The sequence below is a fragment of the Plenodomus lingam genome, assembly GCF_022343315.1.
Source record: "Plenodomus lingam strain CAN1 chromosome Unknown contig_22, whole genome shotgun sequence".
Lineage (NCBI taxonomy): Eukaryota > Fungi > Ascomycota > Dothideomycetes > Pleosporales > Leptosphaeriaceae > Plenodomus > Plenodomus lingam.
Genome location: NW_027093939.1, coordinates 881,505 through 1,138,250, shown reverse-complemented (window position 1 = coordinate 1,138,250; position 256,746 = coordinate 881,505). Strand labels below are relative to the sequence as shown.

General features: G+C 45.6%; 62 protein-coding genes across 62 annotated transcripts; 33 read left to right on the top strand and 29 right to left on the bottom strand.

The window, feature by feature from the left end:
• Positions 1–46: 46 nt before the first annotated feature.
• Positions 47–1,129, top strand: IAQ61_005723 (uncharacterized protein). Its single transcript, XM_066096908.1, has 2 exons — positions 47–638; positions 689–1,129. The coding sequence occupies exons 1-2, from the start codon at positions 288–290 to the stop codon at positions 1,022–1,024; spliced, it is 687 nt and encodes a 228-aa protein (XP_065953259.1). The 5' UTR covers positions 47–287; the 3' UTR covers positions 1,025–1,129.
• A 27,228-nt stretch (positions 1,130–28,357) lies between these two features.
• IAQ61_005722 (uncharacterized protein) lies at positions 28,358–30,714 on the top strand. Its single transcript, XM_003839827.2, has 4 exons — positions 28,358–28,688; positions 28,737–29,239; positions 29,290–29,485; positions 29,544–30,714. The coding sequence occupies exons 1-4, from the start codon at positions 28,572–28,574 to the stop codon at positions 30,474–30,476; spliced, it is 1,749 nt and encodes a 582-aa protein (XP_003839875.1). The 5' UTR covers positions 28,358–28,571; the 3' UTR covers positions 30,477–30,714.
• A 4,411-nt stretch (positions 30,715–35,125) lies between these two features.
• On the top strand, positions 35,126–37,664 carry IAQ61_005721 (uncharacterized protein). The gene is made up of 3 exons (XM_003839828.2): positions 35,126–35,445; positions 35,506–36,774; positions 36,833–37,664. The coding sequence occupies exons 1-3, from the start codon at positions 35,243–35,245 to the stop codon at positions 37,008–37,010; spliced, it is 1,650 nt and encodes a 549-aa protein (XP_003839876.1). The 5' UTR covers positions 35,126–35,242; the 3' UTR covers positions 37,011–37,664.
• A 372-nt stretch (positions 37,665–38,036) lies between these two features.
• IAQ61_005720 (uncharacterized protein) lies at positions 38,037–38,885 on the bottom strand (the record flags this gene model as incomplete). Its single annotated transcript, XM_003839829.2, has 1 exon — positions 38,037–38,885. One exon carries the CDS (start codon positions 38,883–38,885, stop codon positions 38,037–38,039), a length of 849 nt encoding a protein of 282 aa, XP_003839877.2.
• A 1,208-nt stretch (positions 38,886–40,093) lies between these two features.
• Positions 40,094–41,798, bottom strand: IAQ61_005719 (uncharacterized protein; the record flags this gene model as incomplete). Its single annotated transcript, XM_066096907.1, has 5 exons — positions 40,094–40,876; positions 40,936–41,080; positions 41,129–41,565; positions 41,629–41,688; positions 41,745–41,798. 5 exons carry the CDS (start codon positions 41,796–41,798, stop codon positions 40,094–40,096), a joined length of 1,479 nt encoding a protein of 492 aa, XP_065953258.1.
• A 322-nt stretch (positions 41,799–42,120) lies between these two features.
• On the bottom strand, positions 42,121–43,477 carry IAQ61_005718 (uncharacterized protein; the record flags this gene model as incomplete). The annotated part of the gene is made up of 6 exons (XM_003839831.2): positions 42,121–42,340; positions 42,392–42,546; positions 42,594–42,767; positions 42,818–42,928; positions 42,979–43,275; positions 43,325–43,477. 6 exons carry the CDS (start codon positions 43,475–43,477, stop codon positions 42,121–42,123), a joined length of 1,110 nt encoding a protein of 369 aa, XP_003839879.2.
• A 488-nt stretch (positions 43,478–43,965) lies between these two features.
• IAQ61_005717 (uncharacterized protein) lies at positions 43,966–45,045 on the top strand (the record flags this gene model as incomplete). Its single annotated transcript, XM_003839832.1, has 1 exon — positions 43,966–45,045. The coding sequence occupies one exon, from the start codon at positions 43,966–43,968 to the stop codon at positions 45,043–45,045; it is 1,080 nt and encodes a 359-aa protein (XP_003839880.1).
• Positions 45,046–45,755: 710 nt separating this feature from the next.
• IAQ61_005716 (uncharacterized protein) lies at positions 45,756–48,619 on the bottom strand (the record flags this gene model as incomplete). Its single annotated transcript, XM_003839834.2, has 2 exons — positions 45,756–46,656; positions 46,744–48,619. The coding sequence occupies 2 exons, from the start codon at positions 48,617–48,619 to the stop codon at positions 45,866–45,868; spliced, it is 2,667 nt and encodes an 888-aa protein (XP_003839882.1). The 3' UTR covers positions 45,756–45,865.
• A 1,580-nt stretch (positions 48,620–50,199) lies between these two features.
• YPT7 (Rab GTPase ypt7) lies at positions 50,200–51,640 on the top strand. The gene is made up of 7 exons (XM_003839837.2): positions 50,200–50,500; positions 50,553–50,606; positions 50,666–50,761; positions 50,813–50,992; positions 51,041–51,085; positions 51,141–51,243; positions 51,294–51,640. The coding sequence occupies exons 1-7, from the start codon at positions 50,471–50,473 to the stop codon at positions 51,401–51,403; spliced, it is 618 nt and encodes a 205-aa protein (XP_003839885.1). The 5' UTR covers positions 50,200–50,470; the 3' UTR covers positions 51,404–51,640.
• A 977-nt stretch (positions 51,641–52,617) lies between these two features.
• IAQ61_005714 (uncharacterized protein) lies at positions 52,618–53,796 on the top strand (the record flags this gene model as incomplete). The annotated part of the gene is made up of 1 exon (XM_003839838.2): positions 52,618–53,796. One exon carries the CDS (start codon positions 52,618–52,620, stop codon positions 53,794–53,796), a length of 1,179 nt encoding a protein of 392 aa, XP_003839886.2.
• Positions 53,797–54,802: 1,006 nt separating this feature from the next.
• Positions 54,803–56,623, bottom strand: IAQ61_005713 (uncharacterized protein). Its single transcript, XM_003839839.2, has 2 exons — positions 56,450–56,623; positions 54,803–56,362 (listed from the first exon to the last, which is right to left on the bottom strand). The coding sequence occupies exons 1-2, from the start codon at positions 56,532–56,534 to the stop codon at positions 55,023–55,025; spliced, it is 1,425 nt and encodes a 474-aa protein (XP_003839887.2). The 5' UTR covers positions 56,535–56,623; the 3' UTR covers positions 54,803–55,022.
• A 308-nt stretch (positions 56,624–56,931) lies between these two features.
• Positions 56,932–58,107, top strand: IAQ61_005712 (uncharacterized protein; the record flags this gene model as incomplete). Its single annotated transcript, XM_003839840.2, has 1 exon — positions 56,932–58,107. The coding sequence occupies one exon, from the start codon at positions 56,932–56,934 to the stop codon at positions 58,105–58,107; it is 1,176 nt and encodes a 391-aa protein (XP_003839888.2).
• Positions 58,108–58,487: 380 nt separating this feature from the next.
• On the bottom strand, positions 58,488–59,988 carry IAQ61_005711 (uncharacterized protein; the record flags this gene model as incomplete). The annotated part of the gene is made up of 3 exons (XM_003839841.2): positions 58,488–58,806; positions 58,860–59,500; positions 59,608–59,988. 3 exons carry the CDS (start codon positions 59,986–59,988, stop codon positions 58,488–58,490), a joined length of 1,341 nt encoding a protein of 446 aa, XP_003839889.2.
• A 1,896-nt stretch (positions 59,989–61,884) lies between these two features.
• IAQ61_005710 (uncharacterized protein) lies at positions 61,885–64,467 on the top strand (the record flags this gene model as incomplete). The annotated part of the gene is made up of 2 exons (XM_003839843.1): positions 61,885–62,336; positions 62,388–64,467. The coding sequence occupies 2 exons, from the start codon at positions 61,885–61,887 to the stop codon at positions 64,465–64,467; spliced, it is 2,532 nt and encodes an 843-aa protein (XP_003839891.1).
• A 1,484-nt stretch (positions 64,468–65,951) lies between these two features.
• IAQ61_005709 (uncharacterized protein) lies at positions 65,952–69,434 on the top strand (the record flags this gene model as incomplete). The annotated part of the gene is made up of 4 exons (XM_066096906.1): positions 65,952–65,979; positions 66,115–66,525; positions 67,258–67,410; positions 67,462–69,434. The coding sequence occupies 4 exons, from the start codon at positions 65,952–65,954 to the stop codon at positions 69,432–69,434; spliced, it is 2,565 nt and encodes an 854-aa protein (XP_065953257.1).
• Positions 69,435–71,024: 1,590 nt separating this feature from the next.
• IAQ61_005708 (uncharacterized protein) lies at positions 71,025–72,872 on the bottom strand (the record flags this gene model as incomplete). Its single annotated transcript, XM_003839845.2, has 1 exon — positions 71,025–72,872. One exon carries the CDS (start codon positions 72,870–72,872, stop codon positions 71,025–71,027), a length of 1,848 nt encoding a protein of 615 aa, XP_003839893.2.
• Positions 72,873–73,811: 939 nt separating this feature from the next.
• On the bottom strand, positions 73,812–74,959 carry IAQ61_005707 (uncharacterized protein; the record flags this gene model as incomplete). The annotated part of the gene is made up of 3 exons (XM_066096905.1): positions 73,812–73,922; positions 74,393–74,545; positions 74,663–74,959. Coding segments are annotated over 3 exons (561 nt in total), but the record flags the coding sequence as incomplete, so codon positions are not given.
• Positions 74,960–77,033: 2,074 nt separating this feature from the next.
• On the bottom strand, positions 77,034–78,877 carry IAQ61_005706 (uncharacterized protein). The gene is made up of 3 exons (XM_003839847.2): positions 78,538–78,877; positions 78,053–78,484; positions 77,034–78,001 (listed from the first exon to the last, which is right to left on the bottom strand). Exons 1-3 carry the CDS (start codon positions 78,676–78,678, stop codon positions 77,204–77,206), a joined length of 1,371 nt encoding a protein of 456 aa, XP_003839895.1. The 5' UTR covers positions 78,679–78,877; the 3' UTR covers positions 77,034–77,203.
• Positions 78,878–79,554: 677 nt separating this feature from the next.
• On the bottom strand, positions 79,555–81,153 carry IAQ61_005705 (uncharacterized protein; the record flags this gene model as incomplete). The annotated part of the gene is made up of 5 exons (XM_066096904.1): positions 79,555–79,611; positions 79,675–80,187; positions 80,238–80,801; positions 80,918–81,054; positions 81,111–81,153. 5 exons carry the CDS (start codon positions 81,151–81,153, stop codon positions 79,555–79,557), a joined length of 1,314 nt encoding a protein of 437 aa, XP_065953255.1.
• A 1,937-nt stretch (positions 81,154–83,090) lies between these two features.
• On the top strand, positions 83,091–84,004 carry IAQ61_005704 (uncharacterized protein; the record flags this gene model as incomplete). The annotated part of the gene is made up of 3 exons (XM_066096903.1): positions 83,091–83,180; positions 83,258–83,438; positions 83,577–84,004. The coding sequence occupies 3 exons, from the start codon at positions 83,091–83,093 to the stop codon at positions 84,002–84,004; spliced, it is 699 nt and encodes a 232-aa protein (XP_065953254.1).
• A 130-nt stretch (positions 84,005–84,134) lies between these two features.
• Positions 84,135–84,893, bottom strand: IAQ61_005703 (uncharacterized protein; the record flags this gene model as incomplete). Its single annotated transcript, XM_003839852.2, has 1 exon — positions 84,135–84,893. The coding sequence occupies one exon, from the start codon at positions 84,891–84,893 to the stop codon at positions 84,135–84,137; it is 759 nt and encodes a 252-aa protein (XP_003839900.2).
• Positions 84,894–86,097: 1,204 nt separating this feature from the next.
• On the top strand, positions 86,098–87,696 carry IAQ61_005702 (uncharacterized protein). Its single transcript, XM_003839853.2, has 2 exons — positions 86,098–87,203; positions 87,264–87,696. The coding sequence occupies exons 1-2, from the start codon at positions 86,321–86,323 to the stop codon at positions 87,473–87,475; spliced, it is 1,095 nt and encodes a 364-aa protein (XP_003839901.1). The 5' UTR covers positions 86,098–86,320; the 3' UTR covers positions 87,476–87,696.
• A 223-nt stretch (positions 87,697–87,919) lies between these two features.
• Positions 87,920–89,134, top strand: PHB1 (Prohibitin-1, subunit of the prohibitin complex (Phb1p-Phb2p)). Its single transcript, XM_003839854.2, has 2 exons — positions 87,920–88,292; positions 88,409–89,134. Exons 1-2 carry the CDS (start codon positions 87,972–87,974, stop codon positions 88,931–88,933), a joined length of 846 nt encoding a protein of 281 aa, XP_003839902.1. The 5' UTR covers positions 87,920–87,971; the 3' UTR covers positions 88,934–89,134.
• A 1,343-nt stretch (positions 89,135–90,477) lies between these two features.
• Positions 90,478–93,418, top strand: IAQ61_005700 (uncharacterized protein; the record flags this gene model as incomplete). Its single annotated transcript, XM_066096902.1, has 5 exons — positions 90,478–90,842; positions 90,894–91,510; positions 91,599–91,847; positions 91,990–92,791; positions 92,860–93,418. 5 exons carry the CDS (start codon positions 90,478–90,480, stop codon positions 93,416–93,418), a joined length of 2,592 nt encoding a protein of 863 aa, XP_065953253.1.
• Positions 93,419–97,368: 3,950 nt separating this feature from the next.
• Positions 97,369–98,048, top strand: IAQ61_005698 (uncharacterized protein; the record flags this gene model as incomplete). Its single annotated transcript, XM_066096901.1, has 3 exons — positions 97,369–97,522; positions 97,655–97,756; positions 97,917–98,048. Exons 1-3 carry the CDS (start codon positions 97,418–97,420, stop codon positions 98,046–98,048), a joined length of 339 nt encoding a protein of 112 aa, XP_065953252.1. The 5' UTR covers positions 97,369–97,417.
• A 4,273-nt stretch (positions 98,049–102,321) lies between these two features.
• CGA1 (Glucoamylase 1 precursor (Glucan 1,4-alpha-glucosidase) (1,4-alpha-D-glucan glucohydrolase)) lies at positions 102,322–103,271 on the bottom strand (the record flags this gene model as incomplete). Its single annotated transcript, XM_066096900.1, has 2 exons — positions 102,322–102,916; positions 102,994–103,271. 2 exons carry the CDS (start codon positions 103,269–103,271, stop codon positions 102,322–102,324), a joined length of 873 nt encoding a protein of 290 aa, XP_065953251.1.
• Positions 103,272–108,279: 5,008 nt separating this feature from the next.
• IAQ61_005696 (uncharacterized protein) lies at positions 108,280–110,613 on the top strand (the record flags this gene model as incomplete). The annotated part of the gene is made up of 1 exon (XM_066096899.1): positions 108,280–110,613. One exon carries the CDS (start codon positions 108,280–108,282, stop codon positions 110,611–110,613), a length of 2,334 nt encoding a protein of 777 aa, XP_065953250.1.
• Positions 110,614–111,951: 1,338 nt separating this feature from the next.
• Positions 111,952–114,733, top strand: IAQ61_005695 (uncharacterized protein; the record flags this gene model as incomplete). The annotated part of the gene is made up of 6 exons (XM_003839865.2): positions 111,952–112,005; positions 112,280–112,422; positions 112,698–112,782; positions 112,844–113,138; positions 113,192–114,552; positions 114,617–114,733. The coding sequence occupies 6 exons, from the start codon at positions 111,952–111,954 to the stop codon at positions 114,731–114,733; spliced, it is 2,055 nt and encodes a 684-aa protein (XP_003839913.1).
• Positions 114,734–115,662: 929 nt separating this feature from the next.
• On the top strand, positions 115,663–117,077 carry IAQ61_005694 (uncharacterized protein; the record flags this gene model as incomplete). Its single annotated transcript, XM_003839866.2, has 4 exons — positions 115,663–115,950; positions 116,027–116,278; positions 116,329–116,555; positions 117,071–117,077. The coding sequence occupies 4 exons, from the start codon at positions 115,663–115,665 to the stop codon at positions 117,075–117,077; spliced, it is 774 nt and encodes a 257-aa protein (XP_003839914.2).
• A 295-nt stretch (positions 117,078–117,372) lies between these two features.
• On the bottom strand, positions 117,373–118,086 carry IAQ61_005693 (uncharacterized protein; the record flags this gene model as incomplete). Its single annotated transcript, XM_003839867.2, has 1 exon — positions 117,373–118,086. One exon carries the CDS (start codon positions 118,084–118,086, stop codon positions 117,373–117,375), a length of 714 nt encoding a protein of 237 aa, XP_003839915.2.
• Positions 118,087–119,304: 1,218 nt separating this feature from the next.
• On the bottom strand, positions 119,305–121,549 carry IAQ61_005692 (uncharacterized protein; the record flags this gene model as incomplete). Its single annotated transcript, XM_066096898.1, has 3 exons — positions 119,305–121,169; positions 121,221–121,397; positions 121,444–121,549. The coding sequence occupies 3 exons, from the start codon at positions 121,547–121,549 to the stop codon at positions 119,305–119,307; spliced, it is 2,148 nt and encodes a 715-aa protein (XP_065953249.1).
• Positions 121,550–122,679: 1,130 nt separating this feature from the next.
• Positions 122,680–123,048, top strand: IAQ61_005691 (uncharacterized protein; the record flags this gene model as incomplete). The annotated part of the gene is made up of 1 exon (XM_066096897.1): positions 122,680–123,048. The coding sequence occupies one exon, from the start codon at positions 122,680–122,682 to the stop codon at positions 123,046–123,048; it is 369 nt and encodes a 122-aa protein (XP_065953248.1).
• A 256-nt stretch (positions 123,049–123,304) lies between these two features.
• On the top strand, positions 123,305–123,772 carry IAQ61_005690 (uncharacterized protein; the record flags this gene model as incomplete). Its single annotated transcript, XM_066096896.1, has 1 exon — positions 123,305–123,772. The coding sequence occupies one exon, from the start codon at positions 123,305–123,307 to the stop codon at positions 123,770–123,772; it is 468 nt and encodes a 155-aa protein (XP_065953247.1).
• Positions 123,773–124,258: 486 nt separating this feature from the next.
• Positions 124,259–128,185, top strand: IAQ61_005689 (uncharacterized protein; the record flags this gene model as incomplete). Its single annotated transcript, XM_066096895.1, is given in 8 exon segments — positions 124,259–124,981; positions 125,033–125,807; positions 125,860–125,993; positions 126,278–126,332; positions 126,346–126,585; positions 126,626–127,154; positions 127,274–127,851; positions 127,952–128,185. 8 exon segments carry the CDS (start codon positions 124,278–124,280, stop codon positions 128,183–128,185), a joined length of 3,249 nt encoding a protein of 1,082 aa, XP_065953246.1. The 5' UTR covers positions 124,259–124,277.
• Positions 128,186–128,618: 433 nt separating this feature from the next.
• Positions 128,619–130,824, bottom strand: IAQ61_005688 (uncharacterized protein; the record flags this gene model as incomplete). The annotated part of the gene is made up of 5 exons (XM_003839873.2): positions 129,751–130,824; positions 129,493–129,654; positions 129,368–129,438; positions 129,218–129,312; positions 128,619–129,162 (listed from the first exon to the last, which is right to left on the bottom strand). Exons 1-5 carry the CDS (start codon positions 130,556–130,558, stop codon positions 128,619–128,621), a joined length of 1,680 nt encoding a protein of 559 aa, XP_003839921.2. The 5' UTR covers positions 130,559–130,824.
• Positions 130,825–130,941: 117 nt separating this feature from the next.
• IAQ61_005687 (uncharacterized protein) lies at positions 130,942–135,589 on the bottom strand. Its single transcript, XM_003839874.2, has 6 exons — positions 134,760–135,589; positions 134,655–134,699; positions 133,831–134,482; positions 132,300–133,778; positions 131,492–132,243; positions 130,942–131,439 (listed from the first exon to the last, which is right to left on the bottom strand). Exons 1-6 carry the CDS (start codon positions 134,988–134,990, stop codon positions 131,272–131,274), a joined length of 3,327 nt encoding a protein of 1,108 aa, XP_003839922.1. The 5' UTR covers positions 134,991–135,589; the 3' UTR covers positions 130,942–131,271.
• Positions 135,590–136,290: 701 nt separating this feature from the next.
• Positions 136,291–136,626, bottom strand: IAQ61_005686 (uncharacterized protein; the record flags this gene model as incomplete). Its single annotated transcript, XM_066096894.1, has 1 exon — positions 136,291–136,626. The coding sequence occupies one exon, from the start codon at positions 136,624–136,626 to the stop codon at positions 136,291–136,293; it is 336 nt and encodes a 111-aa protein (XP_065953245.1).
• Positions 136,627–139,460: 2,834 nt separating this feature from the next.
• IAQ61_005685 (uncharacterized protein) lies at positions 139,461–140,364 on the top strand (the record flags this gene model as incomplete). Its single annotated transcript, XM_066096893.1, has 2 exons — positions 139,461–139,524; positions 139,670–140,364. 2 exons carry the CDS (start codon positions 139,461–139,463, stop codon positions 140,362–140,364), a joined length of 759 nt encoding a protein of 252 aa, XP_065953244.1.
• A 37-nt stretch (positions 140,365–140,401) lies between these two features.
• Positions 140,402–141,094, bottom strand: IAQ61_005684 (uncharacterized protein; the record flags this gene model as incomplete). Its single annotated transcript, XM_003839877.1, has 1 exon — positions 140,402–141,094. One exon carries the CDS (start codon positions 141,092–141,094, stop codon positions 140,402–140,404), a length of 693 nt encoding a protein of 230 aa, XP_003839925.1.
• A 1,433-nt stretch (positions 141,095–142,527) lies between these two features.
• IAQ61_005683 (uncharacterized protein) lies at positions 142,528–144,863 on the top strand (the record flags this gene model as incomplete). Its single annotated transcript, XM_066096892.1, has 8 exons — positions 142,528–142,702; positions 143,086–143,180; positions 143,206–143,298; positions 143,349–143,557; positions 143,656–143,736; positions 143,926–143,994; positions 144,306–144,514; positions 144,558–144,863. The coding sequence occupies exons 1-8, from the start codon at positions 142,538–142,540 to the stop codon at positions 144,861–144,863; spliced, it is 1,227 nt and encodes a 408-aa protein (XP_065953243.1). The 5' UTR covers positions 142,528–142,537.
• Positions 144,864–147,225: 2,362 nt separating this feature from the next.
• Positions 147,226–147,522, top strand: IAQ61_005682 (uncharacterized protein; the record flags this gene model as incomplete). Its single annotated transcript, XM_066096891.1, has 1 exon — positions 147,226–147,522. The coding sequence occupies one exon, from the start codon at positions 147,226–147,228 to the stop codon at positions 147,520–147,522; it is 297 nt and encodes a 98-aa protein (XP_065953242.1).
• Positions 147,523–149,089: 1,567 nt separating this feature from the next.
• IAQ61_005681 (uncharacterized protein) lies at positions 149,090–149,278 on the bottom strand (the record flags this gene model as incomplete). The annotated part of the gene is made up of 1 exon (XM_066096890.1): positions 149,090–149,278. One exon carries the CDS (start codon positions 149,276–149,278, stop codon positions 149,090–149,092), a length of 189 nt encoding a protein of 62 aa, XP_065953241.1.
• Positions 149,279–150,163: 885 nt separating this feature from the next.
• Positions 150,164–151,291, top strand: IAQ61_005680 (uncharacterized protein; the record flags this gene model as incomplete). Its single annotated transcript, XM_003839880.2, has 1 exon — positions 150,164–151,291. The coding sequence occupies one exon, from the start codon at positions 150,164–150,166 to the stop codon at positions 151,289–151,291; it is 1,128 nt and encodes a 375-aa protein (XP_003839928.2).
• A 1,797-nt stretch (positions 151,292–153,088) lies between these two features.
• IAQ61_005679 (uncharacterized protein) lies at positions 153,089–154,964 on the top strand (the record flags this gene model as incomplete). Its single annotated transcript, XM_066096889.1, has 3 exons — positions 153,089–153,205; positions 153,370–153,515; positions 153,845–154,964. 3 exons carry the CDS (start codon positions 153,089–153,091, stop codon positions 154,962–154,964), a joined length of 1,383 nt encoding a protein of 460 aa, XP_065953240.1.
• Positions 154,965–155,744: 780 nt separating this feature from the next.
• Positions 155,745–156,938, bottom strand: IAQ61_005678 (uncharacterized protein; the record flags this gene model as incomplete). The annotated part of the gene is made up of 5 exons (XM_066096888.1): positions 155,745–155,837; positions 155,894–156,511; positions 156,596–156,725; positions 156,784–156,858; positions 156,922–156,938. The coding sequence occupies 5 exons, from the start codon at positions 156,936–156,938 to the stop codon at positions 155,745–155,747; spliced, it is 933 nt and encodes a 310-aa protein (XP_065953239.1).
• A 621-nt stretch (positions 156,939–157,559) lies between these two features.
• On the top strand, positions 157,560–158,757 carry IAQ61_005677 (uncharacterized protein; the record flags this gene model as incomplete). Its single annotated transcript, XM_003839883.2, has 2 exons — positions 157,560–157,658; positions 157,744–158,757. The coding sequence occupies 2 exons, from the start codon at positions 157,560–157,562 to the stop codon at positions 158,755–158,757; spliced, it is 1,113 nt and encodes a 370-aa protein (XP_003839931.1).
• Positions 158,758–160,144: 1,387 nt separating this feature from the next.
• Positions 160,145–160,812, bottom strand: IAQ61_005676 (uncharacterized protein; the record flags this gene model as incomplete). The annotated part of the gene is made up of 2 exons (XM_066096887.1): positions 160,145–160,576; positions 160,663–160,812. 2 exons carry the CDS (start codon positions 160,810–160,812, stop codon positions 160,145–160,147), a joined length of 582 nt encoding a protein of 193 aa, XP_065953238.1.
• Positions 160,813–161,576: 764 nt separating this feature from the next.
• On the top strand, positions 161,577–163,142 carry IAQ61_005675 (uncharacterized protein; the record flags this gene model as incomplete). Its single annotated transcript, XM_066096886.1, has 1 exon — positions 161,577–163,142. One exon carries the CDS (start codon positions 161,577–161,579, stop codon positions 163,140–163,142), a length of 1,566 nt encoding a protein of 521 aa, XP_065953237.1.
• An 878-nt stretch (positions 163,143–164,020) lies between these two features.
• IAQ61_005674 (uncharacterized protein) lies at positions 164,021–164,698 on the bottom strand (the record flags this gene model as incomplete). Its single annotated transcript, XM_066096885.1, has 2 exons — positions 164,021–164,180; positions 164,325–164,698. 2 exons carry the CDS (start codon positions 164,696–164,698, stop codon positions 164,021–164,023), a joined length of 534 nt encoding a protein of 177 aa, XP_065953236.1.
• Positions 164,699–165,427: 729 nt separating this feature from the next.
• Positions 165,428–165,658, top strand: IAQ61_005673 (uncharacterized protein; the record flags this gene model as incomplete). Its single annotated transcript, XM_066096884.1, has 1 exon — positions 165,428–165,658. One exon carries the CDS (start codon positions 165,428–165,430, stop codon positions 165,656–165,658), a length of 231 nt encoding a protein of 76 aa, XP_065953235.1.
• A 735-nt stretch (positions 165,659–166,393) lies between these two features.
• Positions 166,394–170,167, top strand: IAQ61_005672 (uncharacterized protein; the record flags this gene model as incomplete). Its single annotated transcript, XM_003839887.2, has 5 exons — positions 166,394–166,467; positions 166,545–166,732; positions 166,822–169,757; positions 169,814–170,048; positions 170,118–170,167. 5 exons carry the CDS (start codon positions 166,394–166,396, stop codon positions 170,165–170,167), a joined length of 3,483 nt encoding a protein of 1,160 aa, XP_003839935.2.
• A 955-nt stretch (positions 170,168–171,122) lies between these two features.
• Positions 171,123–173,787, top strand: IAQ61_005671 (uncharacterized protein; the record flags this gene model as incomplete). Its single annotated transcript, XM_003839888.2, has 4 exons — positions 171,123–172,247; positions 172,302–172,402; positions 172,459–173,502; positions 173,562–173,787. The coding sequence occupies exons 1-4, from the start codon at positions 171,879–171,881 to the stop codon at positions 173,785–173,787; spliced, it is 1,740 nt and encodes a 579-aa protein (XP_003839936.1). The 5' UTR covers positions 171,123–171,878.
• A 618-nt stretch (positions 173,788–174,405) lies between these two features.
• On the bottom strand, positions 174,406–175,273 carry IAQ61_005670 (uncharacterized protein; the record flags this gene model as incomplete). Its single annotated transcript, XM_066096883.1, has 2 exons — positions 174,406–174,607; positions 175,140–175,273. 2 exons carry the CDS (start codon positions 175,271–175,273, stop codon positions 174,406–174,408), a joined length of 336 nt encoding a protein of 111 aa, XP_065953234.1.
• Positions 175,274–175,380: 107 nt separating this feature from the next.
• Positions 175,381–175,620, bottom strand: IAQ61_005669 (uncharacterized protein; the record flags this gene model as incomplete). Its single annotated transcript, XM_066096882.1, has 1 exon — positions 175,381–175,620. One exon carries the CDS (start codon positions 175,618–175,620, stop codon positions 175,381–175,383), a length of 240 nt encoding a protein of 79 aa, XP_065953233.1.
• Positions 175,621–175,806: 186 nt separating this feature from the next.
• Positions 175,807–177,387, bottom strand: IAQ61_005668 (uncharacterized protein; the record flags this gene model as incomplete). The annotated part of the gene is made up of 1 exon (XM_003839890.2): positions 175,807–177,387. The coding sequence occupies one exon, from the start codon at positions 177,385–177,387 to the stop codon at positions 175,807–175,809; it is 1,581 nt and encodes a 526-aa protein (XP_003839938.2).
• A 2,380-nt stretch (positions 177,388–179,767) lies between these two features.
• On the top strand, positions 179,768–180,382 carry IAQ61_005667 (uncharacterized protein; the record flags this gene model as incomplete). The annotated part of the gene is made up of 1 exon (XM_066096881.1): positions 179,768–180,382. The coding sequence occupies one exon, from the start codon at positions 179,768–179,770 to the stop codon at positions 180,380–180,382; it is 615 nt and encodes a 204-aa protein (XP_065953232.1).
• Positions 180,383–181,347: 965 nt separating this feature from the next.
• On the bottom strand, positions 181,348–182,244 carry IAQ61_005666 (uncharacterized protein; the record flags this gene model as incomplete). The annotated part of the gene is made up of 1 exon (XM_003839894.2): positions 181,348–182,244. The coding sequence occupies one exon, from the start codon at positions 182,242–182,244 to the stop codon at positions 181,348–181,350; it is 897 nt and encodes a 298-aa protein (XP_003839942.2).
• A 106-nt stretch (positions 182,245–182,350) lies between these two features.
• Positions 182,351–183,499, bottom strand: IAQ61_005665 (uncharacterized protein; the record flags this gene model as incomplete). Its single annotated transcript, XM_066096880.1, has 1 exon — positions 182,351–183,499. The coding sequence occupies one exon, from the start codon at positions 183,497–183,499 to the stop codon at positions 182,351–182,353; it is 1,149 nt and encodes a 382-aa protein (XP_065953231.1).
• Positions 183,500–184,957: 1,458 nt separating this feature from the next.
• On the bottom strand, positions 184,958–194,168 carry IAQ61_005664 (uncharacterized protein; the record flags this gene model as incomplete). Its single annotated transcript, XM_003839895.2, has 7 exons — positions 184,958–186,025; positions 186,075–187,169; positions 187,217–187,607; positions 187,658–192,179; positions 192,226–192,566; positions 192,615–194,088; positions 194,138–194,168. The coding sequence occupies 7 exons, from the start codon at positions 194,166–194,168 to the stop codon at positions 184,958–184,960; spliced, it is 8,922 nt and encodes a 2,973-aa protein (XP_003839943.2).
• Positions 194,169–194,585: 417 nt separating this feature from the next.
• Positions 194,586–199,723, top strand: IAQ61_005663 (uncharacterized protein; the record flags this gene model as incomplete). Its single annotated transcript, XM_003839896.2, has 3 exons — positions 194,586–194,769; positions 194,823–199,618; positions 199,673–199,723. The coding sequence occupies 3 exons, from the start codon at positions 194,586–194,588 to the stop codon at positions 199,721–199,723; spliced, it is 5,031 nt and encodes a 1,676-aa protein (XP_003839944.2).
• Positions 199,724–200,041: 318 nt separating this feature from the next.
• IAQ61_005662 (uncharacterized protein) lies at positions 200,042–200,764 on the bottom strand (the record flags this gene model as incomplete). The annotated part of the gene is made up of 3 exons (XM_003839897.2): positions 200,042–200,355; positions 200,510–200,572; positions 200,626–200,764. 3 exons carry the CDS (start codon positions 200,762–200,764, stop codon positions 200,042–200,044), a joined length of 516 nt encoding a protein of 171 aa, XP_003839945.2.
• A 77-nt stretch (positions 200,765–200,841) lies between these two features.
• On the top strand, positions 200,842–201,804 carry IAQ61_005661 (mitochondrial 37S ribosomal protein bS6m). Its single transcript, XM_003839898.2, has 3 exons — positions 200,842–201,007; positions 201,091–201,122; positions 201,196–201,804. The coding sequence occupies exons 1-3, from the start codon at positions 200,984–200,986 to the stop codon at positions 201,476–201,478; spliced, it is 339 nt and encodes a 112-aa protein (XP_003839946.1). The 5' UTR covers positions 200,842–200,983; the 3' UTR covers positions 201,479–201,804.
• The last annotated feature ends 54,942 nt before the right edge of the window (positions 201,805–256,746 follow it).

The following is a 256,746-nucleotide window of genomic DNA, read 5'->3' as shown; positions in this document are numbered from 1 at the left end:
CAGGCCCTCCTCTCGTGTCTTCCTCCCCCCATCCTCCATCTTCCCTCGTCACACTACGCCTAGCACTTTACTATCCTCAGTCCCCTACAATCTCCCTACATTCTCACGCACACGTCAATTCGTTCCTATTTGCCTAGACTGGCTTTCCTCCTGTACCAGATATCCTGATCCTACTAGCACTCTCCTCTTTGGCGTCCACCTTGTCTCGTCAAACACTTGTCTTACCTGCAACCGTCTATAGCCACCTCGACACTTTCCACGGTTAGAACAGCTGAAGAGCCGCAGTTATGAACGTCACACGGCCTTCCTGCCACCAAACAGAGAGCTTCAAGGCGGCACCAGGCATGAACCCAGTCTATACCGAGGATCCAAAACGTCATGGCGAGACGCGCCTACCTGGCTTCGCATGGCTACCCAATAGGGCCCGTCATCTCTTGATCGCATGTCTGGGTGAATTTGTCGGCACTTTTCTGTTCCTCTTCTTTGCCTTCACAGCGACACAAGTTGCCAACAATCTCCTGGGTGGGGGGCCCATGGACATCGAGTCGCTCATGTACATCTCCCTGGCTTTTGGCTTCTCACTCGCAGTCAATGTTTGGATTTTCTTTCGCGTCAGTGGAGGCTTATTCAACCCGGCTGTAGGTGATACGTCGCTATGACAATAGTCTCCAAGACTGACAAGGAACAGGTCACGGTTGCCATGACCCTCATCGGAGCAGTCCCGTGGATGAAAGCTCTACTGCTTATCGTCGCCCAACTGCTAGCAGGCATCGCCGCCGCTGGCATGGTCTCAACCCTCTTCCCTGGCCCACTGTCAGTGCGAACCACACTGAGCGCCGAGACGTCGATTGTTCGAGGTCTCTTCATTGAAATGTTCTTGACCGCTCAACTCGTCTTCTGTATCTTCATGTTGGCTGCGGAGAAGCATCGATCGACCTTCATGGCTCCTATTGGCATTGGACTCGCACTCTTCATTGCTGAGATGGCTGGCGAGTACATGTTAAGCATGGAAAAAGTATATTGATGTACTGACGCTACCAGGTGTCTACTTCACGGGAGGTTCTCTGAACCCTGCGCGGACCTTCGGCCCTGCCGTTGTTTTGTGCAACTTCGATAGCTATCACTGGATCTACTATTTACAACCTAACTAACCCTAACCCTAACCCTAACCCTAACCCTAACCCTAACCCTAACCCTAACCCTAACCCTAACCCTAACCCTAACCCTAACCCTAACCCTAACCCTAACCCTAACCCTAACCCTAACCCTAACCCTTGCTAGAGGCTAGTAGCCCCTAAAACCCTAGTACTTAGTTATCTACTAGAGTATCCTTAAATCTATAAAAGTGCTTAAGCTCTAAGAAGGACACACTAGGAACTAAAGTAAGGTCTTTACTATTAGTATGCACTATGCATATTAGGGCGGCGATTGTAAAGAGGGCGTTCTTTAGCATAGTAGAGAACTGCTAGATATTGTACGTTTTTAGTATAATGTAAGTAAAAACTATGTAGTTATATAGCTAGCTAAAATATATAATCTAGCTAATAGTTTAGATCTAAATTAAGTATAAAGGGGTAGGAGAGGGCGTATAGAGGTTATAATAGGTTACCTGCAAGTTTAGACTACTATTTATATAGTAAGATAACACTAGGACTTCTAGATCTTGGTCCTTCACACTATTAAAGCTAGCGTTAGACTAGCAGGAAAGCAGTTTCTAGAATAATAAAATTATCTCCTCCTTTATATCGCCCTTTATAGTAGATAGATATGCCTAACTCTTATATCCTATAATATTTAATAGCACGCTGTAGAATATTTGCTTAAAAGGATTAAGGTAGAAGATAATTGCCTTTTTATTAGTATTATTAACTTAGTTAGATATATTAGCAAATAGGGCGCCTAAACGCAGAGATAAATAGATAAGGATTTAAACTAGCTATTTGTTAGAAATTTCTTTAACTTCTTAGTTACTAAAGATATCCTTGTACACCTTCTTGTGTAGCAGACGCGTGTTATAGGTAATATCTTCTATAAGCTTACAAAGCTATAATAAGTAATCCTTTGCTATATAGAACTCGCGATACTGTGCTAGATATAGGCTCTCTATCTTCTTAACCTTAGGGCTGTTATTTAGAAGAACGCCTAGTAGGGAATCTTTATTATTAGTGTTATAATTGTTAAGCGTCTCTAGATTATCCTCTGCTACTAACTTAGTCTTGTCCTTATAAGTGCCTAACTCCTTAAGATTCTAATAATAGCGAACTTTAGATATAATAGGGTTCTAAATAGAGTTACCTTAGATATTAACCTTAACTATGTGTGTGTTGTAGGCAAGCAAGAGGAGTGGACTAATAGCACTAAGACCTATAATCCTAGCGGCTAACTAATTCTAGTATATAGCGTCTAAGGTACTATCTAATATATACTTGCCTATCTATTTACTAATAAGGCTATTATAAAGATGCTAGTAGTAGTTATTATTTATTAAAGTTAGGTTAACGCAGTTAACCTTATATATTAACTAGCTAATAGTGTAACGTGTACTAATATTATCTATAATATAAGAAGAAGAATAATTATAATAAATTATATAGCGCTAAAATAATTTCGCAAGAATAGGCCTAGTAGTAATAGTATTAAGACAACGCTTAATAACAAACTTCTTAAATGCGGCAGCGGTAAAGCAATAGTTATAGTCCTTAGGGCGCTTTAGATAATTCTGCAAGTTTATTTTATAAGGGTTATTAAGGATAGCAGCGCATAACTTGTTAAACTTAGCTCTATTACTATAAATACAATGCCTAGTAACTATAGCGTCCTATAGTAACTAGAGGAAAGCTAGAAGGCTAGTAAAGTTATAATAGTGCTAGGGAAGTAGGGTAGCTATAAGTATAACATGCTATAGAGCGCGCAGACTGCGTATAGCGTATAAGGAATAAGACTAGATACCTATTAAAGTATTAGTTAAATAGCTAAGGGGTAGATAAAAGAGAGGTTCCTATAAGGGCAACGAGCGGGGGGCTTTTCACGAGGGCAACTAACAGGGCTAGAGGGGGGCTTTTTATAAGGGTAATGGTTGCCCTTGTAAAAAGACCCCCTAAGACCCTACCTATTACTCCTATAGAATAATATAGAGAAATATACCTTTTATATTTTGCGCTTTATCTAAACAAATCTTAGAAAATAACTTATTAAGTTTAAACAAGGGCCGCTACACTAAGTCTCCCTTCTGCCTTACTAACTTAAACTAATTTAGGTAGGCCTTTTGCTTTATTAAGCTAGTTTTACGTAAATATCTAGTAATAGCAGCAGGACTATAATAAATATAGAATATTAGATATACGTATATAATAAAGACCTAGCTATTTAATTTATTTTTTAGGTTAAAGAATAGACTGTCCTATGTAAGTTGTTTAATAATACGTGTAATACTAGCTAGATCTAAGTTAGAACGCGCACTATAAATGTAGACCTTAAAGATGCTAGAAAAGTTAGCTAAGGCGCTTGCTATCTAGGTAACAAGATATGGTTAGGTAAGTATTAAATATAGCTTAGGCGCTAGGTAACTCTCTAACGCCTTAATATTGCTAGCCTATATTATAGTTAAGAGGTTAAGTTTGCGTTAGTTAATTTACTATCTTACTATTAGCTATAGGTAATAGGGATAAGGCCTAGGTTTCCTTATAGGTAACAAGAATACTTATAATAAGGCACTGTGCGGCATATATGTTAGTTTTCCTAATACTAACTTTATTAGTATAGATAATACCCTAAGGTACTCCCTTTTTAGACTTTGCAAGCGCGTTTAGGTTATTAGCTTTAATTAGCTTTATTAATTATAATGCGCGCAAGGCATCTACTGCCTCTCTCCTCTTTACACCCTTAGTAGCACTAGTAGTCTGCCACTACAGTATTAAGTGCCTATTAGGGTTCTATCTAGGGATCCTTAGTACTTTGTAATGCGTGATTTAATAGATATTTAATACCTTTTTATAGTCTTTAGGCTAGTAGGTAGAGTTATCTATTAAGTAGATAGCAGTTTTAATATTAAGTTGCAGGCTAGGATTGTTAATATTAGAAGAATAGACGTTAGCACTATCTTTAGCTTTATCTAACTACTTATTACCCTACGCACTTAGCTTAATTCCCTTATAAGCCTTGTCTATTAGAAGCTGTGTTAAAAATAATAGTTCCTCTACTACTTTAACGCTTACACGTGCCTTTACCTTATCCTAGCTAGTTACTTTGCGTATATTAATAAGATAGGACATGCGCTAGGCTATAGTTAATTTACTAAGTTCTGTAGCTGCCTAGTTAGCCTTTGTAATATCTAGCAATAGCTATTCTTTATCCTTGTCTTCCTTGCTAGTGTTCTTATTAAGGGAAGCGGCGCTAAGGCCTTTAGTAATTTTAGTAGTACTTAGCCTACTAGTAATAATTAGAGCTTTATATTAGGTATTATAACTACTAATAGTAAATATAGGATTACTAAGGTACAAATACTAATAGGTGTTATAGGAAAAGCATATTAATTTAAAATCTAGAAGTTTGTCTATATAGTGCTTAGTAACTCTAATTAGCAATCCTTAGAAGAACTATAATGCACGTAGGTTACTATTGTCCTTTGTGTACTTAGAGGTTATATAGTTAATTTAAGTTAAACCTTTAGACTTAGCTGTTATATTAGTAAGACTAGTATTAGGAGGGTGTACAAGCTTAATTATATCTAGATCTAAATTGCTATAAGGACTTAACTATTTTATATTAGTAAGGCTACTAGTAGTAGTATTGTGTTATAGTTTTAACTCTGTTAAGAGCCTCTTCTTTTCTATAGTATTAATATTATCTCTTTCTTTTAAGTCTATATACTTGCCCTCTATATCCTATGCTTCTATAGCTAATAACGTCTCTAGTTATATCTTCTTAAGTTTAGCATGCTTACGTTAAAGACGTTAGGTTTTGTGATTGCACTTTGCTACTACTGTAAGGTAAGCCTTGTTATAGCTAGACTGTTTTTATAAGGGTAACAAGGGCGTACTAGTAGTATTAGTATCTTTAGCTAACTATTAGGCAGCTTTAATAGTCCTACTCTGCCTAGTAACATGCTTTAACTTGCGTTTAGTATTAATAGTAAATAGCCTAGTCTTCTTTTAGTTATATAGTTTAAGCAGGGCATTAATATAGTCTATATATAGGGCTAGAGGGATTAGATAGCTACTAAAGGGAGCGTTGCTAGCCTAGAACTAAATATTAGCAAAGCAATTATATATAATTACGTAGATATTGTTAATATTAGATAGTAGATTACTACGTATATCCTATAAAGATATATTAAAGAGGTCTCTACTAGCAGTATTAAGATAAGTAATAGCTGTAAGTATATGTAGTAGTTTAGGGCGTAGTTGTTTCTCTAGCTTATACCTCTTGTAAAATTTATAATAGGTCTTATTAAAGTTAAGAATATCTATTACAACACGCGTAGTTTTAATAAAATAGTAGAAGTCCTTAGGCTTTAAATAGCTAAAACTTTAACTAATATCTTTAGTAGAGCAGACGCAAGTAATATATATAGTTTTAAGTTTAGGGAAGATAGTATTAATATTAGGGATTTCCTTATATTAATCTTTATAAGGTTATGCTTCTATAATAAGGGCAGCCTTGTGCTCTTATACCTAAGTAGCTAAGGCGTTATTATCCTTAAAGGTCTTATTATCTATGTTGCTTAGAGGGTCTATTGCAATATTGTAGGGTAGTATAGTAGCTATAGCTAAGCTAATCTGTAAGTATTATTAGTAACGTGTGTAGTATAATAGCATAGGGCTGTTTTTATAAGGGTAACTAGGTATAGAGACTAGGGTTATTTTTATAAGGGTAACTAGGTACAGGGAAGGGGGTTGTTTTTATAAGGGTAACTAGGTCCCTATAGGTAAGGGGGTTATTTTTATAAGGGCAACTGTTACCCTTATAGAAAGGCCCCTACTAGACCCTGTGGTGTTGCCCTTAGGAAAAGACCTATCCTTATAAGTGTTTTTGCTGCCCTTATAAAAAGTATTATTAGCAATTAATTCGTGCTAGCTAGTTTGAGTTTTGGTTATTGCCCTAAAACTAAAGCGTTCTTCCTAATTCCTGCTTAAGAGTAGTAGTAATAGGTAAGTAGGTTACTTACATCTAATAGGTCCTATATAAGGGAATTGCTAGGGGGGGGGGCTTTTACTAAGGGTAACAAATATCTAATATTAGGGCAGTAGGTAGGTAGTAGGTAGCGGCTAGGTTAAGTCTGCTACTAGCTTAAAGGACTACTAACTAATTAGCTTTACGCGCGCAATTAACGCGCCAATAGACTTGCCTATTACTAGTATTAGTATCTAACTACTAGTATTAAGGATTAGTAGCAACAGGTAGGGCGGTAATAGGGTATAAGTAGCAGCTTAGCTAAGTTTGCTACTAGCTATAAACACTACTAAACTATTAGCTTTGCGCGCGTAATTAACGCGTAAATAGACTTACCTATTGCTTGTACTAATTGCTAATATAGTGTTTGTGGTGGGTAGTAGTGGTAGGTAGGTAGGTAGGTAGTAGTGGGTGGGTAGGTGGTTGGCGTGGTTAGGTTATTAGTATAGTAGAGGAGAAGGTTTTTAAAAAAGATTTAGATTAAATATTTTTACTAAGATCGCGACTAGCGCCGTTCACTAGCGCTAGCGTTAGGTGACGTTGTTGCCCACGCGAAAACACCACCCCCCCCCCTCCTCCCCCCTTTAATTTCTATTAACTAACGCTCCTATACTCTAGGGTAAAGGATATAGACTTAATAAATTAAGTGCCTAGTAGTAATCTAGACACTAATTAGCTTTCACGCGATAGTTAGTCTTTAATAACACGAATAACTTTTAATACTTAAATTAAGACTTTAGGTTATAAAAAATATAGGTTATAGATTTTAGATATTAACGCCTAAGGATATTACTTACAAAGACACTCTCCTTAGCTAAGGGGGTAATTACACAAGGGCAACTAGTTGCCCTTATAGAAATAGCCCCCCCTATGCCTTTTACCTACGTTCTAACGTAGTTACTTCCCTACCTACCTTTATAGTTAATAGGTATGTCTATATAATCTAATTTACGTCTATAATAATATATAAGATAGGTTATATAAAGCCTGCGCTTATAGATTGTTAAAAGTACGCTATAAAGTTAGCTTCCTCTTCCCTATTAAGAAGTCTATTACTCTGCTCCCTAATCTAGTCTAACTATTATAATTTTATCTTACTAGAGAACTCCTATAGATAGGCCTATATATTAAGGAACGCTTATAGATACGTGTAGGGTTTGTTACGCTTAGGCTAAGTAAGTGTCTTCCCTATCTCTTAATTTAACTACTTTGTACACATAGCAAATAGCAAAGCATAATAAAAGTAGGACCCTATAGAAAGCTTGCCCTTTATCTACTACTTTTAGTATTCTTCTACTAGGTTACTAAGATATAGTGTGCACTTGCTTTGTAGATAGTTAAAATCTTCTCTATCTGCAAAGCACTTCACGTAATTGTCTATCTACTACTATCTAGTTTCCTTAAGCTCCTCTTATTTAATCCTAGCGCCTTCTTTATTCTATACTATAATACTTTACTAGTTCCACTTTAATATCTAATTAACTCTTGCCTTCTTAATTATTACTGTTGTTGTTAAGTCTATAGTCTCTAGGGTAGTAGGAGATAACTAGGCCTACTTGCTTATAGTTCTCTTATATCCTCTTAAACCTAAAAGTAATAATTATAGTAGAGTAGGCTATAACGCTAGAGACCTGCGCTTAACACTACTAGGTTCTACTATATTAAGCGCTGCAAATGGCGTAACAGGAACGCAATAGCCTCCTACTACCTTAGAACTTTCTACTTATTATTAGGTTAAGATAGTAGTTATAAATTATAAGCCTAGTAGGGATAATAAAAGATTAGAGTCTAATACCACAGCTATAGCCTAGGAGTGTTACTTTAATTGTTATGTGTTACAGCTTGCTTCCCTTATTAGTGTGGCTATAATAGCTAAATATTTTTGCGCTATAGTATTTTAACTTTCTATCTAATATCTATATAGCCTCTAGTAGGCACTATACTAAGCCTTATTCTCCTAGTAACATGTTTAGCTTTATAGTCTATTAAAGTAATTATTAAGTAGAATCCTTATATATCTTGTGTCCTTTTCTCCTTAGCAAATATACTCTTCTATTATAATTTTTTCTATACCTTGCAGCTTATGCGCAAAAGATAGGATATTCTTCCTAAGAATAATTCTTATAATACATTTTCTCCTATTGCGTCCTACTTGCCCTACTTCTTAATAGTAGGTAATAGGATAGTTAGGTATCCTAAATTAAATTATAATATTAATATTAGCTATATTAACTCCTGCGTTAAATACTATTATTATAATTAAGACTCTATTAGTTTATATTAAAAAGGTTTGTTAAATCTTGTCGCGTTTAGCCTCCTCTAGTTTTCTATAGTAATATGCATATCCTAATACCTTGCTAAGGTCTTAGGCATCGCGGGCTATAGTAATATAGACAATTACCTTATTAGCCTCTAGCTCTAATTATTCTATATACTTTGCTATATATTCTATTATAACTAGTTCCTTATATAGAAACCTTTCTACCTTATACTAGATATTAGACTAGCTAGTAGGTTCCTAGAAGGACTAGACACTACGCTTAATTCCTAGTAGTTAAAATGCTTCCTTTTCTCGCCGTTTTAGTATTGTTGCTAATAGTAGAGTAATTCTAATACTATAGATAGTAATGTCGTGCATATCTAGTAAACTAGGCTAATATTTATAGTCTGGTAGTAGGATATAGTAATATTTATTAATTACTATCCTGTCTAGGCTACTAGTGTCGCGTAATTAGTTAACTAAGTCTACAAACTTCTTATTACTAAGGTGTTCTAGTATAGTAAAGATAATTTAAGTAGTGTTAGTAAAGCTCTTGCTACTAAAGACTAAAGTAGTAACCCCTAATATATAGTATTGTTATATTTAATTAGAGCGTAGGGCTACTAATAGTGTAATAATAATAGCTTAGCTATAACCCTTATAAAGTGCGGGCAGTAGGAATATAAGACTCTTCCTACTACCTATGCTAGTAATATAGGATACTGCTAGCTTACCTGCTATAATACTTTTAAGTATAACCCTTTACTAACTATAGAAGGTTACTAACTAAGATATATTAGCTCTTAGGACTTGCTTAAGGTTACTATCTATCCTTTTTATAAACTGCTACACTTAATTATCCTCTATATACTACTTGCTTGCTCTTAGTAGCTTAAAGGCAAGCGCACTATGCTATTTAGCTAATATAGAGAAGAATACCTAGGTATCCCTATCTACTAATTAAAACTATAGGGCTATTATTTAGCTATAAATTTAGAGGCTAGTGTTAGGTTTATACGCTACTTAACGCTCTACAACCTTATCTTCTTAGCTATCTAAGGCCTCCCTAACTTCTTCTAGTAAGAGCGTAACTAGCTTTCCTTACTTAGTCTAGTCTTAATTACGCCTAAATGTAATAAGTAGATACCGCATAATACTAGGGCTAATCTCTTATCTAAGGTGTAACAAGGTAGCGTCTTTTATTCTAGATCTAAACCTAGTAGAGGACTAGTAGTGTTTACCTTTCTTATTAGGCTAAAGAAAGGCGCTTCTTGCCTAGTACTATACAGGTGTCTTATCTCCTTTAGCCTAGTTTATAGTAATAGTAATACAAAATAGCTTTATAAGCTAAAGATACTATATAAGTAATAATCTAATCTTCTAAGGGAGGAAGTAATACACCACCTTTAAAGACTTATCCCTATTATATCCCTTATAGTATTAAGGAACTAGAGCTACTAATCTATTAAATATAAATAGGTTTTAGCTCCTATTACTAATAGTATTCTAGGTTTAAATGCTAAGAACCTTAGTTAAACGTCTAGGCTGTCCACTAGTGAAATGCACAAGCAGGAAAAGAAGATCTAGGAACTCTTGTACCTAGGCGCAATATTGCTTTACTTAGTTAAAATCTTATAGGTCTATAATAAGAACCTTAGAGGGATAGATAGCCTATATTACTTAGAGTATTTATTAGCTAGTAAAACTAGAGTAGCAAGTAAGAGCTAAACTTTTCACTAAAAATAGGGTGTAGCTAGGTTAATTATTAGAGGGATTGCAAGATAGGTCCTCCTATAGAATTACTAGTAGTAAAGATTCCTCTACTATAAAGGTAATATCTAGTAGAGTATCTATAGCCTAGTTATATATAGCCTATACTATGCTATAGTATTACTTAAATAAGGTAGTAACATATTAAATAGTTATAGTTAAGCTATTCTATTAAGTAAAGGAGTCTACTATTTATCTATATCTAAATTTAGCAATATAATATGTAGTAGTAATAACCTAGCTAATAGAGGTTAAAAATTCACTAGTAAGGTAATAGTAAACCTAAGCTTTAAAGTTAGTGTTTTTTACTTAGGCGTTCTCCTTATCCTAGGTATATTCTAGCTTTATAGCATCTTGTTATTAGATAAGAAAGGTAGCTTCTACTTAACTTATAGGGGGCTCCTTGCTACTAAGTAGGCTATCTACCTTTATATAGGTAGAAGTATCCTTATTATTATCTGCTCTATAGAATTTGTAGCACCCTACTATGCGTGTATATTTCTTAATAGCTAAGTAGTCTATAGCAAAGTTATATACCTCTTAAAATTAGTCTTACTAGATATCCACAGCTATAAAAGCTAAGGGTGTAATAAGGGTAAGGTTAAAGTTGCTATATACGCTAGTTTGCTTAGTAAGAGATATCTAGAAGTTATAATAGAGCTCTTTAAATAGTGTAAATGCTTATTACTTATAGTAGGTATTAATAGTAGGGTATTTATTATTTAGGCTATCTAAGTGTGTCTAAATAGCAGTCTAAGCTACTACTTATCTTTTAGTAAGGGAAAAGGTTATTAGGGAGGGAAGCTATTAAGAGAGAACCTAGTAAAAGAATATAAATATATAGATAAGTGTATTGCTATACTTATTATTAAAAGCTAAGTATAGGATAAGGGGTGCTATAGGAATATATTAGAGATGCTCTTGCATAACCTAGATACGTGCCTAACGTGGTGTAGATACTATTATATACTAGTACACAAGCGTAGTGCTCTAAATAGACTTTTTAAGGTAATTAAGGGCTAGGGTAGTAGTAGGGATAATATATTCCTAAATTTCTGCCTAGTCTAGCCCCCCTAGGTAGAGCTAAAATTTTGTGTGCTTAAGGTATAGGTTAGTCTAGCGTAGTAGGGCTAGTAGGATAATAGTAGTAGCTATTGCCTCTTCTATATCTACCTAAGTTTGTGCAGCCTCTAGCTATACCTTTAAGTTATTAATTCTATTATATTATATTAGTTTAGTAGGCAGGGTTATAGGTCTAGAGTCTAGAGCAAGTAGAGCTAGGTTAATTAGCGTATAGAGCGTAGGCTCTAGGGTTAGGATTATAGTAGGGGTAACTAGGTTATATACCTTAAAATGCTTAGTAGCTTAGGTAGGCAGGCTATATCTCTAGAATATTTATTAGGTAGTAATAATAGTCTAGTAGGTAGCCTATATTTTCCTAGCTAGAGTCCTAATATTAGATACAAAGATACTATAGGAGCGTAGATAGGTTTTTATATTTCCCTCTACACTCTACTCTATTATAATATAGCCGCAATTGTTGCATTTAAGGGAATTATAATAAAGTTAGAGGGACTTAATAATAGTATATAGCTAAGGAGGTAGCAGGATATTAGTAATATCTTTATAAAGATTGTCTATCTAGCTATTAACAAATTCCTAAAGCATTTTGCGCTTAAGGTAATCTGTGTAATTAGTATACTTGCTAGAAAAGTGCTAAAAGATATAAGATAGGATAAGGTAATAATAATAATATTTGTATACTATAATCCTAAATCCTAGTTTAGGATAAATAGTAATATAATTAGTAATACTTATAATAGAGGAAGAGATAGAAGCTAATAGGTAGTAGTATGCAAGTAAGGTAAAAAGATTTTAAAAAGGAGGGTAAAGATAGGACACTACTTATTTTAACTAAGAATTAGACCCTAAATTGCTATAAAACGTCTAACTTGGCTAATCTAACTATTTTAGCGTTAGGGCAGTAGTAGAACACTTGCACCTTGTAACTTTAAACCTTTCTCCTTCCTTACACACTATAACCTTCTACTTAGTATACAATACTATACTCTCTTTATAATAAGCAAACTACTATTTATACTAGTTAACCTATTAAATAATATTAAGCAGGTAAACGCAATCTTAGGCGTAGATAGTATGCTATTACGTGCTAGTCTAGTTATATATAGCTAGGTTGCTAATAATTTTAATCTTACTAAGGCTTTAATTACTAGAGATCTATACTACGCCTTAGTTTAGATATATTGCAACATAAACCACTAGAAGTTAATTAAGGTAATTAATAATATCTATAATAACCTAGTAACTAAAGCTAAAGAAAGAGATAATAATAGTTAAGGCACACAGGGTTGTAGCTAGTTAGTTATTCTAGTAATAGTACCTAAGGAGAGCAAGGTAGTAAATATAGGTAGGCGCAAAAGGAAATATAGTATAAAAGAAAAAAGTATAAAGTAAGTAAATAAGGCCCTAGTTAAAAAGATAAACCTTGTATTAGTCTAAACTATTGCTAGCAAACAGGATTAGGAGTCTATAAAGGCGGAGGTAACCCTTACAAATAAGTAGTAACGTTATTAGAATTTTGCAAGGACCCTCCTAGGTGTAGGGGTTAATATTGTGGCCTAGATAATATTAAATATAGAGGTAGTTAGGTCTAGAGAGGCCTTTCTAGATTAGTAGGCAATTATTATTAGGTAGAAGAGGCAGCATTATAAGGCAAAGAAGCAGTTTAAATAAGTAATAATAGCCTACACAACCCTAGTAGCACACGTATTTTAGATAGATAATTTAGGTCCTAATCTAATAAACTTACAACTTATCTACTCTTAGTAGGAGGGACATAACGTGGTAGATAAAATAGGGCTTACTATACTATAGCAGGAGATATTCTAGTACTAACTTATAGACGCATAAAAGAGCAGGATTAAGAGCTTTGTAGAGGAGATGCAGCAAAGATAGAAGCTAGATATCCTCTATAAGAAATATCTTTCTCTTAAGAAGACAATTTATAGTATAGCCTATAGCATAGGTGCAAGGGGTATAGAATATAGATCTATAGTAAAGGACTACCTCTTTAAGGTTATATGCGCGTCTAATAATAGTTATATACCTAATAAGAGAGATAACCTAGAACTATATAAGCTATTTAGGGGTTTACTAGATTAGGGTAAGAAGTAGAATACTATAAAGAAACGCTTTAGTATAGTTAGGATCTTTAGGCTTCTTCTAAAGAGTATTAGAGCAAACGTCTAGTTTAAATAGGTAACCTAGACACAAGTTATATAGTAGTTAGAGATAGTAGTAGAGTATAATAAGGATATAATATCCCTAGCGTAACGTATTAAGCTACTTTTTATAGCATTTATTAAGGAGCGTCTACTACTATAAGAGTTTCTCTTCTTAGAGTAGGTTAATTAGTATCTAGGGGAGTAACTACTACTAATGCTTAATAGGTATATATATATTAAGATAATTTACTCTAAAGCTAATAGTTATATAGTTACTAGGGCACCCCCCCTATAATAAGGAGAGTAGAGGAGGTGCAAGTTAATAAAGACAAGGCCCTTAAATTAACTATTAAGGGGGCGTTTAGGGCTAAGACTGCCTTAGAGATAGGCACTACGTATAGTAGCATTACTATCCTATAGTTAAGTATATAGATAGTAGTTATTATTAACACATATAATTAGTTGTGTAAGTGCAGGTGTAGTAAGATGTAGGAGGGGGACATTTTAGTAAGGGTAATAGGGTGTATTTATAACGCAGCTACTAACCCTATTACCCTTAAGTAAACCCTCTATCTATATTAAGACCTCTGCATTACTCTATTAGTAATAGAAATAATTTTAATAAATGCTGTACCCTTAAATAATAGTCTGTGCAAGAAGAATTCTTTACTAAAGGTAGGACTTTTATAAGGAAATAGGTAGTAGGGGTTACAGGAGATAGGTTTTAGGTCTAGGTTTACAGGAAATAGGTTTTAGGTAGTAGGGGTTATAGGAAATAGGTTTTAGGTAGGGGTTACAGGAAACAGGTTTTAGGTCTAGGTTTGTAGGAAACAGGTTTTAGGTAGTAGGGGTTGCAGGAAACAGGTTTTAAATCTAGGTTTGCAGGAAACAGGTTTTAGGTCTAGGTTTGCAGGAAACAGGTTTTAGGTCTAGGTTTGCAGGAAACAGGTTTTAGGTCTAGGTTTGCAGGAAACAGGTTTTAGGTCTAGGTTTGCAGGAAATAGGTTTTAGGCAGGGGTTGCAGGAAACAGGTTTTAGGTAGTAGGGGTTGCAGGAAACAGGTTTTAGGTTTTGATTTTCCTCGCACGGTCATTTCCTGCAAGACGCTAGTAGCGCACAGTCCTCTTTGGAGTCGTTTCCTAGCAGGAAATAACTTTCCCATAATATGTAGCTAACTAGTCTATTCTAGGTTACCTTAGAGCGTAGAAATACCTAGTAGGTTGTTAGTCCTCTTATGCCTAGTATTTTAGGCGCGGTGTAGGTAGAAAATTCCTAAGGATCCCTATAATTGCTAGCTTTACCTATTGTAGTTGCTAGCACTTACTATACTACTATTGTCCCCTATTAAAACTATTGTAGTGTTTGTATATCTATAATTTCGCGCCTCTTCTATAATTTCTAGCTACTTAAGGGATTAAATAGACATTACTAAATTGCTATAAGTGTAGGAAACTATAGTGTTAATAGCTGCTATATAGCTTTCCCTAGTTTTAATAACTAAGTTTGCGTCTAGGTTTTAGTATTCCTTGCTAAGCTAGCTTTTGCTATCTAGCGTACTTTTACTATCTAGCGTCCTTTTACTAGTTTTAGTAGCAAAGTTTGTGTAAAAGTTTTAATATTCCTTACTAAGCTAGCTTTTGCTATCTAGCGTACTTTTACTATCTAGCGTCCTTTTGCTAGTTTTAGCAGTAAAGTTTGTTTAAAAGTTTTAATATTCCTTGCTAAGCTAGCTTTTGCTATCTAGCGTACTTTTGCTATCTAGCGTCCTTTTGCTAGTTTTGGCGGCAAAGTTCGTTTAAAAGTTTTGATGTTCCTTACCAAGCTAGCTTTTGCTGTCTAGCGTCCTAACGCACAAGCCAATTTTTTGGTACTTTAATAGCAAAAGTTCGCAAACTAATATCCTTAGCTTATAATACTTTTAGGTTACTAGTAAACTACTCTCTAAACTTTTAGATGCTAGCTAGGTAAATTATCTTCTTTAGAGTAGTAATATTAGTTACAAAGTTATATCCTTCCTAGAAATGCTTAGCTTATAGAGAGATTATTATAAAAGCTATAGCTACTATAAGGGTAAGCTTAAAGTTATCCTTTATACTAGTCTACTTAATAAGGGAGAGAAAGAAGGTGTAGCAAAGCTATTTAAGTAGCTCTAGGTAGGTCTAGTTATAGAATACGTTTACCTCTAAGGGATAGGTGTCCTAATCTAAGTAATGCACAACTTAATTCTAAGCATCTTATTAGGGTAGAGATAGTTATAGTTAGGTAGGTGCCTCTAGTTTCTATATATACACCTAGTAGAAGAAGATAAAGATCTTTTATAATAGTAGTGCATGCTAAAGGTAGAGGGCTTAATAGGTCTTAAGAGGATATAATAGGATATTATATATATCCTCTTATATTACCTAGATCTAGGTATATTAAGAAGTTTTTACTATTAAATTTTGCTATATACATACTATACTTTTAATAGTAGAGTAGAGATAGTATAGGGCAGGGTCTTATAGTGCTATTAGGGTTTATATATATTAGAGACCTTTATCCTAAGTTATAGGTAAAACCTCTAGGAACTAGGTGTAGGCAAGCTATAGGTTAGTCTATATAGCATCCCCTTAAGGTATAGTGTTAATATAATCCTTCTACTCCTTCTAGGCCTAATAGGTTGCGCTTTCTAGTTACGCTTAGAGCTGCTCTAACAGGCCTAGAGATGCATTTCTAGATATATAGGTAGTGTCTTCCTCTAGGGTGTCTTATAGCTAGTGCGTAGTAGGTAATAGTTATATTTATAAAGGGCTTAGGCTTATACCTAAGCCTAGGTCTAACACAAGACGGACCAAGTCTAACACCACTACTAAGCGAACACACTAGACACCTATAAAAAAGGCGTAGAGGGCTTACCTCTCCTTTAAGATACTAAATACTATTATTAACGCTTATTACATTCTTCCCTTAAGGCTAGTCTATAATATTTTAGTATCTTCTTCTAAATATACTATAATAGTAATAAGAGATAGACGCGCTAGATATTTAGAATAACTAGGTGCAACCTAATATAGTAGAAAGGCTAATATAATAGGTCTATAGTTTAATAGAATAATAGGCTTAAGACTCCGCTATAATAGCTATACTACGTTAATAGAACAAGGAAATACGTAATTAGATTCTATCCTAACCCTCCTCTAAACCCGCTAGGTTTAATAATATACTACCTCTGCCCTCTCCTACCTTATGTTATAAACCCTTCCTAGTTAGCTTGCTATATAATAGCACTAAGGTAAACTTCTCCTCCTAGCAAATAACTATAGAGTTTAAACTGCGTGCAGACAAGGTCTTTATTAGGGATAAGGAGGTAAGGTTTATATATATTTAGTCCTAGTTATCGCCTATAGTCTAGCGCGCTATAGCACTATACTTTAAGGATAGTACACGCAAGTATTAGGATATAAGTAGGTTTCTTAACTACCTAGCGTTCTATTATAGCAACTATTATAGGTAGGAGTGCGCCTAAGTTATATTAGAACACTTATATTAGGGCTAAAATTAGCCTTTTATAAAGTTCTTTGTAAATTTTATATAGCTTCTTATATAGTTAGGAGGTTTATACTAGGATAATAAATAGAAGCTTTTATAACTTTAGCAATCTCTTAATAGCTATATACGCTTAGTTTCCCTTAATAGGGGAGTCTCTAGGACAAACTATAATATAGCTATAGAGGAATACAAGACAATTATAGTAGATATTAAAATAGCCTCCCTAGAACTAGGTTTTCTTTAGGCTAGTAAGTCTAAGGAACCCTATTAGAAGTCTACCTTAGATTAGGATAGCGATATAAATATAGTAGAAGTAGTAGCCTTATTAAGTGCACCTACTAAACTACTAATATTACGTCCTAACTAGATCCTACAGGACCTGTTTAATATATAGAAACTAGCAAAGGTCTACACCTAGTGTAGATAGGGTGGTTATTTTGTGCGTGCATGTCCTAATACCCTATTACTATAACTAGTAGGTGTTAAGATAGTTGTAGTATTAGCAAGCAGCCCTAATTTAGGAAACTAGCTGCCCCTAACCCTAGGCTAAGTTAGGGGTATAAGGAGGACACTATAATAGAGGAATTATTAATAGTAGAGGCTATTAAGTATCCCTTAGATATTAAGGCAGGGTTAAATAATCCCCCCTTCTTTATTCCCCTCCTCCTAGGTAGAGTAGAGAACGTGCAAGCGATAGTTAATTTAGGGTGCTAGTATTTTAGTGCAGTTAAGGAAAAGTTAGCAAGATAGATTAGTAGGAACTTTATTAATATTCCCCCACAACCCTTGTAATATACTTAGGGAATTACTAGGGGTATAAGAATTTTATAGTTAGTAGTATTAGACTATAATTTAGATAGATAGCGGTCTTAGCTTTTAGCTTATATAGTACCTAGTCTCTCCTATTAACTAATACTAGGTAGACTATAGCTATGTAGAGAGGGCGTTATTATAGATATTCTACAAGGCAAGTTAATAATTAGGAAGGTAGGAAATATAGTAGTATAAGAGAGCAGGAGACGCCTGTATCCTACCTATATCTCTACTATCTTAGGTTTAGTTATAGCAGGGTTGCTAAATTAAGGATCCTAATAGGAAGATATATAGGTACAAATTTTTATAATAAATATACTAGATATTTTATAGGTAATATATAACTTACGCCTAATAAAATATCTAGGAAGTGTTAATAAGGGAGGTCCTATTAATATACACACTATCTATATTACTAGTAATATAGTTCCCTATAAACCTAAGTATAAAACTAGAAAGATAAAGTTGCTACTAGAACTACAAGAATTTAAGGACCTGTTTAATAAAGAGTTAGTAAATAGTTTGCTACCTTATTAAGGTAGTATAGATTACTATATTTAGTTAATAACTCTCCTAGATAGAACCTAGCCTAACCCCCTATAGGGTCCCCTATACCCTATGTCGCGTGACTAATTACTAGAACTAAGAACATAACTTACTAGATTAATAGACAAGGGCTAGATTTAAGCAAGCTCTTCTATAGCTAGAGCTCTAGTGTTGCTAGTAAAGAAGCTATTAGGTAGTTAGCGCCTTTATATAGATTACTAGATACTTAATAGCATAATAATATTAGACTAATACCTACTACTACTTATTAAGGAAACTTTGCGCACACTATCTAGCATAAATTAGTTTATAAAAGTAGATATTTACGCTACCTTTTATAAAGTTAGAATAGTAGAAGGCTATAAGTCCTTAATAGCTTTCTACACCTAGTTTAGGTTGTATAAATAGTTAGTATATCTATTTAGTCTTAGTAGGGCGCTATCTACTTTCTAATAATATATTAATACTACGCTTATAGAGTTACTTAGATTATATATAATAGCCTACCTTAATAATATCCTAATTTATTTAGGAAGAGACTAGTTTAACTATATAGAAAAAGTAAAGCGTGTACTTACACTATTAAAAGAAGCAGGACTACACCTAGACTTAGAGAAATATACTTTTAGTATTAAGGAGGTACGCTACCTAGGCTATATTATTAAGGCAGGCAAATTACTTAGACCTAACCCTAAAAAGCTTAGGGTAGTATAGGAATAGGAATCCCCTAGGAATATAAGAGAGGTAAGGAGTTTTCTAGGTTTTACTAACTTCTACTATAATTTTATCGCAAAGTTTTCTAAAGTAGTAGCACCTTTAAACTAACTAACTAGGAAGAACACCTTATTCTAATAGGGAGAGGAAGAATAGAGTGTATTTAATATATTAAAAAAGGCATTTATATCTAGACTAGTACTAATATAATAGGACCTAGCTAAAGAAATGTTATTAGAAGTAGACTATTTAGGATGCGCTCTTAGGGGTTGCTTATTATAAAAAGTTAGGGGCGTCTAGCGCCTAGTTACTTACTACTCTATAGTACTAATACTAGAGAGACAAAACTACACTATATACAACAAGGAATTGCTAGCTATTATTAAGTGTCTTAAAAGCTAGTTAGTAGAGTTATAAAGTATTTATAAACTATTTATAATATTTATAGACTATAAAAACCTAGAGTACTTTACTAGCCTTTAAAGCCTAAGTAAGTAATAGTGCTGCTAGGTAGAGGAACTTTTAAAATATTAGTACATCCTATAGTATAGACCTAGCTATCTTGCAGGATAACCTAATACCTTAAGTAGGTAACTATAAGATTTAAACTCTACTAAAGCAATACTATAGTTAGTAATGCGCCCTAAATTAATTTAGGTTGTAGTATTAGAAGCAGAGGAGGCGTCTAAGTTACTAAAGGGCGTTAGCCTTTTTGCTAACCTATATATATAGATACTATAGGACAAAGTAGTATTAGAAGATAAGATATACTAAGTGCGTCTTAATACAGTTTAGACAGGCGCTAGGTCTTTCCTAGTTCTAGCTAACACAAAGCAATAGATTAGGGACTATATAATTAGCGCATATAGCACTTTGCTTTAGAGGGGCGTTATTTAGTTGCTAATATAGGAACCCCTTATAACTACTATTATATAGTAAGTATATAAATTAGGTTTAGTAGGATATCTAGGAAAGAATATAATATTTTAAATACTACGCTGTAACTATTATTAGGATAGAATATTAGGAGATATTACATAGTATATTTAAAACTACTATTATTATAGTGCTTATATCTCCTAGAAGCGCTAATAGGGTCTATTACAACCTATACTAGTTGCGTTATAATACTAGTCCTAAATATTTATAGATTTTATAGTTAACCTACCTATAAAAGATAATAGCAAACCTTAGTACCTATTAGTTATTACTAATAGATTATCTAAATATATTTAGCTTAAAGCAACAGTCTCTATAGTAGCTGATTATTGTGCAAGGATCTTCTAGGATAACTAGTAGTAGTTCTAGGGCTTCCTATCCTCTATTATTACTAACTAAGGCTTAGACTAGTTAGGATCTTTCTAGATAACGTTATACTAAATAATAAAGATAAACTAGTTACTATCTACTATATACTACCCTTAGATAGACAGCAGGATAGAGTAGGTAAACTAAGAAGTACAAGTAGTGCTACGCATAATAGTATGCTTTAAGCAGACTAACTAGCCTAACTACCTGCTAGCCTGCTAACTTGCACTTAATAATAGGGACTCTAGTATAACTAGTATTAGCCTAAATCTACTTTTAAATAGGTATACTATAGACACGCTATAAAAGTTAATATTACTACTAGTAAAGCCTAAGAATCCTTATAGAGAGGCTATAGCGTTCTTATTACACCTATAGAGGGGTGTAGAGCTAGCGTAAGCTACTATTACGTTCTAATAGTAATAGTAATAGGAAGTAATAAACTAGTCCTAACGCCTAGCTAAAAAGTTCCTAAAAGGTAATATAGTTTAGTTTATAATATATAATATAAAGATAAACTAACTAAGTAAAAAGTTTAACTAGCTATAAGTAAAGTATAAAGTAATAGAAGTCCCTACTCTACTTATAGTAGTATTAGACTTACTAGGGAACTTATATAAGACTATATATATAGATCTGCTAGAGAGAGCTACTAATAACCTACTACTAAGCTAGAAGCTTTAGGACTTATAACTAGGCCTAATAGTTACTCTAGAAAATAAAGATATAATACTAGATAAATAGGAAGTAGAAGAGATCCTTTATATAAAGAATGCAAGAGGAAAAGGGAAGCGTTAAGTCCTAGTAAAATAGAAGGGGTATATTAATCTAATATAGCACCTACTAGAGGTAGTGTAGGATACTAAGGCTCTAGATAGGTTTAAGGAATAGTATAGGGATACTACGCATAATAATAGCCTAATACGCACAAAAACTAGGAAGTAAGGGTAAAGGGAAACTAGAATAATAACTTAGACCTTTATTATAATTAAGAAATAGAAAGGTATTAGAGATATCTTTTATTTATCCTAATAATACTCTAAGTAAGTGCCCTACTACTAAAGTTTTATAATATAGCTAATAATTAGGTAGTAGTATCTATACTATTACTATCTATAACTAACCCCCCTCTAGCCCCCCCTAAACTATTATTTATATTATCCTAACGCCTCTACGTCTCTTAGTAATAGCAGTGACGCTTACGCGCGGCGTAGGTAGGGGAGGACTTAGTTAACAAGTATAAGCAATAGCGGTAGTAGTAGCAGGAGGAGGGTAGTGCTTTAATAGTTTACTAACGCGTAGCACCCTAGGCCTAAAGAAAGCAAATATTAGAATATAAAAAAGGGAATAAAGGGGAAATTAATACTAATAATAAGAGTCTTAATACTATAGGTAGTACGCTTAGCAGCGCTCTTAAGCCTATTAATATAAAGGTTAGTTTAGGTCTAGGTCTTGTTTATACGCTAGTTAATACGCTAGAAGGTAATACTAGTAGTAGTAGTAAGCTATATAATATTATTATTGCTATAACTACTATATAAAGGCGTAATAGTAGACTAAAGTAGAAATACTAGAGCACTAGTAGTAGATAGAATAATAGCACTAAGCTAATACTAATTATAGGCGCGCGAGTAGGTAGTAGGGGCAAGTAGGGCAATAGTATTATTAGTTTAAGCCCTTAATATAAGATCCTTAAAATAATAGTAGAGCTAGTAGAACTATAGCATAAACTAGTAATAGGTGCCTTTAGTAGGTTTCCCTATAAAGGTGCTAAGGGTCCCCTTCTTTGTAATATAGAGGTAATCCTCCTAATAACTATAATAAAACTAAAGCTAGTTATAAAGGGCTTAGCGAACGTTAGGATTATTAGCAAGGATAGCTTCTAATTAAGTACACGTCTTATAGCTGCAGTAGTAGGACTTGCACAAGCGCCCTAGATATAGTTAGAACTTACTATAAAAGAAAATAAAATTAAGGGGAACTTACTACTACCTTCCTAATAGTTATACTTGCTAAAAAGATAAAGCTAGTTAATACACTAATTATAGGGAAGTAGCTTTATAAAACTACTATTATATTCCTTATTATCTAAGTTACTAGAAATAATAAAGCTACTAAGTAACTATATTTAGGGAGGTGTGTGCTAAGCAAAAAGTTAGTGTAGGAAATATAGGGAGAACATTAAAAGTACGCACCTTATCTTAGTAGGCCTAGCGTAGGGTCTAACCGCCTTATAGTAGATTACTACTACTAGCACTAGCAGTGGTAGATAGGGATATAATAAGGGCTAGATAGGCAGGACTTAATAGAGAAAGAGTAGAGAGAAGGGCTAATTAGTAGGGAAAATCTGCTGTGTAATAAAGTAAGTTTAGGAAATTTATAGTAGGGTAGGATAGCTATATTAGAACTTTTATAGTAGGGTGCTAAAATAAGCGCATAGACGCTACGCGCGTGTACTACTTAATATACAGGCCTATTACAAATTAGGAAGGAATATAAAGATATAATAATAAAACTAAAAAATATAGTAATAAAGCCTAATATAGATTATAGAGGATAAAGATATAACCCTAGACCCCTAGGAAGACGATTTTACAATAGTTTATAGGGGAAGGTTAGGGGTATGTAAAGGGCTTAGGCTTATGCCTAAGCCTAGGTCTAACACAAGATAGACCAAGTCTAACACTACTACTAAGCGAACACACTAGACACCTATAAAAAAGGCGTGGAGGGCTTACCTCTCCTTTAAGATACTAAATACTATTATTAACGCTTATTGCATTCTTCCCTTAAGGCCAGTCCATAACAATATTTGCTTATTAGTAGGTATAGAGGGAGCTAGGGTACTAGTTATCTAGGAAGGGATTACTTTAAAAAAGTAGTTTATATTTAGGCTACTAGCCTTGCCTAAAGTCCTAGTAAAGTATTGCTAGCTAAAACCTAACTGTATAAGGTTAGTAATATCCTCTAGAGTGTTAGAATACTTAGCTTTAGGTAGATTATATGCTTTACGTATATACTCCCTTATAGTCTTATAGGTACTTTTCTTAGTATAGATATACCTATAAGATTTGTAGATTATACATGCATATAATTTAAGAAAGGCAATTTTATTAAGAGGGCTACTATCTAGTTTAGAGAACTAGAAGTTAGTATAGGCTAACTTAAGTTAGGTAGTCTTGCATAGCTTATCTACTTCTACTTAAAGCTAGATATAGTCCTTAGGTATAATATCTTAACTATAATATTTGTTAAAGTATTTTTTAATATAGCTAGGTAGGATAATAGTTCTATATAAAGCGTAGATAAGGATCCTATAGACTTTGTTTAGGTTAAGATAGTAGGAGAGTAAGGATATAGTAGAGGATATTTTAGAATATAGAAATAATAGAGATATAATAGGTAGTATTAAGGGAGATAATATTACAAAACTATAGCTAGAATAAGGAGTGTATAGTATAAGGATTCCCCTTGCTAGGTAGATTTCTATATACCTGCGTTAGCAAATTATTAGCACTAACTAACCTTAGTGTAATAATTTAGCTACGCGTTATACTAGTAACCCTACTAGCTACTCCTAACTACTTAACCTATATATAAAATAGCTTTATAGCACTTTTCCTAGATACTACTACCTATACTATAACCTAAGGGACTCTAGGATTATCTCTAGTAGAGATTAAGGGTAATACTAACCTTTCTTACCTAGTCTATAGTATATTTAATAAGGTAGACTAGGATAAACTAGAATTCTACTTTATTACTTATATAGTAGAGCCTATCTAAGCATTTATTATATATAACCTAGACGCTATAATAAAATAGATATATTAATATATTAGTAAGGACTAGCTTTTATAACTTATTAATAATATCTATAAGAAAGCTATTAGCGTAGTGCTAGATTCCTTTAATAAAAACGCTATAAAATATAGCTATACCTATAAAGAACTTATAACTTACTAAGTTAATAAGTAACTTAAGGAGAAGTTTAATATTACTATATTAGAGGCTATTATAAATATATAGGACTTTATTAAAGCTAAGCAAGAATATATTATATATAATTCTACTAAGTAATAATACTAAGCGTTTATAAAGTTATTACGTAGTATTAGTATAAAGGAAGTTACTAAAATAATACACTAGGCAAGTATAGTAGCTATAGTTAGCTATTTGCAGGATTAGCGCGTTATCTTAGATACCTAGCAAGAACTTTATTAAGAGGGTAAGAGGCTCTTTATAAATATAGGGGTATAGGTACTAGGGCTAATAGACGCTAGTATAATAGAATGTGCTATAGGTAATAAAAGTATACTAGCAACCTAGCTTACCTAAATATATAGTGTAGGGTAGGGAATAAGCCTTATACTTATAGGAATTAAGGTTACAAGCTTTTATTAGCTATTAGCTATAGTAAAGTAGAGTAAAATAGCTAATATCTTAGGAGATATATAGTACTAGTAGGTAATAGTAGCACTATATAAGGAGTATAAACGTTTAGAAGGCCTCTTATACTAGAGAGTAAAGTTAATAGGTTAGTAAGGGAGGGGCCTTGCTATAGTAGCAAGAGAGTAGTTATTTAGTAAGGTCTATTAGGACAAGAATAGTAACACTATATTAGTGTAGGACAATCTAATAAGCTATTAATCCTAGTCCTAGTACCTAGAATATAGTAAATAATAGAAAATGTTAAAGGATAGGTTTAGGGTTAGGATTTTTACCTTTCTACTAAGAGGTAGCGTACTAAACTCTTTTATAGAAAGAAGACCCCTATAGGTCTTGTAAGAATAGATTAAAATAATTGCGTAATATAACAAGAGGGTTAAAGACATAGCTAAGGTAATTAAACTATTATTACTAAGCTATCTGTAAGAAGAATAGCTACTAAGGGAGCTATTATTAGAAATAGTAGATAGTAGAGAACTTAGAGAGTACAACTTGCTAGATTTGCTTCTGCCTATAGTAGACACGTAGAGAAACTTTAAGGTAGTATTAGATAATATAGATATTCCTAACTCTTAGTTAGTAGCCTCCTAGCTATTAATATAATATAGGGATATAGCAAAGCACCTATTAGTAAACTATACTATTCTATATAACTAATACTTAATTTTATTATAAAGTAAGCTTAGCTAGCTAATAGTAGGAAATTACTTAGCTAGAAAGTCCTTAGTTTACCTAATATAATAGCGCAAGTAGCAAATACCCTATAGCTAACTAGTCTATTCTAGGTTACCTTAGAGCGTAGAAATACCTAGTAGGTTATTAGTCCTCTTATGCCTAGCATTTTGGGCGCAGTGTAGGTAGAAAATTCCTAAGGATCCCTACAATTACTAGCTTTACCTATTATAGTTGCTAGCACTTCCTATACTACTATTATCCCCTATTAACACTATTATAGTATTTATATATCTATAATTTTACACCTCTTCTATAATTTCTAGCTACTTAAGGGATTAAATAGATATTACTAAATTACTCTAAGTATAGGAAACTATAGTATTAATAGCTACTATATAGCTTTCCCTAGTTTTAATAACTAAGCTTGCGTCTAGGTTTTAGTATTCCTTACTAAGCTAGCTTTTGCTATCTAGCGTACTTTTGCTAGTTTTAGTAGCAAAGTTTGTTTAAAAGTTTTAATATTCCTTACTAAGCTAGCTTTTACTATCTAGCGTACTTTTGCTATCTAGCGTACTTTTGCTATCTAGCGTAGTTTTGCTAGTTTTAGCGGCAAAGTTCGTTTAAAAGTTTTAATATTCCTTGCTAAGCTAGCTTTTGCTATCTAGCGTCCTAACGCACAAGCCAATTTTTTAGTACTTTAATAGCAAAAGTTCGCAAACTAATATCCTTAGGTGGTATAGATAGGTATAGGCAATAGGTATAGTAGGTAGTATAGGTAGGGTAGGGGTTACAGGAAATAGGTTTTGGGTTTTAGGTAGGGGTCGCAGGAAACGGGTTTTAGGTAGCAGGGGTCGCAGGAAACAGGTTTTAGGTAGTAGGGGTTAGGGTAGAGGTCGCAGGAAACAGGTTTTAGGTAGCAGGGGTCGCAGGAAACAGGTTTTAGGTAGTAGGGGTTAGGGTTTTAGGTTTTAATTTTCCTCGCACAGTTATTTCCTGCAAGACGCTAGTAGCGTACAGTCCTCTTTAGAGTCGTTTCCTAGTAGGAAACGACTTTCCTATAATATGTAGGGAATCTAGTAGGTAAAAATTAGGTGTAGCGCTTTATTAACTACTATAATATTAATCTTATCTCCTATTAGGCTACTAGGCTTAATTATAACTACTTTAAAGCTAATTCTTCCTTTAAGTATAGCTTATACTTTAAGCTTTTACACTAAAAAATAGAGTAATATAATATTAAGAGTTAATATATCTATAATATAGATAAGAAGGGTTTTCTTATTAGAGTACTATTAAAAACTAAACGTATATTTAATAAGAGCGCCTATAAGCAGAGAATAATTAGAGCTATACTCTAGGATAGTAATAGGGAGTGTATTACTACTATAGCTTGCATATACGCTAATAGTACTACTCTTACCTCTACCCTTATTTATTAGTCCTAATCTAGAGCTCTATAGGATACCTAGTTATAAGATTTTAACCTATTATAATACTAAGGTTTCTTTATAGGATTACTAAGTAGGTAGATAAGCTATACCCTAGGGGTATCCTAGCTTAAGGAGGTGTTTAATTATAAGATAAAAGCTAAAGCTTATACTTTATACTAGCTTCTTATCCTTAATAGCTATAGATCTTATATAATAATAGAGTTTATTAAGTACTATAATAAATATAAGATCCTACTTATAATATATCCCCCTTATAGCACTTATACCCTTTAGCTACTTAATATTATAGTATTTGCTCCCTTAATAGCTTTATATAAAGCTTAACTATCTAGTTTTCTAGATAGCTCCTAAGGGCTTATAAGCATTACTAAGAGGGATTTATACTAGTTATTTAATGCTATATAGAGCAATACCTTTAAGGAAAAGCTAATATTAATAGCTTTTAAAGCGACAGGCATCTTACTACTTAACCCTAATATTATCCTTTTAAGGTTTAAAGCACCTATAAATAATAGTAACTAGCCTTCTTTAAGTAATAGTACAACCTTAATATTAAGTGCAAGCAATTAGAGAAAGATAGAGCAGTTACTCTATAATACTATAATTAATATCTATAATAAATAGTTAAAGAAGCTTAGCTAGACAATCTATACTATATTAGTAAGAAATACTCTACTTAACCACAAAAATAAACACCTAAGGGCTACCCTAGCTAATAAGAAGAAGCGTAGGAAGCGTGGTAAACCTCTATTATTACCCCCTAATAATAATTATAGTAGTAGTGCCTAATTTATTTTACTATTAAAGGTAAAGCAAGTATTTAAGCTTTAGAAGTAAAAGAACCTTAAAGAATAAGAGCTATAATACTAAAAAAGCAAGGTAATTAAGCTTTATAAGTAATAGAAGCTTACTAAAGCTTAATTTATAAAGGAGTGTTACCTAAATTAAGTAATTACTAAGAAAGAGTAGAAGGAGAAAGCTACTTAAAAAGCTACTATATATAAGAAGTAGAAAACTACTAAGTAACTAGAAAAGTAACTCTAAAATAATATTAAAATATCCTAAATAGGTAAGAGGTAAATCCTTAAGCCTCCTACTATTATACTAGCTAAGGTGGTTAACAAGGAGCTAGTAGAAGAGGATATAGTAGTAGAGGCAACTTTATAGCATAGGCGCCTAATTAGACCCCCTAAAAAGCTACTTATATAATCTAAAATATTTAATCTACTCTAATAGATCTAATAATTACAACTCTAAAAAATCTTGTAATAATAGCTATTATAGGTGGCGCAATATCCTTATTTAGTGGGTGGTGGATTTTGGTGTTGGTGGGCGCTCGGTGGGGGTGGGCGCTCGGTGGTGGATCACGTTATCGATCCGGTTGCCGTGCCGTCTTACCCTGCTGGCTTCCTCTCATCTGCTGTTCTCCTCAATCAACAAAACACCATGAATTAGGTGTCGCATGCAAATTTGGTCTTGGTATCATATGAGCGAACACGTTCTTTCTGACCTTCTGCGTTTGCCTACTTAATTCGACCATCTTCCGCATCGTTCCGTGGCCATTTCTTATCTACACGACACTGCTGTTAACACTCCTTTTCGCTCGCTTCGCAACAGCGAGGCGCAAATAATTAGCTCACAATGTCTTTGCATACCTACCAGCGCGTATCTGATGGGGAACATGTATTCGAGGGCGAGAACAATGATCCCCCAAGGCTAGATTCACCAACCTCTAAGTCCTGGCTCAAGAGGCCTTCCGTGAGTCCATGTAATGCACACGTGACTCACACTTGCTGACGTGCCCAGATATTCTGGTTACTACCTGTCTTTCTATTGTTCAACTTAGCCATGGGGGCAACTGCAATGCCTAGAATGAACGTTATCACGTCACTTATCTGTCGTAATATCCTGACAGAAGGCATGGAAACAAAATTGCAGAGTAACGACACGCTGCAGCCACGACACGGTGGCGGTATGCCGAGTGGCTCAGGCAATACGAGTATCGCTGCTGGAAACTACTCTGCGTCTGCTATTATCATTGGAGATTACAATCCTCAGTGTGCGTTGAAGGAAATTGAGTCCGCCACGGCGATGTTCAATCTTTTGGGCAACCTGGTTGCCGGTGTGATTGCTGCGGTGACGACGCCGTTTTGGGGTAAGCTGAGCGATCACTTTGGGCGCGTGAAGCCATTGGCGGCCGCAACTACTATCATGTTGGCTTCAGAATCTGTCATGGTCCTTGTGGCCAAGTTTCCAGATGTCCTGCCGCTTGGATGGGTTTATCTAACCTTCGTGCTAGAGGGCGTCAGGTAGGATCTTTGGTCTAGCTGTGTCTACGCTTGCACTGACGACGATGTAGCGGTTCTTTCATTTCTATCATGGCTCTAGCGTCATCTTATGCAGCAGATTGCACTAAATCTGACGACAGGAATGTTGCACTCGGCTGGTTCCATGGGAGCATGTTTTTCGGCATGGCCGTGGGCCCTGCCTTTGGTGGATTCCTTGGGATGAGTGCGGGCAAAAGTAACCCTATGCTTGTATTCTATACCGGCCTGGTATGTTTTTATATCTTTCATTTCGACAATTTTACTTATAGCGCTAATCAACTTTAAGGCCATGAGAGTATTGGGTATCTTGCTGTTGGCGATTGTACCCGAAAGTCTGCATGTTCAGTTTGAAGATCGTCGTTCATTGTGGGTGCAAGCATCACAGTACCTCCACAAACATTCGCAAGGCTCGTGGTCGGAGAAATTGGGGCGTGTGAATCCCATTCATCTCCTCGCCATCCTGTCACCGTGGAACAACAACGATGACAAATCAGCCCAAAGCAATCTACTTGCTCTTGCAATCATCAACACTATTGTCTTCGGTGCAATGATGGGCGCCATGAATGTCATGATGGTATACTCGGAGTTTCGGTTTGACTGGGGAAACAAGGAATCTGGTGTTTTCCTCTCCATCGTGAACGTGTGTCGTACTCTTGCCACTGTGGTTGTTCTTCCATTAGTCATAATGGTTTCACGCCGCTTGTCGGGGTCCAAGAGCTCGTCTATTAGGCACATCAATGCTGCCGCTTCTATAAATAACACAGTCGGCCAGATTGACAGATTGGATATCTTCCTACTTCGCATTTCTATCCTCTCCGACACCATTGGCTACATCGGCTACGCACTGTCTCCCACGGGCGCTCTGTTCACACTATCTGGCGCCATTGCCTCCTTTGGCGCCATAGGACTTGCCACATCGGAAGCAAGCATGACAAAACTCTTACCACCTTCACGGACAGGTGAGTTGTTGGGAGCTCTGGGTTTTTTGCAAGCGATGGCGCGAATTATAGCACCAACCGTGGTTGGTTTGACTTACAGTTGGACGACTGAAAGCATGCCGCAACTTGTGTTTTGGGGCATCGCGGTCTGCTTTGGTATAGCAGGTTTGTTGACTGTGGCTCTCAAGGCTGGCAAAGCATATCTTGTCAGCAGAGGCGAAGAAGAAGGAGAGAGCATGGAACCGCTACAGGCTGGTAAACGATACGACGATACTGACTGATTAGTGAATGCTGTCATGACTAAACCCAAATTTGTCCATGACTTCCTAGATCCTGAAAGCCATGGATCATGGTTGGTTCATGTCTAAGTCTATCAGAATCCTTCGGACTATAAGGAGTGTCATTTCAACCTTGTTTAGTGTTAGGGTGCTGTACCTCAGCGCATTAGCGATGCGAGTAGATAGAAATTAAGTTTGTCTAATCTCACAGACTAACAGTGAGGAACTTCTCGTAAAATTTAAGCATAAAGATAATATCATAGATGTCAATTGCTTCAACTATCCTTCAGTCGCGGTGGGTATTGATGTCTTCGTGACACCACCAGGACTAGAGTCGCCACCAAACGACTTCGTTATTTCTATCAGGACGAATACGGATAAAACAAGCGGCGTGTGCTATTCACTCGGTTATTATTCTTCAGGGACTTGGACAGCATGCAAGTGTGATGAAGGCATTGCGGTGATGACCTTGTAGCAAATTGGTATCAGTTAGGTATGGTATGGCGTCGCGATGTGTTCGTGCAAAGTGCCAACTTGCTTACCAGTCTTCAATTATACAGGCTGCTTACACGGTCGATTTTCTGATTCCCAAACTGGTACCGCATCTTCTTTTTTGCTTCGTTGGTTCAGCTTTTACAAACGTCGCCGCCATTTCTTTTGGGGGAGCGCCTGATTCATTCTTCATGAGACAACTTGGCTCCAGGATTCATAGTACTGGCATGTGTATCTGGGATATATGTGCATCCATTGTCTCAGACCGAGATTGTACGTATTGCTCACCGCCCCCGTGCGCGTCGCTATCTTGGGATTGCTCTGGCCGCTTTATTGACAAGATGACTTATTTATAGTACATGTACTCAAGAGGATAGCGCCAGCGCATTTTCGGAATCACCATATCTGTCGTATGGTCTAAACAGCTTTTGGTAGAGACTAGCAAAAAAGACTAGTGTAGATTGCCAGGCTTGAAAATTGATTGTTCCATAGTAACCAGGAACAAGGGGGGGAATTCGAGCGAAGGATAAGCATCTGCTCGCGACACCTAGAGCTTATCTCCTCACAAGCCTTTGTCTCGAGGCTTATCCAATCTTCGAGACCAACCGTTGTACCTTGGATCTTTCTCTATTACTATGAACTCCTGGCGGCGTTCAGTACTTCAGAGTCTTCCACGCTAAACGCAGTACATCCGGTAGGTAGGCGAACTTGCGAGTTTTTCTGTAGGAAGATGGAGATTCTCTGCTTCTTCTTGGATAGGCTATACTTAACTAAATTTTGTAATGATTCCGCTGTAACCACTTACTCCAAAAAATCCATCAATAAGAGCCTAGGCCATTAATCAAAGCTTTCCCAGGCTTCTTCAATCCTCTCAACTGATTGGAGGGGGGAATAGTTCTGCGATTTAAATGGAAATTGTAGTTTTGTTTTAAGGGGATAGGAGAAATCTTGTCGCATGGTGCTCTAAAGCACTTCGATCCGTATGTCGAGGCCTCTAAGGACACTACTAGATTTTTGTACGCAACATAGGAAGTTGTCAAAAAAATTAACTCTAGCCGTTGCATCTTTGGATATGTAACTGTACTATTACCTCCTGTTCCTGGTTCCTTCCTTGTGGCGTAAGCTACAGCTCTATAAACTATCTTAGTAGTAGAGCAAGAATAAATATAAAGATCATAACTTCAAGGTAAAGTTTAGGTAGCCCTTACTCTTCTAGAATTAAATAATTCAGGATAATACACATACTATAGGCACTAGCACGGATACATTGAGCGCCAAACCCTCGTTGCAATTTGCAAAGCCATTAGCTGCACGTCCTGCATAGTTGCTTTGCGACTTAACGTGATCCACCACCGAGCGCCCACCCCCACCGAGCGCCCACCAACACCAAAATCACCAAATTTTCAACACCAAATTTCTTAACAACTATGGCACCTATTAACGACGCGCTTGCAGTAATTAAATCCTTAACTCTTAGAGAAGATTTTATATACTTAGAAATAGTAGAAAAGTATAGTTACTTGTAGTTAACCTTATCTAGATACTACTAGAAAATTTAGTAGGTATATACTACTACTCTACTAAATAGTTAAATACTTAATACTATATAAAAAAGCAAGCTTATAGAGTATATTAAAGAGCTTTATAGGTAAGGATTACCCCTTATATAGACTATTATTTAAAATTTTATAACTAAAATAATAGGGAATCTAATAGGTAAAAATTAGGTGTAGCGCTTTATTAACTGCTATAATATTAATCTTATCTCTTATTAGGCTACTAGGCCTAATTATTACTACTTTAAAGCTAATTCTACCTTTAAGTATAGCTTATACTTTAAGCTTTTATACTAAAAAATAGAGTAATATAATATTAAGAGTTAGTATATCTATAATATAGATAAGAAGGGTTTTCTTATTAGAGTACTATTAAAAACTAAATATATATTTAATAAGAGCGCCTATAAGCAGAGAAAGATTAGAGCTATACTCTAGGATAGTAATAGGGAGTAGATTACTACTATAGCTTGTATATACGCTAATAGTACTACTCTTACCTTTACCCTTATTTATTAGTCCTAATCTAGAGCTTTATAAGATACCTAGTTATAAGATTTTAACCTATTATAATACTAAGCTTTCTTTATAGGATTACTAAGTAGGTAGATAAGCTACACCCTAGGGGTATCCTAGCTTAAGGAGGTGTTTAATTATAAGATAAAAGCTAAAGCTTATACTTTATACTAGCTCCTTATCCTTAATAGCTATAAATCTTATATAATAATAGAGTTTATTAAGTACTATAATAAATATAAGATCCTACTTATAATATATCCCCCTTATAGCACTTATACCCTTTAGCTACTTAATATTATAGTATTTACTCCCTTTATAGCTTTATATAAAGCTTAACTATCTAGTTTTCTAGATAGCTCCTAAGGGCTTACAAGCATTACTAAAAGGGATTTCTACTAGTTATTTAATACTATATAGAGTAATACCTTTAAGAAAAAGCTAATATTAATAGCTTTTAAAGTAATAGGTATCTTACTACTTAACCCTAATATTATCCTTTTAAGGTTTAAAGCACCTATAAATAATAGTAACTAGCCTTCTTTAAGTAATAGTATAACCTTAATATTAAGTGCAAGTAATTAGAGAAAGATAGAGTAGTTACTCTATAATACTATAATTAATATCTATAATAAATAGTTAAAGAAGCTTAGCTAGATAATCTATACTATATTAGTAAGAAATACTCTACTTAACTATAAAAATAAATACCTAAGGGCTGCCCTAGCTAATAAGAAGAAGCGTAGAAAGTATAGTAAACCTCTATTATTACCCCCTAATAATAATTATAGTAGTAGTACCTAATTTATTTTACTATTAAAGGTAGAGCAAGTGTTTAAGCTCTAGGAGTAAAAGAACCTTAAAGAATAGGAGCTATAATACTAAAAAAGTAAGGTAATTAAGCTTTATAAGTAATAGAAGCTTGCTAAAGCTTAACTTATAGAGGAGTGTTGCCTAAATTAAATAATTACTAAGAAGGAGTAGGAGGAGAAAGCTACCTAAAAAGCTACTACACGTAATAAGTAGAAAACTACTAAGTAACTAGAAAAGTAACTCTAAAATAATATTAAAATATCCTAAATAGGTAAGAGGCAAATCCTTAAGCCTCCTACTATTATACTAGCTAAGGTGGTTAATAAGGAGCTAGTAGAAGAGGATATAGTAGTAGAGGTAACTTTATAGCGTGGGCGCCTAATTAGACCCCCTAAAAAGCTGCTTATATAATCTAAAATATTTAATCTACTCTAATAGATCTAATAATCGCGACTCTAAGAAATCTTGTAATAATAGCTATTATAGGTGGCGCAATATCCTTATTTAGTGGGTGGTGGATTTTGGTGTTAGTGGGCGCTCGGTGGGGGTGGGCGCTCGGTGGTGGATCACGTTAATACAGAGACTAGCGGTTTTACATGCTTAGTAAGCTTGCTACTTGTTAAATTAAAACTTGTAATCTCTTTATAGAGAGTGTACAATGCGAGCAATACTATAGTATAGACGCATGCTATTTTCGCTATAATATTCTAGTATGTACCGTACGCATTGTAACCCCGCAAACACGCAATCTGCGCCTGAAGCCATGTATTATATAAAGACGTCATAAACTATTTAGAGATGTAATAGGTCTTGTTTATAAGAGGCTTAGTCATAGTGTTATAATAGCACTGTCACGGTCTAAGATCTTAAGATGAATCTTAGGAATCTCCTTGCTCTAGTCTTTTAGTGCTAGTATTTCTTCGGTGTCTAACAAGAATAGGGTGGCGGTTCTTATTTAGAGAGGCAAGCACAGCAGAAAAAATGAATTGGAAAATTGATATTCTTCGCCTACACCAAAGATTCGAGCTCTCGAGTAAAGGCATTTCTCATACCGAAATAAAAAGGTGGGCTAGGTAGAACGGCGCCGAAATCTAGAGTTCTCGAACGCAAACACTGTGTGCGAAGGTCTCGAAGGAACGTATCGCGAACAAGCGCGGATCTGATGCTTGTTGTGGTGCCGCACTAACCTTTCTTGTCGCACTCGCGCGCCTCTGCTAGAATTTGCTTGTGGATCTAGAGCACGCAATCTTTCGCCTAGACTTGCAGAGCAGCGGTCTTAGCTAGTAACAGCAAACCTTTGGGGCTCTCTCTATCTCTTTCACTTATCTGGTTGTTCTTTACTTTTTCGTAAAGCAGCTGGTGCTTCGCAAGAGCAAACAGAAAGCAGTGAAGATGGGTAGCAAGAACGTTGATGTCGGGGTCTTGCCCACCGATGGAGAGTCACACAGGGACGTAGAGGCGTCGTTGGGAGACCAGATCAATCACGATGGCGACTTCGTTACGAACCTGGAAAACAACAATCTTCAGCGTGGTCTTCGTCAGCGTCACATCCAGATGATAGCTATTGCTGGCGCCATTGGAACCGGGTTGTTTCTGTGAGTCTGAGGAACACAGTCTATGTGCAATGACGAATGCATGGACTAATCATCAACTAGTGGACTGGGAGGCTCAATTCAAACAGGCGGACCACTTGGAGCCCTGTTGGGGTATGCAACAGTTGGACTTGTCGTTTGCGCTGTGCAATTCGCCTTGGGGGAAGTCGCAGCTCTTCTTCCTGTCACTGGATCATTTGTTCGTCACGGTGAATTCCTTGTCGATCCTGCCTTTGGATTTGCAATCGGTCTCAACATTGTCTATGGCAATCTACTATCGGTTCCAGCCGAGATCTCGGCCATTTGCGTGCTGTTCCAGTTCTGGACGGATCTGACTCCAGCGGTCTGGATATGCATCTTTATCTTCCTCACAGTTGCTGTTGGCATTTCCTTTGTCGGCATCTACGGAGAGGTTGAATTCTTCTTCGCATGCTTGAAGATCCTCCTAGTCATTTTTCTCATCATCCTGGGTCTCGTGATCGATCTTGGGGGGATTCCTGGGCAACAAAGAATTGGTTTCCGGTACTGGAAGTCCCCTGGTCCATTTGTCGAGTACATTGCTACTGGTCCGTGGGGTAAATTCCTCGGCTACTGGGCCGTCATGACCAATGCAGTCTTTAGTTTCGCTGGTGTCGAAAGTCTGGCAATGGCTGCAGCTGAAACACAAAACCCACGAAAGAACATTCCCAAAGCTTGTAAGAAGGTCTTCGCCCGAGTGGTCATCTTCTACATCCTCGCAGTTCTCATCGTGGGAATGATCGTTGCAAGCGACGATCCTAGGCTCAACGACTACAGCGGTGACGCAACGACAAGTCCCTTTGTCATCGTTGCTTCTGCAGCTGGACTTAAGGCCATCCCATCTATCGTCAATGCAGTGGTGATAACTTCGGCTTGGTCCTCATCTAATCAAGCACTACTCTCGGGTACACGTGTGCTCTTCGGACTTGCAATCAAAGGCCAAGCTCCAAAGATCTTCTTGAGAACGACGTCATGGGGCGTACCGTACGTCTGCGTGTTGTTCAATACATCTTTCATGTTCCTTGCTTTCATGGCGCTATCAAGTAATGCCATGACGGTGTTTTGGTGGTTGGTTGATCTCACGGCTGCTGGTGTGCTCGTGTCGTGGTCGGCTATCCTCTTCAATCACATTCGCCTGTGCATGGCGATGAGGAAGCAAGGCATTTCGCTCAACGAACTGCCTTTCCACAGTCATTGGACTACATACTCCTCGCCGGCCGCCCTCGTCATGTGCCTGACTATACTATTCACTGGTGGCTTCTCCACCTTTACGAAAGGTAACTGGTCAGCGAGCAGCTTTGTCTCTGCGTACCTGTGAGCCAATTCTCCAGTCTTTGAATTGTATTATCCCATTAATACTAACACTCGATAGCGATATACCACTCGTCCTTGCGGCCTTTCTGCTTTGGAAGTTCATCAAAGGTACAAGTTTTGTATCATTAGCCGAGATACCAATTCGCGAAGCACTCGAGGAGATTCTCAAGAACCCAGAGCCAGTTGAAGCAAAAGCAACAGGTTGGAGAAAGATCCCAGCTTTTCTCTTCGATTGAAAAGCGGGAAGTGACATGGAAAGATATAAGCTCATTATATGTTGCCATTGTTATCCGCTTTACAGTCTCTGTGAATTTGCTCACCTTGACATCCAAGACGTCGCATTCTGGTTTCTTAACTTAATCGCCGTTCCTATGATATAGATCTTCAACGCCTGGTCTTATGCACAGCATCAAGCGGCCGTAGGCTCGAGCGACTACTTAACCGAAGCTCTCGCTAATAAATATACCCTTCATCTCCCAAATTTTTCGCAGCACAAGGTTGCGAAACTGCATGGTCGTCGCCGCCTTGTAATGCTTCTCAGTAGCCAGGACACGAGGAGCATTTACAGATATGTGCGCAATAGATTTGGCAACATTGCATGCTCGTCAAATGTCCGAGGGACTTTATGCGAATGCCTTTGAAGACGTGTCAAAAGTCACAATGTAGCGCGATCTCGCGTCGCCTGAGACCAGCAGCGTTCAACAGCTAGACTGCATCAGTATCATAGTACTGAGTTGCAAAGTTCATGAAAAGATTCATCCTAATAGCAGCATACTGTAATTTAGATAAACAAAGGTTGAGATAATACTGCGAGTAGAGAGGAATGCCAGATGTTAGGACATCGGTCAGTTTGATTGGTTCAAAGACATCGTGCTAATGTAAGATTGGAGATGCCATCGCCGTGATGGCAACGATCGTAATGGTGCAATACATCGAGTTACAGCTTGCATCATGTTTACCATGGGTATTCGTATTATCCATCATGGCAATCAAAAGATACATCCCTGCTGGATAAGATTGTGGCAGGTATATACCACATTCATATCGAATTCTCCTAATAAAGCTTCCACCATGGAACTTGACACAGTGTGGGAGTATTAATGCAATCTTCTATTACATTACTAATAATTAATCTAAAAAGCAAGACGCAGTTATGCAGTCGTGGTCCTCATGTTCAGGTCCTCTTATCTATATACAATCGTCTCTCTCCAGCACAACTCTTCCATGCGTCACCAAGTCCCCAAGGTGGAAAGAACACAAACTTAGTTGTAAGTGTAAACCGGGCTGGAAGGCAGGGTACCAAAGTCACCGCTTCCGAATGGCGCACCAGGAGCAACAGGCTTGCCGTTGACATCGGGGATACCGAACCACGCGAGCTCCTTGCCCTGGTTGACGGTGATAATGGCGAATGGTGGTGCAGGCTCAGTGACGAAGCCCCAGCTGATGTAAGTCTCGGAGTTATATGTGCATCGCTGGCGGTCCCAGCTCTCAGTGGCACCGTTGGGAACTGACATGCGACTGACGGTGCAGCGCTCAGTCTTACCGTTGGCGGTGATGGCGAAGTTGTATTCGCAGCCGGTGTTGTCTTCTGAGCAGTAGCGGGTGAAGTTGGAAATGGTCCAGGTCTTGCCATCGACCTTAACGGGGTTGGAACCAGGGGCAGGGGCGGGAGCAGGAGCGGGAGCGGGAGCGGGAGCGGGAGTTGGAGCAGGAGCGGGAGCGGGAGCTGGAGCTGGAGAATGTTCGTCGACGCAGTCCTCGTCGGCTGGGGGAGTAGGAGTGGGAGAAGGTTCGTCGACGCAGTCGTCGTCGGCTGGGGGAGTAGGGGCAGGGGTGGGTGTGGGCTGACTGGGAAGGCTGAGGGAGGCGGTAGCAGAGGCGCAGTATTCACGCGCTCGGGCATTGTCCTCTCCCATGCAGGCGTTGAGGTCGCAGTTGCATGCTACTTCCGGGATTCCTTTTCTGAGGCAGTTGTAGTAGGTCTTCCAGCAAGGTTCGTTTGCGTTGACATTGGTTGCTTCGGTCTCTAATCCTCGAGCTTGGGGCTGGATAGCGGCGGCAGAGACCATGCCAGACAAGGCCAAAGCCAAGGCGAGGGTGTTGTAGATCATAGTGGCTTGGCAATTAAGGTTAAAGATCAATATTATGTTGATTGGTGTTGATATTAGATCAAAGTAGAGAAGATGTGGTGGAGGAGATGAGAGTGTGTGTGGATGAGATGGTAGAGGTCTTCCCACGGTTATCTTATATACTTTGCCTACAGGCCACACTACTACTGTGTAAACCTATCCCACTCGGGACCGATGAGTGCTGTTCGGACCATGGTCCGGAGAACCAGCCACCAAGCTTCGTACCCAACCTTGCCAAGCCAGCTCTCCACACTCCCATCTCATGAGGCTCTATGGGATCGGCTGAAGCTCAAACAACATCATTGGCGAGAAAAGCGGTAGCCGACATCATCCGGCCAGTGTATGCGATTTACACAACGAGTCGGTCGTATGATCTACTCATATGACGATGTTGCTGTGTGCCTATACGAGGTTGCGCTGGCTATTTACGAGGATCTTCCATTGATTGCGGCGATGGCTCGGTGCATCTAGTCCGAGTCGGGCCTCCAGCACCATGACTTTTGCCCAAACTGACACCGCCTTACTGTGCTTTGTATGCCTCTGGTGTGGATCAGGGTACAACATGAAAGCTATAACATGCAATTAGTTCGGTGCCAGTACAAAAAGTGACAAGCGTGCAGTCTATCGTGACAGTACCACAGCACTATACTTTTGGAGATCCTCTACCCATCGAACTTTGCCGGCCTCTTCATTAGCCCGCCACCATGATTTTCTATTTTTAGTAAGGATTCGGTGAAGGGTTTCTCTGCCCAACCCCCATCAGTGATCAAGCGAAGCTTATTCTTACGGTGCTACCGATAGCTAGTACGTCGTAGTTCGATTGCGGGGCAGACGGAAGTCCACGGCCAGAAATGAGTGTAGCTCTCGTAGGCTGGCGTTGGTAGGGTAACACTGCGCTTGATGAGGTACCCAAGGCATACTTCCCAAAAAGCTCCCTTTCACATTCTTTCACGGGACGACAGGAATATCCAAATCGATCGTCACAAGGGTCAGAAGGGATTAGAATATGAAGATCTGTTAGGCAATGTCTTGAATTGCCCGAAGCCAAGATGGCAGTATTTCGACTCGGTCTTACTGTGTACAGTCTGACGGGCCCGATGGCTGCGTTGAGCCTGCCTGCCGGTACTCAACACGAGAAACTAGGGCTCACACGTCGACTCTAAATCGGCATTGCAAGGTTTTCTTTGCAATCACGAGTCCCACTCTTTGAAAGCTTTTTGTTTCTGCCTCGAATTCCACTGCAGAGTCCTACTAATGCTATCGATCCAGTCTGTTCTTCTCCTCTCCAGAGGTAATACATTCGGGTACGGAAACCTCGAAGCGCTGATTGTGACATAATCGCCGGGTTTGAGCTCGACACGCTCACGACCGTCAAAGCTCGCCCACGAGCTCGTTCTCGCGTCGTACGGCACACCGGTGCGTAAGACCATCGTGTCAGGCAAAATAATGGGTCGAAATGATAAGGTGTGTGCACAAATGGCTGTCACAAGGATGACGGGGTTGTCTGGATGACAGAGCGAACCACCAGCTGCCAGGTTGTATGCTGTAGAACCGGTAGGCGTAGCGATACAAATGCCATCCGCTTGAACTGTGGTGAAATGCTCATCATCCCCGAAGAGCTCTATGCTCGACATGGTCGGGTTTGGACCTCGGTCTACCACCACCTCATTCAGAATATTGTATGTTCCATCTGGCCTATGCGTATGGTGGTCTTCGCATTCTTCGCCGATCAGCTCTTCGACCAAGTCACGGCCTGTGTGATCTCGTTCCTGGGAGCGCATGAGGGTCGCTTCGAAGCGGAGGCGCAAATTTACGGTGATGCCTTCTTCGAAAGCTCGTGATAGTGTCTGGGGGTATTTTTCGTAGTCGAACTTGGTTAAAAAGCCCAAGGAGCCAAGCGAGAAGGCAAGTGTAGGAGGCACGATGCGCTGGAACAGCCATGATGCGTACAGCACCGTGCCATCACCGCCCAACTGTATCAAGGTCAGCAGATATCGCCCATTGTCATTACCCTGAGAGGGCCATGACTCACTGCAAGTACAACGTCGAAAGTCTCGGGATTCTGAAAACATAGTTCGTTCGTCCAGTACTTCAGTCGCCCGTTGAAGGAAGGGTTCTGTTTGAGAAGAGTTGTGGCATCGAAAATCTTGTTGTCTTCCAGCGTCTGTTCCACGTAGCTGTATACTGTCAGCCCTATCCAAACATTACCACATGCATCAGCATACACGGTGTAGTTGGGATCCTTCATCAAAAGCCACTCAGTGGTCTCGCGCGACTTCTTGATCAAGCTTTCGTCATGCGCCTTGCCGAGTATGAAAATGTTCCGGACGTTCAGCTTCAGTCTGATCTGCGACAGCTTCTTGGACAACTCGCGTATGCCAAATGCCATATCCGAGATCTCCTTCTTGGTCAGCAGTCGCGAATAGTGTGTCTCATCGGCCTGTGCATGCGGGTCCTTGTCGACTCTCCGCTCCTGCGACAGGCCCTCGTACGATGCTGAATGGTCTTTGACGGGCATGCCATCGTGCTTTTCAAGCAGCGAGTGAACGATGCATGACGTTGGCCGCCGACCATTTTCGGGCCGTGTGGTCATATTGACAGAAACTGGTGGTGCGAGGGAGGCTTTGCGACGACGACCACCGTTACCGCCTTCGAAGATGACCTGCAATTGAAGACGATTGAGCGGTTGTCCCGGGCGGGTGAATGTAATGGCCAGGAGACGTACCTCGAGTGTATCATCGTGGCCGCTGGGGTTACTTATGCCTTTGGTGCTTTGAGTTGCGCTCTCAGAAGGGAAAGTTAGCTTGCACGCGTCGCGATGACGTCGAGAGACCAAGCTACCTCTTCCCTCTTGATTGCAGCCCCAAGCAGGTCGTCTAAATAATCCGTAGCCATATTTCCCAAGCGCGTGAATTGACCAAGAAGATAAGAACAGAAAAGAAAAAAAAAGAAAATCGAGATTTCGCACCCAAGACGGAGCTTGCGCCGTTTAGTATTTCGAAAAGTGTGCACAGGTCGATGAAGCAACAACAAGACGTGGTGGATGGGCGCCGCCTCACTACCCCGCATCGTGCCAATCACGACCATTGTTTGCCGATGAGATCAGCAAGCAGCATACTTACTCATCATCTGAGGCCGCCCATAGTCTGCATGAATACTCTACGCTTAAGAGGCAAGACAGCTCTTTCTGTATGAGTCCTGCGACGGGTAATACTACTCATAATGGCACTTCCACGGACTGGAGCACTTCCTCGACAATGTCCTCGACAGTGACATCTTCAAGCACAGCCTTGACGGCTTCCAGCGAACTGCCCCATTGCATGCTTCGCTCATCCTCCGGCGTCGTGATGGCAATGCGATGGGCGTATACTTTACGGGCTGCAAGAGCCACAAGGGACGGATGGACGTATTCGAGACTGTGGAGTGGGGCCAACACACTGCCTAGTGTCAGTTGGGCAATTGGGAGTACTCAATGCAGACTAACTGACTGGGCCAAGGTGTTGAAGTGTCTGGTAGCCATGGCAGAAATACCCCCAGCAACAGCGCGGTGCAGTCTCATGAAGACAACGATATTGTGAAGGTAAGCTCGAACTTCCGAGCTGATCCTGACGCTCGCGGTAAGCTTCGTCAGCTGCGCAAGATCCTTCCAGAGTCAGTATTAGTAGATATCTTGTAGTGCAACTCAAGTACCTCGAGGCTGAACAGTACAGACTGCACTTTCGAAACGGCAGTGTACGTCGACCTGCGCACCACCGACGACGTGGATGCATCGTCTTCAGAAACAAAGCGCTGGTCCTGAAGCTCTTCTAGGTCCGGTAGTCCATCTTGCGCCTGGTGCTTGTGAGAGATGAAGAACGCATCATTCTAAATTCCTCCCATCAGTTATTTTCGCAGATTCTCGTCATTCATCATACCAAATGCTCGGTCAAGCGCTGTGTTCTGCTAACACTCAACGAGACAAGTAAAAACGGCCGAGGTGCAGCGTGGACAGCTGTCCTGGTAAAATTACGCTTTCCCCGGATCAGCTTTATCGCAATTAGCATAAAGTCCAGATAATTGGGAATAGGTTGGGTACCTCCAGGGCTTGTACTTGGACTTCAGGGCTTGCTTGGTTCAGGTTCTTGCAAATGACAACATTCGCAATTCGTCGGCTGTCTAATGGACGAAGCATGGCAGGAGATTTAGACAGTCGTCGATCAGACATTTCTGGTGTTCCCGGTGGAGACGAAAAGTGGTTGTTGTTCCTGTTTCGATCCTTGTAGTGCGTGTCGCCCTCATCCTTGACCAAGATACCGCTGCCAAAATCATCAAGCGATGTATGATAATCACAGCTCAATGTGGCCCACGTGAGCCCAAATGCATTTGACGCAACCTATGCATATCAATCGAGATGTTTAAAAGAAATCCTCTCCTTGACTCACCAACTTCAGTTCTTCTTCAACGTCATCAATTAGCTCCTGCTCCGCCTCGATGATACAGTGTTGTTCAGCGATTAGACAAATCAACGTGGCGAGCTCGAGATCGCCAAGCAGTTCCACCTTATCTTCAATCGCCGTGTGTTCCTGTGAGGACATGATTTCGGAAAGGTCGTTGTATTAGTCTCACAACATGTTGCTGTTCAACGTTTGCTGGCTCTGTTGCAGAGTGAACCGTGAGAACGCGTCTGAACAAGGCTAGTGACGATCAACCAGCGTGCGCACGAGCCATGAACGCGACTCCTTCACAGTAACAGTCACTCTTGTCTGATCAGACAAACCTGATGTCCATATTTGCACACTTCATACTCGCCGTAAACAGGATCACGAGATTAGCATGGATGAAGTTTCAATATGTCTCCCCAAACTCAATTACACTATGTGCCTAATTCCAGCTACCTACTCCGTGTGGGGATCCGGCCTGCGACACCATTGACGTTGGCATACCAAACTACGACTACGCAGTACATACCTACATGACGCCAACTAAACGATGGATCAATTCCGCTCCATCATGTCCACTTCCCCACGTTCAGTGAATCCCACAATCGAATCGAATTTCTCCCAAGAAAATCCTCCCATCCAAAATGTCAACCCAAAACCCAGCAACAACAACAACAACAACGACAACAACAATCCCCCAAACCATGAAAGCATGGCAATGGACAATCTGCCCCACAACCCTCGAGGCTGCCCTCCATCTCAACACTTCAACCCCTTTACCAACATCCGCCCGCGCCCTCGCACCAGGAGAATCCCTCATACGCATCCACTTTGCCACCCTAAACCCCATCGACTACAAAATCGCCGAACTGCCGATTGTAGGCCGCCTGGCGCTCCCCAAGCCCGCAACCCCCGGTTTGGACTTTTCAGGCGAAGTCGTCGACGTTGGGCCCGACAGCAGTGTCGAGATTGGGCAGCGCGTGTTTGGCAAATTGGAGCCGAAGCAGCAGTTTGGCACGCTGGGCGAGTATGTGGTTGGGTCGAGGGAGGGCACTGTGCCTATGCCTAAGGGTGTTTCCATGGTGGATGCGGCGACGTTGGGTGTGTGCGGGTTGGTGACGTATCAGAGTCTTGTGCCGCGGGTGAAGGCTGGTGATCGCGTGTTGATCAATGGTGGTTCGGGGGGAACAGGCACGTTCGCGATACAGATTGCAAAGGCATTGGGGTGTTGGGTCACGACGACTTGCTCGGGGGCAAACGTGCAGCTGTGTAGGGATTTAGGGGCGGATGAGGTTGTGGACTATCGCAAAGAGGATATATCTTCAGTGTTAGGAAGAAAGGAGTACAAGTTCGATTTGACACTAGACAATGTGGGCCTGCCGCTAGATTTGTATTGGAATTCTCCAGACTTCACCAAGCCTGGTGCGAAGTACACTCAGATTGGATCTCAGGTCAGCGTGCCGTTTCTATATGATCTCGCCTTTCGTTTCTTAGTCCCGGCCTGGTTGGGCGGAGGACAGAGGCCGTTTACGTTTGGATTAGCATCCACCAATCGCGAGGACTTGGCCAATCTGGGGGGTTTCATTCGGACTGGCGAGGTCAAGCCAGTGATTGGCGAGGTCATGGAGTTTGGAGAGGTGAAGAGAGGGTACGAGAAGTTAAGGACTGGGCGATCAAAAGGGAAGATCGTTGTAAGGGTGTATGGTGGAGAACGACATGTCTAGAGCTAGAGCTTTTCACGAAACTATGCAGAGCGTCGAGATGCCATCTCCCGACTTTTGTAGTTGTTAGTTTGGACCTTCTGGGAGACGCCAATTACCCATGTTCAACCACAACAGCATTCTAATAACATCCTTATTTTCCGACTATCCGACATCTGCATGTTAATCCAATGCGCAGGAATTTTTCCCATTCCAAGCCGAGCATCTCCGAAAGCAACTGGAATGCAGCAGATTCCTGACTACTCGCAACCTCAGTCATCTATTGCAAGTCTGCCTTGTCGCCTAGCCTAGGAAATTCTACAGCAAGCCAGGAAGTGAGAACAAAGTATACAATGTCACGTTCGCATTTAGATCAAACCTCGCAACTTCGCACAATTCTCACAGCACCTCATGAAGCAACTACCTACCAGCTCCAGCCGCTCAACACAAGATGGTAACCGCAAAGCAGCAGATGCCAGCTGTAGCTTCAATGCTGGAGTACTGCAAATTTACCTGTTTCGGGAATGGGTTTGCTCACGTCCTTGGGTTTGGGGCGGCAGCATGGCAGAAGGCTGACTACATCTTGGGTCCAGTTCACAAGGTAAAGTTACAAGATCAGCACGATCGTTAGAACAACGAGATCGACTAAAATGGCAAGTTCTTTATTGTGAAAGCAGGAAAAGTGTGTTGCATGAATACAATTTCATCTTGAATTTCGGTCATAATCTCTATCCGCCAAGGGTAAAAGCTCGTAATGAGGAGACTCAAACTCTACTTCAATCTTCATACAAAAGTAACTGGTTGTTCAGCCACTCGTTCGCATCAACTAATGGATAACCGTAACTCATTCGTCATCAACCACATCCAACAAGCCGGGCACACTAATCGGCAACTGGATGCCCGCCAAGAGACTCAAGAATCCAATTGGGTAAGGCACAATATGGCGCCCAATATGCAATCCATCCGCCAACAGGGCCGCAAAGGTCCTGTTATCGAGGAACCCGGACAGCGTGCCTTGCTTAGGCGAAAGGAAGGCGTTGTTGATTTGCACAATGCCGGAGCTGTAGAAGGAGTAGGTGTAGACGTTGTCGGCAACGGTTCCTGTGGCTAGCACGCTTGCGCGTAGGGTTATTAGAGGTTTCGATGTGGTCGTGGGGAAGACTGGCGTCGGGGGTCTGATTGTGGTTGTTGGGGGTTTGATTGTGGTTGTGGGGACGGTGAGTCCAGGGAGTCCTGGAAGGCCTGGAAGAATTGGCGCTGTGGGTAGAATATTTGGGAGTCCCGAAATGACTGGCGCTGTTGGGAGAGGTAGAATCGGCGCTGTGGGTAGAATGTTGGGGAGGCCTGGGAGTATTGGGCCAGTTGGGAGGGGTAGAATCGGCGCAGTAGGGAGAATGTTCGTGAGAGCTGAAATGACCGGCGCAGTTGGGAGGGGTAGAATCGGCGCTGTGGGTAGAATGTTGGGGAGGCCTGGGAGTATTGGGCCAGTTGGGAGGGGTAGAATCGGCGCTGTGGGTAGAATGTTGGGGAGGCCTGGGAGTATTGGGCCAGTTGGGAGGGGTAGATTCGGCGCAGTAGGTAGAATGTTGGGGAGACCTGGGAGAATTGGCGCAGTGGGAAGAATACTAGGGATGCCTATGAGAGTCGGTTGGTCAGTACATTATTTTCAGATTGAAAGACACGGAGAGCAAAGCAAAGTGTATTGGGAAGGGTTAAATGTACCTGTGGGAAGAGCGCTGGGAAGCAAGCCCGTGAGACCGAGGCCACTGACTAAAGAGGGGATAACGCCAGGCAGGGCCGAGAGGATTCCCTCGACCGGGTTCAAATCAGGAGGCGGTAGTATGTTAGGTAGACTAGGAAGGTTGCTGGGAAACGCTGTAGGTAAAGTGATTGGAGGACCGGTCGGTACACCAGAGAGGATGCCAGGCAAGAGATCTGTAGGAATGGCTGAGATAACTCCTGGAAGTAAGTCTGTGGGGAGCTGCGAAGGTAGTGCTGATATCACACCAGGCAGCAGATTCGTAGGCAATGCGGACAGGACCCCAGGTACCAGGTCTGTAGGCAATGCGGAAAGTATCTCGGGCACTATATTAGTGGGGAGGGCTGTAGGTAATGCAGAGAGAATTTCAGGCACCAGATCAGTTGGTATAGCTGAAAGAATTTCGGGAATCAAGTCCGTGGGTAGAGCAGATAGTATCTCGGTAGGTAGGGCGGTTGGCAGACCAGAGAGAATCTCAGGAATCAAATCAGTGGGTAGCGCAGATAGGATTTCTGTAGGGAGAGCTGTTGGTAGACCTGAGAGAATCTCAGGAATCAAGTCTGTGGGTAGAGCTGTGGCTAGACCAGACAGGACTTCAGGAATCAAGTCCGTCGGTAGAGCAGATAGTATCTCGGTAGGTAGGGCGGTTGGCAGACCAGAGAGAATCTCGGGAATCAAATCAGTGGGTAGAGCTGTGGCTAGACCAGACAGGACTTCAGGAATCAAGTCCGTCGGTAGAGCAGATAGTATCTCGGTAGGTAGGGCGGTTGGCAGACCAGAGAGAATCTCAGGAATCAAATCAGTGGGTAGCGCAGATAGGATTTCTGTAGGGAGAGCTGTTGGTAGACCTGAGAGAATCTCAGGAATCAAGTCCGTGGGTAGAGCTGTGGCTAGACCAGACAGGACTTCAGGAATCAAGTCCGTCGGTAGAGCAGATAGTATCTCGGTAGGTAGGGCGGTTGGCAGACCAGAGAGAATCTCGGGAATCAAATCAGTGGGTAGCGCAGATAGGATTTCTGTAGGGAGAGCTGTTGGTAGACCTGAGAGAATTTCCGGCACTAGATCAGTTGGTAGAGCAGAAAGGACTCCAGGCAGCAGATCTGTAGGTATCGCCGAAAGAATCTCGGGCACGATGTTGGTAGGGAGGGGGACATCCGTGGGTAGACCAGAGAGAATTCCAGGTATCAGGTCTGTGGGTAACGCTGACAGGAGCTCTGTGGGGAGAGCCGTTGGTAGACCTGAAAGGATTTCAGGGATAAGATCCGTTGGGAGAGCGGAAAGAATTTCCGTTGGGAGAGCTGTTGGTAGACCAGAGAGGATTTCAGGGATCAGATCCGTGGGTAAAACGGATAGAATTTCAGTGGGGAGGGCTGTTGGCAGAGCGGAAAGGATTCCAGGCACTAGATCGGTTGGTAGACCGGAGAGGATCTCAGGCACCAAATTTGTAGGCAGAGGGAAAGCAGTGGGCAATGGCAGCTGAGACAAAATATTCGTTGGTAGGGGTATAGGTATCCCACTGACCAGATCCACTGTGGGAAGACCAGTAGGTAGTCCGCCAGGGATCTGAGGTCCTAGAGATTGTATCAAGTCCCTAAGCTGGTTGTTTACGGCGTCGGCTTGTTGTTGAACTTCAGGTGGGATGAAGTTGGCAAGTCTGCGGATCGCAGGGCACAGATTACAGGTGTCGACCAGGCCGCTGCCAGGGTCTTGACGTTCGACTAACCGGGCGGCGGGTGCGATGGGTTCGTGTTGGAAGCCATGCTTCTGTGCAGGGAAGGCATGGGTAGAGGGGAGGGCGAGGAGGAAGAGGAGGGCGGGGGAGAGGGGAGAAGACAGCATGGTGACGGTAGGGGAGGTTAGACACAGTCGGCAGCCTCGTGAGAGAAAGGCTAGCGATGGCGGTTATAGCTGCGTTGCTGTTGCTGCGTCAGCACTGATTAGGTTGCAGGATTCATATACGAGAGCTGATGGCTGCAAAGAGATGTTTACCATTTCTCATCTCGGAGGAAGCCGCTGGAGGAAGACGAGAGGGCATTCTTGCGGTTGTGATCTCAATGTACGGAGGAGTATCCACTGAGCTCCTGCTCATTTGGTTTTGGTATGTTGTAGTGAGCTTGTTAGACTGCCAGGACCTCATTCCGGTGGTACCACCAAGATTCCACACACATGGTAAGCAGTGAGGGTGCCACTCCTTCGGCTCCTTGTGCTGCAATGTTCTGTACTCAATCTGTCTTTGATAGATCGTAGGGAGGAAGCCTATGTTCAGACTTAGTCATGCGCAACAAGCAATTCCATCCTCAGTAACCTCGAGGTTGAACCTGAACATTGCGCAGAACCCCCACTCGTTCCTTCTGTGCTGCACGAGCACAATCTCGACCTGGACCAGACCGAGCGTCTGACCAAGTGAGGCAAAGCGTCCTGAAACCAAAAGCTGGAGCATTTATTGTTCCGGCGGCGAGTGTCATACTGCTGGTCGGATAGGTATTTCCGAACAAGGCCGTTAGTCGCTGCAATGTAGTGCAGCAAACGGGATTATGCAGGGGCAAAATGATGAGGTACTGCACATTTCTGTCAGGTCTTCCGCCGGATTACACTGTGAAGATAGCAGAGATTGCAAATAAGTTGCCCAATAATATGTTACAGGCAGACAATACGATTCTTGAGGCTCAAATATTGGACACGACGCAACGCAAAAGGAATCTTATGCTGATGTTTGGCGAGAGGTTGCAGGAGATATGTGGATGTCGTCGCGGAGGCTGTCATGGAGACTAGAGCGAAGATGGCATGAATGAAAAGGCAATCAAGAGATGACAAAGAGAACAAAGTCTGATTGTGTGCCATGGAAGAGAATGGAACGAAGACAGTAGTGAGTGTGTGGGATGGAGGTTGCGATGACAGAACATTGGAGTTACGGCCTCTTGCTGAGATTTGACGCCCATGAAACGGATATTGAGAATAGACGTCAGTGAAAGAAACAAGCACCGTTGTGAGCGGACATGAGGAGTACTTGACCGTCTTGGGTCGAGAGTTGCCATCTGCATGCTGAAGCACGGGAAGGGTCCAATGTAGGTCCCGAGAAGTGTATTCACAGGTATTCACCACCCCGTACCTGTTCCATCTAGGAAACGGATGGAGCCTTATCAGCCAGCGTTGTTTTGGCCATGTTGGCTCGCGTAAAGGATGAGATGGAGGACATGGTGTTGGTTGTCTTGTGTCTTGGTGTTGGCTTGGCCATGGCAGGTCGAAAGAGAGTTGTGCTCCCCTCTATCAATGTCAGTTGACTGGAACTGGAGTCGGGTCAGGTGGTCAGGTGACCAAGGTGGACGCGAATGGTCCAAGCTCCAGAGACCATTCCAGGTCGAGGTTAGCGGCGAGGCGAGGCTGGCATGGGTGACAAGCTCTCGTCGACATCATGGACAATGCAAGCTGTGGACTTGCCAACAGCACATCTCCACCAGCTCACTACACCGTCTACGCCGTCCCCCGATTCCCAGACCAGAGCAGCCTACATAGACGCTCGTTGAGAAATTCGACGTGTGATCTTCGGCGCATCGCAACCCAGAATTCTGCTGTCCTAACGTTGCCTTGAACAACCACGCTGGACACTCATCCGAGCCATTGCTTGAGCTTGGCTAGCTACAGCGCATAGGTGCCTCGCCCCACGCCTCACAGATAAAATCGATACAAAATATGGCGTCAAGGAAGAAGGTCCTCCTCAAGGTACATGTTCTTTGTATAAGAGGTCCAGCTACACGTATCTAACGGTGGGCAGGTCATCATCCTTGGGGACAGTGGGGTAGGCAAGACGAGCTTGATGAACCAATATGTACGCTGCACCATGCATGCGCAACCCTTTTGGAAACTCCGCTCATAGCCATTCACTAGGTCAACAAAAAGTTCAGCGCCAGTTACAAGGCTACCATCGGCGCCGACTTCCTGACCAAAGAGGTCCTCGTCGATGACAGGCTGGTGACGATGCAGGTCAGTCACGACCAATTTATCCTACTAGCCCCGCCAGCTCACATAGGATAGCTCTGGGACACGGCCGGCCAAGAACGCTTCCAATCACTCGGTGTGGCCTTCTACCGCGGCGCCGACTGTTGCGTGCTCGTCTATGATGTCAACAACTCCAAAAGCTTCGATACACTGGACAGTTGGAGGGACGAATTCCTGGTGCAGGCTAGCCCCATGGATCCCGAGAGTTTTCCATTTGTATGTGGATCTTCGGTGACCGGTGAGGGCAATCGCTGACGAGAACAGGTCGTGATTGGCAACAAGATCGATGTCGAAGAGAGCAAACGAATGGTGAGCGCTAGAAGCACATGGTTCGACGGTCGACCAAAACTAATACAGTGACAAGATCTCATCAAAGCGCGCAATGACATTTTGCCAATCAAAAGGCGGTATTCCGTACTTTGAGACGAGCGCAAAGGAGGCAATCAACGTCGAGGACGCTTTCGAGGGTATTGACTACATGCCTGCCCTTCAACAACGCACGCTAATCATGATGCAGTCATCGCAAGACAAGCGCTCGCACAAGAAGATGTCGGCGACTTTGGCAACGACTTCCCCGAGACAATCCCCATCGACCTGAAGGGCAACGAGGGCGGTTGCGCATGCTAGTGTATACCATGCCACATTACAAGCGTTGGCTATACGCGCTTCTCGGGTTGTGGGCCTTTGACGTATCTTGGAAGTTTGGCATGGAGTTACTGGTGTTTTATCTTCTTGCTCGATTGTAGTAACTGGTCGTCGAGGGGTGTTCATGGGCTGTAATCCATTACATTACATTACATACGGGCAAGACATATCGCTGTCGGTTTCATCGAGCTGGCTGCCAATAGAAACAGAATACACGAAATAAATACTTGTTGGTTTACAAGATGGCGGATGTAAAATGCAGGAGGCACTGTGTATATGTGTACCTATTGGTACCTACCAGACGATGCGCGCCTCTTGAACGGTTATCCGGTAGCCGTGCATGCATGCCATCATGACGAGGGCGGGCAACGGAGATGGTGTAAGTGGCGGGTGCACGCAGCTCGGCAAGACTGCTGACATGCCGACTCAGTTGTCTTGGAAGTTAGATATTCGGCCGCCATTGCGCCACTGTGAGACGTGCAACGAAACAAAACCCTGGTCCTAATAAACACACACATTCTCTCGCCCTCTCTCCTCCACCCGACCTCACTTCTCATCTTTGCGACCTTGCTCTCGTTGCGCCTCGTCGCTTCATCCCATCCATCCGCGGACCGCCCATCTGGTTTCATGGGCGCATTCTCCCACCCATCTCATGCCTCCACCATCCGCCCTGCGCCTCTAACTCCGTGTACCCCCGACCACTGCGTATATCCACCTTGATCACTGGCCTGGAATAGTAATCACCCACTCTCTCACACGCGCGCGCAAATAAGCACAAGGCCCTGCACGCCCTGCACACATTTCCTCGCTCCCACATCCACGGCTAAACGAATCACCATGATCCCCCACCGCGAAGAAGAGATAGCGCCGCTCTCTCCCCGCCTCAGCAACGTCACGGATGATAGCGAATTCATGCGCGAAGACGACTACTTGGCGAGTCCAAGTTCTAGTGGGGGGACTAGTGTGTGGGAGGATGGCAAGGAGAGGGGCTTTCTCGAGAGATTGGGATGGGGTGGAAGGGCGGGGAGGGAGGGCGGACGGTTTGGCTTGGGAGGCAGAAGAGGAGACGGAGACGGCGGAATGGCCGGAATAGGGGGCATAGGGGGAGTAAAAGGAGGACTGAGACATGCAATCGGCATTGCCCTCTTACTCGTCACGGTGTTTTTGTGGACGGCAAGTAACTTCTTGGCCAGTGTATGTCTCTCCTCCCCAAGCATTCCCTACCTACTCCAGTGCAAGTGACTGAAGAACCTGACCTCCTGACCGCTAACGAACAACACCATGAGCAGACCATCTTCGCAGACGACTCGTACTCGAAACCGTACTTTGTGACCTACATCAACACCACATTCTTCATCTTCCCCATCTTCCCCATGATCGCACACTATCTCTGGGCCGACCGGCACAAAACCTCAGACACACCCCGCCCCCTCGCCCTCCGCCTCCGCGACCTGCTGGACCAACGCGCAGGCAAATGGGCTCTACTCCGCGACCACGAAGCGCCCTCGTCCACCTCGGACGACGATGCCCTCACCATCCGCGAAACCGGTACGCTCGCCCTCGAATTCTGCACCCTCTGGTTCCTCGCAAACTACTTTTCCTCGGCCTGCCTCTCCCACACCACCGTCGCATCCAGCACCATCCTCTCCTCCACCTCCTCCATCTGGACCCTGCTACTCGGCTCCCTCTTTCACGTCGAACGCATCACGCTGCGCAAATGTCTCGGTGTCCTCGCCTCCCTCTCCGGCGTCGCCCTCATCTCCCTACTCGACATGTCCACCGACTCCCCCGTCGACAACAACTCGGCAACCCCACAACGCAGCGCCTTTCCCGACAAATCCCCACGCGAACTCGCCACGGGCGACGCAATGGCCCTCATCTCCGCCCTCGCCTACGGCTTCTACACTGTTTTCATCAAACGTCGCATCTCGCACGAATCCCGCACCAACATGCCCCTCTTCTTCTTCTTCGTCGGCCTCTTCAACACCCTGCTCCTCTGGCCGGGCCTCATTCTCCTGCACGTCCTCGACATCGAGCCCTTTGCCCTACCCCCGACATCCCGCATCTTCACCATCGTCATGGTCAATAGCGCCAGTTCGCTCGTGAGCGACTTCTGCTGGGCCTACAGCATGCTGTTGACGAGTCCGCTCGTGGTCACGGTAGGTCTCAGTCTGACGATCCCCTTGAGTTTGGTCGGCCAGATGGTGGTGCAGGGCGTGTATGCGCAGTGGGGGTATTGGGTTGGCGCTGCGGTGGTGGTCGGCAGCTTTTTGTTCATCAACAGGGAAGAGAAGAAGGAGGAGGAAGAAGGGGGTGGGCTAGCAGGCGGAGGGTTCGAGAGGCTGAGCGGGGGGGACCGCGACGAGGGAGCGTAGTTTGTGCTACGTTTTGTGTCTGTGTGCTTTGAGATGGAATGGTCTCCTATGGCGTTTTTCTTTTACATGGAAATCTCCCTTTTACCGCTTTCACGCGTATTCGCGTACCTAGGTCAAGCATGGACAACGGCGTTTTTCCTCCCTCTGTTTATTTTCTTCGGGTTCACATACTCTGAGATCTAGAAATGAATTATAATCACCAATCCAAGCAAAGTCAAGATGGGATCTGTTAGCCTGCCTCTTGTCTATCCAAACCCTCTTGTAACTCTTTATACATCTATACATTTATACATCAATAAAATCGCTCTGACTAAGCCCACATGGCTATATGATACAACATGCCTTGCTCTACTTAACTAATCACATTTCACCAAAACAACAGACAATACGCCCAACAAGACAAAAACTATAAAACTCAACCAGCAGATCATACAAAACTATGGTAGAAAAAATAGCAATATCCACAATCCCCTAAGCTCGTATCACTTCATATTCTCCCATGACAGAAGTTATCTCAACTTACACACCACACCAAATAGGAATATACCATACTCATCTACTAACGACAAAGTTCCGGTTTCAAAGTGCCGCGAGAACAACAACTCCATCTCCATTTCCCGGCCAGATAATTGGGAGAAATCTGGGGATTTTGTGTGTGGGCAGAGAAAGTCTTTTTTCAGGCTTGTCCTACTTCTTCTCCAGCGTGTCTTTGTGGTGTGTGGTGTGTGGTGTATATTATTTCTTCGCAGTGAGAATTTGAGTCTGAAATCAGAAATCCGGCGTAATTGCAGTTTTGAATCTCATTCTAAATCTGACAACGATCACAATCACTATTACACCCTCCCTACTACACGAGAAAAACGCGATGTCGTGTCTAGTCATGTCTAGTCATGTCTAGAGATATTATATTGCATGTGCTGGTTTCTAATAAATTTGTTCTTTGCGATAGATTCCTTTTTTATAATTTCTCTGACCGGGTTTGTGTACGAGGAGCATTGAAACAGGGTTTGGACTTGGTTTTTGATTCAGGTTTTATATTTAGTGCTTGGATATATATATATATAAATAAATATTTGATTTGGTTTCGTGGTTGAGGCTTTCGGTTTGATGGCTTTTTTTCATCGCATTTCAGCATGATTGAGGCTTGTTTTCATTTCTCATGATTCCTCCTACCTCTCACTGAGAGTGCAAGATTCTCGACATGACCTTTGAATAACCTCAGGTGACTATCCCCCCCCGCCATCCATTTTCTTACTATACCCATTTCCCTTTGCATTCCAGCCCCCGTTTCCCTTTCCCTTGCCCTTCCATCCTCCTCCTCCACCACCACCACCCCTATAACTCCTCTCCCTATCCCTATCCTTCCTCTCCTCCCAACTCTCCTCGCCCTCTAATTCGTCTACCTCCCACCCCTCGCTCTGCATAAACCCCTCCAACATATCCCTAACCTTGGGCTCCCAGACATGCTCCCCAGCATCTAGGTCCGCGTATTCGAGGACTGGGAGTGGTGGGGTGGTTGAGGGGTCAGGGGGAGTAATGCCAGGGAGACAATAGGCGCCTTGGCGGGTGCGGATGAGAGAGGACATTAGGGCGAGGGAGTTGCAGGCTAGACCGAGGTCGTGGCAGAGAGAGCGGACGTAGAAGCCCGAGGTTACGGTCATGCGGAGGCGGGCGGCGGGGGCTTGTGGTTGGGAGGGTGGAGCTTGTGGGGTGTCGGATGTTGCTGACTCTGTTGCTGTTGTTGTGGCCGTGATGTCGGTGTTGGTGTTGGTATCTTGGGCTTCGGGCAGCGCGCCGCTCATGGCGGGTTCGCTGTCTGTTCGTGGCCGTTTGGGCTGCTCGCCTGCATTCTCGACGTGGTCACTCTCCGTCTGGGGACTGCGCGAGCGCTTGCGACTTCGTCTTGCCGCAATATCTGTATATGTGTCCATGTCTTGCTTTCTGATTCCCAGTAATTTCTTTGCGCCCGCCATTTGTTCACCGTCAACCTCTTCCTCGGGCCACTTGAAGTCGTGACTGCCCGGCTCCAGCCACTCAACCAACTCCATCTCCAAGACCTCGACCGGCCGTGCAGCAACTTCGGGTATGGCGCCGCCTTCTCGTGCATACTCGTACATCTTCTTGCCATCCACCTTGAGTGCGGAGAAGACGCTCGGCTTCTGCATGATCTTGCCCCGAAACTGGCCCAACTTGTCTTCCACCAATTGCCTTGTCACATGCGCATATTCTGCCTTTCCAACAACCTTCCCAACGGCATCATACGTGTCCGTCGCTGCGCCAAACAAGACGGTGCATTCATACGTCTTGGTGCATTCGAGGAATCGCTGTAGACACTTTGTGCCCTTGCCTACGCCGACGATCAAGACTCCCGTGGCCATGGGATCAAGGGTGCCGCCGTGACCGAGCTTTACTTTGAGGTTGGAAATGTGTCTGGGGCGGGCGTTGGAGAGGTACATGGCCCGACGCTGGGATTCGAGCCATGGGTGGAAGAGAGGGGAGGTTGAGAAGTGGGTTTGGAGATCGCGAAGGACGCCAGCCGAGGAGGCCAGAGGAGGTTTATTTATCGCTGGCAAAAGTCAATGGTTGGGACAAGGGTGAAAGTGCATGGCAACTGGAATTAGGATATCATATGGGAAGGCAGAGAAGCGCGTACCGAAGATACCCTCGACTATTTTCTTGTTTTGCGGGGCAGCAGAAGAGGCCATGATGGATCGTTTTAGGGCCGAAACGACTGACATGGGGTGGGCGGGTGAAGGTGTAGGTACGGTAGCTATACCTACATAGTGGTTGCCTATGTAAACAGTAGCCAGGTATGGCTATAGCTCGGTGAAGTGAAGGATTGATTTCGTTTGCCGACGCCCGTTCCGAGAGAATACGCCATGCCAAGGCGGGAGCTAAGATTGTGCCTGCCAAGCAAGCCCCCCGCCACGCTTGCACGTGTTCGCTGTAGCCTGTAAACTATCTTTTGTCCTCTACTTTCGACATTTCATAAACACAGACACAAAACACGCTCACCAAGTTTGTCTCCTCGCACGCGCATCCTTCACCCTCACCAGCTACACATCTCCAGACGAACTACTCGGATCGTCTACGCGACAACACTATCAGCGCCACGCGCGCCCCCCACTCACCATCATGTCAAATAGCGACAAAGACCTGGTCGACCTGGCAAAGTCCACGACCGACGACTTGTACGAATTACTCGGCGTAACCCACGACTCCTCAGAACAAGATATCAAAAAAGCCTACCGCAAAGCCTCGATCAAATACCATCCCGACAAAAATCCCGACAACAAAGATGCTGCCGACCGTTTCATCTACCTCGGCTGGGCGCGCGACATCCTCATGACGCCAGAGCTCAAGGGCGAATATGACCGGGCACGAACACGGCGGCGAGAGAAGACGCTGCAGGATGAGTTACTCGATGGGCGGAGGAGGAAAATGAAGGACGATCTGGAGAGGAGGGAAAGGGAGGGTAGGGAGTGGATGGGGGGGTTGAAGAGGAAGAGGGCTGAGGAGATGAGCGAGAATGAGAAGAGGGAAGAGGAAGTCAGACGGTTGGCCGAGGATGGGAAGAGGAGGAGAAAGGAGGCCCAGGAGCGGATTTTACGGCGAAGGAGAGAGGAGGAAGAGGCGAGTGTCGTTGACCTAGAAGACACGACCACACCAGCGCAGCCCGTCAGACCTGGCCAGTCTCCTGAAATCCATCGCACAATCAAAGTTCGCTTCCAAAGAGAGGGGGACGCGCTAAACTGGGACAAGGATATACTGCGAACCACATTCAGTCAATACGGCAAGATCGACAGTGTAGTCATGGGCAAAGACAAGAAGATTCGACTGTCAGGGTCGAAACACAGATCTCTCATCGCAACCGCCTTCATCATATACACCCGCATCGACCACGCCCACGCCGCCGTCCTCGATGCAAAATCAAATCATCCACTCCTCGAATCCGTAGCCTGGGCAAATGGCGAACCAGATTTATCGTCTTCCACCACTTCCTACCCGCCCTCCGCCACCGCACAACAACCCCAACAACCCCCAAAATCCACTACCACAACACCACACGAAACGCCCCTCTCGACACCAAACCGCCCTTCCTTTCGCTCCTCAATCAATCTAGGTGGTGCGGGAAAACCGCCAGCCTTTGCACCCAGCTCAACAACGCCCCTCGGTACACCCAAATTCTCTTTCAGTCCCAAGACGCCTAGTCTAGAGGAAGTGACTATGATGCGGCTCAAACAGGCAGAGAAGAAGAGGTTAGAAGAGCAGATTAGAAGAGAGGAGGCCGTGCAGGGCGGGGGCTTATAGGGGACAGGGTATTGGCTGGTAATACGTCGGTATGAACGAGGAATGTGTCTTTTTGCCCAGGCGGTTCCTTGCTAGGATTGTAATTACATACTAATACTTCAGGCTGCTTTATTTGCAGTGTGTCGATACCTTTGAGAGAGCGTGGATATTCCTTCTGACACGGAATGGTCAGCCAATGACATCACTCTTATTATCGCGACGCGTCTTCGCCTGCGTACTGGTATCTTGAACACACTCATGTCTCGCATCAACGCGTTATCATAACAACCATCCTCTTTTTCCGTACCACCCAATCCAAGCTCATGGTCTCGTAAAATCGTAAAACATCCCCACCATCACGGGACACTATCAAGGACTCGCATATAGACACTTGCTTACGTTCACCACCTCCTCAGCTCAGAGCCTTTGTCCAGCTCCTCATACGAGTTTCGAGGTCCCATGACATCCTCAATAACCTCATCGGTAAACTTCAAATCCTCCTCAGGAGGCACCGTGTCCTTAATCTTGAGCAACATGACCGGAAGCGCAATCAGTAAGCTACCCGCCAGCAGTATCCAGCACGAGGCAAACAAATTCATATACGAGATCTTGTAGTCGTCCAACCTCCACATTACGGCCGCACCGGCCGATTGGATGCCTTTGTAGAAGCCTGCAAAGTTGGCCAGCTTGCGACTGTTGTTGCTGATGGCGCCCATGAACCTGTTGACTTGTCAGCTGGATAATGGCCATGAATTGGAGAGCTGCTGACAGACCAGTACACACACGTCTGCCATGCTGCGTCGTAGAAGCCATAGGCAATGTACAAGAACATGGGGCCAGCATAGCCCTCGGAAGTCCAGTCGTAGAGCTCGGCGATGTTGTCGCGACTGTACGTTTTCTGAAACACGTAACCACCTCCCCAGACGGCAAAAGTCAGTACAAACATGGCAAGCCATGCAACCTTTGCCCGGTTCGTCCGCCTGATATTCGGAAAGTCGAGGGCAAAGCCAGACACAAACGCACCCAGGATCTGCGCGAGCCAGTACAGCGTGCCGTTAAGCGCGCGTGTCCGAATGTTGAAGCGCGCCTTGTTAACGTCCTGGAACTGGTAGGTGTAGAACCAATTCGAGGCGAAGAACATAGGGAAGAGCAGGATGATGTAGGAATCACTGCGCAGTGTCTCCCATAACCCCAGAATCTCCGATTTCCACGTCGGATGCTTCATGAGGATGATGCGGGATCCGTCGCGGCGCACAACCCGTCGAGCATCGACCAATGTCCAGGCCAGACAGGCGCCCAGTAACGTTAACACCAGAAAAGTGGCATATGTAGCATCGCTAATCGCCCCTTGGAACTTCGCATCGTTACTGCCCAAATCAACCTCCTTCTTATCGAAATTCAAGCCCAGGCCAATCTACCACACGAGAAAATGTCAGTCCTAGTTCTCATGTCCAGAAAAAGCCCCTGGCCCAATCATCCATCCAATCCAACCAACCCAGAGAGAAAAGAAAGAAAACGTACCAGACTCCCAATCACTGCGCCCATATTAAACACGACCCAAAACCCCGAAATATACCTCCCCTTCTCCTCCTCCCTCGGATACGCCATCACAATCGCCCCCTGCGCCGCCCACAACACCCCGGCACAGCAGCCCAGCAGCGTGCCCGCAAACACCACATACACGAGACTCTCTGTCTTGCTAAAGCACAAAAAAGCACTGACGTAGACGCAGTAGCCCACACCGCCAAAGGCCAGCGAGGCCCGGATGCCGAGCGTGTTGGTCACCGTGCCGGCGAAGAAGCCGACGAGGGAGAAGGTGGCGTAGAGGGCGGTGTTGGATGCGTTGCTGGCGCGGGGATCGAATTGGCCGGCGCCGCCGATGCCGTTGAGTGCGTTGAACATGCCTGTTGGGGTTATGTTAGGTGTTGCTCTGGCCTGGACAGTGTTCAACTAAACTCCACCAAACTCCAACAACCCCCCCCCCTCCCCCCCTTAGAAAAAACCCATACTCACCCGGACACAAAAAACATACACACGCCACCAACACCAATTGCGCCTCCGGCGAAGCATAATACCACGGCAACGTCACAGACCCCATCCGCATCGGCCTATACCGCCATCCCGACGGCCGCTCCACCGTCCGCGGGCCCAAGACGTGCATCTGCGCCTGCACTGTTGGATCCGTGTACATTGCGCACACTGTGATCTTTTTGCTTTTGTTCAAGCGGGGGAAGGGAAAGGGGGCGGGGGCGGGGGGAGATGGCGGGAGTGGACAGGAAGTAGGAGTAAGAGGAAGAGGCTACGAATTGGTCCAAGTCGAACGTGGATGGGTAGGTAGGTAGGTGTGTCTATGTCTCGGGATTCAGGACGTGTGCGACTGGTTCTATGACATATACCTACCTACCCTACCCTTCCCATCCATCCTCTGTCCTCTATCCATCCATCCTCTGTCCTCTATCCATCCATCCTCCCTCTTCTTCCCATACTTCCTCCTATCTCCTCGAGCCCCAGCGCCAGTCCCAGCACCAGCAATAGTCTAGCCAAGTCGCTACCACGCCTGTTGTACGCCCTTGTGCAACGTCTTCCATGCGGTTTGGCGGGTTGTACTACTACTTTACACCCACACCCTACCCTGCTTTCCAGGCTCGCCTTGCCTTGTGCTGTGCTGGTTTTCCATCCACACATACGCCCTGCTCCCCTTCTCCCTCCCTACCCCCGGAGATACCGCAACCCCAGCGCCGCGAGGGATGCAAGAGGGTGAGGTAAGGACGTAAAGGGACGGGATGGTCTTGAGTATGGATGATGGTGGGGCTGGTACTTGTTATTCCAGTCTGCGGTATTGTGGTTGTAATTTGTTGTTGTAATTTTCACCTGACACTGTATGCATAACAAAAGATTCATGCTTTTCTTTGTATCTTGTTGGATTCTTTTTGCATATATTTACAATGTATACTTGACCCATATCCATCTCTATTCTTCCCTCACCTCATCTCAATCTGATCAGACTCTAGGCCGAACCGCACACCAGCCGTGCCTGCCCTGCGTCATTGACCCAAGCAACGCTGGGATGCGTGGCGTGATGTGGCTGTAAGCGGTGTGCGGCTGTGATATCGTCGAGGGTGATGGGTGGGGATTTTGGGGGGCTTGGATTTGCGTGCCTTGCGTGAGTGCGGTACGTCCAAGGGGGAAAGGGAGACAGGAGAGGAGAAAAAAAGGAGAAGAGATGTACTCCTAAGAAGTTCGCTGATCAAGGTGTCATGCATATGCGACGTCCGACACCTAACCACAGATAATCGTAGAGCATCAAGATCTACTCCGGCAAACCGTGGGATATCAACTTGATTTCCACTTCACCAGATCAACATGTTTGAATCTAGAGTTTATTGCAATTTCTCACCATCCGCGAGCGTGATTCAAAACTTGGACTTCTTCTTCGCGTGCGGGCTCGAGAAAGTGCAGGCTGGGAGTTTTCCAGATGGGGGAGTGTGGATGCTGTCGTGTCACCAATGGATACGTTTCACCGCAGCCAAAACGCCTCATCAGCATATGGAAAAAGGAAGGAAAGAAAAAGAGACTACCATGCCTTGCAGTCGCATGAAATAGAATCGTCTCTTCTCCGTCAAAAAACTTCAACCCAGGTCCATGCAAGGTCCATTAATTCTCCTCAACAAAAAAAACCCCCCCTCGGACAGCGATAACCGCCACAACGAACGAGCGTGCGAAATCCATCCGTGTATGCTCGACATCCCGTGCGCAGCGTGCGACCTTCAGCCCTAACCAGCGACGACTTCGACAATCATGGACACGGGCAGCAGTTTGCTTTCGCTTTGTAAATCCATACTGAGCCTGGGCGTCTCACTGATAAAACTATCCCAACACGTCACGTTCGTGGACGGCATTCTCGCCAATCTAGCAGCAGACACGAAAGCGCTGGGTGAGACGTGCAACGGGCTCTGCAACAGGGTGTCCAGGCTAGCAGACGGCAACACAGCGAGATGCGAACGGCGGGAGATTGGGGGTCAGATATGGGATTGGGACGATTGTCTTGTGTCGCAGATTGAGGTCTTGCGCGGTACGATGCAGGAGTTGGAGCATTTTGTGAAGAATGATGGGATAGTGGATGCGCAGTCTGCTCACCGACTCAGAGGACTGAATTACCCTGGTCCACAGCGCGATTTTGTAATTCGCCTGCGAAGTAGGGTTTCGAGACATGTGGGTGGGCTTGGGATGACGCTTTTGCTGATGAATCAGTGAGTTGTGCATGCGAGAATTGGAGGTGGAGCTGATACGGTATTCCCTAGCTTTTTCGGCAGCAGTGGAGAAGCACGGCAGACGGCAGAGGATGTGGAGAGAATGCGAGGTATGATTGCGAAGCTGGAACGTGCTCGGACGGGAAAGCCAACAGGCCGCATGTCTCGCATCGAGGCGAAGCTGGTGAAGTGTGCACGTGCTGCCATTGTGGACGTGGACTGCAGTGCGGAAACAAGCAAAGAGAAATGGGATAATTGCATCGACTCGGCGCAAGCGTCGACTTGGCTTGGAGCACTGGAAGCCTTACGGCTCGATGAACAGAATTCAGTACATCCTAGCACGGCTATGTTGGCTCCGACTGCTGTCTCTGTGGTGGGAAAGCATACCCTGATGACCAGTCCGAGGGCTTCAACAACGGCCAAACCCAGTGTTGCTATACCAGAGCACACCCACTGCGAAGACGACTTCGACTTGGACCTCGCCCGGGCCGCACTAGAAACGGGCACCTCAGCTTTCAGCACGCAAGCGTGGGAAGAAGCCACCTCACTTCTCCAAGAAGCTTTACGCGCACTCTTACAGCTCAGCCCTGAACAACGTGCGTTTGCTGACATCTTCGCTTTACACTACAGACTCGCTGTCTGTGCCTATTACACCCACGAACCAGCGGATGCAGAACACGCGCTGTTGAGCCTTGACCAGCTGATGCCGAGTACGGATGAGCAGAGAAGCTGTGTATACCACTCGAAGCATCTACTAGCACAGTTGTATATTCGAACGCAGCAGATCGAACTCGCTCAAGTGCAGTGCGAGAAAGCGCTACAAGGACGGCGACGTGTATGCGGGAAGCTGAGCGTTGAAGCATTGGAATCGTTGGCGCTCATGGCGCATGTGTACGTTCTGCTTGGGAACCGGGCGCGTGCAAAATCGTGTCTTGCCATGATGCCGGAAGCACAGAGGAATGGGGTCCTTCAGAGTGTGGAAGCGGAACTGCAGGGAGTGGTGTCACATTTGGATTTTGCGTCCGTGTTGACGCAGGGAATTGGGAAGGATTCAAGCGAGGTTGTAGAGCGCGAATGGGAGAGGGTTTCATTGGGGTCCGATGGGGACAGTGTGGCCTCGAGAGGTGGGAATGGAAGAGGTCTGGCGTCGCCGCTTGGCGTGTATAGACAGGGTCGTGTGCGTGAAGCGGCTGATGGGACTGAGAAATTGCCATCTCGCAGTCAGAGTCCTTTCGAAACCGTGTCGAGTAGTCCCAAGACACCGCAGTCGAATCTCGTGCATCAAGCCGTCCTGGAGGACGACCCACCATCCTGGAGCATACCGACTCGGACATCGATTAGCAGCGATCCACTGCACGCCACTACACCCAGCATCAAACACTCTGACAACATTTGTCCCGAGCCTCAAACACGTCTTCCGCGCACAGAAATCCTCCGCAGAATCGGCTGCCAACCCCGCGACAAACTCGAACAAGCAGTCTGCACCAGCGACCATGCCCTACTCAACGTACACCTCCGCAAGCGCAAAAGTATATGGCGCGCCAGCCTCCGGCCCCGTGGTGCCCCAGAGCGCATCACAGCGCTGCACTACGCCGCGCTCTTTGGCGAAGTGAACATGGCACGGCGCCTCGTCGTCGAAGGCAACTTCAACGTTGATGAGATTCCGTTTGGCTACAGCACGCGCCTCACGCCGTTGCACTTTGCCATGGGTGCGCGGCAAGTGGGCATGGTGGAAATGCTACTTGCGCATGGCGCGAGGCCAGTTGAAGATGAGTCTTGGACTAGCCTTGCGAAGATGATGCTGAGTCGGGCGTGGATTGCTAAAACAATGTCTGAGGCGGAGCGGGGTGATGCACCGCAGTGTATTGCCGCTATCCTGGCGGTGCTGGTGCGGTTTGGATGGGATGTTGATTTGCCAGAGGGGAAGGATGGGGAGAGCATGTTACATGCGGCCGTGTCGTTTTATTCTGGCGATTACGAGTGGGATGCGCGACTTAAAGTCGCGATTTGTAAGGTTCTTTGCGTACATGGTGCGGATTCTCACGTGAGGAACAAGCACGGGAAGACAGCGTTTGACATTGCTGCGGCTTCGGGGCAGAAGGAGCTTATTGAGGTTTTGGTGAAGAAGTGAAGAGCAGTGAGGGAATGGGAGACGCATGTGTTGAATGAAAGGGTTGAGGAATCGCTAGACAAGGAGACGAAAGATGATCTCGTGCAATTGTTGTGTAGCCGCGATGTTGGGCGGTCCGAGACTAGGAGGCGGTGGGGTGAACAGCATAAGGATGATGTTGTTTGGAGGGAACCCCACCAGAGTAAAGCGGACCAAAGAGAAATGTATGCTTCTGTCTTTGTCTCTCTTTAAGTATTGATCTCGTAGCTACCTTTGAACGATCGCGAGTACTGATTGTGTTGGCATCGGTAGAAGATGATGGTTTTGGAGCCGAAACATGGACACCAGGACCTGTACGGTAACTCTATTCGCAACAGTGTTTCCTGCGCTATGTAATGCCAATTAGATTTGAATGTCGATGGGGTTTGGTGGAGTGGAGCGACTGAAAATGATGACCTCTTGTTCATGATGGCGTGGAGGTGAGAGCCAGGTAGGTGGGTAGGTAGGTGGGTAGGTAGGTGTACGGTAGGTAGATGGGTGTTGTAAGAGGAAGGAAGACGGGGAAATAGAAGGGCCGAGCCGCGTCCCCTTTCAGAGTGGCATGATCAGCAGGCTTAGACAGGAACAGGTTAGCGGGGGAATTGGATGGACATTGGTGCCAGCATGTGGAATCAATTGGGAACAAGACAAATGCGGTTAGTGTGTCCAACTTGTCTGGCTGGTGAGATGGATGGTTTCAGAAGGCCAGGGATGGAGAGTTTGGGAAGCGGCGACCAGAGGAAACGCCAGAAATCATTTCAACCAGCAAAAAGCCTCCCCAGCCCCACGACACGTCGCCCTCTCCCACGCCAACGACAACGACGATAGTGGCAACACAACAACAACCAACAACAACGACGACTACCGCACGATAGACATACGACCTCCTTGAACTCGCCCATTCTTATTCACATACACAACCTGCCGTCGCATTCTCACACATATCACCCCCCCCCCCCCCCTCCGTGACGACCCTGGATCCTGTATGCGCCTGTGCTTGAAACGCCCGCGCCTCCGCCCGACCTCCGCACCGCCGCCGATAGCTAGTCTAGTTCGAGGTACCCTACCTCCAGACTCCAGCCGCACCTCCTGGAAGACTGGCCAAAAGAAAAGACAACACGCATGCGGCGCCTGTAAACTACATTGAGTAGTCATTGTCTCTCTCGCTGGACGACATTCACGCTCCCTACCCATCTATCGCGCCTTTCCTTTCTCCCACGGGTCCCCCCATCGCGGCTTCTTGACGGCCGCCCTTGCGCCTGCCCACTTGCCTTGCCGCCTGCCTCCCCGCCTGCCTTTGTGCCTTCCCGCCGGCCTTTGTGCCTTCCTATCTGCCTTCGAGCCTGCCAGCCTGCCAGCCAGCCAGCCAGCCAGCCCGACTGCCCGACTTCCCAACGCGCGCTCATTGCGCCTTCCCTTTCTCCTTTCTTGGCAGCATAGAAGGCACGACTGGGACATGAGCTAACATGACGCGACCACACATCATCCGAGCTGGTAACACAACCCCCCCCCCTCCTCTCTCTCTCTCTCTCTCTCTCTTTCTCTCTTTTTCTCTTTGTTCGCGTGAATGCCACATCGTAGCACGTGCTCTTGTCATGGCTATCATGTACGGCTAACCGGCAATCCCAGACACGATCGACTTGCAGAACAAGACGTCGCCCACCGCCCAAGACCATTCACAACAGCCCGAGCACCCTGCGCCTCTGGGCATTGGCCCCGCCGCGCCTCACCAACAGGCTGCCATACGCAATGTCGAGCAAGAGCGCTCGTCCGAGGAGGCGCGTCTGCAGAACGCTTGGAGCAGTGCAGGCAGTGCAATGCACGACGACGCCGGCTCCGACGAGGAACGCACCCTAGTCAACCAGCCCGCTGACGGCCAAAGAAACACACCACAGGACGAACAGGCGAGCAAGGCGAACGGCCATGGCCATGCTGATGGCGAGGGCGATGACACAGACATGCACGACGCCGACGTCGACGAGGACATGGACGATGACGATATGATGGACAAAATATCGAGTTCGCCCTCGATAAGTGATGGTGGGTATTCTCTCCCTTCTTGTTCCCCCGTGTGGCCGGCAGGACACGAGTCTTTGACTCCGGAATCTTCGCCAATACACTCCACAATCGCCTCTTCTTCACCCTTCATCCACCCGCCTGTTCACTTTCCTATTCCCATGAGCGCCGCTCCAAGACCACAAAGTGTCCCAGCGCGCCATGGATCGTCAGGATTCGACTCTCAAGCCGATCCGCGCCCAATTTCCTATCATCCCTCTCCTTCTACCCACAACGAGTCTGCGGAGCATCATCCTGGTGAGTATGCCTGGACAAGAACCGCCACCAGACCACAACACCGTGCCATGTCCGAGGTGGAGCCTACTTCGAGCACAAAATCGAAGCATTTCGTCGCTGTCGAACATCGGCTACAGATGGCCACGGAAGAGGACTCGACGGGCCTGACCTCCAATGTGCATGAAAATAGGCTACATACCATGCTGTTGCCTATGCCTCGGCTGGCCAGCATGGAGGTCGAGGATTATCTTGTCGAGTCAACCGATACGACCGCAAGTCCACCTCGGACCGTTAATGGCACGCCCCCGCCCACAAAAGTCAGTGTTGCCGATGAGGACTCATGGACCACTGACAGTGAGGCTGACTCCTGGGACGAGAACTTGGACCACAACGACGATGATGCATCCAAAGACGTTTTCTTTTCCCATGACCCCAGATTTGTCGACTCAGGATGGGGAGGCGAATGCTTACGAGAAACAGAGGAAATCGATTTCGAATTCGTTTACGCACTGCACACGTTCGTTGCTACTGTCGAAGGTCAAGCGAATGCGACCAAGGGTGATACAATGGTACTGTTGGACGACAGCAACAGCTACTGGTGGCTTGTACGAGTAGTGAAAGACAGCAGTATCGGTAGGTCCAACTCGAGCTCACAGCCTGGTCACCTGCTAAACAGCAATATAGGTTACTTGCCCGCAGAACATATCGAAACACCTACAGAGCGCCTCGCACGTCTCAACAAACACAGAAACATCGATCTGTCGGCCACCATGCTCGGCGATACGGCTGAAAAATCGAAGAATCCCCTGAAAAAGGCTATGCGACGAAGAAATGCGAAGACTGTACAGTTCGCTCCGCCGACCTATGTAGAAGCATCAGATTACGACTACTCTTCGGATGAAGGCGAAGGTGAGCTGTTTGGTGGTCCGGAACCTAAGCAAGACCAGCAGCAGCAAGTACAGAAAACCGACGGCGAGCCTGAAGAAGGCCTGCAGGTGCAACCTCTGAAAGTCAACGGCGGCAAGAGGGATGGGGACGGTCAACCTGATGGTGAGCTGCGAGGCTCGAGCGAATCTGCCAAACGAGAGGACGGCAAAGCGAAGACGAGCGAAGACGACGTCGATCGGCCGCTGGACCCCAAGGTGTCACGGAATGGCACACTGCGCAATACCGACTCCTTCTTCAAGGACGAAAACACCGAAACGAGAAAAATCACGCTCACGCCCAATCTACTACGGGACGATTCAAGCACTTCGACAACAGGTTCCAAGGAACGCGGGCCTAGCCTTGAAAGTTTGGAGAAGATTGGCTTTGCCGACAAGGTCAAGAAGGACGATAAGAAGAAGGAAAAGAAGACGGGCATGCTGAGCGGGCTCTTCAAGCGCAAGGACAAGAAATCCAAGGGCTCACTTGATTCTGTCGATAGTGACATGGAGCGGGCAGACGAATCAGAAAGCAACGCACCACAGTCCAAAGGTTTGGAAGATTCACCAGAACGACCGTCGACTGCAGACGCAGCGGCAGCAACAGGGCCCGTCAGGCAATCAAGTATGAACAAGCTTCAGAAGAGTCAGCGCAGCCGCGATGATTCACCGCAGAAGACCAAAGGGATTTTGAAGATCAACAGCCGAGTGGAAAGCCCAGTGCAAATAGAAACACAATCAGAAGAGGCAGCCGACAAAAAGCCCACTGGACAGGAAACTGCGCCAACGATGCGCGTCGTTCCATCAGACCAAGACGACGAAAGCAATGCCATGACCAGCAAACCCACGTCGCCAGAAGGACTTACAGCTATGACTGTAGTGAACTCGTTAAATCCATTCAGCAATGGCCCAAGGACACATCTGAATGGAGAACCAAAACCAGAAAAAGTGAAGCAGTCAAAACAGCGCATGTTACTAGACGATTTCGATTCGTCTTCCGACGAGAGCACCGATCCCTTCGCCGATCCTTATGCGCAGTCAAAGTGTACACAGCCTCAGGAATCCGGAGCCACGGGTCGTCTGTCCGAATCCCCCGTCCACGTCTCAGCTGCGGATGCGCAACCTCCAAGCCAGGCTGATGCCTCCCAAACCCTCCCTCACGAAACCGATCCCCGCCAACCTCCCGCTCTCACCACCGACAATTCAAGTCAGGAAACCAGCTCTCCAGTTTCAACCCCCGATCACGACAGTCCCATGAAGACCATCCCGGAGAATAGCACTCTGACGAGCTTCCAACCGCACACTGAACCCGACCTTACGACCCAGACTTCTCAATCCGCCGGTCCACCGCCTCCATTACGCCCTGCGCCCGTTCCCGACACCAACCGGGAGCGCGAACCATCGCCTCCTGACTCCTCGTCTTCCTCAATCCTCCCCGAATGGTCTGACGCCTGTCTCCGCGCGTACCTCGAAGACGGAAGTGATATCCGCGATATGCTACTTGTTGTCAACGACACTACAGGAGTCATGCCCGTGAGCCGCGAACATCCGTTTATGAAGACGTTGTTTGTACAGGAGGAGCAAAGGATGAAGAGTTTGAGTAGTGAGTTGGATGGGCTGCTCAAGGGACTGATGGACAAGAGAATGAAGAGGGTTGGGAGCGGCAAGAGCACGAACAGTATGGAAAGAGTGAGGAGTCGGAGTGCGAGTGGGAGTTTGAGGGTAGGGAGGTAGTTTGACTGTGTTTTGGAGCTGTTCATTGTGGCAGGGAACGCAGGTCAAGGATGCGTATGGAGGAGGTTTATTTGTATACCCTAGGGATTATCTGGACTGGCGTTTTTTGTTTTTTTACTTCGTCTTTGGTCATCATGGGATCTATGTGGGACGGTATGGGGATGGGAATGGGGCATGAGGCATGTTTGTGCAATTTGCAGGTGGAGTTTAGAGTTTTCTTTTTCTTTTCTTTTTTCCCCTTGTTTTCGTCTTTTGGGCCATTTTTTCGGGCTCCTGCTTTTCGACTGTTTACTCCTTCCCGGGATTCGCCGTCCGTTTCTCTCTCTAGTTGTCTCTCTTTCTCTCCCTGTCTACCCAAATTCGTTTTTCTTTTTCAGTGTGCGGCACATCTGGCAGGTCCATGACTCACTTTTTTTTTTCTAACCGCTCGCCTTTCTATTGATTTTCTGGACTTCCATGGCTCGTTTTTTTTTCGGGTTTATCGAGTGTTGTTGATTTAGTTTAGTGGCGGGGTGAGTTTGGTTTGGACTGGTTTGACCCGACCTGACGTAACTTCCGGCCTGTTTTGTTGTGTAGTCTACATGGTTGGAGTGTAGGTCTGTGGGACTGTAGAGTTGTAGGGTTGAAATATAAGTGATAGTGCCTTGGGTGTTGATGATGTAGCATTTTGTGGTGATCGTCGCGGTGGTAGTGATTGTGATGTTGAGCCGTGCGGATTTTTGGGCTGGGGAATGTAGTGTGCTCACATAAGCTGTAGTGCAATTAGTGTATAGCACAGGCGGGGCGATTAGGTAGACCAAGTAGATGTTTGTGTAAAACTGCTTTGAAAAGTACAAGTTGTGTTGCTGCTCTTCTTGGCTGTGGTGGCAGTCGCGGTCCTGCTAATCCTATTGACATACTATTCCCCTTCTATCCTGGTATTTGCTTTATTATATACGATCTTACCTTCTATCCCCTCTCCTATCCTTTACCTCCCTTCTTCTATCCTTTATTTCCCTCCCACCTCATTATCCCAAGAAGAAGCCATGGGTTTTGGGTTTTCTGGAAGATATAAGGGAATCACGGTGAGGCATGTTTGGGTAAGTGCGGGAAAGGAAGGGTGGTTAGGTTTGGGGAATGGGGTTGTTGGTAGGATTAGGGTTGGGGTTAGATGACGATGGGATGGGTAGGGAGTGGATGGGGTGGATTTGTGGGAGAACGAGGATGCTGAATATGTACTTGGACACAAGTCTCAACAGGCACAAAAACTTGCAAGACGCATTTTAATTTTAAAGATCGAATTCAACTACCACAAGATCTGATTACAAGACAGCATTACCTTACACACATCCCAATCCAAAGAATCTACAAGACCTCAACAAAAGAAAGAAATCCCCTCGGGCAATTCAAAACCACCAAAACATTGACGAAAAGAGAAGTTTCCGTCTGGGAGCTAAACGTAATCGTCGTTGCTTGATCCGCTAGCTTGCGTAACTGCTTGTTATCCAGTCCCTCTCAACGTTGGGCTCGGAAGGGGTTTAAATCACCAGAGTCGCCTCTTTGTGAGAGCACGCCGTGTGCGCCCGTTGATGGTCGTCGCTGGTAGATGCTTTAGTATCCCTTTCCGTAGCCGCCGCTGCCGTAGTGGTCGCCGTAGCCACCGGTGGGAGTAGGTGTGGGAACACCCTTGTCACCTGGGCCAGTGGGGTAGGGAGGGACAGTGGTGGCCTCGGGGGTGCGGTAGATGGGAGTGTCTACGGCAACGGAGGGAGTGGCCTCGTGAGTATAGTACATGGGAGTGTCAACGTATACAGAGGGAGTGGCCTCGTGAGTATAGTACATGGGAGTGTCAACGTATACAGAGGGAGTGGCCTCGTGAGTATAGTACATGGGAGTGTCAACGTATACAGAGGGAGTGGCCTCGGCGGTGCGGTAGATGGGAGTGTCAACAGCAACGGAGGGAGTAGGGGCCTCGCTCTCGCATGGCTCGTCGTCGTCGTCACCGCCGGGAGGACCAGGAGGGCAAGAGCCGGGGACGTTGGGGTCGCAGCCACCGGGGGTGGTAGCAGGGCCGGAAGGCTTGCTTGGGGTAGCAGCTGGGTAGCCAGGAGGGCACGATCCGGGAACGTTGGGGTCGCATTTACCAGGAGTGTTGGGGGGACCGCCAGAGGTGCTCATGGTTGGGGCAGGAGGGCACGAGCCGGGAACGTTGGGGTCACAGCCATTACCGTGAACAGGAGTCGGGCCAGGGATATCAACGTAGACGGTGAGGGTCTTGGTGACAATGACAGGAGGAGGGCAGACCTCGTCCGCTGGGGGCTGGCCAGGGTGGTTCGGGGGAGGGTTGGGCTTGTTGCCAGAAGGTGGGTAGCCAGGGTAGTCTGGGGTAGGAGGCTTCTCGCCCGCTGGTGGCTGGCCAGGGTGGTTCGGGGGAGGGTTGGGCTTGTTGCCAGAAGGTGGGTAGCCTGGGTAGCCTGGAGCAGGAGGCTTCTCGCCAGGGGGAGTCTTCTGGCCAGAAGGTGGGTAGCCTGGGTAGCCTGGAGCAGGAGGCTTCTCGCCAGGGGGAGTCTTCTCGCCAGAAGGTGGGTAGCCTGGGTAGTCTGGGGTAGGAGGCTTCTCGCCAGAAGGTGGGTAGCCTGGGTAGTCTGGAGTAGGAGTTGGCTCGTGGCATCCACCCTTGCAAGAGGTGACGGTAATGATCTGAGTGGTCAACGTTGTGATGATCTCAGTGCCGTGTGTTTCGGTAGTAGGGCAGACAGTGGTGGTCTTGTAGGTCGTCATCTCCGTAGTCGCCGGTGCAGAAGACGAGGTGAAGTACAGAGGAGTACCCACAGTCCCGGATGGAGTAGGAGACGACATGGAGGCACTTGTAACTGTAGACTCGCAAGGCGTGCTCTCTGGCTGGGAAGGGGTGGGCGCACTGCTCTCACCAGGCATGGAGGGAGTAGGAGACGACATGGAGGCACTTGTAGCCGTAGACTCGCAAGGCGTGCTCTCAGGCTGAGAAGGAGTGGGCGCACTGCTCTCACCAGGCATGGAGGGCGTAGGTGAACTGCTCATGCCTGGCATGGAGGGCGTAGGTGAACTGCTCATGCCTGGCATGGAGGGCGTAGGTGAACTGCTCATGCCTGGCATGGAGGGCGTAGGTGAACTGTTCACGCCTGGCATGGAGGGCGTAGGTGAACTGCTCATGCCTGGCATGGAGGGCGTAGGTGAACTGTTCACGCCTGGCATGGAGGGCGTAGGTGAACTGTTCACGCCTGGCATGGAGGGCGTAGGTGTGCTTGTCTCATCCGGCATAGAGGGAGTAGGCATGGAGTTCACCGGGTAGCCAGGAGGAGCCGACATACCCGGCGGCGGTGGACCTCCTGGTCCAGGTGGTGTCTCCCCGTAGCCCCAGCCATATTCCGTGGCGGAGACCGCGCCAATGATGGCGGCAGCAACGAATGCGTAACGCATAATTGTAGTGTTCAAATAGTTGGATTAAGTGTATTAACGGTAATGGCTGAATCTGATAAAGCCGACAAGAAAGATAAAATTAAAAGCGAGTGGCTGCAGTGAAAACACTGTGTGGTGGGATGAAGGCAAGAAAGGATGAGGGAGAGAAGAAGTTAGTTATATACCTATCCATCGTCTAGGTACTCAGGAGGCTCTGCTTATGGACGTCGACATCGCTTTCGTAAACGCTCGGTCCTTTACGAAGTATGCTTTGGTCAGCGGTGGGACGCTATCAATGATACGATGGTCTATTCTTTTTTCGAAATAGTTCACGGCCACTTCATAGCCCCGATGTCGATTTGAGCACTGGCAGTTGCGGTCAGCAATAGAATTGTGCACCTTGGAAACGAATTGCTGCCCCTACATCGTAAACCTCTCCAAATGGCTTCTCTCACAACATCAAAATCACTTGTTGACCTGGATTCCCTGACAAATTGATTCTGTCAGTTGACATTTTGGGCTGGTTTAGGGGTCCACTTGTGCTGCTATAGTGCCTCTGCCGTGAACCTTAATGAAGCTTATTCAACAAGTCCACGTTGATAGCCTGCCCTGACGCAATCGTTACCTACCACTTTTGCTGACGGCGAGAGCGTATTTGAGCTTCTGGGAACGAAGCATGTCTTACCTGCTCAAATGATGTAGCAAGGCCATGGTAGATTCAAAGTATTGCACACTGTCAAAACGCCCCGAAGAATGGGCAACGTGGACGGAGCCCAGGAGTCGCCATCTGCCACTGTCCAACACGCATAATGGCAAGATGCGTTGTCCAGTCAAACATAATCCTTCTGATTGCGATATGCGAATATTGTGCTCATATTGGAACACCGGTCAATATTGCAATGCACACTGCTTGTACCAATAAGGACGCGCGTATCGTGTGGAAATTCCCCTCTAGCTCCCCTAGTGGTGCATGTTGTTGACCGAGATGCCCACCGATGCCCCATGCATGGATTGGTCGTTCCTGGACGATGGCAGGAAGACAACTGGGGAACCCAGCAGTGCATCGCCATGCTGTGTGGTACGGTAGCTTAACCTTCCCCTGACTGCTGTCCGCCTATCCAAACATAGCAACTAGGTCTCCATAAAAAAATCCGCCACCGTCATGTATGCAAACTTTGGCCGATGAATGGTGGTGACAGCGACCCTAGAGATTGTAGCACATGTCGTTGACAAAAGAGGGCACAATTTAACGTTGTTGTTATGATCAAGGAATTTGAGATGGGTAGACTGAGGTTGGTGGTGTGCCTGTTAGTTCCGGGGTTTCCGCGTCAATTCAAGGCCGAACATGCTTACTGTTATGCAAATCACAGCGTGGCCAGCCAGCTGATCATCACTGTTGCTGGCCAATGAAGGGTGTAAGCCCGATTTGTTAGTCCTTATCTACCTATACGAAGCTTCAGAACTGCAACACAGGAGACCTCACGCCCACAGATGAAACAGTTCCTCTGCCCTTCGACAATTGTTCATCAATCTAAACATACTGTGGTACACAGTACGTCCAGCTTCTCGGCACGACTCCGCCACACAGCCTCAACCGGCCGTTTTTGTGAACGGCTAAATTTAGGCGATCTCGCAGCTAGCGCAACTAAAAGGGGCTCCGATTGTTGATCCCCCTGAATAGGAGTGCGTAGGTCCTAGAGTGATACGTGCACTGGTGTAGGGCAGACCCACCTGCTGGGCGAGACTCAAATGGTTCGAGAGTGTTTCTTAATTAGGTAGGGGAAGTCGACGTAATTTCATTTGCAAGCTACATGCGGTACTCTGCAATGGCTCGATTGATGATCAAAAACTAGGGCATCTCGTTCTGCATACTTGTGAATAGAAACTGAGGTCGTGCCTAGAGGCAGCTTGAACTGGACGAAATCCGACAAGCGCAATCCTTCAACTTGGACCCAATGCGTGTGGAGCCTATTGATGCGATATAATATTGTCAAGTTACTAAAAATTGGTTGCCACTTTACGTACCTATACTTCATCGTGACGTGATCCATGGCCATTGCAAAGCTCAGGTGATATTGCTTTTTAGGGCTGCTAGACATTACCGACAGCTAGACAAAGCGGGGACGGTTTTCTAAAGAGTCTTCTAGTACATGAGATTCTCTGATCAGAGAAAGCCAAAGCATAATAATCAATATGCTGCTTCTGCCCCTTTGGCAGGTGGCACGCATGTCAGACCTAATAGTACTCTTTAACTCTATGGTTCTATCTGCGGTTGCCTCGTTGTCTCACTCGCATGCTCGTATGGATCTGGCATTTTCTCTGCAACGCTTATCTCATCTCACCGCCAGCTACTCAGTCCCTCGAGTCGCTTTTTCTTGTGACTAGTCCTTTGTCATGGTCAAGTAGTCCTGGTCTCGAACATACGCCATATCCAACAGTTGACCGCTGGTTGACTACATGTACACGCAGCTGTTATGCGTTGAACCGTGAGCAATACATATTCCACTCGCACCCATTGACGACATACTATCACTCGCAAGCGGTCCTCCATGGAGGCTTATCTGTGGTGGCTTCGCTATGACCGATAAATGTGTGCAAGTGGAAATTGCACACCTTCAGCTTATCTTGCTATCAACAATCTGAAGTTCATCTACATATATTCCTCTCTTCACATCGATCTCGAATCTGCCTTCGTTGACAGCTCTTTGCTACCAATCCCCAAGATAATCCAGCAACCTACAAGGCCTGTCTGTATCTCAAATCCAAAGCGGATGATTGTCAACAATCATCACGCTCATGAAGCCCACTGTTTTCCCCTACAATCTCGCCCCCTCTACTACTAGGAGGTTTTATAGTGCCTATTCCCCCATAACCCGAGTGAACCCCCTTTGTCATGTCTTTACATGCTAAAATTTCTACTTCTGACACTGAAAACTCTACCTCTGCTCCTTACGCTGCCGTTGGCAAGAAGTGTAATATCGTGCATGCCGTACATTTCTTCACGGACAGCAATCAAATTGATGCCGCACCTGCTTCGGCTGTTGGCTGCTGCAGTATCCGACGATGAGGAGGGCCTAAATGCAGTGTGTAATGTGATCCTATTGTCCTAGTCTAGGAGGATGGGAGCCATCTATGGGCAAGCACCGCCAAGGGGCTAAGCCCATTCAATAGTCACACGTGACCGAGATATCTATAACCACAGCAGCTGCTCTGTTACCACTTTCATCGACACCATCTCTAAACGTTCCTATGACAGGCTTCTAAGCGAACATTCGGTGGTCCTAGATGAGATCCGCGGCACATAATCCAGAACAGAGGTTACGGCACCGAACTCAGCGTAAGGCAAATATCCTTGCAAGATCTTGTTGAAGTGGATGTTGAAACCTGTCAAGCCTATTGATTGTACATTCTAGAGAATAGCCATAATATCTGACTATGCGGTCAACCGTACGTCATCGTGGCCACTGTGTCTTCATTTAGAGTTGTACCAAGGGGGCTTACTATGATGAATGGCTGCTAGGCTGTTGAGGACGCTAAACTTTAACTATATACGCAAATCCTAGATATTGCTCTTCAAAACTCACAATCAGCAGAACCGTCATCTACATAAACATTGTTCCATCTCGCCTTCTTATCAGGCCTGATCAGTGCGCCTGGGTCTCCTCATACCATATCTGCACAAGACCAACTTGATATTCGTAATCACATGTACAAACGTCTGAGAGCTGTTGATAAACACTTCCTATCTCATATGTTTTTCTTGAGGGGAAATCGTCGGTCCATTCAAATGAACCGACCGTGTAATATATGAGATACGAGCATATTCTACCAGCATTTTTAGGAATAAAGAGTTCGGGATTGGTATGGAGGGGCAAATGATACAACGACAATATACCCGCATAAAGTACAAAAGTTCATAGAAGTAAGCGCTTGTAATGTATGGCCGGAAAAATTTCTGCTGCTTAGTGATGATCCTGATAGATGTTGTCGCTCACAATGTGTTGTGAGCCAAGTTACCACACGCGGGTCTTTGTAAAAGAGGTCAAGTGCACTTGTCTAAACTTTTTCTTCGCGACACGTTGGATTATGTGGATGAGAAGTATAAGTGTAGTCACGCACGAGTGATGCAATGAGATTGAATATCAACTTCCACATATGCAAGTCTAATTGATGGTCGCTATCATTGAATCTAAATATCGCGAATGAAATATGCAGTCGCTTAATAACGCGAAGTTGGGTTGTATGGTGAAATATATCGTGATATTGCTAAAATATTGGTACAAAATGAAAAGCCTCGATTCCAGCAAGCGGATTCTAAACTTCAGCCACAGAAATTACTACTCTTAGCATACCTATCTCCTTGAAGCAAGAAGCATGGTAGAGTTGGCCGCATTGCGGATGTTGTAGTACTTAGAGCGGGGGTAGTAAAGGTTGTTCTGGTTGGCCTTCAAGTTCTGCTCACCACCGATAGCCTTGATAGCAGTCCTGATGAGACTCTTCTCGTGCGTGTAGGCGAAGTCACAAGAGGTTTCCCAGAACCAGAAACCACCAAGGTTCTGCTCCTGCATCCACTTGGTCTTCCAGGTGGCGATCTTGGGGGTGTCAAAGGAGACGAACTCCTTCTTCATGGGGTCCCAGGACCAGGAGGAGATGGTCTCTTTGTCGGTGTAGACCTTGCTGCCGTTGAGAGGGAGAACCTTGTAGTCGAGCGAACCGGCTTCCCAAGTACCAGTACCGGAGCCATTGAACATCTGTCCGAGACCGCGCTTTTGCTTGCTGAGGTCGACGACATTGCCGAAGGAGCGGCCGTAGAGCGGCATACCGAGCTGGATCCTGGAGGGGTCCGCAATGTTGGCCTTGTAGTAGTCGACGGCCTGCTTGGTGTTGAATGGGCGGTAACGGTTCTCCTCGACAACCCATCCGTCGGTGGTCTTGGGGTTAGAGCGGCTGGGGTAGATGTTGCTCTGGTGGCCGGTGAAGTTGGAGAAACCGCCACCCTGGTAGTCGAACGCCATCAAGTTCCAGTTATCAACGTATTGGTCAAGTTCGCGAACGGGCATGTTGATGAAGTGCTGGGGTCCGGCAGGCGCAGAGATACCGATCTCAATGTGGTAGTTGTTGGCGTACTGTGCAGCGTACTCGTCGTACATCTATGTATGCATTAGAATCTGGTATATGAACGAAGGGATAGCAGTTCTTACCTGGCGACAGAGCTTGACGGTAGCGAGAAGGTGTCCAGCCTGTTCGGCATTGCGGGGGTATTCCCAGTCGATGTCAATAGCATCGAGACCGAGATCAGCAACAAGCGCAAGAGTAGAGTTGCAAAACTTCTCGCGACCCTCCTCAGATTTGAGAGCGGGGGCAAAGTTCTCGCGGTAAGTCCAGCCTCCCACGGAAAGAGCAACCTTCAGGTTGCGGTTCTTCTGCTTGAGCTTGAACAGCTGGTTGAAGTTGCCCAGGAGTTGCGTGCCGTTGGTGGCAACATCGCCAGGGTACGAGTACTGGATGTCAGCCCACTCATCAGAGAGGAAAACCTCGCCAGTAACGTTGTTGACGTTGGCAAAGGCGTAGTTGATCTTGGTGAGCTTGTCGTATGGGAGATCGGTCACGAAGTGCTTGCGTCCGTAGATGGCCTTCCATAGAATTAGCGTGATGCTCAAAATTAATTCTTGAAAAATCATCATACCCAGTTGACATAGAAAGCGCCCGACTGGTAGAGACCGCCACGGCCGGGCGAAGCAGCAGTCACATGAGGCCGCTCCCGAGATGGAACGGCTTCAGCGATGGAAGCTGCAGTAACGAGTGTAGCGACGGTAGAGAAACGCATTATGAATGAATGAGAGGACGGCTGTCTAAGCCAAAAGATGTGTTAAACTAAAGAGAGAGGGTTAGGTTTGGGCTTTGTAAATGCCGGGCATCCACAAAGTCTTATATAAATGACCCCTCATATTGGAAGAGTCGCGAGAGGCTGCGCATTCCCCTGCCAAGCTTCATGTGGTCGGTACGAAAGTAGACATCGTCATTCAGTCTTTGATACACTTCCTAGTCGTGTGCATATTTGGCCGTGGTGATGCCTCGAGACCAGCGAATGATGCGTGACTTTGCGGAATAGACTACGACGCGCCCCCACAAGGTCGCGGCCGACTCGGCGCAACAGCCTTGGGCTATGTTAAAGCCATGAGTCCCAAGCATTGTTTTGAGGGGTTAGCGCACCATTTATCGGCCCTCAACCTTCGCTATGTTTCAATCAAATTGCTTTGTGAGTCCTGCATCGAACCAAGCAAGAGGCAATATCCAAGCCACCTGTAGTGATTAAAACGCTTTGAGCAATGCCTTCTATGTTTAGCTTTCTAATACCGAATCTCGTGAATGCAGGATTTGGCAACGGTTCCCGCCAATTCAATTCCTGAGACCCTTGAGGAGATCGTTCCGCCATGTCCAAATTGTTTCCAGCAGCCGGGAAGGTTCATCGGACAGCACGTGCTGATCAGATGAGACAGCTTAAAAGTTGCCGGGCGCATCAGCGTAGATTAATGGAGAAGGTTCCATTCTTTTAAGGAATGTTACAGCAAACAGAACCAAAAGTGCAAAGTACGTGGCTATGTTGAGATGCCCCCATTCGATGCCCAGGACTGTTGGAGTCAAGGACAGAGCAAGACCCAACCAACCTCAAACTCCACTCCACTTTAGAATACCCACCTTGTTAGTAATCGTCCCCACGAGAAATAATTTCTTTGCAATTTGGTCGAAGGAGCACGGTCTAATCAGAGAACCAAAATTAGCGAGCTGTAGAATACGCTCAAGTGCGCAATCTACCACTTACATGCTCAAATTGAGCGACATAGGAGCCCGGCGTGTCGACGAGTGGCGCATAGCATTCGACAACCCCACTGGCTATCAGTGATCGCATCCCAAGATGGTAATTCTTCACTCCGATTCGCTCGAGGTAATTTCGAGAAAAAGGCAATGTACCAAAGTTCTCGTCGATGGCCTTGAGCAGCGACTTCGCAGATGCGAGATGAACACCAGCCGTGCTGACATTCTCGTTGCGCGAATAACCGTAGACACCAACATCATCTCGGGTACGGCCTATACCAGTACTACCGAATGTTTCAATCGCGAATACGTCGCCTTCTTCCATACGTTGAGAAGTGCGAGTCTTGACAAAAGGAACCTGCTTGTCGCCATGGATCTTATAGCGCAGGATATTGTGGCTCGAAAGGCTTGAAAGAGCCTTGACGGGAAGGGGTTTGCCATTGATCATGACTTCATAGCTCTCCATCACTTCCTGGATCGTCTCGCTGATGTAGTCCATCCTGGCATCAATCCCGCTTTCCTAAAATGCATTGTCAGCTGAAATCGAACCGAGTATGCCGAAAAGTCTACCTTCAGCCCTGTATTGGTAGCCGCTTTGACGGCAGTAAGCAGTTTATCGTACATCGGATTAAAAGCCACCGTGAAGGCGCTATCGACAATACGGCCGTTCACATGCACACCGAAGTCGATGCTCAACACGTCATCGTGTTGTAACACAACTTCCCTGGCCCCGGGATTGGGAGTCCAATGTGCTGCTACGTTATTGATACATAGGCCAGTCGGAAATCCCATGCCGGCCTTCAAAGAGTCTCCAGTCTCTATGCCTTGATGGCCAACCAACGCACGAACGCCGTCCTCGATCTCCCGAGCGAGTTCAGTCATCGAAATGCCAGGTTTCGCGATGGTTTGAGCATACTGGCGAACCTGACGATGGACCTCAGCGGCTTTGCGATAGTCCCTGAGAAACTCGTCGTTCATGTTGTTTGCGACAGCCAGATGTCGAAATTCCTCGTCTGTAGTACGCACAAGGTTTTCGTCATTGATACCGTATTCTACAATTTCACCTTCAGGATAAGGACGATTGTGGAACAGAGTTGCAATTTCAACTCTCGGTGGGGCCGTTTGCTGCGCAGCCTGTGCACTCTTCTTCTTTTTATTGTTCCTTCTTCTCTTTTTCGTGCTTGGGAGAATGAGTTTGAGTCTGATTGTGCCTTCGCATAAATCTAACCATTTGCAGTTTTTTCGCTTACGTTCATGTCAGCCCCGATCTTTCCCTCGTCGTCATCTCCGTCTTCATCTTGATCCTCGAGTGCCCCTCTAAGAAGTCCACTCGCAGCAGCAGACTTGGGAGGATTAATGGAAGCAACGGCCTTTTTAGCAGATGGACCTGATAATGAATTAGGTTAATTTGAGTCCCAAACATGGCCTCGCGGACACACTCACCGTTGGGACCTCGATCTTCGCCGTTTGGTGACTTGGAACCCATGATGGCTTGATGATTTCGCACATGAAATGCTGAGAGCTAAATACACAAAACTTAGCAAAGTCGAGCAAGATGTTCAGAAGAGCGTCCAAGGTCACTGGGAATTCGATTGTTGTTAAATGCAAATCAATTCCGACATTCACGACGGAGTTGATGGTGGAGTTGGCGAACACCGCAATAGTATGTCGGGAGGTGGGGCGGGTTCGGTCTTAAGACACGCTATGCCTGATCTGTAAGTGAATCATGCGCCCTTTCACCATTACAACCGCGACTCGTCCTCTCATCTCAGATCGAAGTATTGTCCTATTTCCGAAAAACTATGGACATAAAAGTAGCATTTGGTATTAAACGAGCAATAAGCATCGCAGCGATCTGCAAATCTCACTAGCATCGCATGAAGACAACAAGAAGAAAGAACAGCTCAAAATTTGGCTCCCAGACATACCCGTCGGTTGGGAATGGGCGAGTACCTGGGAAGGGAAAGAAGGGGGGGAAAACACGGATCCGGGGTAGTGAAGAATGGGGATGATGAGGGGGTGAAAAGAACGGCAGGGCAGGGTCAAGGTCAAGGGGGTCAGATGTCGAGAGAGCTTGGTGATGGAAGTAGGATAGGTACTGATGTCCAAGATTATACCGCTCAAATCGGGACGGTACTGCGATTTCCCAGCGTGGATAGCGGGACGTTGTAACGCTTCAACCCTATCAAGTACCGCAGTCCGTATCTACTCCCCATTCAGACCGGCCTATGGACTCGAAGACGCAAACACAGACGCCAAATCATTATCCTAATGTACAACCGACACACCAAAGCCCCAGACCGCATTGCCCGCACACCAATGTCATATCTGTACGGTCGAGGAGACATCTACCTCACGCCTCAGCCAAAGTCTTGACATTGTAGAGAAACTTATTCAGATCCTGTTCGACCTATAAACGCATGTTCTAAACTTCATTCACAACAGCTGTCTCTTGGACCCCCTCAATCTTGACTTCGGCCGGAATACTCAGTTTTTCTCACAGTTCACAGTGTTCGCACCAGCAGTACACGCCATGATATCTTCACAGACATGGCGTTTACCGCCTCCATCCTGTGAGTTTTTTGTTGTGAGGAGCCGTATGAGATGTCTGAGCAACTGGTTGCAGCCGAAAACATAAGAGGTGGTCATGCCGTAATTCATTGCTCGACATTTGTTGGCAGTAGGGTAAGGAGGGCTGCGTGCATGCCAAGCTTATTCGGTTGATGGCTCAGTGTGAGGGTGAACAAGAGAAATGAGGCGATGGTGTTCCAAATACTCGACAGGTGTGCTCTTCAAGGCTAGTATTGCTTGTCATGAGACTGCGGTAATAATTGCGGTAAAAATAAAAACGTGCAGAGTTGGCGCCTTGAAGAGCACTTTTGTGTGATGCTATACCGTAACATGCGTATCAACTATCGCACTGCACATGATCAAACACCCAATTCCAAGCCCAACACTTACCAGCTTTTGCCTTGATGTGATAGCTACAATATCTCCTCGAGCATACTTAGCACAAGCCATGAAATAAGACAAATTTGAAGATGATATGCCCAACTACTCTATACGGGCGCAGCACAACACCCGCCAACCACCATCTTCACCTGTCGCTCCCCCCAAATCCAGCCACCTCAACATCCCAAGCCCCAACCTTTACCTCGCCATTCCTACCCACCCACCCCCACAATAACAACGACCAACTGACTACAAAATCTCATGACCAGATTAGGTATCACAATGACGTCAGACCTATCCAATACATGGGTAATAGCCCTACAAGCACCGCGAGCATTCTTATAGCCAGACAGATTCCTCCCTCCCCAATTCCCCTCATCCACAGGACAGAATAATCCAAATTGCTCAACTTCCAACAAACCACCCTCTTTCCAACTCAACACAGACAAGAAGAAGAAAATAGCAACGACAATGGACGCCCAGCCCATCACCAACAACACCGCCGGCGCGCCCGAAAGCACGCAGAATAAAATTCTCGAGACGGGCGCTGGGATGACGCAGGTATGCAAACCCCCAACCATCTCCCATTTCTCCAGCGGGATTGAAACCGACATCGTGTTGACGAGAAAATCTTGCAGAATTTCGCACCTACACAGCGCATCTGCGCCCACCTCAATGCGTTCCACGCGTACGCGCACGATCCCAAGCGTGCGCCCGTCGAGGCAAATCACTATTGTGCGCATTTGAATGAGGATGTGCGACAGTGTATCCTGTATGATTCGGCGGAGCCGGGGGCGCGGATTATTGGAATCGGTGAGGGTTTTTTTCTTGTTTGCTTTTCAAACCCTTACGTCTTGCTCTGTAAAGGGTTTGCATCGTCGCCCTATAACCATGGTGTGCAACGATGAAATCATCGATGATACCACAAGCGACCCATACTAACCCCAAAAACCACAGAATACATGATCACCCCAGCCCTCTTCTCCACGCTTCCCCCCTCGGAGCAGAAACTCTGGCACACACACGTCTTTGAAGTGAAATCCGGGATGCTCACGATGCCGCGGCCCGCGCACATTCCCGCCTCCGTATGGTCCGTGGCAGAGAACAAGGAGATGGAGCAAGTGATCCATTTATATGGCAAGATCTACCATTTGTGGCAGACGGATCGTGGGGATGCGTTGCCGTTGGGTGAGCCGCAGTTGATGACAAGTTATACGGCCGAGGACCAGATGCCGGGGTTTAAGGAGAGGTTGGGGGAGAGGGATGCGAGGTTTGGGGGAGATTGGAGGGAGAGGAAGGCGGCGAGGGAGTATATTGCGGTGCCGGAGTTAGGGGGCGAGGCGGATGCGACGTGGAAGGAGGGCGGGGCGGGCGGGGGAAAGTGAGGAGGTTGTGATTGTGATTGTGTGGGAGGGAAAGGTTGCAGCACTTGCGTTCTTTTCTTTCCCCCGTTTTCTTTCCCTATCTCTCCTGTTGATGTAGAAGCGCATGCGTTTGCGTGATTGGGCCGAGATTCTACTTTGGCGTGCTGTCCTCTGGTACAACTTCAATCCTAACGCTTTCTTTCCTCTGCTTCCCCAACAACTTGCCCAACAAATCCTTGTCCTTCTGCTTCTCCCCGCCCTCCCCTGCTTCCTCCATACTACTCTCCTCACTATCCGACGATATATCTGACCCTTTCGCCTCCAACACCCCCAAACCAAGATCCATCTCAATGTACGGTTCCCCCTCGTCCTCCGGTCCCTTATCCAAACTCGTCAACGTTCCCGCCCGCTTCTGCGCCTCGAGCTCCTCATTCGCCGCCTTAAGCCGCGGTAAGAAATCCTTGAGGAAGTCGCGGATATCCGGGCCGAAATCTTCGTGTGCGGAGAGTTTGAAGGCGGGTTTAGGGCCGCGGTTTGCGCGGAGGTTTGTTATGGAGGGTGTGGTGGTGGGTTTTTCGTCAATATCCATTTCTGTGTTGGTTTCGCCGACGTCGCTGTCTGCTTCTTCGTCATCATCATCATCATTTTCTTCTTCTTCTTCTTCGTCGTCGTCGTCGTCCGAGGAAGAATCATCGCTGGGTTCGGGACTCGAGGAGGATAGCACTGAACTATCGCTATCGCCCTCGGAGAGTTCGCTCGCGTCTATGAATGTGCATGTTGTGCTTGTGCTTGTGGGTACGAGGGCGGGTTCGTCAGAGTTGGTGCTTGGGTCCGAGGAGGATGTGAAGCGGACGCGTTTGCGGCGGTTGGGGAGGGGGGTTGTTGGTTCGGTTGTATAGGGTCCCGACATTTGTGTATTGTTTGTCAAGTTGCGAAATTTGCGTAGCAGTTTTACATGTGTCGGATATGGCTGGATATGGGCGGGATGTTCTGCGGATGATATTGGGTGTGGGGAGAGACATGGAAGATTATCAGAAGTTTTGTCCGACGCGCAGGGAAAAAGCCAAAAGCGGAATAGTGCAGAGACGAGTGCCTCGAGTCAGGCTCTACGTCATGAGCAGATAGCACGTGACCGATGATTCCCCATGCTACTCCTTGCTGTGTACTTACTACGTCCTATGTACAGACAAACAACAATTGGGTTATTTCCTAGCGCGACGTCCACTATGACTTTCTCTCAAACAAATATATGATATATCTGATTCGCCGGCTCGCTTTCATCCGCCAACTGCACCCTTATTCTATTCAGCACAGGAGATCGGGTCTAGAGACTAGACTGCACACATGCACGGGTATGATAGGTACTAAATACCTATCCAGGTACCGGTACATACTGAGACTTCCAGTCATGTGGGGGCCTCAGGCGTGCGATGCAGTTGGCGCCTCCCAGTGGTGTCGGACCGGGGGTGAGATGAAACGGCGTCTTGAAACGGTAGAGCGGGCGGGCGGCTGCATCGCTGACTTGTGAGCCCCCATCCTATCTGGGCTTCTGTAGCCGCATCTCCCTTTAAAGACCACCCAGACAGACAGACTGGGGCTTCTGACTGCACTTTTACCTTTGGCTATCTTGTAGCGTTTTTCTTCTTCTCTTCATCCATACTTGCCCGTGGATTTTGCTGGTCGCGCGTGCTGAGCGAATTTTCTGCTGCTGCATACACAAACACACAATTCTGCCCCTCATTTCAGGCCATACTACCGTGTACGCAGTACGCCGAGAAAGGCTTGAAGGAGCAGCATCAGAAAGTAGGTAAATCCATGTCTACGGTCTTGTTTTGGTTCTCTTCGTCTGCGTTTTCTCCTTTTCTCCTTTTTTTTCGCCCTCCTTCGCTCCTCAGAAAGGCGATTTGCATCTGGCTTCGAGGTCTAGCAGCAGTACGTCCATAGAAGCCGCCATTCATGAGTGTGGAACACTGCCAATATCTTCTCTTTGGGCTCCACCTGCCCTCTGAATGAGCTGCAGGTCTGTTGCCTTTGGCATTATCGGCCTGCTTATTTCGTCCTGTTCCCCTATCCTTACTCAAGAGCAGCGTGCTCACGGACCACCCTTTACCTTCACGTTCACTTTCACCACTGTCAATTGCCGCAACAAGAGCGACCTGATAATAGTCGCCATAGCTATCGTGCGTTTGGGCACAGATATTGCCCATATAATGCCTCCTCTGCTCACCCCGTTCTTCTTTCTCATATCCATCACATCTCCATTTCACCTGTCCATCAATCACATTTCCTACTATCTGCACGCCTCTTTCTCATCTCTCTCATCTCACTACCTTCCCAATGGCTGAAACTGCTCGCTTCATTGCCATGATCAGAGCTTCTGCTAGTCAGAACGCTAATGTCGACAAGTCCAAAGACAGAGACCAATCCTCCTATCGTCCTATACGTGAGGGGCCAGCTGCAGCACGCAAACCCACTTCCGCCCTCCTTCTAGGAGAGCTCATTCACAGCATAAAGAACGGTGCTCCTCTGCCGAACAAGCCCTTGAACACCGAAACCAAAGAAGGCCTCGACCGCATCCTCGACCTCCTCAACAACAGCCTTCTCCAGACTCCGACTGCTACCCCTGTCACCCATCTCTCCAAGCACAAATCCACCTTTAAAGACATCGACTGTGTCACCTCCACTCGCAAGCTCAACACTACCGAAATCACAACCCCCCTCCACGCGACCACCATGGCCAACCGCTTCCCTGCCCTCAGTACCTCGGACCTCCCGCGCGCCTCGGCAGAAGAGCAATCGGCAACGGCCTCCCCCGCCCGCGGCACCGCCATGCTCAACTCCATTTTCAAATCCGTGCGCGTCCCCGAATTCCGCTTCAAGTGGCTCTTCTGGGCCGAAAAGGGGCAGGCCGGTGCTCCTGCCTCCAAAGCCGGGGCCGAGGACTTCGCCTCGCGGCCCAAACCCCTGGGCGACACCATAATCAGTGTCAAGGAGTTCTACCAACACTTCAACAACATCCCAGTGGAGAACCTGAAGCTGAGGGACAGCATACACCTGTTCCATCTTGGAGTGAAGCCGGTGTGGGAGGATCCGAGAAATGTCAAGGGCGGGGCTTGGTATTTCAAGGTGAGCAAGGATGTTGCGAGCCAGTTCTGGCATGAGATGTGTTTGTTGGCTGTGGGAGATATTCTGCAGGGTGCGGTTGAGACTAAGAGGGTTTGTAAGTTTTCTCTCTCTCTTCTCTAGTCATTTGGAATGATGGCTCATCCTGTCCTTGTAGCGTTTAACGACGACATCTGCGGCATCTCATACAGTGTCCGCTGGAACGCGGTGCAAATTGCCGTCTGGAACCGCGATGCGGACAACGAGGCAGGCAAGGAGAAGTTGCTGGCGGTGATTTTGGAGAAGTTGTCAGAGGAGCTGAAGCCCAAGAAGGAGGACAATTACTGGTACAAGGCTCACAGGGAGCACAAAGGCTTCATTGAGCAGTAGATTCGCTCGTGCGGTTCTGTGCTGTTGGCTGTCCTGGGGGGTGGATATAGCATAGATAGATGGCTGTCTAGCATTATGAAGATGCATTCACATGGGTAAACTGATATGTACCTATCGAAATAGATCATGCTAAGCTCACCGACTCAGTATAGACATGAAATTTATTCGCAATGCATCACATTGCGTCTCCGATATCATCGCTACGATGTGCATTGAGCGCACCATATACGCCAAGATAGTGTGCACCTTATATATTATTAGCATTCAATGTATTATAGCCGAGAGTAGAACATGACCTATCCAATTGCATTCTACACCGTCGTCGTAGCTATCATGCCTACCGGTACCTAACCGTCAAGATCCATGGTGCACGGACCATGTACAAGGATGCCAACCTATGACCCGTCCAAATTCCTCCACCTCAGCACACCACAGTCACCACCACCCACCCCTCCCACCTCCACACATTCACACCTCCACCCCCACGCCACCAAACATGGCCGCCATTTCCCCGTCCTTCTTCCGCTACTTAATCCCCCTTAGCATCACTGCCTCAGTCATCCAATCCTCCCTCTACGACGTCAAAGGCGGTACGCGCGCCGTCATCTTCGACCGGCTCAGCGGTGTCAAGGAAGAGGTGGTCAACGAGGGCACGCACTTTTTGGTCCCCTGGCTGCAGCGTGCGATTGTGTATGATGTGCGCACACGGCCGAGGAATATAAGCACGACGACGGGGAGTAAGGATTTGCAAATGGTCACATTGACGTTGAGGGTATTGCATCGACCGGAGGTTCGAGAGTTGCCCAGGATTTACCAGGTATGTTTTTTTGGTGGTTATGCAGTGTGGAAAAGTAGTGGCGTGGTGTATGCCAGGAACATATGTACATCACATTGAGATTCGGAATCGCAGCTGATAACCAACTTTTTCACCAGAATCTCGGTCTCGACTACGATGAACGTGTCCTCCCCTCCATCGGCAACGAAGTCCTCAAATCCATTGTCGCCCAATTCGACGCCGCAGAACTCATCACCCAGCGCGAAGCCGTCAGCAACCGGATCCGTGCTGACCTCCTCAAGCGCGCCAACGAATTCAACATTGCCCTCGAAGATGTCTCCATCACGCACATGACCTTTGGCAAGGAGTTCACCAAGGCGGTTGAGGAGAAGCAAATCGCGCAGCAGGAGGCCGAGCGCGCGCGCTTCATTGTGGAGAAGGCGGAGCAGGAGCGCCAGGCCAATGTCATTCGTGCAGAGGGCGAGGCCGAGGCGGCAGACACGATTAGCAAGGCTGTGGCTAAGAGTGGTGATGGCCTTGTGTTGATTCGCCGAATCGAGACGCAGAAGGATATCGCGCAGATGTTGAGCCGGAATCCAAATATCTCGTACTTGCCGGGTGGGAGCGGTGGTGAGGGTGGCAAGGGCGGAGGCGGCAACTTCTTGCTCGGCCTGAGGAGTTGATGGCCTGAATTGTGGTGGGATGGCAGAGTGAAGAGTGTGTAGATGGAAAGGATGGCGTGTTGGAATGGCATGAGTGGCAGGATCTGTATCCATGGGAATAAAGAGAATCGCTCCTCTGCTTTCTTGGTGGGGGAAAAGAATGGGGGTTTGGATGTATGATTACGAAATGAAGATTTGAAATATACACTTCTCCATCACGATGATGATGATGATGATGTTGTTGTCGTGGTACTAAGGCTGCTTTCATTCAAGTACACCGCTTTGAGTCTTGCACGCCCGTCCATTGGAAGACCATCATCTCCAAGTCTCAATCAGCCCCAGCACATCCATCTCAGCCATCCGCTCGCCCAATCACCACACCACTCTCCCACAGCCTCCTCATCTACACAGTACCAGAGAACATCTCATCCACGGTCCGTCCTCAACTACACATCACAAATCACACTCCCATCTCCCGTCCCCCCTCACTCCCCAACACACACACACACACACCCCTCCGGCACCACCACCATCCGCCCGCCAACCCCCATCCCCCGCACCACCCAAACCGCAAACCCAAACCCGGACACTGCGTATTCCGGCAGCGGCCCTTGCCCCTTGCAGAGTGGTGTGTATATGGTGTGTATTGTACATTTTCCCCCGCAAGTCCTGGATACATGCAAGCGAGTATGTCGCTCAGGGTGCCGCATTTGGGTTGGTGTTGAGGGGTGGAAGTGATTGAGTTTGAGACGTCATCAACGTGCACGACTCACGTATCAGATTGTTTCGCGAGTGCTGACCACCCGGACTAATGGGAACGGCTTGTTAGATGCCAGACGCAGATCCCCTGCCTACATGGTGTTGTTGTGAGTGAGGGCGTGCTGGGGAGACGAGGATGTCTGTTTCCAATCATATACGCATGATTGCAGTGCCTACCGGTATAGTGGATGGATGGCCATACACACACAGAAGCCTCTTCTCAAGGCAGCAAGAAACAGCGGTGCAAGTCAACAACAGACATCCAGCACGGCCATCATGAATTCTGTCAGCCTGGTGGAAAGTCTTGCGGGGGGGGGAAGGGAATACTGCGCCACCTTGGTTGCTTCATTGCAAGCACATCTGACCGCGTCCTCCACCTCCCTGTGCCTGCGATAGGTTGAAGCCGACGATGTTGAGCCTGGCCTGGCTGCCCCGGGCATCGAGGCTACGGTTCGGGTGTGGCTGAGCCGGCGTTGAAGCTGTGGCTAGCCAATCAAATCCATCGTGGCCGTGCAGCATCCCTCTTTCTCCCCATAATAATCTCCCTCACCAGAGCATGCCGGCTTTCCCCCAGGCTTACTCCGCCTGGATGCGTGCGAAGTATATACAAAAGGCTTGCGGTCGTGGGAGGGCCACAGAGATAGCTATGTGTTCGATGAACGTGTGAACGTATGATGGCATAGCTCGTTCTTCTGCCAAACCACCCCCTCCCTCTTTGCGAAACCTCAGCCTGCGCCTCGTTCACATACGATACCTGGTGATTAACAGTTCCTACCATACCCATCTACCCAAGTGACTAGCTAGCAATGGCGATGGAGCAACCGCGCAGACGTACGCGTACGAGCATCATCCTCGCCTTCAAGGTCCTACAATTTGTCAATCAGCTTCGACGGCGTGTGAAGCCGCGTGGATTGCAAGGCACACTCGAGTCGACCGATCTTGGCACCGAAACATCTCTCGGCCTCAAGAACCTGAGGTCCATGTCGGATGGCTTGGCAAGGATCGCCGTCGAAGATGCAAAGCCGCCGCGAGAGGTGGGTTTGGGTGTTTCCAAGACTGGGCCCAAGCCTGGTCCAGAGACGCCGAAGTCTGTCCGTCTGCTGCCAAGGGCGAACACGACGGCAACGCTTGTCTCCACGACTCCAAACGCACCTGGCCATGATGCGCAACAGTAGGCGTGCAGGAGCTTTCTGTTTGCTTTCGCCTGCTAAGCTTTCCACAGTCTGCTAAGCATCGTCGACCGCAAGCTCAGCCGCGAGGGCAAAGGCGTCGCCTTCTCGGCCGTGGCAGGGGATGACCACCTGCTCCTCAAGCACAACAACGCGCCCCTCTTTGAACGCTGCTCCCTGACCGAGCTCATCCAGCTGTTGGCAGCCGTGCATGATGCCCTCCAGGTGCTGGCCCAGTGCCGGCGACAGTTTGGCGATGACTGGCTCGTGGCCCAAGGCGTGCATCTCGGGTTGAGAATAGACCAGAGTTTCATCGCCAACTACGAGCATCTGCTCGTGCGGCTTCAAACGGATCTGATGGATGCCATGGCCCGCCGGGCCTTTGAGGAGCTGCTGCGGGGCGGGCACGACAAGAGACAGCGCAAGCTGCTCAGCTGGTTCAGCGAGTTTGCTGAGCACCGCCAGCCCTTGAGCACATGCTTCCCATGGACGATCAAACCCTCCTTGGCCGTCCTCTGGGGCGTCTGCTGGATGTTTTACGACCACCACCAGGCGGCGGCGGCGGCGGCCGAGGAAGAGGCGACCAAAGGGGGAAGTTTGCGCGGGCCGCTAGACAAGGTACTCCAGAATATCGATCGTGACCAGTGGGACGCTCCCGCATCATCCGACTGTACGTACTGTGTAGGGGGGGGGGGTTTTTTGTTCGCGTACTCTGCCATCCGTTCTCAACCTTGTTTCAGTGTGGCTAAGTTTGGCAGACGTCGACCTCGGCCGAACGTTGATTGGCACTCGGCCGCAACAGGCAACGCAGCAGCAGCAACAACAACCTCACCAAGCGCGACAGCAGCAAAACACGGGAAACGTGCAGTCCGATTTCAGCACTTTGTGCCCTTCTAGGCTGCTGCTGCTGCCGAGAAGACTAGAGGCTGGTCAGGCCGGAGATCATGGACATCATGGACCCTCACCCTCACCCTCACCCGCGGGCCTCTTCCATCCGCCTCGTCCACGTACGTACTAGTCCTCTTCCTGCTTCTTGACTCACATCACTTTGCCAACCATCTACCCAACCCACCAGGGTTTCAGCCTGCTCGAGGTTGCCTTCACTAGGTCCTGGTTGGTACCTAGACAGCAGATACTGACCATGCCCAGGCCAAGATACTTATTGTCGTGATGCCCTCCAACATCTTCCGCCATATTCGCCCGCTAATTTCTATTTGCCTCATAATCAAGGCACGCCCGCTGCGCCACTCACGGCCTTTGTACATCTTGGCACCGACAACAACAGTAACTCTTGGCATCCTTACCCTTCTTTGCCACAAGACAGTCGTCGTCATCTACTCGCGTCTGCTCAGAACCCCAGTATTCGACTCACCGGGTCTGCAGGAACCGACGTCTATGCTCAGCCACACCCAGACCTCGCGGCTTTTGACAATATATACCACCCAGGCCAGCAACCTGAGGCCTACTCACTGAATCTTGACCCTTCTCCATACCACAACCCTACTTTCTCCCCCTCACAATACATCATGAGCGAACCAAACATGTCACCGACTACTGCTACTACCACTATTACTACCACTACTACTACTACTGCCGCAACAACGACACCAACACCAGCGCCAGCAACCATGCAGATTCCCCAGATTTCTGTAAAGCATGAGCGCGCCTCTTCTATCAACTCGCTGAACGGGATGCCAACCCCGGTTAGCACGTCGGGCCCCCGATCCCCGCTAACCCCAACCGCCGATGCGCGTACTCACATCCTACCGAGTCCCCAAACTCATAGTCGCCGTGTTTCAGAGGATCGTTCTTCGATGTCTGGCGATGATGAACGGAGAATCAACTACAGCTACAAGCGCAACGAGGAGCCGGAGCGGAATTCAGAAGGAAAAATGATCTGCAAACACCAAGACTGTTCCGGACTACTATTCGAGCGCAGGTGTGAATGGAGGTAAGATTCCCCCCCACCCCTGGAGAAACGTGAAGAAAGCAAGACAACTAACGTCACTTGAACAATAGTAAACACATGGACAAGCACGACCGGCCCTACAAATGCAACGTCAAGGGCTGCGAAAAACTCCAAGGCTTCACCTACAGCGGCGGCCTACTGCGGCACGAACGCGAAGTCCACAAGATGCACGGCGGCACCAAAAAGTCACTCTTTTGCCCGTTTGACGACTGCAAACGCAGTTCTGGCGCCGGCTTCACGCGCAAGGAAAACCTGGCCGAGCACATTCGCCGCGTCCACCGCCGCACGAGCATGTCAGCTGACATGCACGGACTGAGGGTCCGCCGCGATTCCACGGCCATGACGGGCGCCATGGAGAGCGCCGCACCCTCGATTGCCGAGTCGCGCCGCTCGTCCGTGTCGCCGTATAGTCGGCCGTTGGAGTTTCGCGAGGAGGAGGATGTGGCTGTGAAGAGGAAGCGGGGCAGCGATTACGGGCTCGGGGAGGTGCTTGGGGCGGAGGAGTTGAGGGCGGAGATTAAGCGGTTGAGGTTGGAGAATGAGGAGAAGGATTCTAGGTTGCGGCAGTTGGAGCAGGCGGTCATGGCGTTGCAGCAGGGGAGACGATGATTGGGTTTGAACGCAGAGTGCAATGCGCGACTGGGTTACGGCATGCCAATGTCTTTTTTTTTTTTTTGGGCCATGGGCGGATCAAACTGCATCATTTTTCCCTTCCGGTCATGGATACGAATCTCCTTGTTTCCCCTTTCACCGATCAAGGCAGCGTGGGTGGATACCGTTGTCATTATCCTGTTACTCTATGCTTGCTACTCTTTTTTTCCCCCCTTGTCCTTGGGCCGGGCGGATCTCGCTGACACTGAAGAGGATTCCGAATCTCCTACACCTTAATGTGTTTTTTCTTCTCCCTTTGTATTGTATCAAGGTTTGCCTCGTAGGGCTGGCACCTACTGAGTTGTCACGAGCGATGATGGCACCCAGTGGCTTGGGGCTGGGGCTGGGAGATGGATGGTAGGCTGGATGGTTGGAAGGGAATAGACTAGTAGAGACCTCACTCTGTTTTGACGGAAGAGTTCACCTATGCTGTCCGGCTAGACGGGAACTCGGAGATGTAGATTATCCTCGCTGAACCATGCAACGGCGCTGCTTTCCCCCCGACGCTTGTGTTCCCACTGCCTCTCTTCATTCACCGCAGCTGTGTTTTTGAAAATCAGGATTGCGTGCGCATACCTGTCACCATTGCTGCTTTTGCTCGTCGGGATATGCCCCCCCCTTGGCCACCAGCACAACCCTCATTCCATTCCACATCCAACACCAACACCCACACCCCCCACCACCACCAAGTCAAACCCCCCTGGCTGCCTAGCAGGATCCCAACGCACCCCGGTACCCAACGGAGCCGCGCGCATGCATATGGATGCCTACGCAAGAGTTGGGAAAAGGGCGTGAACGGTTGGCTTGGCTGGGTGCCTGGGCTAGAGGACTGGATGGAAACGGGGGGATGATGTGGTGTGAGGGGAGAGGAGGGGGGTCATGGGGTTACCGGTAGATGACTGGAGGGGAGTTGTTGGTTGTGAGATTATGGGTTAGGATGCGAGGATAGCTGGCGCATGGTCCGGTTCGTGGTGGGTGGTGTGTGTTTTGTTCAACAGGGGAAGGGTTTTGATGTTGGTTAGGTGTGTTGTTCGGGTAACGTACGGGCCTGCGCCAACTATCCTCGTGGCGGAAGGAAGGAAGAAAGGAAGGAAGAAAGGAAGGGTAGAGTAGAGCATCAGAAGTGAATCACGGGGTCCACCCATGGTTGAGCCGAGATCCGCCGCCTGCGTGAAGACATCTCATGTCCCTTGCTGCCTTGTACAATCTTCTTTTTCCGCCTCATCCCGCAACGCACGTACGGTGCAAAGGACGGGACAGGTGTGGGCGTCACGCCATCATCACAGAACCTCAGGCGCCTCGCACGCACACGCACACGCACACGCACACGCAAACTCACTCTGGCATTGCCAAAAGGTCAAACTCGGCTGGACAGGTTTGACTCAACACGACTCATCAACACAAGATCCCAGGCAACAGGATGCAGGATGCGCATACTACAAAACACGTCGTCGCTTGACGCGCGGGCGCGTGATCACATGGGCTACTGGGCGTTGGTGCGACCCAATCAGCACGGATGGTCGGGTTGCGTTGGGGTTTGTGGAGGGATGGCCGGGAGGGAGATGTGACTCAAGAGCTGTGAGTCTTGTGTGGCGAGGTTATACAAGCGATGGGTTGGTGGTATGTGGTGCGAGGGCGTGGTGCAACGTGTGCTGTTGAGGAGGGAGGATGTCGGGTTGAGGCGGCTGGATGATTTGTCATGTGTGGCGGTGCTGTGGCGGTCATGGTCGGCTGCGGCGGGCTTGCATTCAGAGTTTCTAGATCATAGCCAAACGTACTACCTAGAGTAGTGTCCCTGCTGTACTCTAGAGTATCGATAGATGATGGTGGGTTACGCAGCACAACCTTGATTTTCAACTTCTGAATCTTCTCAACGTGCAAAGACTTTGGGTGTCGACTTTCAATGATCTTTGGTTTTTTTCGCGAGAGGCAGCCATCAGCCAATCAGCGTCATCCGTCAGCGATCGAAGCGGCATACCACCACACCCCGCTCCCCGCTCCACCAGACAATGAGAATTCTTCCTCTGCCCCCGCTTAGCGCACTGAACACGTCCGTCCACCAAGTCCATGTTAAGCCGTCGTGTGTACTCGCATCAGCAAACCATCATATCAGCATCAATACATGTAATCATCACCTCGTAATGCACCCATCAAACCCAGTTTCACTGGCCTAATGGCCCAATGGCAAGGCGCTTGACTACGACTCTGTCTGACATCAAGAGATTCCAGGTTGTAAGTGTGCTCAAAGCGTACTCGATTCGAATCCCATTACTAACAATGGACAGCGACCCCTGGTTAGGTCATTCGACATTCTTTTTGGCTCCTGATTTGATCCTAGGTTTAGTCAGGCCAGGTTCGACACCGAGTTGGTGTTTCTTTTTTGGCATTCTCTGGTGAATGAATAGTATTAGAGTCGTCATATGTACATCTCTCTTGGCAATACTGATTGACTATGCATAGTCTGTAGAATCTGTTTTTGCGGATGTTAGAGAGGGCATCGTAGATTACTACATTTCTTCGATGTGATGTTGGAGGGTGTGTAGGAGGAGATTACAAGATCGCTCTATTCTTCTATGATTTTGCGCATGTTTACACAAAATCAAGCAGCGTCTTGCACCGCGTGGACCTTAGGTGAATCATACCGTTTTATCAGCGGCGCCGCTGCGGCCGTTCGGAAAGAATACATTGACGCTTCTAGTCGGTCAACCTTCTTTCCTCGTCATGTAGATTATATGGTATGCATAAACTCTACTCCGGTCGTCTAAAATCACCCCTTTTTCGGGCAATTAGGGCTCCATCTTTTTTCTTAGTGACCAAGCATTTTGTACCGATAGTACTATGTCTACTCCACATGTATTCACCGCAGCCGCCCGGCGCAGAAAGTTTTGCCTGCCTCCAAGTGAACTTCCTACACTTGGCGCTGCTTGGCGTTGGCAATGCGCTCAACCAAGTCTCAAGGCGGTAATTAGGAGTTGTCAGTATGGCGGGGCAGTCTACTTGTGTGATACCGGTACTTGGAGCTCTCGTTCCGATAAAAATAAATCATTGCTAGACGACTTCGCAGGACTACATCGGTAGTAGCGAACAAGCATACGCTATAGACTTACAGCGTCCAAATTTTAAATTGGTAGAGGAGGATACTCTAGACTTACCGCTAAACTACCTACACGCACCTTGTTCTACACAGCCACGACAGTGGGCACTTGCGTCCTGTGGGTCTTTGGGTCTCATTTTGTAGATCTAAGATGGCCGCATGTCTCTAATAAAACAGAGCCGAGACTTTGGTCACTACTCTGCTCACACCAAGGCTTGGGGCTTTGGCTCACCGTGAACGGATGCGAATGAATATGAACTGACCAACCGACCACGGCTTAGGTAACTAGCTGTCTGTTTGGCAGAATATAAGTAAATCATCCTTCTATCCAGGCAAGAGAAGTAGTAAACCATACCTGCATTGTTCGTGTTGCGAGAAGGTTGCATGACCACTCAGTGCTATACCGAACGGTGGAGTAACGTATGGTCCACCGCCAAGGCTCTACCGGTAACAGCCTGGGTTGTAAGTGCAAGACTTACCCTGTTACACTTGCCTAAAGACTATAATCCATTTGATGAATTATACGCACTGACATGGTTATTTGGCGCAGCGGGAGTAGACGCTATGCTCTCACATCGATCTGACCACCTACATCACCACCGGCACGCTCTCATGCACTGCCTCATGATCGCTCAACTGCGTTGGCACCAAGACCACTAGAAGCGACAGTGTTCCTGGCAGCCCCTCTCTCAATCGATTGCTATTCTGCTTGTCGCCAAGTCTGCGCAGGTTGACTTCTATGTAAACGAGCTCCATCCCAGCTTTTCATGGTCCATCTCCTCAGTCATTCTCGAGCTCAGTGATTACACAACAGTTCGCAATTCATCTATACCCTTGGCTCACCACTCTCAGTCGCTTCAATCATGAAGACTATTTCCATTGTCGCTTTGTTGGCTCAGGCTCTAATAGTCGGTGGCATGTGGTGCAACACTGCGGGAGCTGGACTTCGAGAGGGCCTGAACTGCCATGTATGTGAATGCAGAGCCCTTATTATCACTTGCCAAGTACTAATAGCAACAGAAAGAAGCAAAATACACATTTTGCGTAGGTTATTCAAACACCTACAAATTACTGGGGCAAACTGCTAAGCTCAAGTATAGTGCACTGAAATTCCAGGTGGAGATACACCAGTCCCGCGAAGGTGTCAACCGACTATAAACGGCACTACGGATATGATTGTATACGACAAATGCGATCAAGGCGTAAGTTTCCATGTGCCTAGTCTTTATGTCACGTTTACCTACTAACTATCCAAATGTAGTATGTTTACTGCGTAAGCAACTTAGTTGTTATAACATTTCATCTCGCTTTACTAAAAAAAATACACAGTGTGACGCGTAATTGAATTACACACATATCCAGTGGGGGCTGTCTAAGCAAACCACCGCCTGTGTCGATCAACATCAAACCATACTTTTGGCCATTACTGTGTTCGTTGAACACCAAGGCTCGTGCAAGTTGCCTGCTAGTCTAGCAGGACAAAAGTCGAAATAGCATATTTTATTCAGCGTCAAGAAATACTAGATTCTTTTCATCCTCGCCGGTTTTCTCTACGATTAGCTTGCTGCCCTAAATTGGCATGATGCTAAAGCCCACTGGTTTGTTTTGACAGTTCGATTTGAACATGCTCGAGCAGAATTTGAATCCCAAGTATTGTATACTGCACACTTTATGGCGAGATCCTGAAACACTGTCTCGCGAGGAAGGTGTGCCAATGACTCAAGGTTCGTGTTACAGTTGTTCTCGCCAGAAGAGCATATCAAGCACCTCGCTTTCCACACGTCGTTGCTCGATCCGTCGCTGGCATCTACTGCCAACTATTACCAAGGTGCTGCCAGCTCATAATATCCCGATACACCCTGTTTGGAGCGGGTACAGAGAGGGAGCACGAACGGACTGGTAGTGTCGAGATCTCTAGTCTTGTAAAAGACCACTAGGTAACCAGTGCCACCCTTTAACACTACCAGTCCGTTCGTGCTTTCTCCCCCACCTGTATAGCATGGGTGTACTGATCGTGATCCTCAGGTAGCCAAGCATGGGTTCTGCATGAATGGGCTCTATCTATTGTGGTATGTTGCAAAAATAGTACGGGTACAGGGAGGAAGGTGACCGTGCACGCGGAGATTGTCAGCTCTCTAATACGATAGACTACGTGCAAAACTTCACTAATATGTATAGTATTAGTGTCTCTGATTGATGCTTAGACCTTGTAGAAAGTTCTAGATACCGTATAATATAGATTTATCCTAACTTGGCATAGCTGGATATTAATAACCTGAGGTAGTGTGATAGACCCCACACGTACTACTTTTGCATATTATAGGACCACAGTACTGTATTATACTAGCTACTAGGTACAATCCAATGATCCATCTCCTAGATCATTTGACCATTTTAAGGTCGGAACGTTGGGGAAGAAGTATTATTATAACTTGTTTCATGTAGATTAATAGTCTATGCTATAACCCACGGTCATTAACATGAGATAGGCCGGAGTTTTGGCTCTACGAGTAGCTTAACAAAGCTCGAAGAACCGTGCTCGAAAAAGACGAATATCCGATGTGGTTTATAACATCATTGCTCCCGCTCTACAGTTTCAATTTGACACCCGTTTTTCTTACCAATTTCAACCGCAGACCTTTCAACATGAGGCCTGTTCTTTTTGTCTCTGTCTTAGCTCCAGCTCTAACGGTAGCACAAATAAATGGGCAGCCAGAAGCAAGAAACACTTGGGCGTACTGCAACGAAGGAGTAGCATTGCCCAGCGTACTAGGATGTGCGGTATGCATTAGTCCCTCTTATCACATTATGGAGCACTAATAGCAGTAGAACCCCGAAGCTTCCTCATACTGTGTATGTTGTTTCGACAATTCCTCAGGCTAAAGTAGAGTTCTAAACTTGTACAGTGTCTTTATGAAAAAACTTCTCAGACATCGGTCTACCGAGGAAATTGTAAACAGCCAATTGTAAAAGTAAACAACCATTCCACCACTGCTTACTGTGATGGAGGTGTAAGTTTCAGTGTACCTGGTCTTTTTGTTACAATTGTACTGACTACTCAATGTAGTGGCAATACATGGCCTGCGTAAGAAAGTTTGTTACCGAAACCACCAGAAATGTCGTACTAAATATCCAACAGTGTGACCCATAAACCCGCCAGGGAAGTACAGGTTCTTTGTCCTGTTGCGAAAAACATGTCTGGAGGAAGGATGGTAAACAGTAGTAAAGAAACTCTATCTAGCTCTGGGAGCACGATACATATTTCCTAGCAAAAGGACTCAAAATATGTGGTTACTCGTAGCACACAATCCCTGCATCTAATCTTTCCACAAAATCAAGGTATTAACTAAACGCCAGCTAAATTACTTGCTAACTCACACAAGAATCCACCCTTCTCAAGACAGACCCGTCTCATTACATTCTCACTACCTCACCATCTTACCACCAAACACCACTACTATCTCCTAGCCCTTACCCACCTTCCCGCACATCCATGATGCTCAAGCCTCCTTATCCACTCACCACTCCTTTACCCCTCCCCAGAACATTTGACTGAACTCAACTTCACACATCACCACACAATCCCGCAGTAACACCTCATCATACAGAATCACTACATCCATCCATAACCAACACCTCCCCCATATCAACGCAAGACCAGAGACCAAGCCCAAAACAACTCTCTACATTCACCAGATTCCAAGCACGCGTATTTGAATGCGTATGCGGGAGGCCAATGCGAGTGGGAGGTTCTTAGCTATAGACCAACTTTCTGTGAGGATCAACGTACGGTAAAGGCTGCGATCTTGCTGTAAACTAATACAAGCTGACATAAACAGCATGACTAATGACTATCACATCCTATCAAAACTCTCATCTTGGAGACTGCCTGTATCGTAATGAAGGCGTAGATTACTATAAGACGAAGGCCATTATAATCTATAAAACATGACATGATACATGAAAATGTACAAAACCCGGGGATATCAAATACACCCTTCGCTTCGTCTACCTCTAGACAGAATATCCTACTGCCTATTCCCTTTTACCCCCCCCCCCTAAGCAGGGCAGAGTCCTAGGAAAATAGTCCCTTGCGTCGCTGACCAATACATATCCTGTTAGCTACAATATGTAGCAGTTAGTTACTACCCCACCCAAGCCCCCATTATTCACTCCCCTCCCCTCCCATCCCTTCCCCCCAACCACCCACCCGCCCAAACCCAGCCCATCCCGCGCGCGTGTACATCACCAAACAATACCATGCAAGGGATCCTAGTGTGCACACTCTGCCACCATCCACCATCCACCCATCCATCCATCCATCCATCCAACCCACCAAAACCAAGAAAATACCACATTTAACATACACCACAATAACATTAACTCACCCAACCCATCCAAACCGCAGCCACACTAACAATGCAAACCAGACATCCTTACGCTTATTTACAGTCTTGAATTTTTTTAAAGTAGGAGAATAATGTATAATGACATGTTAGGATAGGGTTGGTCTCTTCTGGGATGGAGGGGGGAGGTTCGGCGTTGGGGTTGGATGCTGTGGGGATTGTGGATAGTGTTTTGTGTTGGGCTCGGGTACCTACGTTTTGATCTTGGTGTTTGTTTGGTTTCTTGTCTTCTCTTTGTTTTTAGCTCTTGCTTTCTCTTCTCTTCTCTTCTCCTCTTAGCTAACATGGCAAAGCAAGAACAAATCAACACACCTGTACTATCCACTATGCCATATCTAGCACCTTTACATTTCCCAGCGTACTTGACGCCTTCCCTTACCCTAACCCTACTCTTCCCTTAACCCTGTCCCTCTTAAAATTCACAATAACGAGCACAACATACTACTACTCTATTATACATGAGTAATTATATATAATTAATCTAATATAATTAATTAGTTTAACCATTTATTGCCCTTACCCTTACCCTCACCCTCACCCACCCTCGTCCTCACCATCACACACACATCCCCACAAAACACCCAATCTACCCCCTTACCCCCCTCTCCCAGAAAAAGGAACCCCCCCTGAATAAGAGAAAACAAGGTGAATAGAGGCGCCGCAAACAGGGTCCAGCAACTCCCAGGCACCACCCGCCACAGCACCTCCATCAATCAATCAATCAATCGGACAAAAAAACAAAGAGCGCAACGTGTGCAAACCCGCAGATTCACAGCTTAGTACCATAAGCAAGCCGTGCAGCCAATAAAAAGGGAGGAATATAGTGTGTGTTCAAAAAAACATTATTAAGGAAACAACAACAACAACAGCTATCTCTCTATCTTCCCATTCATCCCCCTCTGCCTTTTTTATCGGCTTTGTTATGCCTTAAACGTTGCACTCCCCCCTGGCTCTCCGAGCTCTCACCCTCCCCCGCCACATCGAACAGACAACAAGGAAAACACCCAAGGATCCTCTCTGCCGGTAGTGGCCTATTCCAAGAAAAAACCCCCTTGGGTGTGCCCAGGCAATAAAGAAGAAAAAAATACAATAAAATAACCCACTTCGCTGTTGTGTATGTGTGTCGGTCGGTGTGCCCAGAGACCCGCCCGCAGGGTATCAAAGAAGAGCGACCGGGTCCGGAGCAAACCCACTCATTGTGCGAGGAAGTGCTGGTGGGGTCCGCAACGCCTGTGGATGACATGAGGACATGCAACCCGTGACTCAAAATCAAAACAAGATTTTCATTCGTTTCACCACCCGTCTGAATTATATCAGACCGCATAACCGGAGGTTTTCTTGGATGATGATGTCTGTCACAATTAGCGAGGGAACATGTCTAGGGGAAGAAAAAACATACCATTTACGGCAGCCATGACGAATCGAATTTGCATTGTATCCGTGGCGCATGTGAAGTGTGTGTAGATTTGCTTGGTCTCGTGTTGGTTTAGCGAGACAAATCGGTTCAGGATGTAGTCGCACGCGGCGGCGTAGTCTGCGCCTCCCTCGTAATCTGGGAAGTAGTTCTTCATTGGGCTGACGGGCAGCTTCTCCTTGAACCTGTCGATCTTGTTCAGGAACAAGATGATCGATGTCTTTACGAACCACCGCGAATTACAGATGGAATCGAACAATGTGAGGGCTTCTTGCATACGGTTGACCGTCTCGTCTTCGAAAAGCAATTGGTCGTACTCGGAGATGGCGACGAGGAAGAGGATGGTGGTGACATTCTCGAAGCAGTGTATCCACTTCTTTCTTTCCGAACGCTGGCCACCGACATCGAACATGCGGTAGGTAAGGTCGCCAATGATGAAGGTCGTCTCGGTGATACCCGTCGTCTTGACACGCGAGCGTAGAACGTCCTGGTCGTTGGGAATGTAATCGGGGGCAGCGATGCGGTCGATTGAGTCAAAGTAGCTAGGCTAGTTAGTGGCCTGTAGCACCAGGGATCACAAGGTGACGCTCACTATTTGGCAGAGTCGTTGAGTTGGTACTCGCGTGAGCGCTGGAAGCACTGTTGCACACCAGCATCCTTCCAGAGAACTGAAATGGCATTGCCCACCTCGGGGGGCAGGCTATCGCCTTCAATCTGTGCGGGTTGCATGAAAATGGTCTGGACGTGGTACTCGGCGCGCTGGTCGTCAAGAGGCAGCTCGAGCGACTCCATGGCCTCGAGAATGACGCGCATCGACTGGACGGTGTTGCTGAAGATGATTTCCTTGAATGACTCGCGTTCGTCGCGTGAATAGCCGCCCTCGTGGATGAGCTTCATCTGCTTGAGGATCGTCGACTTTCCGGATTCACCGGCACCTGCAGCTTCTTAGTCTTGTTGAGGGCGTGGACGACGTGCGCAGAACTGACCGAGAAGCAGCATCTTGATCTCATTGCGCTGCATCATCTTGTCGCGCTTGAGCTGATTCTCAATCTCCTCATTTCGTTGCTTGCCCTCCTTCTCTTCTGTGCTCATTCCACAACCCATGGCTGCTGTTGCGGACGCTCGTCCAGTTGAATGTCAGGGCGATGGGGCAGGGGGGGGGGAGGGGGCCGTTGATCGCTCACGTCGACCAATGCGGTAACCTGGCAGACGGTGTCAATAGAGGAGTGAAGTGCGCAATGGAAGTGCAGCGTGGAGAGGTGCGATGGGGCTAGTTTAGTTCCCTGGTCTGGCGTGTTTGCCCGTGGTGAGACCAGAGGCGAGATGGCGAGACGGGGTGCGAGTGTTAGGCCGACGTAGCGGCGCTTTGCTGACCACTGCGCCTGCGACTGCGACTGCGACTGCGACTGCGACTGCTAGACAGATGGCAGGCGGGCCAAGGGCAGGAAGGTGCAGTGCAGTGCAGTAGAGTGTAGTGGAGTGGAGTGGGGGGAGGAAAAGGCGCTCACCTGCTGTGACTACGAGATGCGCTCGCAAAAAAACAATCGGGGGGCACTGGCGGTGGGAGGCAGAGGAGAGGATGGGGGCGACTGGACAGGTGGTGAAGGGATGGATAGGATGGCTGGCGAGTGAGAGGCGGCCTCGCTTGCGGGTCTCAGGTTCAGGGCTGGCTGCAAGGTTCGGTTCGGGGGTGGCTGCGACGGGGCCACGGCTGTCTCTGCACCAAAGCGCTCAACAGGGTGGCGGACAGCGGGCAGCGGGCAGGAAGAAAAGGTGCAAACGGCTGCTGGTGTTGTTGTCAAGGGCCGAGGGGTTGCACAGCAGCGACTTGGGGCGGAAACAGAGGTAATGTGGTGGTTGGTTGGGTTGGGTTGGGTGAATGGATGGATGGATGGATGGATGGATGGTTGGTTGGTTGGTTGGCTGAGCGTAGGTGATGGTTGATGTGATGCAAGCCGCCGACGAGAGGCAGCGTGTTGGAAAGTATCGTATAATTCAGTACGGTACGGTACGGTACGGTACGGTACGGTAGAGGAACAGTATCAGTGGCAGTGACAGTGCTGGTGGCAGTAACAGTAACAGTAACGGTGACAGTGATAGTACAACAGTAACAGTACTATGGGAGATTTGCAGGACTGGTACGACGACGCGACAGAAGGCGCGACTGGCAGGAGAGGAGATCAAGAGGCAAGAGCGCAGCTGGGCCCTGGAAAGAACAGAGGAACGGGTTTTGGGAGAGAAAGAGTGCGAAAGGAGTCAAGTCGCGCTTGCCCTCGTTGGAAGGCACGGTATCCATGAAAGGAAGCCGCCGCCAGCGCCAGAAATCCTAGCCCCACGCGGACCACGGGCGGCTGCTACGAAACTCTCTACAAGGCCAAGGGCAATGCCCGTCTCTCCATTGTTCATTCCCTCTTTGATGACAAGGCAAGTTCAAAGAATCCGACAAGGAAGAAGAAGCCGACGAAGACGACGATGGTGCAGCAAGCAAGAGCTCGGCCTGTGCGGTAGCGAATGGACATAGCTGGGTCCTGGGCATTCAATGGAGGGATGGATGCAGGTGTTCTCTCGCCAGCTATCAGCCTAGGCAAGTGCTTATGTACAGTACTGTACTGTACTGTACTTGTACTGTACATATGTTACAAGTACCACTGTGTTATGTAGACTACATACTCTCCATGGATTCAGTTGGCCTGTATACTCTACTATGAATGCCCATCAATGCTACAGACTTGCTGCCACTCTCCTCCCGTCTCTCCCGTCTCTTTTCCAACTGCTTTCTTGGTTAAGTGATTACATACCATTGACACAAGAGCACCCACCAACCACCAACCACGCCTCCCTATCTAGTCTAGGCAGCCGTAGTTCGTCTCTCTGCTCAACTCTTTGACCGTAACTTTTGCTCCGCCATTATTGGCTCTAGCCATCACAGGCCTTGCTCCGTCCATTTACTTCACCCTCGCTGCATTGGCCACCCTCTTTCTCTTTCTCTTGTCTCCCATCCACCTCTCTCTCATCGGCAGCTAGCTCAGCTCACTCGCGAGGCCCTGTCACCCTGCTGCCCCGTTCGACATGGAAGCGCTGTCCTCATCACCAACAGATGCGTCTCCCGTCCCGCTTAGAGCCCACTAGCTGCCATTCTAGAAGCTTTGTGGAAAGTGAAGCCCCGCAGAAAAAAGAAGAGGGCCTCTCCTCACCCTCGGCGCCGCCAGTGACCTTCCATAGTTGGTCTTGCCTTTCCCCCCCCCCCCAGGTGACAATACCCTTTGAAACGATGCTGGCTGCGGTGACACAAAACCTGTTCACGTCTCACACTTGGCGTTTTGGGCCTTGCCAGACAGACTGCAAGCTGCAAGGCACTATTTGCTGTCGCCGCTGCTTCAGCTGTTGCTCTCCGCTTCGTCAACAGCTGTTGGCGCGCAAAACAAGGTTTGGGGGCACAGCAGATTCGCAGAACCATCACGACTGACGACCCACCCTGGAGCTCTTTGACCAGCCAACTCGTTCCCACCGGCATCCCAGCCAACCAGGACAGGGGGAAGGAGGAAGGAGGGGGAGCAGGCACATCGCCTGCGCTAGGCCCGCTTATGGTCTAGTCTGCCCGACATGAACACTCGCCAAACCTCCGTCGCATTGCCTTCTCATCTCCCCGACTCGCACTCGACATTGGCCAATCATGCCAATCACTGCAACCTTTGAATCCTCCTAGCTCGGCTCCGATTCCCATTTCCCACCCAGGTACGAGATGATTTTCGCCATTTGGCCCCTCGACTCTTTCGGCCCTTCTGCTGTGCATCATCTGGAGATGACGATCTGGTTCCAGAGAGCCAGCGAGCTGGTATGCTACTACGTATGTACCCTGGGAATGGACTTCACTGTTCTCTGGGTCTATGTCGACATGCTCGCAACACCATCCCCCCACGTATCCCAGGAATCCTCCATTTCACCTGCAACTACCCACAACTCACTAACGACGCACTACAACCGAACTTCTGCCAGTAGTGCACCACCAAAAACCCCTTGCCAGCCTAGCCGGTCCTGGCTTTTTATGCATGTTGTGAGCATTACTCACACCAAACCCTTGTGGTGATGAACGGTTCTTCCATTCGAGACTCGAGAGTTCTTTCGCCGACCCCTATCTGCTAGGGAAGGTACGACTCAGGGGAAGGCGGGAGACGCAGTCTCAACTAAAGACACGTGGACGCCGGGGCCATGCATGAATGTGGGTGAAAGACACACGCATGGACGACACATCATCTAGGCAGCGCCACATGGTGGGAACCATAGCTCAACGACGCTAATCACCCTATTTGAGCTTCTACAAGTATGTATATACTTTACTAATTGCCAATCGACTCCTGAGAAGAGGCCCATGTCAGGGTTCGCCTCTAGGTAGACATTCATCGATGCTCAAGCCTGTTCTTTGGCATTGTGAATCACGTTCAGAGACAGTTTATTGTGCTGACTTCACTTCACCTGCACAGCCATTCTCGGTTTCTGCCAGCTCTACCAAGCCTCACCGCCTGAGCGTGGGAATTCTTCCTATTCCTTTCATATCCGGTTGTATCGCTCCCTGCCAAGCTGAGGATGGACATCTACAAGACGGTGCCGCAATCGCATCGAGTGCTCGATTTCGCTTGCGATTGTCGATGGGAAGGATTTCGGGAGCACCATTACACGTGAAACACCGAACGATCTACGGACCTGCATATTGTGTAGGGCTTCCCTAAAGTCAATTACTGCCACAAAGCTTCAATGTGAGGTCATCCCAAACTTTCAGGGTCATCACCTGGCTTGAGCGTGCAAACGTATGCTCCGACTACGGACCGACCGGAGTGGCATATTAACATAAGACGTATTGGTATGACGTGGGCGACGACAATGCTGAACAGTTGAAGTTTGACTGCTTTTGTTGTACAGCACAACGTCCAACGGAGCTTCGTGATCGGCGGAGACCCGCTGCTGGTACAACAGCTGCGCATTAGTAACACAGTAGGCACCTTACGCTTCCTGGGCCCCATGCAGGCTCTTGCTGTTAGTGATCATCTAATAAAATCTCCGCATGTTGTCACCATAGAAGGACTAGACCAGTGAGTGACTGAATTCTACAAGTCTCGTCCTACACGTCACTGCAGCTGCAAGATGGGTCGTTCGCAAACTGACATCCAGACCGAGTTCATCGTCATGTCCCTGCTGTCAACAGCGTCAACAAAGTCACAGGGTGGTATCTTTGCCGCATCACATCGGGCTGCTGTAATGGTGAGCAGGCCATCACTCACGTCATGTACGAGCCACTGCGGACGCAATGGATCTGGTCGCAAGAAGGTAGCCAACAGCATATTTAGTACTGTGAGAGTATACGTACGCCAAGACTGTATTTTGGTGTTCCGCGCGAAAAGTACAAGAAAGCTGTGCAACGACTGGCTGATGATGTAGACGAACATAGACCCCAGCGCTTAGCGCACGATGCCAGCGCCTAAAATAGGCACGTTTGTATCACCACAGCATGCATCCGATCAGTTTGTAGTCAATCAATCTGCAGCTTGGTTCCGAGCGCTTACCATGGGTATCAATGATATCGAAATTCCGCTGCGTTAACGCCTTCAGCGGTTGCCCAGGCAGGGCTGTGACAAGGCGGCTGGGAAAGATGCTAGATACATATTGTCAGCCTACCATCAGCGCCCGGGTGCTGTTTACCTGCATCGACAAAACTTCATGAGACGGAGCGCGAGTTACGAATTTCCTTGAGTTCTCTCCTTCAATTTCCTTGTTCGTTTCTGCTGCTGGTTCAGTGTTTTCTTGTGTTGCCCCATGTCTAGATCTTCTAGTGAGTATACTCTTTCTTCACTCCATGTTTGCCTTCATCTTGAAAAATGTAGCTGACCATGTGCGAAGATCCTGTACAACTATGCTTTTAAGCCCTTTGAAAAGGCTATGGTTTTCATCAGTCCTGCTTCTCCTCGCATCGCCGCTCAAGGCATCTCCTACTGTCACAACCAAGCCAGCGTCACTTTCAGATTTCCTTGGGCAAAACGTTCCCTCTTGCGCTCAGTCTTGCGTCCGCTCTTCGCTGGACGAGAGGTTTCCGGTAGCATGTACTGTCCAGGGGGATGTCGATTGTCTATGTTCCCATTATAGTAATACAGGAGAGTCATTGGGTGAAGTCGCAGTGGGTTGTGTTTACGCGTCTTGCTCATCACTAGATCGTATCGATGCGGCCTATGGTATCTGTCTGGGTAGAAAGGACGCTGTGATGCCCACCAAAACAGCTCTTACCTACACTGTCATTGCAAGTAGCACACCTCGCCCGACTTCGCTGTCATCACAGAGTTCAATCGCGTCTAGCGCCTCGGTCACTACAACGACGGTTCAGACCCAACCAACTCCAACACAGTCTGCTTTTGCAGATACGGTTTCGACCCTCCCACCTGCCACTGCGTCAAGCTCATCCACACCTGTGCCAACTGCAGATGCAGGTGTCGCCCCGCCAAAAATGACACCGGCACAGATTGCCGGGCTGTCAGTGGCTGCTGTGGCGGCTTTCATCATGGCTATTGGTCTCATGGCCTTGAGCGTGTGTCTACGAAGACGAAGGGAACGGAAGATCAATGTAGATGGAGATGAGAAGGGTCTAGGTGGGCAATCGAGGTCGCTTTCCGCACGGTCTGCGCGTTACCTCTCACTCGGGGGCCAGCCAGAGTCTCGTGTGCAATTTCCAACGATACCTCCACCGGTAGCTCGAAAGAATAAGATGGCAGTTGGACCAAGTGGCCATGCAGCCAGCCTGAGGACCGCGCGACCGCAACAGCGGCTAGGCGTAGGAACTTCCAACGCTTCTTCGAATTCCTCCTTGCCACTTGACCAGATAGGCATAGCAATCAGTGCGGAGCTCGACGGAATGTCTGCCCCAAGGAAGGCGCTTGCGAATGCTGCCTCTGACAAAAAACAACGCCCTTGTGACGAGGCACAGTCTGGCGTGCCGTTTCGACCTTTCAGTGCCCTTACACAAGAGACAGTCTTCGAGGAGGACGATGTTCCAGCATGCCGCAGATCTTCAGTCCTCGTTCCGAAACTACCAGTACCAATCCCTCCCATCCGCAATCTGCAGCCATCAAGATCACCACCTACATACGATGTTAGTAATCGCCAGGCAGCACGCAAGTCGGAACTGTCTCTGGAGATTCCCATACGTCACCAACGTCCTCAGCCCGAGAGAATGATCACCAAAGATGTGTTTTCGACCAGCTCACAGAGACCCGTCGTTCCATCGCTGCGTCCTCGGTTAGCACCACCAATTCAAGCGAACTCGTCCAAAGAGTCCATAGCCAACACAGCAAGCTCGCGCAACGGAAGCAGCGACGGAGACATCATCGACTACTACTTTTCGTCTCCCCAAAACCTCACCCCAAAAGCCAGTCCTGCCCCATTCAGCCGCCCCAAAGACTCCCCCCAAACCATCCAAATCCGGTCCAAAAAGTCCCTCAGCACCCTATCCCGTCTCTCGTCGCGCGCCTCGTCAGCCATGAACAACCAGAACAACAATCATGCCCGCGACTCGCTCTCGTCGCAAACCTCCTTTGAATCCGATCCCAACGACTCAACACCAGACTCGGACGAAGACAAGCAGCTCTCGAGCGATCCCACTCAACAGCCGCTCTCCCCCGTCGCCGAATCCCCAATTTCCAACCTCCGCTATCCAAAGGTGCCGCGTGCTTCGAACCAGCGCGTTGCGCGCTCTCCGCGCAGTCCGGGCGCAGGCTTCGGTCCTGCTTTGATGAATCGCGGGCCAAACAGCTTCACGACGCCGACCAAGAAAGCGGTACCCCTTGCCCGTCGCGGCGCCATCTCCCCTCCATCCCTGCTTTCCAAACGCAACAGCGCGCTCCCGCCTCTTCTCTTGGAGTCGAGGCCCAGGCTGCATAGTCCGCCTCGCGACCCTTTTGTTTCGCCGGCGAGGGCGAGGGGTCATGGGCGGAGTGTTAGTGCGGGGTTGGCGGATGTGGGGTCGTTGGTTGGGCGTGATGGGATGGGGGATGAGCGGGATGTGGTGAGGCCATTGAGGGTGAGGGGGAGGTGGGAGGAGGGTGGTGTTGGTGGTGAAGATGTTGGTGCTGGTGTTGGTGCTGGTGCTGGATCTGCAAGAGCAGGGCCAGAGGGTGGGGAGTTGATGAGTCCAGTTTGGGTTCCTAGGTTGACGCCGACGAGGAAGGGGGAGGATTTGTGGATTCGAGTTGGGTGGTGAGAGGGGTTTTTTTTCTTTCTTTTCGTATATATATATATATGTATTGTGTTGTAATCTTTCCTTTTTCCGGGAAAGTTGTTCTTCTTTTCGGGGGAGGGGATGGGATGGGATGGGAAGAGTGGAATGTGGAGAGTGGAGAGCGGAGAGCGGAGAAAGTGACGAGGATGACGGATGTCGTATGCACCCCTTTTTTTTTTCTTCTTTGCGTCTTGTACAATTATCAGGCAGATAGATACCCGTGGTGTAGACCGTTGCATTTATATTATTCTTGTTTGTTTTACTTGATCTCTCCTTGTCCTCATACCATGGAATCTGTAGCCTCCAAGTAGCAGAGTGTCTACTTTTTCCCTCTCCCCTTTTTTGTTTTGTACATTCTAGTATCTCTACTTGGTCCTGCGCATTCTGTCTTGTTTACTGTTCACACTCACACCGCGGGGGGAGGGGGGGGGGGGGCTAAGTCTGGAGTACGAGTTTTTGGTTATTTTTTATTTTATTTTTTCTCCTCTTGGTTTTGCCAATTTTGCGAGGGTTGGTTGGGGTGGGTAGATTAGCCGGTAGTTTCGAGCCGAGATAGTTGAGTCGAGTTTGGCACGCGACGGGGTTTGGGATTTGTGTATCGTTGGCTGTGAAGGAGGGGCGTTTTTTGCTCACACTGTTTTGGGGGTTGGGATGGGAGATGGTAGGATATCAGTTGGCGGGTCATGTCCGATGTTGTACTATCTTGTGGTTGTCTGCACAGAATCCAACATCTCCGATTCGGCCGCGGCGCCGATTCCGTGGCTTTGATAGGTGGATGGGTTGATTGGCGGGGGGGGGGGGGGGGAGCGTGTATGCCACCGGTTAGAAAGCGGGAATCTTGGGAGTTATGGGGACGGAATTTGCTTCTGGCGGTGCTTGTACGGTATTGTGCGTGTCTCGGGTGGGGGTGGATATGGCAAGGTCGGCATTTGAAATGAAATAGGGCACCGGGGGTTTATACCACGACGCCACTCTTCGTAGCCTGCATACATTGGAGGCAACGGAATGAGGCAGCCATGACGGCGGGCCATGAAGATGAAAATCATCCAGTGGCTTACCCTATCACCCATTGATTGTTCCGCCGTCCACGTCCACTGCAAACCCTCCCCCCCCCCCCACTAATCGCTGGTTGAGAAAAGACTGGGGCCCGTACAAATCTCTAAGCGCATCCCCAACGACCCGCGTCATCTGGCATCCACCTTTTCTGTCTCTCCTCTCTCTTCTCTCTCTTCTTCTTCTTCTTCTTCTTCTTCTCTTTTCCCACTCCCACACTCCACACACCACGAGAGAAGTCTACCCAGTACTGCCTGTCTGCCCATCATGCCGTACGGAAAGGTCGACGAGCTCGCCATCAACACGATTCGCACGCTTGCGGTATGTGAGCCCCATCTGCCCCTCCGTTGCTGGCTTCCTTCAGCCATATCCATCCTTCCTCTCTCTCTCTCCCCCCTCCCCCACCTCGACACTTTGAGCCCCGCCACCACAGCATAGCAGAGCACAGCACAGCAACAAGCTACCCCGCCATGGCCAACACCTGAAGAGGCAAAAGTCATCCCACTACAACAACAACAACAACAACAACAACAACAACAAACAAACAAAAAGAAACAAGAGAAGCAATTGCTGACCAAGACGTGAATCAATCCAGGTCGATGCCACATTCCAGGCCAACTCTGGCCACCCGGGCGCCCCTATGGGCATGGCCCCAGTGGCTCATGTCTTGTTCAACAAGTTCATGACCTTCAACCCAAAGAACCCCGACTGGGTTAACCGCGACCGATTTGTGCTTTCGTACGTCCCTTTTGTTTTCCCACATCTTCTATCCGGAGGCTCCAGACGCCGCATGGGGAGCTGTTGGGCGGACATCACGGGTGCAAGTGGGGCTCTCCCGCCTTTCTGCCACAACAGCGGGTGTGGGAGATTGGCTTGCTGAGCCATTCGGCGGTTGCGGACACTATGAAATCTCGAACATCCGGGCGCATCCACTACTCGCCCACTTCTTGCCTACTGCGCTCGCCTTGCCGGCTTTTTTCTTCTCAAACGACAATGGCTGACTGATGTTGTAGCAACGGTCACGGATGCATGCTCCAGTATGCGCTGCTCCACCTGTTCGGCTACAAGGTCACCATTGACGACTTGAAGAACTTCCGTGTAAGTTCCCCCACCCCACCACTTTTCTTATTCGTCTGAACCCCCAATTAACCTCGTGCAGCAAATCGACAGCATCACACCTGGTCACCCAGAGTCCCACGACACCCCCGGTATCGAGGTCACAACCGGTCCCCTCGGCCAGGGTTTTGCCAACGCTGTCGGTCTCGCCATTGCCGAGAGGCACACTGGCGCCGTCTTCAACAAGCCCGGCTACGAGCTCATCAACAACTACACGTACACATTCTTCGGCGATGGCTGCTCCATGGAGGGTATTGCCAGCGAAGCGGCTTCCATGGCCGGTCACTTGAAGCTCGGCAACCTCATTGCCATCTACGACGACAACCACATCTCCATTGGTAAGTCTTGCCGCTGACATTCGGTCGGGCTCGACAACTGACGTGACCTGCAGACGGTGACACCAAGTGCGCCTTCACAGAGGACGTCTCCAAGCGGTTCGAGTCATATGGCTGGCACGTGCAGCACGTCGAGAACGGCGACACGGATCTCGAGGCCATTGAAAAGGCCATTGCCGAGGCCAAGAAGGTGACCGACAAGCCCTCGATGATCAAGCTGACGACCACCATTGGCTTCGGCTCCAAGCTCCAGGGAACCGGCGGTGTCCACGGAAACCCCCTCAAGGCCGACGATGTGAAGCAGGTCAAGGAGAAGTTTGGCTTCGATCCCGCCAAGACGTTTGCCGTTCCCCAGGAGGTCTACGACATGTACCACAAGCACGCCGCCGAGGGTGCCGCTGCGGAGGAGGAGTGGAACAGGACGCTTGAAAAGTACAGCAAGGAGCACCCAGAACTCGCTGCTGACCTCAAGCGCCGGCTGAACCGCGACCTGCCCGAAGGCTGGGTCGAGAAGCTCCCCACGTACAAGCCCTCAGACCCCGCAATCGCCTCAAGAAAGCTCTCCGAGAGCGTTCTCGAGGCCATTCACGACGCTGTTCCCGAGCTGCTCTCTGGCTCTGCTGATCTGACTGGCTCCAACAACACGCGCTGGAAGAATGCAGTCGACTTCCAGCCTCCGGATCTCGGTATCGGTGACTGGTCTGGCCGCTACCTCAGGTACGGTGTCCGTGAGCACGCCATGGCTGCGGTCATGAACGGAATGTGCGCATACGGTACCATTATTCCCGCTGGAGGTACTTTTCTCAACTTTGTCTCCTATGCCGCCGGCGCTGTCCGCCTGTCCTCGCTCTCACACCAGCGTGTCATTTACGTTGCGACGCACGACTCGATTGGCCTGGGAGAGGATGGCGCAACCCATCAGCCCATTGAGACTCTTGCCCATTTCCGTGCCCTGCCCAACATGATGGTCTGGCGCCCGGCTGACGGCAACGAGACGTCTGCTGCCTACTACATGGCACTGACGTCGAAGCACACTCCCTCGATCCTAGCCCTGACCCGTCAGAACTTGCCACAGCTCGAGGGCTCGACGCTCGAGAATGGCATCAAGGGTGGATACACTGTGCTCGAGGACAAGGATGCCCAGATCACGCTCGTTGCCACTGGTTCCGAGGTTTCACTCTGTCTCGAGGCTGTCCAGACGCTCAAGGAGCAGGGCATCAAGGCCCGCGTTGTTTCGTTGCCTTGCACAGAGGTCTTTGACGCGCAACCAAAGGAATACAAGATGAAGGTCATTCCAGGTGGCATCCCAGCGCTCAGCGTCGAGGTCATGTCGACGCTCGGATGGGAAAAGTACTCGCACGAGCAGTTTGGTCTGAACCGGTTTGGTGCCTCGGGACCTTACAAGGAGGTTTACAAGGTACGTTTTCCCGTTTGAGGAAGCAGTGTCGATGTTGTAGGAAGAGAAGCTGACAAGCCAACAGAAGTTTGATTTCACACCCGAGGGCATTGCGAAGCGGGCCAAGCTGACCATTGACTTTTACAAGGATGTCAAGCCCCTGCGCTCTCCTCTTGACCGTGCGTTTGAGCAGCTCATTTAGAGGGCTGTTGATGGAAAGTTGGTCGGGCAAGGGTTCAAGTGGTTTGCTCAGTTGAGGAGAAGGCATAGAAGTCAATCAAAGTACATTGTTCTAGCCGTAATCGCAAAGCTATGCGTTGGAGACGTATCATTGATGTACCGCAGTATGCGTGATTGATGGGCTCTCTACAGATGCCCTCCCATGACTATCTTGAAAGTTGATGCAACCTCTTGTTGGCAGAATCGATAGAATCGAGGTGCAAGTGGCTGTACCCTTCACACGCCATGTCATGTTATCCAGCCACCAGACTGTGCCCGAGACACGGCGCCAGATCTGCAAATCGACAGGGTTGGGCGAGTTGCTGTCTCTTCTGCATTTTGCAATGTCATGTCATGTGATGCGTGCAGCGCAATGCAGCACACCGCAGCTAGTGCTTCCATTTTTGGGCAGAAGGGTGAATGGAGAAGTGGTCGCAAAAACCAATATCCCACCATATCCCAATGGATATACATCTCCCACAAACGGGCTGGGGTAGAGAGTCATCACTTTTGCCCCAGTTTCTGCGTGCGACGGGGCAAGGGGAATTGGCTATCGATAACGATGCGGGAAACGAGAGGGATGTTTTATGACGCGGGGGCGCGCGTAAACGTTTGTCTGGCTGTTCTGCTTGTCTACCTAACTACTTGTTTACGCCTTTTTACGGGATTGGTAGGGGTGTTGGAGTTGGAATTGGGATTGGGATTTACGACGGCGATATTGGGATTGGGTTTCGACGGCGATATTGGGATTGGGTTTCGACGGCGATATTGGGTTTGGGTTTCGACGACGCGATCTTGCCATTGGGATTCAACGACATGCCATCCCACACCCACGACCCAAGCTCCAGCCCGCGCCGAAGCCGAACATTGCGAACGCACCAGACGCAGCGAGACGAGTCCCCCATTTCGAGCATGTCGCATCGCTCACCCACTGCGAGTCGCGATGCCCAACCTTTGAGTCCTGCGAAGGGCAAGAGTGGTGACATGAACTCTACCACAAGCAGCACCGCCACCACCTCCACCACCAGCATCTTCACCGTCCCCGCCCCAATCAAACACCTCTTCGACAAGTTTCCGCTCCAAACGTACGCCGCGAACGGGTTGCCGCAGCGGGCACCGCGACAGCGGGATGTGCATGTGCTGTATGTCTTCGCAGGCGAGGAGAGCCGCAGTTTCCACCCAGCGTGTTTAAAATGGGAGGTATGTTTTCCCCCTACCGAGTATCCAATACCTATGTAGATCTCATTTCACTAATTTCCATGCAATACCACACCAGGCCTATCTCCGCTTCAACAAGATCCCATTTCGCATCGCCCGCTCAAATAACCACGCGAGTCCCAGTGGGTCATTGCCATTTTTACTCCCCGCCCAGACAGACGGCAAGCCGCAGAGCCAGCCCGTGCCGTCGGCGAAACTGCAGAGATGGGCGATGCTGAATAGTGGGATGGAGGGCGGAATTCAGGAGCCTGGGGATATACGATACGAGGCCTATCTCAGTCTCATCGAGCACAGGATTAGAAGAGCTTGGGTATGTACCCCCTCTTATAGGGAAAGAAGGAATCCACTAACAAACCCAAGCTCTACACAATCTACCTCTCCCCCCCAAACTCCCCACCCTCTACACCCCTCTACATCCTCCCCACAACCACAAACCCCCTCGTCCGCCTCTCCCTAGCCCACTCCCTCCGCCAAGCAGCAACCTCCCAACTCCTCCTCCACACCCCCACCATCCACCCCTCCACCCTGCTCGCCCAAGCCGACGAAGCCTTTGCCGCCCTCGACGCCCTGCTCGGCCAGGATTCGTGGTTTTTTGGCGCGGGGCGCCCGGGGCTGCTGGATGCAAGTGTTTTTTCGTATACGGATTTGGTGATGAGGGGGGTGGGGGAGGGGGGGTGGGGGGGGTGTGTTAGGGGGAGGGGGGGGTTGGTGGCGCATTGGGAGAGGTGTTTGGGGTGGGGGTGGGGGGATGGAGGTTGAGGGGTTGGATGGGATGGGCAAGATGGGATGGATGGGTTAGGACGGGGAAGATGGTGGAGATTAAGCTAGTGCTGACCAAGGCCGTGGAAAAAAACAAGTCTAGGATGTGTTTGTATGGGTGAAATGTGTATACTGTTTCTTCTTGTGTTTCTTCCTCTGTTTCTTCTTCTTGCTATTCCTATTTCCTCTTCCTATATCCCCACCTTTTTATTTTTATTCTCGCTTTTCACTTCCTCCTCTTCCTCTCTTGCCCCCTTTCTCATCCATCCATACATACATACATCCACACATCCACATACAAAAAAGGACAAGTATAAGCAAGGGGTTTTTAATACTTTGCTAGGATATGATGGGGATACATGGGATATACAGGATACATTTATTATTCTTCCTTGCCCTTGCCCATCCTGCTCTGTTTCCGTTTCCGATTCCATACCAATTCCCCTTGTCCTTGCCCTTGCCCATCCCATCCTGTTCTGTCTCCGCCCCGATTTCCCCTACATGTCACGATACTCATGTGAAGGGTTTGGGATTGGCTTTTTTCTTCTTTTTTTGGCTGTTTTGTAGGTTGGGGGGTTACCGCGGAACCACGGAACGGATTCGATTCTTTATACGGTCTCGGCTACGTCCTGTCTTGCACCTGGCTTACCAGACCGCGGGGTCTGGGGTGGAAGCTTGTTTGCTGGGGCTGGGTGGGGGAGGGGAGGGGGGAGATGGCGAGGCTGGGCCCGAGGCTCGCTTGCTGGGAGTAGGGGGTGGGGTAGAAGGCGGAGGAGAGGGAGAGGGGGATTCACGGTCAATGCTCCTCTTGCTTGGGCTTGGTGGTGGAGGAGAAGAGGAATCAAGTCCACAGTCTCTATTGCTTGGGCTGGGAGGCGGAGGAGACGGCGGGGCTGGAGAGTCTGGAGAGTCTGACCCAGTGTCCCTCTTGCTCGGGCTTGGCGGAGGAGCAGAAGGAGGAGAGGGGGAATCAGGTCCCCGCTTACTGGGACTGGGTGGAGGATCAGAAGGCGGAGGAGACGGAGAGTGGGAACCACGTCCGCTGCCCCTCTTACTAGGACTTGGTGGTGGAGGCGAGGGAGGGGACGGAGAGTCTGGACAGTCTAGTCCACCATCCCTCCTGCTAGGACTAGGTGGAGGACCAGAAGGTGGAGGGGATGGAGAGGGGGATCCTCGTCCAATGCTCCTCTTGCTTGGGCTTGGTGGTGGAGGCGAGGGAGGGGACGGAGAGTCCGGGCCAGAACCTCCATCCCTCATACCAAAACCCAACCCGCAATCCAACCCACAATCCAACCACACCGACCCGCAAAGCCTACCCCGATCCAAACTATAAGACATGCCCTGTACCCATCCATCCATTAGTACCACGACACAATTCAATTCCCTCTGTTGGTGGGAAAAGGAGGGGGGGACTTACACAAGGGACAGGCGAAAGACAGAGAGTTGACATTTTTGTAAATGGGGTGGGAGTTGGGGATCAAGGTTGTTGGAATTACGGAGAGTTGGGTTGGGTTTGTGCGAGTGTGTTAAAGACGATGTGATACAAGTTTGTTGTAGGCCTGTTGTAGTACTAGATTGCAAATGTGCCTTTCGCCGTAGTTTTCGTAGTTTCCGCAGTGGTATTTATGATTTTCGCAGTGAATTCCCGTTGTCCTTGTTCTCGTTATACTTGACCGTAGACTCTGAAATTCGCTCTTTCCGTTATACCGAAACAAAAACCCAGCGCCACAGCCCCAGTTTATATACTTTTCCTGCTCTACAAGAATTGAATGCAGATATAGCATATACGTGTGTATATCGTGAAGACAGGGGCAAGTTCGTTCGTGGGGTGAGGGTGTATACTGCACTGACTGTTGCTTGTTCAATGAGAACTTGACTGGTTCAACAAGGGGCGGTGGTGTTTCCAAGGAAGGAGTTGTTGAGGGGGGAATGCTGGAATAGAGGGGGCGTAATGGAACGGTCTTGGTAGGGGGGAGGTATGTGGGTGATGGGAAGCAGTTTGGTCTGCGATGGAGGGGGTACATCAATAGCTATTGCGGCTGGTGGACGGTGTGCGTTGTTGGACTCAACAAGAGCTCTCTTCACATTGGGCAATCCTAGGGTGAGTGCTCGATGGTCTATACCATGTCTCGTTGGAGTCCGAGAATCGGATGTCACGCAAACAAGCATTGCGAGTGGAGGTTCAATTGTTTGGTAGATTGATGCTATAATACGTAGTCATGCAAAATAGACATTAATCAACGTACAGAAATTAGATGACGTCGAGTCAAAGTGTGCATATTTGGAGCCAAAACAGGGCCAGCCAGTCTGGCAAGAGAAATGGGGTATATCCAACAGTAGCTGCTCCACCTCTGGACAGCAAGCGCAAACGTATCAGGATGGAACATGATTACAAGAGCGTAACGAAGGTAGCGTCCAAGGGGTATAGTAAACGCAAAGGGCCGGACTGGCCGGGTATGAGAACGTATAGCGAATATAGAAGATCGTACAGGGGGTAACATGTAAACCGCTAAGTGAGAAATCGCTAACGCAAACATGAATTGTTGAGAAGAGATCAAACAACGAAAAAGGTTATACTCATGCCATCATCATCAGTCGCGTTCCTCGCTTTTGGAGGTTGCGTGGCTTGTAGCCTCCAGGCCCCAAGTGGTTTCGTGGCGGAGCTGCTGCACTCTGTGCATGGCGATCACAGTATCTACGTCCGTTGACATCGAAGTAGCCGTCGCGAAGCACCATGCGACAAGTCGTGCACGTAAAGCATCGAGGATGATACTTGCGGCGCATGTCCGTCTCCAGATATTGACCTTCAATACCGCGATTGCAAGCTCCGCACAAGGACCCGTTGAGCCGGTGGTAGTGGTGTTCACAGTAAGGAGCATTCTCAAACACGTAGAACTCTGCAGTTGGAAAGGGATCCGAGCAAGTTCGGCAGACAAAACACTCTTTATGATAACGACCAGTCAGACGACCAGAGGAGTCCTTGACAGACTTCCCGATGATGGGTTGAGAGCATCCGCGGCAGTTCCCTTTGCTGCTCGGAGCGCTCGGTCGTCGGCCTTCGGGTTGTCGTGTATCGGGGCTGGCAGTGCGCGGTGGGCTCCGTCCTTGGATCGTTGCAGGGTCTACAGCGGGGGCCAATTCGCTTGGACGTCTAACGAAAGTACCACGTTGAATGGCAGGATCCATTGGAGATTCCGGTGGGTTGGGGAATCCTGGAGACAATGAACGCGGAGCTATACGAGGCCCATCTTGCCGGGTATGACTGCTTGCTCCTCTAGAAGGTTGAGCATCGCTATACGACCCAGGACTTTCGGTTCTTGGGACCCTCTCAACATCGTGGTCAGTATGGCTCAATTTAGAAGGTTCGTGGGATGGTCCGACAACAGAATTCGACGGACTTGACCGCGAGCTGGCCACGCTACGGAAACCAGAGCTCGCATACGAATCGTCTGACAAGCCTGAATCGGATGGAGTGTGGAGTGAATTGAAGGAGGTTTCAATGGCAGGTCTTGATGTAAGCAGCGGTGGTGGTCGCAACGCTGGGCCAGGTCCAGAGCTTCTTGCTACTTCTACCTCCGAGTCGTTTCGGCCGGAGTCCCTTGAACGAAGCCGACTGTGTGAGCGAGCGACAATCTCCAAGGCAGCCAGATCATTCATGTTGCTCGGCGGAAGGTCGCGCTCAGACGGCCTTCTGGGTCGTGGTGGTGGTTGTCTTCGATCACGACTTGTCGGCCGCACAGGTTGCATATTTAAGTGGCTATCTTTCCTTGGCTGTGGAGATTCAGCAGTATCTTTCTGCAGACTCTGAAGAAACGCATCGATGCCTAATTCTCCCTCAGTCTGCTCGGTCGTGGACGCGAGTGTAGACGCTGCCCCCCGGTTCAAGCCGTGTCTTGGTGACATTGTCGAGTACGCAGAACTGCGGGTCGAACTCGATGCTGATGACTTTCTCTGGGGCTGTGTACTTCCATAGCTTTTGACACTATCCTGCGTATTGGTCCGTACTAGGCCATGTGCTGGCGTGTCTTTCACAGATGGTGCGGAAACACTTGCCGTACTTGGCCGGCGATCAAACGGTCCAGGTGAAATTGTGTCTAATCGTCTGGAGATATTCTCTCCCGCATTCATACGGGGACTCAGCGGAGCGAACAATGGGCTCGGTGCGGCATATCCGTATTGCGCATTTGGTTCTAGACGGTCTCTTGGACGAGGGCTACTTCGTGGACTTTCGCTCTTTCCTGGGAATGGAGGGAACGCACAGTCCAAGTTTGAGTTGAGGTCGGGCGAGGATTGTGCGGTTGCTCGCGGCAGTGGAGTTGTTGCACTGCGGTTCATGGGGAAGGGCGACTTGGGTGGTTGCAGGTCGGCAGATCTTGCTGAGCGCTGCGATGAATCATTGTTGTTGCTCTTAGGCGAAAGCTCCACTGGTCGGAATGGTTTATCTTGCAGGCCGTCAGCATTCTCACTAGGACGAGGTCGTCGGATATACCTACTCGCTGCGTTGGGATCGATCTGAGGGGGGAGGGGCATGCGCCCTCTTGGTATCGAGCCATCTGGTCTGTTCCTGAAAGTTGGGCCGCCAAAAGTAGCAGCGCGACTGATGCCCGGTGATTTTGGGGACAGTGTTGAAGCCGATGACGTCGGCGAGGACGGTGTTTGGTTTGAAGTCGCTGGGTCTATCAGCTTGAGTCAATGTTCAGTACTTGCTGTACTCACTTGCGGATGGGGTTTTGGCACAGACATGGTCTGCAAGGTGTAGAATGTCGATCTCAGTTGCGCATGAAGAACATTTGATAGTTGGTAGGTTGCTCATTCGGTCCATATTGGCGAGCAATATACTGTGTCAGTCTGTCGACAAACACTCTGGCCTGATTGAGTGAAAGCTGACTTATTAGCGACTGCCAGATAATAGTAGGACAGTTTCGTTGTCAGTGACATGGAGTGAAGATGCCTGCGTCTGACCCTCGAAGACGACTGTGTGTGTACGCCGAGAAAGTTACCCTGGGCGACCTACTATAGGTAGTAATGCTGTCTGATCTCCGGAATTGGTGGGACCTGCTGCATCAGGGGAAACGATGTGGCATTGGTGCCGAATTGGCTTGGATCTGACAATGGCAGCGGGAAAATAACTAGCGTGTCTCTATCAGCACCATGGTCCGTTTGAAGCCCCACAAGCGACACTCCCAATGTTGGATGTTTGGTTGCTTATGAAAGTTGACTAGGAAACTCTTGGAGCAAATGTGCTCATACGGGCCACACAGAGCTCACAGTGAGGCGTAAAGCGTTCGAGTTCATCAAGGCCAATTTTCTAACTGGCCAGAGAGACGCGCGCAATTCGAGGTCCCTAATCCTCCTGCACGTAACCCGTGTGTCCCTGAGTCGTGGCGTTGGTGGTGGTACTGCGCGACTCGCATGATTTGACCAAAGGAACGCTTGGATGTGCACGGTGTGGCGGCTTCCACACTCTCTAGTGTCTACGCCCAGGCCAGTCAGACATGTTTGACTGACCAGAGATGTGATGAAACTGTTACCCGCCGACCAGTGTCTCGTGCGTATCGCAACCCATGACGAGAGTATTCTTCGATCCAGATTCCAGCTCGAAGATCTCGTTCGTGCCGAGTGCTGGTAGTACAAGTACTCGCAAGGCAGCGAGCTCCACGAGACGGCCAAGCTGGCTGCAATAGCGATTGGGAGGCTTACGAATAGAGCCGCAAGCTGTCCATGCGCAGGAATCATCATTCGTACCGAATATTGACTTTGCACTTGATTGGACATTGTTATCATCTTCCGATCGGCGCTCATGTGGTCGATGCATGGACTATTGATGCAATGCACAACCCCTTTTGCCATGGCTGACGACTGCAAACTGCGCTCTTCTCGAAAGCCGTTTCCTTGCCAGCAGGCCCACAAGACGACCCCGTCATCCTGCTCCAGAGGACTAAGTTTCAAACAATGTATCGCCAGAGTATCGCCAGAGTATCGTCAGACGACTATCAGTCTGACATGAGTGTTGACCGCATAGCATCTGACAAGACCGGTGCAACCTCCGTTGAACGGCTGCATGGTTCCCCTAGTGACCTGGCTAAGGAATGGATCGTCTCCCCCAATTTCATATGCAGGTTGCCGCATCGGTCTGCCCCACAAGCGACTTGGAGTCTTGGACGTTCAACTCTGGACGTGTTTCCTGTCCACTGTCTGTTGTATGCTGAGTACTCTATGGACATTTATCCGCAAGCCCATGGGTTTCGATTAGATAGTTTAGACCAGATTGTACGTATGTATTCAGCCGATGGGAGCGCGGAAGATACGGCCATGTTCTGACGGATTTTTCACGCTCTCCCCTCAGGCACGAGTGTCGTGTGGCTGCCTCTGCGAATTCGAAAACATAGTTGACGCTGAAGGAGTCTCAGACTGGTATTGTCTCGCTGTGACGCCATCATCACATGCGCTTCCTCCGAAAACATGCTTAGAGATGACAACATAGACTTGGGTGATTTGTTTGGTGCTGTTGCAGTGAAGGAAAGTTCAGCTTTGATGGGATAGGGCAAGTGTGTATCGTGGTAGTTGTGCAGAAGCGATGCCAGATGCTCTTTGTGCAGTTACCCGAGTGAGGATCCCTGACCAAAATTGGCTGCGATCTGGGCAGAAGGCAGAAACACGTGATAGCGGCGCACGACCAGTAGCCCTCGTTCGTCTTGTCGAAGTGAAGTTGAACACTTCTCAGTGTCCCATCCCAGTTCGTGGAGGAGAGTGGAGGAGAGGAGAGCTGGCGTTATGGACATTGTTGGCAATCGTCCACTCTTCCATCCACCATCATCGTAAAAACTCAACACTCCTCATAGATCGCCATTCTTCCGCTGCAAGGCCCAAGTCTCCAGGCAGTGTCGATGTGTCCTTCGTTTCTACCTTCCCACTGTGGTTGAAGCTGCTGCATGCTGACATTAGGCGTGCGATAGATAGCGGGGCGCGACGAGCACGTCAAGGACCTGTTCACTACTGTCAATTGGCTTTCCTTGCTGCCAACAAGCCATCGCCGTGCGGTTGAATGGAAAAGTGGAGCGCGAGGTGAAGAAGCGGTGGGCGTAGTCAACGATGGCCGGCAGCAGGCGGACGCCAAAGAAGTTTGGTACCGTACTGTTTAGCGATAGGTGCCCCAAGGTAGCCGCGACGGGACCGAGGGGCACTTTATATATCGCGACCTCCGCCTCCTTGCCTTTGTGACCTTCATCCCCTCCCATCAAAGGCTTTTCAATCCTGATACCAGACAATTGACAGGCTTTCGAATCTCTCTCCACCTCATCTAGCACAAATTCATCTTCCAGGGCCATTGCCCAGTAGTCAAGACGTTTTCCAATCTCCTCAGCTCGTATGTATAGCCCCTCCAGCATTCACTTGCTCCTGTCTGGACTCCTGGACTGACCCGAGTTTCCAGCGTCCACAACCCATTCGCCGGCCGACGTACTTCTCCTTCTGGGGCAGCGTCGGATCTAGACTTCCGCAATTAAGTTCATCTCGCTGTAAAGCCAAGAAGACTTCTATCAACATCAATCATGGCACCTCACGCGGAAGAACGCGTCGGCAATGCGAATGGGTTGGACACCAAGACGGACTCCCCCAGGGATCTCTTTGTTGTTGACTCACCCAATGTCCAGTATACCGAAGAGAGCATCAGGTCAAAGTACACTTACCGTACCACGGACGTTGTCAAGAACGCCGACGGCAAGTATGTCGCCGTGCCCAAGGAGACCCTGTACGACTTCAAAGTCGACCGCAAGATCCCCAAGGTCGGAGTGATGCTCGTCGGCTGGGGTGGCAACAACGGTACCACTGTCACGGCCGGTATCATTGCCAACAAACGCAACCTCACCTGGGAGACCAAGGAGGGCAAGCGCAGCGCCAACTACTACGGATCAGTCATCATGAGTTCTACTACCAAGCTTGGTGTAGAGAGCAAGACTGGCAAGGACATTTACATTCCTTTCCATGATCTTCTGCCCATGGTCCACCCCAACGATCTCGTCGTCGGTGGCTGGGACATCAGCGGCATGAACCTCTCTGAAGCCATGGATCGCGCCAAGGTCTTGTCTCCTTCGCTCAAATCTCTCGTTCGCAAGGAGATGAGCGCCATGAAACCTCTGCCCAGTATTTACTATCCCGACTTCATTGCTGCCAACCAGGAGGAGCGCGCCGACAATGTGCTCGAGGGTACCAAGGCCTCCATGGCTCATGTTGAGCAGATCCGCAAGGACATTCGGTAAGTCCAACTCTTCTGGCAAAGACGATTGCGTCACTGACAGAATTACAGTGATTTCAAGGCAGCCAACGGTCTGGACAAGGTCATCGTGCAGTGGACTGCCAACACGGAGCGTTTCGCTGATATAATTGAGGGCGTCAATGACACTGCAGACAACTTGCTCAAAGCCATCGAATCTGGTCATGAGGAGGTTGCACCCTCGACTGTTTTCGCTGTGGCCTCGATCCTCGAGGGTGTTCCTTTCATCAACGGGTCTCCTCAAAATACGTTCGTTCCAGGTGCCATCCAGCTAGCCGAGAAGCACAACGCTTTCATTGGTGGCGATGACTTCAAGTCTGGACAGACCAAGATGAAGTCTGCCCTTGTCGATTTCATGATCAACGCCGGCATCAAGCTCACTTCCATTGCCAGCTACAACCATCTCGGGAATAATGATGGCATGAATTTGAGCTCGCAGAAGCAGTTCCGTTCCAAGGAGATTTCCAAATCCAATGTTGTCGACGACATGGTTGCTGCCAACAATGTTCTCTACAAGGATGGCGAACACCCTGATCACTGCGTCGTCATTAAGTACATGCCTGCTGTTGGAGACGACAAGCGTGCACTCGATGAATACTATGCGGAGATCTTCCTGGATGGTCACCAGACCATCAGCATGTTCAACGTCTGCGAGGACTCTCTTCTGGCTTCGCCTTTGATCATCGACTTGGTCCTGGTTGCCGAGATGATGACCCGTGTCCAGTGGAAGGCTCACAGTGGCGAGGCCAGCGATGCCAAGTTTGCTGGATTCCACAGCGTGCTCAGCGTGCTCAGCTACATGTTGAAGGTATGTTTTCCACCATGCAAGGATTACCAGGGACACCCATTAATATTTTTAGGCACCTCTTACTCCTCCTGGGACTCCTGTCGTCAACGCTCTTGCCAAGCAGCGTGCGGCTCTCACCAACATCTTCCGTGCCTGTGTCGGTCTTGAGCCTGAGAACGACATGACCCTTGAGCACAAGCTCTTCATGTAGGCAGATCGGTGACTACCTGAAGGAGGTAGGGCACGAGCACTGGAGGTATTACGAAGTGCAGACCCGGAGACGAAGATTTTGATATTTGCGATTTGATTTGACCAACTCTATACGCTCATTGAACCAATACACAACACTTGCGAGTTACTAGATGGATTCCATGACGTGAGATGTATCCGCTTCACCCGCTCCGCATTTGCTACTGCTGTGAAAGTCTGTAGAGTTCGCTGTCCTAGACAAGGGTGAGCTAGACACTATCAAAACAGAAACCAGTCAACAGCCACAAAGGCGTGGAAGAACTCAAACGTTTGGAGTCACTGAGAGCTGCTAAGATCGTAACTTGCCAAGGTTCATGGAGCTGTCATGAATGGTAGGGGCGTTCCTTCCACGACATCAGATCCTCACCTGAACACCCAAGTCTGTCAAACACGAGACGAAGTGTTCGAAGCAATGATGCCAGCCTCGTCTTCAATACAGTCCTATTTCACGTCTTCTTCGTCGCCAACAAAAAATAGCGATGGCTTCACAGCGGCAGAATTACAGTCTTCGCTGGAGGAAGCAGGAGCTACCCTTGCCAGCACATGGACTGTACATGAACCCATCCGTCCCCCTCACATCCCGCTCTCAGATGACTGACATGAAGCAGCCAGTACTAGAGTATGAAGAGGTCTCCCTTGGTGATCTCGAGCCTGGTCCTCGCAACCTGCAACTCATGGGCCGCGTCGTAAACTACTACGACACCGCCAAACCCAGCAAATCACACAAAGCCGCTCAAGGCTGCCTGAAGATTATGCTAGCAGACGACACTGGTGTCCTTACCATTCGTCTCTGGTATGCCCACACCATGTACAAGATTCGGCTTGGTCAGCTACTTACGGTCTGGACGGTACACGTTAGCAACAGCTCTGACCACAATTCGCTGGCGCCGAGCAGTGCGCCACTTTTTACTAGTCTATTTCCTGAGGGTGAGAGAAATTGTTTTGTCATGTTACATGAAAATAGCGACGATGGGACACAGTTTAGGCGGCCGTTTGGCTGTCGAGACTCGAAGGTGTTGGAAGGGCTGATGACGTTGAAGGGGTTTACGGATGGGGGGTATGATGTGGAAGAGCCAAAGGTGTTGGTGTGTGTCAAGAGCATTGGGGCGAAGAAGAAGTGTATGTGCTTTGCTCTTCTCTCAATTCTCCCTCTAACCTGCTGCTTCCCCAATTACTCTTGTCTCCCACCCCAGTAGACTCTCAGCGTTGAATTGCATTTTAACAAGAAATTACAACAGATCTAAACCGCAACGGCACAACCTCCACCGTACTCTCGCTGGGCATTTTCGACAACACCGCCGAAGCAACTCTGAACTTGTACTCCTCCCTCTGCTCATCCGCCTCGCATCTCACACCCTCCCACTCCATCCTCCTCATCTCCAACCCCGGCTGGCGCATCGACAAAACCGCAAAACTCTCCCTCAACGCAAACTCCCGCATAGACATCGACCCCAACCTCGGGGACGCCCGCCGTCTACGCGCCTTAGCACAGCGCTTAACCAAGAAGGAACATGTCAATCCGCCTTTTCCCATTGCAGCAGAAGAGATGAGGGAAATTGTCAAGACGTTTGAGGGAGCGGCGCAACGCCCGCTGTTTACGCTGGCAGATGTCGATGACTTTGCACGCTCGAATCCGCGAGAGAGAATAGTCGGCTACCTCAGCGTCATCATCACTCAACTCAACATCGTCACGCCGTTCAAGCGTAACATGCTCATGAGCAATGAATGCTGCGGAATCCCCATCTTCGACAACGCCGTGCAGGCAACATGTAAGCAGTGTGAAAGGGATATTGAGCTGGGGATCAATCCCCGCATTGTACGTCGTACCCTCCCCCTTTTCCGTTGCACTCTCATCCCACTCCCACCCCCCCCCCCCAATACTTATCCAAAACACTAAAACACCTCCCCCCCCAAAGCTCGGCCCCCTTCTCGACGAAACCGCAACCCTCAGCCCAGGCAAACTCATCCTCTCCCCAACCGCCTGGTCCCAGCTCCTCGGCCGCACTCCCGCCCAACTCGTAGCCACTGACATCCCCCGTCTGCGCTACCTCGAACAGCGTGTTTTGTTCTTGCGCGTGAGCTTGGGGTTCGTGTTGGATTTGGGGGGTGAGGAGATTGCGCGGTTGGCGGTTTGGGGGGTGGGGTGTTGAGAGGGAGAGGGAGATGGAGGTGGAGGGAGGCAAGGAGTAAAGTACCACAAGGAGAAAAAAGCACAAAATAAAAACAAACATAAAAATAAAGCTCATGCCTGTATTCTCATCCTCATGCTCATTTCTAAAAAAAATAAAAAAATCGCAGTGCCCAATTCCCATGTCCCATATCCACATTGCATTCTCATACCCGCAAAAAAAAAACCCCTCCAGGTTCAAAAGTTCAAGTCGGAGCCCAAGCCCAAGCTCAAGTCCAAGTCACCAAACCAAACCAAATAAAAGGAACAAGGTATAACCCATCCACACATCTTTGCTGCGCCAGCCTGCACGCAATGCATACATAAACAATTCCCAATCCCACTCTATCTACAAACTCTTCCTCCTGTAACCCCTAATCTCAACTCCCCCCAGAAACCCCCCCCCCCCCCCCCAATCACTCCCCCCTCCCCAAAACCCCCGCCAAACCCCTCAACACATCCCCAACCCCAATACCCTCAGCACCGACCCTACTCCGAACGAGGCGCTCACGCTCATCGAGGCGCAGACTAGCGGAGCCGAGGACGGCATCGGCCACGCGATCGGCCGTGGCGCGGTATTGTTCTATTTTGTGGACGCCGTCGGCGAAGAGGTCGATTGTAGGTTCGAGGGAGGTGGCGAGGCGGGAAAGGTGGGATTGGAGGGTGGAGGGGCATGTGAATGTGAAGGGGGATTGGGGGGGGTGGATGGTGGTGGTGGTGGAGGGTTGTGATTCTGGTTGTGATTCTGGTTGTGATTCTGGTTGGGTTTGGGGTTGGGTTTGAGTGGTGGGTTGTTGGAGGGATAAGAGGATGGCGGCTTGTGCGGGGTCGAGGAGGGAGGTGTCGATTTCGGAGAGTGCGGGGGTGATATTGGGTGGTATTGAGGGTGCGGGAGGTGGGGGAATGGTGGTCGATGTGGAAGACGCGAGGGCTTCCCAGGCGGACTTTTCTTCCTCGAGGCTGGAGATGGTATTAGTGTGTTGATTGTACCCAGGAGATCTAAGATCCAGCGTACCGTTTCACTTCCTCTTCCAGGTCTTCTAGCGTAGCCTTATTCTTGTCGTTTTGTGGATTTGGCCTCTTGACCACGGGTGGAGGCGCTGTCTCTTCCTGTGTCGCAGTCAGTCCCTCATTCTTCCTCAAATCTACAAAAGGCTTCACATACTCTGCTGAACCAGTCGGATAGCTCTGGCCTGCTCGCAAAGTCGGTAATGAGTTCTTGCTGTATCGCTCGCGCTATGAACATTGTCAGTCTTTCGCCTTCATTATACTATGCGTGTACAAACTCACCCGCCATAATCGCATTCGCGTTCTTAACATCGCCCGACGGTTTCTCTGGCAGCGCTCGCGATCCACACCACGTAAGCAGCTGCTTCATCCGCCTCGGTTCAGGCAAGCTCTGCTCAATGTACTTGTAAAAATCGCGGACCTCGACTTCGGAATGTGGTAGCGCTAGGAGCTTGTCAGTCGAATTCCTTACAAGTTGCGCAGAATCTGCGAGTTCAACTCCACACTGTCAGACCAGCGCCGAATGTTGCGTCCACTCACCATTCGACATGCCACTATCAATAAGCGAGCTGGCCCGCCTGCCACGCAAGCCCGTACTGCTCCTCCTGTGCCCCTCTTTGCTGCCTTTCCGCATTTCCTTGTTGCGCGTAATCACCGGCGTATCGGCAAAGGGAAGCATGATTTTCTGCGCATTGGGATCGCGCTTCTTGGCAACATGCAGCTCATTGTGCGTCGGTGTTTGCACGCCCGCATATGCACTTTTCTCTTCTGCTTGCGCTTCCGCCGCCGGCGTACTCTGCTTCTTGCGCTCCTTCTCCGCTGGCACACTCTTCTTTGTGCGCTTTGGGGCCGTGGTAGGTTCGACGGAGGCAGATTTCGGGCGGACTTGGAGCTGTGTCTTGTCTGCAGACAGACGCGTTGATCGCCGGATTCTCTGTGTCCCAGAAGCTTCCACCTCAATGGTTGTCGTCCTCATTGACGTCTTTTTCCGCCGCACGGGAGCTTTGGGCTGCAGTTGTAGCGCGTTCTCACTTCGCGTCGAGGAGGCTACTTGTTCCTCTGGTATAGGCTCGGGCGCGGCAACAGGCTGCGCCTTGGTCGTCCGCCTCGACGTGCGACGCGTAAACGTAAAACCATCGTCGTCCTCGTCGTAGTTTGCAGCTTTGGCCGTCTTCTTCGTCGCGGCCGTTGCCCGCTTGGTGGTGCCGTTTACTTCGGTCTTGGGGCGCTTGGGCGCCGGCGCGTCGTCGTCTTCGAATGCTTGTTTTACGCTGCGTCGTCGCGTCGTCGGTCTGTTTGTGGCCATAGGAAGCGATTGGAGGGGAGAGCGGGCAAAGATGGTGGACATGAGTCCGGCTGTTGATGTGTTGGTCGTGATTCGGGGTGTCGGTCAAAGCGCGTGCATGGGCGCGGCGAGCGAGGCACAACAAGCGGGCGGACGGGGAGAGCGCGGGGGGGGTGGCCGTGAAAGGCTATGTATGTTGGCGTTCTATTACGGCGTGTACTCGTAGGCCGAGCGTAACAATTGGGCGTGTTGTGCGGTAATGCGAATATCGAGGAGTGCGTGTGGTCACGGGTGACGGGTGACGAAGGGTGCACGGGTAGCAGTGGCAGGGCACATTGGGGGGTTGCGTTGCTTCCTCCACAGCTAGCCTGGCCCAAACAGGCAAAACGAACATGAGAAAGTAAACAAACGATGTTCACGTGATCACCCGCCTTGTACCATGTCAATCATAAAACAGATGGAGGGCTCGCATCAGCAAACCACCAAGATTACACCTCCATCTTGCATGTCTATAATAATGTTTCTACGGTAGGTTTCCAAGGAGCGGATTTCGCCTGTCATGTATATACAACCAGCCTCTGCAAAACAGCCACGTTGTGTCCGCTCGACACATGCACGCTGGGCCATAAGTATACGCTCATGCCGTTCATCAAGTCGTATCAAATCGTCACTTCAACCACTCAACACCGAGGCAAAAACTTCAAGCCCAGACCTACAGCCTAGTGCTATACCTCCATCTCCCTGCTATTTGAGACTCAACCACCTCAAAAGTCCTTCTACATGCCAGCTCCAGGCATTGGCCCCGTGACGCCCTCGGGTGCAAGACTGCCTTCGATACGGCGCTTGGCATCCTGCTTCTCCTCCATTGTGGGGTTCTGTTTGCGCATGTCGGGCACATGAGGTGGTCTATTCGGGCTATGGCCAATGGACATGCCGACGCGGATCTTGATCTTGATTAGAAATCCACTTTCGCCCAGTCATCATAGTGGAACTTACAAGTGTTTCCAACGCCGAGTTGGAATTGTCCACCAAGTCATCGTCATACCTCATCTGGCCAGGCTCGAAGAGCAACAAGAGCGTACTGCCGCCAAACTTGAAGTATCCCAATTCCTCAGCTCGCTTGACGTGGTCTCCCTTCTTCCTCGTAATCACAGTGCTACCTACCATCATGGCACCAACGCAGATGACCATGACGCGGCCATGTGCCACAGAGTCAATCGGACAAATCACACGAACGTTCTCGCCGTACACGTCAAGCGCCGAACGAATGGCCATCGGGTTGACAGTGTAGTACTCTCCTTCGATTAGCTTGGGCTCATCCATGACACCGTCTACTGGGATATGGAAGCGATGATAATCCTGCGGCGCAAGTCTGAAGATGCCCAGCGAGCCGCCATGGTAGCGCTTGGCATCTTCAGGGTAGGCATCACCAAGTAGACGTTCCACGGTAAATTCACGGCCCTTTACCCAGACGGCCTGCGCAGCGTCAATCGTGTTGAAGACGACGGAACGGCAGTCAGCAGGCGAAACAATGACACGAGGATCATCAGGCGCAGAACAGGGGCGAGCACCAGGCTTCAAAGCTCGGTAAAAGAACTCGTTGAAACTCTTGAACTTGTCGGTCGGTAGTAGCACCTCGCTCATGTCAAGCTGATGGAAGGCGATAAAGGGTGCAATCTCCGCACATGAAGCAGGGTCGTCGTACTTCTTCCCCTGTTTGAAACTGAGGGATTTCAGAAGTTTTCGGACTATCGTAGATTAGCAACCAGGGGTTTTTATTGGCAGAATTATGGTAATCACTTACTCCGTTTCTTCTCCATATTGCTCGACTTGAGACCCTTGTACAGCAAGCGGATACCAAGTCGAACATATACACTCATACGCTCTTCGTTGATCTGCCCAGTGAGACGATCTTGAACAAGGATATTGGCAGAGTTGGCGCCGAGCTTGTAGCCACCATACGATATCTTAGTGATGACCTTGGAGTACCACTTTCGTTGCGCTTGGCTAGATGTGACGAATCCAGCCATGACGATATTGTTGACCTGCCTCCAATCCTGGCTGGCGCACGTAGCGATGTGAGTAATGATATTAGCATCTGATCTCTTGTTCAGCTTCGGTTGGTGGCAGATGGGGCATTCGCGGATTTCAATAACGTGCTCTACACCCTTGTCATCCGCCAAGTCGTCTACGTTGATGTTGTCGCCTTCTTCTCCTTCCACACCCAATGTGTCCGTCTCCAATACGGGTATCGAGGTGGTCGAGCTATCCTTGTTGATAGGCGTAAGTTGGCCAGATGCGAGAGACGGTGTTTCGGTACCTGGCGTGAAGAAGCCACTGGCACCAAACTTTCCACTTCCTACGCGCTTGGCCTGCTGGTCTTCGGTTGCTTGCAGTTGATCCTCCAAACAGATGACGGCTTCGTCAAAGGTCAGCAGCTCATCGCCGTTATGCTGGGCCGTGAATCTGGTGAAGAAGCTGTCAATCGTCGTCTCGTGCAAAGTGGACCCAAGAGTGTCCAGCATCGTAGTGAGCTCCACTTTGTCGAGCAGGCCACTGTCATCTGCGTCATACTGCTTAAGCATAGCCCTCCAGAATTGTTGACGCAGAGCCTTGTAGGGTAGGTACTTGGCTCGAATGTACAGGGTTGGATTGTGTTTGGCTTCCCACCGTTCTTTATTCTTCATCTCCAGGGGCAGGGTGTACATTTTCAAGTCTTCGTCATCTACAGCTGAAGGGTTAATGTTGGCAGTCCCACCTACAGTCAAGTTGCCCGAAGAGTCGGCCGCGTGAGCCTGTGGGGTACTCGTAGGCCCTTGCGGTAGAGCACTGTTCGAGTCTTTAACGGACAGAGAACCCGTGGATGATTCTTTCTTAAGAGATGGTCGGCTGAGACGGGACAGACTGTTGGTAGATGACGAACGAGAGATGGGTATACGAAAGCGCGACCGCCGTGCTGCCTTCTCCCCGTCTGATTGAGCCCCTGGTGAATCCGACGGTTCTGGGAGCTTATACAGACCCGTCTCCGGGTCGGCTTGTGGGGCCACGGAAAGTGCCTTGTCAAGTGGGAAGTTGACCGTGCCCACATAGTCGTTGCCCGAGAATTTGTCCTTGTCCACGACTGTGAAGCTGACAGAGTAATTGACTTCATGTCTGAGGACTTGAAAGACGAGTTTCTCGTCGTATACAGGGTTCAGGTCGTGGCGCACCGTTTTTGTGCGGTACGTCTTCTTTCCAAGCGAGGTGACGACAAAAGGGTCCATATCAAATGAGGTCCGCGTGACTGCGAGGAGGATCAGCACATGTTACCATGTAGAGGATTGTGGATAAATCACCATTGTGCTCAGGTGGTAGGTCTGTGATTCTCTGGATCTCCAAAAAGAGCACACCTGCCACATCGCCGTTGCTCGAGTATTCGTAGCCGCTCCTCTGTTTGGCCTTGCGCCTAAGCTTGGCCAGCCTGAGTCTCCTCCGCCGTTTTTCCCTCTTCTCGGCCTTCTTCGATTCGTCGCCTCCAACGTCGTCTGAACTGTCGTCATCGTCGTCGTTGTCGGTAGCATTGCTGTCGCCACGAAGCAGGAGCTCCTCGTCTTCCTCGTCTGGGCTCGGTGTCTGGCCTGCAATGGCGAGGAACTTGGAGAGAATCTGGTCGGGGGTCGCAGCGAGGTTCGTAGGGTCAACAAGCGAGAATTGGATCTGGATCTCGCCCGAGACCACAGACTTCTTCTTGCCCGTCCGCTTTGAGCGGAGAGGAAACCACTGTGGCTCCTGCTGTACCTGGCCGTTTAAGAATTGGTCCTCGAGTATGACGTCAAACTGGCCCATGTAGTCCTTTCCGAAGCGGTCCTTGTCCCAGCAGTAGACCTCGAGCAGGAGACTCTGTTCGTCGATGATGGGCAGTTCGAGGATGGTGTTCCATTCGGGGTTGAGCGTCTTGTTGATAGTAGGGGTTGTTTCCGTAGCGTCGCCGAGGGTGACTACAAGATACTGTGCAAAAAGGACATCAAATCAGCTTCCGCTGCAGCAATCAACGACTCGTCAATGACAGGGTGGGGTCTCGTGTCGTGTCGGTTCGTGCATTCCAACCAACAAGCACAGGCGCAAACAAGCGTGGCTCCGTCGTCCCGAGTAGGGACGGTGTACTGGTGCGCGTACTCACCGGGTCGGAGAAACCACTCCGGTCCTTTGCAGCGAGATTCCTGCCCTGTACAGGCAATTAGTCGGTGGGCTTGACTATCAATGCGTGGGGCACTGGCAGGCGCACCTTGATGACATTGGCCCTCAACACCAGCGCGGGCGGGCGACCCTGCTCGGCCATTGTGCGCTTGGGGCTGCCGTTGCGATTCGCCGATAGGCTAGAGGGCGAGGTAGACGTAGTTGAGGCGCTTGTTGTTGTTGCTGATGTTGATGTTGATGTTGTTGTTGTTGTTGTTGAAGTCGTGCCCTTGAGGCGGTGGGGGAGCGACAGTCTGCTACTGAAGTTGGGACGCGCCATGGTGTGGCTACGTACATGCGTCGACTACCTACTGTGACAGTACTAGCTGCGCCCTCACGCTTCGATCGGCTCGTTCGTCTGGGTCCGCGGCGGTAGCCAAGATTCCCACAGGAGCTTGTCTGCGCGTGCCAAACCCGTGGCAGAGCAGCACGGTCAATACATGCAGAGGGAGAGGTAGGAGGGGTCGGGTTCTCTTGAGAGAGGGAAAGGGCCTAAAAGAATGAAGATGGAGTGCAAGAGAGGGTGTGCTATGGAGTAGGTAGGTAGGTATTGCTCCGGATGGACATGGGGTAGTCAACCATTCGCTCGAGCTAAGAATGGCGGGCAAGACTGTGAATACATAGACGGTCCAGGGGGGGTTACCGCCGCCCAGGCAGACGAGCTGAGAAGCGGCTACACTCTTAGGCTTGAGCCAGGTCCGCAAATTCGTCTTTGCGGCGCAGAGAGGGCAAGGCGCCTGGTGCCGGGACTGACGGCTGGCCCTGGTGGATGCTTTTGTGTGTGGTGATGCACGTCCAATGCCTCCTGTGCGAAAGCAGCCACCACTCGAGTGTCGGAGCGTGGCCGAGGTGCGATTCAGGCCCTCCTACGTTATGCACATGTGCTACGTATGAGTATAGTAATTGCCATCATGGTGTCTACTACCTATACATACTATAGTCCCGTGTTGAGTAAGGCTTTCCTGCTGCCGTTGCATTGCCCAACATTCATCATAAGCACAGTGGCTTGCACCGAACATGGGACCCCTACTCTGCTGTGTACGTGACAACTGTGTATTAAGGTACAGTACTCTCAGTACTCTACGCAATCTACGGTACCGTACATGCATCCTCCCTCACTTAGGCTCGCCTGCAACCTGTTCCAGACTCCAAAGTCGTCGCAGCTGTCTCCGCCACAAGCCACCAGGGCAGGCGAAGCAGCATGACTGGCGGCTTGCACTACCCGTGTACCACACCAGTACTACCCAACGTCACTACTCACATAAGCAGGCCTCAGACCTCGCCTATCCTCAGGGCCGGTGTAAGTATGTACAGAGAGGGTACATAGAGTAGTATACACAACGATGTCCTCGAGCGTCATCAAAAATCCCGCACTATCCACCCATCCCTCACCCGCTCTGGATGCACCAATACAACAGGGCATTGCAGCTGCCGGCCTCATATCTGCATTGGGACGGAGCCGCTGTCTCTCGGTGGCAATCCAGAAGGCTTCCCGCGAGCTGTTTGCCAGGCCTTCTTAGCCGCATCTACCGTTGTAATCTCTCTCGTACCCTACCGTCCCTCTGTACTCTGCTCAACCGTCACCTTCTACATGCAGTCGAATCACTGTTGGTGGAGGAGAGCTCGCCCTGCAATGTACCGCTACCGCCACCGCAACTTGCACAGCCCGCTTGCATTTCTTCCACAACTGACATCGCCATGCTTGGGTCTTGGAGCGTGCGCCGAGTTCCACACTGTTGGGCCAAGTGCTTGTGCATTTGCTGATCGCCTCGCTTTGGTTCGTCTTGTTCCTGCTGCGTTAAACTGTCTGCGTCCTTTGATGCTGCATGCAGACCTTGCGACTGTACCGTATAACCGGTGGCGAACAGGTGGGCTAAAGAGGCTAGGCCGATTACGCCTGGATTGGAGCCAATCATAGGTTCAGGCTTGTTTATATTACCGTAATTTTAGTACCAGGCTTACAAACACCTAAAGTTAGTTTAGTGCCAGCTGTGTGTGCAGAAGGACCCATGGGAAACAGTACCTAGTGACCTTACGGCGACACTACATGGACTACGTTGCTTCTCTGTTGTATGCACATAGGTACGACAGGACTGTAGAAGAACTTGGTACCAGAATCTGGTGAGGACAATGTTGAGGGCTGGAGCGGAGAGGTATTGATGGAGAACACAAAGCGTCTACTTAATAGACCCTCAGCCGGACGTAAGAAATGAAGCTGAGGCCTGTTATCAAGAAGAAAGAACTGAAGGTCCGCCGCACATTTTACTTAGTGACATTAAGCCTCGCAGGTGTATCAAGTAGATTCTAAGCATGGCCATCGGCCACACATGAGAAGTCTCGTTTCTACTATGCAGTAGCGTCATCCTAAAGTGTTTGCCATCAATTTTCCTACTACGTCTAGTGCAGGATATCAACGTATAATGTATTGCCCTCTCGTTAGTTATTAACACAAGCACCGATCTTACGACTGCCTTTTCTCTCTGCTAATCAGTGGTGATCTCCCATGCGTGTAGGCAGGAAGGCACGGTATTGTAAATTCACTAAAATCAGCGGCATAAGCGCTATATAGGCCAAACAAGCACACATCCAGTCCGCAGTGAGATTCATATAGAGCAAAAGTAAAATTGCCGAACAGTGTAAGTATGACAGTATCGATATACTGTTCATATTGAATTCGCGCAGAGACCAAGATTCTTACCGTATAAAGTAGCGTACAACATTAGTGCAAGCAAGCAAATACATAAACAAGCTGTACCTAGTTGGTAGAAAGGATAAAAAATCTATATTCCCTTCACCTGAATAAGTAAGGCAGCCAGCTAAGCCTCTTGCCTGCACGTCTGTTCTACGCCAGTTTATACGTGATCAAGCGAAATGTAACACACTGCTGCAAGGTCTTAGCTTAAACGATGTATGCACGGTCTAATTCCCCTTTGTAGGTTTCGAGCGTACGATTTTAGTGAAAACATATACTAGCTAGGTTCGAAACTATACTATGTCTGCCTGAACTGGTGGTGTAAGCCATTAAAGTAATAAACATCAATGTATTTTGTATATACTATAGTCCTTACCAGTGACACCATGGAACAGGGACTATCAGCAAGAATGTACACTGACAGGCCTACAGTACTCTTTATATCACCCAAGACGTTGTTTGCTTACCCCGTCATACACGTATTGAAGATTGTAGTCTATAGAATATCTCGTCAACGGTGAACCAGTCACTTAGCTGTGAGGGAGACAGCAATTTCACGCGAGGCACATGGGCGGTGAATGGTTCTGCAAGAAAGTAAAATTCAACTCGAGGTAAATCTCGAGCACATACTCAGCTGCAGCAAAAACGTATTTAGCATCCATCCAGCTAGGTCGCGATAGAGCGATCAATTGAACTTCCTAGCTTTGAAGCCCAGAATCTCCGCCTCTTAAAAGAAAATACCACAATTCTAAACCTAGCAATCATCCTTGACTATTGTAGCGATGACTGATACTATATACAAACTGAACGCGTACCAAGCACCAAGCAGGTCGCAACTACTGATTAGAATTGCGTTCTATTTCTGCTTATCCTGATCTAAATAAGCGTGAGACGAGGTTACTTGCGCAACTTCTGCGTGACTAGAGGTCTATAAAATACAGCCAAACGTCAAATGAGTGCCCCTTGGCTACTTGTCCAAAACTCACTGTAATCCAGCGACACTGCTAGCGGAGCTTCTGTTTTATAGGGTGATGGCTGGCTACGGTTGAGTGGACGACTCTGCTATTGTCCTTGGAGAGATCTCGTCATCAACGCCAGTTTCTCGCCAGGAACGCATAGCTTGTAGTTTTGAGCTCCACACATCCTACACTGTTGATCCAAGCTGCACTTCAGCCATCCATCGACCTTCCAAACTCAAAAACGATGTGCTATAAATATCCAGTTTCAAATCTCTAGAATTGTAGAATACTAACGCATTGAATTCATATACTACGCCTCTCAATAACACCAAAGGGGCTCAGTCTACATCGCTCTTCCACACATATATTCTTCATCGCCCTTGTATATACATGTCTTCGGCTTCTCAGCAACAGTGCAAGGTTCCTCATCTAATGTGTATCTAGAGCGCAAGATGCCCAGACCAAAGCACAACTCCTTCTCATCCGCCAATGCACAAACCACCTGAATGTGTTTGTAATCTCCCGTCTTTCTCTGGGTTCGAGGAACGCTACGCCACGGAAATCTCCGTCACTGTGTTTATAAGGCGTGTTTGCAGCAAAAGAGCGACGATCGTTTGGAATGCCACTGACCGCCTTGCTCTAGATTGTAACTCTAGTGCTTCCTTGTCCTTATGAACACATCGTATTCTTCGGCTTATCGCCATGAGAGTTTTTAAAACATCTCCACATAGCTGTCCATTTCCAAAGCTTGTTATAAAGCACAAGGTTACACTATTGCCCTACTAGGCCTGCATATCGCGTCTGATGCAATTTCCCTGACAGACATTCCCGACACCAAAGCGAGGGTCCAGTTTGACCTACATAATTCGTTATGTAAACTCCCGCAGATTATAAGCTGTGAAATTTCCATACAAGAAATCCCCATATTATTTCATCATGGTGAGATGATCAGGACACCATTACGTACGGCGAAGCGGCGATGAAATGGTGTTTTGTCTTTGACTGGGAGTTTCTATGGGGTTTAATTTTGGGTTATCTATTGTAACTGCATTAGTACATCTCCTAGTAAAGGCTATGCTTATTGAACGTTAGGAGGCGGATGCTTCAGGGGCATAAGGAAGAAGGCCAATGTACGTGTATTGCTGATGACTGTGAATATCTCAGTAGCAATAGTACACTAAGTGGAGAAATTCTACCATCAGTGTAGACATTGCACTCAAACAAATCTGTCAGCGTGTACTCCCAGAATACATCAATAAAAACCTGTCCGCCATCGCCTCACATCCACGGTACAATCAAACACTTCAGCGACATTCGCATACGTCTCACGCTCCACACCTGATGCCATTAATCTCAACGATACCGTTGGGAACTGCAACCCAGCATCCCCAATCCGCGCCAACCCATCATTCTCAATACCTACAGAGCGTCTCCCATTCTACCGCCCCGTCACCGAAGCAGCCAGCTCCTCCAGCGCCCCAGCACGCCAAGTCATGTCTAGTCACTCGCGCTCCACTATTAGAAAATTCTCCCAGTATCACATGCACTCTCCTCTACTTTCCTACTCACTACGACACCATCTTCCACCTCTGGACTTTCACATCCGCGCGACCGTCATTCCCGATACCGCATTGTTTTTCTTTTCGCAGCTTACAGGAAAGCGCGAATGGAAAGATTTGGTCGTTAGTAGGGTGGTTCGCAATGATAGAGCTGGGACGGAGAAGCTGGTGGGTTGGACTGGGTGTTGGAAGGTTTATTCGGGCGGTTGGGCGATGGAGAATGGCATGAGGGTGCATGGGAGATTGTTGAAGGGAATTGATACAGTGGGAATAGTTGTGGCGGCAGGGAACGTTTTGGACAAGTTTGAGGGCGTGGATTGGGAAGATGATCCGGGAGAGCAGAGTGGGAGACTCGACCAAGTCCTGGATTTGGGTGATGATGGTTTCGACGAGGTGCTGCGTCTGTATCTCAACAAACAACAAACTCAGCATGGTAAATCTTAATTAAACTCATCAAAGGCGTACTCATCTGCCTCGGTCTTTACTGCGCAACGGGCCTTGGCTCCCGGAGCATACAGTACAGCGTAATGGCATCCGCATCCTCATCTCCATCCCTACACTCCATCTCCCTCACCAGCCTAAACCCAAACTTCTCATAAATCGCAACATTCGGCTCCCTCCTACTACTCTCCAAATAGCAGGACACGCCCTCCCGATCCGCCACGCGCAAAACCTCCTCCATCAGCGCCCTACCCACGCCTTTCCCCTGCGCCTCCGGCAACACGGTAACGATATTACAGAAATAGTAACCTTTGGGATCAGTCCAAATCTCCCTTTGCGCCTCCGCCTGTCTCGCCTTCCAAATCCAATATCGTTGCACTGACAAGCCGCCACGTCCATACCATAGATTCATGCGGATCTGGTTGGCCCATAGCCACCAGTATGAGAGGTACAGCGACCAGCTGTCTGGTTGGGAGGGCGCGCGCGGTGGCATCCACATTGCGCAACCGAGGATCTTGTGGGGTTCTGCGGTGTCGCGGGCAACGTGGAAGAGGCCATGTTGGATGCCCCAGCGACAACGGAGGGTGAGGGAGACTCGATTACGCGTCAAAGACAGCTTGGAGCGGTCGGGATAGACCCATAGGTTGTAAGGGTCGTTGGCGAAGGCTTGTTGTATGGTGTCAATCGCGCCGTCTATATCGGCTTCTGTCATCCGCCACACTGTGATGGGCATGGTGGGGACGGGAGGGGAGAAGGAATGGGGTTGAATTGCGTTCAGCAAAGTCTCTGTTCAACGAGGGAGCAACTGTGAGCGCGCAGGGCCACTGCTGGTCTATGTTGGGTTACATGGTCCTGATGTAGGTTTGACATCAAGAGAAGGCGCGAAAAATGGCTATACGGTTATGAGACTGTATGTGACAAGTACATGCAAAGGTCACGTGCTTGCGGGGTTGTCTCTATCAACTTGACAGTACCTCTTACAGCTATAGTACATTTATTGCAACACAGTATCCCGCAAACAGTGATTTTAAGGGCTTTTGTGCTGATCAGACAGGAGACTATAGAGATACCAGTCCCACTCGCCGTTTGCTAAGGTACTGATTTTGGTTTTTGGCTTATTTGCGAGTCACAGGTCTCCGTAACCTGTAACCGTAACCCGTTTTCTGTATGGGGGTGTTACGATTACTGGCAAAGGATTGGAGGAAGGCGGGGCAACGCCGGACCAACCGTGTAACGTGTCCAGGATCACGTGACATACCATGCAGCTAAGACATACCAGCCATGGACAGTACATCAGTATATAGGAACCACGAGATACCGTTACAGTAGATCGTGTGCAAATTATGTAAACGAGCAAGCAATAGTTACATTTAGTTCAACTCGATTACCTCTTGATACTCCTTTTAGAAGCACACTCTTACTGTCGTAGTATTAAAAACCCTCTGTATCTGTTAGGACACGGTGTCTATTCCCACTGCGCCAAACAACCAAAAAGGTGCGTATAATCCATGAGTGGATTATTCACGAATAGAATAGTATATATGGGCGCAGGGCACGCCATACCCCATAGTCCTACCATGCGCGCGCACGCTGCCATGGCCTGACAATTATCCTAATCTACTGCTAAACCTCTATCCCACACCGTGACGTCTTACACTCCTAACCTTGATCCAATAAGCCAACCAACTCTAAGAATTAAACAGCATCCACCACCCATCACCCCAAAAACCTAACCTGCCCACCATACATAGCCGCGCAATCCCCAACATCCAATGTGAACGTACATGCACCAGCAACGTTCATACATAACACATACCGGTAACATGACATAACATAACACATCAGTATCACTACACTCTACATCTTATACATAGCAAGAAACACAACCGTAACTCTACCTAGTCTAATTCAAATAGTACTATCCTGGTACAACAACATGTGTATGCGTGCGAAAATCCTCCACGCACACGAGTCTCAAACTCAACGTACAGTAGGGGCGCAGCAAACCATATCCGTGTAAATAAGCATGTGTTGTATTGTACTGTATTGTATCGTATCGTACCTAATTCTTCTCCCTCCCCCCTCCAACCCTCCCGCGCACACACAGTGTACAATAGTCCCACCGTACTCCCAAGCCAGCCCATCCGCACCATAGACACAGGACAGGGCAGCCGAGATGTCAAACAAACACCATCGTACAAGTACACTACAACACCGCAAAGACACCGACGGGGAAGCCGCGTTCCTCGCCGATCCTCTGCCATCACTGTACTGCGAAGTACGCCAAACGTTTCGCGGCAAGGCGGCTATTCTTCGGGCCATGTGGAGAGATGACCGTAGAGTAAGTAAGATGGGCTAGGGCAATTGCCCGTACGGTACATACCATAGTACGATAAAGACGGCATGAGCGCCGTGCGCAGCGAACCCTTCAAAAAATCGTCGAGGGATTTTTTGGATTTTGTTTTTCTTGCGCGTAAGCGGCGACTTGAATGTCTCCCTGGTGGGTGGGGTTACTTGTACATACTTTACATGCCGCGTACTTGTGAAAGTTTGGCCGCACGAGGATCGCTTCTCGCTAAGGAAATGGTCGGTCCCTCTCTCTGGTGCCTAGATGCGGTAATCGCGGGAGAGAAAGATGGGGCCAAGTGAATTTGAAACGCTCCTTGACGGTTTGACAACATGCTGGTAGTGCTGCATGTATTTTTTTTGGCGGACTGTCTGTAGTATTCGAGGGTTGGTCATGCATTCTCCAAGTGCGGATGGAGGGGTGGCATTGCGGGCGCTGACCAAGTGCCCAGCCGCAGCTTCGTGAAGGGTCGGTGTGTTAGAAACCAAGCAAGCAAGCCGGGCTGCCGTGGTCATCAGACAGGATGAGGGAAAAGGTGTAATTGTGGTGGGCCGGGCAATAAGCGTGGTCGTGCATTGGAGTCCACTACTGTATGCATAGCGATCAGATCTTTTGTCTCAGCCCATAAATAGGCGGCTAGTATGATACCGAGGGCTGAGCTGTCGCAGTTCAGGACTATGCAGGTGCGACTGTTTCTGCGCGTCTCCACACGCAAATGGAGCAGGTCTGTACAAGTAGTTCGGGCTGCCGCTCCATGGAGCACGAGGGGCGTCGGCAAGCGCTCCATCGATTTTAGCCTAGACGACGTGGTGCAGAAGCAAAATGAGACAACAGGCGATTTGACAATCTGTAAGCACAGAATGAGTGGTTGTTGCATGCATGGCGCTTCTCCCGGATGGATTCCGCCGTTATACATTTGACGAGAAGCTTCCTGCACATGGATGTAGGCGGTCATAAGCGCCTCATCAACTGCTGGGCCACGCTGAGGTGCGGGACACAGAGGAGTCGCCCTGGTCAGCCGCTACATGGTGCGCTGAGGAGCATCGGCGCGTTGCTTTTGGGCATGCTAACCAGATTAGTGTCGAGAGATGCGCTGCGGGCATGCATCAAAGTGTATCTCTTACAAGCAAACTTTGAGCATGGTTAACTCCGACTAGGGGGAACGTGGTGCAGGTGGGTACACCATGATACCTTGAAGATGGCTAAGGCGGAGTAAGATTTCCGGATCGAGGTGTGGTCGCACAAGCTTCGTAGCGGTGTTGTAACCGTTCTCGGTAAGGCCCAGGGTAAGCCCAAGCTGATCCGGTCCCGGATACTCAAGACGTGTGCTGGGTGAGAAACTTGCTCTATATTAGTTGCGATGCCGACTCAAGTTTGCAGCAGCAAGCGCCGCAATCTTATCCTGGGCTGTGATGACCTGGCCTGAGAGAATCCGCTGCCTATCCCAGTATATTCGGTGTCGCATCGATCACGGCGTGACGGTGTGAGCAAGCACACATTCACCCTGGAAAGGGGTGCGACAAGCCGCCCCGGATTGCGGTGTAGCGGCAAGACGGAAAACACACAACGACTTTTGTGGTTGAAACCCAAAGACGAGCCGACACTGGTCGAGCAAGACCACCGGGTGCAGCGCGCAGTAGCAGGTTTGAGCTGCTGCATTGCATGGCCGCCTCTGCCTGGGAGCTACGAGATGGGTGGGTTTTTGTCAGCCCAGGCTCCAGAGTAGGAGCAGCAATAGCTTTCACGAGTAATGAACTGTCACAAGCCAGACAGATCGCACATGGAGGAGCGATGCCCATGGAAATTGTAGGTTGGTGGCCTTGCGTTTTGCAATGCGTACATGGTGAAGGTCTGGCGTGTACATACCACGAACGGGCACAGTTTCACTGGGCAACAAGCAATGTCCCTAGAGACACAGTTCTTGCTCGTGTGGATTCCGACCTGCACCTTTTCTGGAGAGAAATGCAACAATTTTGGCCCCAAAACTCCTTGGTGCCAGCACATACCAAATCGAGAGGTCCAGGCAGTCGGGAGCTCTCGCGGTTACCTACCTTGGCTGTACCGCAGTGCTGACGCCAACCTCGAGGGCTGGCTGCATGGACCGTTGGCACAAGGCCACAGTACTGGCAATACATCGCACATACATGGTAATTAGTATACACATGGAAAGGAGGCTCACTACTACCTCTACGCGGCCGTCGATCATGGCGTGCAAAGCGAGACCAACAATGCTCAGCAATTGGCTAGTCCGACCCTGCTGTCGCGCGCTCGGGCTATAAAAGGCTAATGTTTGCGTCAAGGATATTACCGTAACAGTATGCGTGCCCATGGATGGCCGAAAAGCATTTCGGTTGTTTGACATCACTCTAGTGGAGAGTCTAGAACCTGCGGTTTATGAGTAGCCACGGCTTCTTGCTAAGGATCGTCCTCGCCCATAAAATAATGCAGCTAGTCCAGTGAAATCTGTTGTTGATGCAACTCCTTCATTATCGGTCGCTGCGTGCAGGTCATGATTGTGCGAGCGGTAGTGCGACGGAGGTAGGCGTCGGGTGTCATGGCAATGGTACTGGTCGCGCCCATCTTGGTCTTCGCACTTGGGCATGCCTGAGGAACACCAAGCACTTGCTAGACAATCGTGAGATCGAGAGAGACCAAGGCGAGTACAAGTACAATAGCTAGTGCTGTGGAGACGTGGAGACGGGGGAAGAAATTCTGTACCGCAAGGGATAGCGACCTGTGACTCTGCATGTGTCTGCGGTTGCTGGCTAGAGTCTGCCGTCCATACCGCCTCTTTGAATTGGCAGACAGCTTTTTCCGTAATGCAACGCCACGTTAACTCCAGACCCACCCGTCTCGTGGGCCGGCAAGCCGTACGTCATTCACGGTAAGGTTCCCGTGTCGCAGATGTCAGCAAAAGGGTCGTGTTCGGCCTTGAAGGGCCCTGTCCTCGTCAACGCAGCAGGCCTGACGGATGACACCGTCAGTGCTGGGACAGATCTTCAAGGCCAACCCGAAAGCAACCATAAAACACCGATAGCCTCTAACAAGGGGTGCCAACCGACGTTGCAAAGGTTCTGTAACTGTGTTGTGCTCAATGGTGTGGCTGTCCGACCTTTCAGCTGACACTGTGACCAAGGCATGATGCAGGTCGGCATTAAACACCTCGATCGGATGCCGTTCGCAGGACACGATGCAGCAAGTCGATATGTCGCAAGACACTACCAACCCATCCCGGTGTCAGTTCGGCGCTTGCCGCTTGCTTGTGCGCCCGAGTCTCGTGATGCAGGAAGGTGGTACAGTATTGTACGCTTGTGCCGCAAAATTTTCGTCAAATATGTAAACCGAGGCCGCCCTGCTGGGAGACTGAAGTCATGCCAGTTCATGTGCAATGAGTGGGATGTGCTCACTGCTCACTGCTCACTGCTGAAATGCAGATTCTGGCGCAGTTGATTCGCTCCATGCGATGAGTGCGCTAATCGCAATTTACTATTGACAACCCCGACGTCTGAGAAAGCGGGTGTGAGCACTGCTGGGCGGGGGGCTACTCTAGCATGATAAGATCTCAGCCCATGGTATGATCTGGATGATTTGCTGGTCAGGCAGGGAAGACGGTATCGGCTGCTGTGTGTAGTAGGTAGAGGATTGCAGTTTCATAGTGGCACATGTTACCATAGTAATTAGATGGCGATGTGGAAGTTACAACCGAAATGAGGAAGCGTCCTCCTCTGCGGCCAAGTCTATCTGGGAACTGCGCTTCGTGAAGCAGACCCATGCAAGGCCCAAGATGGGTCTTTTCCATGTACACACACGACGGTAGGGTAGAGGGGTAGGCTGAATTTGGCGACAAGACGCAGGCCCCCCCTGACATGGCCCAGTTTTGTTTGAACCAGCCAAAGCATCCTTGCGCCCGCGTTGGACCGCTGTCGATCATTCAGGCGGGACGAAACCAGGATTCCCCCTCGGCGCTTCGGCTGCATCTCATCAGCCACGCCCCGGGGATTTCTCGTCATCGAACGGTGTTGCCATTTCCGGTCTGGTAAACGTGGGGTCGCAGGGCAGAGGCTGCAACTGTGCCTCATGCCGTCGGCATCTCTCCGTGTCATGATCGTGGTGAGTAGGACGTGTGGTGCAGTACATGTGTACCTATCCCTACCTTCGGTATATATTGTACCACCTAGAGTAAGGTAGGAGGTGGTGACCTTTGTCGATGACGATCTCTCACTTGTGCATACAAGCTATCCAGCCACGGATTCAAAATCCGACCTTGGTACAGATGGTCGTTTGATTTTGCATTGCATTCAGCAGCACTTACCGACGGGCGGGTCCAAAGGCCAATAACGGTGAATAGTGTACCGATAGTTTTGATGGATCGTGCTATAACAGGCCTTTACCTAGTCTATAACTTGGACTATTTGTAGAAGTGTGTGTCTGCGACTGCGTAGCGGGAAAATGGGGAGACGGTCTTGTTGTAAAGAGAATACGCCGCAACAGAACGCGCGTATCGCTGTGGCTGCCACATGCAACTGGGTCAGTGGCCAATCGTGTTGGCACTGATTCAGGGTCCTGTGAATGCTGACCTGGCGGTCCCCTGTGCCCGTGTTCTAGAGTACTGTGCCCAGCCATACTGGCCAGGCACTGTGTACCAGTACACAAACTTTCTGATCGACGACACAAGGGCTCGGAAATCTGCTAACGAGGAAAGGGAAGAGCAGGCTGGTGGGTTGGACGTTGGCAGCGCGAACATGGCTTCCCGTTCCCAGGTGTGCTCGGTGGACGACGATGAGTATGTCAAGGGTAATGTGGTTTTTGCTTAGTGCTGCCTAGCATACGACAGGGTCATGGACGCGATACGGACGCGAGGGGGGACGCCATTGTGACGGGACAGAGACTTGCACGCCGAGCTGATGGCAGAAAAAGGGCTGGCTGTTCGCGTCCGGTGTGTTCAGACAGTGGTCAGGCACAGGCGCAGGCGTATGGTAGGCATGTACTCCACCATGTCCAACACGGTCATAGGGTACTATGTAGGTCCGTAGGTGGTAGGTAGTACGGTGCTATGTCCGTGGTCAGTTGGCCAGCTGGCCAGTGGAGGGGCGAGGCTGATGCGATGCTATGCTTTGTCGATGGTACAGTGCCTACATCCCATAGCTGCCCTACCTACTACGCCTACCTGGCAGCTGGCATGTGCAGATTTGCTTCAGGTAGGTGGTAATCTCCGTGGCTGTCCCGCCGTTGGGTGTGTGACCTCTCTGACAGCAGTGCCAACGTTGGACGTCCAGAAGGAGCAGCAGCAGCAGCAGCAGCAGCATCACCATGATCATGATCATCCATGATCCGTCACCCCCTCCCCCCGTGCCTCGAAAAGTTTTAAGGCCCATGTCGTCGACTTCGCTGTCCCTGGGGAGCAGGCAGCCATTGTGGCAGGGGCTGGCCGCATGGCGATTTCTGGAAAACGCTCGGCTAGAGAGCAGGCGAATGAAAGCAGAGAGACAGCGCCCGCCCCAGATCGCGCTTGGACACCCATGGGCCAGCTGCATGGTTTGCCGGCTGCACGCGCATCCCAGCGAGGAGTGCTGGGTTGCGGGCCATGGGTGGGGGGGAGGGGGGAGATGATGGAGATGACAAGGGAGGGAGGGAGCATGGATGGATCATGGATGATGGATGGATGGATGGATGAAGGGAAGGGATAGATGGAGGGATGGAGGGATGGAGGGATGGTGGTCAAACTTTGGTTGGTGCAGTAGTTTCGGAATGAGTGGAAGGCACGAAAAGCCCATGTTGATGCTTCGGCGCTACGACTCGCTTGTCCACCGGCCCTTCACCGCCCAATCAAGTCACAGCACCGGCGTCGGAGAGTGTGAAGGTGAATGGCCCCAAACTTCTTCCTCTCTTCCCCCCTCCCCTTGGATGGCTGATCTGGCGATGATGGATAATGGATGATGCTTTCATTTGTATCCACCCCTCCATCCTCTATAGGGACTGTAAGTATACTACACAGGTACGATGTGTGCAACATGGTAGGTGCTGGGTATCATGCACCACCTCACCCACCAGCCGCACCTCACCCCCCCCCCCCCATGATAGTATTGTAGTATACTGTAGGTAGGCTTGCAGGCTTGCGCGTCAGGCTGGTGGTGGAGGCGGAGGTGGCCCGTCATGTACTGTATTCCCGGTACTCTTCCTTCGCATCACTTGTACCGACCACCATCCAGCACCTGCCTGCGCCTTGGCCCACCCGCCGCAGTGTGTCCCCCCCCCCCCTCCCCCCTCCCAAGCCTCTCTGCCATAGAGTAGCGCTTGAGTATAGTGCCATAGTACCACCGGCCTTCCTTCTTCTCTCTTCCCCACTCATCTTTCTTTGCTCCCCTCCCTCCGCAGGCGCGGCTAAAACATGACGCTGCCGAGTGCGGCCATGGCCATGCGCTCGCCGCTCCTCGTCGTGTCCATGTCCGTGTCTTGTCTTGTCGTGTCGTGTCGCCCGTCCGCCAGGGGCTGACTAGCAGCTGGGTTGGCTCTTGACCGCCTGCCTATCGGTACAGTAACTGGTACGAGGGCGGCCACCACCCGCCCCATATTGTACTGTATTGTAGAGTATTGTGTTGTGTTGTTTGTTGTACACAGACCAGACAGACAGACACTCCACCTTTTCTCTTGCCCCCCTCCCCCCCCCCTGTGGCCACTGCGCTCAGATGAGTCGTAACCTGCGAAGCTGTCCCGGAACGCCTAACCCAAGTCTCGCACACTACCACCGTATTCTGTCATCGTCGTATCCTCCTCGTGTGTAGCGGCTGCTTTCTGCCCTCGCCCTCGCCCTCGCCGCCCTCGCTCTCGCCCTTGCCCTTGCCTGCACCCTTTGTTTCTTCCATGGCGGTCCGCCGTCGGCCGACGTCTTGGTCTGCCTGCACGGATGCTTTCGTGCATTGCCCGATGATACAATCGGTACGCCTCCCTCGTCTGCTCTTCCCTGTCCTGTGATTTGGTCAAGTCATTCCTGGCCTGCTTGTTCACCCCATTCTGCACACACCCACCCCTCCCCCACCCATGGTCCCAGCCGTGCCACTCGCCCCAAGTCGTCACAGCGCTCCCTCACCGAGCCATCCCTTGGTGGCCCCGTACAGTCTATAGTGCCAACCACCGTCCCTTCCTTGTCCTGCCTCTTTCTTCCGCCATTACCACTTTTCGACTCTCGCTAGGCCGGCCCTGGCATTCCTTGTACCATGACTCCTGCCGTGAGCTTGCTCTTGCTCAATTTCCCCATGATCCCTTCCCGATCCGTCTATATCTCTTGGCACCCCATCCGCCTATCCAGATATCCTACCATGCCTCCCACTCTTCGACCAGAAAGAGACGGTACCTGACTGAATCACCTGCTCGCCCATACCACCGACCTACAAAGCGTTTGAGCACACCCATACACCTACTCACCCTCACCCTCACCCTTCACCTGCACACACGCCCATGGCCTTGCCCTTCTCTCCCAACACCGTCGACATGTCAGGCCAGATGATCCACTCTCCACTACCACCTCGTACCTCTCGCGGTTCTGGCACCCCATCCGTTCACCGCTCTTCACGCGTTGAGAAATCAAAGAGTCACCACAACAGCCCGCGATCCATGGAGAGGAGAAAGACGACTACAGAGACCAAGCTCTATGCCACCCTGGATGATCATTTCAAGATGATGTTTGGCGTATCCCCAGAGGAAGTCGAGGAGGAGCGACCACAACCCAGCAGGCCTGTGAGCTGGCATCCTTGTTCAAGCCAATTCCAAGCATCTCGACCGACGACGTACTTTGATCACACCCCCCAACAGCCTTGCTCACAACAATACTCGCCGTCTTCCCGCAATTCCCACCACGGCTCCGACTTTTACTCTCTCTCCACCCATGATTCCATGTACGAACCAAGGCCCAATGCTGGCATGCAGTCGGCCGTCTATGGCAGGCACCAAGGCTCCGACGACTCGGAAGTCAACTGGCAAGCCTCTCAACAGCAAAACTCTGGATACGCACACTCGACCGTCAACACACCCATGGCCGAGCCCCTTCCTTGGTACCTCCAGCAATGGGCCCAGCAGAACCAAGCACAAGCCATGATGGACCCTTATACACGCTCGACAGACTTCTTGCCAATCCAACATCCCGCCGGGCAAGACGAAGACATGGAAGAAGAGGAGGAGGAGGAGGAGGAAGAAGAAGAGGGCGAGAAGCTCGTGGCGCTGGGTCTTTACGATGCCCCTGAGCCTTCGTTGACATGGGGCGCAGCTACCGAAGCAACTGGCAAAGGACTCAAGCTAGAGGAAACATGGCAGCCACCAAACGACGACGAGGACGAGGAGGAAGAGGAAGACGGTGACGATGCCAGCTCAGAGGCCAGTGTCGAGGAACCATCACCACCCTTTCCCCTGGCCAACCCTTGCACCCAGCACATTCCAGTGCACGTCAAGTCGCAGACTCCAGGCAGCATGGAGGGCCAGAGCTTCTTCTTCGACGAGGACGAAACAGTCTCCAAGGAATGGTGGTACCAACAGCTCAAACAGCCGACGATGCCAGTGCGGGACACTGGGCTCGGCTACGGCTGGCTGTAGATTTTGGACGGTATTATTTTCGGGCACGTGATTGGCATTTTTTCTTCTAGTAGATGTTTGTGTATACATGGCCAGGCGTTTTTTTTGGGCATTTTGCATTTTCATCTCAAGATTTCCTGAAATGGGAATTCTTGAGATTTCACTCGAGCTCTAGCTTTACAGATACCCCTCCAGCCTTCAGTGGCTATAAAAGACGAGCACGATTGCTCATGTCGTGTTGAACATGGTTTGACATGTTTGTCAGGCCTTGAGTATATAGATGAATATAAATATAAATAGTTGAATAGTTGGATAGTTGAGAATTAAGAATTGAGAATTCCGAGTTCAGAATGATGGAATTGTGTGATTGGGTTTTTTGAGAGTACTCAGTGTTGATTCGGTGTTGGGATTTCAAGATTGTCCTTGTTTTTTTCGCGCTAGGTATACTTAGTATGGTGGGGAAGTGATGGGTAGGGGAGATGGGGATGGGAGAGGAGAGGGAATTGCGTGTGCTGTACATTTCACATGTCTATATATTCAGGCGTCATACTTCTACCTTGATATGTATGATTGTTGTCTTGTTTTTCTTTTTGTCTTATCTTGTTTCCTATCTTGTTCGACCAGTACAATTGGGTAGGGCGTATTGTATTGTATGTATTATACATGACCCATTTACCACCACCACCCCTAACGCCACCAACCGAAAAATAGAAACATAGATACTATAACATTTCCAGCCGTAACTGATACCGTGTACTCTGTACCATATCTATCTACAACTGTAGGCTTAGCAGACAGCCATACGCTGCATGTACTCATTTTTCTTGTTTTGCTCTGGCTGGCTGGCTGGCTGGCTAAATAGCTACCTATGGTTTGTGGGAGCATTGAATCTTTGGGTATGACTTCGGGACATGACCTAACCTGACAGCATCAGCATCAGCCAGCCAGCCAGCACCAGCCGGCACCAGCCTCCCCTCCAACCGACTCGTCTCTGCTTGGACACGCTATATACGATACAAATCGGTACGCTACATGTCATGTACATAGCATAACAGTATATACAACACCCACGCTACTTGCGTATCACGTATACAACCCCACACCCCAAACCACGCAGCGCTCGCACAAACTCAGCAAATACGCTAGCTAACATACCAGCGCTAGGATGGGGAAAAGGCTGGCTTGCTCGTGCTCGTGCTTTGGCGTGGACTGAGGCGTGGACTAGAGCCTGTCGCTCTGTCATTTGTGTGTGTGCATTGTTTAGTGATCACACAGTACCTACAGACCGCACATTCCCACACTGTCGGTATCACCGGACGCTAGGCACAACACGCAGATTAAGTTTAAGATTTCCAGAGCAAAAGGTTCCAGACGATGGGGTGATTTTCAAACTTTTTTTTTTTTTGCTTTTCTTTCGGCTGCTAGGGCTGACTGCTCTTTGCTTGGCGGGGTGAGGGGTGAGGGGCGGTGAGCAGCTTACGTCATACTGTGATTTGTGAAAGCGTGGTGGTTGGGTTATTTTCTCTTGCTCGACTCGTATCGATAAGCCGACGCGACTCGATGAAAAATTACGCCGCACGCGCGCGTGTTCACGTGAACCGCTCTACACCTACAGATCCACCACATACATACATACATACATACATACATACATACATACATACATACAACCCACACGCACGCAAAGTACCCAATCGCCACAGCCACCTCCAGTCATTCCCACACTCCAGCAATCCAGCAATCCAGGATACCCGCAACCACACCTTCCCGACTCACCACCCACACCCTCTGCCTTGCCAAACTGCAAACACTAGGACCATGGAGGCGCAGACCCGCTTCGTTGTTACCGCCTGGCGCGATCCCCAGGACTTGCTGCAGCTGCGACAGGACTTGTATAGTTCTGAGATGGGGAGGCGGGGGCGCGGTGTTGGTAAGGTGGGTTTTTTTCTGCGTTTGTGTTATTTCACTGTCTCCTTGTTTCCGAAAATCTTCATAATGATATTGATGATTACGTTGTTGTTCCGGGAAATCAAGGCTGCGAAGTAGTTCTCTGCTCATGTGCTGATGCTGATGCTGATGTTGATGCTGATACAAGACAGGTCTGTGCCTGGCGAGTACGCAAGCCAGAGGGATTGCCGTTGCTGCTGGAGGCGACGGCGGATCTGGTGGATGTTGGGGTGCAAGAGGAGGGGAAGGGGTTGGGGCGGAATGCGGTGCGGTTGTTGTATGCGAGTGCGGTTGCGAGGTAGGTTTTTATTCCTTTTCTTAATTTTCTGGGAGGAGGTTGGACGAGGGGGGGAGTGTTTGGTGTTGATATTTGATATGTTTTTTGGGGATTTTCTTTGGTGTTGGTACTTGAGTTTTTTTCCTTTGGTGCTGTCGCTTTGTCTTTTGATTTGGCTATTCTTTACTGTTATTTGAGCTCTTTAGTCTCCTATTCCCTTAGTTCGGAACCTCTCTCCACGTCAGTTCTTCTCTTCTCTCTGGTCTAGACTGCATCCCCCGACTATCACTCCGCCACATCAGCCAAACGTCACCTATCAAGGTCCATCAGGCAGGTACTAATCCGCCCAGATTCGTCACGGGCCTAGCAGACACCCAGATTGACCTGATACGCGATCGCCCGTCATGGTTCCCACCCGGCAAATCACTCCAGCTTCCCCTTGCTCTACTCGAAGTCCGCCACCGCATCGTCCATCGCCATCTCCCCTCCCTGGCTGAACTCAAGCGTGCTGCAAAGAAAAGCCTCGAGTGGCTATGGGCATGGTACTGGAGCCAACTCGACCACGCCTTTTCTCTTTCTCCCCCTCTCGTCGACGACGGCGAAATCGAGAGCCTGGAGTCGGTCAAGCAGCGCTTACAAAGCCTCCTAAAGACGTACCTCAAGGAAAGAAAAACCGCAATCAAGACGAGGAAAACAGGCCTCAACGCCGCAGAAAACGCCCTCTCCATATACACCCTTCGCTTCAGCGGCCCTCACAACGCCGCACCACCCCCACGCATCCGAGACATTCTCCTCGACCTCCTCGTCAATAACAAAATGATGCTTCCCACCGATAAGAAACTCGGAACCACCATGTCCGGCGCCTTCCTCATCTGGACCCCCTTCCTCCTCCGTTTCTGCTCCCCTCCTGACCCGCCCTCTCCCACAACACCAATCATCCCCCTCCCAACCCTCCTCACCCACCTCCTCCACACCATGAACACCCCCTCCCCTACTCCACCACACACCCCCACCCCACCAGACCTCGACCCCGTCCGCGAGGCCCTACACGACTGGATCCTGCACCTCCTCAGCGCCCCCGAATGCGCGCCCCTGCGTGCACCCTCCAGCGAGAAAAAACTCCTCGAACACATCCTGGTCGAGTGTTTCTCCGCCCCGAGTTTCTGGAACCTCAGACTGGCGCGGAGTATACTGCGGCATGCAGACTGGCGGGGCAAGGGCATCTGGAGCGAGCTTTTAGATGCTGCAGAGGCGGATGCGAGTGTTGGGGGTAACGTCGACGCCGCTGTTGAAATGGATATCGAGGCTGCTGAGGAGACTGGACGGCTTCAAGACGCCGGGTATAATGTCGCCGGTTCTGATCAGAGCGAAACACAAAGCGAAAGGTTGTCTGGTCCGACTAAGGTTCTTGGTCTTTGGAATCCTACGCCTATTGGTTGGATGCCTGTGGGCTTGGAGCCTGATGAGTAGGTGGGCAATGGGAATGGAGAGGATAGCCAGGGTTGAGTTTGGTTACGCTTGTGTGTATACATGTAGCTGTAGGTGTACATTCACATTGTCCAGAATCACTCGTCAACTCCCCTGCAATACAAACTTCATACCACCATACTTGCACGACCAGCCATCGAGCTCTTCTGGGGTGATTGTGTGTGATACAGTATCTTCCCACACCCTCTTATTCGTACAACTACGTTGCAATACACAGCACACGATGAATAAGGCTATACGTGTCGGGCCGAGAAACTATGGGAGATGAGAGGTCGTGTTCTGGGTATACTGGTTGTATGTGTCGTAGGGGTATAGAGTTACTTAGTTGTCGGGTACCTAGATCTATTCATCCATCAACCCATCCATCAACACTACAACGCTACAACATCCTATCCCACCCCCCCTTGTTCGCATAACCCGTACCGCACAATACCAGCACATTATACATGGCAGGACTCCCACAAGTTTCATAACCTAGTTAGAGGGAGATGTAGCATTACATGTGTCTTTTAATAGTTTGACGTTGCAGATGATAGAAGCGAGGTCAGCACGGATAGATTAGACTGTGTGAAAGATGGCGATTTTACGTGATTCCGACCTGGATTCACGAGGGAGGGGTATTTGTATATCGTTCGCGTTTAAAATCGTGTTTTGCAAACGTCATGGCATTCAACCTTCTTTTCAAACGTCATGGGCATCTTTCTCTTCGACTTTGTCCTCGGCTTTCATCTCGACTTCCATCTACTCATGTTTCCTTGCTGGTCATATCTTTTCCTTGAGCTCAGGTGAAAGTATTTTATCCTCCACCTTGCGCATAATCTTAATCGTCTGCTCCGCTAGCGTAAGCGTGAGAATCTGGTTTCCCGTTAGTAACTTTTTAATTGCCATGTGAATCTGCGATTCCAACGTACCGTATGTGGCAGGATTCTGGCTAGATGTGCAAAGTATCCCTTGTAGAGCGCTAGGACACCTTCTGATTTGACCGTCTTCGACAGGCAGTCAAAGGCCGAGGTGTAGAGATTGCCGGTTTGGTTGTACATGCGGCTCATGATCGTGTCTGGAGGGTGCATGACGCAACACACGACGAAGCCGCTCGCTGTGCTACTCGCCACGTGTAATGGCATCCCTTCCTGCATGCCCAAGTGTTTTACGAGCCGCCTCTTTGCGAAGAAGTATGTTGGTAGTTGTACAGAGCTGCCAAACCCCGTCCGCACCATGGCAGGCCCGACACCTCTGTACAGCCCTTTTACGCCCTCGGATGTGTATATTTGCCGCAGGCCATCGAGTGCGCCTTTGTACATGTGCTGTGTGCCGACGGGCAGGAAGGGGGAGTAGGATTGCAGGCGGGTTTTTACGAGGAAGAAGGGCGAGCCTGCGACTGCGCCGAGGATACCGGAGGCAGCGCCCGAGAAGATGTTGATACCGAATGACTGGAAGGCTGGGTCGTGGTAGATTAGGCTGGTTACGGATTTGCGGAGCGGTTCGTAGAAGCCGAGACGGCAGCCATTGAGCGTCATTTGGTAGACATACTGTTTGCGCATCGTTAGCCAGGTCCTCTGTATCTGCCACCTCGGGCTAGCAATTGGCCTGGAAAGAACACTGGCAAGACATACAGCACAGCCCAAACCGCGCAACAAGCCCCGTGGTCCTTCATTTTTGAGGATAACGCTGACGCCGTGGAAGACGCCTTTGTATAACCGCGGCGCCTCGTTTTTTGACCGGAGCTCTCCTTGTAATTGTAGTCTGTAGGAGAGAGAAAAGTCAATGAGCGGGCTTGGGCGTGCTGGAGAGCTTTGCGCACCGGATCTTGACTGTTTCGAAGCCGTGGGTTACTGTGACGGCACCGCAGGCTGCTATACCGCCGGCGATGAAGGAGCTGGTGATGATTAGTATTTGATTTTGTCGCCGCTTGAGCAGAGAGTGCCAGAGTGGTGCCTACCCAAGGGTTGTGGACATGTTGGCTTTTTATATGCGACAAAAATTGAGCGGCGCGAGCTGACGGAAATTCCGGGGAAGGCGCGGGTTGAGTGGTACCGGTAGGTACTTTGATGGGCAAGGGTACGGTACCGGTAATGGGGGTTATAACAACGAAACTCTAGTCTATGTAGAAGGAAAAAAGAGGGCCAGAGAGAAGAAGAATGGCGGCACACAAGAGAGGGTGAAAGGGGGAATTGAGGATTAGCTGAGGCTGCCAGTCGGGTGTGTCATCCAACAGCGGCCTTTGTGATGATGAGGACTGACTCTGAATCATCTTTTGGGCGAGTGTACGGTCCAGTCCCGAGGTCGGCGCCGGGACACACAATTCATGCCAAGCCCAGGGTTCAAGCTAATCCGCCGCCTTTCTTCGCCTGCCTTTCTCGCCCATCCATCCTGTCGGCTTTCTTGGGGGTTAACATTTCGCGTGAGGGACGCGTCGACCTCTTCCCGTCGACTCTGACTCGTTCGCGGATTCTTCTGATTTCTTCTGGTTCCGTGGTGGTTCAATTGTTCGATTGTCCGACTCGTCAAGGAATCAAGTGGACAATGCAGTCGGCCACTATATCACTCTAAGACGTCCAGACGTTCCACGCTTCTGCCATGGCGACTGGCTCAGCGACCCCCGGCGCACCTCCGCCGCCTGCAGGCCCGCCGACACAGAAGGTGAGCGACGTCATCACGAGTTTCCGGCCGTCAAGAGTACGATATACCACACCTCCCTAGACGCTCAAAATACACACACACACACACACACACACACACACACTAACGACCTTCTACTCAGCGCTTCAAGCCAGGCAGCCAAAGCACATCAGTCACCTCACTCGACTTCGACGACACGGGCGAACTGGCCATTGTAGCCCGCGACGACGACACGCTCCAGATCTACAACTGCAAAGAAGGCAAGCACGCCAAAGAGCTCAAGAGCCAGAAATATGGCGTCCACCTTGCCCGCTTCTCCCACCATGCCCAGAGCATCATCTACGCGAGCACAAAAGTCGACGACACCATTCGCTTCCTCTCCACCCACGACAACAGCTACATCCGCTACTTCAAGGGCCACACCGACACCGTGACATCGATTGCCCTCTGCCCCTCGAGCGACACCTTCCTCAGCTGCTCCAAGGACAACACTGTCCGGCTCTGGAACCTCTCGTCCCCCAACTATGTCGGCCTGCTGAATCTGCACACCCCCTACCTTGCCGCCTACGACCCCTCGGCAACAGTCATGGCCATTGCCTCGCCACAAACTCAATCCGTCCTCCTCTACGACATTCGAAACTACGACAAACCCCCTTTCGCCACCTTTGACCTCCTCGAACTCGAACAGCGCTTCGTCGGCAGCCAACGCGGCGAATGGACCAAGCTGGAATTCAGCAACGACGGCAAACATCTCGTCATTGCCACAAACGGCGCCGGCCACTTCGTCCTCGACGCCTTCTCGGGCGAGATTGCCCATTTTTGCTACCGCAAGGCTGGATCCTCGGGGCGCTTTGCGCCAGGGTCATCGCACTCGAATCACGCCTCTACCTCCAATGGCAGCACGCCCGCCAATGGCCAAGGCGACGTCTGCCTCACCCCGGATGGCCAGTACCTGATGGGTGGCTGTGGCGAAGACGGCCTCTTAATCTGGGACATTTCAAAACCGCCGACGAGCAACCACATCAACGAGCCGATGGAGAAGTTGCCAGGACAGGGCAAGGCAGCGATTGTGGGCTATAATCCTCGCACCAATTTGGTGGCGACTGCGGATCGGGATCTGTTGCTTTGGCAGCCGGATCCGGATTTGATGATGTAGGTTGTGTCTGTAGCGTGGGGAGGGAAGAGTGTTGCAATCGAAGAGTGTTTTTTTTAGATGGTGGATAGGGCAAGAGAAGGGTAGTGAAGAGGAGAGGGAATATCTTTGAGATAAATCTAGGCGTCTGAGCCAGGCTTTTCCTCTTTTCACAATTCTACTGGTTGTTTATAGTACGAAAGAGGTGAGGTGCTATGGTTTTTTGAGCAACCAAGTTTGACTAAATGTATGGCATATGGGGGAATTTGCAAAGGGGGGATTGATGTATTGTATTGTTTTGTCAGTTCCTATCCTATCTCACTACCTCTAATCCACCATGTTATATCAAAACACATCATACCCTACCATTTCACTTTCCTTGCCCACATCCCCCCCTCCCCCACGAAAACACACCCCCTTGCCACCACAGCACCACCCAGCCATCCACGCGAAGTGGGGATGTCGGGGTAGGTAATGTGGAGGTTGGGAGATGGGTGGGTCGCTGTATGCTTGTTTAGGAGTTATATGGTGTATGGTAGTAGTAGATGGAGAAGTAGGTTTCTCTCTCTCTCTCTCTGAGAGATGTGATTGGGAGGGCCTTTTTGGGTGGCGTAGTCTGCAACATGGTGGGATGGGGGTTGCTATGGGGGGTTGATAGTTTAGTGTGTGGGCATTTTCTTTTTCGCTTGCTTGCTTGTATTTCTTTTTTTCATTTGTGGCGGGTTGGAATTTTGTTACGTGAGCGGGTGGGTGTGGCGGGAGAGCTGAGTAGTCTGCTCTTACAGAGAAAGTGGACGTGATGTTCAGGGTGCAGAAATGCGGTGCACATGCTTTCCGTGAAGCAGTGAATGTTCGGTAGACAAGGCCGTCTTGACCCGTGCTAATTAAAAGATGGAGGGTGCGAGCCAGTGAGATGGAGATGCGTGGTGTTGGGCAACAAGTGCGGAGTGCAGTGGTGTTATGCGGTGCAAGGTGGAGTGCATACCTGTGCGTTCAAGCAACTGGCCAATCACATTCTGCGTAATCGAAAAGGTGTGTGGCTTTGGGGAATCCTTGAGCGGGGGAGGGATTTGAAAAGAAGCGTAGCCTGGTTGGCGAGAAGAGACTCAAGAGAGCAGATATGAACTCGTACCTGGAGATTATGGAGGCTATGCATTGCAGCCCAGCACTATGCAGGGATTTTCAAGTTTGACCGTTCGAAATAGCCCTCAGGCTCGCAGGCTGGCGTCGTATACATGCACATGGGAGATCATGGTGCGGACAAACCCGCACTCACGCTACAAGATGAGGAGAGCGAGGGACCTGAGGGACAAGACAGCTCGTCCAGACTGTTGGCCTCGTATGTGGTGCTCGTGGTGCTGGAGGCGATCTGATGCTCGACATGCAGCATGTAGCCAGGATTACCGGATCGTCAGACGGAACCCTCAAGGATATCGAGGATCAAAAATGGGCCTGATTCCTTGCTCGATTGGCGTTGTTTGCCACCGGGCAGAGGATTTCGGCGGGAGGGTTTGCACTTGTGATTCGAGAAGGGTGGCTGATCGTTCTTCTCGTGTTGTGCTGTAGCAAGGGTCGAGTAGCATAGGATAGAGGGGGTTGAGTCTGAGTTTGAGTGAGGGATTACCAAGGTCAAGTCGGACTTGATGCATGCTCCATGCCACCTTGGAACTGCTCCAGTGTCCCCCGCGACGAATCCTCCGCCAAGCAAGACGCGGCAACGTTCCCCTGACAGTCTTTTAAGCCTCATTTCGAAACCTTCCAAGGCCACAACGGCATCTGGCCGCGCGGACGACTGCGTTCGAGGCCGTTGTGTGGCCCAGTTGCCCTCGCCGAATGGGGGCTCCTGTTCATGCGCCCTCCTCCGTCACAAACAGCTGTGCCTCTTTCCAAACGCCTGCAGCCTCACACACAAGCTACCTGCTAGAGTACTAGGTAGTCGACGGACAAGTTACTGCTTACAGGCGCAGCGTCGGTCTTGCTCCAGACGTCAGTGGCTTGCGTTTTTTTTTCGTCGTGGCACGTTGTCCACTCGGATTGGACATCAGTGATGAGGGCATGGTTAGCGCAGACATAGGGCATAGGGCAGCTCGCGGCTGATGGGCACATAGTCACCTGTTTCTTCTTGTCCCTCTTGTACAACCTCAGTCTTAGTCTGGCGGGGGGGGGGGGGGCGCTGGAGCTTCCTTGCATCCCCCGCAGTTTCCATGCTGTCGGTGTCCCCCAAACGCTCTCTCGCAATGCTGTAGAGTAGAGTACCGTACAGTCACATTAGCGAAATTACCTTGAACCCCTCCTTCACAACACCCTACTGTTCTGTGTTGGCTAGCGAATCCATATGACTTTTCAGGTCTGACAGCTTACTTGCCCTGTTACCTCGTTTCCCTCAACTCCTCCCCTCCCCCCTTCTTGCTCAGGGGACTCTGACGACATCCTTCCCCCCCGGCTTCGCAATTCTTCTCGGACGACGAATCATTTCCATTACACGCGCAGTGCGATGCCCGAGTTTGGCTGCTGTGTCATTTGGGGTCTCGTGACAGTCTGAAGTTCCAGACGTGAAATACTTGCCCTATACCTACCCCAGCTAGAATCGCTCCCTCTCTTAGCACACAGCACCCCAGCGACTCCACTACTACTCCACCACTCAACCACGATCGATTGTCGCCGCGACCTGGCCGCAGTAACTCCTTTAACTCTCCGCTTGATACAAACCCCTCCGCCTCCATCACTTGCTGTCGTACACTGCCAATCAGTGCCGGAAATAACACCTTTTGTGCGAGTATGCTGCATCGTGCGCTCCCCACTATTTCTCGAAGTCGGCACTTGCCACTAGGTAACGGTGGATAATGCAAGCGACGCAGGACCACGCAACGACAACGACTGGGCCAAACCTGGCTCCTCTGTTCATTCCAGGAGTCACCCGGGGCTCTTTGCCTGTTGGCTTGCTTCCTCCTCTCGACATGCCTCTTACCTTCCTGCCCCAGCCGTCTCCATCTCGAGCGGGAAAGCGCAGTCGTGCAGCCGCTGATATTGACGGCGAGCACTCTTGTTTGCAGAAGAAGAAACGCCGGCTCAGATTGCTCCTCATCACTTCACGACTGTCGCCACAGTTTTCTCACCCCGCCACCAACATCGTCGATCGGGGTAGCTCCAAGATCGCCGTATGGGCCAAGCAGAAAGCGCTTGGCAGGAACCTGCTGCGCAAAGCGGCAATCTTGAATCGAATACGGCGTCAAACCATCGCAAGTAGTCGAGGAAGAGGCAGTCGGGACAGCCGATCGCCAGTGCAGCAAGAGAAGGAACGAGAGCAATTGCAACTGGCCAAGCTGGAATTCGACCATGGCGCCATCGACACCTATACACGCCCCGTACACTCGACAACACATTCTGTCCCGCCTACTGCAGCTGTCAGGACAGGCAAGCACTTTATCGTTTCTGCCTCTCCATCGTCCTCGCCCAGTCCCTCGCCCACTTCCTCCTCACCACCCCTGAAAGCAAAACCAGAGAAGAGCACATCAACGCCAACCTACCGCTCTCCAAATGCAGCCTACGCCTTCTCTCCGCAGCGAGCACAAGCCTCGTGCCGAGACCACTCCCCCCTTCCTCCGTCACCCCTTGGACTCTCAAACTACGACGCTTTCGATCGGGAGGGAGGTCCAAATCGATACAATCGCTTCGACGATGACGACGACGAACTGCAATTCCTGATCCCCTACAACGATGACGATGGAGACGACGACGACGTACCCTTCTCCCCCTCTGCAGCAACATCAACATCCATTACAATGGCGGCAAAAAGCACTGACCAAGCCATACCAAGCCCCCTCCTACCCCTATCCCCCAACCTCAAGCCCCTCGATCCCAACGACTCCGTCTTCGGAGCGTACGACCGTGTCGACGACAGCGTGGATGAGACGTGGCCGACGATAATATCTCCTCCACAAGTCCAACCTCTTCCCGCCCTGTCACCCGGCTCTACATCACCCAATTTCCCGTCTGTACTCGCGCCAGCACAAACGGGCGCGTCATGGACAAGGAGCACGGATTCTTTTGCCGTGTCACCGAACCTTGGCCCGAGGACAGTGAAGCCTCCTTTTCCATCTACCTCTACGTTGACTACGAAATCGCCATTTACGACGCCAAGCCCAAGTTTGAGCTCGAACCTCCTCGTAACTATTCCAACTTCACAATCTCCCAACTTCACATCGACGACTACATTAGCATCAACATCGACATCAACATTGACATCAAGACCAACTCCCCTACTCCCTCGAACATGCCCATGCCCACCCCAAAATACAAGCTCCATGCGCAGCGGCATCGGCATTGCGTCTCCGCTCAGTCATCCCGCCAACGCCGTGGTCTGGGATGCACAATCGCAGTCTGGTCGTGAGGGTGGGCGGCGGGGATGAGGGGTTATTTTGTTGTTTTGTCTTTGTTATTGTTGTTGTTATTGTTGTTGTCGTGATTCTTCACTGGGGTGTCTGTATGTCCTGCAATACATGGTGAAGAGCAAAGTGTTTCTCCCTTTGAGCAGGAAGGGGGCGGAGGGAGGGAGGTTAATCTTGTAGAAATCTTTAGTTTATGAAGTTGAGAATTTTTTTTTATTGTTTTGGGATACTTTGGCTTTGGGGTGTGGGTGTGGGTGGAGTGAGGTCGACTGAGATGAAGACGAGGCTGGCGTTGAGCTTGGGCAGGTGATGTGTAGATCAAATCAAGTGAAATTGGTAGGCGGGTGAGTGAGTAGGAGAGGGGTGTATATTCTTCTGGGGGGGCGGGGGGCGTTGGATGTTGTGTATAGTGTTTTTCGTTGGTGGGGGGGTTGAGAGGGGTGATGGATTTGGGGTTCTTTGTAGTTTATTTCTTGATGTGTGGACTTTATCTTTTTTGTTATTCTTCTCATCTCTTGTTATTCCTCTCATCTCTTGTTATTCCTCTCATCTCTTGTTATTCCTCTCATCTCTTGTTATTCCTCTCATCTCTTGTTATTCTTCTCATCTCTTGTTATTCCTCTCATCTCTTGTTATTCTTCTCATCTCTTGTTATTCTTCTCATCTCTTGTTATTCTTCTCATCTCTTGTTATTCTTCTCATTTCTTGTTATTCCTCTCATCTCTTGTTATTCTTCTCATCTCTTGTTATTCTTCTCATCTCTTGTTATTCTTCTCATCTCTTGTTATTCTTTTTCTTCTCATCTCTTCGCATCTCCAACTTGCATCCCCTTGTCTCCCCATCCTCCCCTTTCACCCACTCCCATTCACCCTCCCCCATCCCTGCAATCCTCCAAACCCTCACACCCCATCCCCAGCCTGCAATTTCCCCGCCCGATCGACGGCAATATCGCACATTGCAGCAATAGCCTCGCGGCGCTCTAGGTGGATATCTCCGCGGGCGATGCGGGCGCGCATGTCGTCGAGGATTTCAGAGCGTGGGCGGGCGTTGACGAAGACGCTGGGAGGGGGGGGGGAGGGGGGTTAGTTGGGTTGGGTGTTGGGACAGGGGAGGCGGAAGGAGGGGTGGAAGGGAGGAGGGGGGAGGGAGGAATAGAAGAAGAACAAAAAGAACAGTAATACTGTATAAAACAAAAATACATACACATATCTCAACCCTCCGAACCTCTCCTCATACAACCGATTCAACGCTTCCAACTCCCCCTCCCCCTCCCCCAACCCCGCCTGTTCCCTACGACTCTGCTCACTCTCCACCTTCTTCTCGCCTAACCGCGGATGCGCGCTCAGTATGGCGTCCAGGGTCTGAAGCTTGGCCGGGTCGTTTGCGTTTGCGAGGTTGGTGAGTTGGGCGGCGACGGCGGTGATGAGCAGGCTGTAGGTGGGGAAGGTGGTGGAGCGGAGGATGGGGAGGGTGAGGGTGTGGAGAGTGGGGGAGGGTTCGAAGAGGAGGTCGAGGGTTTGGGTGAGGGTTTGGGTGGGGGAGTTGGGGAGGGTGGAGATTGGGGGGAGGGTGGGCATTGTGGGTTGAAACGAGTTTTTTTTTTGGGGATAGGGTTGGAGTGTGTAGAGTTTTGTAGGATCAGGTTTGAAGGGTCCAAAGGTGGAAGCGGAGTAGGTAGGTAGGTAGGTGTTGTATCTGGTTGCAGCTGGGGGCCATCTTGTAGTGTTTAGGGGGATGCAGGGTGGTGGGAGGTGGAGACTAGGAGACTAGTGACAAGTGTAGATTCGGCCGCTGCCGTCCGTAAGCGAACGGAGGCAGGTCCTGGGTAGAGAGGGGAAGAGGGTTTAGGTTGAGATGAGCGCAAGCCTAAAAGGGAATGTAGGCGTGTGGGCTTGGGATGGATGCTGCAAGGGCCGGGAGAAAGAGTCGATGGGTGGGTTATCGATAGAGAGAGAGAGAGAGAGAGAGAGGGTGGGGCATACTCTTACCAGACTACTCCAACCACGGCGATCCGTCTGGTACTATGGTTGTGGGTGTAGTGTTCAGCGCTCGATGGTGTGTACATACAGTCGTAAAAAAGATACCCTCTACGCTGGTAACCTAGGTGGTCTGATCAAGGTTGAAGGTGTATAGAATGCCAGTCTGGGAGGCCAAGGAGAGTCCCTAGTTGCAACTACCCGGTAGCTTACCGAGTTATTGGAGTATTTGTCTACTGCCTTTCTCGCTTCCCGTCCCCTACCCAAACAGTCATGCGTCATGAATGGTCCTGAAATCCCATTCGCTCTCCCTTGGGATAAAAAGCCGTCATGGTGCCCGGGTTGAGACGGCAAGCGCTTCAGCAATCACGAGATGAACTGGGTGCAGAGAGAAGGGTGAGCTTCGCCCCCCAAGACGGGACGATGGGAATCGACGATGAAAGTAGACAGGACAGGACAGGACAGGACAGGACAGGACAGGACAGGACAGGACAGGACAGGACAGGACAGGACAGATACCAAGCACACCACTACTGGTCGTCTCCTCTACAACTAGAGTAGTCAGGGACGGGCGAGGGGCCATTTCGTCAGATGGCTCGGCCTGGTTGGAATGAATGGATGGATGGGTTCGGGAGCGGCACGCTAGGCCTTGCCGTAGCTTGAGGTTGGAAAGAGCTCCCTGGAGTTTCTTGGACCCCTCTCCTCTTCTCTTGTCCAACATGAAACACACCATTCACCCCCAAAAGCCTTTGCCCGAACTTCGCTTGACACAGACGGGGGGAAAAGAGAGGAGAGCTGGAGCGCTGGAGAGACATTCGATCCCGCCACTAGGTATCCATCTCTTTTTTTCTTCTTTTTTTCTTCTTCTGTTTTCAAATCTTTGCCCATTCTTTACTCCAACACACCACCACCACCACCACCACCATTATCATACCTACTCTCTCCCAGTCCTACCACCACCACTGTATTTACATGTAGCCGGCAAAGGAATGCCCGGGGGCGCATACATGTACATACACACTACTGCCATGTACCGTAGATAGGTTACCAAGGCCTACACCCCAACGGCCTGCTAAACGTTACCGTATCCCTGACCCCCAGCTGGCTCCAGCATCGCCCCCTGCGCCCGCCCTGCACCTCCCGCCTGCGCGACCATCGTGACGCCGCCAGCCGCCCACAACTCAACTCTTTTTCTTTTTTCTTTTCCGCTCCCCAAGGCACGGCTCCCCAGCAGTTGATTAGCATTTCGTCGCCCCTGGGGCCCTGGAATTGCTGCCTTGCGCCGCCAGCAAGACCATGTCGCTCAACGGCCTCGACAGTGTCGCCGTCACACAGGCGTACCAGAGCGCCCTCGCCGAGGCTGGGGGATGGTACGGCGCGCCCATTGAAGCCAGTCTTCTCCGCATGTTCGGGCCACCCTGCTAACGTTTTGGCGCGTCCAACACAGGTTCCTGCTGCGATATACGTCCAGGGATGCCGTAGAGGTGCTGACCCGGGGAACGGGCGGTGCTGGAGAGGCACGCGTTGCTGTCACACAGTATCAAGAAAAGTCACCGCTCTATGGCCTGTTGCTATACCGCCGTCGCAAGGTCTTGGTCAAGTACGTGCCCGACGAGACTTCACGCCTGCTACAGGGTATGTATGCCCAACTTTTGTCTCTCTCTCCTCTTTGGCTCCCTTTACCCTCCACCCTTCTCCACTTGCTGACATCTGTGCCTTGATAGCGCGCGTCGCCGTCCACTTTCTCGCCATCACCGACCGCTTCGCGCCGCACGACATTGTCCTCACCATCACGTCCCCAGAGGAGCTTAGCGACGCCGCCCTTGCCGCTGCGTGCACCCTGCACACCGCTGCCCCCTCGAGCTCCTCCTCGAGCGGATCCTCACGCCATCAGAAGCTCAGCTGGATACAAGAAGCGGCAGAGGAGGGACACAACAACACCACCAACGAGGACGGTACCAGCCCACTGCGGCCTACGACTGCAAAATCGGCCATACCCACCATCCTCGAGCCTCGGTCGAGCAATGAAGACGACTCGCTGCGGAATGGCTCCTTGACTTCGCAGACAGAGACGGTTCCGCTGATGCTCGAGGAGAAGAGCAGTCAAGCCAAGCCAGAAGTGCGACCCGCATCCATAGCATTGCCGGAAAAGTCGCACGTCTCGACGCAGGTGCGGTCTGAGTGTCCCATGACACCGCCAGAGAAGGACCTTGCCGACCTACAAGCAACCCTCGAGAGCTACGATCAGCTGTTTGAAGGTGGGCCCGAGCCTCGTCTCTCCTCTCAGACGACACGTCCCACCTACAACGAGCTCTACGAACACTACTACGCCCAGTACACCAAGCCCAAGGTCAAGCTGGGACCACGGCCGCGCCCTTCGACTGACGGAAGGAGACCGTCCACCTCGGGAAGCGGCTCACAAGACGCTGCAAGGCCAGTTTCATCCTTGCCCCCTGGTCTTCGCTCTGCCACTCGAAAGGCCGCGGAGAAGAAAGAGTCCAAGACCAGAAATTCTAGCACCGTTCCCGCCATCGCCATCCCGCCTCCACCACCGATTCCCAAAACGCCCGACATGCCACATTCTCCCGTCTCGCCCGCATACTCGAGCAGGACACCTGCCAGTGTAAAGTCGATGCCCGCCGTGTCTGTGTACTCTAGCCAGCATAGATCCACGGGTATGACGCAGGAAAAGACCAGGCTGATGAAGGCACTGGAAATGCGGAAAAAGCAACAAAAGGCACAAGAGGAGAAGAAAGCGAAGCTGTCTGCAGATGCCGCCGCTGCGTCGGAATCGCAGGCAGACACCCCTGCTCCTGAGGATAAAACTGATGCATCGCTAAAGAATCCAGACCTAGAGACAAGGACCACATCAGACACAGGAGATGAACGAGCCATTGCACAGGAGGAAGAGGGCATCTCCAATTCTAATGCCATCCCCTCGCCTGTAGAGGACCACTTGTCGCCGTCGGGCTTGGACAATTCTGGTCTGGCCTTTACCGGAAGCCAAATGGAAATGGATGACCTCAACTCTGCTGCTTCAGTATCGTCCCCAATGTCCGCACAGACACAGGGATCATCAGCTCCACCTTCGACCAGACCGTCATCCCTCTCAGACGACGACGACGAACATGCAAGCTTGAAGACGTCGAATGATCAGCAAGAGGCCTCTGGCGTTCGCAGCCCAGATTCCCTTGAGGAGGGCCAATCAGTCGATAGCACACCCACTGTCGTCCCCGAGAGTCAGACACCAGCCGCTTCAGTAGCGTTGCAAAGCACGATTCCACAGACTACCGTCACAGATTCATCAGCATTCGACAACCATGCCAGTGGGCTTACCATGCCAGCTGAGCAAGGAGACGATGGGCGTGCACGACGATCAAAGCGAGAGTCCAGAATCTACATGCCATCAGGCGAAGGCTTTGGGTATGAAGAGGCTTTCAAGAGGAAGAACAGAGAGTCAATGCTCATGCCAACTCCCAAGAGTCACAGCTGGTTCGAGACCAAGGAGGCGCATCAAAGTCTGGTTGATCCTGTCGAATTCAATGCGGAACAGTCAGAGACCGAGTACTTGTCCGATGATTCCTTCATGGAAGAGCTGCAGAGCGCCACAGTACACCAAGCGAAGCCCATGTCTGTGTCCAAGTCCCCCATCACGCCCTTCTTTTCACGCAAGTCATCTGCTTCCAATATGACACCCCCTGGGACAGCATCGACACACCGAAGCATCGGAGGCGGCTCACCTGAGCTCTCAGTACGCAAGGCATCGGGTGGCTGGCCGCCTCGTCCAAAGACATCAGACACCGTAGTGGCGGCCAAGAAGATTACCGTCTCGTCTGGCATCTCCCAAAGGATCAAGGCACTTGCAGAAAAGTCTAGTCGCGAACTTAAACAGACGCCGGGCAATGCTAGTAGCAACTCGCTCGAGCCAGGTTCGACACTGGCGCAACGCAAATCCTCCTTCTTTGCAGCTACGCCTACGGAGACATCGCCCAATGGACGGTCATCCTCACGGCTGGGAGGCCCGGCCTTTTTGACTTCCTCTGCATCTTCAACACCTGACAAAAAGAAGAAGCAGCAGTCTGATCCCGTCAAGTCGACTGCTTACAATGTCCGTGGAGCCGAAAAGCCCGAATCCGTGCAGGTTACGGCTCGTATCATTCGCGATGAGCGCACTGCGAAGCCGACGCTGGCAATGCCTACCGAAAACACACCTCTGGAACTACACCAAAGTCCCCTCATCATCGACCACCAAAAACCCACCTGGACGCCCAAGAGCCCGACTCGTGGCAGGCCCGAGACAGCCTCCCCAAGAGCACCACCTTCGTCTTCACACTCACGCGAGCAAAGCATCGCACCATCACGAACATCCTCGGAAAGTACATGGAGAGCTTTCGGTCGTAGAATGAGCGAAACGAGGTCCATCCACAGCCACGATGGCGGCGATGAACGTGGCGAAGACAAGAAGGAGAAGAAGGAAAGGAAGGACTCGAGGACGAGCAAGATGTTCAAGCGCATGTCTTCGTCCATGCCTTGGAAGAGCTCGAGCAACAATCTCGGACTTCCTGAGCAGGGCCTCGGATCATCTTCTTTGTTTTCTCTCAGAGAGCCACCGTCTCCGGTGCATGTTGGCGATCTGAACATTCAGTTTCCGGATACCTTGGTAAGTGGCTCTTTCACAGGCTGGATATTACATTGACTAATAGCATCAAATCACAGCTCTGGAAACGCCGATATGTTGAAATCGATGCTTCGGGCAACCTTGTCCTCAGCCCCTCGCGCTCCAACGAGAAGGGTGTCGTCAAGCGCTTCCACCTGAGCGAATTCCGCGCTCCCTACCTTCCCGACCAAGATCGCCAGGAACTCCCGAACAGTGTTGTCCTGGACTTTGTCGATGGCAGGACGCTGCAGTGTGCATGCGAGACGTACATGGCGCAGAGCCAGATTCTGCAGAGTAAGTTTGTTGGCCTTGCATCCCTGCGAGTGAGGTGTGTGCGGAGAATGAATGCTAATACGGATGTAGTCTTGACAGAGGCACATGATGCCTGGCTTGCCTATGGTCAAGCGGCCTAACTTGGTCCCTTTCTTCCTCTCATCTGTCCCCTACTTTTTCTCGGATCGACTCGACTCGACCCGACCCGACCGACTGCTCGATACTCGATACTCGTTTCCTTGTCTCACACTCGCACCATACTTGCTGCCTCTCATGCTTTTTCCCCAAAACTCATACCCATACCCGGTCTTTGTCCACGCAAAGACCTTGTCCGTCATGATCGTACGAAATCAAATCCAGCATCACCTCATCTATTTCCTTGAGTTTTTTTTGGGTTGGATATAGAAAAGAGAGGTAGGCGGGAGGGTGGCGGAGTGTTTTGTTCTCCCTCTTTCTCCTCTTTTCCTTTTGTTCTTATTTTCTTTCTCGTGTGCAAAATCAGAGGTTCACTCACTTGAACAATTTTTTTCTGTTCTTGTCTGGAGATTTTCGTTTTATATCTTCTTGGCGAGCCACTTTTTTGTCTTCTTCCGTCACAGTCTGAAATGTTTTCTGGGGCGAGAGGAGATGGGAGATGGAGGCAATGTGGTGGCGTAGCAAGAGGCAGAGGCGAAGCGATTGCCAGTTGTATTATATTCAGAGTTTAAGCAAATCATGTGTGTAATATATATTGCTGCACGGGTCGCAGCCTATTTTGTGGTCATTCTGGCGGGTGTTTTTGGATGGTGTGTGTTTATGCCCTTGTGAGAACGCTGGGTAACCGAACTTGACCTAACCTACCCCATACTCATTTGCATTTCCTTGTCCAACCAGTAATGCTGATGCAATACTTTGCATATAGAGCTCAAAGGGGAAGTTTTGATAGGGTGGTTCATGTACGTTGTATTCGCTACCAAGTCCGACGATGCTTAGCTACATGATGGACTCCACCCCCGCACCATCTATCCTACATGCATATCTATTCCGCCTTTTTCTCGCTAGCTTCGCCGGAGAATTCGCAGTTGTTTAGTAACGTAGAGTGGACAGATGACAACAAGTAGATGTAGTCGCAGCGGACACCGAGGGATAACATGCTTGAACATACATCTACTCTACTCCCAACACTTACACTGTGACGCTCTGCATCGGCCCGCCTCCCGCGCCCTGCCTATCGGGCAGACTCCCACAGCTCCCAACGCTAAACATGCCTTACTCGATGTGATCAAGTAACGACACAGACGTACAATATCTCTCGCTATCTGCTCATCAGCCCTTCCAACAAACACAATGTCACACCATTGGCCCGCTCGCTTTCAACAACACCCGCTATCATCGCGTGCACTGTGGCTACGAAGGATTGGGTACGACCGACCCGGGGGTTCGCGATACTACATGATAACTACGCGGTAGTTTGCGTGCATTGGCGGTGTTGCCGAGGACCAGAGGTTGGCTTCCCGGAGACCGCCGTCTGGCCATCCTTGAACGACGCACATTGGATTCGGAATGGCTTCTTCCAAGTTCCCCCCCCCCTACTCTAGCCATCCAAACCCGTCAATGCTCCCAGGCTCACCCCGCATCGAAGCCTTTACGCGAGCCCGCATATCTGGAGCTTGATCGCCGTTGGTTCGCGAGATAAGAGAAGTCGCAAGACGTCCGAATTCAGGCACGCCACAGATCCTGGGCGCGATTGTGCTTACCGTAGTAGCCTTTAAAGATGCATTTCAGCCCTGTCCTCATGTTGCTGCTGTCTGGGCCTCGTTACATCCCCCCCCCCCCCCTCTCTCTCTCCTCTGAGCACGTTTGATAATCCTCATGGCGTTGGAAGACCACAAGGGAGGCCGCGCATCCGAGCGCGACTCCTCGTCGACTGATATGGGTCAGTCTCGACCGATGAAGCGGACTCGGTGGGCGCTGGCCGTTGAACGCGAGCCCAGCAGTTTTGCAGCGACGCCGAGTGCGTCGAATGCTGACTTCGATCCGATTCCGCCCTCGAAGCGGACATGGGCTACCGGCTCGTATATCGCGTACTGGATGGCGGATGCCTGGGCCGTGTCCAACTGGGAGGTTGCCTCGTCCATGATTGCGGCTGGTTTGAGTTGGAGGATGGCGATTGGGGCTTGTGTTTTGGGGAACACGATCATGGGTGTCATCATTACTGTGAATGGAAGAATCGGGGCCACTGTAGGTTCAAGTTTCCGTCAGATAGGAGCAAGCAGCGGCTAATACGTCTTGTAGCTTCATGTCCCGTTTCCCGTCGTTTCTCGCATGCCGTTTGGCTACTACTTTAGCTACTTTGTCGTCGTGTCTCGCTGTGCGCTAGCTATCATCTGGCTCGGGTGAGTTGTGATACATGATCGATTCCATCCTGCAGAAACGCTGACAAGAGATTCAGTGTTCAAACCGTAACGGGCGGTCAATGCATGGCCGTCCTGCTCGCTGCCATTTGGCCCAGTTTTGCACGAATCCCCAACCATGTTCCTGAAAGCCAAGGTCTTTCGACATCGGGCTTCGTGGCCTTCCTCCTCTACTTTTTGCTTCAGATACCCTTTCTATGTATTCCCTACACCAAGATCCAGTACTTCTTCGGCTTCAAGTCCATCATCGCCCCCATCATCTTCCTCGCCATCTTTGGAGACACCCTGCGCCGGGCCGGAGGCACCATTGGCAACAGCACCGTCATCACAGAGGGCGTCACCCGCCACGGCTCAGCCCTCTCCTGGGCCTTCTTCGCAAACCTCAACTCCGTCCTGGGCAACTACGCCACCCTCGGCCTCAACATTGCCGACTTCTCACGCTACGCCAGCAAGCCGAGCGCACAAAACGTCCAAGCCATTGTCATTCCCTGCATCTTCACCGTCGTCGGCCTCCTCGGCATCTTCACCGCCGCCGCCGCCCAGTCCGCCTACGGCCACATCATCTGGAACCCGATTGAAATCCTCGACCTCTGGCAAGCCACCGGCTCCTCTGGCGGCCGCGCCGCCGCCGCCTTTGGCGCAATCGGCCTCATCATCGTCACCCTGGGCATCAACATCTCGGCAAACTCCATCAGCGCCGCAAACGACCTCATGGCCTTTTGCCCAAAATACATCAACATCCGGCGCGGCCAGCTGCTCGCCGCCCTCATCGGCGCCTGGGCCTGCGTGCCCTGGAAGATTCTCGCCTCGGCGCAGAAATTCCTCGCTTTTCTTGGTGGATATACCATCTTCCTTGGACCCATGACCGCCATCCTCATGACTGATTACTACATTTCCCGTCGCGGCAATGTGTCGGTGCCGGATATGTACGATTTCAACGGCATGTATAGGTATTCGGCTCGGTATGCGACGAATTGGCGTTCTGTCGTCGCTCTTGTTTTGGGGTTTTTACCCCCGCTTCCTGGTTTTATTAATAGTGTCTCCCTGGATACTATCAGTCTCGACAGCGGCGCTAAGAATCTGTACGTCCCCCATTTCCACCATCTCCCTCCCTATCCCCCCCTGCTAACCCAACAACCAGCTTCGCAATCGGCTACATCTACTCCTTCCTCGCCGCCGGCCTCTTCTACTGGGCCCTCATGAAATTCTTCCCCCATCTGCCCAGCAAACTCGACCACCCGGTTACAGGCGAGGATGTGATTGTCGCGGCTGACGAGAAGGCGATTGCGGCGGGTGAACGTAGGGTTCAGCGGAGTATGTGGGAGTTTTTGAGGGGGACGAGGGCGCGGGGGGGTGGCGGGGTTTGAATGGGTGGGGTCTTGTGTCTGTCTTGTTGGAGGGGGGGTCTTTGCATGAAGCAATTTTGTGGATTTTAGAAATGTGTGGCTTCTATCCGTGTCTCTGTGTCTATTGCACTCTTATCCTTGCTCGTCTGTACGAACTCGTAAACCCCATCCTCACGTCAAACTCTCGACACCGTCTTCCGCCATTGACGCGACTTGATGTGGTGTGGAGCTGGGATGGAAGGTGGATATGTATGTGGATGTGGATATGTATGTGGATGTGGACGTGGATATGGATATGGATATGATGTGGATATGGATGTGAATGGTGAATGGTGTATGGTGTATGGTGGTCAATCATACAAGATTGCGAGGAGTAGTGTGGTAGTAATGTCAAAGGTTCAAGCAAGGTTAGATACCAAGAATTCAAGCATGCAGAGTTTACCAGCAGTATTGTGTTATAACCAGTAAGCATCAGGCGTATACTGTATAGAATCCAGTTGGGCGGATGGTACGTTGAAGTAATTGGGTATAGTAAGATGCATAACACTGTATTGAAACTACATGTATTGAAACCACATACACGAAAACCACATATATTAAAACCACATACACGAAAACCACCCCACCAAACCACCCCAACTAAACCCCCAAACCAGCATCAACACATGCACTCATAGTCACATCAACATCCCACCCCATCCATCCACCCATCCATCCATCCACCCCATCCACCCCCAAGCCCCCCAAAAAGTCCCAATCCCATCCCCAAGCTCCCAAAACAACAAACCCACCCATCATCCACATCCAAACCAAGCACACGCTCGTTTTCAACCATGCAGTCCTACTCTACAAGTCGTAAGGTGGGCATCAGACTACATCCTGCTTGGATGGGTATGCGTGTATTAGTTATCATGGAGAAGGGAGAGGAAGTAGGTTGAGGTTTAGGTTGAGGTTTAGGTTGAGGTGTAGGACGAGGTGTAGGACGAGTGATGATGTAACTATTCACCATCAACCATCAACACTACACTACAATTCCAATGCAAAACCCACATGGCCTTGCCATTTCATCTCATCTACTCATCTACTCATGTCTAATCTCTAACCCCTAACCTCCAATCCCATCCCCATCCTCCCCATCCCCATCCTCCAAGCCCAAACCCACCTCACGCCCACCCAACCCCCTCCATAAAAACCCCACGTGCGCATCCACCCCCCCGCCTCCCAAACCGGAAACTTTGACGAAAAAAAAAAGGACAAGGGGGAAATGTCCCGTCTCTGCACTGGAATCCACGGTCTGTACTGCAATCCACTGTATTCTAATCCATCCCACACGCACGCACGCACACACGCATGCAGCACCAACCCCACCCTACGCATCGACGCCGCTACCTGCCACACCATCCATCCATATGCACACCTCAACCTCCCACGCGCACAACCAACAACCAGCTACGCTCCGAGGAGATGACGAGGCTGCAGCAAGACCGGGATGGTGATGATGCAACATGCGTTATGCAGGCGTGTTAGATCACAGCATAGTATGTACGAGTACCGTAGATAAGGCAGTGCCGAGCAAGCATCTGTGGACCACGGAGGGGGGGATGACGTCGGACGTCATATCATACAGTGCGGAGACGGTACGGCGGCCTCGATTGGAGGTTTCCGTGTGCGGATTGGGGTCGTGTGCTGGCGATTCTTCATATCGGGGTAGGGTGCGTGGTGCGGGATACGCGGCTGGCCAGTGTACAGACTACTGTAGATACGGTACAGTGACGGGACAAGACTGGTGAACGGATCAAGGGTCTGTCTCGTCACTGCTGAGCTGTTTGCTGCGTGTGTGCCCAAGGTGATCATGGTACTTGGACGGGTGTGGGATTCTACCACTTCATCGGCCCGATAGGATATACACACCCTGATCGTGCTCCCGGCGCCGCCAACAACCGTCGTCCTCTCGCAGGGCCTGTAAATCGACGTTTCATCCAAAGAAAGAAAGTGCACGTGTGATGTGTGACGTCTTGTCCGCACCTCTCACGTGCTGCCTCAGCCGGCTGCAATGCCCACCCACCGATTGGGCACACCAGCCACAAGCTGCACGGCGGCGGACTTGCCAGATACGGGCTTCCGTGGAGGCAGCCAGATCCTCGCCTTGCCCACCGCCTTGTGATCCAGCTTACCCACCCGTCGCATATTCATCTCCAGCACAATGACGCGCAAAAAGTCGCCGTTCTCGCGCGGTTCGCGTTGGCGCACCGTCGGCTCCCCCGTCGTCGCCGCGCGCCCAGCTTCGGAAAAGGGATCGGTGGCGGCATTTCGCGCCGCGCGTTTAGATTTCTGGCTGCGGCCACGACGCTCGTAGGTTTGCATCTGAATCATGGGCGCCTCGAGGTCGGCGTCTGCATCGAGCGTCAAAGAATCGTGGAGGTGCATGGAGAGTTCTGTGGGGGAAATGGGGGCAGGCTGTGGGTTCAGGTAGCGGCGGAGTTCGGGTGAGGGAAGGCCCTCGAGGTGTTTGGGGCGCATTTCGCTCGTGTAGCTCGGGGAGAGCAGGGAGCGGGTGAGGAAGTCATCTGGCGGTACGCTGGGGGCCGTGAAGTTGGAAAAGTTCTTTGCGGCCGACTTGAGGGCTTGGATGGAGGCGGTGAGATTGGATTTGAAGGAGCGGAAACGCTCGTTTGACGTGGGTAGGGAGGAGACGAGTTCCCTGGCGTTGGTCTGCAGCATCTCCTCGCTTTCTTCCGGCCCAAAGTGAAGCAAGGGATGGTCGAATACGCAGTCTTCCTTTGGTGGCGAAGAGACGACCTTTTCTCTGCGCTCGGAGAGCGACTTGCGGCCCAGGGATTCTGGAGTGCTGAGGTTGTCCCAGTGGGAAGATAGGTAGGATGGATTGTCGTAATCCAACGAGGGCGGCATGGTAGGAATGGACTCGCTCGAAATGGACCTCGAAGTCAAGATGGAATCCTTCTCTTGCTCCATGCTCATGAGGCTGCCACAGTCGTCCTCTGACTCGTCCACACGGCCCAGTAGCAAGTCCAGGGGCGAGGCGCCATAGGAAGACGAGAGCTCGGAATCGTCTTGTTTCCACTCCTGGATCAGCTCGTCCATGGAGATGGTCCTGTCCATGGCCGAGGGCTTGCGCTGGCGGCGCGGTGGCATCTTTGGGATCGCGGTGACGGCCAACAGGGCGGCGACAGCCGGTGGAACGGCACTGGGATCGTGGCCCTTGACGGAGCGCGACGGACGGCCTCCATTGTGTCCTCTTGCCCTCACCGTCTGCGTCGAAGTGAGGGACTTTAGAGGCGTTCGCGAGGGTATGACCACGGGCTGTGAATGGGGTGGCATGTTGGCGGTAGCAGGCATCGGCGGCCTCTGGTTCTCCTTGTTGATTCCTTTCGTCCTGTCCGCGATTTGTGTAGTTGTGTGCATTGCGGTGGGGGTGGTAGTGGGGGTCGTGGTCGTGGTCGTGTGCGTGTGCGTATGCGTATTCGTATTCGAGGGATCCGACTTGGTTGCTCTGGCAGTCGGTCTAGTGCGCGCAGTCCTCGGAGCCATCTTCTCAGAGCGGCGCAGTGAGGAAGGAGAAGATGGTTGGAGGTAGGGAAAGGACCTTGGCGAGTACATCATGGCTGTCTTGTGTGCTAGCGGCGTCGTTGTTCCCTAGGCCCTGAGCGCGTTTTCCCGGTGACTAACACTGTTCGGCAGGCTTCCCAGCGGCGGACGGCAGGCACGGACTGGAAGATGGATTTGGGTCGGGCTGTGACGTCTCGCAACTGATTGCTTTTACGTTATTGCTGGTCGGGGATTGGACGGGGGAGACCAGGCGGACGGCCGCGAGCGATGTCCAGTTGGCAGCTGGGCAGGGTCCAAATTTGGCCGAGCGATGACCGCAGCCCACTGCTCGCGTGTGCGGTGGAGATGGGATGGGAGGAGGTGGGAGGAGGTCTATCCTGTATGGGATAGAGTATAGAGGTAGAGTGAGCAAAAGGCTGTGTTGGAAGTGGTGACAGGTAGTCAACCAGCCAGCCAGCCAGTCAGTCAGTCTATAGATGGCAGATGCTGTACTGTAAGTCTCGACGTGACGTGAGGCAGTCTCGGCAGCGATAAGGAATCAAAACTCCGGGGGGAGGGGGGCAACGGACGATAGGCAGACAGTATGACGAGTGACGAGGGTTTATCGGTGCAAGCCGATCAGTCATAAAGAGAGCACTCACTCACTCGCTGACACACGCACACACACACTCTCTCTCTCTCAAGCGTGCACTCGACTGCCCAGGCACACGCGCAACCATGTCTGACGGTGTCACGGAGGAAAAGAATGCAGGCACCACTCAGACGCCCTTGCGGCTGATAATCTTTGCCTCGCACCATGGCCAGCTGTCACCACTCCAGCACTGACATTGCCTACAATGGGACCTACACCGACCCTACACTGCGTATTGTACAAGACCGTACCAGTAGCCTCCCACGCGTCTCTCTCTTGCCTCTTTGCCTCGTTCCAGCGTTGATCGCAGGACCCTCCGCTTTTGCCTCTTTCAGGCAGGCCGTTCACACAGACGCAAAGGAAAAACACACAAAAAACAACGGTTCAAAGGCTAGCGGCTGAGCAGGCCGACGACAAGGATAGTAGACTGTACCCTATCCTCCCACCAGAGTGCAGTACAGTATCCTGGGCTTGTCCTGCATGCAATGCGCGACACTCTGGCGACGACTTCCTCTGGATACTCGACGGCCGCTGATTGGCCCGCCCTGCCACCTCCGCTTACCACAGCGTGTACACAGTAGGTACAGTAAGTACCATGTTCCCACAGCCCTGCGCCCGCCCCACGCCTCGCTCCTTTTTTCTTCTCGAAGCCTTGTTCAAACTAGAGATAAATAACGTACCTGGGTAGGATAGATGATCATCCCTCATCTGCAACCTCCCATCCACCACCCTCCTTGCCTTTCCCACCTGATCCAAAACGAACAAAAAAAGTCGCAAAAAAAACACGCAAAAAGTAATCAACTGTAGATTTCCATCTCACCTCATCTCACAAACAACCATGGATGACATGCACCCACAATGACACCCTCCATCGCGCACAATTCTTACCGGAATGGCACCGAGCCTGTCGACCTGTGAGATGGCGTATCCTTATCTCTACCAGGTTCTCTCTACCCACCCCATCTCAACCAGGTAGGCACCTGTTGCAGTTATGCATGCATGCACGCACGCATGCATGCACGCAACTCTGTCTTGCATCCCCTCCTCCGGCCTTGCCAGCCCTTCCCCCGCCAATGAGCCGTCGACAGTCTACAGCATTGTACAGTACTGTTACAATACTTGCCCGTACCGTCCACTGCCCAACCGCGTCCTTGCCCACTTCAGGCTGTATGAAGACTAGAAAACTGTCTACTTGCCTAACTGACTGACCAACCAACCCACGCTTCGTGGCTCCGACCACATGCCCTTTTTCACTACATTCAAAACCCAGTGTTTGCCCACGATGACTCATCACCCACATTGACCATCCATGCCATTTACAATGAATAATGAATCCAATTACACACATTTACTCTCTCTCTCTCTCTCTCGCTACACACAACCTTTCCCTAGCCCAACACTCTAACCCCCATCCCACCCCCCGCGCAGACAAAAATCCTGGATGATCAAAAAGCTTTCACGCACCTACCCTATCTAGCTTAACCCTTGTCCACGGGTACCTAGGTACCTACCTAGATTGGGTAGAGTATACACACCACATCACCACCCTTCACCTTCTCTACACCCCGTCTTCTCCAGCCATACAGTGGACACCGTACATCGCACACCGTACACCATATGCGCGCATCCATGTCGAGTAGCAGTGCGTGCGGTAAGAGCCAGCGTGAGAGAAAAGTGAAGCCAGGATGGGGACCTGCTTGATCCGGGAGGTCTTGGCCGTGTCTGTTGGCCATGTGTGCTTGCGACATGGATGCCGTCTTGCACGTACATCACCTACGCTGTTTTGCTTGTGATATACTGTAGATGGTAGATTGTGGCCTGTACTGTCTGGCTGGAGACGGGGGGACGTTGGAGTGGGTTGGGTATAGCTTGGGGAGGGAAGGTACAGTACAACACCTGTACCCCACACACAACATCGTCACTGCACACACAACATCGTCACTGCACACGGATTTTGGAAAGAAAAGAAGAAGAAGAAAAAAACTGGTTAGAATTCTCGACTCGAGTCCGTACAAGGCAAGGCAACTCACTGCATTTGAAACCCAATCAATCAAGCAATCAATCAAGCAATCAATCAAGCAATCAATCAAGCAATCAATCAAGCAATCAATCAAGCAATCAATCAAGCAATCAATCAAGCAATCAATCAAGCAATCAATCAAGCAATCAATCAAGCAATCAATCAAGCAATCAATCAAGCAATCAATCAAGCAATCACTCGTAATTGTACACATCCAACCCCCTTCCCATCCCTTCCCATCCCCACCTCATCACATCGCCCCTATCCATATACACTCTCCCGCACACGCACACTTGTCCACTGCTCACTCATCTAGAGCCCATTGCAATATCAGCGCGAGTACGACCACCATCCACACACTCGAATCCCCAAACCACCAACACACGGCCCAAGAGTAGCCAACACCCCCACATGCCATCCCCCAACCCAAACAAAACCACACAAACAAAAACAAAAAAGGGACATGTACAATCAGCCCTGCGCCTTTTTTTCCCCCTTCGCCTTGTCAACGCCAAATCCCCTCCCCCTCCCTTCCACCCCAGGCCAAAAGCCACAAAAAAACAAAAAAAAGTCAATCCCCTCTCCCTCCACAAAACGCCCAATTTACAACAGAAAAAAAAAGAGAATGAATAAAAGCAGGTGGGTCAGAGGGGCAGGATGCATGACATGCAGACGTACGTGTACGTGGCGGGCAGGTTAGACATCCCTATGCAGCAAGGTGTATAGTACAGCCAGCGGTATGTAGAGCATAGCGTAGCTTGGGCTGGGCAATCTGCACCTGCTACCTACACACTACACACAATATGCACACCTGCACACCTGCACACGCATACCGACCCAGTACAGTACCCTATCACGCACTCTCCTCGCACATTCCCTCAACACAAGTGCCAGAAAAGAAAAGAAAAGAAAAGAAAAGAAAAGAAAAGAAAAGAAAAGAAAAGAAAAGAAAAGAAAAGAAAAGAAAAGAAAAGAAAAGAAAAGAAAAGAAAAGAAAAGAAAAGAAAAGAAAAGAAAAGAAAAGAAAAGAAAAGAAAAGAAAGAAGAAAAAAAATCCCAGAGGCGCGACGAGCACCGCAAGCAAGTGAGTAGACAGATGCAGCGCACGCTATGATGTAGACATTACAAGGAATTTCCGGATGTTGATACGAGAGCAATGGGAGGCAGAGGCGACTCCCGATCGGAGGAGTGAGAAATAGAGGGCGTTTGGTTGGTGGTGGCGGATGGGTGTGTGTGTTTGTGGTACAAGATGGCTGGATCGATGCGCGTACCGAGGACCTTTCACGTCGCAATTCGTGGAGAGGCATCATTCGTAACAAAGTCATGATAACAGATGTTGGCAAAGAGAACAAAAAAAAACCCCTCAGTAGCCGTCGCCGTCGTCGGTCCAGCCGGCTTCTGAGCCCTCGATGACGCGGACCATGCGGCCTTCTTGCTCCATCATGAGGTTGGTGTTGTCGACGCTGCGTATGCTTCTTACTTTCTTGCCCTGGATGCCTCGCGGGGTGGCAATGTGGCCGCCTTCGGGCGTGTAGCGCTTCATTTGCCGTTGCCGGTAGTGCTGTTGAAAGTTGACGTCGTTCTCGGGCGGGTCGTCCGACTGTTCGCTAAACGTTTCCCAGTTCTCCGATCCGGATTGCATCGTCACCCCCGTGTTCGACGTTCCCGTGGATGAGGCTTGCGAGTTTTGCGAGATTTGTCGGCTGCTGGTGGAAGAGGAGGAGGGTGGTGGGTAGTTGGGCATGTATCCGGCTCGCATGTTGTGGTTGCTCGACATGTATGATGCACGGTCGTCGTAAGGATCCTCGGGTGCAACGTTGCGGACGATGCTGTCACTTCGATCGCCACGGTTGAACTCGAAGCGATTCATCGGCGTCTCGACAGGCTCTGGAGGAATGAAGAGGTCCTTCATCCGTGGCGGCGGTGCCATTGGAGGAGGCATCTTCCGGATCGTCGACGAAGAGGAATCTTCCCGTGAAGGTGGAGGCGGTCGTCGTTCAGTCGAGGGGTTCCCCTGTCGTATACTGCCTAGAGTCGCACGAGCGGGAATCTTCGACGGACTCTTCATTCCTGATGATATTGAAACAGAACTGGCAAGCGGGTTCCGCGATATGCTGGCACCAAAGTTGGATACACTGGCACCAAAGTTACTCGAAGAAGATACAGGAGTCTTGGATCGGCTTGGTGGCGCTCCTCCACGCACGGTACTCGGACGGCTGAGCGAACCTGATTTGGAGTGTTGCAGCTGTTTGGTAGGCATCCCGGTATTTGACGGTGTTTTCGCGCGTGGTGGAGGTGCTGATGCCGCTGCTGCGTACAACTCGTCGAGATAGCGTTCGCCGTGCACCAAGAATGGACGGCCATACTCATCCTCCCAGTTCTCGAGCGTCTTCTTGAGGTCCTGCAGAACGGTCAGTCACGCCGGTTTTTCGCAATTTCAGTATACATACGGCTTCAATTTTGGGCAACTCCTTTGCAATGCGCTTGCGCATCTTCTCCTCTCGCAAGAGCTTTCCAGGATCTCGCTTCTCGCCCTTCTGACCACGCGCCATCAAACGTGAAGCGTCCTGACTGGATTGCGCAAGGTCGTTGCGCTCCTTGATCAGTTCACGGTGACGGTCAATCTTCTGGAGAATGGGTAGCCGCTGCTCCTTCAGGAGCTCAAGACGTGAAATTTCAGCTTCGTGTGCAGACAGAAGCGCATCGCTGCATACGTCTGAGAAGGCTGGTGTGAAGTCGAGCATCTCCTCTTCCGAGAAATAGAGCGCATCCCAAAGCTCTTGTAGTTTGCATCGCGCCTCCTCGACGAAGAGATGTAAGTTCTGGCGCTTCAACTCGTTCAGTCGCGCAAGCTCATCTTCGTATTCATTGATCGTCCGGAGACCACAGCCGCGGTTGCTGGTGAGAAACTGCTTGCGCTCCCGGTTCTCAACCCCCAGGCGGTCCCAGAGCTCTTCGATGGTGGATCGCAATTGTCCCAATCGCCGCTCGCGCGCGCGCTTCTCTTCCAAAAGCCTCTCCTTCTTTGCCGCCAGCTGAACCAAATCGTCCTTGTGGAGGCCCAACTGCTCGGGCGCGTCGCGGTGACACTTTACAATGGTGCTATCTGTTTGCGCCTGAGGCGTGCCTAGCTCGGCCCATAACTGTATTATTTCCTGGCACAGGACCTTGACGGTATTGATGCGCTTTGTGTATTCTTCGTATACGCGGGTGAATTCTCTGTCGAGCTTGGCGACGTAGGATGCGGAAATGTCAAAGGAAGGCGAGACGGTCGCATTCTGTGCTGTAGGGGGAAGTTTGATTTGGACGAAAGAAGCCTCGAGATGGGATGCGTACGATTCGAGGGCTTCGGCAAGCTTGCGCACCTGCTCAAAGCGTTCGCGATGCATCTTGCTGATAGCGTTGTACTTCTCCTTCAAGGCAGAGAGACAGCGCGTTAGTGGGTAGGAGACGGCCGCCTCGTCGTGGTCCTCGTAGTTTGGGTTTTTCTTGTCGTCATCGAGTGATGCCTCCATCTGCTTGATTGTCTTGATGAGGCGATGCGCCTCCTCTGTCATCTCATGTTTCTCGTTGGTGACCTGGCGCAGCTGGTTGTGCAGCGTTTCAGAGAGCGCAGAGAAAAGCTGTGCAGCAGTACGGTCAGCAAAAGTCAGCGCAGACTTGCAAACTGCCTTACCTCTGCCTCACGCGAATCGCGCTCATGGCTGGGGACACCAATGTCATCGAACAAGCCGTGCAGCTGGCCGATGATGGTCGTAACCTGCTGGGCGAGGTAGCTCGTGTCCATGGTGACTGCAGACCTGCCAGCGGTTTCAGCAGCTGCACATGCACTTCGCCCGTGAGTCGCCGAAGTTTGTCGTCGTATCTGACTTGCGGTGTAGTGCTGGCTAGTGGTGGATACCGGCCGACGTGCAGGTGGATATAGCGCGAGGAATGCGCCTGAGCGGGAAACGGAGATTCTGCGCTGTGTAGTGTGCAAGTCGTCCAATTGAATTTGCCAAAACGAAAGTGAATGCGCCGACAGTGTTTGTTCTGTGTCTTGGAACAAAAAAAAAGAACCACCAGAAGACCAACTCTCGAGATACGCGCTGGTCAAACACAAAGACTCTAAGTGATGCAATACTAGAGATGGCGCGTCGATCGAGTGCAAGCAGCCTGCTGGTGGTCATAGTGTTGGTGTGCTCACTATTTGCAGACGCGCGTTGTGAGGGGCAACCGACTGACATCAACACACGCGCCATCACGAGAACGCCTGGTTTCACGACCCTTCAGCCCCGCACCATTCACAAGTCAGGTACTGTTCAACAGAACCTGTTTTTTGTAGTACGCAGCAAGGGGTTCCTGGTAACATTGTCGATATTTTGACAGAGGATCTTGTTGTTGTTTGTTGTTGTTGTTGTTGTTAAGCATCCGGTCTCCATCTCTATATATTGTCGTGGGTATCGGAACAACTTGGACGTACAGATAGTGAACTGCTGTCTACGCATCGCTAAATTTGATCAAAGCTCAATTCACTCCTTGCATACCAATGTCCTTTCTCCCCGAGTTGTTCTTGCTTGTACATGTACTAGCAGAACTCTCAGCATCGTATTGACGACCTTTGCCTATCCCCGCAAATGTAAGCGATATCGTTATCGACACGGCAAGATTGAACCGGTTGCCCCATTGACAACCGAACCCGTTCGCGCATATTAATTTCACTGGGGCCAAACAGCATAGCCGAGCTGAACTGTAGTTCTTGTTAGTTGAAAACAAGGGCAATTTCTCCTCAGCTAACTGCCTCCCTTGCTTGATTGGAATAGGGCAAAGGGCTCAGATGCATATTCGAGAAGATGGAGCCCACGATTATGTTGTATAGAAACAATGCATCAATCCGCATATATACATTCACTCACATACGCACTGTACCATGCACTCCCCCACGCCATGCTAAAAGCAATTATCTTTCCCGGATAACCCCACATAAGTACACATCACGCATAACTAGCCCATCCCATATACAACACCGCCAAATTTCTCTCATCAGTCGCCTGCTGTATCAACTCATTCACCGTCGCCTTCGTACTCAACGTCTTACTCAGTTTCTTCTCCACCACACTGAGCGCTCTCCCCGCCTCACCCGCCTGCTCCTCCCTCTCCTTCTTTTTCAGGCTATCCTGCACGGTGACTTCTTCCGCTGGTTGGCCTGACGGCGTGGGAGCTGGGGTGACTCCTGGTCCTACCGGTCCAGATCTCGATGTGTTATTTTGGTTGTTGCCGTTACTGGTATCCTGCTGGTTTTCTTGCATGCGTTTCGCCTTTGTCGGTGTGACGCTCCAATTGACCAAGGGATCGTAACGGAGGACGTTGAGGAGTGTCATGATGGACTCGCGTTCCTCGCGCAAGGTATCCATGGTAAATTCGCAGCACCGGCGGAAAACACCCTCTGTTTTCGTGTATCCCATTGCATCCACCAGATCCCTTGTCAGTCGAAAAGGCACCACCTCTGGTACTGGTAACACACGGCCCGCTTCAAAACTCACCCCCAAGTCAATGTGCACGACTTCGCCAGACTTCTCATCGAGAAGGATATTGTGGCAATGTCGGTCGCCCAAGCCGAGCACGTGTCCAAGAATGGAAATAGCAGCTGTAGAACGAGTGTACGCCAGACGGCGCTCAAACCATTCATCCGGGTCTTCGAAGCGTTCAAGAAGAAAGTAGCGCATAACAGGGTGAAAATTGTCTGCAATCTTTTGCCAGACTTTGACACGTGTGGTGAGGGAGTCTTGTTGGCAGGCGCCAATCTCTTTCCTACAACGGTCAGGCTTGTAGTCATTGGGGTAGTATCTCTCGTGCGCGGGCATGACCCAGAGATGGAGCGGTATAGTATTTTGAACAAACTCCATGAGACCGGAGCGTGTGGACAGGGGCAGCACTTTGTAAGTACGGATACCGAGGTTGCGGATGCGTGTTGCCGTGTGGTTTTTGAGTAGGCGCGAGACTTGGTCAAAGACTTGTTCCATGATGGCGTCTTGTCGAAGGTCGTCGTTGCCGGATTTGAACTAGACACGTCAACACATTTATCGTACTGCTTGTCATCAAAATACATACTAGCTGTTTGTAGGGTTTCCCATCAGTACCCTTGGCCGTAATAACCTTCGGCGCACTTAACCCGTTTGCTATACTCATGGTTGGCTTGAAAGACGCGATCCTTGGTAGATCGGTGTAGTTCATATTTGGCCTGACCTCGATCTGTAGCGTCGCTGGTGGCACATTCAACTTGGGAATTTTGTTAACCAACTCCTTCGACTCCTTGTATCTATCAAGCGGCAGCTCTCGGCCCTGTTGAGAAGTCTCCTTCTCGCCCTTGAACATGGCGAGGTGATGGTAAATTTCATTCGACTGGAATATAGAACTCCAGTATGACCGTGATCTCGAATCCGCACTAAGAGCTTTTGCAAGACTCGATGCTGCTTTCTGGCGAGATCGTGCAGACTCGTCCTTGGCTCGTACAATGTCTTCTCTTGTAATTGCACCAACTTTCATTTGTATCGCAAAGATCTGGTGCATGCCGTGGTAGGGATGTTCTAAGCAGATGCGGAACACCAAGTCCATGAGAAGGTGTTGAAAGGAGCTCTCTTCAGCTTGCAGTCGAGAAGAGAGCTGGTTCATGAGCAAAGCAAACTTTCCGCTTGGCACATCTTTGAGGTATAATTGCATAGCTGCATTGGCCAGCTCTGTATCAGAATACTCCAGCCACAGAGCGAAGACCCTAAGCGCATCGTTACTGTATTCGTCACTTGCGATCAGCGACAGGAGATAGTTTTCGAGGCACTGTCTCAAGAACTGCTCTCTGCCTTTGCGCAACCTTTCGTAGTCTGCGTTGTCGAGATCATACCAGGTCTTTGCTCGCCGCGCATTCCGATAGTAGGTTTCACGCATGCTCTTGCTTTTCTCAGTGGCGGACAACCTCTTGAACTCATGGTATTCTTGCAGTTTTCGATCCATGACAGTCTTGATGCGCTGCATATCCTCGGCAGCTTCTGGACTCTGAAGTTGTTTGTCGCAGAAGAGTGCGAACTCATGGAATACCTGACCAGGTCCTGCGCCTTGCTTCTGGCCCTTGAGTTCTCGAATCGCTGGTTCAAGATAGTTTTGCATGATGTCGTCAGGCTTAGCAAGACGTGCTTCTGCAAGATGATGGCCCTGCGGTCATTAGCATTATTTCGTGGCAGAGCTAGCAATCACCATACCAGTTTCGCCAGTAATACCGGTAGGCTCAGGTCTATGTTCTGGGAATCGAAGTCTGCATGATCTATCAAGTGTTGGCGCATGCGAATCGAGATTTCAGTTTCCCCTTGATCCCACAAAACATTCGCTACCTCGTGCTGTGCGATGGCTTCGATGTCTAGACCCACAGACTTGCATTGCGGCACAATATCTGACAAATATGTCACACTTGCTAGTGACTCCTGCAAGGCACCATGCCTTCGGCTTATTGTAGAAGAAGATAGTAGGGCTTCCACTTCCATACCACGCAAAGTAGCTGTTCTTGCGTGCAACGATTCGACAAGGGCCGTATTCGAGGCAAGCACATTGAACAGTGTCTCACGACATGACAGGAGCTGACGTACGTCCTGGAATCTACACAGCTGTTAGTGCACGAAAATTATCTCCACAGCGCAGCCACTTACTCTCCCGCACGCATCCACTTTTCACGAGCTTTCATGTGGTCCCAGGTGTCAAGCAGATGCTCGGAACGCTCGGCTTGGATAACCTCGCTGGCTTCTGTTAAAGCTGCTAGTGTTCGTAATCGGACTTTGTGTGGCACTGAGGATCTATTCTTTCCTGCTAGAAAGCTCATAGTAGCTTGAAGCTGCCGATCGAAATTCTCCCTGGCTTCGACTGCGCTTTTCGCGAAATGGAGTCCCTGGAATGCCTTGAAGAGTGTGCTGGACTCAGTATGATTCATCTCGGGCGCTTTGACGTCCCATTGACCCAATTTGCGTGCTGTGTGAAGTGTGCTCTCCACGACATCATCTCCCATGTCCCCGAACTGGTCGTTTGACAATAGAGAATGCGTGACACTGTTCATGTTTAGCATAATGAGGGACTTCACGGTCCCTCTCGTGTCCTCTGTTTCGAACTCGTTGTTCCGGCGCATCTGACTATCAAGCCGGGCGCCTCTAAAGAGTAAGCTTTTGATACCGTCTCCTTCGTAATCAAGGCGGTCCAGAACAGATGAAAGATTTGAACCTCTATCAATACCATAGAAGGAATCCGGCTCGTCCAGATTTTTGTAGATGGACAACTGAAGTGCCAAGGGAATCTTTGGAGGCTCTATCATGACCGACGACCGTCTTGTACTGCTCTTAATGATCGGCTGACCGGACGAAGTTTCTGCAAATAACAGTGCACTGCGATACATCCCACACGTGTTTGCCGCCTGCGATGCCTTCAGATAGTCAATCTCTAGCCAACGATCTCGATCAACTCTCGTGACTTCTTTTGGTATCGGTTGACTTCGAAGATAAAGTATGGCTTGAATAAGGATGCGTACGTGGGTTATGGTGGTCTTTTCGCAGTTGCTGAACCACGTGGCCATTGCCTGCGATATCACATCGCGGACGGACTGCTCACCATCGAACTCATCAAGTAGAACAAGATGAAGTATATAAGGCAAAAGTTTCTCTGCCATGTGATCATTACTTGAAAGCATGTCTGGTAACACACTCAGAATTGGATCTTCAGCAGTGACCTTGCACAGGGACACGGCTAGGTCCTTAACCCATGCAGCTACTGGCTTTGCTCTTTCAGGAATGGCAGCTTGAGCGAGAGTTTCTGTGATTGTGGATATTGATGGGGTTGATTCCTCCGGCATGTAAAGGCCGAGAGCTTTTCCGATGGCGTCTGGTATGGCTCGATGCATCTCTGATATGTAGTGCGGATCCGCGCCAGAAAGACGAGAGATCAGTTGTCGGATAGTACCCTCTGCTATGCTTACTTCGCCACGGCTATCACTGTAGAAGAGGTCGATGACTTCCCGGATAATAGCCTCTCGTGAGCCTTTTCCGAGTGAATCTTTAGATGAGCGAGTAGAGGACGTCCATGGAAGAGTCTGGGTGGCGCCACGATTAACATGTCCATATGCACTGAAAGCGCGACCGAGTACTCTGGCTGTCCAGAGAAGATAGCCATCACCAACACTCGTCCTTTGACATGACTCCCAGACAAGAGGTGCATACGCAGCAGCATCATGATTAAGACCGAGAACATCGTCACGAGCAGTGGAAGCCGGTTTAAAGTTCTGGCACAACAGGTCTAAGGCAACATCACGCGAAGTCTTGTTTAGGAGCTTTCGACCGGATTTGACGTCATCCAGAATCTCTAGGAGCAAGGTACTTTCTTCGCTTCCCTTGAAAGAATTGCCCTCTGCATGAACTTTTGACGCGGCAATGGTGATCGATTTGAAGGCTTTGACGGTAGACGATCGTTCGAGACTGGTGACAGCTTGTGCGTGGACTTTCAGATATTCAGTGAGCCAGGAATGGAAACGCGTTGCGGCATTCATAGTAGCCAAATGCTGTGATTGTTGCGTAGTGCTGTCCTGTGTGGAGCCCAGAAATACTCGTAAGGAAATAAGGATCGAGAGGCCGATGCCCGTAACAAAGCTGAGATGTTGTCGGAGGTACGTAGAACCATGATCAAATAGATACTGCATTATACCTACCGTATCCTCGGCACATTGTAGATCTGTAAGGAAAGGACGCAATGACTGAAGAGTCATCTGCAATGGATATCCTTCATGTGCGATCGATCCCGCGAGCGCCACGACGATTCTAATTTTGCGGATCATCGACCGAGCAAAGAGTGATCCAAGCGCTGGGTGAATTCGGTCAAGCAGAGAGCGCATTACGAAGGTGTAATTGCTGGCAGTCCAGAAGCTGGCCGGATTATCACCAGTACGTCTACATAGGCGCTCTAGTTGATCCGTCAAATAGTACGCAGAAAAAGATGGCTCGATCCCCATATTCATGCCTTGAGCTGAATGGCAGATGTCAATCATCTCAGTAATACGTCTTGACGCAGCATTGAAGGGCGTCTTCTTGTCCAGTGGTTTGATGACGCGCTCTTCTTGACCCATGGTCTGGAACACATGACCGAGTACCTGAGGAAAATGCTTCTGGATAAGTTCATAATAGCGGTTACTTCCAATCATATCCTTGAGCAAATTCGCAAAGCTTGGCTCTGCCTTGTTACGAGCAAAGCCTCGACAAGTGTCCCACGCTATAGTGTAAGCCGCTGCTTTGCCAATATTTTTTGACAAAACATCTGGAGGGGAGGAGCCCAGTTGTGTGGCCAAGTATTCAACCTCCAGCTTTCGCCCGAACATCATCGCTTGACTCACTGCTTCGGCTTCGATATCTCGCAGGAGCTCAATGAGGCTGGTATATCCAAATATATGATATGGTATTTGGGCAAATGTGCGATCTCGGTCCAACCAGGTGAATATGACCTGAGGCGCGAACAGGCGGAAAAGGCTCTGGGAGTCATCTAGGGTTCTGGCATGTGCGACTATGGAGATGCATCGTTTAGCGTGACCGACTGCCCCTTTGACTGACCCAGCAGTAGCAAAGATGCGGTAGATACTTTGACGAAGTAGTGTGTGCCACTGCGATGCCAGTCTAGATAGAACGAGAAGTCGCACCGCGATGCCTTCGATGCCTTCCTCATCCCCAGGCAAACTACTGTCAACATCTTGTAGAATTTTTTCATGTTCCGAAAGAACAAAGTCTTCAAACATGTGCGGCAGGTGCTGCGCGATATGATACTTGACGGTCATTTCACCTCGTGAGAGGAGTTCGAATAGGCTAGTCCGCACTGATGGCATCTTGCGATTTTGAGCGAAGGTCGGGTGATGCTTGAGCAAACCGTGTAAGAACATTGCGATTATCTTTTGCAGGTCGGCGGATTGTCTTACTCCCCCCATTTCCATTTCTTTGACGTAATAAGCATAGAGAGCCTCGACGTTCTCATATAGGTCCTGAGCTTCTCGGTCGGTTGTATCAGGGATCCATATGAGTGTTGTGCCCACTAAAACCTCCAATAGCATTCCGTTGGCAACTTCCGACGTATTGTACTCCCGAGCACGGGGATCGATGAGTGCTTCGCTGAAGCGCTCCAAGAGGTTCAGACAGTCAGTCCGCGAAATCTCGAACCCACTATCCCAGATCGTGCGCACAAAAGGTCGCGCACGCAGTAGTTCGTTCTCATGCAGGCCGGTCAGGTAATTCACAAACTCTGAGGGCAGGATGCGCGTCCCTGATCCTGTTATGCCGCTCATTGAAGAAATGAGATGCAGGTAAGCTGAACATGAAGCCCGCATAGCCGATATGTCATGCTCCGCATACACATCATGTCGAGGGACTTGGAGCTCTGCCGCACTGAAGCCCGCGGTCATTTGTGAATCGGCATCGTCCTCCATATCCATGAAATCATTATCCTCGCTGTAGATGGATTGCTTAACATCCCTATGGTTCCCTACTGCTTTTGGAAGATTTTGAGACAGTAGGTGGACACCCGCTTGTTGAAATACCCGTGGTGTAATTTGGGTGAGCCCACGGATGTCTGGAAGACTTTTCGCACATTCTTCGATCACTGCATCGATTTTGTATTGCTCGATATGAGGTTTAGACAAGGCAGTGGTGAAACATTCTACTAATCCAAGTACTGATGATTGTAATGCAGCAACACGGCGATCTTCGAAGGTTCCGATAGTGGAAATCGCGGGCGCAACAATGCACAAATTCGTCATAATGCGTAGCATGTCAGGTGTGATGCCTTGCACATTGGTAGAGGTTGTCTCATTCCAATGATGTGTTGCCTTCTCAACTTCAGACTGGCAGTAATCGATGATTTTGTTCTCCAACGGCGTCAAATGGCGGTCATTGGTCGATTCGTGAAGAGAAACATGTGCCTCGATCGTCTGCCCAAATCCAGTCTTGTCCTGATCATCTAGGAGTAGCAGGTAACGTGCAAGTTGGTCATTGAGCGCAGCTCGTTTTCTTGCTTGCGCGATGGGTCCCAACACTGAGAAAGGTGCTGCTTTAGTAGCTCCAAAAGGCCTATCCATACAAGCGTGAAGAACACGTAAAACATCGCGAGCGTTGCAATGGTGTGCATTCATGGCCGCATACGCTCTATCAGACCAGAGACCTTAAAAGAATTAGAGTGTCCTTGTAGTATGTAGCATTGCACTTACCAGGAGTCCATTTGCTCAGTGTCCAAATTAAAATTCTTTCTGCCGTGAAATTAAAGTTTGTTGGGTTTTCTGTGATTCTTCCCCGAATTAATGTGGTCAGAAAGGAAGAGCTGGCTTCTGTAAGCAGTGCAGGGCCACTCAGCTCAATGGACAAGAGCATCGATTGCACTGTCTGTGAAATTGCTGAGAAAGGAACAATCTGCAGGCGGAGAAGTACGTCCATGAGATGGGAAGCGGCACGAGAATTGGAGATGGATGTCACAGCGCGAGAAGCGCCTTGCCAAGCAGAAATCCAATAGGATTTTAGTGAATCGTCTCTCGCATATGGTTGAAGGGCAGCGCTGTGAGTTCAGTCAGACAGATTTCAGATGATCAGGACAAGTCCTTACCCAGCCAAACCTATCATTGCCCACACCGAATGTACAGGATTTTCGTCAGTTATACAAGTAGTGAGCTTTTCCAGCATTGTCTGAAGGTCATCCTCGTCAATAGGACCTTCTTGAACCATGAAAGCAATGACTTGCAACGCTGCTCTCTTGGCGTTTGATCGAGGTTCGAACACATGGCGAAGATATTCGGGAAACATCGACGTGACGCAAAGACGCTTGCTCATACTTTGTCCTAAACTACTACGCTCATGGCTCATTTGCCGCCTTCGCCTGTCAAGGAGAAATGAGAACCGTGCCACTGTTGAGACAATCGCCCATAACATCTCATAGGTTTGATTTCCGATCTCCATGGAGAATGCACAAGTGTTGAGTGGATGAGTATCTTTTTCAGCCGGTCCCAAATGCCGGAAGCAAATGTAATCCTCTTCGAGGAATTGGAGTGGCGTGGTCTCTTGCCGCCGCCTGTAATCGCCATAAATTGTGGCGACGAGCGCCTCAAGTTCTAGGCTAAATTCTTCGTTATCTATGTCAGTGAGAAGCGCTGAGATGTGAGTTTCAGTGTAGATTAGAAAGATCATAATCTCCTGGCGCAGCATAGTTTCAGACCACATAGACTTCATCAGAGGGAGGAGGTCTTGCACAGTACGTTTCGTAAGCTCAAGGGACTGTGTGGAGATGCGAGCGATAATTGAGTTTATTGCAGCAAGTGCAGCAACAGCAGCACTATCACGGCCAGTCCTTTGCTGCAAATACTGCTGCAACACGGCCAGATTGTGGTCAGCCTTGTCCAACAAAGGCGCATTGGAGGCTTTGACAAGGGAGTATAAGCATTGCATGAAGTCTTCTGTCAATTGGCCGACAGCCTCGGGCACTGACTTGGTCCTGGCTACAGGCTGCCGAGGGCTCGCCCACGAAGACGTCAAGTCCGTAGACTCAAGGGGAGTTCGGGCCCGACTAGAGACATTAGTGCTCCAGCTGTCCTTGGGCTCACCTTCGGCCTCGACTGAGACGCTGGCTAAGCAATTTATGCAGAAACTGACTGCAGCATCCCAATGATCTTTAGAAAGCCGTTCGACATGTGGCTGATACTCGAGTAGCGAACGCAGTATTTTGGGAAAGTCCTTGACGAGTGGCTCAACTAAACCATTCTTGCCAGGTAGGAGCTCAATTATAGTGTCTATAATGATTTCCACAGTGGAGCTTTTGATGGTGCGCACGCCAGAAGCAACAACAAGGCGCAAGGCTGCAGCTGAGCGAGGAAAATGGGGCGTCCTGGGCGACTTCGGCTTGATACCGTTGCGCAAGAAATGCGATCGCTCTTCGCGAATACATTGGAAAAGCGATTCGCAAAGAGCAAGGTAGGCTTTGTTCCCGAGCGCCTCGAGACTGGGCTTTCCGCGGTTGTGCTTCAAGATATGGACCAAGTCTTGAACACCGTTGATGCGGTCAGCCACACGCGAAGATTGGATGAGGACTGCTATGCATGAGCCATGTTTATGGAATGATGGGGAGCGAAGTCTTACTCTTCGCATCCTGGATGTTGGTGGCCCCCATACTGGTTGCTCACAGTATCGCGCCGTTTGTGAGTGTATATTGGGGAAAGCGAAGCATTGCTAGAGTGGAACGAGGGCTGGAGAGTATTTTTTCTTTTCTCTTACAAACGAAACATAATCGCCAAATCCGCGCGACCTTCCTGAGCGGGTCTTCTACTGTGTAGGTGCAATCACTGTGCACACACTCTCTGCAGATGCGGCGGACGCGGAGGTGAGGTGAGGTTTTGCTGGGAAGGCGCGCTCTAACATTATTGACGGATCCAGGATCGACACGCTAGGCTCGAAATCGCGTCGGTCCCTGGCAAGCTGAGAGCTTCCCATTGTGAGAGAAAACATCAGCCAAACACGACTTTCCCACGCCGCCCCTCCGCCAGCTTTTCCCGGCGCATAATGCGCAATTCCCCTGCGAAATCTCCCCATGGATGAAGACGACAGCCTCGCCGCCCTTGAGGCCTTGCACCGCGATCTCTGCGCCCACATCGACCTGCAGCTGCCGGTCGTGGACAGGCTGTTGATAAACCTCGAAGCGCATATCGATGTCCTCAAGGCGCTGCTTGAAAAAAAGCCAAAGAACGACGTGAGCAGGCAAAAATTAAACTCGGGTACTTTTATCGGCTGTCTGCGAGCAGGAGGTTGTGTGTGCTAACAGCGCCAGGCAAGATCACCATTGAAGAGGACGAGTACGAAGTCAACGATGACTTCAAGCAGCAGACGCTGGAGCTGGCCGACGCCCTGGATTTGGACGAACTGGATGCCGCCGCTCTTTTTCTAGGTGCCAAAAATGAGGCTCAAGACATCGACCGATCCCAACTGCAAACCGCCGTGATTCGCTTTCACCGCCGCCGCGAAACCCTTCTGCTCTGTCTGCGCATGCTCATGAAGACAGCTCTAGACAATGGAGAAACTGTGGTAGATCGACAGCCTGAGCTGCAACTAGCTGTGCAGTACATCGTAGGCGTCGCGAATGGTTCCAACCTGGCAAGCGCATACGGCTTCTGGACAAAGTGCCTGACCAGCATGGAGTCGGTGGAAAAGTGGCTGCAGTTCATTGCAGAACGGGTTCAGAGCACGCAGGTCGTGGGCCAGGTTCCCCTACCAGGTTTTGTGGAAATCATGACCCTTCAGCGACAAAGTCTGACCAGACAGCACGAGAGTCTGGCTGCAATATGCACACATATGATCAAAGCCGGCTACGTCAATATGGACAACTACAGAAGTCTTCTGGCGAGGGCAAAAATATTAGAAAGACACGACATTATTACGATTCACTATGTTCCGATGCTCATTCGGCTCACGTCCTGGGCAGCTGCGGAGACCAACGTTACATTGCGAGAAGCACGGTCTCTTCACGACTCGCTCATGGCTGGGCGAGAGAATGATAATTGGGCCCTGAGAAACCTCCATGCAGCGACGTTGACTTGGTGGTTGGCTGAGTACAGCGGGAGATATGTAGACCCCAACACGCAGGACCCTGCCATGCAAAATATTGACTTTGAGGCTGAAGCCGTGGTCCGGTCAGACATCTTCCTAAAGGCGCTCAATGACGGTGCTTTCCACTTCATGCTCTCGTTCAGCCAGGATGTGCGCCCGACAAGCTGGTACGATCCGCAGAAAACGAGCATGCTATCTACATTGTTGCAAGATACAGCCATGTTGAGCGCAGAGTCACCACAGCCCGCGGAGTTTTTCAAAGTACTAATCATGGAGCAATTGCAAACTTTTGTGGATTCCTTCATCACTCATATGCCCGACACATTACGACGACTGAAGGTCGAAGAAGACGACCAGCGCAAAAGATTACAGCTCCACTTTCAGCTCTCGACAGGTGAATATCCTCTCCACCTAGAGAGATTTATGGTTATCATCGCTTATGCGTTTGACGGCTTTCCTGATGCTGCAGATGATTTTTGGAGCGACAAGGAGAGCAATTTGTACGGATTCCTGCAATGGGCAGCCAAGCGACAACCTACTCCCCGGATAGCTATGTTCTGCGAGATGTTGCGAGCAATCTCAACAGGCCAATCCAATGCTGAGTCGGCCCACCGATTCCTACTTGAGGAAGGAGCCTCTGCTTCTGGAAAGATACGACGGACTAGCTCATTGAGCTATACGCATATATTCAACGAACTAGTCGAATTTGAAAAAAACATTCACGAGCCACGAAAGACACTCCAGGGCGGTGTGTACGCCCCATCAACAAACCCTATAGATCAGATTGTCGAACCGGAAAGCGCAACTATGCTTGAGAGCTACCTGCGTGTTCTTGCGCACATATGTCGACAGACTCCACTTGCGCGCAATTGGATACTGGATCTCAAAGAGTACGACTTTGCCAACATATGTTTCCGTCTGTGTACCGACAAGGTTGAGAGCGGCCTCCGCGCAGCTGCCTATGACGCTCTCTCAGCTCTGCTCGTGGGCAAAGATGTACCGAGATCCAACGGTATGTGGTATCTACTCGACGACTGGACGGTCAATGGGTTCTACACTGGCTCGAAGCAGAGCAATGCTCTGGGAGCTGTGCCACGCGACGACTTCTGGCCCACCCTTGCCGATGGATACGACGAAGCCATCTCGTTGGTCAAGTTTCTCCATGCGCTTGTGGAGCCTTTCCCTGACAGCGAGGGGCTGAATGACAGTTTACCTTTTCCTGAGGGCTTGGGTTCATCACGCAGAATACCAGGTATTGAAAGTTATATCGACTTTGTTATCCAACAAGTTTTTGCAGAACGTACGCAGGAAGTACTGGATCCTCTTCAACGTAGCGTTATGAGATGCACCTGCCTCAGCTTCATGGTTACTTGTCTCTCCACATTCAACGAGAACCTCGTCGTCTTCGCCAACAAGTCCAATATTCCTGTGGACGCAGTAATCGATCCTTCCTCGCTTGCTGCTTATGTTGCGCTGCACCCATTTGCGCGGGTCATGGAGTGGCTGTTCAACGACAAAGTCCTGAAGGCGCTCTTTTCAGCCTCACATCACGACGTGACCGAAGTCGATGCTGCCGAGCAAGATTCACCCTTGGTTCAATCCTTGATGCTCAGCGTTCAGGTTATGGACTTGGTGATGAAACTGCAAGCGACATATCTCGACATTGTCAGGCCCGTCCTAAAGCAGCAGCCCTCATTCCAGCTGTCCCCTGTCTCAAACTTATCACTCGCCTCCTTCGAAGACGCCATCCTCAACAATTTGCAGATCATAGTCGATCTTGGTCTCTACTGTGGTACGGCCCACGCTGATTTGACCATTGCTTCCCTCCAACTCTTGGAGAAGTTGGCATCCTCTCGCAAGCTTGCGGTCTCGCCTGCCGGATTTGGCCAGCGCTCGGGTCGAAGCAGGATTGTCGGCATATTGGAGAAAGACAATGAAGCTGAACGTATCGGGCGCTCACTGTCGAGTTTGATGCGGTTTAGCCCTGAACAATTGGAGGCTGGCCCTGAGGCGAGCGGCTATATTGTGAAGCTTCGCATACTAGACTTCTTGAACAGCTGTCTTGCTGCGGTCTCTAATAGACCGACGATAGCCCATATTCTCCTGGGTTTCTCTTGCAGCAGTACTACCGTTCACATTGCAGACGATAGCCTCTGGTCCAATGGACAGGCGCTGTTCCACAATATCCTCCTCTTGGGAGTAGAATATCCTGACCACGACGGTACGCAATTTATAGCTTGGAGGTCGACACTAAAGACTAGATGTTGGGATATCCTACAGAAGTTATGGCGTTCACCTCTAACCAGTGCTATCGTCATGGAAGAGCTGCGTGTCAATGAGCTGCTATTCGTCGAAGCCCCACAACTTTCGCCCATCACTCTCGATGTTCCTTGGGATGGCATCTCTCTCGCAGAAGGGCTCCAAGTTTCTACTGGAGACGTATCTCCTTTCTTTGCAGGACCACCGGCGCTTGCACTCCAAAACTTCCTTCAACGTCGGGCTGCATTTTTGGACTACGAATCTCGGGAACTGCGCCTGACAGTAAAGGAGTCCATGCCTACAATTAGGTCACGGATACAATCCTTGCTCCTTGGTACCACTGTTCGGCCTGGTGAGGATCCTGTGGGTAATCCGAACATCTTCGATCTTTTTGACTTCATCGAATTCTCATATCCCGAGCGGAATCTGCCAGATAAGCATGAGTTTTTCGACGGTGTGAACCTCCCTTCTTGCCAAGAGGAAAAGGATGGTTGTATCCTATATTCTATTCCATTGCTTGAACAAGTTATCAGACTCAAGTTCAAATACTGGCAGAAGGATGGAGCATTCGAATTCGAAGGTGGTAAAGATCATGCGGCTGGTCTTGCCCATCAGGGCGAGACTCTGCTTGAGGTTTTTGCAGACTGGAATCGTCGAACTCAGCTTCTCCGGTATCACAAGGATATTCTGCAATCGTGGGTCCAAGTGATCATGGTCGCCGTACACAACTGCGAATTTGACAATGGAGGACGAAGTGCATTTATCCTCCAAACACTCCAAGTCATTCTTCCCAAGCTCGAACAATCCTACGACGGAGACATCTTCACAGCCCTCCAGCTCATTAGCCTCGCAGAGTCCCTCATTCAGAAGATCGACTTTGAGTCCACCGCATTCGACAAGACCGGCGACTTCACAAATGACCGGCTCTCCCAGCTTTTCCGCGCCGCCCTCGCCGGCATCCACAGCCCCGTCTCCACTGCAGAGCTGCGAGAATACTGCTACCAGATTTGCTTCCGCTACATTCACGGCACCTTTACCAGCGCCTCGACCAACACGCACCTTGGACGTCACACCCTCAACGCCATCAAAAACTGCGGAACGCACCTTCTCGAAGTCATTTGCGACGACGCCTACAGCGGCCACGGGACCTGCAAAGTATCAGCCCTCCTCCTGCTAAACGCAATGGTCGCAGTATCAACACAGCAATCCTCTAAACACATTCTCGAATCTTTCGTCAGCCTCAACTTCATCGGCGTCCTCGTAGACAACATCAAACACATTCCTGAGGAACTCCGATCGGCAGCCTCTCCGCAAGTTCCCGCCCTACTCTCCTACTACGACGCCAGTCTCGCCCTGCTCCTCCGTGTGTCCCAGTCCCGCCTTGGCGCCGCTTATGTCCTCAACGCTGGCTTGTTCCCTGCTATCCGCGATTCCAACATCTTTGCGGTCGACCCGGACATTGGGCTTGAATTCGACGGCCCGGATGCGCTGCGCAAGTACTACGAGCTCATGCTTAGTGTGCTGCGGGTTATCAATGCAGCGGTCATTGCGCGCGGACGGCAAAACGATCAGACTGTTTACCAGGCACGCGAGTTCTTAAAGGAGAATAGACATAGTATGGTGAGTGTGTTCAAGAGGAGTGTGCACGTTGGTGCTAGTCAGGGGGCTAGTTTGATGGGCGTCGGGGGCGACCTGGGAGAGCAATTGGCGGATTTGGTGGATTGTTGGACAGTTTTGGTGGAGGTTACGGGCTTTTTGCAGGTACGTGATCATCATTCGGGGAGGGACGACGATGCGATGCTAACGGCAAGACAGTATGAAGATCAGAGTAGTGTCAAGAGGGGTGCGCCGAACATGTTTTCATAGGTGCTCTAGTGGGTGGTTGGGTATACTGTTGGTTATGTGGGTGGGTATACTGTTGGTTGGTTGAAGACAGCTGGAAGAGCTGCAGAGTAAAATGATTTAAGGAGGCGTGGGCGAGGCAGTAAGCATGTAATCGATGAGTGAAAAAGCTGTTCCGGTTTCACATCAGTGGGAGACGTATACTGCCAGTCAAGTATTATCCCTTGCTCAGAGTTGTCCTTTGATTTCAGCATTGGTATCCATTTCAAATCTCCAGCGCTCAAAATGTTGAATCGGCACTGCAAAATCCACAAACCACAGTCATGACATATCATCGCCCCCCTATGCATCCTCGGTAAACGCCCTATACTCCTCGGGACACATCATCTTGCCCTCAGGCTCGCCCTCGACCGTGATCTTCGCAATCCACGCCTCACCTTCTGGATCCTTGTTGATATTGCTTGGCTTCGCTTCCAGGGCCGAGTTGACCTCTGCTACAGAGCCCGAGACGGGCGTCAGTATATCCGAGGCAGATTTTACAGATTCCACGGCGCCAATGGCGTCGCCGGCGGATACGGCGGTGGAGACTTCGGGGAGCTCGATGAAGACGACGTCGCCGAGGGCTTTGGCGGCGTAAGTGGAGATGCCAAGGGTGCCTGGTTGGAGAGGTCGTTAGATTTGGGATTGTGGTATTGTGTAAGGGATGAGAAGGGAGGGGGTTCAGCGCTGGGCTGGGTTTGTATAGAGAGACAGCGATGCGACACAAGGTCAAATCGAAGTGACAAGAAAGAAAGAGGAAAATAAACATACAAGTCTTGCCATCAGCCGACATCTCAATCCACTCGTGGTCCTCTGTGTATTTCTTCTCCTTCACTGTTTTTCCATCAGCGTCGTTCCTGCTTGGAACTTCCCCCAAACAAACATACATGCGTTAGATACCGAGAATAACCGTTGCCTTTGCTGCGACACTTGCGCCCAGCGCGCGCACACAAATGGCGCAGGCCTCTTCGCTGCATTGGCGCTCAATTGGCGCGCTGCGCGTACAATGCATGTCCTAGCTGCCATTATTTTCGTCGTAATTTTTGTCTGTGAGGTTTTGGGGGGTGGGAAGGATTTATAGCACTCGTTCTGGGGAAGCTTTGGGAAAGGTGGGGAGGAACGAACTACGAGTGCCAAGAGTTTGCGGAACGGTTGGCCGCTTTAGAACACTTTTCGCGACGGGTGAGAGAAGGGGACGTGGGCTTTTCGCGATAACATCTACGTCTTGCGCATACTCACGCAAAGATGCTGTATGAGATGATAGGAGTGGTATGTTGCATCCTATTTCCACTTTATTCTCAGAGGTCTAGAAGCAGAACTAGGAAGCAATTGCTAACACGACCCCCCTCCAGGTTCGGCCAGGCCGCCTCTCCGAAGTAAAAGAGTAACCACCCACCTCCGATTACCACGCTCCCACTGTCCCTCATATCCCTAACACAATCACTCCTTTTCTACAGAATCGCCCGCACAGCTGGCAAAATTGTGCTCGATGCCCGCGGCGTCGTCCGCGGCGTAACAAACTGGGGCACCTTCCTGCTCCCCCATCCCGCCAAAAAACTGCAATCTACACACCACTACGGTCACCACTTCATCATGCGCTTCGATGCTAGTGCACGCGCGCAACATACGCTGAGGAAGACCATGAGTCTGGACCCTCGGTTGATCAGGTACTCGATTGTGAAGATGGGAACGAAGTTTGAGGAGATCAAGGATATTGGGGGGGAGGCGAAGTTTAGATGAGCTGCGGAGATGTAAATGAGGGGAGTGATGGAAATTGCAGGGTGAAATGAGGAAGTGTACTATATGATGGGCTTATGTGGGCTGTGAAGATATGGGGCAAGGGCATTGCATATGGAAAGGCGTTTGGTATATTTTCGAAGCATTGAATTGAGATGCGGAATCGATGACAATAAAAGCCAATCTGAGGCATGGAAGAAGAAAAGACAGCCATGACCGTCGAGTGACCTTTCCATTGGCTGTTATCTGCGATTTAATACTTGTGCTCACATCATGGATACCTAGATTATCTCGACTGCAGATCTTGCAATCCATGTCTACGTCCCCCTCTTCCATTCTGGTCCAACCCGGATAATGGCCCATGCATCTCTGTATGGCGTCTCATGAATGTGCGAATTACAGTCTGGTATCTCCGCAAGGCAATTTAGCATTAACATGATGTAAGACTGCCGCTGCTGTGTTGGAGCAGCAAGCCTTGTTGCTAGCTGGTGGTGACAATGATATTGCCAGTATTGTTGGTTTAGAAGCTGTAGGCGCAAAAGCTATATATCACTGACTAGAGTGCATTAGGGTAATAAATGAGGATTGGGTACTAGTGTAGCAGATGCGACTGATCGTTTCTTGGAAGCAATAGGTTTCCAGGCAGGTTATGATATAGATAATAGAGACGGGGCACAGGGCACGTGTGGGTGGTTGTGCATTATTTATTCTAAGTCTACCCCTGGTATCTATCCTTGATGGTGGATATATATAGGGGGAGCTGCGCCAGCCCTAGCGGCTAGCGCTACTTAGGGTAGGTGTGAAGGGCTTAGGCTTATGCCCAAGCCTAGGCCTAACACAAGATAGACAGAGTCTAACACTACTACTAAGCGAACACGCTACACACCTATAAAAAGGCGTAGAGGGCTTACCTCTCCTTTAAGATACTAAATACTATTATTAACGCTTATTATATTCTCCCTTAAGGCTAGTTTATAATATTTTAGTATCTTCTTCTAAATATACTATAATAGTAATAGAGATAGATATACTAGATATATAGAATAATTAAGTATAACCTAATATAGTAAAAAGGCTAATATAGTAGGTCTAAGGATTAATAGATACTAGGCTTATATAATAACTTAGGTAGGTAGGGCATCTAAAAGGTATCCTATATAACTTAAAGGCATATAGGAGTGCGCGTCTATATAGAAAAGGATAAGATTCCTACACCTATAGGTCTTGTACAAAAGAATAAGAAGAATATACCTATCCTAATTATAGGCAAGCTACTCTTTATATATATTAGTAAGTTAGGCCTTTATTAGGCCTAACTTAGTATAGAATAATAGGTAAGTAATTCTACCTTATTAGTATACTACCCCCTCCTTGTAACGACTTAGGTAGGTAGGGCATCCAAAAGGAATCCTATACAACTTAAAGGCATATAGGAGTGCGCGTCTATATAGAAAAGGATGAGATTCCTACACCTATAGGTCTAGTACAAAAGGATAAGAAGAATATACCTATCCTAACTATAGGCGAGCTGTTCTCTATATATATTAGTAAGTTAGGCCTTTATTAGGCCTAACTTAGTATAGAATAATAGGTAGGCAATTCTACCTTATTATTATACTACCCCCTCCTATAGAGAAAGGATAGTCCCTATCCTTAAGATTAGGTTTAGATCCCTTATTAAAGAAAAGCTTTTTGCAAATAATTCTACCTTTACCTCTACCTTTACCTTTACTTCTTCTTCCTAGGGTATAGACCCCTATCCTTAGCCTGCTTATAACTAGCCCTCTACCTACTAACTTTCTTATTCCTATATCCTAAATTTTTTAAATATTTAACCTAATCTATCTAAAATCTAGTAAGTATTTAATCTATATAATTAAATAGTTACTAATCTAAATTAGAACCTTTAGCTATACTAGTACTAGTACTACTAGGAGTCCTTCCTATTACTTATTGCGCTCTCTATATAAGAGCAGTTAAGGCTCTAGCTAGGGGCAGGTTTAATAATTTTAATTTTAAGTTAAAGAATTCTAAGAAGTACTAGTACTATATCTCCTAGAATAAGTATTATAATCTAGTAAGTATCTAAGTCTAATAGGGTTCCTTTACTAATCCTAGTAGATTCCTTCTTTTATTAGCTAAGAGTACTCTACCCTTAAGGGTGCTCTAGAAGAATACTATAGCCTAATTAGAAACCCTACTAAAGGGGATAAGGATAAGGAAGCTATAGTTACTTATTAGAAGGATATTAAGTAGTTTAAGGCTACTATTTAAGAAACTACCTAAAACCTAGCTAAGTGCGTTACTATTACTAATACTTAGACTAAGGGTATAGAAGCTACTAAAATCCTTATAGCTACCTATTATACTACTATATCTAATTTATATTAGCTTTAGAATAGTATTTATAAGATAGTCTTAGTAGTTAGGGGCTTAATAAAGGCTATTAATAAACTTAAGGAGGAATTAGTACTAAATTAGGAGGTAACTTTCTTAGTCTAGGCTAAGATAAAAGCGTTCTATAAGAAGGAGTCTAAATTAGTCCTAGCTCCTACCCCTAGTCCTGCACTAGCTCTAACCCCTGCTACACTAGTTATCTAGAAGCTAGCTAAGAAGGATAGTCTAGGCGCTATCTTAGCTAATATAGAGTCTAAACTAGGTTCTAATAGAGAGATAGATATAGAATAAAGAGGTTTCCTAGGGGTAGTATCCTAGGAACCTTAAAGGTTCTAAATAGGATATAATAATAAATAGCAATAAGAATAATAGTAATAGATAGTAGTTAATAGTTAATACGTAGCTAAATAGGATATAAATTAGTTCTAATATTAGGTATAATTATTATAAAGTAATATTAGATCCTCTTTGCCTTTTTTCTATACTTAAATCTATTTTAGTAAGCTACGTAGTAGACCTAGCTAATTTAGATACTATTAGTAGAATACCTATAATTTATAGGGAGCACCTATAAAGTTAGAGGTAGGATACTAAATAGGATTAAGATTATATCTAACCTACTTAACCTTATATTTTAGCTTAGATTAATATAATTTACTAGCTAGGATTTCTTCTACCTCCTATTCCTCTATACCTTATATAGGGGTACTAGGGGGTTTTAGAGCCTCTTATCTAGGTAATAGATCTTAGGGATCTTTGTATAGTATATTAGGAGAGAAAATATTATAGATCTTAGAACTAGGTAGTAATTAGAGGCGATACGCGTTTCCTACTTGTTCTAATACCTTAAAGGGACCTTCCTATTATTTAGATAGTTTTTAGCTAGGTTATAAAATAGTAAGATTAGTAGTAGATAGATAAATATAGTTACTAACCTTCTAGTTAACTAGATAGTAATAGTAATTAGTAGCAGAGCGTATTTAGTCCTAGGCTCTTTCTATATTTTCTTTAGTAATCTTCTAGGCGTTATGTATCTAAGTAGCAAGGGATAAGGCGTCCTTGTGGTTTAGTTTCTCTAGTATAGTAGATAGGGTCTTTTCTAGTTTCTAATACTAACTTTGCTTTAGTAAGGAACTAAAGAGGAGCTAATATAGAGCTATACTAATAGATAAATATAAAAGAGTACTTTAGGCACAGTCTATTATAGGTAGTAGGTTGCTCTAGTTATCTTAGTAATAGGATATAAAAGGCCTTAGTCTCTAATTAATATACTTATTTATAATCTTAGTTTATCTATTAGTTTATTTATAGTAGGTAGTAGAGAGCTTAACTTTAGTGCCTATAATCTAATAGAACTTAGACTAGAAACTAGATATAAACTAAGGGCCTTAGTTAGAAATAATAGTATCTAGAGTGTGTCTAAATTAGTACACCTACTAAACAAATAAGGTAGCTATACCTTAGGCGTCTATAGTTTTATAGCAAGGGATAGTAATAGCTTACTTTAATAGATAATTAATAATAACTATAATCTAATTATAACTACATTAATCCTAGGGAAAATCCTTAAAATTAATATATAAGTGTTATATTAGTAGACTAGGGATAGGAAGGGGATAGAGTATACTAGGGAGTTAGTGCTATCTTAGGTGCCCTCTTCTATATAGGATACAGTTCTAAACGTAGCGTTTATAGGTAGTCTCTATACCTTTCTAGTAGTAATATTAGGCTAGAATCTAATAGGTTTTAGTAGCTAATAGGTAGGTAGTAGATACTTAGTTATAAGCCTTATAAATTAGTCTAGTATATAGGACTAATCTAGCAGGCACGCAGAGTTAATCCTAGTAGAGAAGGAGTCTATTTTCTATCTAATAGTGCTTAGGCAACTCTAATTTTTCTATTAGGAATAAGGACCTGTTTTCTTAGAGAAGAGTTTTAATAAGTTCTAGGGATCTAAGAGTTATAGGGTTCTAAACTACTATAATTAAAGTAAGGATTAGTAAGGAACACTTAGCTAGGTAGTCTTGCGCTAAGTTAGAGTTAATTTAGGGGTATAACCTATCTAGGGCGATTATTACTTATAAATAATTATCCCTCTAAGTAGTCTTAAGGTTAATTATATCCTATTCCCTTCTACTTAGGATATCTGCTTAGGCGTTATAAGATCTAGGAGTATACTTAATTTAGAAGTTAAAGGGACTTATAACCTCTAGCTATCTAGCTTGCCTAGCACTAAGGACTTTAGTAGATATAAAGTACTCTAGTGCTCTATAGTCTATGTGTACTCTAATAAGGTGCTAAGTACTTATTAGGTTAGCACGCTATTTCTTAAAGGCGTAGATTATTGCAAATAATTCTTTATTATAGATTTCCTAGTTAAGTTTAGAACTAGTAAGGGTCTAACTAAAGAAGGATATAGGGTACTATTTCCTATTAGGATGCTCCTATAAGAGGATATCTGCTTAGGCGTTATAAGATCTAGGAGTATACTTAATTTAGAAGTTAAAGGGACTTATAACCTCTAGCTATCTAGCTTGCCTAGTACTAAGGACTTTAGTAGATATAAAGTACTCTAGTGCTCTATAGTCTATATATACTCTAATAAGGTGCTAAGTACTTATTAGGTTAGCACGCTATTTCTTAAAGGCGTAGATTATTATAAACAATTCTTTGTTATAGATTTCCTAGTTAAGTTTAGAACTAGTAAGGGTCTAACTAAAGAAGGATATAGGGTACTATTTCCTATTAGGATGCTCCTATAAGAGGATAGCTACAATAACTCTATTAGAGGCGTCTATCTCTAGTTTTAGAGGGTATTTAGGGTAGAAGTAAGCTAAGCTTAGGATTACTAGTAGGGCATTCCTAAGCTAGTTAAAGGCCTGTTAATATTCTAAAGTCTATACAAATAGGGTAGTAGGGCTCTAGAGAGTAGTTAAGGGCTTAGCTATCTTAGAGAGGTTTTCTATAAATTGCTAGTAGAATCTAGTAAATCCTAGGAAGGACTTTACTCTAGTTATTATCTTAGGAGCAGACTAGTTTTAGAGTAATTTAACTTTATTAGGGTCTACGTCTAAGCCTTTATTAGTTAGGATATATCTAAGGTAATAGGTATAGGTTATATAGAATTTACTTTTCTTAATATTAGCCTATAATCTAGTAGAATAAAGATACTTAAGGACTATTTAAATATAGTCCTTATAAGTAGCAAGGTTTTTAGAGTAGATAAGGATATTATCTAGATAGGTAATATAGAAGTTATCTAAATAATCTATTAGTATATTATTTATATAGCGTTAATAGGTTACAGGTCTATTATATAGCCTAAATAGTAGGACTTTATATTTATAGGCACTATACCTAGTGCAGAAAGTAGTGTACTCCTCTAAGTTAGGGTCTATTTAGATCTTATTAAAGGCAGCATAAATATCTACCTTAGTAAAGATTTTTATTTTAGCTAGCTAGGATAATAGATTATCTATATAGGGTATTAGATACGCGTCCTTTTATGTTAAGCTATTAAGCTTATAGTAATCTATATAGATCCTAAGGCCTCTATTTAGCTTCTTAACACATAGGATAGGAGAGGCAAATAGGCTCTAACTAGTCTTAATAAAGCCTTTCTATAGGTGCTCTTATACATATTTCTTAGTAGCCTAGAGTTCCTTAGTATTTTAATAATAGAGGGGACTCTAGTAGTTTAGAAGGGGTTCCTCTAGGACTATCTTATAGTTGTAAGGCTAGTAGATTAGAAGTTTATTAGCCTTAGCCTTATTAAAGACGTCCTAATAGGAGTTATAGTTAGATAGGAGCTTCTAATCTAATAAGCTTTAGTTAAGAGTGTCCTATTTAGATAGGGTTTAGATCCTACACTTAATCTTATACAAGCTAGTAGTAAAGAATTTATTAGAAGATTTTTTTATATTAAAATAGAAAGTATTAGCAGAAATAGTAGTAATTTAGAATTTTGCAGGTAGGGTAATAGTTAGTAATTAGACTAGGGTAGGTAGCGTAATAGGTTTAGTAGCAGCCCTATAAGTGGCTAGAATTTTAAGTATACCACGTATCCTATTAATTAAACTAGGACTATTTTAGTTCTAGTTCTCCTCTTAATCCTAAAGGGCGTCTCTTTGCAAGATGTCGTGGGTAACTAGGGTAGATAGCACTTGCTAGTAGAGTTATACTAGAATAGGAGGTGCGGGGTTATAGGTTAGAGGAAATTTCTCTAGCTAGATTAGTTAAGACTTATCTATATTAATTAGGATTTAGAACTATTTTAGCTAGTGTTGTCTAATAATATAATCCTAAGAACCTAAGTCTACTATTATAAAGGGGTAGTTATAAACCTTTTAGCTACTAACTATTATATAAAGCTAAATATAGTAGGTAACTAGGGAGGTAATCTAATTCTAGAACCCTTTAATAGTAAGCTTATATAGTAGCTTTTAGATAGGTACCCTAAGTATAGAAGAGATATTATAAGCTATTTTTAAATTAAGAAATAAGTAACCTTAGGCCCTAGTATCTACTAAAGTGTTTAGGTAAATACTAGAACTATTAAGGTATAGGGTTATACATGTAAGTAAATAGGAACTAATAAATAATTTAGTTAAGGAAAGGTTTAATAGGGTATATTAAGTTAGGCCTAGGAAGGAGGATCCTCCTAGGTGTTATTATTTCCTGTCTAATAGCTATCTAAATTAGTTAATTTAGTAGTTTCTTCTTTCTTAGAATTCTTAATAACCTATTCTATATTTATAGCCTAAATCCTAAGGGGTTTAAGGTAGTTACTAGAGAAGTGCCTAGGTTTTCTATAATTATAGCAAGTTACTAGGGTTCCTATTATAGTAGCGCTAGGAGTAGCTAGCGTAGTAGATAGAGGTTAATTATTTTAAGGGGTAGTGCCTTATTATTATAAGTAGGGTATATAAGGTTTAGCTATTAAAGGTCTATTATAGGGTTTCTAATTAGCGTCTAAATAGGACTAGTTTCTAAAGTATTAGAAGGGGGTTAGTCCTTTTCTAGATAATAGAGTAGTCTAGGTAGAAGTAGATAAGGTAGGGTATAGGTAGCATTCTATATTAAAAGTAGTAAGATAATCTACTATAGTCTTAAAATTATTGTGCTAATTCTATTAGAAAGTAAGGTTTAGCATCCTTAGGGAAGGTATAATCTTTATCTAGAGGTAGTAATACTACTCTAATTAGGGTACTTCTTCTCTAATAGCAAGACTCTAGAATTATAACTTAAAAGTAGGGAATATCTTTATATTAGTTATATATAGGCAGTTAAATATAGTCTAACTCTTAGCTATCTTATTTCTAGTAATAAAGTAAGTTTAAAGGAGGGTAATTATTTCCTTAGCTTTTTAGAATTAAAGACTTAGGGAATTAGATAGGTAACGTGGCTCTAAGTATTCTCTTGCTAGTCCTAAGTAGTGTCCCTAGACTAACGCTATCTAAGCTCTAGAAGAGGGGTAGTAATTAGCGTTAATCTCTAGTCTATCCTAAATAGATGCTTGCTATTATCTAAAAGTAGGATTAGCACTATTACTAAGTATAGAGATATTTATTATCTTTTTAGATTATCTTTTAGCTTTTATAGTATACACTATAGGGTTTAATATAAAAGCTAAAGACTAGCTAGGTTAGGTAGTACCCTATATCTCCTTATAAAGGGAGGTGTTATATAACTAATTAGTAAGTTACTTAACTTATTTCTCTAACCTCTCCTTTTTAGATAGGGTTAATATATATTTATCTTTAAGGGAGGTATTGCTTTAAGATTTCTTAGGAGCATAAGGTACCTTAAGAGATAGATAAGAAGCAGGTCCTTTAAGGAGGGCGTTATTAATTAAGTCTTCCTTATCTAATTTCTTTCTATTAGTAAATAGGCTTTTAAAAGTAGCTAAACTAGATACCTTTCCTTTACCTTTATCTAATATTTTATAGTTAATAAGAATAATAAATCTTTTCTTTTTAGGGGGGTTTAGTTATAGGAGGATATTAGCTTTACCTCTAATTCCTCTAGGCTTTTAGTAGTCTCTAGGTCTCTACCTTAACGTAATCTAACGCGATTTTTCTAAAGGTAATCTAGCACTACCTATAGGTCTAGAAGTCTAAGCCTATAGGCTTTAGTCGTTAGAAGTTCTAATAGCTATTCTAACTATAGATGTAACAATAAGGCAGAATTACCTGCCTATTGTTCTATGCTAAGTCAGGCCTAATAAAGGCCTAACTTACTAATGTATATAGAGAACAGCTCGCCTATAGTTAGGATAGGCATGTTCTTCTTGTCCTTTTGTACTAGACCTATAGGTATAGGAATCTTATCCTTTTCTATATAGAGGCGCACTCCTATATACCTTTAAGTTATATAGGATACCTTTTAGATACACTACCTACCTAAGTTATTATATTATAAGAAGAACATTATCCTAGCTATTAATAGTATTTAAGAATATCGCACTTATTGTTATTTTAAGCTACTAATTTAGTTCTAGTAGCTACCTAACCCTGTAACTCTATAGTTAGAACAGCTATTAGAACTTCTAACAACTAAAGCCTATAGGCTTGAACTTCTAGACCTATAGGTAGTGCTAGATTACCTTTAGAAAAATCGCGTTAGATTACGTTAAGGTAGAGACCTAGAGACTACTAAAAGCCTAGAGGAATTAGAGGCAAAGCTAATATCCTCCTATAACTAAACCCCCCTAAAAGAAAAAAAAAGATTTGTTATTCTTATTAACTATAAAATGTTAGATAAGGGTAAAGGAAGGGCATCTAGTTTAGCTACTTTTAAAAGCCTATTTACTAATAGAAAGAAATTAGATAAGGAAAACTTAATTAACAACGCCCTCCTTAAAGGACCTGCTTCCTATCTATCTCTTAAGGTACCTTATGCTCCTAGGAAATCTTAAAGTAATACCTCCCTTAAAGATAAATATATATTAACCCTATCTAAAAAGGAGAGGTTAGAGGAATAAGTTAAATAACTTACTAATTAGTTATATAACACCTCCTTCTATAAGGAGATATAGGGTACTACCTAACCTAGCTAGTCTTTAGCTTCTATATTAAACCCTATAGTATATACTATAAAAGCTAAGAGATAATCTAAAAAGACGCTAAATATCTCTATACTTAGTAATAGTGCTAATCCTACTTTTAGATAATAGCAAGCATCTATTTAGGATAGACTAGAGATTAACGCTAATTACTACCCCTCTTCTAGAGCTTAGATAGCGTTAGTCTAGGGACACTACTTAGGACTAGCAAGAGAATACTTAGAGCCACGTTACCTATCTAATTCCCTAAGTCTTTAATTCTAAAAAGCTAAGGAAATAATTACCCTCTTTTAAACTTACTTTATTACTAGAAATAAGATAGCTAAGAGTTAGACTATATTTAACCGCCTATATATAACTAATATAGAGATATTCCCTACTTTTAAGTTATAATTCTAGAGTCTTGCTATTAGAGGAGAAGTACCCTAATTAGAGTAGTATTACTACCTCTAGATAAAGATTACACCTTCCCTAAGGATGCTAAACCTTACTTTCTAATAGAATTAGCATAATAATTTTAAGACTATAGTAGATTATCTTACTACTTTTAATATAGAATGCTACCTATACCCTACCTTATCTACTTCTACCTAGACTACTCTATTATCTAGAAAAGGACTAACCCCCTTCTAATACTTTAGAAACTAGTCCTATTTAGACGCTAATTAGAAACCCTATAATAGACCTTTAATAGCTAAACCTTATATACCCTACTTATAATAATAAGGCACTACCCCTTAAAATAATTAACCTCTATCTACTACACTAGCTACTCCTAGCGCTACTATAATAGGAACCCTAGTAACTTGCTATAATTATAGAAAGCCTAGGCACTTCTCTAGTAACTACCTTAAACCCCCTAGGATTTAGGCTATAAATATAGAATAGGTTATTAAGAATTCTAAGAAAGAAGAAACTACTAAATTAACTAATTTAGATAGCTATTAGACAGGAAATAATAATACCTAGGAGGATCCTCCTTCCTAGGCCTAACTTAATATACCCTATTAAACCTTTCCTTAACTAAATTATTTATTAGTTCCTATTTACTTACACGTATAACCCTATACCTTAATAGTTCTAGTATTTACCTAAATACTTTAGTAGATACTAGGGCCTAAGGTTACTTATTTCTTAATTTAAAAATTACTTATAATATCTCTTCTACACTTAGGGTACCTATCTAAAAGCTACTATATAAGCTTACTATTAAAGGGTTCTAGGATTAGATTACCTCCCTAGTTACCTACTATATTTAGCTTTATATAATAGTTAGTAGCTAAAAGGTTTATAACTACCCCTTTATAATAGTAGACTTAGGTTCTTAGGATTATATTATTAGATAACACTAGCTAAAATAGTTCTAAATCCTAATTAATAAAGATAAATCTTAACTAATCTAGCTAGAGAAATATCCTCTAACCTATAACCCCACACCTCTAATTCTAGTATAACTCTACTAGCAAGTACTATCTACCCTAGTTACCCACGATATCTTGCGAAGAGACGCCCTTTAGGATTAAGAGGAGAACTAGAACTAAAATAGTCCTAGTTTAATTAATAGGATACGTGGTATACTTAAAATTCTAGCCACTTATAGGGCTGCTACTAAACCTATTACGCCACCTACCCTAGTCTAATTGCTAACTGTTACCCTACCTGCAAAATTCTAAATTACTACTATTTCTACTAATACTTTCTATTTTAATATAAAAAAATCTTCTAATAAATTCTTTACTACTAGCCTATATAAGATTAAGCGTAGGATCTAAACCCTATCTAAATAGGATACTCTTAACTACTACTTATTAGATTAGAAGCTCCTATCTAACTATAACTCCTATTAGGACGTCTTTAATAAGGCTAAGGCTAATAAACTTCTAATCTACTAGCCTTACAACTATAAGATAGTCCTAGAGGAACCCCTTCTAAACTACTAGAGTCCCCTCTATTATTAAAATACTAAGGAACTCTAGGCTACTAAGAAATATGTATAAGAGCACCTATAGAAAGGCTTTATTAAGACTAGTTAGAGCCTATTTACCTCTTCTATCCTGTGTGTTAAGAAGCTAAATAGAGGCCTTAGGATCTATGTAGATTACTATAAGCTTAATAGCTTAACGTAAAAGGACGCGTATCTAATAGCCTATATAGATAATCTATTATTCTAGCTAGCTAAAGTAAAAATCTTTACTAAGCTAGATATTTGTGCTACCTTTAATAAGATCTAAATAGACCCTAACTTAGAGGAGTACACTACTTTCTGCACTAGGTATAGTGCCTATAAATATAAAGTCCTACTATTTAGGCTATATAATAGACCTGTAACCTATTAACGCTATATAAATAATATACTAATAGATTATTTAGATAACTTCTATATTACCTACCTAGATAATATCTTTATCTACTCTAAAAACCTTGCTACTTATAAGGACTATATTTAAAAAGTCCTTAAGTGTCTTTATTCTACTAGATTATAGGCTAATATTAAGAAAAGCAAATTCTATATAACCTGTACCTATTACCTTAGATATATCCTAACTAATAAAGGCTTATAGGTAGACCCTAATAAAGTTAAAGTACTCTAAAACTAGTCCACTCCTAAGATAATAACTAGAGTAAAGTCCTTGCTAGGATTTACTAGATTCTACTAGCAATTTATAGAAAACTTCTCTAAGATAGCTAAGCCCTTAACTACTCTCTAGAGCCCTGCTACCCTATTTATATAGACTTTAGAATGCTAACAAGTGTAATAACTTAGGTAGGTAGGGCATCTAAAAGGTATCCTATATGACTTAAAGGCATATAGGAGTGCGCGTCTGTATAGAAAAGGATAAGATTCCTACACCTATAGGTCTAGTATAAAAGGACAAGAAGAATATGCCTATCCTAACTATAGGCAAGCTATTCTCTATATATATTAGTAAGTCAGGCCTTTATTAGGCCTAACTTAGTATAGAATAATAGGCAGGCAATTCTACCTTATTATTACACTACCCCCTCCTATAGAGAAAGGATAGTCCCTATCCTTAGGATTAGGTTTAGATCCCTTATTAAAGAAAAGCTTTTTGCAAATAATTCTACCTTTACCTCTACCTTTACCTTTACTTCTTCTTCCTAGGGCACAGACCCCTATCCTTAGCCTGCTTATAACTAGCCCTCTACCTACTAACTTTCTTATTCCTATATCCCTAATTTTTTAAATATTTAACCTAATCTATCTAAAATCTAGTAAGTATTTAATCTATATAATTAAATAGTTACTAATCTAAATTAGAACCTTTAGCTATGCTAGTACTAGTACTACTAGGAGTCCTTCCTGTTGCTTATCGCGCTCTCTATATAAGAGCAGTTAGGGCTCTAGCTAGGGGCAGGTTTAATAATTTTAATTTTAAGTTAAAGAATTCTAAGAAGTGCTAGTACTATATCTCCTAGAATAAGTATTGCAATCTAGTAAGTATCTAAGTCTAATAGGGTTCCTTTACTAATCCTAGTAGATTCCTTCTTTTGTTAGCTAAGAGTACTCTGCCCTTAGGGGTGCTCTAGAAGAATACTACAGCCTAATTAGAAACCCTGCTAAAGGGGATAAGGATAAGGAAGCTGTGGTTACCTATTAGAAGGATATTAAGCAGTTTAAGGCTACTATTTAAGAAACTACCTAAAACCTAGCTAAGTGCGTTACTATTACTAATACTTAGACTAAGGGTATAAAAGCTACTAAAATCCTTATAGCTACCTATTATACTACTATATCTAATTTATATTAGCTTTAGAATAGTATTTATAAGATAGTCTTAGTAGTTAGGGGCTTAATAAAGGCTATTAATAAACTTAAGGAGGAATTAGCACTAAATTAGGAGGTAACCTTCCTAGTATAGGCTAAGATAAAGGCGTTCTACGAGAAGGAGTCTAAATTAGTCCTAGCTCCTACCCCTACTCCTGCGCCTACTCTAAACCCTGCTACACTAGTTATCTAGAAGCTAGCAAAGAAGCCTAGTCTAGGTACTATCTTAGCTAATATAGAGTCTAAACTAGGTTCTAATAGAGAGATAGATATAGATTAAAGAGGTTTCCTAGGGGTAGTGTCCTAGGAACCTTAAGGGTTCTAGGTTAGTTATAAATAGGATATAATAATAAATAGTAATAAGAATAATAGTAATAGATAGTAGTTAATAGCCTAATATATAGCTAAATAGGATATAAATTAGTTCTAATATTAGATATAATTATTATAAAGTAATATTAGATCCTCTTTGCCTTTTTCCTAGGCTTAAATCTATCTTAGTAAGCTATAGGGAGGGCCTAGCTAATTTAGATACTATTAGTAGAATACCTATAATTTATAGGGACCACCTATAAAGTTAGAGGTAGGATACTAAACAGGATCTAAATTATATCTAACCTACTTAATCTTATATTTTAGCTTAGATTAATATAATTTACTAGCTAGGATTTCTTCTACCTCCTATTCCTTTACACCTTATATAGGGGTACTAGGGGGTTTTAGAGCCTCTTATCTAGGTAACAGGTCTTAGGGATCTTTATATAGTATATTAGGGGAGAAAACATTATAGATCTTAGAACTAGGTAGTAATTAGAGGCAATACGCGTTTCCTACTTATTCTAATACCTTAAAGAGACCTTCCTATTATTTAGGTAGTTTTTAGCTAGGTTATAAAATAGTAAGATTAGTAGTAGATAAATAAATATAGTTACTAACCTTCTAGTTAACTAGATAATAATAGTAATTAGTAGTAGAGCGTATTTAGTCTTAAGCTCTTTCTATATTTTCTTTAGCAATCTTCTAGGTGTTGTGTATCTAAGTAGCAAGGGATAAGGCGTCCTTATAGTTTAGTTTCTCTAGTATAGTAGATAGGGTCTTTTCTAGTTTCTAATACTAACTTTACTTTAGTAAGGAACTAAAGAGAAGCTAATATAGAGCTATGCTAATAGATAAATATAGAAGAGTACTTTAGGCATAGTCTATTATAGGTAGTAGGTTACTCTAGTTATCCTAGTAATAGGATATAAAAGGCCTTAGTCTCTAATTAATATACTTGTTTATAATCTTAGTTTGTCTATTAGTTTATTTATAGTAGGTAGTAGAGAGCTTAACTTTAGTGCCTATAATCTAATAGAACTTAGACTAGAAACTAGATATAAACTAAGGGCCTTAATTAGAAATAATAGTATCTAGAGTGTGTCTAAATTAGTACACCTACTAAATAAATAAGGTAGCTATACCTTAGGCGTCTATAGTTTTATAGTAAGGGATAGTAATAGCTTGCTTTAATAGGTAATTAATAATAACTATAATCTAATTATAACCACGTTAATCCTAGGGAAAATCCTTAAAATTAATATATAGGTGTTGCATTAGTAGACTAGGGATAGGAAGGGGGTAGAGTATACTAGGGAGTTAGTGCTATCTTAGGTGCCCTCTCCTATATAGGATATAGTTCTAAACGTAGCGTTTATAGGTAGTCTCTATACCTTTTTAGTAGTAATATTAGGCTAGAATCTAATAAGTTTTAGTAGCTAATAGGTAGGTAGTAGATACTTAATTATAAGCCTTATAAATTAGTCTAGTATATAGGACTAATCTAGTAGGCACCCAAAGTTAATCCTAGTAGAGAAGGAGTCTATTTTCTATCTAATAGTGCTTAGGCAACTCTAATCTTTCTATTAGAAATAAGGACCTATTTTCTTAAAGAAGAGTTTTAATAAGTTCTAGGGATTTAAGAGTTATAGGCTTCTAAACTACTATAATTAAAGCAAGGATTAGTAAGGAACGCTTAGCTAGGTAGTCTTGCGCTAAGTTAGAGTTAATTTAGGGGTATAACCTATCTAGGGCGATTATTACTTATAAATAATTATCCCTCTAAGTAGTCTTAAGGTTAATTATATCCTATTCCCTTCTACTTAGGATATCTGCTTAGGCGTTATAAGATCTAGGAGTATACTTAATTTAGAAGTTAAAGGGACTTATAACCTCTAGCTATCTAGCTTGCCTAGCACTAAGGACTTTAGTAGATATAAAGTACTCTAGTGCTCTATAGTCTATGTGTACTCTAATAAGGTGCTAAGTACTTATTAGGTTAGCACGCTATTTCTTAAAGGCGTAGATTATTGCAAATAATTCTTTATTATAGATTTCCTAGTTAAGTTTAGAACTAGTAAGGGTCTAACTAAAGAAGGATATAGGGTACTATTTCCTATTAGGATGCTCCTATAAGAGGATATCTGCTTAGGCGTTATAAGATCTAGGAGTATACTTAATTTAGAAGTTAAAGGGACTTATAACCTCTAGCTATCTAGCTTGCCTAGTACTAAGGACTTTAGTAGATATAAAGTACTCTAGTGCTCTATAGTCTATATATACTCTAATAAGGTGCTAAGTACTTATTAGGTTAGCACGCTATTTCTTAAAGGCGTAGATTATTATAAACAATTCTTTGTTATAGATTTCCTAGTTAAGTTTAGAACTAGTAAGGGTCTAACTAAAGAAGGATATAGGGTACTATTTCCTATTAGGATGCTCCTATAAGAGGATAGCTACAATAACTCTATTAGAGGCGTCTATCTCTAGTTTTAGAGGGTATTTAGGGTAGAAGTAAGCTAAGCTTAGGATTACTAGTAGGGCATTCCTAAGCTAGTTAAAGGCCTGTTAATATTCTAAAGTCTATACAAATAGGGTAGTAGGGCTCTAGAGAGTAGTTAAGGGCTTAGCTATCTTAGAGAGGTTTTCTATAAATTGCTAGTAGAATCTAGTAAATCCTAGGAAGGACTTTACTCTAGTTATTATCTTAGGAGCAGACTAGTTTTAGAGTAATTTAACTTTATTAGGGTCTACGTCTAAGCCTTTATTAGTTAGGATATATCTAAGGTAATAGGTATAGGTTATATAGAATTTACTTTTCTTAATATTAGCCTATAATCTAGTAGAATAAAGATACTTAAGGACTATTTAAATATAGTCCTTATAAGTAGCAAGGTTTTTAGAGTAGATAAGGATATTATCTAGATAGGTAATATAGAAGTTATCTAAATAATCTATTAGTATATTATTTATATAGCGTTAATAGGTTACAGGTCTATTATATAGCCTAAATAGTAGGACTTTATATTTATAGGCACTATACCTAGTGCAGAAAGTAGTGTACTCCTCTAAGTTAGGGTCTATTTAGATCTTATTAAAGGCAGCATAAATATCTACCTTAGTAAAGATTTTTATTTTAGCTAGCTAGGATAATAGATTATCTATATAGGGTATTAGATACGCGTCCTTTTATGTTAAGCTATTAAGCTTATAGTAATCTATATAGATCCTAAGGCCTCTATTTAGCTTCTTAACACATAGGATAGGAGAGGCAAATAGGCTCTAACTAGTCTTAATAAAGCCTTTCTATAGGTGCTCTTATACATATTTCTTAGTAGCCTAGAGTTCCTTAGTATTTTAATAATAGAGGGGACTCTAGTAGTTTAGAAGGGGTTCCTCTAGGACTATCTTATAGTTGTAAGGCTAGTAGATTAGAAGTTTATTAGCCTTAGCCTTATTAAAGACGTCCTAATAGGAGTTATAGTTAGATAGGAGCTTCTAATCTAATAAGCTTTAGTTAAGAGTGTCCTATTTAGATAGGGTTTAGATCCTACACTTAATCTTATACAAGCTAGTAGTAAAGAATTTATTAGAAGATTTTTTTATATTAAAATAGAAAGTATTAGCAGAAATAGTAGTAATTTAGAATTTTGCAGGTAGGGTAATAGTTAGTAATTAGACTAGGGTAGGTGGCGTAATAGGTTTAGTAGCAGCCCTATAAGTGGCTAGAATTTTAAGTATACCACGTATCCTATTAATTAAACTAGGACTATTTTAGTTCTAGTTCTCCTCTTAATCCTAAAGGGCGTCTCTTTGCAAGATGTCGTGGGTAACTAGGGTAGATAGCACTTGCTAGTAGAGTTATACTAGAATAGGAGGTGCGGGGTTATAGGTTAGAGGAAATTTCTCTAGCTAGATTAGTTAAGACTTATCTATATTAATTAGGATTTAGAACTATTTTAGCTAGTGTTGTCTAATAATATAATCCTAAGAACCTAAGTCTACTATTATAAAGGGGTAGTTATAAACCTTTTAGCTACTAACTATTATATAAAGCTAAATATAGTAGGTAACTAGGGAGGTAATCTAATTCTAGAACCCTTTAATAGTAAGCTTATATAGTAGCTTTTAGATAGGTACCCTAAGTATAGAAGAGATATTATAAGCTATTTTTAAATTAAGAAATAAGTAACCTTAGGCCCTAGTATCTACTAAAGTGTTTAGGTAAATACTAGAACTATTAAGGTATAGGGTTATACATGTAAGTAAATAGGAACTAATAAATAATTTAGTTAAGGAAAGGTTTAATAGGGTATATTAAGTTAGGCCTAGGAAGGAGGATCCTCCTAGGTGTTATTATTTCCTGTCTAATAGCTATCTAAATTAGTTAATTTAGTAGTTTCTTCTTTCTTAGAATTCTTAATAACCTATTCTATATTTATAGCCTAAATCCTAAGGGGTTTAAGGTAGTTACTAGAGAAGTGCCTAGGTTTTCTATAATTATAGCAAGTTACTAGGGTTCCTATTATAGTAGCGCTAGGAGTAGCTAGCGTAGTAGATAGAGGTTAATTATTTTAAGGGGTAGTGCCTTATTATTATAAGTAGGGTATATAAGGTTTAGCTATTAAAGGTCTATTATAGGGTTTCTAATTAGCGTCTAAATAGGACTAGTTTCTAAAGTATTAGAAGGGGGTTAGTCCTTTTCTAGATAATAGAGTAGTCTAGGTAGAAGTAGATAAGGTAGGGTATAGGTAGCATTCTATATTAAAAGTAGTAAGATAATCTACTATAGTCTTAAAATTATTGTGCTAATTCTATTAGAAAGTAAGGTTTAGCATCCTTAGGGAAGGTATAATCTTTATCTAGAGGTAGTAATACTACTCTAATTAGGGTACTTCTTCTCTAATAGCAAGACTCTAGAATTATAACTTAAAAGTAGGGAATATCTTTATATTAGTTATATATAGGCAGTTAAATATAGTCTAACTCTTAGCTATCTTATTTCTAGTAATAAAGTAAGTTTAAAGGAGGGTAATTATTTCCTTAGCTTTTTAGAATTAAAGACTTAGGGAATTAGATAGGTAACGTGGCTCTAAGTATTCTCTTGCTAGTCCTAAGTAGTGTCCCTAGACTAACGCTATCTAAGCTCTAGAAGAGGGGTAGTAATTAGCGTTAATCTCTAGTCTATCCTAAATAGATGCTTGCTATTATCTAAAAGTAGGATTAGCACTATTACTAAGTATAGAGATATTTATTATCTTTTTAGATTATCTTTTAGCTTTTATAGTATACACTATAGGGTTTAATATAAAAGCTAAAGACTAGCTAGGTTAGGTAGTACCCTATATCTCCTTATAAAGGGAGGTGTTATATAACTAATTAGTAAGTTACTTAACTTATTTCTCTAACCTCTCCTTTTTAGATAGGGTTAATATATATTTATCTTTAAGGGAGGTATTGCTTTAAGATTTCTTAGGAGCATAAGGTACCTTAAGAGATAGATAAGAAGCAGGTCCTTTAAGGAGGGCGTTATTAATTAAGTCTTCCTTATCTAATTTCTTTCTATTAGTAAATAGGCTTTTAAAAGTAGCTAAACTAGATACCTTTCCTTTACCTTTATCTAATATTTTATAGTTAATAAGAATAATAAATCTTTTCTTTTTAGGGGGGTTTAGTTATAGGAGGATATTAGCTTTACCTCTAATTCCTCTAGGCTTTTAGTAGTCTCTAGGTCTCTACCTTAACGTAATCTAACGCGATTTTTCTAAAGGTAATCTAGCACTACCTATAGGTCTAGAAGTCTAAGCCTATAGGCTTTAGTCGTTAGAAGTTCTAATAGCTATTCTAACTATAGGGTTGCAGGGTTAGATAGCTACTAGAACTAAATTAGTAGCTTAAAATAATAATAAGTGCGATATTCTTAAATACTATTACTAGCTAGGATAATATTCCTCTTATAACATAATAACTTAGGTAGGTAGGGCATCTAAAAGGTATCCTATATAACTTAAGGGCATATAGGAGTGCGCGTTAGTATAGAAAAGGATAAGATTCCTACACCTATAGGTCTTGTATAAAAGGATAAGAAGAACATGCCTATCCTAACTATAGGCGAGCTGTTCTCTATATATATTAGTGAGTTAGGCCTTTATTAGGCCTAACTTGGTATAGAACAATAGGCAGGTAATTCTGCCTTATTGTTACACTTATTATTACACTACCCCCTCCTATAGAGAAAGGATAGTCCCTATCCTTATAATAAGGTTTAGATCCCTTATTAAAGAAAAGTTCTTACAAAATAAATCTACCTTTGCCTCTACCTTTACCTTTACTTCTTGTTCCTAGGGCACAGACCCCTATCCTTAGCCTACCTATAACTAGCCCTTTACCTACTAACTTTCTTATTCCTATATCCCTAATTTTTTAATTATTTAACCTAATCTATCTAAAATTTAGTAAGTATTTAATTTATATAATTAAGCAGTTGCTAATCTAAATTAGAACCTTTAGCTATGCTAGTACTAGTACTACTAGGAGTCCTCCCTATTACTTATTGCGCTCTCTATATAAGGGTAGTTAGGGCTCTACCTAGGGGCAAGTTTAATAATTTTAATTTTAATTTAAAGAATTCTAAGAAGTGCTAGTACTATATCCCCTAGAATAAGTATTATAATCTAGTAAGTATCTAAGTCTAATAGGGTTCCTTTACTAATCCTAGTAGATTCCTTCCTTTATTAGCTAAGAGTACTCTACCCTTAGGGGTGCTCTAGATAAGTACTATAGCCTAGTAGTAAACCCTGCTAAAGGGGATAAGGATAAGGATACTATAGTTGCTTATTAGAAGGATATTAAATAGTTTAAGGCTACTATTTAAGAAGCTACCTAAAACCTTACTAAGTGCGTTACTATTACTAATACTTAGACTAAGGGTATAGAAGCTACTAAGATCCTTATAGCTATATATTATACTACTATATCTAATTTATATTAGCTTTAGAATAGTATTTATAAGATAGTCTTAGTAGTTAGGGGCTTAATAAGGGCTATTAATAAACTTAAAGAGGAAATAGTACGAAATTAGGAGGCAACCTTCCTAGTATAGGCTAAGATAAAGGCGCTTAATAAGAAAGTGTCTAAATTAGTTCCAGCTCCTACACCTGCTCCTGCAGCTGCTCTGCAACCTCCTACACTAGCTATCTAGAAGCTAGCTAAGAAAGGTAGTCTAGGTGCTATCTTAGCTAATATAGAGTCTAAACTAGGTTCTAATAGAGAGATAGATATATAATAAAGAGGTTTCCTAGGGGTAGTGTCCTAGGAATCTTAAAGGTTCTAGGATAGTTCTAAATAGGATATAAGAATAAATAGCAACAAGAATAATAGTAATAGATAGTAGTTAATAGTATAATATATAGCTAAATAGGATATAAATTAGTCCTAATATTAGATATAATTATTATAAAGTAATATTAGATCCTCTTTGCCTTTTTCCTAGGCTTAAATCTATTTTAGTACGCTGCGTAGGGGACCTAGCTAATTTAGATACTATTAGTAGAATACCTGTAATTTATAGGGAGCACCTATAAAGTTATAGGTAGGATACTAAATAGAATTAGGATTATGTCTAACCTACTTAACCTTATATTTTAGCTTAGATTAATATAATTTACTAGCTAGGATTTCTTCTACCTCCTATTCCTCTACACCTTGTATAGGGGTACTAGGGGGTTTTAGAGCCTCTTATCTAGGTAATAGGTCTTAGGGATCTTTATATAGTATATTAGGAGAGAAAACGTTATAGATCTTAGAACTAGGTAGCAATTAGAGGTAATACGCGTTTCCTACTTGTTCTAATGCCTTAAAGGGACCTTCCTAGCGTTTAGATAGTCTTTAGCTAGGTTATAAAATAGCAAGATTAGTAGTAGATAAATAAATATAGTTACTAACCTTCTAGTTAACTAGATAGTTGTTATAGACTAGCCTTAAGGGAGAATGCAATAAGCGTTAATAATAGTATTTAGTATCTTAAAGGAGAGGTAAGCCCTCTACGCCTTTTTATAGGTATCTAGTGTGTTCGCTTAGTAGTAGTGTTAGACTTGGTCTGTCTTGTGTTAGACCTAGGCTTAGGCATAAGCCTAAGCCCTTTATATACCTCTAACCTTCCCCTATAAACTATTATAAAATTATCTTTCTAGGGGTCTAGGGGTATATCTTTGTCCTCTATAATCTATATTAGGCTTTATTACTATATTTTTTAGTTTTGTTATTATATCTTTATATTTCTTCCTAATTTATAACAGGCCTATATATTAAGTAGTACGCGCGCGTGGCGTCTATACACTTATTTTAGCACCTTACTATAAAAGTTCTAATATAGCTATCCTACCCTACTATAAATTTCCTAAACTTACTTTATTATACAATAGATTTTCCCTACTAATTAGCCCTCTCTCTACTCTTTCTCTATAAATCCTGCCTATCTAGCCCCTATTATATCCTTGTCTGCCGCTGCTAGTGCTAGTAGTAGGGATCTACTATAAGGTAGTTAGACCCCGCGCTAGGCCTACTAAGATAAGGTGTGTACTTCTAATATTCTCCCTATATTTCCTATACTAACCTTTTGCTTAGTATATATCTCCCTAAATATAGTTACTTAGTAGCTTTATTATTTCTAGTAACTTAGATAATAAGAAATATAATAGTAGCTTTGTAAAGCTACTTCCTTATAATTAGTATATTAACTAGCTTTATCTCTTTAGCAAGTATAACTATTAGGAAGGTAGTAGTAAGTTACCCTTAATTTTTGTTTTCTTTATAGTAAGTTCTAACTATATCTAGGGTGCTTATATAAGTCCTACTATTATAGCTATAAGACCTATACTTAATTAGAAGCTATCCTTACTAATAATCCTAATATTTACTAAGCCCTCTGCAACTAGCTTTAGTTTTATTATAGTTACTAGGAGGATCACCTCTATATTGTAAAGAAGGGGACCCTTAGCACCTTTATAGGGAAATCTACTAAAGGCACCTATTACTAGTTTATACTATAGTTCTACTAGCTCTACTATTATTTTAAGGATCTTATATTAAGGGCTTAAACTAATAATACTATTACTTTACTTACCCTTACCACCTACTTGCGCGCCTATAATTAGTATTAGCTTAGTACTATTATTCTATCTACTACTAGTACTCTAGTATTTCTACTTTAGTCTACTATTACGCCTTTATATAGTAGTTATAGCAACAATAATATTATATAGCTTACTACTACTACTAGTGTTACCTTCTAGCGTATTAACTAGCGTATAAACAAGACCTAGGCCTAAACTAACCTTTATATTAATAAGCTTAAGAGTGCTGCTAAGCGCACTACCTATAGTATTAAGACTCTTATTATTAGTATTAATTTTCCTTTATTCCCTTTATATATATTCTAATATTTACTTTCTTTAGGCCTAGGGTGCTACGCGTTAGTAAACTTTTAAAGCACTACCCTCCTCCTACTACTACTACTACTATTGCTTATACTTATTAACTAAGTCCTCCCCTACCTACGCCGCGCGTAAGCGTTACTACTATTACTAAGAGACGTAGAGGCGTTAGAATAATATAAATAATAGTTTAGGGGGAGCTAGGGGGGGGTTAGTTATAGATAGTAATAGTATAGATACTACTACCTAATTATTAGCTATCTTATAAAACTTTAGTAGTAGGGCACTTGCTTAGAGTATTATAAGGATAAATAAAAGATATCTCTAATACCTTTCTACTTCTTAATTATAATAAAGGTCTAAGTTATTATTCTAGTTTCCTTTTACCCTTACTTCCTAGTTTTTATACGTATTAGGCTATTATTATACGTGGCATCCCTATACTATTCCTTAAACCTATCTAGAGCCTTAGTATCCTACACTACCTCTAGTAGGTGCTATATTAGATTAACATACCCCTTCTATTTTACTAGGACTTAACACTTCCCTTTTCCTCTTATATTCTTTGCACAAAGGATCTCTTCTACTTCCTATTTATCTAGCGTTATATCTTTATTTTCTAGAGTAACTATTAGACCTAGTTATAAGTCCTAAAGCTTCTAGCTTAGCAGCGGGTTATTAGCAGCTCTCTCTAGTAGATCCACATTGTGAAGGGCTTAGGCTTATACCTAAGCCTAGGTCTAACACAAGACAGACTAAGTCTAATACTACTACTAAGTGAACACATTACACACCTATAAAAAGGCGCAGAGGGCTTACCTCTCCTTTAAGATACTAAATACTATTATTAACGCTTATTACATTCTCCCTTAAGGCTAGTCTATAACACACATGCATAGTCTTATATAAGCTCCCTAGTAAGTCTAATACTACTATAAGTAGAGTAGGAACTTCTATTACTTTATACTTTACCTATAGCTAGTTAAACTTTTTACTTAGTTAGTTTATCTTTATATTACGTATTGTAAACTAAACTATATTACTTTTTAGGAACTTTTTAGCTAGGTGTTAGGACTAGTTTATTACTTGTTATTATTATTACTATTAGAATATAATAGTAGCTTACGCTAGCTCTACACCCCTCTATAGGTGCGATAAGAACGCTACAGCCTCTCTATAAGGATTCTTAGGCTTTACTAGTAGTAATATTAACTTTTATAGCGTGTCTATAGTATACCTATTTAAAAGTAGATTTAGGCTAATACTAGTTATGCTAGAGTCCCTATTATTAAGTGTAAGTTAGTAGGCTAGCAGGTAGTTAGGCTAGTTAGTCTGCTTAAAGCATACTATTATACGCAGCACTACCTACACTTCTTAGTTTGCCTACTCTATCCTGCTGTCTATCTAAGGGTAGTATATAGTAGATAGTAACTAGTTTATCTTTATTATCTAGCATAATATTATCTAGAAAGATCCTAACTAGTTAGAGCCTTAGTTAGTAATAATAGAGGATAGGAAGCCCTAGAACTACTACTAGTTATCCTAGAAGATCCTTACACAATAATTAGCTACTATAGAGACTATTACTTTAAGCTAAATATATTTAGATAATCTATTAGTAATAACTAATAGGTACTAAGGTTTACTATTATCTTTTATAGGTAGGTTAACTATAAAATCTATAGATATTTAGGACTAGTATTATAACGCAACTAGTATAGGTTATAATAGACCCTATTAGCGCTTCTAGGAGATATAAGTACTATAATAATAGTAGTTTTAAATATACTATGTAACGTCTCCTAATATTCTATCCTAATAATAGTTATAGTGTAGTATTTAAATTATTATATTCTTTCCTAGATATCCTACTAAACTTAATTTATATACTTGCTATATAATAGTAGTTATAAGGGGTTCCTATATTAGTAACTAAATAACACCCCTCTAGAGCAAAGTGCCGTGTGCGCTAATTATATAGTCCCTAATCTATTGCTTTATATTAGCTAAAACTAGGAAAGACCTAGTGCCTTTCTAAACCGCATTAAGACGTACTTAGTATATCTTATCTTCTAGTACTACTTTGTCCTATAGTGTCTATATATACAGGTTAGTAAAGAGGCTAGCGCCCTTTAGTAACTTAGACGCCTCCTCTACTTCTAATACTATAACCTAAATTAATTTAGGGCGTATTACTAACTATAGTGTTACTTTAGAGGAGTTTAAATCTTGTAGTTGCCTACTTAAGGTATTAGGTTATCCTGCAAGATAGCTAGGTCTATACTATAGGATATACTAATATTTTAAAAGTTCCTCTACCTAGTAGTACTATTACTTGCTTAAGCTTTAAAGGCTAGTAAAGTACTCTAAGTTTTTATAGTCTATAAATATTGTAAATAGCTTATAAACGCTCTATAACTCTACTAACTAACTTTTAAGATACTTAATAATAGCTAGCAATTCCTTATTATATATAGTATAGTTTTATCTCTCTAGTATTAGTGCTATAGAGTAGTAAGTAACTAGGCGCTAGACGCCCCTAACTTTTTACAATAAGCAACCCCTAAGAGCGTATGCTAAATAGTCTACTTTTAATAATATTTCTTTAGCTAGGTCCTATTATATTAATACTAGTCCTAATATAAACGCCTTTTTTAGCGTATTAAATATACTTTATTCTTCCTCTCCCTATTAGAATAGGGTGTTCTTCCTAGTTAGTTAGTTTAAAGGTGCTGCTACTTTAGAAAACTTTGTAATAAAATTATAGTAGAAGTTAGTAAAACCTAGAAAACTCCTTACCTCTCTTATATTCCTAGGGGATTCCTATTCCTATACTACCCTAAGCTTTTTAGGGTTAGGTCTAAGTAATTTACCTACCTTAATAATATAGCCTAGGTAGCGTACCTCCTTAATACTAAAAGTATATTTCTCTAAGTCTAGGTATAGTCCTACTTCTTTTAATAGCGTAAGTATACACTTTACTTTTTCTATATAGTTAAACTAGTCTCCTCCTAAATAAATTAGGATATTATTAAGGTAGGCTATTATATATAATCTAAGTAACTCTATAAGCAAAGTATTAATATATTATTAGAAAGTAGATAGCGCACTACTAAGACTAAATAGATATACTAACTATTTATATAACCTAAACTAGGTATAGAAAGTAGTTAAGGACTTATAACCTTCTACTATTCTAACTTTATAAAAGGTAGCGTAAATATCTACTTTTATAAACTAATTTACACTAGATAGTGTGTGTAAAGTTTCCTTAATAAGTAGTAGTAGGTATTAGTCTAAGGTTATTATACTATTAAGTATCTAGTAGTCTATATAAAGACGCTAACTACCTAATAGCTTCTTTACTAGTAACACTAGAGCTTTAGCTATAGAAGAGCTTGCTTAGATCTAGCCCTTGTCTATTAATCTAGTAAGTTATATTCTTAGTTCTAGTAATTAATTACGTGATATAGGGTATAGGGGACCCTATAGGGGGTTAGGCTAGGTTCTATCTAGGAGAGTTATTAACTAAATATAGTAATCTGTACTACCTTAATAAGGTAGCAAACTACTTGCTAACTCTTTATTTAATAGGTCCTTAAACTCTTATAGTTCTAGTAGTAACTTTATCTTTCTAGTTTTATACTTAGGTTTATAGGGAACTATATTACTAGTAATATAGATAGTATATATATTAATAGGACTTCCCTTATTAATACTTCCTAGATATTTTATTAGGCGCAAGTTATATATTACCTATAATATATCTAGTATATTTATTACAAAAATTTATACCTATATATCTTTCTATTAGGATTCTTAATTTAGTAACCCTACTATAACTAAACCTAAGATAATAGAGATATAGGTAGGATATAGGTGTCTCCTGCTCTCTTATACTACTATATTTCCTACCTTCCTAATTATTAATTTGCCTTATAGAATATCTATAACAACGCCCTCTCTATAAAGCTATAGTCTACCTAGTATTAGTTAATAGGAAAGACTAGGTACTATATAAGCTAAAAGCTAAGACTGCTAACTATCTAAATTATAGTCTAATACTACTAACTATGCAATTCTTATACCCTTAGTAATTTCCTAGGTATATTATAAGGGTTGCGGGGGAATATTAATAAAGGTCCTACTAATCTATCTTGCTAACTTTTCCTTAACTATACTAAAATACTAGTATCCTAAATTAACTATTACTTAAGCGTTCTCTACTCTACCTAGGAGGAGGGGAATAAAGAAGGGAGGATTATTTAACCCTGCCTTAATATCTAGGGGATACTTAATAGCCTCTACTATTAATAATTCCTCTATTATAGTGTCCTTCTTATACCCCTAACTTAGCCTAGGGTTAAGGGTAGCTAGTTTCCTAAATTAGGGCCGCTTGCTAATACTATAAGTATCTTAACACCTACTAGTTATAGTAATAGGGTATTAGGATATACACGTACAAAATAACTGCCCTATCTATACTAGGTATAGACCTCTGCTAGTTTCTGTGCATTAAATAGGTCCTATAGGATCTAGTTAGGACGTGATATTAGTAGTTTAGTAGGTGCACTTAATAAGGCTACTACTTCTACTATATTTATATTGCTATCCTAATCTAAGTTAGACTTCTACTAGGGTTCCTTAGACTTACTAGCCTAAAGAAAGCCTAGTTCTAGAGAGGCTATTTTAATATCTACTGTAATTATCTTATATTCCTCTATAGCTGCGTTATAGTTTATCCTAGAGACTCCCCTATTAAGGGAAACTAAGCGTATATAACTATTAAGAGATTACTAAAGTTATAAAAGCTTCTATTTATTATCCTAGTATAAACCTCCTAACTATATAAGAAGCTATATAATATTTATAAAGAACTCTATAAAAGGCTAATTTTAGCCCTAATATAAGTATTCTAACGTAACTTAGGCGCGCCCCTACCTATAATAGTTACTATAATAGAACACTAGGTAGTTAAGAAACCTACTTATATCCTAATACTTACGTGTACTATCCTTAAAGTATAGTGCTATAGCGCGCTAGACTATAGGTAATAGCTAGGACTAAATATATATAAACCTTGCCTCCTTATCCTTAATAAAGACCTTGTCTGCACGTAGTTTAAATTCTATAGTTATTTACTAGAAGGAAAAGTTTACCTTAGTGCTATTATATAGCAAGCTAACTAGGAAGGGTTTATATTATAAGGTAAAAGGGGGTAGAGGTAGTAGGTTATTAAACCTAGCAGGCTTAGAGGTAGGTTAGGATAGAATCTAATTGCGTATTTCCTTATTCTATTAACGTAGTATAGCTATTATAGCAGAGTCTTAAGCCTATTATTCTATTAATCTATAGACCTACTATATTAGCCTTTCTACTATATTAGGTTACACCTAATTCTTCTAAATATCTAGCGCGTCTATCTCTTATTACTACTATAGTATATTTAGAAGAAGATACTAAAATATTATAGACTAGCCTTAAGGGAGAATATAATAAGCGTTAATAATAGTATTTAGTATCTTAAAGGAGAGGTAAGCCCTCTACGCCTTTTTATAGGTGTCTAGTATGTTCGCTTAGTAGTAGTGTTAGACTTAGTCTATCTTATGTTAGACCTAGGCTTAGGTATAAGCCTAAGCCCTTTACAATAGTAATAGTAATTAGTAGTAGAGCGTATTTAGTCCTAAGCTCTTTCTATATTTTCTTTAGCAATCTTCTATATATTGTGCATCTAAGTAGCAAGGGTTAAGGCGTCCTTATAGTTTAGTTTCTCTAGTATAGTAGATAGGGTCTTTTCTAGTTTCTAATACTAACTTTGCTTTAGTAGGGAGCTAAAGAGGAGCTAATATACAGCTATACTAATAGATAAATATAGAAGAGTACTTTAGGCACAGTCTATTATAGGTAGTAGCTTGCTCTAGTTATCCTAGTAATAGGATATAAAAGGCCTTAGTCTCTAATTAATATACTTGTTTATAATCTTAGTTTGTCTATTAGTTTATTTATAGTAGGTAGTAAAGAGCTTAACTTTAGTGCCTATAATATAATAGAACTTAGACTAGAAACTAGATATAAACTAAGGACCTTAATTAGAAATAATAGTATCTAGAGTGTGTCTAAATTAGTACACCTACTATATAAATAAGGTGTAACAACTTAGGTAGGTAGGGCATCCAAAAGGTATCCTATACAACTTAAAGGCATATAGGAGTGCGCGTCTATATAGAAAAGGATAAGATTCCTACACCTATAGGTCTTGTATAAAAGGATAAGAAGAACATGTCTATCCTAACTATAGGCAAGCTATTCTCTATATACATAAGTAAGTTAGGCCTTTATTAGGCCTAACTTAGTATAGAATAATAGGCAGGTAATTCTGCCTTATTGTTACACTACCCCCTCCTATAGAGAAAGGATAGTCCCTATCCTTAGGATTAGGTTCAGATCCCTTATTAAAGAAGAGCTTTTTGCAAATAAATCCACCTTTACCTCTGCCTTTACCTTTACTTCTTCTTCCTAGGGCACGGACACCTATCCTTGGCCTGCCTATAACTAGCCCTCTACCTACTAACTTTCTTATTCCTATATCCCTAATTTTTTAAATATTTAACCTAATCTATCTAAAATCTAGTAAGTATTTAATCTATATAATTAAATAGTTACTAATCTAAATTAGAACCTTTAGCTATGCTAGTACTAGTACCACTAGGAGTCCTCCCTATTGCTTATCGCGCTCTCTATATAAGAGCAGTTAAGGCTCTAGCTAGGGGCAGGTTTAACAATTTTAATTTTAAGTTAAAGAATTCTAAGAAGTGCTAGTACTATATCTCCTAGAATAAGTATTGCAATCTAGTAAGTATCCAAGTCTAATAGGTTTCCTTTACTAATCCTAGTAGATTCCTTCCTTTGTTAGCCTAGAGTACTCTGCCCTTAGGGGTGCTCTAGATAAGTACTATAGCCTAGTAGCTAACCCTACTAAAGGGGATAAGGATAAGGAAGCTATAGTTGCCTATTAGAAGGATGTTAAGTAGTTTAAGGTAGGGTATAGGCAGCGTTCTATGTTAAAAGTAGTAAGATAATCTACTATAGTCTTGAAATTATTGTGCTAATTCTGTTAGAAAGCGAGGTTTAGCATCCTTAGGGAAGGTGTGATCTTTATCTAGAGGTAGTAATACTACTCTAATTAGGGTACTTCTCCTCTAATAGCAAGACTCTAGAATTATAACTTAAAAGCAGGGAACGTCTCTATATTAGTTATATACAGGCAGTTAAATATAGTCTAACTCTTAGCTATCTTATTTCTAGTAATAAAGTAAGTTTAAAGGAGGGTAATTATTTCCTTAGCTTTTTAGAATTAAAGACTTAGGGAATTAGATAGGTAACGTGGCTCTAAGTATTCTCTTACTAGTCCTAAGCAGTGTCCCTAGACTAACGCTATCTAAGCTCTAGAAGAGGGGTAGTAATTAGCGTTAATCTCTAGCCTATCCTAAATAGATGCTTACTATTGTCTAAAAGTAGGATTAGCACTATTACTAAGTATAGAGATATTTAGCGTCTTTTTAGATTATCTTTTAGCTTTTATAGCATACACTATAGGGTTTAATATTAAAGCTAAAGACTAGCTAGGTTAGGTAGTACCCTATATCTCCTTATAGAGGGAGGTGTTGTACAACTAATTAGTAAGTTACTTAACTTGTTTCTCTAACCTCTTCTTTTTAGATAGGGTTAATATATATTTATTTTTAAGGGAGGTGTTACTTTAAGATTTCCTAGGAGCACAAGGTACCTTAAGAGACAGATAGGAAGAGGGTCCTTTAAGGAGGGCGTTGTTAAACAAGTCTTCCTTATCTAATTTCTTTCTATTAGTAAATAGGCTTTTAAAAGTAGCTAAACTAGATACTCTTCCTTTACCTTTATCTAATATTTTATAGTTAATAAGAATAACAAATCTTTTCTTTTCTTTTTAGGGGGTTTAGTTGTAGGAGGATATTAGCTTTGCCTCTAATTCCTCTAGGCTTTTAGTAGTCTCTAGGTCTCTACCTTAACGCAATCTAACGCGATTTTTCTAAAGGTAATCTAGCACTACCTATAGGTCTAGAAGTTCAAGCCTATAGGCTTTAGTCGTTAGAAGTTCTAATAGCTGTTCTAACTATAGAGTTGCAGGGTTAGGTAGCTACTAGAACTAAATTAGTAGCTTAAAATAACAATAAATGCGATATTCTTAAATGCTATCACTAGCTAGGATAATATTCTTCTTATAATATAACAACTTAGGTAGGTAGGGCATCTAAAAGGTATCCTATATAACTTAAAGGTATATAGGAGTGCGCGTCTGTACAGAAAAGGATAAGATTCCTACACCTATAGGTCTTGTACAAAAGGATAAGAAGAACATGTCTATCCTAACTATAGGCAAGCTATTCTCTATATACATAAGTAAGTCAGGCCTTTATTAGGCCTGACTTAGCATAGAACAATAGGCAGGCAATTCTGCCTTATTGTTATATCTATAGTTAGAATAGCTATTAGAACTTCTAACGACTAAAGCCTATAGGCTTAGACTTCTAGACCTATAGGTAGTGCTAGATTACCTTTAGAAAAATCGCGTTAGATTACGTTAAGGTAGAGACCTAGAGACTACTAAAAGCCTAGAGGAATTAGAGGTAAAGCTAATATCCTCCTATAACTAAACCCCCCTAAAAAGAAAAGATTTATTATTCTTATTAACTATAAAATATTAGATAAAGGTAAAGGAAAGGTATCTAGTTTAGCTACTTTTAAAAGCCTATTTACTAATAGAAAGAAATTAGATAAGGAAGACTTAATTAATAACGCCCTCCTTAAAGGACCTGCTTCTTATCTATCTCTTAAGGTACCTTATGCTCCTAAGAAATCTTAAAGCAATACCTCCCTTAAAGATAAATATATATTAACCCTATCTAAAAAGGAGAGGTTAGAGAAATAAGTTAAGTAACTTACTAATTAGTTATATAACACCTCCCTTTATAAGGAGATATAGGGTACTACCTAACCTAGCTAGTCTTTAGCTTTTATATTAAACCCTATAGTGTATACTATAAAAGCTAAAAGATAATCTAAAAAGATAATAAATATCTCTATACTTAGTAATAGTGCTAATCCTACTTTTAGATAATAGCAAGCATCTATTTAGGATAGACTAGAGATTAACGCTAATTACTACCCCTCTTCTAGAGCTTAGATAGCGTTAGTCTAGGGACACTACTTAGGACTAGCAAGAGAATACTTAGAGCCACGTTACCTATCTAATTCCCTAAGTCTTTAATTCTAAAAAGCTAAGGAAATAATTACCCTCCTTTAAACTTACTTTATTACTAGAAATAAGATAGCTAAGAGTTAGACTATATTTAACTGCCTATATATAACTAATATAGAGATATTCCCTACTTTTAAGTTATAATTCTAGAGTCTTGCTATTAGAGAAGAAGTACCCTAATTAGAGTAGTATTACTACCTCTAGATAAAGATTATACCTTCCCTAAGGATACTAAACCTTGCTTTCTAATAGAATTAGTATAATAATTTTAAGACTATAGTAGATTATCTTACTACTTTTAATATAGAATGCTACCTATACCCTACCTTATCTACTTCTACCTAGACTACTCTATTATTTAGAAAAGGACTAACCCTCTTCTAATACTTTAGAAACTAGTCCTATTTAGACGCTAATTAGAAACCCTATAATAGACCTTTAATAGCTAAACCTTATATACCCTACTTATAATAATAAGGCACTACCCCTTAAAATAATTAACCTCTATCTACTACGCTAGCTACTCCTAGCGCTACTATAATAGGAACCCTAGTAACTTGCTATAATTATAGAAAACCTAGGCACTTCTCTAGTAACTACCTTAAACCCCTTAGGATTTAGGCTATAAATATAGAATAGGTTATTAAGAATTCTAAGAAAGAAGAAACTACTAAATTAACTAATTTAGATAGCTATTAGACAGGAAATAATAACACCTAGGAGGATCCTCCTTCCTAGGCCTAACTTAATATACCCTATTAAACCTTTCCTTAACTAAATTATTTATTAGTTCCTATTTACTTACATGTATAACCCTATACCTTAATAGTTCTAGTATTTACCTAAACGCTTTAGTAGATACTAGGGCCTAAGGTTACTTATTTCTTAATTTAAAAATAGCTTATAATATCTCTTCTATACTTAGGGTACCTATCTAAAAGCTACTATATAAGCTTACTATTAAAGGGTTCTAGAATTAGATTACCTCCCTAGTTACCTACTATATTTAGCTTTATATAATAGTTAGTAGCTAAAAGGTTTATAACTACCCCTTTATAATAGTAGACTTAGGTTCTTAGGATTATATTATTAGACAACACTAGCTAAAATAGTTCTAAATCCTAATTAATATAGATAAGTCTTAACTAATCTAGCTAGAGAAATTTCCTCTAACCTATAACCCCGCACCTCCTATTCTAGTATAACTCTACTAGCAAGTGCTATCTACCCTAGTTACCCACGACATCTTGCGAAGAGACGCCCTTTAGGATTAAGAGGAGAACTAGAACTAAAATAGTCCTAGTTTAATTAATAGGATACGTGGTATACTTAAAATTCTAGCCACTTATAGGGCTGCTACTAAACCTATTACGCCACCTACCCTAGTCTAATTGCTAACTGTTACCCTACCTGCAAAATTCTAAATTACTACTATTTCTGCTAATACTTTCTATTTTAATATAAAAAAATCTTCTAATAAATTCTTTACTACTAGCTTGTATAAGATTAAGTGTAGGATCTAAACCCTATCTAAATAGGACACTCTTAACTAAAGCTTATTAGATTAGAAGCTCCTATCTAACTATAACTCCTATTAGGACGTCTTTAATAAGGCTAAGGCTAATAAACTTCTAATCTACTAGCCTTACAACTATAAGATAGTCCTAGAGGAACCCCTTCTAAACTACTAGAGTCCCCTCTATTATTAAAATACTAAGGAACTCTAGGCTACTAAGAAATATGTATAAGAGCACCTATAGAAAGGCTTTATTAAGACTAGTTAGAGCCTATTTGCCTCTCCTATCCTATGTGTTAAGAAGCTAAATAGAGGCCTTAGGATCTATATAGATTACTATAAGCTTAATAGCTTAACATAAAAGGACGCGTATCTAATACCCTGTATAGATAATCTATTATCCTAGCTAGCTAAAATAAAAATCTTTACTAAGGTAGATATTTGTGCTGCCTTTAATAAGATCTAAATAGACCCTAACTTAGAGGAGTACACTACTTTCTGCACTAGGTATAGTGCCTATAAATATAAAGTCCTACTATTTAGGCTATATAATAGACCTGTAACCTATTAACGCTATATAAATAATATACTAATAGATTATTTAGATAACTTCTATATTACCTATCTAGATAATATCCTTATCTACTCTAAAAACCTTGCTACTTATAAGGACTATATTTAAATAGTCCTTAAGTATCTTTATTCTACTAGATTATAGGCTAATATTAAGAAAAGTAAATTCTATATAACCTATACCTATTACCTTAGATATATCCTAACTAATAAAGGCTTAGACGTAGACCCTAATAAAGTTAAATTACTCTAAAACTAGTCTGCTCCTAAGATAATAACTAGAGTAAAGTCCTTCCTAGGATTTACTAGATTCTACTAGCAATTTATAGAAAACCTCTCTAAGATAGCTAAGCCCTTAACTACTCTCTAGAGCCCTACTACCCTATTTGTATAGACTTTAGAATATTAACAGGCCTTTAACTAGCTTAGGAATGCCCTACTAGTAATCCTAAGCTTAGCTTACTTCTACCCTAAATACCCTCTAAAACTAGAGATAGACGCCTCTAATAGAGTTATTGTAGCTATCCTCTTATAGGAGCATCCTAATAGGAAATAGTACCCTATATCCTTCTTTAGTTAGACCCTTACTAGTTCTAAACTTAACTAGGAAATCTATAATAAAGAATTATTTATAATAATCTGCGCCTTTAAGAAATAGCGTGCTAACCTAACTAGTACATAGCACCTTATTAGAGTCTATATAGACTACTAGGCACTAGAGTACTTTATATCTACTAAAGTCCTTAGTGCTAGGCAAGCTAGATAGCTAGAGGTTATAAGTCCCTTTAACTTCTAAATTAAGTATACTCCTAGATCTTATAACACCTAAGTAGATATCCTAAGCAGAAGGGAACAGGATATAATTAACCTTAAGACTACTTAGAGGGATAATTATTTATAAGTAATAATCGCCCTAGATAGGTTATACCCCTAAATTAACTCTAACTTAGCGCAAGACTACCTAGCTAAGCGTTCCTTACTAATCCTTGCTTTAATTATAGTAGTTTAGAAGCCTATAACTCTTAAATCCCTAGAACTTATTAAAACTCTTCTTTAAGAAAATAGGTCCTTATTTCTAATAGAAAGATTAGAGTTGCCTAAGCACTATTAGATAGAAAATAGACTCCTTCTCTACTAGGATTAACTTTGGGTGCCTACTAGATTAGTCCTATATACTAGACTAATTTATAAGGCTTATAATTAAGTATCTACTACCTACCTATTAGCTACTAAAACTTATTAGATTCTAGCCTAATATTACTACTAAAAAGGTATAGAGACTACCTATAAACGCTACGTTTAGAACTATATCCTATATAGGAGAGGGCACCTAAGATAGCACTAACTCCCTAGTATACTCTACCCCCTTCCTATCCCTAGTCTACTAATGCAACACCTATATATTAATTTTAAGGATTTTCCCTAGGATTAACGTGGTTATAATTAGATTATAGTTATTATTAATTACCTATTAAAGCAAGCTATTACTATCCCTTACTATAAAACTATAGACGCCTAAGGTATAGCTACCTTATTTATTTAGTAGGTGTACTAATTTAGACACACTCTAGATACTATTATTTCTAATTAAGGCCCTTAGTTTATATCTAGTTTCTAGTCTAAGTTCTATTAGATTATAGGCACTAAAGTTAAGCTCTCTACTACCTACTATAAATAAACTAATAGACAAACTAAGATTATAAACAAGTATATTAATTAGAGACTAAGGCCTTTTATATCCTATTACTAGGATAACTAGAGTAACCTACTACCTATAATAGACTATGCCTAAAGTACTCTTCTATATTTATCTATTAGCATAGCTCTATATTAGCTTCTCTTTAGTTCCTTACTAAAGTAAAGTTAGTATTAGAAACTAGAAAAGACCCTATCTACTATACTAGAGAAACTAAACTATAAGGACGCCTTATCCCTTGCTACTTAGATACACAACACCTAGAAGATTGCTAAAGAAAATATAGAAAGAGCTTAAGACTAAATACGCTCTACTACTAATTACTATTATTATCTAGTTAACTAGAAGGTTAGTAACTATATTTATCTATCTACTACTAATCTTACTATTTTATAACCTAGCTAAAAACTACCTAAATAATAGGAAGGTCCCTTTAAGGTATTAGAATAAGTAGGAAACGCGTATTGCCTCTAATTACTACCTAGTTCTAAGATCTATAATGTTTTCTCCCCTAATATACTATATAAAGATCCCTAAGACCTGTTACCTAGATAAGAGGCTCTAAAACCCCCTAGTACCCCTATATAAGGTGTAAAGGAATAGGAGGTAGAAGAAATCCTAGCTAGTAAATTATATTAATCTAAGCTAAAATATAAGATTAAGTAGGTTAGATATAATTTAGATCCTGTTTAGTATCCTACCTCTAACTTTATAGGTGGTCCCTATAAATTATAGGTATTCTACTAATAGTATCTAAATTAGCTAGGCCCTCCCTATAGCTTACTAAGATAGATTTAAGCCTAGGAAAAAGGCAAAGAGGATCTAATATTACTTTATAATAATTATATCTAATATTAGAACTAATTTATATCCTATTTAGCTATATATTAGGCTATTAACTACTATCTATTACTATTATTCTTATTACTATTTATTATTATATCCTATTTATAACTAACCTAGAACCCTTAAGGTTCCTAGGACACTACCCCTAGGAAACCTCTTTAATCTATATCTATCTCTCTATTAGAACCTAGTTTAGACTCTATATTAGCTAAGATAGTACCTAGACTAGGCTTCTTTGCTAGCTTCTAGATAACTAGTGTAGCAGGGTTTAGAGTAGGCGCAGGAGTAGGGGTAGGAGCTAGGACTAATTTAGACTCCTTCTCGTAGAACGCCTTTATCTTAGCCTATACTAGGAAGGTTACCTCCTAATTTAGTGCTAATTCCTCCTTAAGTTTATTAATAGCCTTTATTAAGCCCCTAACTACTAAGACTATCTTATAGATACTATTCTAAAGCTAATATAAATTAGATATAGTAGTATAATAGGTAGCTATAAGGATTTTAGTAGCTTCTATGCCCTTAGTCTAAATATTAGTAATAGTAACGCACTTAGCTAGGTTTTAGGTAGTTTCTTAAATAGTAGCCTTAAACTGCTTAATATCCTTCTAATAAGTAACTATAGCTTCCTTATCCTTATCCCCTTTAGCAGGGTTTACTACTAGGCTATAGTACTTATCTAGAGCACCCCTAAGGGTAGAGTACTCTTAGCTAATAAAGGAAGGAATCTACTAGGATTAGTAAAGGAACCCTATTAGACTTAGATACTTACTAGATTATAATACTTATTCTAGGGGATATAGTACTAGCACTTCTTAGAATTCTTTAACTTAAAATTAAAATTATTAAACTTGCCCCTAGGTAGAGCCCTAACTACCCTTATATAGAGAGCGTAATAAGTAATAGGGAGGACTCCTAGTAGTACTTGTACTAGCATAGCTAAAGGTTCTAATTTAGATTAGTAACTACTTAATTATATAAATTAAATACTTACTAGATTTTAGATAGATTAGGTTAAATAATTAAAAAATAGGGGATATAGGAATAAGAAAGTTAGTAGGTAGAGGGCTAGTTATATATAGGCTAGGGATAGGGGTCTATACCCTAGGAAGAAGAAGTAAAGGTAAAGGTAGAGGTAAAGGTGGATTTATTTTGCAAAAAGCTCTTCTTTAATAAGGGATCTAAACCTAATCCTAAGGATAGGGACTATCCTTTCTCTACAGGAGGGGGTAGTGTAACAATAAGGCAGAATTGCCTGCCTATTATTCTATGCCAAGTTAGGCCTAATAAAGGCCTAACTTACTAATATATATAGAGAACAGCTCGCCTATAGTTAGGATAGGCATGTTCTTCTTGTCCTTTTGTACAAGACCTATAGGTGTAGGAATCTTATCCTTTTCTATACAGACGCGCACTCCTATATGCCTTTAAGTCGTATAGGATACCTTTTGGATGCCCTACCTACCTAAGTTATTACAATCTAAGCTCTAGAAAAGGGGTAGTAATTAGCGTTAATCTCTAGCCTATCCTAAATAGATGCTTGCTATTATCTAAAAGTAGGATTAGCGCTATTACTAAGTGTAGAGATATTTAGCGTCTTTTTAGATTATCTCTTAGCTTTTATAGCATACACTATAGGGTTTAATATAGAAGCTAAAGACTAGCCTAGTTAGGTAGTACCCTATATCTCCTTATAGAGGGAGGTGTTATATAACTAATTAGTAAGTTGCTTAACTTGTTCCTCTAACCTCTTCTTTTTATATAGGGTTAATATATATTTATCTTTAAGGGAGGTGTTGCTTTAAGATTTCCTAGGAGTATAAGGTACCTTAAGAGACAGATAGGAAGCAGGTCCTTCTAAGAGGGCGTTGTTAATTAAGTCTTCCTTATCTAATTTCTTTCTATTAGTAAATAGGCTTTTAAAAGTAGCTAAACTAGATACCCTTCCTTTATCTTTATCTAATATTTTCTAGTTAATAAGAATAATATATCTTTTCTTTTTCTTTTTAGGGGGTTTAGTTATAGAAGGATATTAGCTTTGCCTCTAATTCCTCTAGGCTTTTAGTACTCTCTAGGTCTCTACCTTAACGCAATCTAACGCGATTTTTCTAAAGGTAATCTAGCACCACCTATAGGTCTAGAAGTCTAAGCCTATAGGCTTTAGTCGTTAGAAGTTCTAATAGCTATTCTAACTATAGGGTTGCAGGGTTAGATAGCTACTAGAACTAAATTAGTAGCTTAAAATAATAATAAGTGCGATATTCTTAAATGCTATTACTAGCTAGGATAATATTCCTCTTATAACATAATAACTTAGGTAGGTAGGGCATCTAAAAGGTATCCTATATAACTTAAGGGCATATAGGAGTGCGCGTTAGTATAGAAAAGGATAAGATTCCTACACCTATAGGTCTTGTATAAAAGGATAAGAAGAACATGCCTATCCTAACTATAGGCGAGCTGTTCTCTATATATATTAGTGAGTTAGGCCTTTATTAGGCCTAACTTGGTATAGAACAATAGGCAGGTAATTCTGCCTTATTGTTACACTTATTATTACACTACCCCCTCCTATAGAGAAAGGATAGTCCCTATCCTTATAATAAGGTTTAGATCCCTTATTAAAGAAAAGTTCTTACAAAATAAATCTACCTTTGCCTCTACCTTTACCTTTACTTCTTGTTCCTAGGGCACAGACCCCTATCCTTAGCCTACCTATAACTAGCCCTTTACCTACTAACTTTCTTATTCCTATATCCCTAATTTTTTAATTATTTAACCTAATCTATCTAAAATCTAGTAAGTATTTAATTTATATAATTAAGCAGTTGCTAATCTAAATTAGAACCTTTAGCTATGCTAGTACTAGTACTACTAGGAGTCCTCCCTATTACTTATTGCGCTCTCTATATAAGGGTAGTTAGGGCTCTACCTAGGGGCAAGTTTAATAATTTTAATTTTAAGTTAAAGAATTCTAAGAAGTGCTAGTACTATATCCCCTAGAATAAGTATTATAATCTAGTAAGTATCTAAGTCTAATAGGGTTCCTTTACTAATCCTAGTAGATTCCTTCCTTTATTAGCTAAGAGTACTCTACCCTTAGGGGTGCTCTAGATAAGTACTATAGCCTAGTAGTAAACCCTGCTAAAGGGGATAAGGATAAGGATACTATAGTTGCTTATTAGAAGGATATTAAATAGTTTAAGGCTACTATTTAAGAAACTACCTAAAACCTAGCTAAGTGCGTTACTATTACTAATATTTAGACTAAGGGTATAGAAGCTACTAAAATCCTTATAGCTACCTATTATACTACTATATCTAATTTATATTAGCTTTAGAATAGTATTTATAAGATAGTCTTAGTAGTTAGGGGCTTAATAAGGGCTATTAATAAACTTAAAGAGGAAATAGTACTAAATTAGGAGGCAACCTTCCTAGTATAGGCTAAGATAAAGGCGCTTAATAAGAAAGTGTCTAAATTAGTTCCAGCTCCTACACCTGCTCCTGCAGCTGCTCTGCAACCTCCTACACTAGCTATCTAGAAGCTAGCTAAGAAAGGTAGTCTAGGTGCTATCTTAGCTAATATAGAGTCTAAACTAGGTTCTAATAGAGAGATAGATATATAATAAAGAGGTTTCCTAGGGGTAGTGTCCTAGGAATCTTAAAGGTTCTAGGATAGTTCTAAATAGGATATAAGAATAAATAGCAACAAGAATAATAGTAATAGATAGTAGTTAATAGTATAATATATAGCTAAATAGGATATAAATTAGTCCTAATATTAGATATAATTATTATAAAGTAATATTAGATCCTCTTTGCCTTTTTCCTAGGCTTAAATCTATTTTAGTACGCTGCGTAGGGGACCTAGCTAATTTAGATACTATTAGTAGAATACCTGTAATTTATAGGGAGCACCTATAAAGTTATAGGTAGGATACTAAATAGAATTAGGATTATGTCTAACCTACTTAACCTTATATTTTAGCTTAGATTAATATAATTTGCTAGCTAGGATTTCTTCTACCTCCTATTCCTCTACACCTTGTATAGGGGTACTAGGGGGTTTTAGAGCCTCTTATCTAGGTAATAGGTCTTAGGGATCTTTATATAGTATATTAGGAGAGAAAACGTTATAGATCTTAGAACTAGGTAGCAATTAGAGGTAATACGCGTGTCCTACTTGTTCTAATGCCTTAAAGGGACCTTCCTAGCGTTTAGATAGTCTTTAGCTAGGTTATAAAATAGCAAGATTAGTAGTAGATAAATAAATATAGTTACTAACCTTCTAGTTAACTAGATAGTTGTTATAGACTAGCCTTAAGGGAGAATGCAATAAGCGTTAATAATAGTATTTAGTATCTTAAAGGAGAGGTAAGCCCTCCACGCCTTTTTATAGGTGTCTAGTGTGTTCGCTTAGTAGTAGTGTTAGACTTGGTCTGTCTTGTGTTAGACCTAGGCTTAGGCATAAGCCTAAGCCCTTTATATACCTCTAACCTTCCCCTATAAACTATTATAAAATTATCTTTCTAGGGGTCTAGGGGTATATCTTTGTCCTCTATAATCTATATTAGGCTTTATTACTATATTTTTTAGTTTTATTATTATATCTTTATATTTCTTCCTAATTTATAACAGGCCTATATATTAAGTAGTACGCGCGCGTGGCGTCTATACACTTATTTTAGCACCTTACTATAAAAGTTCTAATATAGCTATCCTACCCTACTATAAATTTCCTAAACTTACTTTATTATACAACAGATTTTCCCTACTAATTAGCCCTCTCTCTACTCTTTCTCTATAAATCCTGCCTATCTAGCCCCTATTATATCCTTGTCTACCGCTGCTAGTGCTAGTAGTAGGGATCTACTATAAGGTAGTTAGACCCCGCGCTAGGCCTACTAAGATAAGGTGTGTACTTCTAATATTCTCCCTATATTTCCTATACTAACTTTTTGCTTAGTATATATCTCCCTAAATATAGTTACTTAGTAGCTTTATTATTTCTAGTAACTTAGATAATAAGAAATATAATAGTAGCTTTATAAAGCTACTTCCTTATAATTAGTATATTAACTAGCTTTATCTCTTTAGCAAGTATAACTATTAGGAAGGTAGTAGTAAGTTACCCTTAATTTTTGTTTTCTTTATAGTAAGTTCTAACTATATCTAGGGTGCTTATATAAGTCCTACTATTATAGCTATAAGACCTATACTTAATTAGAAGCTATCCTTACTAATAATCCTAATATTTACTAAGCCCTCTGCAACTAGCTTTAGTTTTATTATAGTTACTAGGAGGATCACCTCTATATTGTAAAGAAGGGGACCCTTAGCACCTTTATAGGGAAATCTACTAAAGGCACCTATTACTAGTTTATACTATAGTTCTACTAGCTCTACTATTATTTTAAGGATCTTATATTAAGGGCTTAAACTAATAATACTATTACTTTACTTACCCTTACCACCTACTTGCGCGCCTATAATTAGTATTAGCTTAGTACTATTATTCTATCTACTACTAGTACTCTAGTATTTCTACTTTAGTCTACTATTACGCCTTTATATAGTAGTTATAGCAACAATAATATTATATAGCTTACTACTACTACTAGTGTTACCTTCTAGCGTATTAACTAGCGTATAAACAAGACCTAGGCCTAAACTAACCTTTATATTAATAAGCTTAAGAGTGCTGCTAAGCGCACTACCTATAGTATTAAGACTCTTATTATTAGTATTAATTTTCCTTTATTCCCTTTATATATATTCTAATATTTACTTTCTTTAGGCCTAGGGTGCTACGCGTTAGTAAACTTTTAAAGCACTACCCTCCTCCTACTACTACTACTACTATTGCTTATACTTATTAACTAAGTCCTCCCCTACCTACGCCGCGCGTAAGCGTTACTACTATTACTAAGAGACGTAGAGGCGTTAGAATAATATAAATAATAGTTTAGGGGGAGCTAGGGGGGGGTTAGTTATAGATAGTAATAGTATAGATACTACTACCTAATTATTAGCTATCTTATAAAACTTTAGTAGTAGGGCACTTGCTTAGAGTATTATAAGGATAAATAAAAGATATCTCTAATACCTTTCTACTTCTTAATTATAATAAAGGTCTAAGTTATTATTCTAGTTTCCTTTTACCCTTACTTCCTAGTTTTTATACGTATTAGGCTATTATTATACGTGGCATCCCTATACTATTCCTTAAACCTATCTAGAGCCTTAGTATCCTACACTACCTCTAGTAGGTGCTATATTAGATTAACATACCCCTTCTATTTTACTAGGACTTAACACTTCCCTTTTCCTCTTATATTCTTTGCACAAAGGATCTCTTCTACTTCCTATTTATCTAGCGTTATATCTTTATTTTCTAGAGTAACTATTAGACCTAGTTATAAGTCCTAAAGCTTCTAGCTTAGCAGCGGGTTATTAGCAGCTCTCTCTAGTAGATCCACATTGTGAAGGGCTTAGGCTTATACCTAAGCCTAGGTCTAACACAAGACAGACTAAGTCTAATACTACTACTAAGTGAACACATTACACACCTATAAAAAGGCGCAGAGGGCTTACCTCTCCTTTAAGATACTAAATACTATTATTAACGCTTATTACATTCTCCCTTAAGGCTAGTCTATAACACACATGCATAGTCTTATATAAGCTCCCTAGTAAGTCTAATACTACTATAAGTAGAGTAGGAACTTCTATTACTTTATACTTTACCTATAGCTAGTTAAACTTTTTACTTAGTTAGTTTATCTTTATATTACGTATTGTAAACTAAACTATATTACTTTTTAGGAACTTTTTAGCTAGGTGTTAGGACTAGTTTATTACTTGTTATTATTATTACTATTAGAATATAATAGTAGCTTACGCTAGCTCTACACCCCTCTATAGGTGCGATAAGAACGCTACAGCCTCTCTATAAGGATTCTTAGGCTTTACTAGTAGTAATATTAACTTTTATAGCGTGTCTATAGTATACCTATTTAAAAGTAGATTTAGGCTAATACTAGTTATGCTAGAGTCCCTATTATTAAGTGTAAGTTAGTAGGCTAGCAGGTAGTTAGGCTAGTTAGTCTGCTTAAAGCATACTATTATACGCAGCACTACCTACACTTCTTAGTTTGCCTACTCTATCCTGCTGTCTATCTAAGGGTAGTATATAGTAGATAGTAACTAGTTTATCTTTATTATCTAGTATAATATTATCTAGAAAGATCCTAACTAGTTAGAGCCTTAGTTAGTAATAATAGAGGATAGGAAGCCCTAGAACTACTACTAGTTATCCTAGAAGATCCTTACACAATAATTAGCTACTATAGAGACTATTACTTTAAGCTAAATATATTTAGATAATCTATTAGTAATAACTAATAGGTACTAAGGTTTACTATTATCTTTTATAGGTAGGTTAACTATAAAATCTATAGATATTTAGGACTAGTATTATAACGCAACTAGTATAGGTTATAATAGACCCTATTAGCGCTTCTAGGAGATATAAGTACTATAATAATAGTAGTTTTAAATATACTATGTAACGTCTCCTAATATTCTATCCTAATAATAGTTATAGTGTAGTATTTAAATTATTATATTCTTTCCTAGATATCCTACTAAACTTAATTTATATACTTGCTATATAATAGTAGTTATAAGGGGTTCCTATATTAGTAACTAAATAACACCCCTCTAGAGCAAAGTGCCGTGTGCGCTAATTATATAGTCCCTAATCTATTGCTTTATATTAGCTAAAACTAGGAAAGACCTAGTGCCTTTCTAAACCGCATTAAGACGTACTTAGTATATCTTATCTTCTAGTACTACTTTGTCCTATAGTGTCTATATATACAGGTTAGTAAAGAGGCTAGCGCCCTTTAGTAACTTAGACGCCTCCTCTACTTCTAATACTATAACCTAAATTAATTTAGGGCGTATTACTAACTATAGTGTTACTTTAGAGGAGTTTAAATCTTGTAGTTGCCTACTTAAGGTATTAGGTTATCCTGCAAGATAGCTAGGTCTATACTATAGGATATACTAATATTTTAAAAGTTCCTCTACCTAGTAGTACTATTACTTGCTTAAGCTTTAAAGGCTAGTAAAGTACTCTAAGTTTTTATAGTCTATAAATATTGTAAATAGCTTATAAACGCTCTATAACTCTACTAACTAACTTTTAAGATACTTAATAATAGCTAGCAATTCCTTATTATATATAGTATAGTTTTATCTCTCTAGTATTAGTGCTATAGAGTAGTAAGTAACTAGGCGCTAGACGCCCCTAACTTTTTACAATAAGCAACCCCTAAGAGCGTATGCTAAATAGTCTACTTTTAATAATATTTCTTTAGCTAGGTCCTATTATATTAATACTAGTCCTAATATAAACGCCTTTTTTAGCGTATTAAATATACTTTATTCTTCCTCTCCCTATTAGAATAGGGTGTTCTTCCTAGTTAGTTAGTTTAAAGGTGCTGCTACTTTAGAAAACTTTGTAATAAAATTATAGTAGAAGTTAGTAAAACCTAGAAAACTCCTTACCTCTCTTATATTCCTAGGGGATTCCTATTCCTATACTACCCTAAGCTTTTTAGGGTTAGGTCTAAGTAATTTACCTACCTTAATAATATAGCCTAGGTAGCGTACCTCCTTAATACTAAAAGTATATTTCTCTAAGTCTAGGTATAGTCCTACTTCTTTTAATAGCGTAAGTATACACTTTACTTTTTCTATATAGTTAAACTAGTCTCCTCCTAAATAAATTAGGATATTATTAAGGTAGGCTATTATATATAATCTAAGTAACTCTATAAGCAAAGTATTAATATATTATTAGAAAGTAGATAGCGCACTACTAAGACTAAATAGATATACTAACTATTTATATAACCTAAACTAGGTATAGAAAGTAGTTAAGGACTTATAACCTTCTACTATTCTAACTTTATAAAAGGTAGCGTAAATATCTACTTTTATAAACTAATTTACACTAGATAGTGTGTGTAAAGTTTCCTTAATAAGTAGTAGTAGGTATTAGTCTAAGGTTATTATACTATTAAGTATCTAGTAGTCTATATAAAGACGCTAACTACCTAATAGCTTCTTTACTAGTAACACTAGAGCTTTAGCTATAGAAGAGCTTGCTTAGATCTAGCCCTTGTCTATTAATCTAGTAAGTTATATTCTTAGTTCTAGTAATTAATTACGTGATATAGGGTATAGGGGACCCTATAGGGGGTTAGGCTAGGTTCTATCTAGGAGAGTTATTAACTAAATATAGTAATCTGTACTACCTTAATAAGGTAGCAAACTACTTGCTAACCCTTTATTTAATAGGTCCTTAAACTCTTATAGTTCTAGTAGTAACTTTATCTTTCTAGTTTTATACTTAGGTTTATAGGGAACTATATTACTAGTAATATAGATAGTATATATATTAATAGGACTTCCCTTATTAATACTTCCTAGATATTTTATTAGGCGCAAGTTATATATTACCTATAATATATCTAGTATATTTATTACAAAAATTTATACCTATATATCTTTCTATTAGGATTCTTAATTTAGTAACCCTACTATAACTAAACCTAAGATAATAGAGATATAGGTAGGATATAGGTGTCTCCTGCTCTCTTATACTACTATATTTCCTGCCTTCCTAATTATTAATTTGCCTTATAGAATATCTATAACAACGCCCTCTCTATAAAGCTATAGTCTACCTAGTATTAGTTAATAGGAAAGACTAGGTACTATATAAGCTAAAAGCTAAGACTGCTAACTATCTAAATTATAGTCTAATACTACTAACTATGCAATTCTTATACCCTTAGTAATTTCCTAGGTATATTATAAGGGTTGCGGGGGAATATTAATAAAGGTCCTACTAATCTATCTTGCTAACTTTTCCTTAACTATACTAAAATACTAGTATCCTAAATTAACTATTACTTAAGCGTTCTCTACTCTACCTAGGAGGAGGGGAATAAAGAAGGGAGGATTATTTAACCCTGCCTTAATATCTAGGGGATACTTAATAGCCTCTACTATTAATAATTCCTCTATTATAGTGTCCTTCTTATACCCCTAACTTAGCCTAGGGTTAAGGGTAGCTAGTTTCCTAAATTAGGGCCGCTTGCTAATACTATAAGTATCTTAACACCTACTAGTTATAGTAATAGGGTATTAGGATATACACGTACAAAATAACTGCCCTATCTATACTAGGTATAGACCTCTGCTAGTTTCTGTGCATTAAATAGGTCCTATAGGATCTAGTTAGGACGTGATATTAGTAGTTTAGTAGGTGCACTTAATAAGGCTACTACTTCTACTATATTTATATTGCTATCCTAATCTAAGTTAGACTTCTACTAGGGTTCCTTAGACTTACTAGCCTAAAGAAAGCCTAGTTCTAGAGAGGCTATTTTAATATCTACTGTAATTATCTTATATTCCTCTATAGCTGCGTTATAGTTTATCCTAGAGACTCCCCTATTAAGGGAAACTAAGCGTATATAACTATTAAGAGATTACTAAAGTTATAAAAGCTTCTATTTATTATCCTAGTATAAACCTCCTAACTATATAAGAAGCTATATAATATTTATAAAGAACTCTATAAAAGGCTAATTTTAGCCCTAATATAAGTATTCTAACGTAACTTAGGCGCGCCCCTACCTATAATAGTTACTATAATAGAACACTAGGTAGTTAAGAAACCTACTTATATCCTAATACTTACGTGTACTATCCTTAAAGTATAGTGCTATAGCGCGCTAGACTATAGGTAATAGCTAGGACTAAATATATATAAACCTTGCCTCCTTATCCTTAATAAAGACCTTGTCTGCACGTAGTTTAAATTCTATAGTTATTTACTAGAAGGAAAAGTTTACCTTAGTGCTATTATATAGCAAGCTAACTAGGAAGGGTTTATATTATAAGGTAAAAGGGGGTAGAGGTAGTAGGTTATTAAACCTAGCAGGCTTAGAGGTAGGTTAGGATAGAATCTAATTGCGTATTTCCTTATTCTATTAACGTAGTATAGCTATTATAGCAGAGTCTTAAGCCTATTATTCTATTAATCTATAGACCTACTATATTAGCCTTTCTACTATATTAGGTTACACCTAATTCTTCTAAATATCTAGCGCGTCTATCTCTTATTACTACTATAGTATATTTAGAAGAAGATACTAAAATATTATAGACTAGCCTTAAGGGAGAATATAATAAGCGTTAATAATAGTATTTAGTATCTTAAAGGAGAGGTAAGCCCTCTACGCCTTTTTATAGGTGTCTAGTATGTTCGCTTAGTAGTAGTGTTAGACTTAGTCTATCTTATGTTAGACCTAGGCTTAGGTATAAGCCTAAGCCCTTTACAATAGTAATAGTAATTAGTAGTAGAGCGTATTTAGTCCTAAGCTCTTTCTATATTTTCTTTAGCAATCTTCTATATATTGTGCATCTAAGTAGCAAGGGTTAAGGCGTCCTTATAGTTTAGTTTCTCTAGTATAGTAGATAGGGTCTTTTCTAGTTTCTAATACTAACTTTGCTTTAGTAGGGAGCTAAAGAGGAGCTAATATACAGCTATACTAATAGATAAATATAGAAGAGTACTTTAGGCACAGTCTATTATAGGTAGTAGCTTGCTCTAGTTATCCTAGTAATAGGATATAAAAGGCCTTAGTCTCTAATTAATATACTTGTTTATAATCTTAGTTTGTCTATTAGTTTATTTATAGTAGGTAGTAAAGAGCTTAACTTTAGTGCCTATAATATAATAGAACTTAGACTAGAAACTAGATATAAACTAAGGACCTTAATTAGAAATAATAGTATCTAGAGTGTGTCTAAATTAGTACACCTACTATATAAATAAGGTGTAACAACTTAGGTAGGTAGGGCATCCAAAAGGTATCCTATACAACTTAAAGGCATATAGGAGTGCGCGTCTATATAGAAAAGGATAAGATTCCTACACCTATAGGTCTTGTATAAAAGGATAAGAAGAACATGTCTATCCTAACTATAGGCAAGCTATTCTCTATATACATAAGTAAGTTAGGCCTTTATTAGGCCTAACTTAGTATAGAATAATAGGCAGGTAATTCTGCCTTATTGTTACACTACCCCCTCCTATAGAGAAAGGATAGTCCCTATCCTTAGGATTAGGTTCAGATCCCTTATTAAAGAAGAGCTTTTTGCAAATAAATCCACCTTTACCTCTGCCTTTACCTTTACTTCTTCTTCCTAGGGCACGGACACCTATCCTTGGCCTGCCTATAACTAGCCCTCTACCTACTAACTTTCTTATTCCTATATCCCTAATTTTTTAAATATTTAACCTAATCTATCTAAAATCTAGTAAGTATTTAATCTATATAATTAAATAGTTACTAATCTAAATTAGAACCTTTAGCTATGCTAGTACTAGTACCACTAGGAGTCCTCCCTATTGCTTATCGCGCTCTCTATATAAGAGCAGTTAAGGCTCTAGCTAGGGGCAGGTTTAACAATTTTAATTTTAAGTTAAAGAATTCTAAGAAGTGCTAGTACTGTATCTCCTAGAATAAGTATTGCAATCTAGTAAGTATCTAAGTCTAATAGGTTTCCTTTACTAATCCTAGCAGATTCCTTCCTTTGTTAGCCTAGAGTACTCTGCCCTTAGGGGTGCTCTAGATAAGTACTATAGCCTAGTAGCTAACCCTACTAAAGGGGATAAGGATAAGGAAGCTATAGTTGCCTATTAGAAGGATATTAAGCAGTTTAAGGTAGGGTATAGGTGGCGTTCTATATTAAAAGTAGTAAGATAATCTACTATAGTCTTGAAATTATTGTGCCAATTCTGTTAGAAAGCGAGGTTTAGCATCCTTAGGGAAGGTGTGATCTTTATCTAGAGGTAGTAATACCACTCTAATTAGGGTACTTCTCCTCTAATAGCAAGACTCTAGAATTATAACTTAAAAGCAGGGAACGTCTCTATATTAGTTATGTACAGGCGGTTAAATACAGTCTAACTCTTAGCTATCTTATTTCTAGTAATAAAGTAAGTTTAAAGGAGGGTAATTATTTCCTTAGCTTTTTAGAATTAAAGACTTAGGGAATTAGATAGGTAACGTGGCTCTAAGTATTCTCTTGCTAGTCCTAAGCAGTGTCCCTAGACTAACGCTATCTAAGCTCTAGAAGAGGGGTAGTAATTAGCGTTAATCTCTAGCCTATCCTAAATAGATGCTTGCTATTATCTAAAAGTAGGATTAGCACTATTACTAAGTGTGGAGATATTTAGGGTCTTTTTAGATTGTCTTTTAGCTTTTATAGCATACACTATAGGGTTTAATATTAAAGCTAAAGACTAGCTAGGTTAGGTAGTACCCTATATCTCCTTATAGAGGGAGGTGTTATACAACTAATTAGTAAGTTACTTAACTTGTTTCTCTAACCTCTTCTTTTTAAATAGGGTTAATATGTATTTATTTTTAAGGGAGGTGTTGCTTTAAGATTTCCTAGGAGCACAAGGTACCTTAAGAGACAGATAGGAAGAGGGTCCTTTAAGGAGGGCGTTGTTAATTAAGTCTTCCTTATCTAATTTCTTTCTATTAGTGAATAGGCTTTTAAAAGTAGCTAAACTAGATACCCTTCCTTTACCTTTATCTAACATTTTATAGTTAATAAGAATAATAAATCTTTTCTTTTCTTTTTAGGGGGTTTAGTTGTAGGAGGATATTAGCTTTGCCTCTAATTCCTCTAGGCTTTTAGTAGTCTCTAGGTCTCTACCTTAACGCAATCTAACGCGATTTTTCTAAAGGTAATCTAGCACCACCTATAGGTCTAGAAGTTCAAGCCTATAGGCTTTAGTCGTTAGAAGTTCTAATAGCTGTTCTAACTATAGAGTTGCAGGGTTAGGTAGCTACTAGAACTAAATTAGTAGCTTAAAATAACAACAAATGCGATATTCTTAAATGCTATCACTAGCTAGGATAATATTCTTCTTGTAATATAACAACTTAGGTAGGTAGGGCATCTAAAAGGTATCCTATATAACTCAAAGGCATATAGGAGTGCGCGTCTGTACAGAAAAGGATAAGATTCCTACACCTATAGGTCTTGTACGAAAGGACAAGAAGAACATGTCTATCCTAACTATAGGCGAGCTATTCTCTATATACATAAGTGAGTCGGGCCTTTATTAGGCCTGACTTGGCATAGAACAATAGGCAGGCAATTCTGCCTTATTGTTACACTAAATAGGATTAGGATTGTGTCTAACCTACTTAACCTTATATTTTAGCTTAGATTAATATAATTTACTAGGTAGGATTTCTTCTACCTCCTATTCCTCTACACCTTATATAGGGGTACTAGGGGGTTTTAGAGCCTCTTATCTAGGTAATAGGTCTTAGGGATCTTTATATAGTATATTAGGAGAGAAAACGTTATAGATCTTAGAACTAGGTAGTAATTAGAGGTAATACGCGTTTCCTACTTATTCTAATACCTTAAAGGGACCTTCCTATTATTTAGATAGTTTTTAGCTATATTATAAAATAGTAAGATTAGTAGTAGATAGATAAATATAGTTACTAACCTTCTAGTTAACTAGATAGTAATAGTAATTAGTAGTAGAGCGTATTTAGTCTTAAGCTCTTTCTATATTTTCTTTAGCAATCTTCTAGGCGTTGTATATCTAAGTAGTAAGGGATAAGGCGTCCTTATAGTTTAGTTTCTCTAGTATAGTAGATAGGGTCTTTTCTAGTTTCTAATACTAACCTTACTTTAGTAAGGAACTAAAGAGGAGCTAATATAGAGCTATACTAATAGATAAATATAGAAGAGTACTTTAGGTATGGTCTATTATAGGTAGTAGCTTGCTCTAGCTATCTTAGTAATAGGATATAAAAGGCCTTAGTCTCTAATTAATATACTTATTTATAATCTTAGTTTATCTATTAGTTTATTTATAGTAGGTAGTAGAGAGCTTAACTTTAGTGCCTATAATCTAATAGAACTTAGACTAGAAACTAGATATAAACTAAGGGCCTTAATTAGAAATAATAGTATCTAGAGTGTGTCTAAATTAGTACACCTACTATATAAATAAGGTAGCTATACCTTAGGTATCTATAGTTTTATAGTAAGGGATAGTAATAGCTTACTTTAATAGGCAATTAATAATAACTATAATCTAATTATAACCACGTTAATCCTAGGGAAAATCCTTAAAATTAATATATAGGTGTTGCATTAGTAGACTAGGAATAGGAAGGGGGTAGAGTATGCCTAGGAGTTAGTGCTATCTTAGGTGCCCTCTCCTGCATAGGATACAGTTCTAAATATAGTGTTTATAGGTAGTCTCTATACCTTTCTAGTAGTAATATTAGGCTAGAATCTAATAGGTTTTAGTAGCTAATAGGTAGGTAGTAGATACTTAGTTATAAGCCTTATGAATTAGTCTAGTATATAGGACTAATCTAGCAGGCACGCAGAGTTAATCCTAGTAGAGAAGGAGTCTATTTTCTATCTAATAGTGCTTAGGTAACTCTAATCTTTCTATTAGGAATAAGGACCTATTTTCTTAAAGAAGAGTTTTAATAAGTTCTAGGCATCTAAGAGTTATAGGGTTCTAAACTACTATAATTAAAGCAAGGATTAGTAAGGAATGCTTAGCTAGGTAGTCTTGCGCTAAGTTAGAGTTAATTTAGGGGTGTAACCTATCTAGGGCAATTATTACTTGTAAATAATTATCCCTTTAAGTAGTCTTAAGGTTAATTATATCCTATTCTCTTCTACTTAGGATATTAGCTTAGGCGTTATAAGATCTAGGAGTATACTTAATTTAGAAGTTAAAGGGACTTATAACCTCTAGCTATCTAGCTTGCCTAGCACTAAGGACTTTAGTAGATATAAAGTACTCTAGTGCTTAGTAATCTATATATACTCTAATATAGTGCTAAGTACTTATTAGGTTAGCATGCTATTTCTTAAAGGCGTATATTATTGCAAATAATTCTTTATTATAGATTTCCTAATTAAGTTTAGAACTAGTAAGGGTCTAACTAAAGAAGGATATAGGGTACTATTTCCTATTAGGATACTTCTATAAGAGGATAGCTATATTAACTCTATTAGAGGTGTCTATCTCTAGTTTTAGAGGATATTTAAGATAGAAGTAAGCTAAGCTTAGGATTGCTAGTAGGGCATTCCTAAGCTAGTTAAAGGCTTATTAATATTCTAAAGTCTATATAAATAGGGTAGCAGGGCTCTAAAGAGTGGTTAAGGGCTTAGCTATCTTAGAGAAGTTTTCTACAAATTGCTAGTAGAATCTAGTAAATCCTAGGAAGGACTTTACTCTAGTTATTATCTTAGGAGTGGACTAGTTTTAGAGTACTTTAACTTTATTAGGATCTACCTCTAACCTATTATTAGTAAGGATATATCTAAGGTAATAGGTATAAGTTATATAGAATTCGCCTTTCTTAATATTAGCCTGTAATCTAGTAGAATAAAGACGCTTAAGGACTTTTTTAATATAGTCCTTATAAGTAGCAAGGTCTTTAGAGTAGCTAAGGATATTATCTAGATAGGTAATATAGAAGTTATCTAAATAATCTATTAGTATATTATTTATATAGCGCTAATAGGTTATAGGTCTATTATATAGCCTAAATAGTAGGTGTGGAAATTTGGATTACTAAGGTTAGGAATAATTTAGGAGATGGATTATTAGATTGTATCTACTACAATTATACTTATATATATAGAGCTTTAGCTACCCTTACTAGAAGGTGAATAATTAGTAAACCTTCCTTACTAGAGCTCCTGCTTTTTATTAGGCACTTAGTAATAAGCTAGTAGTTAATTAGATAGTGGGTTATATAGGGGTATTAATTAGGATTAATTAGATTAAGATACTCTATAATCTAGTTAATATCCCTCCTGCAACACACCCCCTAGGTATAGGTAGATCTTTTATTATTATAGTTACGCTTATAGTTAGTAGGTAGTGTAGCTAATTAGAGCGTTATATATCTAAAGGGTTAAATTAGCTTACCCTTTAGATACTAACTAGCGTGCCTTCCTTATTTAGCCTACGCTTACACGCGTAGATATTATCTAGACTAAGCTCTATAACTCTATCTACCTAACTATAATCTTTACTATAGCTAAAATTATAAGATTATATAACTCTAAAGGTCTAAACTATACCTATATCCCTACTAACCTATATCTTAGTTAAAGTTAAAAACTACTACTTACGCTTACTCTACCTATACTACCCTTATTACCTCTTACGCTACTAAAGCTACTATTACTAAAGCTACTACTACTAAAGAAGAGCATGCTACTACTAAGCGTAAGGCTATTATAGAGTGTATAGTAGCTAAGCGCGTAGCTACTACTACTATAGTTAAGATTGTAAAGCTAAGGAAGGGCGCTCCTACTCTAGCTCTTACTACTCTAGCTCTAACTCTAGCTCCTACTCCTCCCTAGACCCCGCCCTATATCCCCGCTCCTGCTCCTACTCCCTCTCTAGCTCCTAAGGAGACCCTAAGATCCTCCTATTATAGAGAGCCTAGTATTTATTATACTAAAACTTATCTAAATTATCTATACTCTGCACTCTTTAATAAGTCTAATAGCAAGTGCTATAACTCTTCTAGTAGGGGAACTTAGTACTAGTAGTGCTCCTCTAGGTATAGCTATATCCTAATATATATAATCTATATAAGAATTTTTCCTTTATAATACTTAGTAAGATCTATACTAATAAACTAATAGCCCTAAGCTTGCCTAATATTCTACGCTGTCCTTCCTAGTAAGGAAGTAGGTAGGTAAGAGCTAAGACCTTCTTAAGGATAAGAAGTAGAGGGTCTTAGTGCTCCTTAAGGAGAGCAAGGCTAAGTAGCAGGAGCTAGTAAAAGCTACTACTACTACTACTAAGCTTGCGCGTAAGGCTAATACTATAGCTAAGGGCACCTAGAGATCCTTATTAGAAGATAAGGACTCTAGCTCCTCTAAGGTTCCCCCTATAGATCCTAGGTTAGGGTAACCTAGGCAGCTCCTTATAGACTCTAAGGCACGCTTCTTACGTGTAATAGAGCTCCTTAAGGAAGCTACCTAGTTAATAATAGAGAGGTAGGCTATAGTTAGTTATTCTTATATTATATATTAATAGATCTTATATACTACCTTACTTTAATTAATACTATATAATATATACTCTACTATTATATAACTTTAGGTACTCCCTAAACCTTATAAATTATTATATAGTTAGGTTTTTAGTAAGCCTATTAGCTAGTATATTACT

Bases quoted from the DNA above. Each gene is read 5' to 3' on its own strand.
- IAQ61_005723 (XM_066096908.1), top strand. From the start codon at position 288: ATGAACGTCACACGGCCTTCCTGCCACCAAACAGAGAGCTTCAAGGCG. The intron at 639-688 runs GTAGGTGATACG...GACAAGGAACAG, and splicing joins GAGGCTTATTCAACCCGGCT to GTCACGGTTGCCATGACCCT.
- IAQ61_005722 (XM_003839827.2), top strand. From the start codon at position 28,572: ATGTCTTTGCATACCTACCAGCGCGTATCTGATGGGGAACATGTATTC. The intron at 28,689-28,736 runs GTGAGTCCATGT...TGACGTGCCCAG, and splicing joins CCTGGCTCAAGAGGCCTTCC to ATATTCTGGTTACTACCTGT. The intron at 29,240-29,289 runs GTAGGATCTTTG...ACGACGATGTAG, and splicing joins TTCGTGCTAGAGGGCGTCAG to CGGTTCTTTCATTTCTATCA.
- IAQ61_005721 (XM_003839828.2), top strand. From the start codon at position 35,243: ATGGGTAGCAAGAACGTTGATGTCGGGGTCTTGCCCACCGATGGAGAG. The intron at 35,446-35,505 runs GTGAGTCTGAGG...ATCATCAACTAG, and splicing joins ATTGGAACCGGGTTGTTTCT to TGGACTGGGAGGCTCAATTC. The intron at 36,775-36,832 runs GTGAGCCAATTC...AACACTCGATAG, and splicing joins AGCTTTGTCTCTGCGTACCT to CGATATACCACTCGTCCTTG.
- YPT7 (XM_003839837.2), top strand. From the start codon at position 50,471: ATGGCGTCAAGGAAGAAGGTCCTCCTCAAG. The intron at 50,762-50,812 runs GTCAGTCACGAC...CACATAGGATAG, and splicing joins ACAGGCTGGTGACGATGCAG to CTCTGGGACACGGCCGGCCA. The intron at 51,086-51,140 runs GTGAGCGCTAGA...TACAGTGACAAG, and splicing joins TCGAAGAGAGCAAACGAATG to ATCTCATCAAAGCGCGCAAT.
- IAQ61_005713 (XM_003839839.2), bottom strand. From the start codon at position 56,534: ATGTCAGTCGTTTCGGCCCTAAAACGATCCATCATGGCCTCTTCTGCT. The intron at 56,363-56,449 runs GTACGCGCTTCT...GACTTTTGCCAG, and splicing joins AATAGTCGAGGGTATCTTCG to CGATAAATAAACCTCCTCTG.
- IAQ61_005706 (XM_003839847.2), bottom strand. From the start codon at position 78,678: ATGCGTTTCTCTACCGTCGCTACACTCGTTACTGCAGCTTCCATCGCT. The intron at 78,485-78,537 runs GTATGATGATTT...ATTCTATGGAAG, and splicing joins GCGCTTTCTATGTCAACTGG to GCCATCTACGGACGCAAGCA. The intron at 78,002-78,052 runs GTAAGAACTGCT...ATGCATACATAG, and splicing joins CCGTCAAGCTCTGTCGCCAG to ATGTACGACGAGTACGCTGC.
- IAQ61_005702 (XM_003839853.2), top strand. From the start codon at position 86,321: ATGGCTGAAACTGCTCGCTTCATTGCCATGATCAGAGCTTCTGCTAGT. The intron at 87,204-87,263 runs GTAAGTTTTCTC...CTGTCCTTGTAG, and splicing joins GGTTGAGACTAAGAGGGTTT to CGTTTAACGACGACATCTGC.
- PHB1 (XM_003839854.2), top strand. From the start codon at position 87,972: ATGGCCGCCATTTCCCCGTCCTTCTTCCGCTACTTAATCCCCCTTAGC. The intron at 88,293-88,408 runs GTATGTTTTTTT...CTTTTTCACCAG, and splicing joins AGTTGCCCAGGATTTACCAG to AATCTCGGTCTCGACTACGA.
- IAQ61_005687 (XM_003839874.2), bottom strand. From the start codon at position 134,990: ATGGCGCGTCCCAACTTCAGTAGCAGACTGTCGCTCCCCCACCGCCTC. The intron at 134,700-134,759 runs GTGCGCCTGCCA...TTGCCTGTACAG, and splicing joins TGAGGGCCAATGTCATCAAG to GGCAGGAATCTCGCTGCAAA. The intron at 132,244-132,299 runs GTAAGTGATTAC...AATCTACGATAG, and splicing joins CAATATGGAGAAGAAACGGA to TCCGAAAACTTCTGAAATCC.
- IAQ61_005661 (XM_003839898.2), top strand. From the start codon at position 200,984: ATGCTGTATGAGATGATAGGAGTG. The intron at 201,008-201,090 runs GTATGTTGCATC...ACCCCCCTCCAG, and splicing joins TGTATGAGATGATAGGAGTG to GTTCGGCCAGGCCGCCTCTC. The intron at 201,123-201,195 runs GTAACCACCCAC...CCTTTTCTACAG, and splicing joins CGCCTCTCCGAAGTAAAAGA to AATCGCCCGCACAGCTGGCA.